Source organism: Plecotus auritus (assembly GCF_963455305.1).
Source record: "Plecotus auritus genome assembly, chromosome: 8".
Classification (NCBI taxonomy): domain Eukaryota; kingdom Metazoa; phylum Chordata; class Mammalia; order Chiroptera; family Vespertilionidae; genus Plecotus; species Plecotus auritus.
The window spans coordinates 59,658,855-59,916,381 of record NC_137782.1 but is presented as its reverse complement, the minus strand read 5'-3'; the positions used below and the strand labels follow the sequence as shown (position 1 = coordinate 59,916,381).

General features: G+C 41.5%; 5 protein-coding genes and 3 pseudogenes across 11 annotated transcripts in view; 3 read left to right on the top strand and 5 right to left on the bottom strand.

The window, feature by feature from the left end:
* Nucleotides 1-5,819: 5,819 nt before the first annotated feature.
* TLDC2 (TBC/LysM-associated domain containing 2) lies at nucleotides 5,820-19,900 on the top strand. Its single transcript, XM_080686495.1, has 7 exons — nucleotides 5,820-5,999; nucleotides 8,201-8,289; nucleotides 12,461-12,640; nucleotides 13,296-13,448; nucleotides 13,645-13,740; nucleotides 17,720-17,793; nucleotides 19,234-19,900. Exons 2-7 carry the CDS (start codon nucleotides 8,257-8,259, stop codon nucleotides 19,367-19,369), a joined length of 672 nt encoding a protein of 223 aa, XP_080542621.1. The 5' UTR covers nucleotides 5,820-5,999; nucleotides 8,201-8,256; the 3' UTR covers nucleotides 19,370-19,900.
* A 207-nt stretch (nucleotides 19,901-20,107) lies between these two features.
* Nucleotides 20,108-79,081, bottom strand: SAMHD1 (SAM and HD domain containing deoxynucleoside triphosphate triphosphohydrolase 1). 3 transcript variants are annotated; one of them, XM_080686492.1, is made up of 16 exons: nucleotides 78,750-79,081; nucleotides 74,600-74,666; nucleotides 68,191-68,260; nucleotides 61,452-61,612; nucleotides 58,196-58,311; nucleotides 55,510-55,580; nucleotides 53,760-53,915; nucleotides 52,293-52,393; nucleotides 51,376-51,484; nucleotides 49,213-49,304; nucleotides 47,747-47,862; nucleotides 35,118-35,254; nucleotides 34,147-34,242; nucleotides 27,793-27,897; nucleotides 26,617-26,754; nucleotides 20,108-22,333 (listed from the first exon to the last, which is right to left on the bottom strand). In XM_080686492.1, exons 1-16 carry the CDS (start codon nucleotides 78,955-78,957, stop codon nucleotides 22,214-22,216), a joined length of 1,863 nt encoding a protein of 620 aa, XP_080542618.1. In that variant the 5' UTR covers nucleotides 78,958-79,081; the 3' UTR covers nucleotides 20,108-22,213. The 3 variants fall into 3 exon arrangements, with proteins under 3 accessions (XP_080542618.1, XP_080542619.1, XP_080542620.1); XM_080686493.1 differs by lacking the exon at nucleotides 78,750-79,081 and adding an exon at nucleotides 78,307-78,634; XM_080686494.1 differs by lacking the exon at nucleotides 53,760-53,915 and having other exon boundaries at nucleotides 20,114-22,333; nucleotides 78,750-79,024.
* Nucleotides 31,756-34,015, bottom strand: LOC308257248 (heat shock cognate 71 kDa protein-like; annotated as a pseudogene). Its single transcript has 2 exons — nucleotides 32,628-34,015; nucleotides 31,756-32,262 (listed from the first exon to the last, which is right to left on the bottom strand). The product of its transcript is annotated as a heat shock cognate 71 kDa protein-like (transcript).
* Nucleotides 41,428-42,936, top strand: LOC308257251 (rRNA N(6)-adenosine-methyltransferase ZCCHC4-like; annotated as a pseudogene). Its single transcript has one exon. The product of its transcript is annotated as an rRNA N(6)-adenosine-methyltransferase ZCCHC4-like (transcript).
* A 31,911-nt stretch (nucleotides 79,082-110,992) lies between the features above and the next one.
* Nucleotides 110,993-114,490, bottom strand: LOC308256556 (F-box only protein 31-like; annotated as a pseudogene). Its single transcript has 2 exons — nucleotides 114,467-114,490; nucleotides 110,993-112,568 (listed from the first exon to the last, which is right to left on the bottom strand). The product of its transcript is annotated as an F-box only protein 31-like (transcript).
* A 3,352-nt stretch (nucleotides 114,491-117,842) lies between these two features.
* RBL1 (RB transcriptional corepressor like 1) lies at nucleotides 117,843-194,226 on the bottom strand (the record flags this gene model as incomplete). The annotated part of the gene is made up of 22 exons (XM_080684193.1): nucleotides 117,843-120,708; nucleotides 122,164-122,328; nucleotides 123,875-124,023; nucleotides 133,554-133,644; nucleotides 136,620-136,691; nucleotides 138,119-138,295; nucleotides 146,909-147,120; nucleotides 147,888-148,154; nucleotides 154,051-154,183; nucleotides 154,944-155,108; nucleotides 162,389-162,526; nucleotides 168,853-168,956; nucleotides 169,379-169,491; nucleotides 174,513-174,679; nucleotides 176,236-176,422; nucleotides 177,209-177,258; nucleotides 179,609-179,769; nucleotides 179,879-180,007; nucleotides 180,110-180,174; nucleotides 180,546-180,746; nucleotides 189,283-189,416; nucleotides 194,071-194,226. The coding sequence occupies 22 exons, from the start codon at nucleotides 194,224-194,226 to the stop codon at nucleotides 120,538-120,540; spliced, it is 3,207 nt and encodes a 1,068-aa protein (XP_080540319.1). The 3' UTR covers nucleotides 117,843-120,537.
* Nucleotides 194,227-201,870: 7,644 nt separating this feature from the next.
* Nucleotides 201,871-230,045, bottom strand: MROH8 (maestro heat like repeat family member 8). Its single transcript, XM_080685805.1, has 15 exons — nucleotides 229,900-230,045; nucleotides 228,766-228,918; nucleotides 226,521-226,681; nucleotides 223,087-223,222; nucleotides 219,934-220,124; nucleotides 218,940-219,077; nucleotides 218,560-218,674; nucleotides 218,088-218,228; nucleotides 216,582-216,746; nucleotides 214,081-214,236; nucleotides 211,335-211,457; nucleotides 208,641-208,740; nucleotides 208,325-208,390; nucleotides 204,145-204,316; nucleotides 201,871-202,010 (listed from the first exon to the last, which is right to left on the bottom strand). Exons 1-14 carry the CDS (start codon nucleotides 229,972-229,974, stop codon nucleotides 204,168-204,170), a joined length of 1,869 nt encoding a protein of 622 aa, XP_080541931.1. The 5' UTR covers nucleotides 229,975-230,045; the 3' UTR covers nucleotides 201,871-202,010; nucleotides 204,145-204,167.
* Nucleotides 230,046-254,183: 24,138 nt separating this feature from the next.
* The window catches only part of RPN2 (ribophorin II), a 61,431-nt gene continuing 58,087 nt past the window's right edge, over nucleotides 254,184-257,527 (top strand). Inside the window, exon 1 of one of the 2 annotated variants that reach the window (XM_080685803.1) lies at nucleotides 254,184-254,499. In XM_080685803.1, coding sequence (XP_080541929.1) covers nucleotides 254,487-254,499 — 13 coding nt within the window. In that variant the 5' untranslated portion in view covers nucleotides 254,184-254,486. The remainder of the gene's footprint in view (nucleotides 254,500-257,527) is intronic. The other variant, XM_080685804.1, reaches the window with a different exon arrangement.

Sequence of the window (257,527 nt, the reverse complement as noted above, 5' to 3'; positions counted from 1 at the left end):
AGGAGGTGATTTTTTTGAAAAATGAAAGTGTTGTGTGTGTTTTTCATTATATCCATCATGAAAGAAACTGGCTGAGGGAGAATTAGAGGAATTAGTAGGGGAACCTGAAGGAGGAACAAGCTTGACAGATGTTCAAGAAAATGAGGTCAATGTGACTGGAACTTGATGGGTGATGGAAGAAAGACAATATATAGAAAGCTGGAGTGGACAGCAGGAGCAAGGCATGCTCTGGGCAGGGGTTTATTTTTATTGATTTCAGAGAGGGAGAGAGAGATAGAAACATCAATGATGAGAGAGAATCATTGATTGGCTGCCTCCTGCACGCCCCCGACTGGGAAGCCAGCCCACAAACCATAACCCAGGCATGTGCCCTGACTGGGAATGGAACCGTTACCTCCTGATCCATAGGCTGAGGTTCAACCACTAAGTCATGCTGGCTGGGCGGCAGGGGTTTATTTTGATGCCATGATGAGCCATTGAAGATTGTAAGCAGGGGTATGATATAATCTAATTTGTGTTTTAAATAGATCACACCAGCAGTTGGCAAGAACAGAGGCTAGAAGATCGGTCAAGGGCTATTGAACCAGCCTCTGAGAGAGAATGGCGGTGTGGGTGAGGGTGGAGGCAGTGGAGAAGGAAAGGAGAGGGTAGTCTTGAGATGTTCAGGAGCTTCAAAGAGTCAGACACCCTTGGTTGGAAGTGAGAGATCAGAGAAAGGAAGTTAAGTTCAACTCCCAGTTTCTGACTTTAGTTTCAGGATGAATGATGGCGCCATTTAATAAGGCAGGACAGGCTTGGAGGTTGTCGGAGGTGAGAGAGACCAGGTTTGGAGGGGGAAATGAACAGTTCTTTTTGGACACATTCCGTTTGAGATGTTTATGGAGACATCCAAGTGGAGAACATAAAAGCAATTGACATATGAGTGTGGAGCCCAGGGTGGCTGCTGGTCTGAGGTCATGATGAGTCATCAACATTTAAACAATATTTAAATCCAGGAGACCACCTCAGGCTGTGTAGGGAGAAAAAAACTGACCTAGAACTAGGAATTAAGAATCCTGTTTCTACAAATAAACCTAAAATTTATATGAAACCACAAAAAACCCCGACTACCCAGAGCAATCTTGAGAAAGAAGAACAAAGTTGGAGGTATCACACTACCTGATACCAAACTATACTACATACAAGGTTATAGTAATCAAGGCAGCATGGTACTGGCATTAAAACAGACACATAGCTCAATGGAACAGAATAGAGAGCCCAGAATAAACCCATGGCTATATGGTCAATTATGACAAAGAAGGCAATAATGTACAATGCGGTAAAGGCACTCTTTTCAATAAATGTTGTTGGGAAAACTGTACAGAAACGTGCAAAAAAGTGAAACTAACCATTTTCTTACACCATATACAAGAATAAATTCTAAATGGATTAAATACTTTAAGAACAGAAATCATAAAACTCTTAGAAGAAAACATAGGCAGTAAACTCTTTGACATTGCTCTTAGTAATATATTTTTGACATATTTCCTCAGGCAAGGAAAGCAAAAGAAAAAATAAATATAACTACATCAAACTAAGACCTTTTTGCACAGCAAAGGAAACCATCAACAAAACGAAAAGACAACCTACTGAATGGGAAAAGATATTCGCCAATGATACATCAGATAAGAGGTCAATATCCAAAATTTATAAAGAACTCATACAACTCAACACCCAAAAAACAAGTAATACAATTAAAAATGGGCAGAGATGCCGAAACCTGTTTGGCTCAGTGGATAGAGCGTCGGCCTGTGGACTGAAGGGTCCCGGGTTCGATTCCGGTCAAGGGCATGTACCTTGGTTGCGGGCACATCCCCAGTGGGAGGTGTGCAGGAGGCAGCTGATCGATGTTTCTCTCTCATCGATGTTTCTAGCTCTCTATCCCTCTCCCTTCCTCCCTGTAAAATATCAATAAAGTATATTTTAAAAAAATGGGCAGAGGACCTGAATAGACATTTCTCCAAAGAGAACATACAGATGGCCAATAGACTTATGAAGAAATGCTCAGTGCCACTAATCATCAGAGAAATGCAAATTAAAACCACAATGAGATATCATCTCACACCTGTCAGAAAGGCTGTCATCAATAAGTCAGTAAACAAGTGTTGGCAAGGTTGTGGAAAAAAGGGAACCCTCATGCACTGTTGGTGGGAATACAGACTGGTGCAGCCATTATGAAAAACAGTATGGAGGTTCTTCAAAAAATTAAAAATAGAACTACCTTATAACCCAGCAATCCTACTTCTGGGTATTTATTCTAAGAAATCCAAAACACTAATTTAAAAAGATATATGTATCCCTATGTTCATTGCAACATTATTTACAATAGCCAAGATATAGAAATAACCTAAGTATCCATCAACAGACAATTGGATAAAGAAGAAGTGATATATATGTATACACAATGGAATATTACTTGTCCATAAAAAATGAAATCTTACCATTTGCAGAAACATGGATAGACCTAGAGGGTATTATGCTAAGTGAAATAAGTCAAACAGAAAAAGACAAATGCCAGGTGATTTCACTTACATGTGGAATATAAAGAACAAAATAAACAACAACAAAAAAAACAGAAACAGACTCATAGATAAAGAGAACAAACTGATGGTTGTAATATGAGAGGGGGTTTAGGGTTTGAGTGAAAAAGGTGCACTGACCACCAGGGGGCAGACGCTGAGTGCAGGACCTGCCCCCTGGTGGTCAGTGCACTCCCACAGCCAACCTCCCCTGGTCCCTCCCCTCATCCAGCAGGCCCCGTCCAGCAGCTGGTAGTCCCCAGCCAGCCAGCCCCAAGAAGTGCAAATTGACAGTTACAAAATAGTCATGGGGCTGTAAAGTACAGCATAGGGGATAGAGTCATATATCTATATATATAAAAAGCCAGCAACTGGAACGATGTAACGACCAGAACAACCGGTCACTATGATGCCCACTGGGGCCCATTTGGGGGTGGGACCGGCTGGCCAACCTCCCTTGGCCCCTCCCCCCTGCTGGTCCCACCCCTGATCACCCCCTCACCCCAATAGGGGGTGGGGTCAACCAACCAACCTCCTGCAGCCCCTCCCCCTGGCCAGCCCCACCCCCGATGGTCCCCCACCAATCAGGGGTGGGGCTGCCTGGCCAACCTCCCATGGCCCCTCCCCAGACCTATTTGGGGACAGGGCCAGGCGGCCCACAGTCCCTCCCCATGGCCAGCCCCATCCCCAACTGGCCCCCCCCAATTGGGGGCAGGGCCTGCCAGCCAATCTCCCGCGGCCCCTCCCCCCAGCCAGCCTGGCTCTAATCAGGCCCCAATTGGGGTGGGCCGGCTGGCCAACCTCCTGCCATCTCCTCCTTCCAACAGGCCCAGCCCCGATCCGCCAATTGGGTCTGGGCCAGCCGGACCCCACCCATGCACGAATTCATGCACTGGGCCTCTAGTATTGTAATAACTATGTAGGGTGCCAGGTGGGTAGTAAACTTATTCAAGTGATCACTTCATCTATAAATATAAAAAGCCTAAGCGACCGTTACAACCAAATGACCGAAACAACTGGAATAACCAGTTGACCAGTTGCTATGATGTGCACTGACCACCAGGGGGCAGACGCTGAGTGCAGGACCTGCCCCCTGGTGGTCAGTGCACTCCCACAGCCAACCTCCCCTGGTCCCTCCCCTCATCCAGCAGGCCCCGTCCAGCAGCTGGTAGTCCCCAGCCAGCCAGCCCCAATCAGAACTGGGCGAGATGGCCCCAATAGGCCTTGATCACTGGCCAGTCCTAGGGACCCCGCCCATACATGTATTTCATGCACCAGGCCTCTAGTAAGTTATATGATTGTCTACCACTATACTGTACACCTGAAACTAATGTAATATTGAATGTCAACTGTAATTGAAAATGTTTTAATTAAAAATAAAAAAAGAATCCTAGTTCTAGAATGGGTCAAAGAGGAGTGTGGGGAGAATCAAAACAGGCAGTTGTGGAGGGGACTGTTGTGATGAGAGGGAGGGGCAAACGAGGGATGGCTGAGGAAGAGAGAGAAGTGAGGGCAGAAGGGGAGACAGATCCGGTGATGGGGTCTAGCTTTTGAAAGGAACAGGGACCCTCATCCATTGTCCTGGAAGGAAGACAGTGAGATGGGTGAGATGTAGGTCAAGCTGTCTGGAAGGTGAGGGAGTGACTGATGATGGCTTCTATTTTCTCAGGAAAGAATCAAGTGAGGAGACAAGAGTGAGAGTCTGTGAGGGGAATAATAAACCAGACTTCCCAGGATGAGAGAGGGTGTATGACAGGCCATATAGGCACCCATTTGAGGTTCAAAGAGAAGCCAGTCAGCCCAGCAAACACCAGGTATATTCTAAAGGGATTCTAGTCATTTTCTCAAACGTTGCAGGTTTGTTTGGCAGAGCTGAAACCATACTGCACATACAACTTTATATCTGCTGTTTTACACTTTACGGGGTAGGAGGAGCACATCCCTGTGCCTTTATAAACTCTGCAAACATCGATTTTAGAACTTAGAAATAATCCACGGAGTGGATGTTCCATGGGTAATTTAACCTTTCCCCCTTTTATTGGACATTTCAAGTGTTTCCTGGCCATGACTGTTGCCATGCTGAAAGAGGCGGCGTGTGTCTGGTTAAGAAGGAAGCAAATAAGTTACAAGGCAGAGCTGGGACCCCATCAGGGAAGCATGGGAATTGGTGTGGCTGACAGCTCACATGCTGGGCTTTCCTGGACATGAGGACAAAGAATGGAACAGCAAAGCAAGTATCTCTGGCTTCTCAAAGTGCCCCATGGTTCAGGTGTGGGGCATGGGAGAATTAAGGTGGGGAGAGGGCCCCGGAGAAAAGGGAGGGCCAGGTGTATGACCCCTGAACCGTTTACAGTTTAAACACGTATTGCAACAGCCATGTTTGAGGTGACAACAGGGCCCTTCACGTGCCTGTTTCCCCCACAATAGAAGTCCTTTTGCCACCCCACCCTTCCTGGAAGGGGCACTGCCCCAGCACACCTGGCCATGGGCAGAGTATCTAGGGACCCAGGTGCCCTCCACAAAGCCCAGCAGGAGGGGGCCTCTCAGCTGTGTGAGGATGGAATGGGTGAAATAGTGGGCTCACCTGCCCAACAGAGGCTGGGGGGCCACTTGGAGGGATGTTTTCCAGGGGAGCCAGCCCTGGGTGGAGGCCGCTTGCTCTGGGACTGGCCCAGACCCCTTCCAACTTTGAGGTTCTGTGATTTAACAGTGCATTCACTGAAGCCCCACTGTGAGCCGAGGCCAGAGGAGTAATCCCCCACTGATGGAGTGCCTACTGTGTGCCAAACACTGGGCTTCCTGTGCATGCTGTCACCTCATGTCAGGACAGGCCAGTGAGGAAAGAATCATCACCCATCTAAGAGAGGGGAACCAGGAGGGGCAGCCCCAGGCTTCCCCTGCAGCCCAGGGTGCCTGAGGGAGAACCCCACAGCATAACCCTTTCCTGTAGCATTTACGCCCCATGAGAAAAGGGCCTGGGTAGCAGGTGTTAGGCACCAGGTGGCACCTGGTAGCTGAGGTGAGAGGTTCTGTCTTAGAGCCAAGGAGTTCAGTGTCCCCATCCCTTGGGCTGGCGGGGGCAGAGCTGGAGGCCAGGGGGTGCCAGGTCTTGTTTGTGTGTGTTTGTGGGATTTGAGTTTCTGATAGATGGTAATCATTGCCAGGCCTCCCCAGCTGGAACTGGAGCAGGCACAGCGCCAGGGCCTGCCGACCTCAGGACAAGTATAAGAGCCAAAGAGGACCTGGAGCCAGGCCAGGACAGAGATGCCAGCCACCTGCGGGGACACCAGGATGCAGAGCTAAAGCTGAGGCATTCGGACCGCCAGGTGGGCAGGGTCAGTTCTGGAAGTGGCCCCCTCTCTGGAAGATCTGGGAGATGCCCTAAGGAAAACACTGGGCAGCACTGGTTGGAGGAAGTCACCAGAAGTTTAGTTCAGCAGGGTGAGTACGTTTCCATGGTTCCTGCCTTTCCCTACAAGCTCCTCGCCCCTACGAGTAACAGAGTGACTATCTGTCCCAGAGGTGCCAAGTGGAGACTGAGTGGCCACTTGTCAGGAATTTGAGCCCTGGATCTCTCAAAGAAGCAGTGTGTGTGTGTTGTGGGGGAGGGGGAGCAGGGTAGCAGAAGCACTGTCATTTATCCTGTGCTCACCAAACACCAGGCACTGTGGGTTATCTCACTAAGTTGAAGCCAGAGGATGGAGGCCTGGCTTAGCATCCCAGTTCTTGAGGTATTACCTTCATTAACTCTTAAAACAGCCCTATGAGGTAGACATTGTACAGATGAGGAGACAGAAGCACAGAGATGTTAAGTTACTAGTACTTGCCCATGGACACACAGCAAGTAAGTGGCAAAACCAGGATGTGTACTGACTCCAAAGCCTGTGCTCTTAACCTCCGTATTATGCTATCATGTGGCTGTGGTAAGTCCCTTCCACTTTCCGAGGGGCAGTTTCCTTATCCTAGATTCAGGGTGTAAGATATTGCCCTGAGATTCCCTAAAGTTACCTGGACATGGATCAGCTTTAAACACCAGGAAACCTTTTTGGAAACATTTGTCAAAAGCTATGAGCCCTAGCTGGTTTGGCTCAGTGGATAGAGCGTCAGCCTGTGGACTGAAGGGTCCCAGGTTCGATTCCAGCCAAGGGCACATGCCTGGGTTGTGGGCTTTATTCCCAGTAGGGGATGTGCAGGAGGCAGCCAATCAATGATTCTCTCTCAGCATTGATGTTTTTATCTCTCTTTCCCTCTCCCTTCTTCTGTGAAATCAATGAAAATCTATTTTAAAAGACAACAACTATGTGTATAATACCTTTTGATCCAGCATTCAACTTTGGAAATTTATCATAAAGGATATAATTGGATTTATGAATAAGGAAGTTCATTATAGTTTTCCTTATAATCACAGAAAATTAGAAGCAAACAAATTTGGGGAAAAAATCATGTACATCCTATGATGAAATAATAAGCAGCCATTAAAAGCATATGTTCAAAGGGTACTGAATGTTCTTGGGAAATTCTCATTTGTTAAGTGGAAAAAGCACTTTATAAAACTATACATGGGTATGATCTACTTATAAATATGTGTATATATAGATTTATGAAACAAATATAAAAGACTAGAAAAAATACCCCTAGGGGTTGAGAGTTTATCTCTTGAGAGATGGAAGTATGCATATTTTTAAATTTTTCTTTCTTTTTTTAAAAAAATATGTGACTGGCTGCCTCTTGTACGACCCCTACTGGGGATCGAGCCCGAAACCCAGGCATGTGCCCTTGACTGGAATCAAACCTGGGACCCTTCAGTCCCCAGGCCGATGCTCTATCCACTGAGCCAAACCGGCTAGGGCTATATTTTTCTTTATTCATGTCTAGATTCCTCAAATTTTCTACAAACATACACGTGTACTACTTTTTTAATTAGAAAAATTACCGTAGGGGTTTTTTTTTTAAACTATGGTTTTATTGATCTTTTTTTTTTTTTTTTTTTTTAGAAAGAGTGGAAGGGAGAGGGATAGAGATATTGAAACATGAGAGAGAAACTGTGATTGGCTGCCTCCTGCACGCCCCCTACTTGGGATGGAGCCCACCGCCAGGGCATGTGCCCTGACTGGGAATCATACTGGTGACCAACCTCCTGGTTCATGGGTTGATGCTCAACCATTTAGCCACACCAGCCGGGCTGCTTCTGGTTTTTTTTTAATCTGATTTTTGGCTTGGGCAGCCCTCTCTGTTATAATGCACTCGTTGACTTGAAGAGGGAACTGAATCGCAGGCTGTCCGTATTGCGAGGGCTTCTGAGATGATCTGGTCCACCGGGTTACATGTGGGGAAGTGAGGCCCAGGGGTGCCAGGGACTTGTCCAAAGTTCCTAGGCCAGACTGCTAGAAGGGCAAGGAGGCAGAAGGGAATCACTCCTAGAATTTACTGTTTGTGGCTAACGTGTTCATAACTAACATGCAAGTGAGGCCATGAATGGCAAGTGTAGCTGACCTCACAGACACACCCAGTGACAACTCAGGCTGGCAGTGACAGGTGAGAGTGAGCAAAGGGCAGCTGGGTGGGCATGGAGCAAGCCAGGTGTGCCCCAGACTTCTACCTCTCATCTGTCAGCCTCACCCAGGGGCGCTTCCTCCCGGTAGGACTGAGGCCTCGCGCTCACTGCTGGCAGCTGGATTCAGTGTGCTTTCTCGGGAGAATGAAAGGACTTCGCTGGCGTTATACTCGGCTGGTAAGGGGTCCAGCTTGGGCTGGTGTTAGGTCAGGACAGGTGGGGGACGGGAAGCTCTCTGGCAGGGTGGGGCCTGAGCTAGGGATGAATGCAGGCAGGTGATTTGTTCCTCTTCCAAGTCCCTCCCCAGCTGGCCTGGGGTTCAGAGCACAAACTCAGGAACCCAGGGCCTTCTCTCCCAGACCCCCAAGGAGCACAGACTGCTGTTCCGTTTCTTCCTCCCTCGAGTGGGTGCCAGACGGAGCTCTGTCCGGAAGCCCCACACAGCTAGGAACCCCTCCATAGGCCTGAACCTGGGGAACAGGAAAGCAATGTCTGAAACAGAGTGGAAGCTCAAATGAATGAATGAATGAATGAATGAATATAATAACATACATGCCCCCTGACTCATATACCAGTACATATATGGGGTATCCCCCAAAAATGTATGCACACTTTAACAGCTGATAATACACTTCATTTTCACTCCTTTCCAGGTTTATCTGATTTGAAATAATGGGTGAAGCTAGACTAAGCTTTAAACAAAGAAAATTTATCCTAAAATGCCACTAGACTTTTTTTTAATGGGATCCATAAAAGATAAAATTTATGGTTCAAAATCAGCAACAGTCCATGAATTGAGGGCACACAAATACTGAACAAAATGATTCTTTTTTAAAAAAATGTTTTCAAGCATATTAGCCCTTTTCTTTTCTTTTCAATATGTTTTTGATTTCAGAGAGGAGGGGAGAGGCAGGGAGAGACAGAAACATGAATGATGAGAGAGAATCATTGATCGGCTGCCTCCTACACACCCCACACTGGGGATCGAGCCTGCAACCCAGGCATGTGCCCTGACTGGTAATTGAACCATGACTTCCTGGTTCATAGGTTGGTGCTCAACCACTGAGCCACGCCTGCCGGGCCAAAATGATTCTTGATGTTTGGAATTCCATTACTTCGAGTTACCAGCTGTGCCTGGACCAGAACAGTCATCAGTTTGAAAACAGGCATTAACAACAACAAAAAAAATTATTCATTTCTATAGATTCTTTTGAATTTTGAAAATGAACTGTATGTTAATAAACACCGACTTTAGACCTAAACTGCTGCCTCGCACAACAATTTCAAAACTACAACTAAAAGACAGAACGTCTATCACCCAGAACCACGGGAAAGCTGGCTGAGTGGAAGTTCTACAACTAGAAGGAAAGAGCAAACAGCATTGAGGGGTGCACAAGCGCTGAAAAGCTGAGGTACGGAGACGCACGAATTGGGCTGGCGACGGGTGACTGAAAGCGCTGCTGTTTTCAACCCGAAGGGAGATAAGCTCCCGATTACTCCGAACTCGTTTCTGGGGAGACGCAGGGGACCCAAACTCCTACAGGGAGAAGCTGGACTGTCTGCCGTGGGGTCGGAAAGTGAGGGAGGCTTGCTTGCAGGGCTGCGCGCAGGAACAATTGTTTATTGTGCTGGGGCGCGGGACGCGGGGACAGGGTCGGAGCCACAGAGCCGGCTTACTGGCAGCCATCGCTGTTTGCCACGCCCTAGCCTAGTCACGCCCTGAGACCCCGCCCTGCACAATCTACGAACCCACCCAAGCTCCAAGCAGCAGCTTTAGCATATGAATGGCCTGCCCTATCGCAGCTTAACCTAGCAAACTTGCAGCCCGGATCAGACAGCTCCAAAACCTCCAAACTCCAAGCAAAGAGGAGAAAACTGTAGTTCTTGCTGTAGCTCCTGCTGGGTGGCCTCAGACAGTAGCTGACCTGCACCCCATTGGAGATCCAGAAGCCAGTGTACCTAGTGGTCAGTGTGAGACACCAGATTTCAACTCCTCACATCCATAAGTGATACATTCAAGAGGCAGACTCAGTGAGCACCAAAGCCCCACTGAAACAAGCCCTGCACCATAAGCGTGTCTCCAGCGCAGCAGTTCTTCCATTATAGACACAGCGGGTCCTCACAGCCAATTGGCCTGGAGGTCAATTCCTCCCAGTGTACCAACAGCAATCAAGGCTTAACTACACCAAGACTTTGCACTCAGCCCACAAAGGGGTGTACCAAAGGCGTCCACCTCAGGTGATTGGGGAGGCTGAGCTACTGGCCCCTATAGGTCACCTACCACACAAAGCCACTCCATCAACATAAGGAAGCAGCAAAATGCGGAGACAAAGAAACATGTCACGAATAAAAGAAATGGAGGAAAGCAAACTAATGGACGACATAGTGTTCAGAACCACATTTATAAGGTTACTCAAGAATCTTCTAAAAACCGCCGAGAAACTTGATGAGACCTTCAAGGACCTTAATGAGAATGCCAAAAAAATGGAAAAGGACCAGTCAGAAATTAAGCATACACTGTCTGAAATAAAGAATATACCAAAACTCAACTGTAGATCAATGTACCCCAAGAATCAAACCAAAGATCTGAAATATGAGGAAACAAAAAACACCCAACCAGAAAAACAAAGAGAAAAAATCCAAAAATATGAAGATAATGTAAGGAGCCTCTGGGACAACTTCAAGCGTACCAACATCCGAATTTTTGGGGTGCCAGAAGAAGAGAAAGAGCAAAATATTGAAAACCTATTAGAAGAAATAATGACAGAAAACTTTCCCTACCTGGTGAAAGAAATAGACTTACAAGTTCAGGAAGCGCACAGAACCCCATACAAGAGGAATCCAAAGAGGACCACACCAAGACACATCATAATTAAAATGCCAAGAGCAAAAGACAAAGAGAGAATCTTGAAAGCAGCAAGAGAAAAACGGTTAGTTACCTACAAGGGAGCACCCATACGACTGTCAGCTGATTTCTCGGCAGAAACTATGCAGGCCAGAAGGGAGTGGCAACAAATATTCAAAGTGATGAACAGCAAGAACCTACAACCAAGATTACTCTACCCAGCAAAGCTATCATTCAGAGTTGAAGGTCAGATAAAGAGCTTCACAGACAAGAAAAAGCTAAAGGAGTTCATCACCACCAAACCAGGATTACATGAAATGCTGAAGGGTGTTCTTTAAGAAGAGGAAGAAGAAGAAAAAGGTAAAGATAAAAATTATGAACAACAAAATGACATCAAATACATACCTACCAACAAGTGAATCTAAAAATCAAGTGAATAAAAAATCTGAAGAACAGAATGGACTGGTGAATATAATAGAATCAGGGACATAGAAAGGGAGTGGACTGACAATTCTTAGGGGGGAGGGGGTGTGAGGGGTGCGGGAAGAGACTGAACAAAAAGCTTACACCTATGGATGAAGACAGTGGCAGGGGATAAGGGCATGGGGTGGGGTGGGGAATCAGGTGGAGGGGAGCTAGGGGGAAAAAAAGAGGAACACCTGTAATAATCTGAACAATAAAGATTTATTAAAATAAAAAAAAAATAAACACCGACTTTATAATCATTCGAAGTGTGTATACATTTTGGGGGGACACCCTGTATTTATACAATCCCAACTCACACTCACAAATACATTGACAGGTAAACACAAAGTTACACTCAACACCGCCTCACATTGATTTGCCTACACAACTCTATTTTAAGGGAACACACACATACACATGGACAATCGCACATTTTACACAAACTGCACATGCCTCACCTATGACAACATGATTGTTTCACTGGCTGACAGGGAAGCCTTGGGGTCTCGTTGTCTTCCTTTGGAAAATGGGAATAATAAGCAGCACATTATTAGGATTCTTGGGGAAATTCGGAGAGATCATGCACAGCTAGCACTTCACACGGGCCTGGTCAAGTGTGTGCTGATCAATGCCAGCCACTCTGGTTCTTACTATTATGATCATTATTTCATGTACCATCTTACATAGCACCCAGGCCATGTGCCCTGACTGGGAATCGTGCCCTTCTCTCCTGCCCCCGAGCTGAGAACTGGATCCCTGGCACCCACCTTGGGTCCAGAGCAGACAGGCAGACAAACCACAGGGCCCACGGCCACAACTGATGGGCGTGTGTGATTCCAACCTTAGCTAGCAGGTACCTGGGAGGAAGCCGGCTGGCAGGACTGGGTCTTGTCTGTGATGGACCCTTCCCAGCCTCCTCTGGCTGGGCTGGTAGTTAAAGGGGCCTGGGCAGGGGTAGCTGAGGCTCTCAGGCCTGGGAGATGTGGGAGCTGGTGTCTCCTGTCCCTTGACTCGCCAGGCCTCTTTGTGTCTTCACAGCCCAGCCAGGTGGAGAACACTCTGTCTGGAGAGGAGGGTGAGGAAGGGGAAGAGGAAGAGGAAGAGGAAGAAGAAGAGGAGAAGGAGGCAGCCCCGGCTCCAGCCCCAGCTCCTGAAGATCCCCTGGAGCCCCAGTTGGCAGAAGCCAGCCAGGTTCTGGGACCCTCGGAGATTAGGCAGGTTCGGCCTGGTTTATGGTGCGAGGATTTCAGCCCTGAGACTGAGAGTCCCACCCGCCTGTCCCACTCCCAGCCAGACACCTGGGATCACTCCTGCTCTGAACCCAGCTCACTGTGTCACCCTGGGCAAGCCATTTCTCATCTGGGCTTCCCTTTGCCACTTGTCAAACAATCCAGTAATAACGGCAACGCCATCTTCACTGGGCCAAGTGAAGGATGTATGAAATAAGCTAATGTTTAAGTAGAACCAGCCCTTGGGAGGGATGAGAGGATAAGGGGAGAGGGATTAGGAGAAGGGACTCAGCATCTCATCTATTCTCCAGCCACTAGAGGCCAGGGTGACCAAGGGGAGAGAGACCGGACCTGGGTTCAAATCCTGACTCTGCCACTTGCTCCCCAAGTGGGCTTTAGACAAGCTGATCCCCTCCCCTAGCCTCATCTGTAAAATAGTCCCTCTCTGGGGGCTACTCCTAACAGGTGTGAAAGTCCCCTGGAAACAGGAAACTACTCTGTAAAGTGTAAAGTACCTTGCTTGTGTGAGTGGTGGCTGTTTAACCTCCCTGGGACTACTTCCCCCACCCCCACACCCGCCCAGGGATAGTAGAAGGAGACTGGGAGGATGAGGATCCCCCACTCACCTCCAGACCTGTCCCCAGCTCAGCCTCCACCTCCCCCCGAGAGTCACTGGATATTCTTGGAGTCTGGCCTTCTGCACGGCAAGGGACGGCTTCAGTCTGCAGAGCCTGTACAGGCAGATGGAGGGCCACAGTGGGCCCGTGCTGCTGGTGCTGAAGGACCAGGATGGGCAGGTGAGCTGGGCTGGCGAGTGTTAAGGAAAGGATGTGTGTAGATGGGCCCTTGAGGGCCTCTCCACCCTCCAGCACTGCCCCAGGCTCCCCACTTGCCCCTCTAGGATGAGCCTATATTACCAAGCTTGGAAATTGGGTTTCCAGGGGATCACCTATTTCCTTCCAGCTGCAAAACACACACTCTTCCGCTTTCCAGGTATTTGGGGCCTTCTCCTCCTCAGCTTTTCGACTCAGCAAAGGGTTCTACGGTACTGGCGAGACATTCCTCTTCTCCTTCTCCCCACAACTGAAGGTGATGTTCCCACCCTTGCGGGAGCGGTTGGGAGGGGTCTATGGCAGGACAAAGGTCCCAGGGTCCCAGTGGCCCCCCAGCTCCATCCCCTGTGCTGGGGTGCCTGGTGTCCTCCAACCTTCCCACAGAGGGAAGGCAGGAGGGCTGTGGCAGGCAGAGCACCCGCCTTGGCCTGCCCATCTTTGTGTGTGTGTTTGTTTAAATAATCACTAGGTCCTTGGCAACCACTTACTGGCTCTGCGAGGAAGAAGTTTGTTGCTCACCAGATACAGGCTGGAAAGACAAGTTTAATCAAAGGGCAGGTAGATCTGGGGGTGCTGCGAGTGAGGATGGAGGAGAAGGTGTGAAGGTTGAGGGGAGAGCAAGTATCAACTAGTGATCATGAGAGTGGAAAGGGAAGCCCAGGAGAGAAAACTAGAGACGAGGAGGAACAGCCAGACAATGCTGATGGGAGGGCTGAGACTGAATTTTAAAACAAGCCAGGTACTTTGGCATGTGCTTTCCTCCAGCAACATTCAGCTCTTCCGGTTCAGGCAATGGAGAGCGTGCAGAGTGGAGGGAGGGTTCGTCCATGATGGGTTTGGCCAAGCTGTTTTAACCGAGGAGAGAGGGAAAAGGAAGTCGAAGGGAGTGGAAATACAAAACGGAGGGAGAAATAGTGCTGGATACTTTGGTTTGCGATTAGGTACCTCCTCTCCAGTGCACAGACCAAGACACCTACAGACACACCCAGCAACACAAACATCTGGATGCATCATGAGGAGGTGACGAGGAGCTATGGACTGCCTTGCTATAGGCAAATGCACCCTACCTATTGCATTGCCTGGTAATCTCATCAGGAAAGAGGAGAGGGGTCTGTTGTCCATAGTGAACCCACGCTGGAGACTAGTCATCGCTGCCTGCCTTCCGGGGTTCGCATACTAGAATTCTAGAATTTTCCTCTTACTGAACTGACAACTCCTTGGCAGAATTCTTTGTTCCTCTTCGTCTTCCCCAACCTTTTAATGGCACAAGGTCCTAGAGCTCAGTTTTGGGTTCCCCGCTCTTCTCTGACTGCCCTCTTTTTCTTCAAGGTCCTATCCATTCTTACAGTTTTCTGTGCCGTCCATGTGCTGATGGCCTCTTCCCCTGGACTCCAAACTCACATACATCCAAACACTACCCAGTGGCTCCACAAATCTCAAACATGGCATTTCAAATCTCACAGGTCCAAAGCTGAGCTCCTGACTCTCCCCCATAAAATAGCTCCTCCTGCCATCTTCCCCAACGAAGTTCATTGGCACCTCCATCTTTCCCGCTGCTGAGGCCAAAAATTTTGGAGTCCTTCTTAACATCTCTTCTACACCTTACATCTGAGCTGCCAACGAATTCTGACTGTCCTGCCTTCTCTTTCTGTCTATATCCAGAATCCACCACTTTTCACCATGCCCTTTGCAGTCATCATGGTTCAAGCCACCATCATTTGTTTGCCTGTGTTCTTGCTCTAGCCTCCTAATACTTCTACCTTCAATCATCACAGTAGATGAAATGATCCCTTTAAAAGCTAAGTCAGAGCATGTCACTGACTCCACGCTGCCAATGGCTTCCTTTCTCACTCGGAGAAAAGCCAAAGCCTTTACAATAACCTACAAGTCCCTGTATCTTCTGGCCTCTCGCTGTTGTTTCTTTTTTTAAAAATATGTTTTTATTGACTTTTTAGAGAGAGAGAAAGGAAGAGGATAGAGAGGTAGAAACATCAACGAGAGAGAAACATCACCAATTGGCTGCCTCCTGCACACCCCCTACTGGGGATCAAGCCCGCCCTTGGGTATGTGCCATGACTGGGAATTAAACCAGTGACCTTTGGTTCATGGATTGACACTCAACCACTGAGCCACACCAGCTAGGCTTTACCTCACTGTGCTCTAGCCACACTGACCTCTGAGCTGGTCATTAAACATGCTGGCCTGCTACTGCCTCGGGGCCTTTGCATATGATGTTCTGCCTATAGTGCCCTCCGTTGGATGTCCACACGGCTTAGTTCTCACCTCCTTCAGTTCTCTGCTCAAATGTCACCATCTCAGAAAGGCCTCCCCTGGTCACCTGATTTAAATTTATAATACTGCACCCCCTGGAACCCCCGTTTGCCCTTTTCTACCTTTTTCTCCTTAGCATCTGTCACTACCTAACATACTATTTATTTTACTTATGGATTTGCCCCCTCCAACTAGAATGGAAGTCCCATGAGGCAGGCATTTTTGTCTGTTATGGTCACCATTCTACCCATTCATTACCTAAAACAGCACCTGGTGCTAAATGCTAAAAAAAGAAATGAGTAATTTTCTCAGGGGCTTGCTATCTGTCTTCCTAGCCTATTGTTATGGAATCTCACCTTTTCGAAAACTGGTTAACTTGTGCCTGTCTTTGATCTTTTGGGACTTAGGTTCTTCATGAATTCCCAGTAGTTCCTTGATCACTACTGCAAGCAGCATCATGAAGATGGTCTTAATTCCTTTTGTAGCAATGTTTACCTTACTCCTTCAAGTTCGAAGGTCATGTTCCTTGATGAAAGTAGAAGAGGACTTGAATAGTTCTGTCTTCTTATGGTCACTTGTTAATATTATCTCATCTCTTCTGAGACCAGGCTTATCTTTTATTAGTACTTTTTTTTTTTTTTTGCTAAAAATCCTTTGGTTGTTCATAGCATTTTTTTTTTACAACTAATTATAAGTAATAATATACTATGCTTTTGCAGCCCTTTAAAAATCTTTGTATTAACTGAATTGACTCTTGAGTAATTTATTTGTTCAATAAACATCTATACCACCCTGGCTGGGTAGCTCAGTTGGTTAGAGCGTTGTCTGATACACCAAGGTTGCAGGTTCAATCTCTACTCAGGGCACATATTAGATGCAACCAATGAATGCATAAATAAGTAGAATAACGAATCGATGTTTTTCTCTCTAAAAAAAATCAATAAAAACAAACAAACAAGAGAACACAACTATACTATGTTTTAGGAATACTGCCAGGAATCAAGACAGCTCTCACAGAGCTTATATGTTAGGGGGCAAGCAATGACACATGAACAGGGGCACTTCAGTGAGAAAGGAAAAAAGGTCTGGGAGGAAGGGCTACTTTAAATAGGGTGGTCCAGGAAATTTTTCTGAGATATTTAAGATAAAAGATGAGAAGTGAGCCATTTGAGGATCTGCAGGAAGACCATCTGGGCATAGGGATCAGTAGGCGTGAAGGTCCTGAAGCAGGAAAAGCTTTGGGTGTCCCAGGGTCAGAAAGGCCGGTGTAGCTGAAGTGCAGTAAGGAAGGGAAGAGGTCAGAGAGAAAATCAGGGTTCTGAGCCGGCTTGGCTTCCAGCTATAGTGAGGAGTTGGATTTTGTTCCCATTGCACTGGGAAGCCATTGGAGGGCTTTAGGCAGAGGAAAGATAATATCTGATTCGATTCTGAATCGATCACTTGGAGTGCAGTGTAGAGACAGGCTGTGGGCAGGAGACAGTGGAAGCTGTGATCCAGCAAGGAATGACTTGGCATGGATGTGTGGGCAAGAATGAGTAGAGATGGATAGGACAGAAATGGTGGTAGTCAGGGGGTGTCTGGGGTGGGCCTGCAAGACTTGCTGGGTGTGAGGCAGCACTGGGGGATGGGCGGGCTTGGTGCTACCTCCAGTGAGAGATGAGGAGACAGTTAGTTAATGGTAGAATTAGGGCCCGACTCCTGACCCGGGCTTTTCTCCTCCTCTCTCCAGCTTTGGAAGCAGTAAGTGTCAGAGGTTCTGTTCTATTACTAGAACAGAGGGGCTAGTGGATTCAGGCTGGAGAGCAAAAGGAGGTGAATTCCAGAGACTGGCAAAAAATCTCAAGAGCCAGGAGCCCAGAATACTTGGGGGGGCCTGGATGTTCAATTCCCTTTACAATACTGCCACCCAGTGATGTGGAGTTGAGCTGCAGGGCAGTAACTGGAGCCTTTTTCTGTTATGCCAGGTCTTTAAGTGGACAGGAAGCAACTCCTTCTTTGTGAAAGGAGACTTGGATTCACTGATGATGGGCAGTGGCAGGTGCGTGTCTCAGTCCTCCCTGAGTCTCAGGGTGGTCTGTGTTCTGGTCCCTTCTCTTGTCCAGAAAGGCTGAACGAGGTTGTCTCATAAAATGGGGAGGCTGGTGGTTAACTTTCAGGCCTCTCCCTTCAGCAGCCCCTCAACTTCCCTCTAAGACAACATTGAGGAAAAAAGGATGGCATGACGCTCCCTCTGAGTGTTTGCAGTTGGTGACAGCTTAGTCCGAATTTATGTCACTTTGGGAAGAGCATTCCATGTGGTTGGATGAGGGTAGCCTCAAATTTAGCTGTCAGTACCGTAATCCTAGGGAATGTAACTCACTGGAGTCTGTCCAGGAACCCTGCCTAAGGGTGTGTATATGTGTGTGTTGGGGGTGGGAAGTGGAGTGGGTTAGGAGGAAAAGGTTAGTCTTGCCCCTGGTATGACCTGCAAATTGAGGCAGAATCAATCCTATCCTGAGGGCAAAGATGACAACACTGATCAGGACCAGGCAGCTGCCTGAACAGCCTCCAGAGGCAGCTGGACACAGGACACACCAGCTTTCTCTGCCTTGCAGTAACTCACTTCCCAGCTCCAGCCTAGGTATGCTGCCAGGTAAAGGAATATGCTCTCTGAAGTGTTTTGGGCTCAGAGTCCACATCTGTGAGATTCACTCCTTTGGTTAAACCTTGCCATCTTGCCGAAACCGGTTTGGCTCAGTGGATAGAGCGTCGGCCTGCGGACTGGAAGGTCCCGGGTTCGATTCCGGTCAAGGGCATGTACCTTGGTTGCAGGCACATCCCCAGTGGGAGGTGTGCAGGAGGCAGCTGATCGATGTTTCTCTCTCATCGATGTTTCTAACTCTCTATCCCTCTCCCTTCCTCTCTGTAAAATATCAATAAAATATATTTAAAAAAAAAAAAAAACCTTGCCATCTTGCCCTAGCCAGTTTGGCTCAGTGGTTGGAGTGTCGACCCATGAGGGTCCTGGGTTTGATTCTGGTCAAGAGCAGGCTAGATTCTCCACACTCCAGGGCATGTGCAGGAGGCAAACAATGAATGCCTTTCTCATGTCGATGTTTCTCTCTCTATATCTCTCCCTCTCCTTTCTACTCTTTATAAAAATCAATGGAAAAATATCCTTGGGTGAGGATTACCAACAACAACAAAAAGCAAAAAAAGAAAACAAACCTTGCCATCTTAAATACATTCCAAATGTTCTAAAACTGTGGTGAGTGTTGCACCACTGTATATATTTATTAAAACCACTGAACTGTAAAAAAACAACAACAACAACAAAAAACCCACAACTCTAAAACCTGTGGGGAATAATGTGTGGAGTCTCTAACAAGTTAGGATAAATCGGTTTAAAGGACTTTGAAATGTAAGCCGTCATGGTGTGGATCTGAAAGGTCTCAACACCCAGGAGAGAGCCATGCCAAGACTTTCCTCTTCTCTTTAGTGGCCACTTTGGGCTGTGGTTGGATGGAGACTTGTATCACGGAGGAAGCCACCCCTGTGCGACCTTCAACAATGAGGTACTGGCCCGGCAGGAGCAGTTCTGCATCAAGGAGCTGGAGGCCTGGGTTCTGAGCTGATGGCCCCACAGTGGGCAGCTTCCTGAGGTAGCAGGTGCTCCGACCTGCTCATGGATGCCGTCCAGGTCCTTACATGGGGCAGGCCATTCTGTCCAAAAACACGGATGGTGAAGTGTCCTAGTGCTGACTGTGGCTGTGAGCCACCCTCCCCGGTGGCCTGGGGACCAAGACAGGCATGGGGCCGGAACGGAAGGAGTGAAAGCCAGTTACACCTCACCTGAGCAGGGCAAAGTCCCTCATGAAAATTATATTTCAAAAAATTATGCAACTAATACATGTTTATTGTAGGAAAAAAAAACCAGAAGGCATTAAAAATGTAAATTGCCAAATTTAACCACCCCCCAAAACACTACCATTTTCATGTATAACCTTCCAGACAGTTTTTCATGGAGATATATATGTATATCTTACAAAAATGGGATTCTACTTTATATGTTTTGGAAATTATTTTAACTTAAAGACTATTGTCAAACCACAGACACCTGGGCTCAGCAAAACTAATAAAGACGCTAGTAGTATCATTCTTTCTCTAGAACAATGAGGGCTGTGTGCTGGGTACTTGCAAATCTCTAATTTCATGAGGAAGATATGAAAGCGGCAAATGAACAATATGCATATTTAATAAAGAAGCTAAAACTCTGTAGATGGGAACCTCGAGAAGTTTAAAACAGAGGGAGGATATGTTTTCGGACACAACAGGAACTCAGAAAACTAAGAAAAATCCATATCCCTTCCCATGCTTGTACCAGAGGAAAACATTCTTTATTATGCTATTGCTTGCCATGACTGAATAAGAAAAGTTAAATAACATACACCCTGTTAAATACCATCCCCTCTCTCACAGACCCAACATAGCATTGAGGTACTAAAAACTACTTGGGTAAATTCCTAGACCCGTTTCCTTTGCACTAAAAGGTCAAAACTCGGCACACAGTGTGAGTGTCATTAAGGAAGACACCTTTGGTTTTAAGATGGAGATACATGATGAAGTTTTATTGCAGGTTTTAATTCCTCACGCAAATTAAGTAACCAGTCATTTAAACTTGCAGTTCTGTTTACAGTCTCAAGGTGATAACATTCAGTAACTTCAAAGACTAAGCTGTTAAAGTCTCCATTTTTATACAAACAGTGAAGATGTTTCTTAAAATAAATCTAACCTTGTAAATGACACATGGTTCTCATCATTAAAATAATTGTAAAAAGCATAAAGTGCAGCTGCCTTATATGCAATAAAGTTATTTATCAGCACAATGATACACAATTGGGATTACAAAATTCCAAAGTAAACCACAATGATTTAAAGGTAGAAGTTGCAAAAATAAAACAATCTTAGCAGAAAAACTACATTCTTAACTATGGGTCTGGGTACACGGAGTCTGAAGCCTAGAGTTCTCCTCACTGGATGTTTTAGAAGCACCATGGCCAAACAGGTATGGCCCAGTACCATGGCTGACTTCACCTGTGCTTCTCGAGCCCCCATGTGAACACATCCCCACCTACATGGCATCACAGTGGAGTGAGAAAAGGGTTTTAATTATTCTCCTATTAATTAGGGTCAACTCTTGATTATCTACCTCGGGGTGGAGGAGGGGGAGTGAGACTATACAGAATGGCAGACATTCCGAATATTTTTCACTCTAGTGTCAACAGAACCTGGTTATTGGCTTCACTCCTAAGAGTCGGGATAATCTGCTGGCCTGTGTTCTGAATTCTTCCCTTCCTCCACTCACTCCTGCCAGAGCCAGGGCTGGCTCCCATAAGAGGTGAAGGGCTCACAAAAAAATGACTGCCATTCCTCACTACCTTGCATCTTCAGGATCCTCTGGCCACCACTGGCTTTGGCTCTAATTCCAGACTTTGCTCTTGGTGAATTTCTGTAGAACTGGAAATGTGCGTGGGGGTGGGATGGGGCACTGCTCACCGCAGTGGTGTCCACTCCACTGCTGAAGGTAACGAAATCAATTTACAAAGGGGAACCTGGAATGCCCTGGGTAATCACTCAGCTCAGCACAGGCAGTTCAGTCTTTGCTCTGAAACCATAAGATGCACTGAACCAGCACCAACCAAGTCCAGCTCTGAGCAGCCCTGAGGAAGGTCTCTGTGACGGCCTCCGCTCAGCTCCCGAGATGCAGGAGCAAGTCGGGGTGAGGTGGAGCTCCTTCTCCAGGCTGGGCAGTGGTATAGCCAAGACTTGGGCAGTCAGAGTTTAGGAGAGAAGGAAACTGCCTGGGTCTGGAGCCACAACTGACCCAGAGGACAACCTGGCTTGGGGAATCCCTCTGCCACTGAGGGTAGGGTCTCCTGAAAGGTATTTTATGTCCTACTTCAGAGGCCAGAGGCCTCCGAATTTTTCCAATAAAATTGAATCAGGCTTCTCACCGAAGAGTTGGAGCCCACTCCTGGTTCTCATCTCTTACTGTTTACCACAATTTGGCTAAAAGGGTGAGGGAAGGTGTCTTTCTCTAATGTTTAGATCACGTAAGGGGAGATGTCCTCAAGGTGACATTTCCTCAGAGGCTAGGATTTTGGTTGGTTTTAATCTTGGCTGTTCACGACAATCCCAACTTCAAATTCCAATGTGTGCCCTTGTATCTTTTCTTTTTTTAAAAAACAATCATATGTCACAAAAGTTTTCTAAGAAAATAGACTACTAAAAAAGAAAGGCTTGAATTAATACTAAAAATAGGTAATTTTTTTTTATAGCATACATAGCAAGATTTGCCAGTTACCTTTTAGTTTCTTTGAATAAAAATTGTTTAGCTTCAGCATAGGTATACATTCAAAATATAAAATAAAAAGTACTTGCTCAGCATGGGAGCACTCTCATCAAATTCCCTCAATTACTTAAGAAAATGATTTCTCCAGGTTTCTCTTTACGTGGGTAGAAGCTGGACTTCCAGCTGAATTTGGGCAATTCCATTCCGGTTTCAGAGGTGTTATAAGTGGGGCTATAACATCGCCATCCTGTCAAAGAGAAAAATACCAGGAACAGAGAAAAGCCAGTTTTCATAATTTCAGTGAAAGTCTCGAGTACACGTACTTGTCTTGCAGACTGATCACGTCCAGACCTACTGATTCTTGAGAAACCCCAAATTACATATACACCCTGCATTTGGGTCAAATTAGAAACACCACAGTCCTAAGCAGATAAGAGCTTTGCATAGCAAAAGCCACCAGACCTATTCTTTTCAAAGATGGTCAGAAGCAGCACACTGCCCAGTTCTATAATCCCTCCCTTCATACACCTTCACAGAATACAAACTGTCCTGTTTTCCCAGGAGAAAGAGAGACTTCACTGGACCCCTGTTCCTCCCTTCCCTAGTCCCCCTTTTTAAAATTTTATGTATTGATTTTAGAGAGCAGAAAGAAGAAAGAACGAGAGAGAAACATCGATTTGTTCTTCCATTTATTTATGCATTCATTGGTTGCTTCTTGTATGTGCCCTGACCAGGGATAGAACCCGCAACCTTGCATATTAGGATGATGAGCTACCCGGTCAGGACCTTTGCCCAGTTCCCCTGCAATACATGGTTCTGGTCTATAAGATGGCAAAAATAACAACAAAAAACCCAGGAAGAACAGGTATGTACCTATGGAACTTGAACTTTTCTCTGCGGAGTAGACTATTCAGCATAGACTCTGCCCAAAATGAGGAAGAGTGTAAGAAGCAAGATGTTTTAATACCTGACTCTATCCTAAACCATTCTTGAATTTGTGAACAGATTCTTTTAGGTCATATAAGAGCACAGGATCTTTGACAGCCTTTCGTGCACCAGGAAAGTGATGTTTGTGGTAGAGTGGTGTGCTCATTTGCCTGTTCACTCTCAGATCCACTCATCACCTTCCCTCTGCTCCACTCTGTATTATGGGGCTGCTCTTGTAAACTCCATTTCCCAGCTCCCAACCTATTGGCTTCCAGTTAGGTTTGGCCCATGGGAGGCACTGGTAGAAGACTGCAAAAGAGGAGGGCAGAGCCCGGTTGGCATGGCTCAGTGGTTGAGCATCAACCCATAAACCAGGAGGTCACGGTTCTATTCCCGGTCCAGGCCCATGACCGGGTTGTGGGCTCGGTACCCAATGAGGGGCGTGGAGGAGGCAGCCAATCAATGATTTTCTTTTTTTTTTTTTAAATATATTTTTATTGATTTTTTACAGAGAGGAAGAGAGAGGGATAGAAAGTTAGAAACATCGATGAGAGAGAGACATCCATCAGCTGCCTCCTGCACGTCCACTGCTGGGGATGTGCCCGCAACCCAGGTACATGCCCTTGACCGGAATCGAACCTGGGACCCTTCAGTCCGCAGGCCGACGCTCTATCCACTGAGCCAAACCGGTTAGGGCTAATCAATGATTTTCTCTCATCATTGGTGTTTCTATCTCTCTCTCCCTTCCTCTCTGAAATCAATGTTCATTTAAAAAAACCCACACACCATATTTGAAAAGAGGGCAGAGAAGCCTGGGTATTTCTCTCCCTAACCCCTCTGGCACAGGCAGCAGTAACTGTGACTCTTCTGTGGTTCTAGCTTCTGCAGATGACCCCAGCACCTGAACTCCCACCTCCTACCCTAGAGCTTCCTACTGTTGTCTCAACCATCCTGTTTGCTGGTTTAGCTCTGCCAAAAATTTGTATCATAGGCCCCATTTTAAATTTCTTCTTTTGAATTACACTGGATCTGACTTGATACAGCTATGAAAAGCAGCCATTCAATTGCCATGATACTCATATTTGGAAGATCTATCTCAAAGTCAACATTATTTGTCTTCAAATCCATCTCTATTTCTATCAAATGTCCTTATTTCTACGCATTCTAATTTCAATTCCAATGAATTTTATAAATGCAAACTTGAATATGAATATGTCATTCTCCTGCTTAAAACACTTCATTGGCTCCCATTGTCCATGGCTTAAAGGACTATGCACAATGCCCTAGACCCCTCCCTAAATGAACCATATTCTTTCTCATCTTCTGATCTTCCCTCCCCCCTTTAATTCAGCTGACTCCTTCTCATCCATCCTTCAGGTCTCAGCTTCTAAATCCTTCTTTATTTTATTTTATTTTATTTTATTTTATTTTAATTTTATTTTATTTAGAAAGTGACGGGGGTGGGAGGGAGACAGAGACATCGATGTGAGAAACATCAATCAGTTTCCTCCCATATGCGCCCAGACTGGGGATTGAACCCGAAACCTGGGTATGTTCCCTTCTGGTGTATGGGATGATATTCCAACCAACTGAGCCATACTGGCCAGAGCCTAAATCATCCTATATAATAAAACCCTGATATGCATATCGACCGAACAGTGGATCAATCGGTCGCTATGATGTGCACTGACGACCAGGGGGCAGATGCTTAAAGCAGGAGCTGCCCCTGTTTGTCAGTGCATTCCCACAGGGGGAGCGCCACTCAGCCAGAAGCCAGGCTCACAGCTGGTGAGTGCAGTGGCGATGGCAGGAGCCTCCGCTGCAGGTGGGCGGTAAGGAGCGAGGGGTCCTGGAATGCGAGATGGCACAGGCCAGGCTGAGGGAACCCCTCCAGTGCATGAAATTTCATGCACCGGGCCTCTAGTTCTTTAAATAAGCCTTTCCCAACCAACCAAGTCTGGCTTAAATGATACTCCTGTAATTGTGATTTGTGTGACTGTCATCCCCAACTAGAGTGGGAACTATGTCTGCCTTAGGTATTGTTCCATCCCTGGTACCTATCACAGGATCTGGCAAAAGTACTCATTCAATGAGTGAATGTATCTAGACTTAAGATAGTTATTTCCCCAATGGCTTAACTTTAATAGCCTTTTGCCTCTTTGCTTCCTGTCTCTTCAAATTCCTATCCACCTGCCACTAGAGTTTTCTTCCTTATTCAGTGACTAGAGGCCCAGTGCATGAAATTTGAGCATTGGTAAGGTCCCTAGCAGCTGCCAGCTGCCAGCCAGGTACTCTCTCCCTTCCCCCAGCCACCTGCCGCTGCCACCGCAGGCCGGAGCCTCCCTCTCTTCCCCCGGCTGGCCACGCCCCCTGGTTGAACTCCTGGACAACTCCCGGTGGAGGGGACAATTTGCATACTATGCTTTTATTATAAAGGATTATATAGGATTTAGTTCTTTAGGTGTTACAGTACCGAAGACAGAGATATCCTTCCTTATTTCATGGGTCTCACTCTAGTTGGAGATGACCAATACAGAAGTAAATAATAATTACAGCAGCACGGTAAGACTTGAATACTCTCCATGATTCCCTCCTGGCTGTACATAAGAAAAAAATCTTCTTTCTTAGCTGATTATCCAAGGTGCTCCATAATCTAGTCCACTCTTCCAACTTAATTTCTCACAACTCTTCTACCCCAGTCAACAGTCTCCTCATGGTCCTCCCAGACATACTCAGCTTTTTCCACTTTCATGCCCTTTTGTGATGCTCTCATTGCCAAATATGTGCACCCTTCTCTGCTAACTCACCCAAACACAATTGGCCTTCTGGATTGAGTAGAATCCTCCCTCTTTCAGAAGGCTTTTCTGTCTGCTCTCTCAACTCTGAATCCTGACAGAACTCACCTGGACCACTCCATCTGGCACTTGATAAAGATCTGATGTACTCAGCTACTCTTCCATGTCTGACCTTTGATTTTTGTTTCCTTTAGGATCCAATGCATGAAGGGAAAAGGCAGCTATGGTGTTGTGAGAGGAAGTCCTAGACTGGGAAGTAGAATGCTATTTTCCACCTGCCTGCTAATTATATTCATTCAGTCAACAAATATAGATTGGTCACTTTCTCTGTGTCAGGCACCTACTATGTGTATGTCAATGAAAGATAATTTTAACAACATTCTCTACAGGATTGGCAACCACAGCTTGGTTCTACTTCCTCTCCACACTCTTATTCTAGAGAACTGGGTTTCAAATAAGAAGTCATTCAGACATTTTAAAAGAAAAGCTTAAAGTGGAAAACCTTTTCTTTTCAAAACCATAACCAAAATGACTATAATTTAAATGAGAACTTTTCAGAGAGACATAAGGATCCCTTTGGTCTTTACTTAAATATAAAAAATTGTGCCCAGCCGGTGTGGCACAGTGGTTGGCCTATGAACCAGGAGGTCAGGTTTCGATTCCCAGTGGAGGGCGTGTAGGAGGCAGCTGATCAATGATTCTCATCATTGATGTTTCTAACATCTCTCCCTCTCCCTTCCGCTCTAAAATCAATAAAAATAATATTTTAAAAAAAACTGTGCAAAGTAATGAATAATAAGCCACCTACCTGCGGTTTGGTGAAATTCCTGATTTTGCACCAATTAACAAAATACTGTTGTGCAGCATACACACTCTTTTCATCCGTCTTCTTACAATACACTCGAATTAGCTGCTCCTCGAATTTCTTTGGCAAAAGCTGTGAAGCCTTTTTAAAGAAAAGATTTCATTGTCACCTTGAATTCACACGCTGAAGAGAGATCAGCTGTTCCTAAGTTCCATTCTTGATGTTGTATTAAAAGCACCATATTGCTTTGCTATATTATCCTAATTATAATTCAAAGAAAAGAACTAATGGTAGTTGTCATTAAAAAATGCCCTACAGCCCTATCTGGTTTGGCTCAGTGGATAGAGCATCGGCCTGCGGATTTGATTCCGGTCAAGGGCATGTACCTTGGTTGCGGGCACATCCCCAGTGGGAGGTGTGCAGGAGGCAGCTGATCGATGTTTCTCTCTCATTGATGTTTCTAACTCTCTATCCCTCTCCCTTACTCTCTGTAAAAAAATCAATAAAATATATTAAAAAAAAAAAAAAGCTCTACAGTCCAGCTGGTGTGGCTCAGCAGTTGAGTGTTAATCCAGGAACTGAGAGGTCATGGGTTCAATTCCCAGTCAGGGCACATGCCCGGATTGTGGGCTTCAAGCAGGAGGCAGGTGATCGATGATGATGTTCCTCTCTCATTGATGTTTCTATCTCTCTATCTCTCTCCCTTCCTCTCCTTCTAAGAATAAATAAAAACACATTTTTTAAATGCCCTACAACTGTATGTCAATTAATAAGAGACTAAAGGTTTGTATTATAGAATTGTATGTAGATTACAAACTCTCATACAGAAGACAGGCAAATAAGCACATTTAACCTACATGATTTCAATCTTATAACACTCCCTTACCAGCAGATTTATAACCTAGCCTTTAAACTAAAAACAGTACTTTTTATCTAGGTTCAGGAAACAGAAAAAACTAGCTGTTAAGATGATCTAGTTTACATAAAATCAGGCACACCTTTAAATTTAAAGATAAGCTTATTCTAAAAAAAAAAAAAGATAAGCTTATTTGATTTTTTTTTTTTTTTTACTGTATACATTGACTTTACGACTTAACCTACATGTAAAATGCAAATTTACTATAAAGATTTGCCAAATGCCACAACAGTGTTTTGTTTTGTTTTAACCTAAGTAGTTACCTGTTCTTTACTAATCTTGACAGCTTTGTTGAGGTCAGCCTTACAATAGAAGTGAACATTATCAATAGGATTTTTGTCTTCCATTCCATAATCCATGTTGATAACCTCAATAAAAGCAAGAAATAAATGGTCACACATATTTAAAAAATGGTACATGACTCATAGGGATTTGGTCTTGAAATCTGGGTGGGTGTGGGGTATTTGTGTGTTCAATGTAAGTAGGGTATAAAGTCCATACCTACTATGTGATAGACACTGTGGCAGGCACTAGAGATAATAATAAAGAAACTTGATATGATCCCAGTCCCCCGGACTATGTGGCTTAGACTGAGGTTCAACAAATGATTATCAAAGTAATTATATAACTTCATTTGTTATAAGAGCTACCAAGGAGAAACAAATGATGCCATGAAAGTTTGTAACCAGAGAATGACTAGTGAATAACTAAGAGAACAGGAATTAACCAGGCTTGGGTAGGAAAGACAAGAATGCCAGGCAGAAAAGACACAGCTCCAGGGAAGAGACTGAAACTATCTGCTGGGTTTAGTAACACTGAAGCCATTGGTGATCTTGGTGAGAGTAATTTTAGTACAGTGATGGAGATAGAAAAAGGTTTGCAAGTAAATAAGAAATGAAAAAAACAACAACTCTTTAGAAGTTAAGGCTGTTAGGAGACAGAAGAGGCTTCCAGTCAAGATGGCAGAGCAGGTAAACACTGTCCTCACCTCCTCTCCTGACAACTTCAAAATTACAACTATAGAACCACCACCATTGGGAACTGCCTGAAGTCTAGCTGAACAGAAGTCCTGTAAGTAAGAATATGTAGAAGAAGCCACATCAAGACTATCTTTTTTAAAAATTAAAAAAATAATAAAGAAGACACAAAGGAGAGAGAAATAAGGTATCTAGGAAAGGTAAGGGGAGACAACTAGAGTGTGATGCTTATTTTCTTAAGGTAAAAGTCCGTTTAACTGCTAATGGGAAAGTCAGAAAGAGAAGAGAGAATCAATTCCATAAGGTTCCACAGAAGTGCTGAGACAAATGGCCCTATGGCTACACTGCCCAATGTGGTAGCCACTAGCCACATATGACTTTTTAGATTTTAAATCATTAATATCAAATATAAAACATTTAGTTCTTCAGTTTCAAATGTTCGGTAGCCATGTGTGGCTAGTGACTACCAAAATGAACAGTAGAGATACAGAACATTTCTATCATCAAAAATTCTATTGGCCCTAGCAGGTTTGGCTCAGTGGATAGAGCATTGGCCTGTGGACTGAAGGGTCCAGGGTTTGATTCCGGTCAAGGGCACAGGCCCAGGTTGCAGGCTCAATACCCAGCAGGGGGCATGCAGGAGACAGCCGATCAATGATTCTCTCCTATCATCTCTCTCTCTCTCCCCCCACCTTCTGAAAAACATATATATATATATTCTAATGGACAGCCCTGGTCTATGTCACAATTAGAAGGATTACTTTTTATAAGAAGAGAAAACAATTCCCATGGGACCAGAGGGAAGGCTGAACACCGCTGCAGATGGAGGCAGCCTTGCTTATATGATACTGTAGGTTGAGGGAGTTCCTACCTAATGGCCTATATTTTATATCTAAAATAAGAGCCACGGTGGGGCTAGTCACTGAGGGTAATACAGTTGAGAAGCAGGGTTGGAGGTCTTAGAAGAGTGAAGATGATTTGAAAGTCAATATGGAAACTGGAGAATTGCACTAAGCCTGACAGAAAGTTCAGGGGGCCTATCTAAGGTTGGTGACCATGAACTGTCAATTAGCCTTATGCCAGGTAGATGCAAAGACGGGCAAGGAAGTTGAGGGTAATAGCAGAAAATGACTGAATTAATGGATCACAGAATATGAGTTAGATTGGAAGATAAATAACAATAGGTCACTGACAAGCTAGAAGTAAGGAGATAATAAACTGGAGGTCCTGATAAGGTAGGAACAAGCATACAAGAAAGGGGTTTGAAGGAATGCTGAAATGAGTGATTTTTAGAGGGAGGGTGTTTTCGAATGTTGATAAGGTTCAGAATGTAATATGCTGAGAGAGCTGGCTGAGGTGGAGTGGATGAGGTCACTGAAGATGAGGATGAAGAGATCAGAGTTGGTTGGCCATAGGGACTATGAGGCCATTAAGGATAATGGCAGGAATTAGAATAGACACAAAGACTTTAAATCATGCCAAAAATCTTCAACAAGAGGACAGTAAGTGGTTTGAGGATGTTAGTCTCAGAGGAACAGGGATTGTGCATAGGAGATTATATATATATATATATATATATATATATATATATATATATATCCTCACTCGAGGATATTTTTTCCCATGCCCTGACCAGAATCGAACCTGTAACTCTTCAGTCCATGGGCCAACGCTCCAACCACTGAGAAAAACTGGCCAGGGATGCTAGGGTCTTGAATGGTAGGTATTAGAGAACATGAGGACTGATGAACAGGAAGATCTCCTAACCCTGAGGAATGTGTTTTCCTGAACTACAGGAAAACCAGGTTCTCAGGGGACAGCTAGGCTACAACTAAGGCAAAGAGCTATTCAGTCAAGAGGCTGATGTTAACCCTGATGTTAGGTGTGGCTCAGATGATTGAAAGGTCGCCAGTTCGACTCCTGGTCAGGGCACATACCCAGGTTGCAGATTCGATCCCTGGTGTCGGGGTGTGTGTGTGAGGCAACTGATTGATGGTTCTCTCTCCCTCCCGCTCTTACTCTCTCTAGAAATCAATGGGAAAATTATCCTCAGTCAAGGATTAACAACAAAACAAACACTGGCCATGTGTATGTCATTTCCTATGCATGGCCTCTTTAGGAACCAGTAATCATGCATTCATTAGGAGATTGCACTTTGAGAGAAAAAAACAGATGGGAGGTCAGGGAGTGACTAGGAGTAGTGCACTGTGTTGAGGGTGACAGTCTCCCCAGTAATGCACTGAGGGCAAGGGCAGGCACGTGAGAGTCAGGAAAACATCCTGGAGAGTGAAGTCTGTCAGTCTCAGAAGTCAGGATGTGAGATCCCTTTATCCTGGTGGAACCTCATCTAATGAAACAGGAAACTGCAGCCTGATCTGCAAATCTGAGGCACTTCAACATGCAGCCAAGTGAACAGAGAGTGGGTCCAAGGGCAATTCACTCATATCCCTTGGCAAAGAATGGTTCTGGAGAGAGCGCCCTTCACTCAAAGATGCGTCAACAAGAAAATAACAAATGAGAGCCTTATGAAAAAAATACATAAGGAAGAGAGTCCCGAGATTTCAAAGGAGCAAAACTCTGAAAAGGATTTCCTATGAGAAATAGAAGAAAATACAAGTAAGCCATTTGGCATTCTCATTAGGATACAAGAAGACACTACAGCTTCTATGAGATTAGGAGTAAAAAAGTCTTACCCTTTTCCTTTGTGTGTGTAGACAATTTTTAAAATTAATTAGCATATACTACTTTCGTGATGAAGAAAACATTAAAAAATCAATATATCACAATGTTCTACTAATCACCTGAAAATTATTACATTAACAATACTGACAACAGCCCTAGCCGGTTTGGCTCAGGGGATAGAGTGTTGGCCTGCAAACCGAAGGGTCCTGGGTTTGATTCCGGTCAAGGGCATGTACCTCCGTTACAGGTTCAATCCCTGGCCCTGGTCAGGGTGCGTGCTGGAGACAACCAATTGATATGTCTCTCTCACATTGATGTTTCTCTCTCTTTCTCTGTCTCTCCCTCTCCCACTCTCTCTAAAAGTCAATGGAAAAGTATCCTCAGGTGAGGATTAACAAAATATATATAATTTTTTAAAAATGAAGTTGTATCTTATAAAAAAATAAAGAATGCCCAGTTACTTACTATACAGTATCTCAACTTTTAAAACTGCTATAGAATTTGCTACAAATTTGGGTCCTGCCATATTTTGTGTGGAACAATGCTAAATCTATGCTCAAGGTTGGCTTAATCAACTGCTTCAATGGTGGGCCCAGAGGAGGCACCATCACATGGAAAGACCCCACCACCAGGGAACCCCCAGGTATTCCTCCTGGCAGGTCTCCTGCACTCTGGTACAAGTTGGTAATGATGGAGTTGCAGACTTTTTCCAATTCTTTCTGCTGATGTTCAGATTCTTCCATTTCTGCAGTCTGGTTCTTATCAAGCCATTTGATTATTTCATTGCACTTGTCAAGAATCTTCTGTTTGTCCTCACCATTGATCTTGCCTTGAAATTTTTCATCTTCAACCGTTATTTTATTGTTGAATGAATATGTTTCAAGTGAATTCGTGGAAGACACCTTGTCATCTTCAGCTTTGTACTTCTCAGCTTCCTGGACCATTCACTCAATGTCTTCCTTGCGCAGACAACCCTTGTCATTAGTGGTGGTAATCTTGTTCTCTTTTCCTGCACTATTATCCACAGCAGAGACACTGAGGATGCCATTGGCATCGATATCAAAAGTAGCCCAACTGGTTTGACTCAGTGGTTGGACGTCAACCTATGAACCAGGAGGTCACAGTTTGATTCCTGATCAAGGCACATGCCAGGTTACGGGCTCCATCTCTACCTAAATGGGTGTCCCCAGTTGTAGATGTGATCTCAAAGATTCCATCTTCACTTGTGAGAATTGACACATTGAAGGTGCCACTTCTCATTTTAAAGATCAGCATGTTTCTTTCAGCTCCAACCTTTCTGTCTAAGCTAAGCCATAAGCAAGGAGGCAGCCAATCAATGATTTTTCTCTCATCATTGATGTTTCTATCTCTCTCTCCCTCTCCCTTCCTCTCTGAAATCAATTTAAAAAATGTACTTTTAAAAAAATATCAAAAGTCACTTCAATCTAAGGAACACGATGAGGTGCAGGAGGTATGTCTATGAGTTCAAACTCGCTAAGCAAGTTGCTATCCTTGATCATGGCACACTCACCTTCATAAACCTGAATGAGCACACCAGGCTGGTTGTCAGAGTAGATAGGGAAGGTCTGGGTCTGCTTGGTAGGAATGGTAGTATTGTGCTTGATGAGGTCATGACTCCACCAGCAGTCTCAATGCCAAGGGAAAGAGTAGTGACATCCAACAGCAGTAAATCTTGAACATGTTCAGATTGTCTTCAGAGAAGATGGCTGCCTGGATAGTTACACCATAGGCACCAGCCTCATCGGGTTGATGCTCTTATTCAACTCTTTTCTACTGAAGAAGTCCTGTAGGAGTTTCTGAATCTTGGGAATATGGGTAGAATCATCCACCAGGACAATATCATGAATCTGGGACTAGTCAAGCTTGGCATCCTAAAGGGCTTTCTCTATAGGGTCTAGGGTGCTGTGAAGAAGGTCAGCATTCAAGTGTTCAAATTGGACATGGGTGATAGAGATATACAAGTTGATTCCTTCATAAAGTGAATCAATCTCAATACTGGCCTGGGTGCTGGAAGAGAGTGTATGCTTAGCACATTCCCAAGCAGTACGAAGGCGACAGAAAGCCCCCTTGTTCTCACTGATATCCTTCTTATGCTTGCACTTGAACTCTGCAATAAAGTGTTTGACCATTCGGTTGTCAAGTCTTCTCCACCTAAGTGGGTGTCCCCAGCTGTAGATTTGACCTCAAAGATTCCATGTTTAATTGTGAGAATTGACACATTGAAAGTGCCACCTCCCAATTTAAAGATCAGCATGTTTCTTTCAGCTCCAACCTTTCTGTCTAAGCTACAAACAATAGCAGTGGCAGTTGTCTCATTGATGATTCTAAGTACACTGAGACCTGCAATAGTTCCAGCATCATTGGTAGCCTGACTCAGAGAGTCACTGAAGTAAGCAGGTACTGTAACAACAGAATTGGTAACAGTCTTCCCAAGGTAGGCTTCTGCGATTTCCTTCATCTTCTGGATAGAAATTTTTTGTCTCTCTCATGTATTCTACTTGGACCTTGGGCCTACCAGCATCATTCTCCACCATGAAGGGCCAATGTTTCATATCAGATTGGACAACAGCATCATCAAATCTACATCCAATCAAGGGCTTGACATCACAAACTGTGTTGGTAGGATTCATTGCAACTTAATTCTTTGCAGCATCACTGATCAATCGTTTGGTGTTAAAAGCGACATAACTTGGGGTGGTTAGTTTCCTTGATCATTGGTAATTATTTCCAGTTTTCCATGCTGGAAGACAGCCCTACAAGAGTAGGTGGTGCCAAGATCAATGCCAACTGCAGGTCCCTTAGACATGGTTGCTTGAGTGTATGCATGGCTTGCAAAGACCTGATCAGAACAGCTGCCCCTGCATTTAATGGGGAGAGGAGGATCTTTATTCTTTTTAAAAATTCTTTACTTAGCATATTATCAGGTGAACTACTTACATCCGCTATAAAATCTTCAGCCTTCAGTTCAACGTCTAGAATAATCACATCCGGTTTGGCATTGGCAATTTCTTGTGGAAACTTTTCACCAACTTCCTAGAAAAGACAAGACTCCCCATGTTAGAACTCCAGTTCTTCAACATTAAGTCCTGTGCCATGAAGAGTTTCTCTCTTTGAAAATGGCATTTTAGCACCATGTGACCAGTGCCTAGTGAATTGTACAGCACAGTTCTATACTTTCCTTCTTTTAGTCACAATTTCCCCATCTCTACCTAAACTAACAGAAAACAGTGTATTACAAAATAGTGCTATGTAAGGACCCTTTATGTCTAATTATCTACTAATTTGGATCATGCAGGAAACATTAGAAATATGCTTATACCATCCTTTAATCAAATCATGGTAATTTTTATAACAGGATTTTCGCATTAAAAAAAAATCTGGCATTAACTTATTAGAAAAACCAGAGACACCCAAGGAAGTATTAAAAGCAGGGTGTGGTTATCAGTATGGTTCGTGTTATTCATTTTTTGGTGAAAAGTAAAATCTTCAACATGCAGGAGAGGAAAATAGATATATAAACTAAAAAAGATGGGCACGTGCCATTAGGGAGAAACTGTGAAAGAAGTTAAGTAGTAGCAGGTCCTTAGAGTTTCAGTGAAGCTCATAGAGATTCCTTATTTTGAGGGTCCCTTTCACTTTCAGGATGACAAGAGTAAATTAGACTTGGCTTTGAATCCTGACTCACTACCTGTGCTTCCATAGGCAAGTTATTTAATCTCTTCCCACGCCTCAGTTTCTTCATCTACAGGACAGACCTAAGAACACTGTGTTGATGTAAGTAAGATTAAATGAGAATAAATGTAAAGGGCTTAAGAACAGCATCATAGTATTGTGACAGGTAAATGGTTTTCCTCATGGAGGACAGAGGACCTTTCACTAATGGGAAGCAGCTTAACAACTCAACTTACCTTTGTAATTCTCTCTTGTTGTGGCTGAGTCTGACCCACATACTTGTATAGATTACGGCGTACAATTTTTTCTAAAATCTCTCGTGCAGCAGCCAAATTGGGATCAGCAGAGTGTAAAATCTCCAGAAAAATGTTATCTGCCAATTTGATGAAATTTCAGTTACATTAAAATGAAAAAAACAAGATTTATAGTGGTACATCTACACAATGGAATACTATAATGCGGTAAAAAAGAAGGAAATCTTACCATTTGCAATAGCATGGAAGGAACTGGAGAGCATTATTCTAAGTCAAATAAGATTTACAAAGACTCACATCTTATTGTACCTCTGAAGTGATTTAGAGCAGTTACAAGTGTAGGCATACTACGATTGTAACAATGTGAAAACATCTTTTTAAATATTTTTATTGATTTCAGAGAGGAAAGGAGAGGAAGAGAAATATCATTGATGAGAATCATTGATCGCTGCCTCCTGCATGCCCTACTGGGGATCAAGCCCGCAATCTGGGCATGTGCCCCAATCAGGAATCAAACCCTGACCTCCTGGTTCATAGACCAATGCTCATCCACTGAGCCACATGGGCCAGGGGAAAAATATTTTTAAGACTTAAATGAAAAAAACCTTTGTAAAAACATTCTCATCAATGTCTTGAATTTGCTTCAAGGTAATCTAGTGAGTTGGAAAGGGTAGTTACAAAACAAGACTGCACCGGAGTTGATGATCTGAGGTTGGGTTATGGGTACATAGGGTTATATTAATTTGTTATGTTTTGTTTAAAAAGAATGATACTTAAGGAATTACAAAATTATGTCTGAAATCTGCTTCAAAATGGTCCAGTGTTTGATGGGAGTGAAGGGATGAAGGAAAATTGTTATGTTGATAATTGTTAAAGCTAAGTGATGTAAATTTCTTTAATAAAAATTTTTTTAAAAGTTCTATTCCATGATAATAGTAGAAAGTAGTTTCTTTTTATTCCAACTTTTTAAAAAAAATGTTTTTATTGATTTTTAGAGAGAGAGGAAGGGAGAGATTGAAACATCGATAAGAGAGAAACATCATTTGCCCTAGACAGTTTGGCTCAGTGGATAGAGCATCAGCCTGCGGACTGAAGGGTGCCAGGTTCAATTCTGGTCAAAGGCACATACCTGGGTTACAGGCTCAATCCCCCAGTGGGGGGCGTGCAGGAGGCAGCCAACCAATGATTCTCTCTCATCATTGATGTTTCTCTCACTCTCTCTCCCTTCCTCTCTGAAATCAATAAAAATAATATTTTTAAAAATCATTAAAAGAGAGAGAAACATCATCGGTCAGCTGCCTCCTACAAGCCCCCCACTAGGGATGGAGCCCAAAACCTGGGCATGTGCCTTGATAGAATGAAGTCAGCGACCTCTTGGACCCATCAAGACACTTTCTACATAAGGCCATCCCACAAAGACTGGGATGCATAACAGATCTACCTAATACAAAGAAGCAAATACAAAGAGACAGCTAAAATGGGGAGACAAAGAAACAACCCCTAAATGAGAAAAAAGAAGAAAGCTCTAGAAAAAGAACTAAATGAAATGGAGGCAAGCAAACTATCAGACATAGAATTCAAAGCAATGGTTATAAAGATGTTTAAGGAACTTAGTGCAAGTTACAACAGCATGAAAATGAAAACAGAGGCCATGAACAAGAACCAGAAAGAAATGAAGAATGATATATTGGACATCAAGAACACACTGGAGCCCTAACCGGTTTGGCTCAGTGGATAGAGCGTTGGCCTGCGGACTGAAGGGTCCCAGGTTCGATTCTGGTCAAGGGCATGTACCTTGGTTGTGGGCACAAACCCAGTAGGGAGTGTGCACGAGGCAACTGATCGATGTTTCTCTCTCATTGATGTTTCTAACGCTCTATCCCTCTCCCTTCCTCTCTGTAAAAAAATAATAAAATATATTTTAAAAAAAAAGAACACACTGGAGGTAATAAAAGTAGACTGGATGAAGCAGATGGTTGGTTGCATCAAGTGACTGGTAAGACAAGGTAGAAATAAATACCCAATTAGAGCAGCAAATAGAAAAAAGAATCAATAAAAATATTTTAAAACAAAAACAACTTTTCAGACAAAAAAAAATTAAGGGAGTACATTATCACCAAACAATGCAAGAAATGTTAAAGGGACTGCTTTAAGAAAAATAAAAGGCCTGGCCAGCGTTTCTGAGTGGTTGAGCATTGAGCTATAAACCAGGAGGTCATAGTTTGATTCCCAGTCAGGGCACATGTCTAGGTTGCAGGCTCCATCCCCAGCAGTGGGCATGCAAGAGGCAGCAAATCAATGATTGTTTCTCATCATTGATGTTTCTATCTCTCTCCTTCTCTCTTCCTCTCTAAAACCAATAAAAATATATTTTTGAAGAAAAGGAGAGACAGAAAATGACAGGCATAAAGAAAATAAAATGGATCTGAGAAACCAAGATGGCGGCATAAGTAAACACCTGAACTTGCTGCCTTGCACAACCACTTCAAAACTACAAGTAAAAGACAAAACGGGTATCATCCAGGACCACGGGAAGGCTGGCTGGGTGGAAATTATACAACTAAAAGGAAAGAGAAAAGCACACTGAAACTCAGAGGAGGTGCAGAGGTCCAGAAGTAAAGTGCAGAGATATGGAGGCGTGCACATGGAAAGGGCTGGCAACTGAGTACGCTGTTGTCTTTTTCAATCAGGAGGGAGATACAAGCTCCTGACTGCTCTGAACTCCAGTTCTGGGCGAGACTATGGGGACCCAGACTCATATAGGGAGAAACTGGACTGTCTGGCATAGGGCGGAACTTGAGGGCGGCTTTCTCTCAGAGTTGCTTGCAATGATCATTGTTCCTGCACGGTGCTGCGGGACACAGAGACACGGGACCTCTTCCAGGCAGGGCTGAAGGTCAGCCATTGCTGTTTGCTCCACCCTGGTGATTCCCTGAGACCCCGCCCCCCCAATTTACAACCCCACCCAAGTTGTACGCAGAGGCTTTTGTATATGAATGGCCTGGCCCTTTGCAATCTGAAACCTAAGATATTGCAGGTGCGTCAGAGCCCCAGAGCCTCCAAAAGAAGACCCAAGGCTCAACAGCAGCTTGCATTGCTTCACAGCTGGGCCTCATCTGGGCCTCCAAACCCCAAACAAAGAAGAGGAATCTGCAGATCTCTCTGTAGCTCCTGCTGGGTAGCCTCTCTCCTTGGAGATCCAAGAGCCAGTATACACAGTGGTCAGAGAGAGACCATCCAGACTACAACTCTTCAGATCCATAAGAGACACACTCAGGGGGCAGACTCAGTGAGCGCCAAAGCCCCACTGAAGCAAGTATTGCCCTATAAGGGTGTCTCCAGCATAGAAGTTCTCCCATCATAGACACAACTGATCCTCACAGCCAATTGGCCTGAAGGTCAATTCCTCCCAGTGATACCAACAACAATCAAGCCTTAACTACAAGAAGACTGTGCACACAGCCCACAAAGGGGTGCACCAAGAGTGTCCACCTCAGGTAATTAAGGAGGCTGAGCCACTGGGCCCTATAAGACACCTAGCACACAAAGCCACTCTATCAACACAGGGAAGCAGCCAAAATGTGGAGACAAAGAAACAGGTCACAAATGAAAGAAATGGAGGAAAGCAAACTATTGGATATAGAGTTCAAAACCATGGTTATAAGGTTACTCAAGAATCTTCTAGAAACCGCTGATAAATTTAGTGAGACCCTCAAGGATATGAAAAAGGACCAACTAGAAATTAAGCATATACTGACTGAAATAAAGAATAATATACAGAGATCCAACAGCAGACTAGAGGATCCCAAGAATGAAGTCAAAGATTTGAAATACGAAGAAGCAAAAAACACCCAACCGGAAAAGAAAAAAGAAAAAAGAATCCAAAAATATGAAGACAGTGTAAAGAGCCTCTGGGACAACTTCAAGCGTACCAACATCAGAATTATGGGGGTGCTAGAAGAAGAGAGAGAGCAAGATACTGAAAACCTATTGGAAGAAATAATGACCGAAAACTTCACCCACCTGGTGAAAGAAATAGAATTACAACTCCAGGAAGTACAGAGAACCCCAAACAAAAGGAATCCAAAGAGGACCACATCAAGACACATCATAATTAAAATGCCAAGAGCAAAAGACAAAGAGAGAATATTAAAAGCAGCGAGAGAAAAACAGTTAATTACCTACAAGGGAGTACCCATACAACTGTCAGCTGATTTCTCAACAGAAACTATGCAGGCCAAAAGGGAGTGGCAAGAAATATTCAAAGTGATGAATAGCAAGAACCTACAACCAAGAATACTCTACCCAGCAAAGCTATCATTTAGGATTGAAGGTCAGATAAAGAGCTTCTCAGATAAGAAAAAGCTAAAGGAATTCATCGCCGCCAAACCAGTATTATATGAAATGCTGAAGGGTATTCTTTAAGAAGAGGAAGAAGAAGAAAAAGGTAAAGAAAAAAATTATGAACAACAAAGTGACAACAAATACATATCTATCAACAAGTGAATCTAAAAATCAAGTGAATAAAAAGTCTGATGAACAGAATAAACTGGTGAATATAATAGGATCAGGGGCATAGAAAGGGAGTGGACTGACAATTCTCAGGGGGAAGCGGGTGTGGGGAGTGTGAGAAGAGACTGGACAAAAATCGTACACCTATGGATGAGGACAGTGGGGGTGGTAAGGGCAGAGGGTGGGGTGGGAACCAGGTGGAGGTGAGCTATGGGGGGGAAAAAAGAGGAACAACTGTAATAATCTGAACAATAAAGATTTATTAGAGAAAAAAAAAGAAAAGAAAATGGCAATAAATAAACACCTATCAATAATAACCTTAAATGTAAATGGATTAAATGCTCAAATCAAAAGACACAGGGTGACTGACTAGATAAGAAGTCATGACCCATATATATGCTATCTACAAGCAACCCACCTCAGAACAAAAGATACACATAGACTGAGTGAAGGGATGGAAAATATATATTCCATGCAAATGGAAAGGGAAAAAAAGCTAGGGTAGCAATACTCATATCTGACAAAATAGACTTCAAAACAAAGGCTATAATAGGAGACAAAGAAGACCACTTCATAATCTTAAAGGGATTGCTAACACATATGCACCCAATAATGGAGTACCCAAGTATATAAAAAAAATCTTGATGGCCCTAACTGGTTTGGCTCAGTGGATAGAGTGTCAGCCTGCGGACTAAAGGGTCGCAGTTCAAAGGGCATGTACCTTGGTTGCGGACACATCCCCAGTAGGGGGTGTGCAGGAGGCAGCTAATCAATGTTTCTCTCTCCTCGATGTTTCTAACTCTCTATCCCTCTCCTTCCTCTCTGTAAAAAATCAATAAAATATATTAAAAAAAAAATCTTGCCCTGACTGGTTTGGCTCAGTGGATGGAGCGTCTACCTGCGGACTGAAGGGTCCCGGGTTCGATTCCGGTCAAGGGCATGTACCTTGGTGTGGGCACATCCCCAGTGGGGGGTGTGCAGGAGGCAGCTGATCGATGTTTCTCTCTCCTCGATGTTTCTAGCTCTCTATCCCTCTCCCTACCTCTCTGTAAAAAATCAATAAAATATATTTTAAAATAAAAAAAATATGTATCTTGATGGACGTTAAAGGAGAGATTGACAGCAATACAATAACAACAGGGGACTTTAACACCCCACTGACATCACTGGTTAAATCTTCCAGACAAAAAAGTTAACAATGAAACAGGCCTTAAATGACGAAGTAGATTAGATGGGTCTAACCAATATTTATAGAACATTTCACACCAAAGCAACAGAATATACATTCTTCTCAAGTGCACATGGAACATTCTCAAAGACAGACCACATATTAGGGCACAAAACAAGTCTATACAAATTTAAGAAGATTGATATACTACCAAAGCATCTTCTCAGATCACAATGGCATGAAGTTAGAAATCAACTACAATAAAAAACAACAACACCACACTTAAATACACGGAGGCTAAAGAGCATATTATTAAACAATGAATGGGTTACCAATGAGATCAAGCAAGAAATTAAAATGAAAATGAACACCCAAAACCTATGGGACACAGTGAAAGCAGTCCCAAGAGCACTACAGGCCCACCTCAAGAAATAAGAAAAAGGATTAATAAACTAACCCTACAACTAAATGAAATAGAAAGAGAATAGCAAGAAAAGCCCAGAGGAAGTAGAAGGAAGGAAATAAAAAAGATCAGAGCAGAAATAAATGACATAGAGACTAAAAAAAACACCCAATAGTACAGTCTGAGGCTCTTGGGATGGCGGCAGGAAGATGGTGACCCTCAGGGGCAGGCTGGGAGTCGGGAGGCAGAGGGGAGCGCGAGCAGCACGCGCAGCTCAGGAGTGAAGGTGGTGCTTTCCTCCGACCCCGCCATCCCTGCCCCGTGGTGCCTTCACAGACCCACTCTTTTGTTTGTAAAGGTAAGCCAAGGGAAAGAGACACAGGGAGGTTTTATGCCTGCTCGGCCTGTCTAGACAGAAAAGATTGTAATTTTTTTCAATGGGAAGATGAAAAGTTGTCAGGTGCTAGACTTGCTGCCCGTGAAACTCATAACGGAAGATGTCAGCCTCCTCTCTCCCAAATGCAGTGTGTGCAAAGGTATTTGAAGTTCATTGGGTTGCCGTTGTCTCAGAGAAAGTTTTGTCAAAGATGTCAGCAGTTGCTCCTGCCAGATGACTGGGAGAAGCTTCGTGAGCACCAGGTCATGGGTGATATTTCTGTCACCCAATAAAAAAGGCTCAGCTCCTCTCTCCATTGCAAAACAAGAAGACAAATGCGCAGTATTTGTTTGCTGATAGGAGCTGTCAGTTCTTGATAGAACTACTTTCTACCCTTGTGTTTAGAGGAGTGCTATGTGTTGGAACACCAAGGTTGCATGAGCTGATCAGGTTGAAAGTATCAGGTGACAAGAAGCCTAACATTAAAAGCCTTTTATTCGATATTCATTTTAGGTATTCACAGTTGTATATAAAAGATAGCTTTTGCCATTATAACATGTTTAACCATCACTTCTTTGATGGAAAGGCTGCCCTTGAAGTATGCAGAACATTTTTACAGGAAGATAAAGGTGAAGGAGTCATTATGGTGACAGACCCTCCTTTTGGTGCCTTGGTTGAACCTCTGGCTGTTACATTCAAGAAGTTAATTGCTATGTGGAAAAAAGGTCAAAGTCAAAATAACAATCACAAAGAACTACCTATTTTCTGGATTTTCCCCCTGTTTTTTTGAATCCTGAATTTGTCAGTTTTTTCCAAGCTTCCACATGCTGGATTATCAGGTAGATTATGATAATCATGCACTTTATAAACATGGAAAGACAGGTAGGAAACAGTCTCCTGTGTGTATTTTCACCAATATTCCACCCAACAAAATAATCCTTCCTGTGGAAGAAGGGTATAGGTTTTGCCCTCTGTGTCAACGATATGTTTTTCTAGAAAATCAACACTGTGAGCACTGTAATTCTGCACATCCAAGGATGGCAGGAAATGGAACCATTGCTTTCTCTGCAAAAAGTGTGTAAAGCCTTCCTGGATCCACTGTAGCATTTGCAATCCCTGTGCTCGTCCCAGTCATTCTTGCAAGGGCCCTATAGATGGCTGCTTCATTTGCGATGAGTTAGATCACAACCATAGTACTTGTCCTAACATCTCTGCAGCTATGAAAGTTAGCAAAGCTGTCAGAAAGCAGAAGCAAAGAAAAAGTAATCAGATGAAAATGGAGACCACTAAAGGACAAGCCATGAATCATACATCTGTTACAAGGAAGAAGAAAAGGAGATGAGCCCTCAATATCTTTGCTCTTAAATGTCCAGTGACTTGAGAGTAAGAAAGATTTATAGTCCAACCTTTGATGGCATTTTCTGAAAGTGCCATGCTGGACTTAAATTCTGTCACTTTCAAAGGTGTGTACCTTTCTAAGCTAGATAATAGGCAGGTAGTATTTGCTGGTTTATAGACCCTGTAACAGTGTCTCTGGAGACCTGGTGAATTGTTCTGTTTTAGCTGGTTTACTAGCTCTGTCTCTGTGTCTTTTTTCTCTTTAACTCCCAATCATCTTATTTTAGCCTCTTTTTATCTGAAAAGTGTGTGTACAGCATTCTTTTGCAGAGTCAGAAGAAAATGAAAATCTGAGGTTTGTTTACATTACATAAGAATATGTTAATTAAGATAAATGTTTCAAATTAATGTTAAAATATTGTACAATGGCTTACACCCCGCTTGTAAAAAGAAGTACAATGTACAATTTTTTCAGACCGAATCTGAAAATGATGGAAAGAATTTTGACAAAGACAGTCTAAAGATATAAAGATTATAATTATGGTTACATTAGTATTAAATATTTATTTTTAAGTTAAAAAAAAGTACAAAAGATAAATGAATCCAAGAGCTTGTTCTTTGAAAAGATAAACAAGGTTGATAAACCCCTAGCCAGACTCATCAAGAAAGAGACAGAGGACCCAAATAAATAAAATCAGAAATGAAAGAGGCCATAAAACAACGGACACCACAGAAATACAAAGAATTATAAGAAAATACTATGAACAACTATATGCCAACAAACTGGGCAAAATGGACAAATTCCTAGAAACATACGATCTTCCAAAACTCAATCAAGAAGAATCAGAAAACCTGAGTAGGCCAATAACAATTGATGAAATAGAAGCAGTAATTAAAAAACTCCCAGCAAACAAAAGTCCTGGACTGGATGGATTTAGAGGTAAATTTTACCAAACATTCAAGGAAGAACTAACACCTATCCTCCTCAGTTTATTACAAAAAATTCAAGAGGAAGGAACATTTCTCTAAGCTCTTTTTACAAAGCCAGCATTATCCTAATTCCAAAACCAGATAAAGACACTACAAAGAAAGAAAATTATAAGCCAATATCCCTGATGAACACAGATGCTAAAATCCTCATCAAAATATTAGCAAATCAGATCCAGCGACATATTAAAAAGATCATACACCATTTATTCCAGAGATGCAAGGCTGGTTCAATAGTCACAAATCAATAAATGTGACACATCAAATTGAAAGATAAAAATCCCATGATCATATCAATAGATGCAAAAAAGCATTTGACAAAATCCAGCACCCTTTTTTGATAAAAACTCTCAGTAAAGTGAGAATAGAGGGATTATACTTCAACATAATAAAGGCCATATATGATAAACCTACAGCCAACATAATACTCAATGGGCAAAAACTAAAAGCATTTCCCTTAGGAACAGGAACAAGACAAGGATGTCCGCTTTCACTACTCTTATTCAACACAGTACTGGAAGTCCTAGCCACTGCAATCAGACAAGAAGAAAAGATAAAAAGCAACCAAATTGGAAAGGAGGAAATAAAACTGTCATTATTTGCAGATGACATAGATATTGTATATAGAAAACCCTAAAGACTCCACCAATAAACTACTAGACTTAATAAATGAATTTGGCAAGGTAGCAGGATACAAAATCAACATCCAGAAATAAATATCCTTTTTATACACCAATAATAAACTCTCAGAAAGAGAAAATTAAAAAAAAAAAATCACATTTACCATTGCAACAACAACAACAAATAAAGATACCTAAGAATAAACTTAACTAAGGAGGTAAAAGACCTGTACTTGGAAAACCATAGGACATTGAAAAAAGAAATAGAGGAAAATACAAACAAATGGAAGTGTATACCATGTTCATGGATTAGAAGAATTAACATCATTAAAATGTCTATACTACCCAAAGCAATCTATAGATTCAACGCAATCCCTATTAAAATACCAATGACATACTTCACAGAGCTAGAACAAATACTCCAAAAATGTATATGGAACCATAAAAGACCCTGAATAGCTGCAGCAATCTTGAGAAAGAAGAACGAAGTAGGAGGGATCACAATACCGGCTATCAAACTATTCTACAAAGCAATTATAACCAAACAGCCTGGTACTGGCACAAGAATAGGCAGATAGACCAACGGATCAGAACCCCAGAAATTGACCAACACCTTTATTGTCAATTAACATTTGACAAAGAAGGCAAGAATATACAATGGTGTAAAAGACAGTCTCTTCAACAAATGGTGCTGGGAAAACTGGACAGACACATGCAAAAAGATAAAACTAGACCACCAACTTACACCATACACAAGAATAAACTCAAGATGGATAAAAGACTTAAATGTAAGATATGAAACCATAAAATCTTAGAGGAGAACATAGGCAGTAAAATCTCAGACATCTCACGTAGCAATCTGTTTACGGATACATTTCCTAGGGCAAAGGAAACTAAGAAGAAACTAAACAAATAGGACTACATCAAAATAAGAAGCTTCTGCACAGCAAAAGAAACCACCATCAAAATGAAAAGGGTGGCAGGACTGTTCTCTCACTGTATGGGAGAACATATTTGCCAAAGATACATCTGATAAGGGGTTAATACCCAAAATATATAAAGTTCTCATTCAACTCAACAAAAGGAAGACAAAAAATCCAATAAAAAAAAGTGGGCAGAAGACCTGAATAGACATTTCTCCAAAGAGAACATAAAAATGGTCAAGAGACATGAAAAAATGCTTAGCATCAGAGAAATGCAAATTAAAACCACAATGAGGTATCACCTCACACTCATCAGAATGGCTATTGTCAAAAAGTCAACAAACAAGAGCTGGCAAGAATGTGGAGAAAAGGGAAGACTAGTCCACTGCTGGTGGGAATGCAGACTGGTGCAGCCACTATGGAAAACAATATGGAGTTTCCTCAAAAAATAAAAAATGGAACTTCCATTTGATCCAGCAATCCCACTTCTGAGAATATATCCTAAAAACCCCAAAACACCAATCAGAAAGAATATATGCACCCCTATGTTCATAGCAGCGTTATTTACAATAGCTAAGATTTGGAAACAGTCCCAAGTGTCCATCAATAGATGAATGGATAAAAAGGCTGTAAGACATTTACACTATGGAATACTATGCAGTTGTAAAAAAGAGGGATCTCTTTCCCTTTGAGACAGCATGGATGGACCTGGAAAATATTATGCTAAGTGACATAAGCCAATATGAGAACGACAAATATCACATGATCTCACTTATTTATGGAATCAAATGAACAAAATGAATTGACCAACAAAATAAGACCTGAAGCATGGAGGCATGGAACAGACTGACATACCTCGATGTGGGGTTCAGGGGAAGAGAAGACATAAACCAAAGAACTTATATATGCATAGCCCATGGACATGGGTAATAGGGTAGTGAAGACCTGGGGGGTGGGTAGAAGCTGGGAGGAAGGATGTAAAGGGGACGGGGAAATTGGAGATATTCGTAATACTACCAACAATAAAAAATACATTAGAAAATAAAGTTATTATTGATTAAAAAATTAAAATGAAACAAAGCATCACCTGCTTCATTATGAACAAAAGTTAAAAATAAATATCCCCAGGTTGCTCAACTGTTTTATAATCTCTTCTTTTATTCCTATCAATATAACAAAGGAAGACTAATTTATCTACTATAATATATTAAAACAAAACATAGAAACAACTTAGATATATATTATTCTCTGTTACTGTGTCTTCAATCCAGTCTAGATTAATTAACAATCAAGAAGCAAACTTGTCACATTATAAACCTTAAATATTGATATACACAGTGTTCTCAGTATAAAAATACATTTAATATGGGAATCACTATTTTACTTCTAAATTTTTATTGTTATGACTGGAAAATGACTAAAAAGTTTTAAGTGTCAGAGGAACTCTATGAATTGAACTATGTGTATATTTTTAAAGAACAACATATACATTTTTTATTTAATTTTTTTTCTATATTCTGTTTCTTTTAATTATATTTATTGAAGTGTATGGTAAATCTGTCAAATTCAATAATAAAAATTTGGACTTATATTTTATATATCTCTCCCTCCACCTGTCCCCAACCCCCTGGCCATTACATTTTCCTAGTAATTCGTTTTTATTGTATTTTTACAAAAGTATCAAGCTGCGAGAGGTTGGAAATGAAGAATGTTTGAGAGAAACTGGTTTAGGTTTCACTCTGGCAGTGTGCTGTAGAAAGAATCTAGCAGTCTACACTTTAGCACATTAAAGAATCAATTGTGACACCTTCACCTCTCTCCTCCCACCCTAAGCTACAGATTTTGTTTTTGCTAAGTATGCAGAAATGTTCTTGGCATACTGTGTTTTGCAACAAAAATAATGTTAAAAGGGTGAATCAATTTTTTGGCATTTGTCTGATATTATTAGTCCAGCTACATTATAGATTAATCATAAATATTGAGTTCTTATATGCCATGTACCATACTAAGTGCTATGCGTTATTTAAGCATCACAACAAAAGTATATGTTAGGTATCATTACTCCTATTTTATAGATGAGGAAAGTATGGTTCAGAGAAGTTAAATAACTTTTATCAAGGTTATCTTGTTAGTACAAAGCAGAGATAAAACTCATATCCAAAAGTATAAAATCACTTAAGAAGCTAAATCCATTGGAATGTTTGAAAAAGAACCCATTTGCAATCCAGGGACAGTGTATATTTTATCTGAGATGGACCAATCTAAGTTACCTTCTAGTTCTTACCTGTCAGCTTAGTGAAGGCTTCCATGTCATCAATTGCTGTGGAAATACGACATTTTTTTCCTCCAGTACCTGTAATCTCTATGTAGGGGTCTGCTTTGAGGAAAGCATCTGTAATCCTAAAGATCATTTAATAAAAATTTATGCTTATGAGAAAATTTAAATATGTACTTTAGGCCTTGCTTAAAGATAAAAAAAATCTTTCTATTTTAGGAAAATAAAATCTTGAGACATGATGTTTTAAAGACACCTGTACTAAATCATACTAAATAAGTGCATTGTGACTTGTGGGATATTGTGTTTACTGTGTTTTAGGCATATGGCAGAGCATTAGATCCACTGTCTGAGTTAATCTTTCTAACAATAATATAGATATGAGTAATTAGCCTTAATTTTACAGATACAGAAATTAAGTAAATGTTTATTTTACTAAGTTAGAAAGAAGCAGTACCAGGCTTTGAACCTTGATCTCTTTGACACTCCAAATTAAAAACAAACTAACCCCTGGCCTGTGTGGCTCAGTTGGTTCGAGCGTTGTCCCATGCACCAAAGGGTCACAGGTTCAATTCCAGGGTCAGGGCACATACCCAGATTGCAGGTTCAATCCCCAAAGGGTGAGTATGAGAGCCAACGGATCAATGTATCTCACGTCAATGTTATTTTTTCCTCTCTCTCTCTCTTACCCTTCCACTCTCTCTAAAATCAATAATAAAATAAAATAATTTTAAAATGTATTAAAAAAAAACTAACAAAAACAACAACAAAAATTTCCACCAAACTAACAACCATACAAATAGGATAATGTATTCTAACTAGTCTGCTCATGACAAAAGATGGGAAACAAATAGAAAAAGAAAATCTATTTCCTCAACACAAACATGAAGGCTTATAACACACATCAATTTAAAGGCATTTTAGAGGCATAGTGTTAAATGGACTCACACCCAACTTTTGATAACTCCTCATGAGGTCTTCTAGTCCCTAGAGCCTAGGCTGCACTTTTCTGCAATGGATCAGGTGAAATTGCTGTTGGTTTTACTATTTGCTACTAATTTTGATAAATAATTGACATGGTAAGGAAAGACATGAATCTTAATTCTTAAAATTAATGTTTGTCATTAATTTCAGAAAGTCAATTATCCACGTCCCATCTCTCACCTTGATGACTAATATCTGGTACATAAGCGACAGCCTGTGCAGAGGTCCTATGCCATTCCAACATTAATTCTTCATGTCTAGCCTAAGCCAGCTTTTCTGCCCTTCATCTATCCCCTTTAGCCATTCTACAACTCTTCCTCCAACTAAGTTAAGCTTACTTTATGCCAGTTTTGTTTTAAGGGAACAGTTTAAGATTTAGTCACTTAAAATTCCCTTGAATTTGTCTAGAAATCTCAATTTGATCTATGTATGATACTCTAGAACAAGCATCACAGAGATTTTTATAGGAAAATAACAATCAAATTTCTTACATTGTATCAATGATGTTGCCAACTTTGTGCTGATAAGCTCTACGGTGTAAAGAGGTGCGGGTATGGAACATGTCATACAGATTCCCAATCTCCTGCAGGAAAATATGAAATAAATATTAATGAAGAATCTGATTATGTTACCCCTGTTAGTAGAGAAGTATATGAAACAAGAAAAAGGGATGGTGGCAGACACGAAGGCTATGCCCAAGGACTACTTCATTAAAATCTCTGAGCCCACTTAAAACTAGCAAGACAGATGAGTCAAACTATCATTAGTTTGTAACTTTCATTCTTAGTAACCAAAATCTATTACTAGGTGTACCAGTTAATGTGGATTTTTTTCAATATGTTGATATATATGTGATTTGATATGTATGCTATTTTGTTGTATTGACAACAAGCTTCAAAACTTCATATGTCAAATTTGCTGAAGGTGTTAACATCATAGATATTTTTACGCTTAAAAATGTCGAATTTCGTGCAGAAAAAAGAGCATTTGTGGGAAGTTTTAATTCATTAATTTTGTAGAAGAAAAAGTTATCATATACTTCGGGAAGCTTATGGTGAACATGCTCCATCTCAAGATACTTGTGAATGCTGGTTTAAACACTTTAAACGTGATGATTTTGATATGAAAGACAAAGAACATCCCGGTCAACCGAAAAAGTTTGAAGGCCAAAAATTACAAGCATTATTGGATGAAGATGTATGTCAAACTCAAAAACAACTTGCAGAAAGATTAAACGTTGTTCAGCAAACAACTTCCAATCATTTACAAGCAATGGGAAAGATTTTAAAGGAAGGAAAATGGGTGCCACATCAACTGAACGAAAGACAAATGGAAAACTGAAAAATCATCAGTAAAATGTTGCTTCAGTGGCACAAAAGAAAGTCTTTTTGCATTGAATTGTGACTGGCGATGAAAAGTGGATTTATTTTGAGAATGCACAAAATCATGGGTTGATCCAGGTCAACCATCAACATCAACTGCAAGGCCAAATTGCTTTGGAAAGAAGACAGTGCTCTGTGTTTGGTGGGATCAGGAAGGTGTGGTGTATTATCAGCTTCTAAAACCAGGTGAAACTGTTAATACCGATCACTACCGACAACAAAAAATCAATTTGAACCACGCTTTGATCGTGGTTCAGAATGTACCAGAAGACACAGCAAAGTAATTTTGCTTCATGATGACGCACCATCACATACTTCAAAACCAGTTAAAGACATGTTAAAAGATCTTGCCTGGGAAGTATTAACCCACCTGCTGTATTCACCAGACCTTGCTCCTTCAGATTACCACTTATTGTGATCAATGGCACACGCACTTTTGAAGTGAGCAGCACTTCAAAACATATGAGGAAGTGGAAAATTGGATCTCTATATGGTTTACCTCAAAACAAGAAAGGTTCTATTGGGACAGCATCCACAAATTACCTAAAGATGGGGGAAATGTATAGCTAGCGATGGACATTACTTTGAATAAAGCACTTCTGATGTTTCTCTTGAAATGATCGTGTTTTCTTTGATTACAAAATCCGCATCATTAACCGGTACACCTAGTATGTGTATTAACTTTGTGGCAGGTTCTGTTTTAGGTATCTTACATATAATATATTTTTAAATCTTCCCAATGACTCTGAAAATTAGGTATTATTATTCTTATATTCTTCATTCTCAAAAAAAGACTTTTATAATACAATATTAGTCATATGACTCCAACCTAGCAGAGACCTAATGATTTTAGTATTTTAACTAAATGAAATACTAACAGTGATTAAGGATGAGAACTGAGCCAAATTTTCTGTGTTAAAATTCTAGTTCTGCCATTTATTAATTGTATGTCTTTTCTGTGCTTCAGTTTGCTCACCTATTAAGTGGGATAATAATAGTACCTATCTCATAGGGTTGTCAGGATTGAGTTAATTCGTCTAAAGCACTTAAAACAGTGCCTAGCACAACACTCAATAAGTGTCTATTGTAATTTTATTATTATTTAACAACACAGTACAAATGAAAGAACCTTAAGATATTTATAAATGCTCAGCATGAAGTAAAGAGATTGACAATTTACCAGGTACTGATTTTTCCAAATTATTGAATGGTTATTTCTAGATTTCAAACTAGGAACTATATCTTCTTTATTGTTCCTCTGACATAGCTTACCTGATCTCTAGTACAAATATGCTTCGAATTATCTACTTCACAGACACGGGCAAACTTAAGAAAGCGCTTATAATCAAAACTATTTTGAATTCCAAGATGATGGCAGTCCCTAGAAAGATTCCAAAGCAGAGAGATAAAATTCTTCAACAAGATTACTTACTGTACCTTAAATGTTAATAATATATTTATACAAGCATTTTATTTGTTTACATAAATAAAAATCCTATCTAATAAAAGAGTAATATGCAAATTGGCCATCACTCCAACACACAAGATGGCCACCCCCATGTGGTCAAAGATGGCTGCCCCCATGTGGACACAAGATGGCCGGCAGGGGAGGGCAGTTGTGGGCAATCAGGCCTACAGGGGAGGACAGTTAGGGGTGACCAGGCCTGCAGGGGAGGGCAGTTGGGGGCGACCAGGCTGGCAAGGGAGGGCAGTTAGGGGTGACCAGGCCAGCAGGGGTGGGCACTTGGGGGTGACCAGGCTGGCAAGGGAGGGCAGTTAGGGGTGACCAGGTTGGCAGGGGAGGGCAGTTAGGGGCAATCGGGCCGGCAGGGGAGCAGTTAGGCATCAATCAGGCTGGCAGGGGAGTGGTTAGGGGTTGATCAGGTTGGCAGGCAGAAGCAGTTAGGAGCAATCATGCAGGCAGGCAGGTAAGTGGTTGGGAGCCAGCAGTCCTGGATTGTGAAAGGGATATCCGACTGCCCGTTTAGGCCCAATCCTGCCAGAATCGGGCCTAAATGGGCAGTCGAACATCCCTCGAGGGGTCCCAGATTGGAGAGGATGCAGGCTGGGCTGAAGGACACCCCCCCACACACCCGTGCATGAATTTCGTGCAGTGGGCCTCTAGTATATATATATATAAAGCATACAAAGATTTTAACAAACTTCTCTCTGGAGTGTTCAGTGCATACCTGGCAAAATAATCCCATTTGTCCACATCAATGCCACTTCTTTTATTGGCCACTATCTCATAAAGGAAGCTTTTCTCTTTAGGACGGCCTTTATATGGCCACTAGAAGACAAGAAAAATCATTAAAAGTTTTAGGATAAAAAACAGATCCAGTCCTAGCCAGTTTGGCTCAGTGGATAGAGCATTGGCCCTAAGACTGAAGGGTTCTGGGTTTGATTCTGGTCAAGGGCACATACCTTGGTTGCAGGTTTCTCAGCCCTGGTCAGGGTGCATGCAGGAGGCAACCAATCGATGTATCTCTCTCGCATCGATGTTTCTCTCTGTCTCTCCCTTTCCTTTCCACTCTCTCTAAAAATCAATGGAAAAATATCCTTGAGTGAGGATTAACAACAACAAAAAAACAGATCCAGAGACAAAGAAGCATTGATCATACCGTGGAACCTCAGAGGTAAGGCAGAGGAAGGTGGGGGTAAGGGGGAGAGATCAACCAAAGGACTTGTATGCATGCATATAAGCATAACCAATGGACACAGACACCAGGGGGGTGAGGGCATGAGGGGGGGGGGGGAGGGCGGGGTAATGGGGGGGATAAGGACACATACATAATACCTTCATCAATAAAAAAAATAAAAATGTTTTAGGATAAGAACCAAATTTATGTACAAGCAAAGCAAAGCAACTATATTAATCTGAAAATTATAAACAGATACTTTAATGAGAATGTGAAATAATTTACAAGGTTCTTCCCATTTAATTCCTAAATTAGTAGAAAAGAGAAAAGAAATGCTAAGGTGTATAATATCTTGTTAATACTAAACCTCTTTAGTATGTAGTGCCATTGAAAGGATCCTAACTCTACTACATTTCCCATAACCAACAAGAAAGCTCTGTTTTTTTGCTTTCAAAATTTTTAAAAATATAAGATCCAATTATGAACTAGTAAAAATGTTTCTAACATGCTAATGCTTGCATTCAGACATGAAAATAATACTATCTTTTAAAGTAGTTACACATCTACCCCAAGTGATATACATCATTCAAAGACTTTTTGGAGCTCCAGTTTTTTGCAAATAGGATATTTGCTACAAATTTCACCTCTTTATTTTACAAGTAGATGTGTGTATGTGTGTGTGTGTGTGTGTGTGTGCATGAAAAAAAACCTTAAAAACAGAGCAAAAATTATTTTTCAACTTATTTAAAATAAGTTAGTTTTGGCAGATAAACAAAATATACACTGCTACATTTTCCAAACAAAGTTACTTTAGGCTTCTATATAAAATACTGCATACAATATTCATTATAAAATATCTGTATATTTTAATTTATGTATGTATTTATATTTTTCCCACCTCTTAACTCAGTCCCTCTAAAATAACCAAATATTCCTCTTCAAACAGCTCTGAAGGAATCAAGAAAAGATTAGATGAAAAGCATGAGTCACTTCAAATTAAGTTGTATACAAACTTACCGATAGCTCTTTAACTGGTGTTTTAGGTGGTCCTGTAATTTGTTCCTTGATAAAGATAATATCTTCTTCAGGAATGAGACCATAGCGTTCCATGACGGGTTTGAGATCATTAGAATTAATGAGGTGCTCAAACATATCAACTGAGCCCTGTTCATGCTAGGAAAAGTCAGCATATGGTCTGTTATAGACTCTAGATCAATAGAGACCCCAGATTATCCAAAGTACTCTTGATTTCAGGTAATTCAGAGATAAGATTCTACTGAATGTTACAGTCTTACAGATTTTTTTTGTTGTTAATCCTCACCCAATTTTTAAATATATATTTTTTTTATTGGTTTCTGAGAGGAAGGGAGAGGGACAGAGAGATAGAAACATCAATAATGAGAGAGAATCATCAATTGGCTGCCTCCTGCATGCCATGAGTCCACAACCAGGAAACGACTGTGTCCTCCTGGTTCATAAGTCAATGCACAACCACTGAGACACACCGGGCAACCCTCACCCAATTTTTCCACTGATTTTTAGAGAGAGTGGAAGGAAGGGATGGAGGGGGAAAGAGAGAAACACAGATTGGATGCCTCCCGCATGCACCACAACCAGGGCCAGGATTGAACCTGCAAATCCCTAATTATAAAATAGACTAGAGGCCCGGTGCACAAAATTCATGCACAGGGGTGTGTGTCCCTCAGCCCAGCCTGCACCCTCTCCAATCTGGGACGCCTCAAGGGATGTCCGACTGCCTGGTAGGACTGGGCCTAAACGGGCAGTTGGACATCCCTCTTACAATCCAGGACTGCTGGCTCCCAACTGCTCAGCTGCCTGCCTTCCTGTTTGCCCCTAACTGCCCTCCCCTGCAGGCCTGGTCCCCCCACAACTGCTCTCCCCTGCAGGCCTGGGTCCCTCCCAACTGCCCTTCCCTGCAGGCCCGGTCACCTCCAACTTCCCTCCTCTGCTGGCCTGGTCACCCCTAACTGCCCTCCCCTGCTGGCCTGATCGCCCACAACTGCCCTCCCTTGCAGGCCTGGTCCCTCCCAACTGCCCTCCCCTGCTGGCCATCTTGTGGTGGCCATCTTGTGTCCACATGGGGGCAGCCATCTTTGACCACATGGGGGCAGCCATCTTGTGTGTTGGAGTGACAGTCAATTTGCATATTGCTCTTTTATTAGATAGGATGATTTAATATATATGATGAGTTCTGGCTGGGTAGCACAGTTGGTTAGAGCATCTCCTGGTATACCAAGGTTGTGGGTTCGATCCCTGGTCAGGGCATATACAAGAATCAACCAATGAATGCATAAATAAGTGGAACAGCAAATTGGTTACTCTTTTCTCTCTCTCTCTCTCTCAAAAAATATATATATATCTTTGACTAAACTTGGCTACCATCAGTTACTTCATGGCCATACAAAATGAATGAAAACCAGAGTTGGCCTTTTTTTTATTTTACAGTAGTATGACGGAATAGAGAAAGCATTAAATTAGCATCTAGGAAACATGGTTTTCTACTGCTGGCTCTACCACTTAACAGTTTTTGAATTTTGGTATATCAATACACCTCTGCATTTCAAGTTCCTTTACACTTGCAAAAATGGAGATAATCATTCCTTCTTTACAGACTGTGAGAATCAAATAAAAACAAAGATATAAAAGCACTCTTAAAACTGTAATGGGGAAGGAAGTATACTATAACACAGCAATGGCTGCTTAGATAGTCTTTATTTTATTGACTATTGAATACGTGAATACATACCTTCCATTTCATATCTTGGCGAGCAAGTGGAATAAATCTTCCATCAAACATATGAGAAAATGGCCCATGACCTTAAAAACAAAAGCAGCCTTAGGAACAAGAAAAATGTAAAAACTGAGTCGATTTTTTAAAATCGTTTTAGTTTTACCTTGAATATCAACAGAAATCAATAATCTACAAATACATCACAAAAAGGAACAAATCCTTCCTTCCTATTTTCTAAAAACAAGAGAACAGGAAACAGAACCATATGAGAAAGTAAGCTCTTTTTTCTTTTAATATATATTTATTGATTTCAGAGAGGAAAGGAGAGGTAGAGAGATAGAAACATCAATGATGAGAGGGAATCATTGATCAGCTGCCTCCTGCATGCCCCCTACTGGGGATCGAGCCCGCAACCCAGGCATGTGCCCTTGATTGGAATTGAACTCGGGACCCTTCAGTCTTCAAGCCAACACTCTATCCACTGAGCCAAACCAGCTAGGGCAGAAAGTAAGCTCTTTATAGAGGGGTCTCTGAGTCACCAGAACTCACATAACTGATGAAAACACAATTTTGTATAACTTAAAGGAATGTTAATGGCAAAAAACTTTTGGCAACTGCAGGGTGAATATCTGCATTAAAATAGCAGTTTGCCCTAACCAGTTTGGCTCAGTGGATAGAGCATCGGCCTGCGGACTCAAGGGTCCGTACCTTGGTTGCAGGCACATCCCCAGTAGGGGGTGTGCAGGAGGCAGCTGATAGATGTTTCTCTCTCATCGATGTTTCTAACTCTCTCCCTCTCCCTTCCTCTCTGTAAAAAATCAATAAAATATATTTTTTTAAAAATAGCAGTTTTAAGACAACCCACTGGGATGCAGGAATAAAATATCAGAACTTTATTTTATTAAGCTCATCCTTTAAAAGATCTATTTTTATGTAAATTCTATAATGCAGATAATATATTTAGAATAAATATACACATGTTGAGGTTGTTTCCTGGGTTTTTACCAATGATATGAACCATCAAAATGGAAATCACAAGTTTATCTTAATCATAACTGGTTTTAACATTTCACAACATTTAGTAATATGAAATTTGGTTGAAGTAAAACCAAATTCTGGAATTATCAGAATTTCTGTAGAAGTGAATTACTTTGCTGGAGAGGGAGCCCACCTGGACCAGTCCTGGGCCCTTTTGCATGTCACCCATGAAGGCCTATTACTGTAGTACTCAGACTCCTGGGGACTGGCAAAGGTTTCCCAATGATTCCCTCTTAAAATACCAGTAATCTATCAAATTTAATCCTACTAAAATCTCCAAAGGGACATGCTGAAGAGTGTGTTCTATTCCTTTAAGTATCTGGCTATTGCCTGGCCCGTGTGGCTCTGTGGTTGATTTATGAACCAGGAGGTCACGGTTTGATTCCCGATCAGGGCACATGCCTAGATTGTGGGCTCGATCCCTGATGCGGGGGGGCATGCAGAAGGCAGCCAATCAATGATTCTCTCTCATCACTGATGTTTCTACCTCTCCGCCTCTCTGAAATCAATAAAAAAATATTTTTTAAACATTAAAAAAGAAAAGTATCTGACTATTGAAACACATACACCTCCCCTTTCCTGCCCTAAGGGCACATACAATTTCTCAGGGTCCTCCAATAGGTAGGACTAAACTACAAGGATGGGGCAAAACTCCTGTGATAAAAGAATACAGTCTTTCCCTAGTCAGTTTGGCTCAATGGATAGAGTGTCAGCCTGCGGACTGAAGGGTCCCGGGTTCAACTCTAGTCAAGGACACATACCTGGGTTGCAGGCTCCATCCCCAGTGGGTGGTATACAGGAGGCAGCCAATCAATGATTCTCCCTCATCATTGATGTTTCTAGCTCTCTCTCCCTTGCCCTTTCTCTCTGAAATCAATAAAAATATATTTAAAAAATATATATTTTTTAAAAAAGAATACAGTCTCTTTTCTCTTTCTGTGCTAAAGGAAAAGGATAATAATCTTTTACTTGGATTTAAGTAGTTCAAGACATCAGATGGGTCGGGGAAGAGAAGGAGTTCTCTTAATCTTCTAGGGCAGATTATGTAGTCTAGGAATGAGAAAAATGGATCGACAAAGTAACTGAAGGTAAAATGGCAATTTTATTCAACAAGAAGGATAAGCCCTAACCGGTTTGGCTCAGTGGATAGAGCATCGGCCTGCAGACTTGAGGGTCCCAGGTTTGATTCCGGTCAAGGGCATGTACCTTGGTTGCGGGCACATCCCCAGTGGGGGGTGTGCAGGAGGCAGCTGATTGATGTTTCTCTCTCATTGATGTTTCTAACTCTCTCTTCCTCTCTGTAAAAAATCAATAAAATATATATTTTAAAAAAAAACACACAAGGATAAAAGAAAAATCAAATTCACATCATCTTAAACAGAGTAGCTAGAAAAACCTCACTATCAGAAAGTCCTTTCTTATAACCTGTAGCAACGATGTTTAACACAGGAAATTGACTGAAAAGCTATAAAAAAAATGAAATAGCAACCCCTTGGCCTTATGGATCATTCTAGGAAGATGCAGTGGCACATTTATATTAATGTTAACCAAAGAATTAAAACACAACTTTCATATTTCTCTTGGTTAGTTGGATTTTTCAATTTCAAAGAGAGGTAACATGTTATAGTTTTTCATAACAACCTTGGCTTTTTGTATAGCTTACCGAGATCATGACAAAGCCCAGCAATCTGAACACATAGCATATCTCGTTCACTTATCTGCAGCTCTGGTTGTTTTTCACTCAGTTCTCGAACTAGACATCCTGCTAGATATCCTACACTGCAGAGCAAATAAATGAAACAAAACAAAAAAGTCACTCTTTTGTTTGGAAGTTACAAGTGTTATTTTGGTCCTGAAGAACTTTAATGTTTCTCAAATGTTGTCATATATCTCTAAGGCAACTTAACTGAATAGTGTGTTTTGGAACTGGATAGGAACACACAAACAGAATCCCCAAAGCAGGACCTCTTGGCTCAGCATCACTAATCATTAGGGAAATGAAAAATCAAAACCACAATGAAACAATGCCTCACACCCATTAGGATGGCTATTATTCAAAAACAAAACAAAAAAAAAACCCCACAAAATAATTAATAACAAATATTAGCCTGGATGTGGAGAAATTGGAACCCTTGTACACTGTTAATGGAAATGTATAATAATGCAGGCACTAGGTAACACAGTATGGTGGTTCCTCAAAAAATTAAAACTAGCCCAAGCAAATTGCCTCAGTGGTTGAGTGTCAACCTATGAACCAGGAGGTCATGGTTCAATTCCCAATCAGGGCACATGCTTGGGTGTGGGCTCAATCCCCAGGGTGGGACATGCAGGAAGCAGTTGATCAGTGATTCTCTCTCATCATTGATGTTTCTATCTCTCTCTCCCTCTCCCTTACTCTCTGAAATCAACAAAAACATATTTTTTAAAAAATTTACAACTAGAATTACCATATGATTCAACAACTCCAATTCTGTGTATATATCCAAAACAATTGAAAGCAGGATCTTTAAGATATATATGTACACTCATGTTCCTAGCAGCACTATTCTCAATTGCCAAAGAGGCAGAAACAACTCAGAGTCCACCACTGAATGAAGGAATAAACAAAATGTAATAGATACATACAATGGAATATTAGTCACTCTTAAAAAGTGTGAAAATTCTGACATATGCTCCAACATGGAGGAACCTTGAGGAAATTATACAAAGTTAAACAGCCAGTCACAAAAAAGACAAATATTGTATTAAAGCATTCATCTTATATAAAAACTGCTGTTTGAAATTTTAACCCTGCTATTTGGCTTCTGTAAATGCTTGCTTGCTTAAATAATAAGGAAAATAAGACTACTCCCATTTCAGAGAGGCCGTTAAACTTTCCCCAGACCAAGTTATCAGTGCTGGCAAGCCTTTGGTCGAGGTCTCAAAGCCCCAGCACATAGGGGCTCTTTAAGAACTTGCAAAGGAGACCGAAACAGAACCCCATATTTGGGAGACAAGGAGGGTAAACAGGTATAAATACAGGAAACTTCCTGTGTGATTTCGCCCAGAATTTGAGAGACATTTTCCTCTGGGCTGGCGCGTAATAATAATAATAATAATAATAAATGTAACTCCATCTCTCTAAGCATTGCTTGGTTCTTCTCTGGTTTTCTGTAACAGTATGATATCACTTATATGAGGTACCTAGAATAGTCCAATTCATAGAAACAGAAAGTAGAAAGGTGGTTGCCAGGGGCTGGGGAGAGGGAGAACTTCTATTTTGTAATGTGTACAAACAGATTGAAGAGATAAAATGCCTAACAAATATTAAAATGCACTTTTAGCACTTCCCTCTGAAAGTAATTTCTGAATGAATACAGTAACCTTTCTTCTCTAAATGCTGAGCCCCATGAGGTTAGAGAGACTTGTTATCTTGTTGATTTGGTAGGGCCTAGCAAGTTTTCAATAAATATTTGTTGATGAATGAACATCTGAGTAGATACGTGTGTTCTGGATAATTAAAAATGCTTCCAATCAATGATTCTCATCACTGATATTTCTCTCTCTCCCCCTTCTCCCTTCCTCTCTGAAATCAATAAAAATATATATATATTTTAAAAAGAGTAATACTATGAGTACTTAAAGAAAATATGGAAAATTGTCTAGTTCTTCCCTGTTTATGTCCTCCTGGCTCGACTTTTTTAAAAAAATTATCTTTATTGTTTATAGAGATTAAAAATGGTGGCAGAGTAGGTGGATGCTGCATGGACACACTCCCAGGACCAAAGTGGAATTACAACTATCTTTATTGTTGAAAGTATTAGATATCCCCCCTTCTCATCCCCACCCCCCAGCACCCTGCCCCAGCCCTTCACCACTTTATTGTCTGTTTTCATCTATAATAATAAAAGCGTAATATGCTAATTAGACCAGACAGCCGAATGAACTTCCGAATGTCATTCCAGACGTCCTTCCAGATGAAGCTGTGGGGGCCGAGGCAGAGGCAGTTAGGGGCAATCAGGCAGGCAGGCAGAGGCAGTTAGGGGTGATCAGGCAGGCAGATATAGTGGTTAGGGGTGATCAGGCAGGCAGGGGAGGGGTTGGGGTGATCTGGCAGGCAGGTAGGGAGATCAGGCAGGTGAGCGGTTAGGGGCAATGAGGCAGGCAGGCAGAGTGGTTAGGGGTGATCAGGCAGGCAGGCAGGTGAGCGATTAGGAGCCAGTGGTCCCGGATTGCGAGAGGGATGTCCGATTGCCAGTTTAGGCCTGATCCCACAGGGATCCCTGCAGCATCAGGCCTAAACTGGCAGTTCGACATCCCCCAAGGGGTCCCAGATTGTGAGAGGGTGCAGGCTGAGCTGTGGAACCCCTCCCACCCCCCAGTGCATGAATTTCGTGCACCAGGTCTCTCGTATGCATATAAGTTCTTTGGTTAATCTCTTCTCACCCCTCATCCCCCCACCTCCCACCTCCCGCCCTACATTTGATAATAGAAAAACAGAACACAGTCTCTACTTAGTTGTATGCATAGGAAGCACCATCTTCTCTAAGTTTGTGAATGCTTATCTGATTTATACATTTCCTATTTTCAAAGGACAATCTGTATACAACTATATAGGGACTACAAGAGAATTAAATAATCAAATTTACAAAGTTAATTATACCAGTAACTTTTTTTAAACACAAATATTTCAACCAAATGACCACTCACTAGACACTTTCATTATTTTCCCAGGAAGGATTTGTAGCGGCTTATAAGAGTACATAAAATAAATAAAATACAGCAAAGTAAATCAAAGCCTTGATTTTTTCATCAACAAAATAAGGATATTATTACCATTTTTGTAAAACTCTTCTCTAAAAGACAAGACAATCATTTAATGAGATAGAGAAGGTACTTAATACGCAACTATAAGTTCCCCACCTCAATCCCCTTCTTACCCTAGACTATGTTCAAATCGATTGTGTGAAGCTCCTGGAAAAACATAGTAAGCGCCTCCCAACTGTTTAATATATCGAAGCCGCTGAAATTGAGGTGTGTCGATGATTCGGATAAGGAGAGGGTGAAGTTCAATATGGCCATGGATAGGATCATTAATAACCTAGAAAATTATGTTTAAACTAATATAAGTAACAATTCATAACTCTATCTAAAATTTTTATGTAGCCATGCCTACCTATAGTGCAAAGTCAAAGCCATTTAATTGATCTCAAGACTAATACTAAGGGAAATGTCAAGGTATTAATATCATTATCTTATTTAGATATCACTATCAGACAGATCAAGTATATTAGATCTGGGTATATTTTACTTCTTCTAATGAATCCTAAAAACAGAAATATAAGGATTTCAATATTTTTATTATATATTACTTAACTAGCCTTTAATAAGTTAGTCTTGTATTCAAGTTAAACATACTAATTAACACATTCATTCAGATCACATAAGCCATATTACTACTGGCATTATGTCTACATCTTATTCTGAATGTATCTCTATACACTCAGTGGCCAGATTATTTTATATATATATATATTAGAATAGTAGAGGCCCGGTGCATGAATTCATGCATGGGTGGGGTCTGGCCAGCCTGGCCAGGGGGAGAGGATATGGGTGGTTGGCCGGCTGGCCTGCCTGCTGGTTGAACTCCTGGTTGAGAGGACAATTTGCATATTAGCCTTTTATTACATAGGATATATACTTAATGGCCAGATTATTATGCGTTCAGAGATCATAATAATCTGGCCACTCAGTGTAGTGCCTATCACTAAAATCCTAAGTAAGAAAGAAAAATAAAGAAAAGAAAAAAACCCTCCTACCATATAGGTAAGAAATCATAGGCAGGAACATCCTATCTAATAAAAGAGTAATATGCAAATTGACCATCACTCCAACACACAAGATGGCTGCCCCCATGTGGACACAAGATGGCCGCCACAAGATGGCCAGCAGGGGAGGGCAGTTGGGAGGGACCAGGTCTGCAAGGGAGGGCAGTTGTGGGTAATCAGGCCAGCAGGGGAGGGCAGTTGGGAGGGACCAGGCCGGCAGAGGAGGGAAGTTGGGGGTGACAGGGCCTGCAGGGAAGGGCAGTTGGGGGGGACCCAGGCCTGCAAGGGAGAGCAGTTGGGGGCGACCAGGCCTGCAGGGGGGGGCAGTTAGGGGTGACCAGGCCTGCAGGGGAGGGCAGTTAGGGGTGACCAGGCCTGCAGGGGAGGGCAGTTAGGGGTGACCAGGCCTGCAGGGGCGGGCAGTTAGGGGCAATCAGGCTGGCAGGGGAGCAGTTAGGCATCAATCAGGCTGTCAGGGGAGTGGTTAGGGGGTGATCAGGCTGGCAGGCAGAAGCAGTCAGAAGCAGTCAGGAAGGCAGGCAGGTGAGCAGTTGGGAGCCAGCAGTCCTGGATTGTGAGAGGGATATCCGACTGCCCGTTTAGTAGGATCGGGCCTAAACGTGCAGTCGGACATCCCTCGAGGGGTCCCAGATTGGAGAGGGTGCAGGCTGGGCTGAGGGACACACACACCCGTGCACGAATTTCTTGCAATGGGCCTCTAGTATAATTATATATTACTTATAATGTCACTCAGAAATATATATACTTAGTAAAGATAAATTCACAATTACTCATTACTCTAAATAGCTTTAAAGATGGGTGAAGATTTAATGTCCCTCTATGTTTCTTTAAAAATACATCTTTCTTAACTATCTACTGTATAACTGACTTTTAAAGAGAAAGCTACAGAATAAAAAAGGAGCCTGATAAATTTTCAAACTGCTTCAAATTAAAGTTCCTTAAAAATATATGGAATTTTGGAAGGTGAAGAACATTGTCTGTCTTGTTTACTGCCATGTTCTCAGAACCCAACAAACTGTGTCTGGTACACAGGTTTTCAACGACTACTGTTGAAGCACTATTGCCAAGTAATGTATGTTAACATGCTTTACAATTTAAGTGTACCATGTCCATACACAGAAATATATAAAACATGAATTATAGAAGCTCAATGCTGTAAAGAATCTTAAAGGGGTCATCTAGTCCAACATTTAAACATGTTGGCGATGAGTTTAAAAAGAGCTCAATTCACCCTGGGTACCAAAAGCCTGAGTCAAGTAATGCCTAGAATTTACAACTTCGTTAAACAATATGTATGTACATTAATAAAAATTTGATTTATGATTGATATTTAGTGAGTATGAATTTTTTCACCCTGCTCTATAAAACCACTTTATAACGTAAAAGATATCCATTTTAGTCACCTCTAATAATACACCAAGAAGGATGTCAAAATATCTCAGAGAAGAAGGACCTATAAATGTCATAATTCAACCCTGTGAATATCCTTGCAGAAAAGAAGAAATTCCATCATCTTTAAATACATGAAAATCATAAAGAGCAGGTCATCTAATAACATCATTTCAATAAACATTGTTTCCTTATAATGTTGATAAGAAAGAAAAAAAAAAAAGATTCCTGGCCAGAGCCACTGTCTGTGTAGTTTGTACGGTCTCCCCACATCTGCACGGGTTTTCTCCAAGTGTTCTGGTTTCCTTTCACACTCCAAAAATGTGTACATGAAGTTCACTGGCATGTCTACATGTCTGAGTGAGTGTGGATGTGCATGTGGGATCACGCTGTGATGGAAGGGCATACTGTCCAGGGTTGGTTCCAACCTTTCATCCTGAGCTGCCAGGATAGAGTCCAGCCACTTGCAATCCTGAACTGGAATAAGCATATTGGAAAATCATTCTCTTAACTTGTTTTTATTAATCGTTCTTAAATGTATGTATAGTTCACATTAATTTCAATGTTTAATGTTACCAGTATTTGGGATCCCTATTTAGAGGTTTGGTGATGTTTTTGTGGCTAGAAATATGACATAGGAACTTAACTCTTGTTTGTATCAATTAGCCTTTAGTGAAACTGGTTTCATTATATGTCATTTTGTTCAAAGTTGCCATTTCAAAGAAAGTATTCACAACATTAAATGAGGACTTACTGTACCAGTCTATTTCTTCTCCTTTACACGAGATCAATGAAACAATCACAAACAAATAAGAATCTATATATTGTTAAAAATTATCAAAGAAGCCCTGGCCAGTGACTCAGTGGTTAGAGCGTCAGCCCACACACCGAAGGCTTGAGGGTTCAATTCCCAGTCAAGGGCATCTACCTGGGTTGCAGGTTGATTCCAGGCCCCAGTGTCAGGGTGCGTGTAGGAGGCAACCAATCGATGTGTCTCTCTCTGTCTGTCTTTCTCTTTCTCTCCCCTCCCTCCCACTCTCTTTAAAAATCAATGAGCCGAAACCGGTTTGGCTCAGTGGATAGAGCGTCAGCCTGCGGACTGAAGGGTCCCGGGTTCGATTCCGGTCAAGGGCATGTACCTTGGTTGCGGGCACATCCCCAGTGGGAGGTGTGCAGGAGGCAGCTGATCGATGTTTCTCTCTCATCGATGTTTCTAGCTCTCTATCCCTCTCCCTTCCTCTCTGTGAAATATCAATAAAATATATTAAAAAAAATAAATAAAAAATAAAAATCAATGAAAGATTATCCACCAGTGAGGATTAACAAAAATAAACAAACAAACTGCTCCTTTATATAGTTATATTAGAGGCCCGGTGCACGAAATTTGTGCACGGGGAGGGGGGGTGGTCCCTCAGCCCAGCCTGCACCCTCACCAATCTGGGACCTCTCGAGGGATGTCCGACTGCCTGTTTAGGCCTGATCCTGGTAAACGGGCAGTCGGGCATCCCTCTCACAATCCAAGACTGCTGGCTCCCAACCACTTGCCTGCCTGCCTGCCTGCCTGATTGCCCCTAACCGCTTCTGCCTGCCAGCCTGATCACCCCTTAACCACTCCCCTGCTAGCCTAATCGATGCCTAACTGCTCCCCTGCCGGCCTGATTGCCCCTAACTGCCCTCCCCTGCTGACCTGGTTGCCCCCAACTGCCCTCCCCTGCAGGCCTGGTCGCCCCCAACTGCCCTCCCCTGCAGGCCTGGTCACCCCTAACTGCCCTCCCCTGCAGGCCTGGTCACCCCTAACTTCCCTCCCCTGCAGGCCTGATTGCCCCCAACTGCCCTCCCTTTCAGGCCTGGTCCCTCCCAACTGCCCTCCCCTGCAGGCCTGATCGCCCACAAGTGCCCTTCCCTGCCGGCCATCTTTGACCACATGGGAGTGGTCATCTTGTGTGTTTGAGTGATGGTCAATTTGCATATTACCTCTTTATTAGATAGGATGGTCCACTTGTCACTTTTATTGATTTTTAATATATTTTTATTGATTTCAGGGAGAGGGAGAGAGAGATATAGAAACATCAATGATGAGAGAGAATCACTGACTGGCTTCCTCCTGCATGCCCCTTACTGGGGATCGAGCCCACAACCCAGGTGTGTGCCCTTGACCAGAATTGAACCCAGAACCCTTCAGTCCATTGGCCAACGCTCTATCCACTGGGCCAAACCGGCTAGGGCTACTTGTCACTTTTAAAGGCTATATACTCTACTGTGTTACTAGCCAAGCAAAATGAAACAAGTCTATTAAGTCCTCTATATATGCCAAGTACTGGGGATAACAGATGGGTAAGGCATAATTCCTGTCCTCATGGAAAGATAACAGAATCTATGTCCAGAATAGTAGGAAAAGAGAATGGGGAGAAACAAAAGAAGGAGTGGTCAGTTCTACCCAGAAGAAAGGAAAGAGGGACCCATTAGAAAAAGATTATTCAGAGTTGGTGATTCTATAAATAACACATAATAGGTAAGAGAAAATACATAAAGCAGGCATTTCACTTTAAGATTCGTTAATACATTTGACAAATTAGTGCCTATTGTGTTAAACACTATATTTCCTCTTCACCATTATATAATTCCTGGCTTCAGAGGCCAATTTAACTAAATTTAACATGAAGAAAACAGAGTCAAGAAAAAAGGTTGCGTGTAACTTTGGATTAGGCAATGGTTTCCTTAATATGACACCAAAAGCACAAGAGGCGAAAAAAAACATAGATAAACTAGACTACATCAAAATTAAAAACATTTCTGCTCCAAAGAATACCAATAAGAAAGTAAAAAAGACAATCCACAGAATGGGAGAAAAAATTGCATGCCTTATATCTGATACGGGACTTGTATCCAGAATATATAAAGAACTCTTATAATTTAGATTATAATAATGACTGATCAACCTTGTGAACCTTTTAAAAAATATTTAACCTGAAGGTGTGGCTCAGTGGTTGAGTGCCAACCTATGAACCAGTCAGGGTACATGCCGGGGTTGCAGGCTGGATCCCCAGTCCGGGGTGTGAAGGAGGCAGCAATCAATGATTCACTCTCATCATTGATGTTTCTATCTTTCTCTCCCTCTCCCTTCTTCTCTGAAATCACTAAAAATATATCTTAAAAAATGAAATGAGTGAATTGTAAGGTACTAAATTATATCACACTAAAGCTGTTTAGATAAAAAAAGAATGGCTCTGGCTAGTGTTGCTCAGTGGTTGGGGCATCGTCCCATGTACCGAAAGGTTGCCAGTTTGATTGCAGTCAGGGCACATACCCAGGTTGCCAGTTAACTCTTCAGTTGGGGTTCATGCAGGAGGCAACCCATTGGTGTTTCCCTCCCTCTCTTCCTCTCTCTAAAGTTAACAAAATAAAAGTTATTCTATGGCTGAGGGTGGTTGTTAACTTGGGCTATTTGTGTCGCTGTGGATGATTCTCAAAAACAGAATGTTAGCTCTGGCCAGTGGGCATGCAAAAGCCTTGGGTTCAATTCCAGGCAGAGCACATATTCAGTTTGCAGGTTTGATCCACAGTCAGGTCGAGTATTAGAGGCAACCATTCAATGTTTTATTTTCTCTGTCTTTCCCCACCCTAAATCAATAAAAAAAAATCCTTGGATGAGGATTAAAATATATATATACATATATATAAAAATTAATATATATGATGTTAAATAAAAGTTTAGAAGGCTACTTACAGTGAAATATGATTTATATAAATTTTTTTAAAACATGTAAAACAATACTGTACATTATTTATGGCTATACACAAATATGTAGTAAAAGTACAAAGCATTCATGAAAATTATTATTTTTTAATCCTTACCCAATAATCCTTATTGATTTTAGATCGAGGGGAAGGGAAAAAGAGAGAGAAACATCAATGTGAGAGGGAAAGAAACATCTATCAGTTGCCTCCCACATGCACTACAACCAGAAATGGAACACAAAACCTGGGTATGTGCCCTGACCAGAAAACTAACCTGTGGCCTTTTGGGGTATAGGACTTCACTCCAACCAACTGAGCCACATCAGCCAAGGCCATTCATGAAAATTATTAAACACCAATTCAGGATGGTGATTCCTTTTGAGGAAGAAAGGATAGAAATAGAATCCAATAGGGGTATAAAGGAACTCTTCCATTGTTTCTAATATTTTGTTCTAAAAACAATAGATTTGCAGCAAGTCGGGCAAAAAGATTTGACAGGTTGGGCAGTGATCTATTTATGCTTCTCTGTGTGCTTCAAATATTTTAGTTTTCCTTTGATGTAAATATTCTGTACTTACCTTAGAAAATGCAGAAAGCTTAAAAAAGTCAAGCCCATTATTCACAATCCTATTATTGAGAAGCAGATTTTCTTCTATTCTCACTTTATACTAAAAAAAACATAATAAGCTTAGATTCTTCTTACCTTCACTGTTTCAACGTGAATTTGACTCAGTCGGATAGAATTAAGCAGCTTCTTTCTCTCCCACGTGGACCTAAAATTTTAACAGGATAAGCAAATTTATCATAATTTGCTTAATAATAATCATTACAGAAGTAAAATTAAAAGGAATGATGAGCCTGGCCAGCGTGGCTCAGAGGTTGAGCATTGACCTTAGAACCAGGCGGTCACAGTTTAATTCCCAGTCAAGGCACATGCCCGGTTGCAGGCTCGATCCCCAGTAGGGGCATGCAAGAGGCAGCCAATCAACGATTCTCTCTCATCGTTGCTGTTTCTGTCTCTCCCTCTCCCTTCCTCTCTGAAATCAATAAAAATGTATTTAAAAAAAACAACCACCACAAAGGCATGGTTAGTCATGCCTGTCATAAATCGCTAACAGCCTTCTCTTGAGCATATTGTAGAAACCGGGTGTCCTGAGTCCTGCCTGGACCTAGGGCAGCTTGAACACCAGATTTGGCTGACAAGTTCCATATTGGGACCAACAAAAACACTGCCTGCACATCCACAGCCCCCTCCCAGATTTCTTTGTTCTGTTTTCCCTCTCCATCCTGATAAAAACCCCTGCCTCCACTGAGATGTTAAGATGGCTTTGGGATGAGAGTCCCCCATTTTCTCAAGTGGCCGGAACTTGAAAACCTCTTTTCTTCGCACAAGTACCTATCTCACAGGTTTGGCTTTTGTTGTGGGGTTCGGTTTAATTTTCACTTTTAACTGGTCCAGGCATGTTAGCCCAGCTGACTATTGGCAGGCAAGGGGTTCACCTTTCCTAATCTACTAGCTAATTGGATTGAAAAAATTAATATTTTGCTAAAAGCCCTACATAGACTTGGAGTCAGAAGCACTACAATTGGCCTCTATATTGTACCCTGAGACTTAAGGTGATAATCATCAAAGCACCATACCTGTGTTTTTACTAGTCCTCTATCCACCTCATCAGTTTTTTTTTAAATGTATTCACTGATTTTTTAGAGAGAAAGAGGGAGGATAGAGGGGGTACACATTTAATGTGACAATGTTTCTTATTTCCTAGAAAAACTTTTTAAATCAACAATTGATCATAAAATTAAGGAAATACAAGTACTTGCCTAAACTGGATTCTCCTTAGAAAGCAGAGTCTAGGACAGGGGTGGGGAACCTTTTTTCTGCCAAGGGCCGCCATTTGGATATTTATAACAACATTCTCAGGACACACAAAATTATCAACTTAAAAATTAGCCTGCTATATTTGGTCAAACATTTAATTAACTCACCCCTAAAGCCTTAGCAGGGCTAGACCAAATGATTTTATAGGCCTTATATGGCCCACAGGCTGGATGTTCTCCACCCCTGGTCTAGGATGAGAGCTTGCATAGAAGTAATGTATTTTAGGATGTGAATCCAGGGAATAAAAGTGGGAGACTAGGAAGAGTGAAACAGGAAACGAGGCGGGGAAAGTACAAGGGTATATTGGAAGTTTGCTGCACTGGTACCACTAGGAACAATTTGCTGACCCCACTAGGATCCTCAAGGGCAGCTTTGTCCAGTAGAACTTTGCCATGATGGAAAAGTGAAGTCTGTCCAGTCCAACATAGTAGCCACTAGCCATAAGTGGTATTAAGTACTTGAAATATGGCTAGTGTAATTAAGAAATTGATTCTTTAAAATACATTTTTTTTTATTGATTTCAGAGAGGAAGGGAAAGGGAAAGAGATAGAAACATCAATGATGAGAGAGAATCATTAATCATCTGCCTTCTGCATGCTACCTACTGGGAATCAAGCCCACAATCTGGGCATGTGCCCTGACCAGGAATCGAACCCTGACCTCCTGGTTCAACCACTGAGCCACGCTGGCCAGGCAGAAATTGACATTTTTATTTAATTTAAATTAATTTAAACAGGTAGCTAGTGGGTGCTGTATAGGAAAACACAGCTCAGGGTTATGAGGCAGGCACATAAGGTATGCCATCTAGTGTTCCTTTTGGAATTTTGTTTATTTTGTTCACTCATGTGTCCCTAATTCCTAGAAGAGTGCCTAACATGCAATGAGCCCTCTATAAATATTTAATAAAACAATAATATTTGGGTCCACAAAGTATATGGTTTCCTTTAAAAGAAAGACTCTATTAAAACAATTCTATTCAATTAAAATAGTAAGCAACTTGCCCTAGCTGGTTTGGCTTAGTGGATAGAGTATCAGCCAACGGACTGAAGGGTCCTGGGTTCGATTCTAGTCAAGGGCACATGCCTATGTTGCGGGTTTGATCCCCAGTAGGGGGCGTGCAGGAGGCAGTCAATCAATGATTCTCTTTCATCATTGATGTTTCTATCTCTCCCTCTCCCTTTCTCTCTGAAATCAATAAAAATATATTTTAAACTGCTGGATTATAGAGTTCAAAACCACAGTTATAAGGCTACTCAAGAATCTTCTAGAAACCTCTGAGGAACTTAGTGAGACTTTCAAGGATCTTAGTGAGAATGCCAAAAAATGGAAAAGGACCAGTCAGAAACTAAGCATACACTGACTGAAATAAAGAATAATATACAGGGATTCAACAGTAGATTAGAGGATCCCGAGAATAAAATCAATGATTTAAAATACAAGGAAGCAAAAAACACCCAACCAGAAGAGCAAAAAGAAAAAAGAATCCAAAAATATGAAGATAGTGTAAGGAGCTTCTGGGACAACTTCAAGTGTACCCACATCCAAAATATGGGGGTTCCAGGAGAAGAGAGAGAGCAAGATACTGAAAACCTATTTGAAGAAATAATGACAGAAAACTTCCCCAACCTAGTGAAAGAAATAGACTTACAAGTACAGGATGTACAGAGAACCCCAAATAAGATGAATCCAAAGAGGACCACACTAAGACACATCATAATTAAAATGCCAAGGGCAAAAGACAAAGAGAGAATCTTAAAAGCAGCAAGAGAGACTAGGGGCGGGGGGGAAAAAAAGCAGCAAGAGAAAAACAATTAGTTACCTACAAGGGAGTGCCCATACGGCTATCAACTGAGTTCTTAACAGAAACTATGCAGGCCAGAAGGGAGTGGCAAGAAATATTCAAAGTGATGAATAGCAAGAACCTACAACCAAGATTACTCTACCCAGCAAAGCTAACATTTAGAATTGAAGGTCAGATAAAGAGCTTCACAGACAAGAAAAAAACTAAAGGAGTTCATCACCACTAAACCAATATTATATGAAATGCTGAAGGGTGTTCTTTAAGAAGAGGAAGAATAAGAAAAAGGTAAAGATAAAAAATATGAACAACAAAGTGACAACAAATACGTATCTATCAACAAGTGAATCTAAAAATCAAATGAATAAAAAATCTGATGAACAGAATAAACTGGTGAATGGAATAGAATCAGGGGCATGGAAATGGAATAGACTGATGGTTCTCAGAGGGAATGGGGTGTGGGAGGGTGGGTGAAGAGATTAGACAAAGATCTTATATGCGCCAAAACCGGTTTGGCTCAGTGGATAGAGCGTCAGCCTGCGGACTGAAAGGTCCCAGGTTCCATTCCGGTCAAGGGCATGTAACTTGGTTGCGGGCACATCCCCAGTGGGAGGTGTGCAAGAGGCAGCTGATCGATGTTTCTCTCTCATCGATGTTTCTAACTCTCTATCCCTCTTCCTTCCTCTCTGTAAAAAATCAATAAAATATTAAAAAAAAAAAAAGATCTTATATGCATGTATGCATTACCAATGGACACAAACAATAGGATGCCGAGGGCCTGGGGTGGGGTGGGAACCGGGTAGAGAGGAGCTATGGGAGGAAAAAAGAGGGACATCTGTAATAATCTCAACAATAAAGATTAATTTAAAATATATATATATTTTTAAAAAATAGCAACTATTATACATAGAAAATAGGTAGTAAGGGAGACTTTGAGGAAGAAAAGGGGGTTGAAATGTGATTATGAAAGAAGCAAGATGAGGTCCCTAAAGATTCAGATCTAAAGGTCATTTACTAAAAGTCAGTTAAAAGTGATCTTTTTGAACCCTGGCCAGTGTTTCTCCGTGGTTAGAGTGTTGTCCCTCAGACCGAAGGGTCAAGGGTTTGATTCCCAGTCAAGGGCATGTACCTGGGTTGCAGGTTTGATCCCCAGCCCTGGTCCGGGTTCGTGTGGGAGGCAACCAATCCATGTGTCTCTCTCACATCAATGTTTCTGTCTTTCTCTTCCCCTCCCTGCCTTCCTCCCTTCCACTCTTTCTAAAATAAATGGGGGAAAAAACAGTGATCTTTTTTCACAATCTACTTCTGTTATCAATTATTAAACAACAAGTACATGAAGCAATAACCTCTTGTTTTGATTCTTTGATTACTGTTCCCACAAACAACATTTAGATAAGTGGAATTCCATAAGATAAGACTACATTTCACCACTGTTGTCAATTCTCTAAAAGAAGCAAAATCTCCATTTTTAAGGAATATTTAAATATTGCATCCTCAATTGAGTTTTGTGTGTTTTAAATTTTTATTTATTGATTTCTAGAGACAGAAACATCACTTTGTTGTTCTACTTATTTTATGCACTCATCAGTTGATGATTGGTTCTTGTATGTGCTCTGACCAGGAATGAACCCACAACCTTGGCATATGGGGATGATGCTCTAACCAACTGAGCTACCTGGTCAGGGCCTCAACTGAGGTATTTATTTTTATTTTTTAATATATTTTTATTGATTTCAAAGTGGAAGTGAGAGGGAGAGAGAGAGAGAAACATCCGTGATGAGAGAGAATATTGATCAGCTGCCTCCTGCATGCCCTCCACTGGGGATCGAGCCCACAACCTGGGCATGTGCCCTTGACCGGAATGGAACCTGGGACCCTTCAGTCTGCAAGCCTATGCTCTATCCACTGAGACAAAACAGCTAGGACTCAACTGAGGTCTTCTAAGTAGACCCACATTAATCTACACCTTAGAATCTCCAGCCATACATAAGGATCGATATATATATATATATGTGTGTGTGTGTATATATATATATATATATATGTTCATACATACATATATATATATATGTTAAACATATATGTCATTTATTAAGGGCTTATCATGTGCTAATCACTTGACATACTTGTTTTATTATTATTATTATCCATTTCACAGGTGCAGAACCTGAAGGTTAAATAACTTGTCCCAAATTAGTTAACTAAAAAGTGCCAAATTACTTTGTAACTCTAAATCTAATAACCGAGATATATTCCAGTCTTAAGATAGCTTTAAAAGTTCTAGAAATATGATCAAGATAGGATTCTAGACTTGATTTTTCTTGCCAACATTTTTGCCCCTATCATTTCTTAACTATATTCTGGTGTGTATAATTCAATTATCCTGAAATTGAGAGTAAAAATTTGGTTACTACCAACTTCATGAAGGCTCATCAGCAAAATGTTTAAAAATAGGAATAATTAATAATATTAAACAGAATTTACACAGCAAATACAAACAAAAACAACTGTATTTTTGTTTAAAACTGTGGAGTATTTTAAAACACTTCCTGGATTTGGCCTAGCTGGTTTGGCTCAGTGGATAGAGCATCAGCCTGTATTCTAAAGGGTCCCAAGTTCGATTCCAGTCAAGGGCATAAGCCCGGGTTGCCTCGATCCCTAGTGGGGGGTGTGCAGGAGGCAGCCGATCAATAATTCTATCTTGTCCTAGCTAATTTGGCTCAATGGATAGAGTATGGGCCTGTGGGCTGAAGGGTCCCGGGTTCGATTCCAGTCAAGGGCATATGCCCGGGTTGCCTCGATCCCTAGTGGGGGGCATGCAGGAGGCAGCCGATCAATAATTCTATCTCACCCTAGCTAATTTGGCTCAATGGACAGAGTATGTGCCTGTGGGCTGAAGGGTCCCAGGTTCGATTCCAGTCAGGGGCACATGTCTGGGTTGCGGACTCGATCCCCAGTATGGGGCATGCAGGAGGCACCCTATCAATGATTCTTATCATTGATGTTTCTATCTCTTTCTTTCTCTCCCCTCTCCTTTCTTCTCTGAAATCAATAAAAATATATTTTTGAAAAATAGAAAATAAAACATTTCCAAGATTTAAAATGTGGACAGTTAATATTAGCAATCTTGGGCTTTGTCCCTCAAAGTTGAATAAAAAGGCCGCAAGAACCCAGCTGACATGGCTCAGTGGTTGAGCGTTTGCCTATGAACAAGGAAGTCATGGTTGGATTCCCGGTCAGGGCACGTGCTGGGGTTGCAGGCTAGATCCCCGGAGTGGGGTGTGCAGGAGGTGGCTGATCAATGATTCTCTCTCATCATTGGTGTTTCTATTTCTCTCTCCCTTCCTCTCTGAAATCAATAAAAAATATATTTAAAAAATAAATAAAGGTAGCAAGCACGGTTGGCTACAATGTGAATTTTATCATTCTTACCTTATTCCAAGTTTATCAAGATGAGATTCATCAAGATTGGACAGTAATGAACCTGTGATTTTCTCTTCTGCGGAGGAAAAGGTAAAAAAGAGATGATTTCAGTATTTACAACATATGATTTTCAATTTCTTTCCATTTGGACCCACCAGAATTTACTCAGATCAACATTTATTGAGTGCACCCACCACAGGCAACGGACTGTAACACTTTTCTATTTGCCAATGAGAAGGTCTTACTTTTAATTAGAAAACTATATCAAGAGGCTTTTATGATAAATCAGGTAAAAATTTTTAAATTACTTGAGTAAGTTATTTGCAAGGAAGTCCAGCTGCAAAACTGGTAGCTTCCTCCTAAAGCAGTTAAGGTTTGGGATGGGGATAGGGAAACCCTATTGTTCTTAGAATAGTCAGGTCAAAAACCAGAGCCTGAGGGGTGGCAAAGTGTTGATTTAGTTATAAAACCTTCAAGTAAAGTACACAATACTCTGTGTTTTGAAAGACTTACATATATGGTTTATTTTTCTTCCTCTTTCTATAATTAATTCTAGTCCTTCCTGACCTCAGACTCTAGAACTCTGGACTATTTATTTTCTAACAAACAAAAATGTTTCTAAAGGTAATGATGATTACCAAAGGGGAGGTGGAGGTAGGTGGAAAATATTTTTTATAAAAGTGTCTATTTAAAAAAAAAAAAAAGAAAGAAAAGGTGTGCAGTCAGCGTGGCTCAATGGTTGAGCGTTGACCTATGAACCAGGTCATGGTTCAATTCCCATTCAGGGCATATGCCCAGGTTGGGAGCTCGATCCCCAGTGGGGGTGTGAGGAGGCAGCCTATCAATGATTCTCTCTCATCATTGATGTTTCTATCCCCCTCTCTCTCTCTCTTCCTGCCTCTCTGAAATAAATAAATAGGCATATTTTAAAAAATTAGGCAATCTCAGAAATCCAAACAATACAAAAATATAAACTATAAAATATCAAAACTTACTTATATTCTCCCGATAACCACTGATAACATTTTGGATATCCTTCAAGACATTTATCTATGTAATGATATAATTTTACACAAATAAAATTACATTGTTTATAATCTACTTTCCCCATTCTACTGACAATTTCATTAATATTGGATTACTCATTTCTTCTATTATCAATCTTTTAAAAATATTTTTATTACTTTTAGAGAGAGAGAAAGGTAGAGGGAGAGAAACATCTATGAGAGAGAACCATTGATCAACTGCCTCCAGCAATGTCCTGTACTGGGGATCAAGCCCACAACCCAGGCAAGTGCCCTGACTGGGAATAGAACCAGCAACCCTTCCATACAAGGGATGCCACCCAATCCACTGAGCCACACTGGCCAGGGCACCTATCACCTATTACCAATCTTTAAACATTTTCCAAAACTAAACTTAAAAATAAGTATTTTCACAATCACTGTTGAGACAATGTCTTTTTCTGTTTCCTGGCTGGTTGTCAATAGTCTGTTCCTGTGTTTTGCTCATTATTCCATTCTTTTCCCCCTCGCTCTTAGTTGATTTTATAATTTAGGAATGCTCTCCAATTTTTTTTTTATTTTTATTTTTTGGTTTGTTTGTTCCTTTACTGTTGAGGGGAATCCAATGGTTTTTGAAGAGAACACTTGTTAAGGTACAGTTGGCATGAATTCTGGAATCTAAAGACCTCTTTAAAAGCAAGCTCTGCCTTTTTCTAGCTGTGTAACCTGTGGAAAGTTAGTTAACATATTTGAACCTCAAACACATCACCTGTAAAAATATATATATTATAGCCTCTGAATTTCAGGGTTCCTGTGAGATTGTATTTCATCATGAGGAAAAGGACCCAGCACCTTATGCTTTGTTTTGTCATATAAAAACAAATCTGGACTTAGAAAGACTGCTGCAGTAGGGAGAACATTCCAATCTCAAAAGTAAATAATCAGCTCAAAATCAAACAGAAGCCCTGGCCAGTTTGGCTCAGTGGATAGAGTGCCCACCTGCAGACTGAAGGGTCCGGGGTTTCAATTCCTGTCAAGGGTACATGCCCGGGTTGTGGGGTCAACCCCAGTAGGAGGTGTGCAGGTGGCAGCCAATCAATGTTTCTCTCTCATCGTTGATGTTTCTATCTCTCTCACTCCCCCTTCCGCTCTAAAATCAATAAAAATACATTTTTAAAAAATCAAACAGAAAATGGTGATGTTGTTGTTGTTTTAGACTAAAGGAGGGGCAAGCGGAGATAAGTAGAATCTTTGAAGGGTATAGGACCCCAGTGGGGTCTGATAGGGCAGTGTCCCCAGGAAAAGCTGACCAGGGGGGCATATTTCACTTTTTTTAGTGTTTGCTCAGTTTTGGAGGCAAGCAAGAGTTCAGGGGCCTGAAGGAGAGAGAAGCCTGACTAAAGTTTGGTCAAGACAAAGCAGACAGTAAGAAATGAGCCAACTGCAAACACTTGATGTGTTTTTACCAATTAAAAGCATGCAGTGTCTCTCATTGGCATTAGACTGTGGACTCAAGAGAACAGGTCATTTTGAAAGTTGATGAATTAATCTACAGAACACCACTGAAACAGAGAGCCAACATAGCCAATCACATTGGTAAAACTACTTTATCACATTGGAGACACAAAAGGTAAAACTACTTTATCCCCACTCATTACTACTCAAAGAAAAATTCCAATCCCCGTAGTGGAGGAAATTAAAAAGGGGACAGGGGAAAAGAGAAGTACAATTTCTATACCCATCAAGTTATCTTTTAAGTTGGGCTACTGAAGTTCCTTGCACCCTAGTCCCCCAGCCTAGGCAAACAGGGCTGCATCCAACATTTGCAAAAGTTCACAGAATATGCAAATCACACCACCTCTCTCCTGAGGATAAAGCCAAATAAATTAAGCTTCACACGCATTAGGGGAAGTTGAGTAGATTTCAAGTGGATGGATGCTTGAACTTGAGCCAGTAAAGTTGCTTAAAACTTACAACCTGCACACCTCCCCATGTGATATGGCCAAGTGGTGGGCTGCTGGGAGTCCAGTGATCAATTGAACAACCCCAGTGTCCAGATTTAGCAAGAGAAACTGGTTTTGGAGAAGAAAACATGATCATTACCAAGCTCTGCAAGTAGTCAACAAACATATATTGACCCCTAATTGTAATGCTATTTCCCGGAATTCAGAGATTGACCCAACAAGTTCCCTCCCTTTTGGGAAATCCCCAAGTTTGGGGAAATGGGTGTGTGTTTAAAGGAAAGAGAAACTAAGAAGCATCAAAATATACTCCAATGGGGAAAGTGTTCAAGCAGCTGCCGTGGCAGCGGGATCTCCAAGCCTGGTGGGCCTGAATGACAGCAATCCTCTGAACAAGGTCTGGGGAAAAGGTTCTAACTAAAAAAGGGACCCCATTCCTGTCAGGGCACATGCAGGGTTGCGGGCTCAATGCCTAGTGGGGTCGTGCAGGAGGCAGCCAATCAGTGATTCTTTCTCATCACTGATGTTTCTATCTCTCCCTCTCCCTTCCTCTCTGAAATCAATTATATGTATGTATATCTATATATATAGATACATAGATGAGAAAGAAAGAAAGAAAGAAAGAAAGAAAGAAAGAAAGAAAGAAAGAAAGAAAGAAAGAAAGGAAGGAAGGAAGGAAGGAAGGAAGGAAGAAAGAAAGAAAGGAAGGAAGGAAGGAAGAAAGGGAGAGAGAGAGAATCTCGAGTCTCACCTGTCCGGCGCCGGGGTGGCAAGTTCCTGAAGAAACCCAACAGACTTACACCGATGGTCCCACCCAGGTTCATAACCCCCAAAGTTAGCTTCCTTCCTACGGGACCCCCATTTCTGACGCCCCACTTCTCCTTCCACCATCTCAGGGTATCACCAACTCAGGCGCCCCCCGCCTCAGGTCCGCCCCCTCTCTGACGCCTACCACGCCAGGTCTCCCCCGCCTCAGGCCCCCTTCTCAGAGGGCTCTCCGCCTCAGGTCACCCTTCCCTGAGCGCCCCCGCCTCAGGTCCGTCCTCCCTGCCGTCTCCCGCATCACGTCTCCCTTCTCCGCTTTGGGTCCTCTTTGAGGCCCCCTGCTCACTGCCCGAGGGCGCCCTTTCTCAGGCCTGCTGTCACCGCCTCGGGTCGCCGTCCCTCAGCCCCTCAGCCCTCTAGCCTTGCTACCTCGGAAGCGGTCCAGCAGAGCGGAATCCTTGAAACCACTGCGCTCCAGGAAGAGGCACACCTGCTCCGGGTCCCAGTTCTTGCGGTCTGAGGGTAGTTTAGGATTCGGGGACCTCTCCGCCCCTGTGAAATGGGTGTTTGGCGGCGTTCTTGGGCTGCTATCGCATCGGGGCCGTTTGGGGGTCTGCCCCGAGTCGGCTCTCTGCATGGCTACACACAGCGTCCGGCGCAGCACAGTCAAGAACCGCGGCGCTCAGCTCTCGCGCAGGCGTACTGACAGCCCGACACTGGCAGCAAGTCCTTTTAGCTTTGCCAGCCTACTGGCCTTCTGCGCAGGCGCCCTGACAGCTCAGACCTTGGGGGCAAGACAGCCCAGCCACTTCAGCCGCTGGTCTTTTGCGCAAGCGCAATGACCAGCCAGAGGTCCTCTACTGAGCCCTGGGCGTTTACGGGAAACTGAGCGGCGAGAAGCAAAACTAAGGGCGGTGCTAAGAAGGCAGGAGCGAGAAAAGATTGTGCCCGTTCCCCGTGTAAGTCAGGCCACCGTCCATAGCAGGAGCTCTTAAGGTGATTTGAGTATACCTTCAAATGAGTACCCCAGACTTACCGGTGTTTCAGATACACCAGACTGAAAAGAAACCTAAAAGGCCATCAAGGCTTCCAGCATCTTTCCAGTTAAGAGAAAAAAATGGGCAAGAAGCTGAACTGAAAGACCCTGGAATGCTTTCAAATTTGATGTGAAAGTGTCTTCTTGCATTTCACAAGTTCTACAGTATTGCTGGCCAGTGAGAGGGCCCTATCAATGGATAGGGGGTGCCTACCCATGAACTCTTAGCCTATCTTCAGGTTTCCATAAGAAGCTGACTTCAAACTTCTCTCTAAAAGAATCCTCAACCCCTCTCTCCATCCTAACCCCCTACCCAGAAGAAAGGAAGGGGCCAATCTGATTACTTAAAATTATCTTCAAGTACTTTTACTACCTGGTGGTAACAGCTTGAGAAAATGGCAGGCATCTCCCCCTCATTTTAGCCACTCTGGGACAGGACCCAAAGTTCCCTATAAATCCTGGTCCATGTGATTAACTGTTAAAAGGACAACTACTACCACCACTAAAGCCAGTACAATTTTTTATCAACCAAGTCATAGACCCAGCTAGGAAATAAAGGATGAATGAGGCAAATAATCAAACAGTATGAAATAGCAGGCTAAAGGTAAACAAAATACCTTAGCAAACAGAACTTTAATGTGTGCCAGGCACTGTTCTAAGGGCTTTACAAACATTTATTCATTTAAATAGCACAATGACCTTAGGATATAAGGTAAAGAGAAAAAAGTAAGTAATTTGCCAAAGATCACACAGCTAAAAAGTGATGAAACATAGAAGATTCAAACCGACGCAATCTAGCCTGTTCCAAAATCTTTGCTCTTAATCATTTGCCAACAATTGTTTGTTAATGAGTTTTTATATAAACTTATTTTACATTAGTTAAATCAAAATTTGAATGGCTTCCTTGTCCTATAGACCCGTAGGGGAAAGTATAGAGAGATTTACTGGCCCTCAATCTGCACAGAAGGGCCAGGCCAGGAAAACCACACCCTTAAGCCCTAGAATAATTTGAGAAAAGACTAGACAGTTGTCAAGACTTGTGAAACCGAAACAAGAGGGTAAAATAACAGATAACATACATCTGAAAGACTTACATTTCAACTTGGAAACGGCTGGTTTGAAAACTTGTATTTATAAGATTTGTGAGGAAATCTGCCCTGACAGCAAGGTTTCCTAGGCAGAAGGTGATATAAACATTTAACCCCTGGGTTTGCTTTAAACCAATTGCTTTTCAGAACTTTAATTTTCCATTTGTTTTTGTTTGTTAAAGAGTGTAATTTAATGCCGTATTTATTATTTCCCCTCTAATCCCCTACTTTCTAGGGGCCCTAGATCTTCTGATGGCTGGGTACTTGCTCAAGGCCCCATGGACAAGTGGCAGAATTGAATTTTAAAGCTGATTCCAAAACTTGGGCACTTTCTAGAATGCCAATTCATTTAACTCCACTTACAGTCCTGATGTTCTTATTCCATCCATACTCCACAATCTGGGAACAAATACTTACTAAAAACAGTCTCTGAGCTTGGGTCATATTGAGAAAAATAAGTGCTTAAGCTCTCCTCTGATCTCACCTTGTTAAGACTAGAAAAGACTATAAATTCAATTAATTTAAGGCCCATTGCTTGATGACCTTGAATACTCCAAGCAGTTCTTCCCTACCCTTCCCCAGCTACTTTCCACCCACCCAGATGAGCTAAGCAATTTTGTTTCTGGCAGCATTAACCTGTGGTTTTACATCTCTCCCCAACTTCATTTTCAATCAGTGCTGCTGGATCTCAATGCCACTCCTGGTCCCTTATCACTTCCTCTTCAACCTTTACTAAACCTAACTTCCTCAAGACATTCTCTTTTACCCATCTGTCCAAATCCCAAAGCCAAGCCAAAATTCATTTTAAAAGAAGGTGTTTGCACGGCCTGTGTGGCTCAGTGGTTGAGCGTAGACCCATGAACCAGGAGGTCATGATTCTAATCCCTGTCAGGGCCCATGCCCGTGTTGTGGGCTCAATCCCCAGGGGGCATGCAGGAGGCAGCTGATCTATGATTCTCTCTCATAATTGATATTTCTATCCCTCTCTTCTGCTCCCTTCCTCTCTCTGAAATCAATAAAAAAAAACACATATTAAAACAAAAGAAAGCCCAGTTAGTGTGGCTCAGTGGTTGAGCATTGACCTATGAGTCAGGAAATCATGGTGCAGTCCCTGATCAGGGCCCATACTGGGGTTGCAGGCTCGATCCCCAGCTGGGGCTTGCAGGAGGCAGCTTATCTATGATTCTCTCTTATCATTGATGTTTCTGTCTCTCTCTCCCTCTCCTTTCCTTTCTGAAATCAATAAAATATATATGTGTTTTAAAAGTATTTATTTTCTTGTCTGATAAAAATAATGCTCAAGTCCCTGGTTGGGTAGCTCAGTTGGTTAGAGCATCATCCTGATATGGTCAGGGTATATGCAAGAATCAGCAATGCAAAGTGGAGCAACAAATCTCTCTCTCTCAAATAAATAAATAAATAATTTAAAAAATATAAATAGCCCTAACTGGCATGGCTCAGTGGTTAGAGCGTAGGCATGGGAAATGGAGGGCCTCAGGTTCAATTCCAGGTCAAAATCACCTATCTGGGTTTCAGGTTTCATCTCCAGCCCCAGTCAGGGTATGAGCAAGAGGCAACCAATCGATGAGTCTCTCTCACATCGATGTTTCTCTCTCTATCTCTCCCCCTCCCTCCCTTCCACTCTCTCTAAAAATCAATGGAAAAATATCCTCGCTCCTTGGGTGAGGATTAAAAAAGTAATAATAAATAAATAAATAAAGCTCAAGAAAGAAAACTTGGAAAACAAAATGTTTTCCAAATATCACTTCCTGGTACCTGCATCATAAATATTTTTTCTATTCTGCCCTAGTAAAACAATATTCTAGTGGGGTGAGTCTGGCCGTGAATCCTATATAATAAAGTGCTAATATGCTTATTAGACCGGATGGCGGAATGACCTTCTGGAAAGACCTTCCGGAATGACTAGTGGGCAAGGCTGGGGCCATGGAGCCTTGAGGCAACCAGGGCCACGAGGCAGCCAGGGCCACGAGAGCCGAGGCAGCCAGGGCTGTGAAGGCCTACTCTTGCATGAATTTTGTGCATCAGTCCTCTAGTAATAATATAATTAGTGATAATAAATTTATATGTTAGAAGTTGTTGCTCTGGGAAAAATAATTTTTTAAGAGGAGAGGGGAAGACCTGGCTGGGTGGTTCAGTTGGTTGGAGCATTGTCCTATATACTGAAAGATCCTGGGTTTGATTCCTAGTCAAGGCATATACCTAGGTTGTGTGTTCCATCTTTGGTCAGAGCTTGAATGGGAGGCAACTGATCAATGTTTCTCTCCCTTCTCTCCCTAAAATTATTAAAGATGTCCTTGGGTGAGGATTGAATAAAATAAGAAAGAAAGAGGAGCGGAGGATAATAGGGTCACAGTTTTGGATTCAGTTGTCATATAGTCCTTTTGAAAAAGTGACATTTAAGCAGAGACTTGAAGGAGATGAAGGAGTCAGCTATGTGGTTACCTGGAAGAAAAGCATTCCAGACAAAAAGAACAGCTAAGGCTTTGAAAGTGTAAAAGTGCAAAGACATTGAAGAAGGAGTATGCCCAGAGTTGAGAAACAGTAAGTGATGATGGACAAAGTGAGTAAGGGGAAGTGCTAAGAAATGAGGTCAAGCCCTGACTGGTTTGGCTCAGTGGATAGAGCATTGGCCTGTGGACTGAAGGGTCCCAGGTTCGATTCCGGTCAAGGGTATGTACTTTGGTTGCAGGCACACCCCCAGTAGGGGGTTGTAGGAGGCAGCTGATTGATGTTTCTCTCTCATTGATGTTTCTAACTCTCTATCCCTCTCCCTTCCTCTCTGTAAAAAATCAATAAAATATATTTTTTAAAAAAAGAAATGAGGTCAAGTTGAATGCAAACCATGTAGGAACAAGAAGATTTACAAGCTACAAGCAGCTCTGAGGTCCCATCTTTATAGCTCCACATCTAGAGATGAAAGAAAGCCTCTGTTCCTCCAGTTACAACAGAAAATCGTAAAGAGATGACTTCAACAAGCTTGGATTGCATTAATTCCTGGGCCAATTGCTGTGTTATAAAATGATGACCTAATCATGTCACATCTTACCCTTTCGTTAAGAGGACAAAGTCTTTTATCAGGAAAAAGGAAATTAGTTCTTGTCAAAGATCCCAGTATTATACCCTTTCAACAGATAAGGAAAGGAAACTCAGAGAGGTCTAATGATTTGCCCAGAGTCACATATATGTATTAAGGTTTTGGGGATTTGAAACTAGATCTGCCTTGAAAACCACTGTTCTTTTCTACAACTTAAACTGGGTACAAATTCAATTGTTATTGGTCCAAAGTCCATGTGCCCAATGCTTTGAAAGCCCAGAATTCAAAATGTCAGCGTTTTCCCTAGCTGGGTTTGCTCAGTGGGTAGAGCATCCGCCTGTGGACCTAAGGGTCCCAGGTTCAATTCTGACCAAGGGCATGTACCTTGGTTGCAGGCTCCTCCCTGGCCTCGGCCCTGGTGAGGGCTCCTGCAGGAGGCAACCAGTTGATGTGTTTCTCTCACATGGATGTTTCTCTTTGTCTCTCCCTCACTCTTTCACTCTCCCTAAAGAAAAAAAAAGTCAATGGAAAAATATCCTTAGATGAGGATTAATAAAAAACAAAATGTCAGAGTTTGAAATAAGGAAAGGCTTACTGATCAAGAAGGTGCCAACTGACAAAATGGGAACCCTAGTGGTACCTCAAATACATCTTAAGAAAGTACAGAGTTCAGGTTTCATTTGAGTCAAGGGAAGGGGAAATGGAAGGGGCAAGAGGTGATTGACCCATTGATTTGGAAGAAGGAGGGAGCAGAAAAAACCCACTCAGAACAACAGCAAGAAAAAGGAAACTTAAAAAATGGGGATAATTTTATGGGGTCACTGGGGCAACATCAAGTGTACCAACATTTGCATTATAGGGGTACAAGAAGGAGAAGAGAGATAACAAGTAATTGAAAACATATTTGAAGAAATAATGACGAAAATTTCCCTAACTTGGCAAAGGAAATAGACATACAAGTCCAGGAAGCATAGAGAGTCCCAAACAAGATGAACCCAAAGAGGCCCACACCAAGACACATCATAAATAAAATGCAAAAAGGTAAAAGACAAAGAGAGACTCTTAAAAGCAGCAAGAAAAAAAGCAGTTAGTTAACTATAAGGGAGCTCCCATGAGACTGTCAGCTGATTTCTCAACAGAAATGTTGCAGGCCAGAAAGGATTGGCACAAAATATTCAAAGTGATGAAAAACAAGGAACTACAATCAAGGTTACTCTAATCAACAAAGCTATCATTTAGAATCAAAGAGAATATAAAGACCTTCCCAGACAAGAAAGAGCTAAAGGAGTTAATCACCATTAAACCATTATTACAAGAAAATGTTAAAAAAAAACTTCTTTAAGAAGAAAAAAATAATATAAAAATATGAATAATAAAATGGCAATAACTACATACCTAACAATTACTGTATTTTTTTTAATTTAATAAATCTTTGTTGTTCATATTATTACAATTGTTTCTCCTTTTTCCCCCCATAGCTCCCCTCCACCCGGTTCCCACCCCACCCTCTACCCTTACCTCCCCTGTACTGTCCTCATCCATAGGTGTACGATTTTTGTCCAGTCTCTTCCTGCACCCTCCATACCATTTCCCCCTGAGAATTATCAGTCCACTCCCTTTCTATGCCCCTGATTCTATTATATTCACCAGTTCATTTTGTTCCTCAGATTTTTAATTCACTTGATTTTTAGGTTCACTTGTTGATAGATATGTATTTGTTGTTCATAATTTTTATCTTTACTTTTTTCTTCTTCCTCTTCTTAAAGAATACCTTTCAGCATTTCATATAATACTGGTTTGGTGGTGATGAACTCCTTTAGCATTTTCTTATCTGTGAAGCTCTTTATCTGACCTTCCATTCTGAATGATAACTATGCTGGGTAGAGTAATCTTGGTTGTAGGTTCTTGCTTTTCATCACTTTGAATATTTCCTGCCACTCCCGTCTGGCATGCATAGTTTCTGTTGAGAAATCAGCTGACAGTCGTATGGGTGCTCCCTTGTAGGTAATTAACTGTTTTTCTCATGCTGCTTTTAATATTCTCTCTTTGTCTTTTGCCCTTGGCATTTTAATTATGATGTGTCTTGGTGTGGTCCTCTTTGGATTCCTTTTGTTTGGGGTTCTGTGCGCTTCCTGGACTTGTAAGTCTATTTCTTTCACCAGGTAGGGGAAGTTTTCTGTCATTATTTCTTCCAATAGGTTTTCAGTATCTTTCTCTCTGTCTTCTTCTGGCACCCCCATAATGCTGATGTTGGTACACTTGAAGTTGTCCCAGAGGCTTCTTACATTATCTTCAACTTTTTGGATTCTTTTTTCTTTTTGCTTTTCCGGTTGAGTGTTTTTTGCTTCTTTGTTTTTCAAATCTTTGACTTGATTCTTGCGTTCCTCTAGTCTGCTATTGGGTCTCTGTATAATATTTTTAATTTCAGTCAGTGTATGTTTAATTTCTCGTTGGTTCTTTTTCATATCCTCGAGGGTCTCGCTAAATTTATCGGCCTTTTCTAGGATATTCTTGAAAAGCCTTATAACCGTGGTTTTGAATTCTATATCCAGTCATTTGTTTTCCTCCATTTCTTTCGTTTGTGATCTGTTTCTTTGCCTCCACATTTTCACTGCTTCCCTGAGTTGGTAGGGTAGCTTTGTTTGCTAGGTTTCCTATATGGCCCAGTGGGTCAGCCTCCCCAGTTAACCTGAGGTGGACACTTTTGATGCACCCCTTTGTGGACTATGTGTACAGCCTTGTTGTAGTTAAGTCTTGATTGTTGTTGGTAACACTGGGAGGAACTGACCTCCAGGCCAACTGGCTGTGAGGATCAGCTCTGTCTACGCCGGGAGAACTTCTGTGCTGGAGACAGCCTTATAGGATTAGACTTGCAAAATTGCAAAAGCCTCTGTGCTCAGCTTGGATGGGGCGGAGTCTCAGGGCTGAGCAGACAGCCTTGGCTTCCCGTCAGCCCTGTCCTATGAAGCCCCTGGGTCTCAGTGTCCCTCGGTAATCGATGCAAGCACCTCTGAAAGAAAGCCACCCTCGAGTTTTGCCCGCTGCCAGACAGTCCAGTTTCTCCCCTAATGAATCTGGATTCCCAGATTCTCGCCCGGAACTGGAGTTCAGCACAGTCGGGAGCTTCCGTCTTCCTCCCGCTAGAGAAAGCCAGCGGCACACTCAGCAGTCAGTCCTTTCTGCGTGCACTTGTGCGCGCGCCTCCAGACCTCTGCCTTTCGCAGATCCCATGAGTTTCCGTGCTATTCTCTCTTTCCCGGCAGTCCAGACTCTCCCCCGTATGAGTTTGGGACCCCAGGGTCTCGCCCAGAACTGGGTTTCAGTGCAGTCGGAACTGAGGTTCAGTGCAGTCAGGAGCTTCCGTCTCTCTCCCCCTAGAGAAAGCTAGCCAGGCACTCAGCCGCCTGTCCTCTCTGCGCACGTGTCTCTGTACCTCAGCCTTTTGCAGCTCTTCTGAGTCACCGTGTGCCCCTCTCTTTCCTTCTAGTTGTAGAATTTCCACTCAGCCAGCTTTCCTGTGGTTCTGGATGATTTCCGTTCTGTCTTTTAGCTGTAGTTTTGAAATTGTTGTGCAAGGCAGCAGTTTAGGTGTTCACTTATGCCGCCATCTTGGCTTTTCTCCCCTCCACATGCTTTTTTTTTTTTTTTTTTTAAAGTATATTTTATTGATTTTTTACAGAGAGGAAGGGAGAGGGATAGAGAGCTAGAAACATCGATGAGAGAGAAACATCGATCAGCTGCCTCCTGCACACCCCCCACTGGGGATGTGCCTGCAACCAAGGTACATGCCCTTGACCGGAATCGAACCCGGGACCCTTCAGTCCGCAGGCCGACGCTCTATCCATTGAGCCAAACCGATTTCGGCTCCACATGCTTTTTAAAAAAATATATTTTATTGATTTTTTACAGAGAGGATTAGAGAAACATCGATGAGAGAAACATTGATCAGCTGCCTCCTGCACACCTCCTACTGGGGATGTGCCTGCAACCAATGTACATGCCCTTGACCAGAATCGTACCTGGGACCTTTCAGTCAGCAGGCTGACGCTCTATCCACTGAGCCAAACCGGTTAGGGCTTCACATGCTTTTTAAAAAATATATTTTTTTGCTCTAGCCGGTTTGGCTCAGTGAATAGAGTGTCACCCTGTGGACTGAAGGGTCCCAGGTTCGATTCCAGTCAAGGGCACATGCTCGGGTTGCAGGCTCGATCCCCAGTGGGGGGCATGCATGAGGCAGCTGATCAATGATTCTCTCTCACCATTGATGTTTCTGTCTCTTTCTCCCTCTCCCTTCCTCTCTGAAATCAATAAAAATATATTTTTTAAAAACTTGTAAAAAATGTATATTTTTGTTGATTTCAGAGAGGAAGAGAAAGGGAGAGAGAGAGATAGAAACATCAATGATGAGAGAGAATCATTCATCAGCTGCCACTTGCACACCCCACAATGGGGACTGAGCTTGCAATCAGGGCATGTGCTCCAACCAGGAATCAAACCGCGACCTCCTGGTTCATAGGTCGACACTCAACCACTGAGCCACACTGGTTGGGCCCTCCATATGTTTTTTTAAAAAGTATTTTTTATTCATTGGTTTTTCAGAGACAGAGAAAGAGGGAGAGAAATATTGATTATTTCACTTATTTATGCATTCATTAGATGATTCTTGCATGTGCCCTATCCAGGGATTAAACCCACAACCTTGATGTATTGGGATGACATGCTAACCAATTGAGCTACCTGGCCAATGCTAAAAAGAATGAAATTATGCCATTTGCAACTACGTGGGTGGACATAGAGGGTATTATCCTAAGTGAAATGAGTCAGACAGAGAAAGATAAATACCATATAATTTCACTTATATATGCAATGTTAGAAACAAGTGAACAAAACAGACACAAATTCAGTGATACAGAAAACATTTTGATAGTTGCCAAATGGATGGGGTTTTGGACAAGGTGGATAAAAAAGGGGAAAAGATAAAAATCTGTAAACACAAATTGCCAGTTATAAAATGTCATAGGGATTTACAGCATAGGGAATATAGTCAATAATATTGTAATGACTATGTATGGTGTCAGATAGACCTAGACTTATCAGGATGAGCACTTCAGAAGTTATATAAATGTCTAATCACTATTGTTGTATAATATTATAGGTAACTGTAATTGAAAAATAAAAACGGTTCTGGTCAGTGTGGCTCAGTTGGTTCAGCCTTGTCCTGTGCACTAAAAGGTCACTTGTTCGAATCTATCGATTTTTCTTTCTCTCCTTTTCCCTTCCTCTCTCTCTCTAAAAATCAATGAAAACATAATTTAAAAAAAAGAAATTCAGTGTGGCTCAGTGGTTGAGCATGTCTATGGACCAGGAGGTCATGGTTCAATTCCTGGTCAGGGCACATGTCTAGGTTGTGGGCTCGATCCCCAGTAGGGGGAAGTGCAGGAGGCAGCCAATCAATAATTCTCTCTCATCATTGATGTTTCTATCTCTCTCCCCCTCTTCCTTCCTTTCTAAAGTCAATAATATATATACATGCGTGTGTGTGTATACACATACATATATATTTTTAAGAAATAAATAAAAATAAAACCATTCCAATAGAGGGTATCCTTTAGTGTTCCTGACCAATATTCCTCAAAACTGTCAAAGTCATAAAAAACTAGAGTCCCAAAAACTGTCACAGTCAAGAGGAGCCTAAGAAAATATGATGACTAAATGTAATGTGGGATCCTGGAACAGAAAAAAAGACAGATAAAAACTGAGAAAATATGAATAAAGTATGCACTTAATTTTTTTGAACTTTAATAATATATCAATATTGGTTCATTAATTGTAACTAATGTACCATACTAATGTAAGATGTTAATAGGGGAAACTGAGTGCTGAGTTATTGGATCCCGAGTTTATGGGAATTCTGTACTATCTTCACAATTTTTCTGTAAATTTGAAACTGTTCTAAAAAGCCAAGTTTATTTAAAATATTTCTATGTAACCAATAAATATTAGCAGCTGAATCTAAAAAAAAAAAAAAAAAAAAAAAAAAAAGGTGATTGGCCACTGAAGACATCTGGGAGCCAGCAGGGGTTGGAGGAAGAGTGTGCTAGTTGTTGTAAGTCCTGCAAATCTATTTTAAAATACATTTTATTGATTTTTTTTTTTAAAGAGAGAAGGGGGAGCAAATCAGATCCAGCACTACATCAGAAAGATCATACACCATGACCAAGTAGGATTTATCCCAGGAATGCAAGGATGGTACAATATCTGTAAATCAATAAATGTGATACATCACATAAACAAATTGAGAGATAAAAATCACATAGTCATATCAATTGATGCAGAAAAAGCATTTGACAAAATCCAACACCCATTTTTGATAAAAACTCTCAGCAAGGTGGGAATAGAAGGACCATACCTCAACATAATAAAAGCCATATATGATAAACCCACAGCCAACATCATACTCAATGGGCAAAAACTAAAACCATATCCCCTAAGAACAGGAACAAGACAGGGATGCCCACTCTCACCACTCCTGTTCAACATAGTACTGGAAGTACTAGCCATTGCGATCAGACAAGAAGAAGAAATAAAAGGCATCCAAATTGGAAAAGAAGAAGTAAAGCTGTCCTTATTTGCAGATGTCATGATATTGTACATAAAAAACCCAAAAGACTCCATCAAAAAACTATTAGACTTAATAAATGAATTCGGCATGTAGCAGGATACAAAATTAATGCCAAGAAATCTATGGCAATACCTTAATAAAAAAAATTTTTTAAATAAATATATAAATAAGAAAGAAAGAAATCTATGGCATTTCTATACTCCAATAGTAAACATACAGAAAGAGAGACTAAAAAAGCAATCCCATTTACCATTGCACCAAAAAAATTAAGATACCTAGGAATAAACTTAACTAAGGAGGTAAAAGATCTATATGCGGAAAACTACAGGACACTGAAAAAAGAGATAGAGGAAGACATAAACAGATGGAAGAACATACCATGTTCATGGATTGGTAGAATCAAAATCATTAAAATGTCCATACTACCCAAAGCAATCTATAGATTCAATGCACTCCCCATTAAAATACCAGCGGCATATTTCACAGACCTAGAAAGAACTCTCCAAAAATTCATCTGGAATAAAAAAAAAAGACCCCGAATAGCCACAACAATCCTGAGAAAGAAGAACAAAATAGGTGGGATCTCAATACCAGATTTCAAGCTGTATTACAAGGTCATTATTCTCAAAACAGCCTGGTACTGGCACAAGAGCAGACATATAGACCAATGGAATAGAATAGAGAACCCAGATATCGACCCAAACCACTATGCTCAATTAATATTTGTCAAAGGAGGCATGAACATACAATGGAGTCAAGACAGTCTCTTCAATAAATGGTATTGGGAAAATTGGACAGATACATGCAAAAAAAATGAAACTAGCTCACCAACTTACACCATACACAAAAATAAACTCAAAATGGATAAAGGACTTAAACATAAGACGGGAAACCATAAAAATACTAGAGGAATCCACAGGCAGTGAAATCTCAGACACATGCCGAAGCAATTTCTTCACTGATACTGCTCCTAGGGTAATAGAAACTAAAGAGAAAATTAACAAATGGGACTACATCAAAATAAAAAGCTTTTGCACAGCAAAAGAAAACAACAAAACAACAAGAAAGCCCACTGTATGGGAGAACATATTTGCAAATGTTATCACTGATAAAGGTTTAATCTCCAGCATCTACAGGGAACTTATACAACTTAATAAAAGGAAGATAAATGATCCAATAGAAAATGGGCAACAGACCTAAATAGAATCTTTTCAAAAGAAGACAGAAGGAAGGCCAAGAGACATATGAAAACATGCTCAAGTCACTAATTATCCAAGAAATGCAAATCAAAACAACAATGCGGTGCCATCTCACACCTGTCAGAATGGCTATCATGAACAAATCAACAAACGACAAGTGCTGGCGAGGATGCAGAGAAAAAGGAACCCTCATGCACTGCTGGTGGGAATGCAGACTGGTGCAGCCACTGTGGAAAACAGTATGGAGTTTCCTCAGAAAACTAAAAATGGAACTCCAATTTGATCCAGTAATCCCACTTCTAGGAATATATCCCAAGAAAACACCAATCAGAAAGGATATATGCACCCCTATGTACATAGCAGCACAACTCACCATAGCTAAGATTTGGAAACAGCCGAAATGCCCATCAGCAGATGAATGGATTAGAAAACTATGGGACACCTACACAATGGAATACTACGCTGCTATAAAAAAGAAGGAATTCTTACTTTTTGCAGCAGCATGGATGGACCTGTAGAGTATTATGTTAAGTGAAATAAGCCAGGCAATGAAAGAAAAATACCACATGATCTCACTCATTTATGGAAAATAAAGAACACTATAAACTGATGAACAAAAAGATAGACACAGAAGCAGTAAAGCACCGAACAGACTGTCAAATTACAGCGGGAAGGCTGGGGAGTGTTGGGGAGGGGGTGAAGGATATCAACCAAAAGACTTGTATGCATGCATATAAGCACAACCAATGGACACAATACACTGGGCGGGGGGCTTTGAGGGCATGTGACAGGGGAAGGGGAGGCTGGGGGAAGGTCAATGGGGAAAAAAAGGAGATATATGTACTACTATATGTAATACTTTAAACAATAAAATAAAATTAATAATTAAAAAAAATAAAGAGGGGGGGTGTGGAGAGAGAGAGAGAGAAATAGAGAGAGAGAGAGAGAGATCCATAGGTTGCTTCCTATATATGCCCTGACAGGGGATCAAACCCACAACCTGGGTATCTGCCCTGAGGAGGAATTGAACCTACTTCCTCTCTTTCTAAAATCAATAAATTAAAATCTATATTAAAAATAAGCCCTAGCGCCAGTTTAGCTCAGTGTTTAGAGTGTCAGCCTGTGGACTCAAGGGTCCCGGGTTTGATTCCAGTCAAGGGCACATGCCCGGGTTGCGGGTTTGGTCCCCAGCAGGGGGGTGCGGGAGGCAGCCAATCAATGATTCCCTCTCATCATTGATGTTTCTATCTCTCTCTTCCTCTCCCTTCCTCTCTGAAATTAATAAAAATATATTTAAATAAATAAATAAATAAATAAATAAAAATACAAACTTCCCCCATCTCCTCAAGTCACAAGCAGAATTTTCTAATGATTAGCACATCTGTATGCAAGACTAAACAGAAACTATTAGCGTGAAAACCATGGGAACAAAGAGGCTTGAACAAGATGGAGTGAGAGAGACTGAGCATTTCATTCTCACACTATTTGTCTTTTAGGCAATCACAGGGAGAGGCCATCCCATCCTGATAGAGTTTAGAATATTGTGATTCCCTGTGAGTTTCTCATTGTTTGGGGTGGGGTGACCATGTATTTGGGTGTTGGGATGCTCCAACACATAAGGGAGTGGCTAGACTTCAGGGACTGGAGTAACCCGGGGTAAAAATAGCTCATGGATCCTTTTAAAAGTCCTTGCTGAGAGCTGGTCTATAGTCATAATTAAAGTGGTAGTTGCATCAGTCAGTCTTATTCCAACATAAGATTTGCTTGGAAGCCCCTAACCTACAAAAATAAAAGAAAAAAATGGCAATTTTACATTGCTATGATTACCTATCTTAAAATCATTAGGAGATGAACTTTAGGTAAAAGCCAATGCCATGGACAGACCTTAGGTCTTTGATGAGAATATTCAGCCATTTTATTAACCAAAAGTTCACCTTATCTTCACACTTTCAACTACATGAGCCAATAAACTTCCTTAGTTTTTAAACCAGTGTGAGTTGGACTATCTCTTGTATATTTTGAATTTTTAGTTTTTCTTTCATTTGCAGCTGAAAACATACCTGATACACTTTGCAACTTCAACACCAACAGGGTTCTCTTTCAGAAATCCAGTGTTATCTGGCTAATTTTTTCCTTGTAGTGACTCTCATATCCTTTAAATCTAGTCTGATTCCTTATCACTCAATGTCCTACTGTCTCTAGTGAATATGATTGTCTGTCAGCCAAGTTCACAAAGATTCTTTGAGAAATTTCTTGCCACTCACTGAGTGGACCTCACAGTGTTATGGACTGAACTGTAACACTCCCCTGCTCCCCATCACCTGTTGAAACCCTGTCCCTCAATTCCACTGTATTTGGAGACAGGGCCTTTAAAGAGGTAATTAAGGGAGAAACCAAGATGGTGGCATAGGTAAACACCTAAACTGCTGCCTCGCACAACAATTTCAAAACTACAACTAAAAGACAGAATGGACACCATCCAGAACCACAGGAAAGCTGGCTGAGTGAAAATTCTACAACTAGAAGGAAAGAGAAAAACTCACAGAGAATTGGAGGTACGGCAAAGGGGCTTTGTGCGCGCAGAGAGGAAGGGCGGCTGAGAGCCTGGCTGACTTTCTCTGGCGGAAGGGGGAAGGAAGCCTCCGACCGCACTGAACCCCAGTTCTGACTGCACTGAACCCCAGTTCCGGGCGAACCCCTGGGGACCCACGCTCTTACGGGGGGTAGTCTGGACTCTCGGGCGGAGACTCGAGCTGGGAAAGGCAGAAGTCTGAAGGCGCATGTGGGCCAGTGCGCACGGAGGCTGCGGAAGTTGCCACAGGCTTTCCCTAGTGGAAGGGAGTCAGAGGATTCTGACTGCACTGAGCCCCAGTTCTGACTGCAGTGAACCCCAGTTCCAGGCGAGCCCCTGGGGACCCACGCTCTTGTGGGGGGAGTCTGGACTCTCAGGCGGAGACTCGAGCTGGGGAAGGCGGAGGACTGAAAGCGCACATGCGCGCAAGGGCAAGGCTGACAGGAAGCCAAAACTGACACTCCACCCCATCCAAGCTGAGCACAGAGGCTATTGCAATTTGGCAAGTCTAATCCTATAAGGCTGTCTCCAGCACCGAACTTCTCCCAGCATAGACACAGCTGATCCTTACAGCCAACTGGCCTGGAGGTCAATTCTTCCCAGTGATACCAACAACAATCAAGACTTAATTACAACAAGGCTGTACACACAGTCCACAAAGGGGTGCACCAAGAGTGTCCACCTCAGGTTAACTGGGGAAGCAGACCCACTGGGCCATATTGGAAACCTAGCACACAAATCTACCTTACCAACTCAGGGAAGCAGTGAAAGTGCGGGGTCAACGAATCAGATCACAAACGAAAGAAATGGAGGAAAACAAACAACTGGATATAGAATTCAAAACCACGGTTATAAGACTTTTTAAGAATATCCTAGAAAAGGCCGATAAATATAACGAGACCCTCGAAGATATGAAAAAGGACCAACTAGAAATTAAACATACACTGACTGAAATAAAAAATATTATACAGAGACCCAGAAACAGAATAGAGGAACACAAGAATCAAGTCAAAGAATTGAAATACAAAGAAGCAAAAAACACTCAACCGAAAAAGCAAAAAGCAAAAAAAAAAAATCCAAAAAGTTGAAGATAATGTAAGAAGACTCTGGGACAACTTCAAGCGTACCAACATCAGAATTATGGGGGTGCCAGAAGAAGAGAGAGAGCAAGATACTGAAAACCTATTTGAAGAAATAATGACCGAAAACTTCCCCCACCTGGTGAAAGAAATAGACTTACAAGTCCAGGAAGCCCACAGAACCCCAAACAAAAGGAATCCAAAGAGGACCACACCAAGACACATCATAATTAAAATGCCAAGAGCAAAAGACAAAGAGAGAATATTAAAAGCAGCAAGAGAAAAACAGTTAATTACCTACAAGGGAGCACCCATACGACTGTCAGCTGACTTTTCAACAGAAACTATGCAGGCCAGACGGGAGTGGCAAGAAACTTTCAATGTGATGAATAGCAAGAACCTACAACCAAGATTACTCTACCCAGCAAAGCTATCATTCAGAATTGAAGGGCAGATAAAGAGCTTCACAGATAAGAAAAAGCTGAAGGAGTTCATCACCACCAAACCAGTATTATATGAAATGCTGAAAGGTATTCTTAAAGAAGAGGAAGAAGAAAAAAGTAAAGATAAAAATTATGAACAACAAATACATATCTATCAACAAGTGAACCTAAAAATCAAGTGAATTAAAAACCTGAGGAGCAGAATAATCTGGTGAATATAATAGAATCAGGGGCATAGAAAGGGAGTGGACTGATAATTCTCAGGGGGAAAGGGATATGGGGGGTTCATGAAGAGAATGGACAAAAATCATACACCTATGGATGAGGACAGTGGGGGGGAGGTAAGGGCAGAAGGTGGGGTGGGAAATGGGTGGAGGGGAGCTATGGGGGGTAAAAGGAGAAATAATTGTAATAATCTGAATAAAGATTTATTTAAAAAAATAAATAAATTAAAAAAAAAAGATAAAGAGGTAATTAAGGTTAAATGAGGTCACATGGGTGGGGTCCTAATAGGACCAGTATCCTCATAAGAAGAGTCGCCAGAGGTCTCTCCCTCTCCCTGTGAGCACACAGAGGAAAGGCCATCTGGAAGACAGGAAGAGAGGTCTTACCCGAAACCAGCTGTGCTGGCACCTTGTCCTTGAAGAACTTCCAGCCTCCAGACTGGGAAAAAATTAATTTCTTTGTTTTAGCCACCCATTCCATCATATTTTGTTATAGCAGCTCTAATCAACTAATATACAGGGACAACATATTTGCACTATGTGACATCTGATCCTGTGCTGATGACCTAAGATTGGACATTTTGACTTAGTGGTTCCCAATCTTTGGGTCCCAGGCTTCTTCTTCTTTTCTCTTTCATTAAAAAAAATTTTATTGATTGATTTGAGGCGGGGGTGTGGGGGGGAGAGAAACATTGATTTGTTGTTCTGTTGTAGGCACCAGGTGTTAGACCAGTGGAGTCAGACCAGACTTGGGTTCAGCAACCTCGGTACTTGAGTTCTGGCTAGGGAAGAATTCAGAGCCAAGACTCTAACTATAAAAGAACATTTATTTGGTAAAGCACAGAGATAGAAAAAGTAATTACTAGAAGGAATGGGCTTAGGAAACAAGTTATAGAGATAAAGGAAGGGCCCGTGAAACTTGAGAGTGAGGAAGCTAATGGTAAGTGTAAGGTTCGAGGTGCAGGAAATGGGAGTCGGAGACCAAGGCATGTTAAAGAGGAAGTTTATTCCGCACTAACGAGTGAGATTCATTACGGAGGAGGGTAGAAAGACCAGGATTAGAGGAGGGGGAGGAGAAGAAGGAGCCAGCCAGACTGCCTCGCAGACTGGGGAGACAGCAACACATGCAGCGGTGAACACGCCTTTTGAGGAGAGGAACAGGAAGGGGTTGGGCCCAGGGCGGAACGGGAAGGGGTGGGATCCAGGGCACTCGGCACACGCTGATTGGTGGTTCAATGTCTCGGGGATGTCCCAGAGCAGACACCGGTTATGTCATACTCCACCCACCAGTTGGGGGAAGGGAGGATTTATCATTCTAGGCTTTTGGTGATATTAAAAAAAAATTGAGAGTCCGGGCAAGGTCAGGGGGTGAAGGTCCATTTTCCATAGCAACTTCCTGCTGAAAGAGGGCGTCATCAGGGGCGTCTACCCGGGGTCTCAAGGATTCTGGTGACATAGGTGTCTCTAGGTTCTGAATTCAAGGCCAGATAGATCTCTCCCACCTTCTGGTTGGCGAACGCCTGCATTCTGTCCTGCAAAAAACTAGTGAAACAGCACATGAGACTGGGGCTAAAGAGCAAAATTAAAGGAATGGATACCAGTGGGCCTAATGATGGGAGGAGCCATGTGGTAAGTGAGCGAAAAACAGGGAGTGTTTTCCGGTTGGTGAAGTCTCGAGAGCGATCCCGTTGAGTCACTTGGGAGGTAAAAGCTGGTCTTGAGGCTGCCACAGCGTCACTTGTCTGGATTTGCTGCTTTTTCTGGGCCTGGAGCTGAAATACAACCTGGGGGTAAGGTTCTTGAGGAGGACTGAGTCCCCGGCTGGAGGGCTGGTCCTCGGGAGTCTTGGTTGGCTGGTTCTGGCCTGGGCAGAAACCTGTCAGCGTGTTCCCGGAGCAGTTGCCTGAGTAAGGGCAGGTATGGAAGATAAGTAGCCAGGAGAGGAGGGTCAGTAGGGAGATGATGGTTGAGCGGTAGGGTATGTGCAGTTTAGTTACATCAGGATTAGAGAGAGGAAAATCTGAGAGTCCCACTAGAGGTTGAGTGAGGGCCTCGACGACCTCGGGGCAGGAGTGCGTTGCCGCAGGTTGGGTGGAGGAAGCGGGAAGGAGAGTGGCTGGGTTCAGGGCTGCGGACTGAGTTAGAGAGATGTCAGAATTCTTGAGGAACAGGAGATGGAGTTCCTGCATGTGAGAGGGGGCAAGGAGAGATAAGGATCAGTGGGACAGAAGATGCTGTAGTCTATGGGTGGAGAAGACCTGTAAGGTTTGCTGGAGGCAGATCTTCTGGGCCTCCTTGGTGAGAGCAGTGGGTGGAGCCAGAGCCCAGAGGCAGGGCTGCCATCCCCGAACCATGGGATCAAGCTGTTTGGACAGGTAGGCTCCGGGGGTTAAGGCTGGCCCTAGAGGCTGGGTGAGGATCCCCATAGCTATTCCCTGTCTTTCATCAGTAAATAGTTGGAAAGGCCTAGAGATGTCTCGGGGGGAGAGAGAGAGAGAGATGCCAGAAGGGTATCCCGGAGCTTAGAAAAAGCCTGGCGAATGAGTGAGGGTGAGGAGAGGGGGCCTGCTGGTGTTTCTTTAGCGGCCTGGTATAGGGGCTTAGCTAGGAGAGCAAAATTTGGGACCCAATGGCGGAAGAATCCTACCAGCGGAGGCCAGCTGTATGCCTCTGAGACATGTCCAGGGAGGGGCTACAGAGAAGATCATCTACATACTGGAGAAGAGTGCTGGGTTCTAATGAGCATTGTCAGAGGTCTCTGGGTAAGGCCTGGCCAAACAGATGAGGGCTGTCTCTGAACCCCTGGGGCAGGACCATCCAGGTGAGTGGGTCCTTTTACAATTCTTGTCCACAGTTAACTTAGAACTTCTTCCTTCCTTCCTTCTTTCCTTCCTTCCTTCCTTCCTTCCTTCCTTCCTTCCTTCCTTCCTTCCTTCCTTCCAGCATACCTTCCATTAAGTATTTCTAAACATGTCTAGCAATTAATGTTTCAGTATTGTATGCTATTTAAAATATTTAGAAAAGGCAGGAGGAGGAGGGAACAGGCCTGTTTCCAGGCCTCTAACTGCTTGAATTTAAAACTGCCACTTTTTCCTAGAGATAAAGATCTAAGTTTCCTATAAGCCAGCAAGAAAGTTGTTCTCTAGGAAGGATGGAGTGGGGGAGAGGGTGGGGTGAGAAGGCACTGAGGCCAGAGCAGTTTTCAGAGCATTAAAGGGTGATTTGCCATCAATACCCATGACCGAGATCGTGGAAGGGAAGAGTGGCCCGGAAAAAGGAGGGCAGGACAGAGAAGGTAGCCCCCGTGTCGACCAGAAAGGAGACCTGCTTACCCGCTACCTTGAGTGTTACCCTGGGCTTGGCAATGGTGATGGAGGTCGCTGAGAGGGCCCACCACTTTTCCAGGGGCAGTCACTTTTACTGCACACCGGACAGAGCTTTGTTGGAGCCAGAGGCCGGGACACTGCTTTGCCCAGTGGCCTTCATTTCTGCACTTGAAGCATCCTCCAGGTGGCATTCATCCTCTCGTTGCACCCCCACTACGCACAGTCCCCTTTGGACCATGCATGGCTGCCGTCAGCCTCAGAATTGCTACCAAGGCTTGGGTTTGCAGATTCACCTTTTGTCGAAGGCAGGCTTACTCTGCCTGCTCCTCACAGGCATTAAAACCTTAAATGCCATATTCACTGGATCTCGGACCTGGGTCTGAGAAGGCGTTAGGGGAGGGGGTAGCAGAGCAGGCGGAGGGCTGTGGGCCGGAGGAGGAAAAGGAGCATGGCAGTGGGTGGCCACACCAGGCCATGTGTCCAGAGAGGGGCGGGACTTGCCATGTCAAGATGGCAGCCCCCATGGGAACGGCAAGCCATGCGGCCAACATGGCGGCTGCTCACAATACACAAGGGAAGAGCAACCCAAAACAGAAATCTCACTTAGCTGTTTGGATCAGCTGGTCAGATGGCGGGAGGGTGGCTCTCGCACTGCGCAGTGGCCTCTGGTCGGCTCATGGTCTGAGGTGGCGACAGTGGCTCCTGCAGTGGCGGCTGCCGGCCGGGAAAGGGGCAGCCGCGGCGGAGAAGGAGGAAGAGGAAGAGAGGGAGCAGAAGGCAGGTGGCAGGAGCGGGAGAGGTGAAGATGAAAGATCAGCTGGGTCGAAAGAGCCAGAAGACAGAGAGAGGGGCTGAGGACTGATTTGAGGGGGTTTCTCGTGAGCTAGGAGAACCTGGGTTGTGGAACAGAAGGAGCAGAGGGAGGGATGGGAGTGCAGATAAAAAAAAAAGCCTGGACATATGGGACCTCGGGCCACTTCCCAGCTCATCAGCAGAAATTACTGAGGTCAGTGAGGATGTTAAGTCCCGCTTTTGGGTCATCTGGAGCCATTCCAATTCTTACTGAGGCCATGCCACGTTACAGAAGTAGCCAGATTGGTGAGGAGACACCCTAGATGTGTGCTAGGATCCTAGGATCTGGTTTAGATTTTTGATTGCCCATACCAAAACCTGGGGTCGGGTAGCGGAGGCTAAGGACCAGCATCCCAGTCTTTGAACCAAGGCTACGGAGGCCAAAAGGCCGGAGAACTGAGGGGCGACAGGAATGTCTTTGCTGCCTCCCCAAGTTCGGAACCCCTCCTGGAGGGGCCCGGAGGGCTATTCATGGAAGGCAATCTCTGACGCTGGCCGCAGTTTACGGACAGACGCTGGAAAAACAATCGCCAGGAATTAACACAGGCTGGGACTTACCACTGACGCTGCCGAGTCAGGGGGGGGAGGAAGCTGAGAGTCCTGAGCCACGAGGAGAGAAGAGGGGGGCACCCCAGACCGTGAATGGTTAAATGGGATGCTCGCATCCTCCCGGGTTTCACGGCACCAGATGTAAGGTTCGAGACGCAGGAAACGGGAGTCGGAGACCAAGGCATGTTAAAGAGGAATTTTATTCCGCACTAACTAGTGAGATTCATTACGGAGGAGGGTAGAAAGGCCAGGATTAGAGGAGGGGAAGGAGGAGAAGAAGGAGCCAGCTGGACTGCCTCGCAGACTGGGGAGACAGCAACATGTGCAGCGGTGAACACGCCTTTTGAGGGGAGGAACAGGAAGGGGTGGGACCCAGGGCACTCAGCACGCGCTGATTGGTGGTTCAATGTCTCAGCACAGATGCTGGTTACGTCATACTCTGCCCACCAGTTGGGCGAAGGGAGGATCTATCAGTAAGGCACCTGGAGGGGTGGAGGGTGCAGAGGAAGGGAAAGGGAAAAGTAGGGGTGTTCTCCTGGAACAGTGGTCGGCAAACTGAGGCTCGCGAGCCACATGCAGCTCTTTGGCCCTTTGAGTGTGGCTCTTCCACAAAATACCACGGCCTGGGCGAGTCTATTTTGAAGAAGTGGCTTTAGAAGAAGTTTAAATTTAAAAAATTTGGCTCTCAAAAGAAATTTCAATTGTTGTACTGTTGATATTTTGCTCTTTTGACTAATGAGTTTGCAGACCATTGTCCTGGAAGGTAGAGTCCTCTGGGCCCTCTGTCATTAAGGGTTTTATGGGTGGAGATTTTAGGGGAGGTCCCAAGGAACGATCTTAATAGAATATTCAGCAGTTTTCCAGGTGTGTCCTTTCAGGGTTTTGGTCTCTTCTGATTGGCCAGCACCAGGGCAGGCGGGTATTATTCAATGCAGCTGGTCCTGATGTCAGCTGTAGCTGTTTTTGCTGCTTTTCTGGGCCTGGAGCTGAAATACAAGTGAGGCCTAGATGTTATCTCTAGGGAGGAAAGATCAGGGGGTCCAAACCGAATGACCATCCATATTCTAGGGGAGGAAAAGTCACCCTAGAGGTGAGGGCCCATCCTACAAATGTCCGTTGCTAGGCACCTGGGGCTTTCCACCCTGGTGACCTTCTGTACCTGGCCCATCGTCATTGTTCTACTTGTGTCTGCCTACCACAGTTCCACTTACTTATGCATTAATTGGTTGCTTCTTGTATGTGCCCTGACTGGAGATTGAACCCACAGCCTTGGCATATTGGAACCATGCTCTAACCAACGGGGCAACCCAGCCAGGCCTGGGTCCCAGGCTTCTGATGGCCATGGAGTTGGTTATTCCCCAAGAATCCCTGTACTATTGGATATCATGCAAAATAGTCTCACACATACTTGTCTGTGTCTAAGTGTGCTATTGATAGGGGCAGAGATAGAATGTTGGGGAACCAGCTAGAATTGTAAGAAATATTAATCATGCTCTGTTAGCCGTGATTGTTTTGTTCTAATTACAGAAGGCACATTCTAACCTGGCTGGCAGCTGCACCTAGGAGCTCACCTGGAAATGTAGCCCATTCTCCTCATCAGGGAGCTAGCTGCCTATTATCATGGAAAGATTAACAACTTTGCTGCAGAAACCAGAATTGCCAGCCATTTGAAGACCCCCAGGCCTTGCATATCATTAAGCTTTTGTAGACCCCTGCCCTTTTGCATCTCTTTGAAGATGCTAGCCCTTGCATATCACTAAGCCTTTTGAAGATCCCTAGCCCTCTGCTTACCTGTTAATTGCCCATTTGGCATACCCTTTGGCTACTTCCCCATGTAATCTTTTGTCATTTTACCCAATATAAGTAGCTGGCTTATGGTGGGGTGCAGAGCAGATTTTTGTGCATGACTTTTTGTTGATGCTGCTCTCCTGTACTTCAGGCAGTATTGGAATAAACACTCATAATAATTCAACCCTGTCTCTACTTAATTGACTCAAGTAGTGACAGGCAACATGGACCCATTGCTTGTCTGTTACACTATCATTATTGACAAAATACATATTGATTCAAATGTTATGGAAGCTTCCTATCATTTTTTTTACATTCCTTCCTCAAAGTCAAACCTCTTTAACTAGGAAAATAGTTGCAGAATTTCTATAAAGGTAGTGCTTCAAGTCAGTAACCTGGGTGGGACCAGAAGATTTATCTCTGGAGTTTCATTTGCATAACAAACATATTGTATATACCTATATTGTGAGTTAAAGCAGACCAATAAACATGATAGTGTTTAAGATGCTCTTATTCACATTTTTTACAAGACTGAAAACTTCAATTACCCCTATGAGAAATGTGTCATTTACAGTTGAGGTAGTTGCAGGGAAGTGAACTTCCCCATCTAGTGTGTTCTGAGAATCAGGGAGGAAACTGATATTAGATTTTGGGGAGGAAAGCAGTGTTCCTTGGGGAACTGGTTAAGGTGGCACTGCATCTTTAGGGAATTGGTGGAAGGCGTCTAAAGTGGTAAGTTTATGGAAGGTACAGTAAAGGTGAGGAATTTGGGCTTCCCAGGAGGCAACTGGAAGAGAGGCAAAAATTGTCTGGAGGCAAAAATCACATAAAGAAAAAGAACAGTGTTTAGTTGGTATTAAAAGAAACTACAGCCCAGCTGGAAGGGCACAGTGGTTGAGCACTGACCTATGAACCAGGAGGTCACAGTTTGATTACCCGTCAGGGCATATGTCCAGGTTGCAGGCTAGATCCCCAATGTGGGACATGCAGGAGACAGCTAATCAATGATTCTCTTTCATCATTGATGTTTCTATCTCTCTCTCCCTCTCTGAAATTAATAAAAACATATTAAAAAATAAAAAAGAAACTACAATCACAGCATACTGATTCAGGTAGTAATCCAAACAGTGTCCCACTGGGGAACAAAATCCAGAGGTTTTTAAAGGCAAAAAAAGGAGGTTTGCATTTGTCATTCACAAAGAATTTTAATTGGTGCTGGAAGAAAAAAGTTAAACTTGGCTAAACAAAACTGATTGCTAGGGTCATCACTAAGTAAAAGTCCGTCTCTGTGACAAGCTGCAGATGTTCTTGTTTTGGAATATTTATGGTATTGCCCAGTTCAAGAGTTTAAGACCCACTTCCTTCATGGCCTTCCAGTTCATTTTAAAGCTCCTTAAGTGACTCTGTTTTATTTGACTTTTCACAGAGGGGTTGGAAGAGAAGGACTGAATAAAGGGAGAAAGACTGTCATTGGAACATGGAAATCTTTCAACAAACTGAGTTTTTTCTGTGCGTGATGGGGGTAGAAAGATCTGCTCCAAAACAGAAACAACAAATGAGGGAACTTCCCAAGGGAAAGGAAGAGAGAAGCTTGAAGGAGAAAACAGCCTGAGACAGCCTAGAATAAGCTTGCGGTGGGAGGTGGAGGGAGGAGAGAAAAGGAAAAAAACAGAATTAGGTAAATCTGAGTCAACCCAAGACTATTCTCAAAAGACATGGTACAGTTTATAGATTAAAAATTGCAGCCTGGTTGGTGTGGCTAAGTGGTTGAACCAAGAGGTCACTGGTTTGAGTCCGGGTCAGAGCACATTCCAAGGCTTCAGGCTCTATCCCCAGTGGGGGTTTTACAGGAGGCAGCTGATCTCATCCATATTTCTATCTTTGTATCTCTCTCCCTTCCTCCCTTTAAAATTAATAAAAACAAACAAACAAACGTTAAAAAATATTGGGCTTCATCCATTGAGTTTGTTTTGCAAGACGAAAACTTCTGGAGATTAGTTGCACTACACTGTGAATGTGCTTAATGCTACTGAACTGTATAGTTAAAAATGGTTAAATGGTAAATTTTATGTTAAACATATTTTACCACACAAAAATCCCAACTTCACTGAATTTTTTTAAAAGTTGGGCAAGTTACTTAAAATCTCTAAGCTTTAATTTCCTCTTGTATAAAATAGGTTTATTGCAGGGTTTTATGAGAATTGAGACTGACACATGGAAAATGCTCAATACATGTGAGATATCTTACCTAATAATAGACAAACATGTAAATTGACCGTACCTCCGCTACACCCACAGCCAATCAGAGTGAGTATGCAAATTGGAAGCCCAAAGCTGGCAGTCGCCCAGCTGCTCCAGGCGTGGATTGGCCAGGCAGGCCAGGATGCTTGCTATGAGAGGGAGGGCGGGGGGCGAAGGGATCTACAGGAGTGGAGTGCTGCAGCGAAGACAAGACTGCAGACTCCGGAGTCTGCAGCAAAGACTAAGATGGCAGACTCCGGCCGGAGCGAAGGCCTAGGTCCCAGGTGCCAAAGGAAAACTGGTGCTGGAAGCCAAGGGAAGGAAGGCCTATTGCACGAATCTCTTTGTGCAACAGGCCTCTAGTAGTTATTATAAAAAGTATCTCTGAGTCTCCTTCTTCAACTAGTTAATTCAACAAATGTCAAGTATATAGTTGCTCTCCCTCTTTCTTTCTTTCTTTTTTTTTTTTTTTTAAGAGAAGAAGGGAGAGCGGACAGAGAGAAACATTGATCATTTGCCTCCAATACATGCCCCAACTAGGGATCGAACCCACAACCTGGGTATGTGCCCTGACTGGGAATCAAACCCACAACACTTCAGTGCACGGGACAAGCTCCAACCAACTTGGGTACGAGAGGTGGCTGCCAGCCCCGAATGAAACTACACCACAACTTACACCACAACATACTTACACCACATACAAAAAATCATAAAACATAGTATAAAACTATGTATAAGATTTGTACAGTTCCCTTCATGTGAAAAATAACCATCGGCCAGAGCAAGCCTATACTTTTTTTAATGCATCATTTTACACTCTGGGAAAATCACAAGGAAATAAAAAGTACCACATGAAGCTTATATACAGGGGTGGGCAAAAGTAGGTTTATCAGTTGTAAGTACTTGAAGCAGAGTTTATTCTTGTATTATTATTATTATTGTGTTATGTATTTGATTATTTGTTTTGTTATTATTACCATAATCAACTAGATGCAATTACTAAACTACTAGTGGTGGAATTCAGATAATACATGGGTAGCTTATAAGGGCCTGGAAGAAAAATAAAGCAAGCTAAGAGTATAGGAGAGGCTGGGTTGGTCTAAGAAGTGCTGTGACCTAACACTTGAGCAGATACCCAAATGAAGTAAGGGAGCCTGTTTGATTCTCCACTACGTGATGATTAACTTTAGTATTCTAGCAATTGTGCATCATGATGTTACAAATAATGCCCGATTCTTTTTTTTTTTAATGCCCAATTCTTAACTTTGCAAACATTAGACCCACTAAACAAAATTTAGTCCAAATGCCATTATCTGAAAGAACTTCAACCAAACCCCCCCAAAACCCCACCCAAAACCCTGTTAATTTTTATTTGTTTGATGATAAAATAACATAAATAATGGTACACTCATATGTGAGAACACAAGTATTAGCATTTGTTCGTAGAATAATTTAGAGATCGCAAAGATGACTCTGATATATTAAGTGATACATATGATCCATTTTTAGCTAAACAATATATGATATATGCATTGAAAAAAGTCTAGGAAGATTCACATTGAGAGGTGGCTGTAATGTGGAGCAAATGGAACTCTTACACACTGCTAGTGGCAATGTAAAATGGTCCACTTTGAAAAAGGACATGGCAATATCATATGAAATTAAACATATATTTACCATTTGGCCCAGCAATTCAATTACACTTAGGGAATAAAAAAGAACTTAAAATACATGTTCAGCTGCTCCCTGATCATAGCCTCCATGCCTCGCTCCACTCCTACATGGCAAAAATGTCCCAACCTACAGAGAACATGTGGTGCATTGTTTGGTGCATAATTATATGATTATATATAATTAATAAAATTTATCAAACTGTACACTTAAAATGAATGCATTTTATTCTATGTAAATTATCTATACTAATAAAAGGGTAATATGCTAATTAGACAGGACATCTTCCAGACGGCCTTCTGGACATCCTTCCAGACAAAGCCATGGTGGCAGGGCCAAGGCAGAGGCAGTTAAGGGCAATCAGGCCAGCAGGGGAGAGCAGTTAGGGGGATCAGGCCAGCAGGGGAGAGCAGTTAGGGGCAACCAGGCCAGCAGGCAGAAGTGGTTAGGGGTGATCAGCCAGGCAGGCAGAGGTGGTTAGGGGTGATCAGCCAGGCAGGCAGGTTAGCAGTTAGGAGCCAGCGATTCTGTATTGCAATAGAGATGTCTGATTGCCTGCGGGATCGGGCCTAAACCAGCAGTCGGACATCTCCCGAGGGGTCCCAGATTGGAGAGGGTGCAGGTCGGGCTGAGGGACGCCCTCCCCCGACCCCGTGCACAAATTTCGTGCACCGGGCCTCTAGTACCTCAATAAAGCTGGGGAAAAAAATCATAAAACATAGTATAAAACTATGTATAAGATTTGTACAATTCCCTTCATGTGAAAAATAACTACAATAAAACATTAAAAACATTTAAAAAGTGACCTCTGGCCCTAGCTGGTTTAGCTTAGTGCAGTGGTCGGCAAACTGCGGCTCGCGAGCCACATGTGGCTCTTTGGCCCCTTGAGTGTTCTAATGCCACTTCTTCAAAATAGACTCGCCCAGGCCAAAAACCAACTTCTGCACATGGGCCACAAAGTTTCAATTGCACTGTACATGCGCACCTGCACGTGGTATTTTGTGGAAGAGCCACACTCAAGGGGCCAAAGAGCCACATGGGGCTTGTGAGCCGCGGTTTGCTGACCACTGGCCTAGTGGATACAGCATCGGCCTATGGACTGAGGGGTCCTAGGTTCAATTCCAGTCAAGGGAACATGCCCAGGTTGCAGGCTTGATCCCCAGTAGGGGGCATGCAGGAGGTAGCCGATCATTGATTCTCTCTCATCACTAATGTTTCTTTTTCTTTTTTTTTTTTTTTTAATATATTTTATTGATTTTTTACAGAGAGGAATAGAGAGTTAGAAACATCAATGAGAGAGAAACACTGATCAGCTGCCTCCTGCACACCTCCCACTGGTGATGTGCCCTCAACCAAGGTACATGCCCTTGACCGGAATCGAACCTGGGACCTTCAGTCCGCAAGCCGACGCTCTATCCACCGAGCCAAACCGGTTTCGGCTCATCACTGATGTTTCTCTCTCTCTCCGTCTCCCTTTCTCTCTGAAATCAATAAAAAAATATATTTTTAAAAAAGGTAAAAGTTTAACAAATAAACAAACAAATAAATAAAAAGTGACCTCTGACTGGTGGGAATATAGTGTTTATTTTTTGCTTCTATATATTCTAATATTTTTACAATTATGTTATTTTCTATAATAAGTCAATTATTTTCTGAAGTGCTGATGACTTAACTGAATAGAGAGGTCTTAACTTGGTTTGGTGGTATAGTGTCAGGGAGGATATTTGAACCTGGATTTCCATACTCTTGGCTATTCTACTCCTTTTTTTTTTTTTTCAATGGGGAAAGACAGTCTATTCAATAAATGGTGTTCAGAATAATGGACAGATACATGTAAAAAAATGAAACTAGACCACCAACTTACACCACATACAAGAATAAACTCAAAATAGATAAAAGACTTAAATGTAAGTCATGAAACCATAAAAATCCTAGAAGAAAACATAGGTAGTAAAATCTCAGACATGTCTTTTAGTAATTTTTTTTTTTTTTCTGAAAGGGAAACAAAGGAAAAAATAAACAAACATAACTACATTAAACTAAAAAGTTTTTTTTCACAGCAAAGGAAACCATCAACAAAACGAAAAAACAACCAACTGAATGAGAGAACACATTCACCAATGATACATCTGATGAGTTAATATCCAAAATTTCCTCAACTTTAAATTAAAGTTATTGCATAAGGTTGGGTTCACAGCTGAACTTGAATCAGTTTTTTTAAATAACAGCTTTATTGAGATACGAGGGGCCCAGTGCACGAATTTGTGCACCTTGAAAGGAACTGTGGGCCATGAGGCTACAGTGGGCACAGGAGTGGGTCTTGGCCCATCCTCTGCACCCCCGCCTGGCCCCACCCACCACAACCCCATTCCCTTGTCTGAGAGCAGTCCCGCTCCCACAGCTGCCACTCCCACATGCTGATGGCACTGGCCCTGCTCACACCCGCTGGTGGCACAGAGTGATTGGGGCCAGCACCAACAGCAGGCGCAAGCAGGGCCGGCTCCACCAGCAGGTGTGAGCGGCGGCCACTGCTCTGATTGCCCCCCAGGAGCAGGGGGAGGTAGAGAAGCCCTCAGGGGCAATCAGGGCTGGCAGCCACCACTCACAACCACTGATGGCACATAGCGATCAGGACAAGTGCCGAGCACTGGCAGTGGGTGCGAGCGGTGGCTCTGGTGCCAGCAGTGGTGCAAGCTGGGCCATTGCCAGCAGTGGGTACGAGAGGTGGCTGCCAGCCCCGATGGCCCCTCAGGAGCAGGGGGAGGTGGAGAAGCCCTGAGGGGTGATTGGGGCCAGCAGCTGCTGCTTGCAGCCACTGACGGCGCCAAGCGATTGGGGCTGGTGCTGGGCATGGGCAGCGGTTGCAAGCGGTGGCTCCAGTGGTGGCAGCAGGTGCCAGTGCCGGGAAGGACGGTGGTGTACAGGAGCAAAGAATTTTCAGTAACCACCAGAGACTTGCCACAATGACAGCGACCGGTGCCCCCCCTTGGTCTGGTGCCCCAGTTCAACTGCTCCACCATCCCGCTGTGGCTGACGCCCACCATGGTGGTCCACGCACTCCCCTTGGTGGTCAGCGCTGGTCATAGCGACCAGTTGTTTGGCAGTTCGGTCTATTTGCATATTAGGGTTTTATGTATATAGACTAGAGGCCCGGTGCACAAAATTCGTGCACTGGGGGTGGGGAGGTCCCTCAGCTCAGTCTGCCCCCTCTCACATTCCAGGAGACCTCAGAGGATGTCCTACTGATGGTGGGGAGCAGGCCTAAACTGCAGTCTGGCCTCCCTCTACGGGCTGATCAGGGGAAGACGCCACCCCTATCACCCCGCTGCTGCTGCCGCTGCCGGTCGCCAAGGTGTTTTCATCAACATGGACTCCAGTCCCTTCACCACGAAAAAATGACAACTTTCTTTAGGCATTTTCAAGATGTCTGTTTCATAGCATATGACATTTCTTTCTTTCTTTTTTTTTTTTTTATCCTTACCTGAGGATATTTTTCCAATGATTTTTTAGAGAGCATGGATGAGAGAGGGAAAGACAGAGAAACATCAATGTGAGAGGGACACTTCGGTTGGTTGCCTCCTGCATGAGCCCTGACCTGGGCCCCGGCCAGGGAGGAGCCTGCAACCTAGGTACATGCCCTTGATCAGAATTGAACCCGGACCCTGCAGTCCACAGGCCGAGGCTCTATCCACTGAGCCAAACCGGCTAGGGCAGGATATGACATTTCTTAGCCCCTCCAGCAGCAGACCTTCGTTTTTTCCTCCAGGAGTGAGGTGGAAAAACCCTAGATCACTTTCTTGGATTCTTTTTTTTTTTTAAATATATTTTATTGATATTTTACAGAGAGGAAGGGAGAGGGATAGAGAGCTAGAAACATCGATGAGAGAGAAACATCGATCAGCTGCCTCCTGCACACTCCTACTGGGGATGTGCCCGCAACCAAGGTACATGCCCTTGACCGGAATCGAACCCGGGACCCTTCAGTCCGCAGGCCGATGCTCTATCCACTGAGCCAAACCGGTTTCGGCCTTTCTTGGATTCTTATTACCCAAGTTACCAAGAACACTGCGAATGGCATACGGGGAGCTTAGCCAATGAGCAGTCAGAAAAGGTGTTTCCTCTGCAGCTCACGCACAGAAATGGGCCTGCTGGGGCACTGTCTCCCAGTGGCAGTGGCCTAGGCACGGCCCCCTGCCTCTCCACTCCTGGGCCTGCTGGGGCCGGGCAGTGGCAGCAGCCTGGGAATGCCCCCCTGCCTCTCTGCTCCCGTTCCAGGGCCTGCTGGGGTGCTGTCTCCCTGCAGCGGCAGCCTGGGCACACCCCCTGCCTCTCCACTCCTGCTCCCAGGTTGGCAGGTGGCAGCGGCAGCCTGGGCATGCCCCCTGCCTCTCCACTCCTGCTCCCAGGTTGGCAGGTGGCGGCGGCAGCCTGGGCACGCCCCCTGCCTCTCCGCTCCCGCTCGTCTCACAGTGCAAGCAGTCCTCTCCCGCCCATCTGCGCACGCAACCTCCTCCTGAGCCGGTTGTGACCCATTAAGGCATCCTGGCCTAATTTACATATTACCTCTTTATATATATATATATATATAGATAGATAGATAGTTCACATATTATAAAATCCACCCTTATTAAAGTATACAATTCAGTGGTTTTTATTATATTCAGAGTTGTACAATCTAATTTTAAGACCTTTTCTTTTCTTTTTTTAAAGACATGCTCAGCTCAACTTTCCCATCAGCTATTGACAAATATTCAGGCATATGTTACAAACTTTAAAGAAAGTGTCTCGGTGACTGGACCCAGACACCTATAAGAAGGTGGATATTCTGGTCAGAAGGTCAAATCTCCAAAGTGAATGCTGCTGCTCTTCCTAGGTGGTCCAGAGCCCCTGCTCTCTGCTGCCTGCCCCTGGGCAAAGGAGGGGGCCGTCAGGAGGTCAGGGACTGAATGTTCTTGAACATCTCCTCAAAGTCCTGTGGGGATGGTGTGTCTACATTATGGAAGGTGGCCTGGACTCTGCTGTACATGTTGAAGGATTTCTGCTCCAGTCAGATGAACCTGAAGTGGTCCTCATCGAACAGAATGAAGACCCCAGGAAAGTGCTCAGGGTTGATAAAGCTATGGTGGGCAAGGAGGCCCATCCTATAGAAACACATCCTGCAGGTTCGGGGGTAATCTTCGTTACATGAGCTCATGCCCACAGGCAGAACAAACTGTACAGGCTGTTCCTCCAAAGCTGCAGGCCCGGACTCCCTGACCTCAGTGGGTGGCCTGACATTGGGCTGGGCAGGGCTCTGCCGGCCATGGCCCTTGCTGTCCCCAGTTCTGTCTTCTTGCTGCTGCTGCTACTCCAGGCTCACCTGCTCATGAACCTCCAGGACGCTGTAGGAGAGCTTGTTGAAGTTGTGGAGGTTCTGGACAGCAGGCAGCTGGATGTGGTGCATGAGGTTGATCTCTATCGTCTGCTGCCCGGCAGGGATGTTGGGGTCACCCGTGATCTTCGTGGCCCTGCCCTGCTTCCCATGGAAGCTGAGCATGACAATCCCTAGGCCGTTGGCATCGTAGTTGCCTTTGAAGAGGCCTGGCCTGATGAGGTCGTCTGGGTGGCTGGGCGGGAGGTAGATGCAGTGGTAGTTCAGGCAGTTGTCATACTGACTATAGATGAACTTTATCAGGATGAACTCCTTCCAGGGCTCCTGGAAAATGTCCTCCAGCGTCTGCCTCCATTCTTCTTTCAGCCACGTTTGGAATTCCTCTTGCCTCCTGCCAGACATCCTGTGGTGTTCCATCTGGTTGTACTTCAGCATCTGGATGGGGCTGCTTTGAGGCCTTCTGTGGCCGTACATGCACTCCACCGTGGCCAATTTCCTCTCTGTCATGTGAATTCTAAATGAGGGCTTAATTTGCATTGGGTCATCCACATGGGGATAATGGGGAGGCAGGTACCTCCAACCAATAATGCACAAGCCATCCACCATTACATTCAGCAGTCCTCCATAGGGCCCGATTATCTGGCTGCCACAATCCCAAAATATGTCTGTATGGGTGGAGCAGCTTTGCATAGACTTCCTGACAAGACACACCCATGATCTCCAGATTCTGCAAGTTTTCACAAACGCCATACTCCTCCCGGCAGCGCCACCCCCAGATGCTGTAGGTGTGCATGATGCGACGGAACTTGGTTGCAGGCCTGGGCCAGGCTGGGCAGGTCGGTGCCAGGGAGCGAGGCGAAGATCTCCACCAGCATCTCTGGAGGTAGGTTCTGCAGCAAGCAGCGCCGGTTTGGTGCAGGACTCACGATCCCACCACTCTCAGCTCTGAAGAGCGCCTCCACGTCCACCTTGACGTGCTCCTTTTCTGGGTCTGGGTCCGGGTCTGGCTCGCTGTTGGCTGACGCCTTCTCGGCTAGGCTCCAAAAGCTGGGCCCCATTGCTGCTGGCGACACCGGCATCCCCGTAAAGGACCCATGCTGCAGAGGCAAGCACACTCCTCCTGGCCTCTATTCTACTCTTCTGCCAGACTCTAGACCAGTACTTCCTGAACTTCCCTGATAAGAACAGCCTGGGGCCCTGGCTGGTGTGGCTCAATTAGTTGGAGCATCATCCTATACATCAAAAAGTGGTGGGTTTGATGACCAGTCAGGGTACATACCCAGGTTAGGGAATTGACCCCTGGTCCAGGTGCGTGAGGAGGACAGCCAATCCATGTTTCTTTCTCACTCTTTCCCTTCCCTCTCTAAAAATCAATTAAAAAATAATTTAAGAGAAACCAAGATGGCGGCATAGGTAAACACCTGAAATTGTTGCCTCATACAACCACTTCAAAACTACAACTAAAAGACAAAACGGACATCATCCAGAACCACAGGAAGGCTGGCTGAGTGGAAATTATACAACTAGAAGGAAAGAGAAAAGCACACTGAGACTCAGAGGAGCTGTGGAAGTAAAGTGCAGAGGGAAGCAGCCAAAATGTGGAGACAAAGAAACAGATCACAAATTAAAGAAATGGAGGAAAGCGAACTACTGGATATAGAGTTCAAGACCATGGTTATAAGGTTTTTCAAGAATTTTCTAGAAACTGCTGATAAATTTAGTAAGACACTCGAAGATATGAAAAAGGACCAACTAGAAATTAAGCATACACTGACTGAAATATAGAATAATATACAGAGATCCAACAGCAGACTAGAGGATCCCAAGAATAAAGTCAAAGATTTGAAATACAAAGAAGCAAAAAACACCCAACAGGAAAAGCAAAAAGAAGAAAGAATCCAAAAATATGAAGACAGTGTAAGGAGCCTCTGGGACAACTTCAAGCGTACCAACATCAGACTTATGGGGGTGCCAGAACAGAGAGAGCAAGATATTGAAAACCTATTTGAAGAAATAATGACAGAAAACTTCCCCCACCTGGTGAAAGAAATAGACTTACAAGTCCAGGAAGCGCACAGAACCCCAAACAAAAGGAATCCAAAGAGGACCACGTCAAGACACATCATAATTAAAATGCCAAGAGCAAAAGACAAAGAGAGAATATTAAAAGCAGCAAGAGAAAAACAGTTAATTACCTACAAGAGAGCACCCATACGATTGTCAGCTGATTTCTCAACAGAAACTATGCAGGCCAGACAGGAGTGGCAAGAAATATTCGAAGTGATGAATAGCAAGAACCTACAACCAAGATTACTCTACCTAGCAATGCTATCATTTAGAATTGAAGGTCAGATAAAGAGCTTCACAGATAAGGAAAAGCTAAAGGAGTTCATCACCGCCAAACCAGTATATGAAATGCTGAAGGGTATTCTTTAAGTAGAGGAAGAAGAAAAAGGTAAAAATTATGAACAAGAAATACATATCTATCAACAAGTGAATCTAAAAATCAAGTGAATAAAAAATCTGATGAACAGAATAATCTGGTGAATATAATAGAATCAGGGGCATAGAAAGGGAGTGGACTGACAATCCTCGGGAGGAAAGGGGTGTGGGGGGTGCGGGAAAAGACTGGACACAAATCATATACCTATGGATGAGGACAGTGGCGGGGGGGTGGTAAGGGCATGGGGTGGGGGTGGGAACCGGGTGTAGGGGAGCTATGGGGGGGGGGAAATAAGAACAACTGTAATAATCTGAACAATAAAGATTTATTGAAGTATTAAAAAATAATTTAAAAAAAAGAATAGCCTAGGATGCTTAACAAAACTGTTTGTATGCCATACTACTAACTCTCTTTGGTTAATAAGTCCTCAAAGATTAGTCTTATCATTGGGAATTTTGATGGAACCACCACTTAGATATAGTACCTGAAACCTTAGGAGTATTTTATTCTCTTAACATATTAAGGATCTGTCATTGATGCCAAATAATCTCCCTTGTATATCAGTTACCCCACCTGGAATCTATTACCATTAATCCTGTCTGGAAAGTCATCTTCCTTATTAAGCCATCTCTGACTGGGACGTCCTCCCCCCACCCCCCCCCCACCCCCAATACAGGCCAAGTTAGGTGACCCTCTATAGTTTCTCTTCTGTCCCCACTATCAGTATCTAACTTAAAGTGTACAGCTCTTCTTGCCTGGGTGTTTCTTTAATTCAGGGATTGGCAGAATTGACATCTTTGGCTGGATAATTCTTTGTTGTGGGCTTTACTGTGCATTGTACCATGTTTAGCACCACTCCTGGCTTCTACAACCTGGATACCAGTAGCACCACTCCTCACCCTCCCCCATCCAGGGATGGCATTCAAAATTGCAAAAATGTCTCTCCTCATTGCCAAATGTCCTATAAGGAGGCAAAATTATCCCAAGTTAAAATTCACTAACCTAATTAGTCTTTCATATAAGTCTATCCTCTAATTCATTCTTTGCACAGCTTCCACATTTCTAAACCTTGCTATTCAAAGTGTACTTCTCCCCAACTGCCCTCCCTCCCCTGAGGGCCCAATTGCCCCCAACTGCCCTCCCCTGCTGGCCTGGTCACTCCTAACTGCCCTCCCCTGCTGGCCTGATCGCTCCTAACTGCCCTCCCCTACTGGCCATCTTGTGACCACATGGGGGTGGCCATCTTGTGACCACGTGGGGGTGGCCATCTTGTGACCACGTGGGGGTGGCCATCTTGTGACCACGTGGGGGTGGCCATCTTGTGACCACGTGGGGGTGGCCATCTTGTGACCACATGGGGGTGGCCATCTTGTGTGAGGGTGTGATGGTCAATTTGCATATTACCTCTTTATTATAAAGGATTGGTCAATGGTGGGGCCTAAGAATCTGTATTGTTAATAGGTGTCTAGGGTAATCCTTATCCTTAGGCAAGTTACAAAACTGTTGCTCTGAAATAAACATCATATTTTGTCATTATCCACTTAAAGTTCAAACCTCTTTAGTGTCTCCCCATGGCCTATTGCAGTGGTTCTCAGCCTTAGGTGTTCACCTAGGGAGTATTTAAAAATCCTGATGCTAGGCAGTTCCCAAATAAATTAAATCAGAAATCTCTGGGGAAGGGACCCATCTATTGGTGTGTTTTTCAAAGCCCCCAAAACTTGCAGCCAATGTTGAGAAACAGTGGAAATTATTAAACCTGAGCTCCTTAACCTGGCTTAGAAAGCCAGACTATGAAAAGCCTTACCTACCTTTCCAGCCCTACTTTGCACATGCATACTACACTCCAGCCTCACTAAACTACCTGCAACTCCCAAAACCTATAGTACATTCATGCTTCTGGGTCTTTGTACAGGTTGTGCTCTCTGAATACTTCTACTGCCCTGGCAAACAGTTATGCATTCCTAAGAACTAAATTACCACTTAGCTTTCCCTTTAGGGACCTGACACACTTACCCAGGCTGAGTGAATCATTCCCTTCTTTGTGCTAATGCCATCCCTCTTCATAGAGCTTTATTACTATACTTATTATATTAATGGGCTATAAATATTGTATCTTGAGGACAGGAACTCTATGTGTGGTTCATGTTTATATCCCTAATACCTAGCAAAGGGCCAGGAATAGAGTATGCAGCCATTAATGTTTGTTGACTTAAAGAAACAAAATCAAAAGCAGCAGCAATATTACCTTTTTCTTTTTTAAAAAAACCACATCAAAATATTTTTTCCTTTATTTTTTCTCCACTTACCATTTATTACCCTCATACCCTCTTCTACCTCTGCCTACTCCCCTCCCCCATTAAAATCTTAATTAGAAAATAATTTTTAAGCTGTGAATCTCTCTTGGAGAAATATACCCAAAAGCACTCCTAAGAGAGAAATAAGCCTTTTCCTTAATCCACTATCAATTAATTTAGTCCACATGTTCATTCTAAGGCCTTTTAAAAATCAAGGTGAAATTCACCTAACATAAAATTAATCATTTTAAAGTACAATTCAGTGTCATTTAGTAAATTCACAATGTTACCCAACCAACACCTATATTAGCTCCAAAATATTTTCATTACCCAAAAGAAAACTCTGCACCTCTCAAGCAGTCTCACTCCCATTCTCTTCATGGCTCTTGGATACCACCAAGAACATTAATTTTTAGGTTACATTAAAATATTCAAAAGATATAAAGCAGACATTTAAAGAGATGTAGATTCTAAAATGGCTGCACAATTGCTTCTAGACACATAGAAAAGAGCACAAGTATAGTTTTTCAATAATTTCAAAAACTCCAATGTTTTATTAACAATTTTATGGACATGGATAACAAGTCTTGAAAACTGACTGATAAACATGTCCAGAGTTTCTTATATAGTCAATGTACAAATACTTATATTCTGCACATTAATAATGAAGATGAAAATGACACAATAGTTATAGCTACATTAAAATATATACAAGGATTCAACACACACTTGATGTTATTTGGCTTATAACATGTGTAGATACTACACACAAAAAAGGATGATGTAATTTTAAGAAAAGTAAAATGTGATCAAAATCACTTCTTTTTACAATTTAAAAATAAAATTCCTGACAATAATTACTAATTTATAGGCAAATATTAGACTAATTCAAATTAGCCAGGGTTAGACATAGGTTAAATTAAACACTTTGCATTTTTTAAAAATATATTTTTATTGATCTCAGGAAGAAGGGGAGGGAGAGAGATAGAAACATCAATGATGAGAGAGAATCATTGATTGGCTGCCTCCTGCAGGCTCCCTACTAGGAATCGAGCCTGCACCCTGGGCATGTGCCCTTGACCGAAATCGAACCTAGGACCCTTCAGTCTGCAGGCCGACGCTCTATCCACTGAGCCAAATCGGCTAGGGCACACTTTACATTTTTAAAAATAAAATGTTCAGTCCAAAAAAATACAATTGATAACATTTTCTTAAAAAGTAATTAAGAATGGCTTAACCATATTCTTCCAGATTTTGAAAACACACTAGAAAAAGTGAATATTGAACAGTTGATTCTTTGGAAAGCTGCACTACTCCTACTAGTACTAGAAAACATCCTTATGGGGCCCCAGTGATCAGATCCTAATAGGAAACTCACAATGAAAAAATAATACTGAAAACAAAGAGGAGAAAGTAATAAACAGTTGTTTTACTGATGTAACTTACTAGGTGTACCGGTTAATAATGGCGGATATTGTAATCAAAGAAAACATGATAACTTCAAGAGAAACATCAAAAGTGCTTTATTCAAAGTAATGTCCATCGCTAGCTACACATTTCCCCCATCTTTCAGGTAATTTGTGGATACTGTCCCAATAGAACTTTTCTTGTTTTGAGGCAAACCATTCAAAGACCCAATTTTCCACTTCTTCGTACGTTTTTTTTTTTTAATATATTTTATTGATATTTTACAGAGAGGAAGGGAGAGGGATAGAGAGCTAGAAACATCGATGAGAGAGAAACATCGATCAGCTGCCTCCTGCACACCTCCCACTGGGGATGTGCCCGCAACCAATGTACGTGCCCTTGACCGGAATTGAACCCGGGACCCTTCAGTCCGCAGGCCGACGCTCTATCCACTGAGCCAAACCGGTTTTGGCCTTCGTACGTTTTGAAGTGCTGCTCAGAAAGTGCGTGTGCCATTGATCAAAACAACTGGTAATCTGAAGGAGCAAGGTCTGGTGAATATAGCGAGGGGGTTAATACTTTCCAAGCCAAGATCTTTTAATGTGTTTTTAACTGGTTTTGAAGTGTGTGATGGTGCGTTATCATGAAGCAAAATTACTTTGCCATGTCTTCTGGCACATTCTGGTTGTTTCATGATCAAAACATGGTTCAAACTGATTATTTGTTGTTGGTAGCGATCAGTACTAACGGTTTCACCTGGTTTTAGAAGCTCATAAAACGCTATACCTTCCTGATCCCACCAAACGCAGAGCACTGTCTTCTTTCTGAAGCGATTTGGCCTTGCAGTCAATCTTGATGGTTGACCTGGATCAACCCATAATTTTGTGCATTTGGGATTCTCAAAATAAATCAATTTTTCATCTCCAGTCACAATTCGATGCAAAAAAGACTTTCTTTCGTGCCATTGAAGCAACATTTTACTGATGACATTTTACTGATGACTTTTTGGTTTTCCATTTGTCTTTCATTCAGTTGATGTGGCATGCATTTTCCTTCCTTTAAAATCTTTCCCATTGCTTGTAAACGATCGGAAATTGTTTGCTGAGCAACATTTAATCTTTCTGCAAGTTGTTTTTGAGTTTGACATGCACCTTCATCCAATAATGCTTGTAACTGTTGGTCTTCAAACTTTTTTAGTTGACCTGGACATTCTTTGTCCTTCACATCAAAATCATCACTTTTAAAGAGTTTAAACCAGCGTTCACAAGTATCCTGGATGGAGCATGTTCACCATAAGCTTCTCGAAGTATACGATAATGTTTTCTTCATAATAATGTATTAAAACTTCCCGCAAATGCTCTTTTTTTCTGCACGAAATTCAACATTTTTAAGCGTAAAAATATCTATGATGTTAACACCTTCAGCAAATTTGACATATGAAGTTTTGAAGCTTGCTGTCAATACAACAAAATAGCATACATACCAAATCGCATATATATATCAACATATGTGTAACTCCATCTATTGAAAAAAATCCGCATTATTAACTGGTACACCTAGTATAAGGTATGAAAGGATATTAAAATGGTTTAGAAAAAGGTTCAACTAGCCAGGCTGGTGTGGCTCAGTTGGTTGGTAGCTTCGATTTCCAATTAGGGCACATGCCTGGGTTGAGGGCTTAATCCCAGGTAGGAGACATGCAGGAGGCAGTCCATGAATGTTTCACTCACATCATTGTTTCTCTCTTGCTCTCTGTCTCTCTTCCTCCCCCGCCCCCCTCTAAAATAAAAATAAAAAAAAATTAAAAAAAAAGATTTAACTATTGGGGAATCAATTAGACATTGAGAATGACTCATCTTATGATGACCTCAAAAATAGTATTTCACACATTATCAGGGTGCTAACACTCTAAACAGGAAATTTAGTTTCTAAAAACTCTTGTCTGCATTTTATTTTACTGGTTTGAGAAGCAGCTTTCTGTTTTGAGAATTACATGATATAATATAATCCTATATAGTTAAGTTATTGATTCAGAAGCAAAATAATAGTAGTTTAAAAAAAGGAGCAAGACCCTTTTCATTAGGTTGTGACACCAGGCTAAGAGGGCTTAGGGTTGGAAAGCAAGAAGTGTGGGTAATGCATGGGCTCAGGTTAAATCTGTTTATGCTCAAGGAGAGGAAGGGATCTAGAGAACCAAGAATAGTAGTGGCACTTGGATGTGGAGTTACCACAGTGCGTCAGAAACAGGCTGGTGCAACATCCTCTGGCCCAACTGCAATGGGAACCAACCCCTACTCAATATGAAACTGAGAACACAAATATTTCAAAGCATTTTTACCAAAAATAGACTATTGACCCTCATATTACAAAGCACAGGAGGAGACATTTGATTATTTTAAAAAGCTAAAAAATTTGATTTCTCCTTACTTCATCTTAAAAACGAACCCAAAGAACAAACATTAAAAAAATTCTAGGACTATTAATATGTGTAAAGGCACTTAAAACATTCCTTTCTTTCCTTTTTGTTGTTGATCCTCACCCGAGGATATTTTTCCATTGATTTTTAGAAGGAGTGGGAGGGAGGGGGAGAGTCAGAGAGAGAAATATGGATATGAAAGAGACACATCAGTTGGGGATCGAGCTTGTAAACGAGGCATGTGCCCTTGACTGGAATCGAACCCATGACCCTTCAGTCCCTAGGCCAACGCTCTATCCACTGAGCCAAATCAGCTAGGGCAAAAACATTCCTTTCTAATCTAACTCAAAATACATCTCTGTCAACTACATTTTGCATGAATGTAAAAAAAAAAAAAAAAAAAAAGCATATAATTTTCGTGTAATATTTCTTATAATTCAGTGATATTTACCATATACAAGGTTGAAAGTTCTGAAGGATAGAGCCCCAACTTTATGTAAAACAACCTGAAAGTGCTTTTATCACAAAAACAGGAAAGGCACTAATGGTTTGCTCTTTCACTGACAACATCCTGTAGTCTTTTAAGTAAAATATCATCATTTTCTTGACAGAGGCGTTTGGCAGGTGATTCTGCATCACCATCAATGGCTATTGCTCGCTTCTTGGTTCTCTGTTCACCTTCCCTTATCATGTTGTTGATATCTTTCAAACTCTGCAAAAATAGAGGACATACATGAGCAAAGGGGAAAGAAGGGAAATAGCACCAAAGAACTAAGCTAACTGCTTTTTCCTGCACTCAATCCTGCTGGGGTACAGATTATTTTTTTTAAAATCAAGGCTAACTGAATAAGGGTAATTAGAACTAATCTTTTCAGGAGTTTTTTAAAAAAAACACACGAATTTACCTTATAGCAGTAGTTCCCAGTGTGAACATAGAACACATGCAGCAGAAGCATCTAGCAATGTATTAGAAATGCAAATTCTCATGCTTCATCCTACACCTACTGACTCAAATGTTGGGGGTGGGGCCTAGCAATCTGTTTCACCTCTCCAGTTGATTCTGATGCTCCCTATAGTTTGAGGTCTCCTCTTAGAAATTTTAATGTACCTACTAATCATCTGGGGATCTTGTTAAAAATACAGACTCAGATTCAGTAGGGCTAGTGTGAGGCCTGAGTCTGCATTTCTAAAATGCTCCCAAAGTGATGCTGATGTTGTTGGTCTGTAATTCATACTCTCAGTAGCAAGGCCTTACAGAAGTGTTTCCTAAAAACTGCGCATCACAATTGTGTAAGCTAACTGCCAGAGTTTTGTGACTCAGTAGGTCTATGGGACAGGTATCTTGTCTTCAACAAGCTCCCCAGGTGATCCTGACCCATGTTTTGAAATCATTGCCTTAGAAATAAATTGGTGCCATCTTTGATTTCATGCATCTTCTAAACATCCTTATAGGAAATTGACTTCTATGAAGAAGAAATGCAAATCTGTGAGGTGCTCTATCTCAGTGTTTTGTTTGCTAAGTATAGTAAAAACTCAACAGATGTTTGTGGAACTGAATGAGAAAGTCATGAGTTAAGGAGCTGCCCTTGTATTTGGATTGAGTTACAATCTGTCCAAGTACAATTTTTTCCAGTGGGCAGTGATTCTGGCTTCTGGAGACATACTGAACATATCTCCTTGATAGCCCTTCAAATATAAAAAAACAGCAATCATGTCCCAGTCACATCTTCATCCTGGTACAGGATAAAGATAGATAACAGAGCTGTTGGTGTAAATAAGAGGAGGCCTCTTTTTAGACTCTTTACTACCCTTGTTATCATCCACCAAATGAGCTTTCACTTTCAAGGCCTTTCTTTAAACTTAATGTTCCCTATATCTGACTACTAACAGGTGTTGCATTACTTCTCAAGATTAAGCTTGAGCAGGAAGACACACTAGACTCTTGCACTGAACTCCTCCAATACCATGTCAATAGCAATGGATTAAACTACCTCAACTGAATACAATGCTCTTGATCACAGGAAATTTGCCATAGTAACAGTTCATATTTATTAGTAATAACTATTCAAAACAGAGAGAGATTAAAAATTACTAACTGGTAATGTGAAATCCAATTTTTAACAAATGTACATAAGTTGTTTTAGAGTAAAGTTTGTGTGTACCTTACCTTAGAAGGGCTGCCGTTGAACTTATACAGCAGAGCAGTCCTTGGCGTAAGGCCTGACCCATTCTTGTGTGGGGAAACATAAACAGAGTGCTGTTGTGAAATTCGGCGTGGTGAGCCAGGCTGTTGCTTAATATGTGGAAAAGGAGAGAGTGGTGGAGCTTCCATCTGAAATAACCCAAAAGTAAGTTGTTTTAAGATAAAAGTTTTCTTTCTTTTTGGAATTCCACCAAATTTTTATTCTTATTGGCATCTCCTAGGTGGGAGTCAGCTATATTGTAAGAACTTATTTATGGCTGAAAAAAAAGCAAAGAAATGAATGGTCCATTACCCCTTATTTTTCAACAATTACTAAGAGAGAAACTAAAATTTATTTTCCCGGATCTTTCAGGAAACTCTGAAGAATTCTGGATAAGACACCCACATCCATTCTCAGAAAGTAGGGGCAAAAAAATAATCAATGTCCTAATAGTCCTAATACTTATAACAAAAAATCTCTCTCAACACACATATACCCACAGCCAAAGCAATAGCAGAGAGCATAAAAGAGAGGCGGAGAATTCTATGAGCCAGTAGGCTCAGTTCAACATAGAACAAATCTGTTAATGAAATGTTAAAACTTTATAATAAAACACAAAAGATTTAGAAATAGAAAAAAAAAGAAATAGTTTGGTGAGCAGAGTCTGTACTTTTCTTTAATATTTGTTACAATGTTTCCTTCTCAAGAATAAAGATGGCTCCTTAGTTATTACTCATTTTCATCTTGAAGCTAATAAAATTAGTTGCAATTGGCTGACGATAGAGATATTCAAAAGCATAGCATATGACAGGAGCTAGAACTGATGGAGTAGGATGAGTAGTCATAGCCTCTGAGGACAGATAGTCAGAGAGCATATTCCTTGGAAGGAACAAGAACAAAAATGGAAAGAGACACACAGATAAACGTACGTGGCTACTGGCTGGGTATAGCTTCTACCATGTCCCTCTTTCTTAAAACTAAAGTCTGATCTATTGGGAATCAACTTGGTTTTTATACTGGTAATACTACTTTCACAAACTGATTGGACTGTTAAAGCTAGGATTTGCATAAAAATTTCTTAGCACTGCCTCTATTTATAATTCAGGCCTATCTATATCCTTTTCTCTTTATTTTGCAAAACACATTTATTTCATAAATATAATAACAGAAATAAAAAACAAGAGAACAATTACAAGATTAAAATTTTTTTTCAATTTTGCCCTAGCCAGTTTGGCTCAGTTGATAGAGTGTTGGCCTGAGGACTGCAGAGTCCTGTGTTCGATTCTGGTCAAGGGCACATGCCCGGGTTGGGGGTTCGATCCCCAGTAGGGGGCGTGCAGGAGGCAGCTGATCAATGATTCTCATCACTGATATTTCTCTTTCTCTCTCTCCCACTCCCTTCCTCTCTGAAATCAATAAAAACATATTAAAAAATTTTTTTTCTGTTCCCATCTAGTCCTTGCCCATATGTATACATAATTTCTAGCAACATAATGATAGTATGGATTAAATTTCCATGATTTCCTCTGGTCTCTGCTGTATCATAGCCTTAATCACTTTGTGATTACTAGTATATTTTGTCCTATATAATACATCAGTGAGGCTTTAACACTGAAACACTTATCTAGCAAAATAAACTCATAAAAATCTAACTACGACTATGATATTAATAAAGCAATAAAATATAAAACGTACCATATGGTCCTGATTTGACAAGTCGTATTTCAATGCAAATGACTTCACTCTTCCTACATATACTGTATTGTAAAATTTGATAAGATCGCCCCTTTCCTCTCTCACTGATGCACTGGAACAATCAGGTGTTTTTGTAACATCTTCCAACTCTGTTAAAAGAATTCAGTGTTGTAATAGATATACTACTTTAATATATAAGTCAATTATTTAAATTATAACTCTCTCTACAATATAAAAAAATCAGATAAACAAATCTTTATGTAAAGCAATCAATGTTTTCAGAAAAGGTTCAGAAATCTACAAATATTATGCATAAATTAAATTGAAATCTTGAGAAATACAAACATGTAAACTTAAGGCAGTATACTCTTTTTTCCGATACACTTTTTTTTCTATACCTTAAAATTAAAAAAATAAAAATTATTGATTTGAGCCCAGCTGGTGTGACTTAGTGGTTGAGTGTGACCCATGAACCAGGGGGTCACGGTTCAATTCCTGGTCAGGGCACATGCCTGGGTTGCAGGATTGATTCCTAGTGTGGAGCGTACAGGAGGCAACCGATCAATGATTCTCTCTCACCATTGATGTTTCCATTCCTCTCTCCCTCTCCCTTCTTCTCTCTGAAATCAATAAAACACATTAAAAAATTTATTGATTTAAGAGAGAGAAACACCAGTTTGTTGTTCCACTTATTTATGCATTCACTGGTTTATTCTTGTATGTGCCCTGACCAGGGATAGAACCTATACCTTGATGCATTACGATGATGCTCTAACCAACTGTCTGAGCTCACTGTCACTGGTGGCCCTTAGAGGAGCACTAGCCATGGGTTGGGGTTTAGCTAAAGGGCCTGCATATATTCATATTGCAGAAAGGTGGAAAGATTCTAAAAGGTAAGGCATATCCTCATAAATTAAGAAGCATGATAAATTGCTTGTGTTTATTTTTGTGCAAATACATGGCAGGTGACAGGTGTTCAAAGAGCCAACTTTCCCATGTACAACAGCAACTTTAGTGCTCAGTTTATAGCTAGTATCCTTAGTTGTAAAATGACAGCTTGCCCCAAGGTACTTTTCTATTTATTGGTGTAACTCTGAGATAGCTTGTGACAACAGGCAAAACTTTGCTCTATTTTTGGGGAAGAGTATTACAAACCATTGTTTACTTGTACATACACAAGTCATTTGCTTATAGGATTTAAGAAAACCACTGGCAATTAAAAATAATGCAGCATATAGAAAAACGTTCTCATTCTTAGTATACCGGCCTGCAAACACTGAGAACATGGATAGACGCATGCTTCCACCTTAGGAAAACCAGTAAACTCAAATATGGTCCATAGGCCAAGCAGCCCAGGGATATAGGCATCTGAGTCCCTATTTGGATGTCTTTTTCACTCTTGCTATTTTTTTTTCTTTTTTGCACTCTTGCTAATTTTGAAATATCTTAATAGGGGGTAAAAAACTATGTGGTCAAATAAGTTGAGGAAATGCTGCATATTATATCCTCCTCTTGGAAATTCAGAATACATGTTAGTATATTAAAGGCTTTGAGAAGTTTTTCAGTTGGGAAAAAACACACATGTTCACTTTAATTCCATACTTATCAATTTTTTTTTATGCACAGTCCCTCTTCCCCATAATACTTATTACCATCCTGGGGAACAGTGTTCCAAGGTATATTGGGTAATAGCTATTGCAGGTTACGGTATTCTCATGGATCAATTAAAACTATTTAATGTTCTTAAATTAGAAATTTCTGGAGGCAGAGACTATATAGTCATCATATTTCTGTCATCCCAATTCCAGTTGTTAATATTTACATAAGATAAGGGGCTATACTAAGTTTGAAGGGACCAAACATTTAAAAGTCTGGCACCTTTATCAGCAGATGAGTGGATTAAAAAACTGTGGTACATCTACACAATGGAATACTATGCTGCTGTAAAAAGGAACTCACTCCTACCATTTGCAATAGCATGGATGGACCTGGAGAGCATTATGCTAAGTGAAATAAGTCAGTCAGAGAAAGATAAATATCACATGATCTCACTCATTTGTGGAATATAATGAACAACATAAACTGATGCACAAAAACATATCCAGAGACAGAGAAGCATTGATCAGACCATCAAACCTCAGAGGGAAGGTAGGGGAGGGTGGGAGTAAGGGGGAGAGATCAACCAAAGGATTTGTATGCATGCATAAAAGCATAACCAATGGACACAGACACCAGAGGGGTGAGGGCATGAGCAGGGGTGTGGGGGCAAGGGGGGGATAAGGACATATATGTAATACCTTGATCAATAAAGAAAATAAAAAAAAAGTCTGGCACCTTGAATTCTAACTAAACATGATTTTACTTAGCTTTTTTTTTCATTAAAAAAAAAAAAGAAAACAAAATGTCAGTTATCCTTTATGCAGAACAAAGACTCTGCCTTATAGCCTCTTTAAGGACACTAGCACTCTGAAATTAAAGCCTTAGTGGGCCTGGTGACTATCTTACCACATATACATTAGGATTGGGAGAGAGAATGAGATCAAAGGTTTGCCTGACTGGTGCTATTACTGTTACAAATCTGTTTCCCCTCAGAGGGTAGGAGGGAACTTCTGCCTAATATAATTAGAGACATATGGTAATATGTTTGTGAAATGAACCAATGAACATTTAAATAAAGAACAAAAATTTTCAATTACAGTTGAAAATTTAGTTTCAAGTGTATAGCATAGTGATTAGACATTTATATAACTTATGAAATTACTCCCCCCAATAATTTTAGTACCCACCTTACACCATACATAGTTATTACAATACTAGAAGCCCAGTGCACGAAATTCGTGCATGGGTAGGGTCCCTAGGCCTGGCCAGCAATCAGGGCTGATCAGGTTCTCCAACTCCCTGCCTCCTCCTTCCCTCACCGCCTGCACACCACCACCGTGCAGTTCCCTGCCTCCTCGTCTCCCCTTTCCCTCACTCCCTCAGCACCCCACCGCCACCGTTGGTTGCCCGCCATGTTCCGCGCTGCCCCCTCGCACGTTATAGTGAGCAATCAAACTCCCGGTCGAACTCCTGAGGGGACAATTTGCATATTAGCCTTTTATTATATAGGATTATTTATTGTATTCCCTAGGCTGTATTTTACATCCCCATGTGGTGGTCTTTTAAAAATTGGAAGATACTTCTTTTTCTGTATAAAACCTACCTTTCCTATAAGATTGCCTTAAATCAGGTGACCTTGTGGGTCACACAGAGGTTGGAGAAATAGAATGAAGGCAGGCAGTTCCTCCACTCTGGGAAAGAACTGTGTCTCAGGAATGAATTTCTATGCAATAAAATTAGTAAGTGAGATTCTAGAATCATGGCATTTTCTCTCATTTCATTCTTTGGGGTTGTCATCTTCAGATACATTTCTCTAGTAGAGGCTGATGAAATGAGCAGCAGATACTCTAGAAATGGGTAGTACTATGCTATTGCTAAATCTGTTTCCTGTATTCCTATATTTGATGAATAGACAGTTGTGCAAATTTGTCCCATTGTCTCCATCACCAAGGAAAAGATCATCACAATGTAGAATCAACTACTGCAGAACATACAAGGACTGCAGATCACATCAGCATCTTTTCAAGTATCAAGAAAGGGAGTCATGCCGAAACCGGTTTGGCTCAGTGGATAGAGCGTCGGCCTGCGGACTGAAGGGTCCCGGGTTCGATTCCGGTCAAGGGCATGTACCTTGGTTGCGGGCACATCCCCAGTGGGAGGTGTGCAGGAGGCAGCTGATCGATGTTTCTCTCTCATCGATGTTTCTAGCTCTCTATCCCTCTCCCTTCCTCTCTGTAAAATATCAATAAAATATATTAAAAAAAAAAAGAAAAAAAAGAAAGGGAGTCATTCTACTACATGAAAAGTTTTCTACAAATAATGTCGTGGTCACTTTCTGTGGTCATGTGGTCCCAGTGGTTAGTGGATGAGAAGCATCAGAGTGTCTGAGAGGGTAATCTTCAATTGAGTAAACATATGACTTTAATTAAATCTTGGATTTAATCTCTCGTTTCTAAGCCCTGTGCCAACTCAGTATCAATAGATTATCTGTCAATATTTAGTAACCTTAGAAATTCAGACACACCACTGACTCTTGATTTCTGTCAAGTCATATCTTAGTTTGTGTTTGATAACGCCTTCAGATAGAAAGCGATTCTCTGGACCCAGGCCAGGTAGCTTAGTTGGTAAGAGCATTGTCCCAAAATGCCAAGGTTGCAGTTCCGGGCACATACAAAAAGAACAGAATAGAAACCATAGAATAAATAAATAAGTGGGCAAATCGATGTTTTTCTCTCTCTAAAATTAATTAAAAAAAAAAAAAGCAATTCTTTAAACATCTGTTTCAGAAGGAAATGCTTTTCGGCTCTTCTGTGAAGGAGGTAAAACTGAGAATTATAGCTAAAGCTAAAGTACTATTGGTACTAACTAAATAATCCCTAATAAAGCAAAGGTTTATCCCAGGAGGCTCTGAACATATCAGAACTTATGGAATTACTGATGCAAACCAGATACTGGAAGAGTGGTCTCAGTTTTTCCTTTTTCACAGTGCTCAGTCTGTGATATTTTGCTCTTACTATTCTTTATGCCTTGTCTCTGACTTCTCAGATTTCCAAGGGCTCCAAGTCTTGCCTCATTCCTTTCCGTCAGGAACTCCTCCCTAGTACCACTAATTGTGTGAAATGTGAGACTGCAAATATTTAGGCTCCAGACCTTTTCCTGTCACATGAGAGCAGTGACTTCCTAAGGATTTCTTCACTGTTCCAACTGCCAAAGGACTCTAAATTAGAATATTGCCAGACTATGCTGGTTAGGATTTTAGTCACATTGAATTTTTTTCTTCTTGGATTTATAGTATCTCTGGGCAGGAAGAGACCTGATTAGGCTAAATTCACTATCTACAGCCAACAGTTGAGAAATGAGAAGGATATGTTTCTTAAGTTAATTTCCCTATCCCATCATAGAAAATATAGTCTTAAAGAAAGCCAACTTCAAGATACATGATTTTCCTTGCCCAATAAACTATGATTTCATAATTTACCCTACTGCTCCCATGAATAAGAGGAATGTCTTTTTTGGATTATCATATAACATTGTCAAACAATTAAAATGTGAAATGAGACAAGCACTTAGGAGACTGAAGATAATAGCTGCAGAGTTCCAGAAAGACATGCTGAATTTTTTAGCGTGGATCTTTGCCTTTAGAAATTTTCGAAGACCTAAACTGAAATGGGAAGGGGGGCCCTGGCCAGTTTGTGTTATTTAGATTAAACTTAGTTGGTTAGCATGTCATTCTGATATACCAAGGTTGAGGGTTTGATCCCCGGTCAGGGCACATACAAGAATCAACCAAAGAATGTATAAATAAGTGGAACAACAAATAGATGTTTCTCTCTCCCTTTCTTTCTCTAAAACTAAATAAATTAATCAATTTTTAAAGAAAGAAAGGCTCGGGAGAAACCAAGATGGAGGCATAGGTAAGCACCTAAACTACTGCCTCGCACAACAATTTCAAAACTACAACTAAAAGACAGAACGGACACCATCCAGAACCACAGGAAAGGTGGCTGAGTGAATATTCTACAACTAGAAGGAAAGAGAAAAGCTCACAGAGAATTGGAGGTACAGCAAAGGGTCTTTGTGCGCGCAGAGAGGAAGGGTGGCTGAGAGCCTGGCTGACTTTCTCTGGCAGAAGGGGGAAGGAAGCCCCCGACCGCACTGAACCCCAGTTCTGACTGCACTGAACCCCAGTTCCCGGCGAGCCCCTGGGGACCCACGCTCTTATGGGGGGAGTCTGGACTCTCGGGCGGAGACTCGGGAGCTAGGGAAGGCAGAAGTCTGAAGGCGCGCGCGTGCCAGTGCGCACAAAGGCTGTGGAGGTTGCCACAGGCTTTCCCTAGTGGAAGGGAGTCAGAGGCTCCTGACGGCACTGAGCCCCAGTTCTGACTGCACTGGACCCCAGTTCCAGGCGAGCCCCTGGGGACCCATGTTCTTGTGGGGGGAATCTGGACTCTCGGGCGGAGACTCGGGAGCTGGGGAAGGCAGAGGTCTGAAGGCGCGCACGTGCGCGCAAGGGCAAGGCTGACTGGAAGCCAAGACTGAGACTCCACCCCATCCAAGCTGAGCACAGAGGCTATTGCAATTTGGCAAGTCTAATCCTATAAGGCTGTCTCCAGCACCGAACTTCTCCCAGCATAGACACAGCTGATCCTTACAGCCAACTGGCCTGGAGGTCAATTCTTCCCAGTGATACCAACAACAATCAAGACTTAATTACAACAAGGCTGTACACACAGTCCACAAAGGGGTGCACCAAGAGTGTCCACCTCAGGTTAACTGGGGAGGCAGACCCACTGGGCCATATTGGAAACCTAGCACACAAATCTACCTTACCAACTCAGGGAAGCAGTGAAAATGCGGCGTCAAAGAATCAGATCACAAACGAAAGAAATGGAGGAAAACAAACAACTGGATATAGAATTCAAAACCACGGTTATAAGGCTTTTCAAGAATATCCTAGAAAAGGCCGATAAATATAACAAGACCCTCGAAGATATGAAAAAGGACCAACTAGAAATTAAACATACACTGACTGAAATAGAAAATATTATACAGAGACCCAAAAACAGACTAGAGGAACACAAAAATCAAGTCAAAGAATTGAAATACAAAGAAGCAAAAAACACTCAACCGAAAAAGCAAAAAGCAAAAAGCAAAAAAAAAAAAAATCCAAAAAGTTGAAGACAGTGTAAGAAGACTCTGGGTCAACTTCAAGCGTACCAACATCAGAATTATGGGGGTGCCAGAACAGAGAGAGCAAGATATTGAAAACCTATTTGAAGAAATAATGACAGAAAACTTCCCCCACCTGGTGAAAGAAATAGACTTACAAGTCCAGGAAGCGCACAGAACCCCAAACAAAAGGAATCCAAAGAGGACCACGTCAAGACACATCATAATTAAAATGCCAAGAGCAAAAGACAAAGAGAGAATATTAAAAGCAGCAAGAGAAAAACAGTTAGTTACCTGCAAGAGAGCACCCATACGATTGTCAGCTGATTTCTCAACAGAAACTATGCAGGCCAGATGGGAGTGGCAAGAAATTTTCAATGTGATGAATAGCAAGAACCTACAACCAAGATTACTCTACCCAGCAAAGCTATCATTCAGAATTGAAGGGCAGATAAAGAGCTTCACAGATAAGGAAAAGCTAAAGGAGTTCATCACCACCAAACCAGTATTATATAAAATGCTGAAAGGTATTCTTAAAGAAGAGGAAGAAGAAAAAAGTAAAGATAAAAATTATGAACAACAAATACATATCTATCAACAAGTGAACCTAAAAATCAAGTGAATTAAAAACCTGAGGAACAGAATAATCTGGTGAATATAATAGAATCAGGGGCATAGAAAGGGAGTGGACTGATAATTCTCAGGGGGAAAGGGGTATGGGGGGGTTCATGAAGAGACTGGACAAAAATCATACACCTATGGATGAGGACAGTGGGGGAGAGGTAAGGGCAGAAGGTGGGGTGGGAACTGGGTGGAGGGGAGCTATGGGGGGAAAAAGGAGAAACAATTGTAATAATCTGAATAAAGATTTATTAAAATAAACAAAACAAAACAAAACAAAAAAAAAAAGAAAGAAAGGCTCAGGAATAACATATTTATGTAAAAAGTAGGTATCCTGCCCAGCCAGTGTGGTTCACTGGTTAAGCACTGACCCATGAACCAAAAGGTAACTGGTCCAGTCCAAGGCACCTGCCCAGATTTGTGGGCTCGATCCCCAGTAGGGGGCATGCAGGAGACAGCCAATCCCATCAACGTTTCTTTCTTTCTATCCCTTTCCCTTCCTCTCTCTCTAAAATTAAAAAAAAGAAAAAGTACCCTTAAATAGGATTAGATTCTAGGTCATTATTATTAAAGGATTTTTAAATAAGATCTTAAAAGTTCATATCCTAGTAGATAACATACTGATTATAAATATTTATGTAATTTTTTAAAAAAAGTTTTTGACCCAGACAATTACTCTTAAGAATTTATCGTAGGCATGTGTACCAAGATCAAACTACAGTGATTTCCTCACAAAGCTGTATAAAATTGGAAACAGTCTAAATGCCCCACATTGTACAAGTAAATAAATCATAGTACATATAATACACATGCACTCATACAGGGTGGGGCAAAAATAGGTTTACAGATGTTTGTATAGAAAATAATATAATAATTAATAAATAATAAAAGAATAAACTATGTTTTTTATACTCAAAACTGTAAACCTACTTTTGTCCCACCTGGAATATACACATTAAAAAAATGGAAAAAGGAGACAAGGAAAAGGAGATGGGAAGAGGAGGCATTTTCATAATTTATCAACATATGAATACAGAATATCTGATTTTCCTTTCTTTGAAAAAAATTACTAGTGACTCAATTCTTAGCATGCTGGTAGCAACAAGGTAGCAGCCTTGCCAGTGGTGGCAAAATATCTGTATACTTTTTAATAAAGAGGATATTTCCTTAATTGTCTCCTCAGGCAGATCACTGACAGCTATCTTACTTTCTCTGTTATTCCGATTTACAGCAGTCCCTCCTTATCCACAGGGGAATGTTCCAAGACCCCTGTGGATGCCTGACACAGTGGAGGGTACCAAACCCTACATATACTCTTTTGATCTATACATACTACCTTATAAATAAGGGACAGTAAAATATGAACAATAACTAATAATAAAATAAAAAAATTATACCTATCTACTATAATAAAAATGTGAATGTAGTCTCTCTCTCACTTTTTAAATTTCACTGGATTTAAACATCATCAGAGATTTAAATCTCATATCTGAAATTTTCCATTGTCTGATGATAACTGAAATCAAGAAAAGTAAAACCATGGATAAGGGAGGACTGGTTTATTTTAAAAATTTAAGTGCCTTTGCCCTAGCTCCGTGGTCAGCAAACTGCAGCTTGTGAGCCACATGCGGCTCTTTGGCCCCTTGAGTGTGGCTCTTCCACAAAATACCACGGCCTTGGGCGAGTCTATTTTGAAGAAGTGGCATTAGAAGAAGTTTAAGTTTAAAAAATTTGGCTCTCAAAAGAAATTTCAATCGTTGTACTGTTGATATTTGGCTCTGTTGACTAATGAGTTTGTCGACCACTGCGCTGGTTTGGTTCAGTGGATAGAGTGTTGGCCTGCAGACTGAAGGGGCCTGGGTTTGATTCTGGTCAAGGGCACATGCCTGGGTTTCAGGCTTGATCCCCAGTAGGGGGCGTGCAGGAGGCAGTCAATTGATGATTCTCTCTCATCATTGATGTTTCCATCTCTCTCCCTCCCTTTCCGAAATCAATAAAAATATATTAAAAAAATAAATAAAAATTTAAATGCCTTTAATTAATATATATGGACTAGAAAACTTCTAAAACACAATGAATACAGGACAAATTAATGGTCTCAATACACAACCTCTTAGAAGAAGACACCTGACTCATACTTATCATAAACTTATTTATATATCTTCCCAAAATACATATGCATTATCTATCCCACCTATATCATTGAATCCATGCTGTCTGGCATTCGCTATATTATGTACAATGTAATCAAAGATATATTACATATAGAATGTTAAATTGGGCAACTTACCACAATCCGTCATTTCAAAATCACCATTTACTTTTTTATTATAAGCCACAATTTCTCTTGGAATACTTTTCAACAGTACACTTCTATAGACCTATAGGTCAGAGGGGAAGAAAAGGTCTGCTAAGTCACAAAAAGGCACAGGTTAAGACAAACCAAAATAAGAACAACAAAATACCAAGCCAATTAAAAAGTATTTGTCTGTATGGGTGATCATCAAGAGCAAGATGTTATTAGCCTGATAAATGCAGGTTATGACAAACATCTTAGAAGAGGGAATACTGAAGCAGATTCTAAGCCTACATCTAAAATATGCCCTTGTAGGAGTTTACAATGTAAATAGAAGAGTTAGGTACATAAATAGCAACTAAACACTGATGAGCACGTTTTGCCAAATAAAAGTAACTTCAAAGATCTGAACTTGTTCCTCCTCCTTTTTAACTCCTTACCTGAACCAATTTGCTCTCATTGTGGCTTGTTTTCCTGCTCCCATCCCATTCCCATCTCCTTTCAGATGGACACATGAAAATTTGTTCCGTTCCTGCCCCAAAACTCTTTCCTACCTCCAACATAGCTGATAGGCATGATCCATTTCCCCCTCGTCCCATGGGGACTAGTATTTAGAAGACATTTAGGGAACTCTGGCTTGGCTCATTTTGACACACAGTAAGTTTATCTTAGTGATCTTTAAAGACAATCTGGACCTCTTTTGGCTCTGTTCCTGAGGGATTTTTCTGAAGAGGCCCAGAAAAGCTTAGCCTGTCATAGTATATAACAAACACTTGTACTTGGCTCTTCTAATATCTGTAAATCACTCACCCTTTTGGGGACTTAAGAAGTGAAACTACTGGTGGGGCTCTCCTAGAAGGGGGTGTCACTACTAGTACTCCTGCCTGAGATATCTGAGCCACCACCTTTCTTTTTCAGATGGCAGATCATGGGGGCCAGAGAAGAGGCCATTAGGCTCCCTTAGAGCAGAGCAACTAAGCTCTTGAATGGCTTTAAGGTAAACCAACCCTGTGTTCTCAGCTACAATAACAACAATAATAAGTATCTAACAGTCATTAATGCTCACTATGTGCCAGGCCACTACACTAACATTTTATATTTCCACTAGAGGCCAGGTGCATGAAATTCGTGCACTGGGGAGAGAGGGAGTCCCCCGGCCTGGCCTGTGCCCTCTCACAGTGCAGGAGCCCCACGATTGATCGCCCCAAAGAGATAGGCCCCGCCCACCCACCTAGGGCTCCTCGATGGATTGCCCAAAGAGATAGGCTGGAGTCTTGGGACCTGCCTATGCGCCACGCACGCAGCATCAAGCCCCTGCCCACACTCACACGCCCGCTGCACACACAGCCTCTTGGTGATCGCTCGTTACGGTGTGAGGGCGTCATGGCTGGGGGTGTCACAACACATAGGCTTTTATTAATAGGATGACTGAAAAGTTGTACAGGATTCTCACCCATGGCTATTATAACATTATCAGAGATGCTTAACATCTATTCAAACATACAAACATTAAGATTCTTAGCAGATAGAAAAAGAAGCTGAATTTAAATAAATCCTCAACACTGAATTTAAACATCATCAGAGATTCAAATCTCATACAATTAAAGAATATATATATTTTTTTCACTAAATATTCTAGTGAAAAATGTCCCCACTTAACAGATTAACAAATGGAATGAGATCATGTGAGAAGTATCCTATCTAATAAAAGAGTAATATGCAAGATGAACATACATCCGCCACACCAATAAGCCACGCCCACCAGCCAATCAGAAGCAAATATGCAAATAAACCCAACCAAGATGGCTACGGCCACAGAGAGCAGGAGGGAGGCTTGGGATTCCCCAGCAATGGAGGAAGCCAAGCTTTCTGTCTGCCCTTGCCGGCCCAGGCCTCCACTCAATGCTACAAAGTTTCAATGATAGAAGATAAATAAATCCCAACAGAAATGGCTGCCGCCACGGAGCAAGCAGAAGGCTTGGCTCCGCTCCAGGCCACAAAGTTTCAATTGTAGAAGATAAATAAATCCCAGATACCAGGGCCTCTGCTTGGGTCGCTGGGGGGCGTGGCCGGCCTGCAAACCACCACAGGCTCCTCGCCCAGGCCACCCCACGCCCCAAGGGAACACCCACCCTGATCCGGGACATCCTTCAGGGCAAACCAGCTGGTCCCCACCCATGCACCAGGCCACTATCCTATCTAATCAAAGAATAATATGCAAATTGACCATCCCTCCAACACACAAGATGGCTGCCCCATGTGGTCAAAGATGACTGCCCCCATGTGGACACAAGATGGCCACCTCAAGATGGCCAGCAGGGGAGGGAAGTTGGGAGGGACCAAGCCTGCAAAGGAGGGCAGTTGGGGGCAATCAAGCCTACAGAAGAGGGCAGTTAGGAGTGACCAGGCCGGCAGAGGAGGGAAGTTAGGGGCGACCGGGCCTGAAGGGAAGGGCAGTTGGGGGAGACCCAGGCCTGCAGGGGAGAGCTGTTTGGGGGGACCAGGCCTGCAGGGGAGGGCAGTTAGGGGTGACCAGGCCTGTAGGGGAGGGCAGTTAGGGGCAAACAGGCTGGCAGTGGAGCAGTTAGGCATCAATCAGGCTGGCAGGGAAGTGGTTAGGGGGTGATCAGGCTGGCAGGCAGAAGCGGTTAGGGGCAATCAGGAAGGCAGGCAGGTGAGCAGTTGGGAGCCAGCAGTCCTGGATTTTGAAAGGGATGTCCGACTGCCCGTTTAGGCCCAATCCTGTGAGGATCGGGCCTAAACGGGCAGTCGGACATCCCTCGAGGGGTCCCAGATTGGAGAGGGTACAGGCTGGGCTGAGGGACACCCCCCGTCCCCCGTGCACAAATTTCGTGCACGGGGCCTCTAGTATACAAATATATGCATGAGTCAGGATTTCCCGGCTTCTACAAAACTGTCTCTTGAATTTAATGATATCCATTTAACCGAAAAACCTAAAATACAGTAAAACTGTAAAAGAAATTTACCTTTTATATGACTTCTCATCAGAAAAATAGTACAAGTCTATTTTTGGACAAGAAGAAAAATAATGTAACTCACGTGACTATTAGCTTGGGGCTGATTCCTATAACTTTTCATTATTTCTTGAAAAGTTCTTTCTTCTTTTGTTACCTAAGGAAAAGAAAAACTGCATTTATCAACTGTCTCTAAAAGAAAAATGGCCCTGAACAAACACTTCAATTATAGACTGGAATTGAGAGCAGTCTTGCAAAAAGCCATTAACCCCAGGCCAGTCAATGACTAAAAACCACTACCGTATATGATTTTTACTACCTTTAAAGTTCAGGCTTTGCGGCCTGTGGGGACTCAGCTTATAGTTTCATTAATCAAAAGCACCAAGATTGCTATGGTATAACTTTACTAAATATAGCCTTTCTTTGTAAAAAGAATGATATAAGAAAACTCAGATCTGTTGAATCCCTTACACTCTCCAGTTTTATTAGTTTTTAAGTATTTAAAAGTAAATTAACTACATACTAAATGATAGAAAATGTCTTGTGGTGATTCACATTAAAAATGAGTGGTTATCATAGGATTAGGCTTTTAATATGTCAGGACAGACTGTATAGTTTCTAATGCTTACACTGAAAAGACACAGTGGTGGCTAAAAGGAAGAAAAGGGATTAGTGATCCATAAAGGAATACCTTCTAGTCTATTTGTTATCAATAAAGTTCACTTAAATTGCTCTTTTCCTCTGTTTTATTGTGCATTAGCACTTAACCTGATCTCCATAATGTTGAGCTAGAAATGGCAAAGCCTGAACTCTGATAGTTCTCTGAAAAACACAAATGATTAGTTAATAACATTTATTAATACCTATTTTGTCAGGCATTGTGAAACAGGTGGCACTAAGGAATTTGAAAACATGTCCTCTGCCTCAAAAAGCTTAAAAATGAGGTCTTAACTACATATGTCTGTTAGGATGGCCAGCGTGGCCAATATGGTCAAGACCAAAGTTACAGATGATTGTTTCAGATACATCAGAAATTTAAAAAACAAGATATGTGATTTCATAACCTAAAACATGATGTAGCAACTAGAAAGTAAAATGTTCTTCAGAGGTGGCACAGTAAGTCACTGGAAAGGAATGTTATAGAAGCTATTTTACACTAAATTATGAATCAGGAGATCGTAGGTTGCTATTTATTACGTAACTTTGCTCAGCTCTGGGCCTCAGTTATTCACCTATAAGGTAAAGATCATGTTACCTTAATGTAGCAGATTACAGGTATCACAGGGGTGGGCATGAAAATGGTGTTGCCACATTAACAATGGGAAGAACTATTTTACTACAAATAGTCTCTAAGACCTTTCCCAACTTCTTTACAGCCAATGTATACTTATGAAGTGGGAAGGCTGATTATTATAAAACTAAATGGAGAATCCAGAGAATAGATATAGTAGCTGGAATTTACTACTTAATCAATGATGATGGAAACTGTTAGCTTATAGCACTTAAGGTAAACCAAGAATCAAGTTCAACAGAGTTTCACCTCATGCATCTAAGGCCAAGAACTCGCCCCAATGTATACATTACCTTTGCCATGATGTAAAAGGCACAAAGGAGGAGCTGATCCAAATGTCTGTCTTTCATTAGGTCAGGGCAGTGAACTAAAGTAAATTCAAAACACGTCCATATCTTCCTTCGTAATTCATTTGAAACATCCAGTTTTAAACATAAATCACGTAAGCGTACACTTGCCAAATGATAGACCTAAGAGGGAAGGTAGCACATTGATACAAAAAAACAAGTGAAAATAATGTCTTAAATTTATGTCTTACCATGAACATGGGCTTCCATGTCAAGATTAATAAGTACCTAGGCAATTGATACCTTAAATTATAGAAAATTTCTGTTCTATAGTACTAGTTCACTGCTATGGCAGAAGGATATAGATGAAAACAAAATCCTCTTTAAGAAACTACCTTTAAAATTATTATTATTATCATAAGATGGCAACCACCCTACTTTATTTTTTATTTAAATAATTTTTCAAATTTTTTATTGATTTTTAAAGAGAGGAAGGGAGAGGGAGGTAGGAAGGAGGGAGAGGGAGAGAGAGAGAGAGAGAGAGAAACATCGATGTGAGAATGAAATATCTACCAGCTGCCTCCTGCATGCCCCCACCAGGGATTAAGCCCATAACCCAGGCATGTGCCCTGAGCAGCAATTGAACTGGCAACCTTTTGGTGCACTGGGCAATGCCCAACCAATTGAGCCTCATCAACCAGGGCACCCTGACAATTATTTTTGAAAAGATGTCTTCTACTGCTTTATGCTGCCATCTATAAAGAAACACTACAATGCAGAATTTACCTGCATTACAAGCATTATCCTATCTAATAAAAGAGTAATATGCAAATTAACCATCACTCTGCTACACACAAGCCACGCCCACCAGCCAATCAGGAGCAAATATGCAAATAAACCCAACCAAGATGGTTATGGCCAGAGAGAGCAGGAGGGAGGCTTGGGTTTCCCCGGCAATGGAGGAAGCCAAGCTTTCCACCTGCCCTTGCTGGCCTAGGCCTCCACTCAAGGCTACAAAGTTTCAATGATAGAAGATAAATAAATCCCAACAGAAATGGCTGCCGCCACGGAGCAAGCAGAAGGCTTGGCTCCACTCCAAGCTACAAAGTTTCAATAGTAGAAGATAAATAAACCCCAGATACCAGGGCCTCTGCTTGGGTTGCCAGGGGGCATGGCCGGCCTGCACACCACCACAGGCCCCTCGCCCCACGCCCCAAGGGAACCCACACCCTGATCCGGGACACCCTTCAGGGCAAACCAGCTGGCCCCCACCTGTGCACCAGGCCTCTATCCTATCTAATAAAAGGGTAATATGCAGATTGACCATCACTCCAACACACAAGATGGCTGCTCCCATGTGATCAAAGATGACTGCCCCCATGTGGACACAAGATGGCCACCACAAGATGGCCAGCAGGGGAGGGCAGTTGGGAGGAACCAGGCCTTCAAGGGAGGGCAGTTGTGGGCGATCAGGCCAGCAGGGGAGGGCAGTTGGGGGGGACCAGGCCTGCAGGGGAGGGCAGTTAGGGGTGACCAGGACTGCACGGGAGGGCAGTTGGGGGGCCCCAGGCCTGCAGGGGAGAGCAGTTGGGGGGACCAGGCCTGCAGGGGAGGGCAGTTAGGGGTGACCAGGCCTGCAGGAGAGGGCAGTTAGGGGCAAACAGGCTGGCAGGGGAGCAGTTAGGCATCAATCAGGCTGGCAGGGGAGTGGTTAGGGGTGATCAGGCTGGCAGGCAGAAGCAGTTAGGGGCAATCAGGAAGGCAGGCAGGCTAGCAGTTGGGAGCCAGCAGTCCTGGATTGTGAGAGGGATGTCCGACTGCCTGTTTAGGCCCGATCCTACCGGGATTGGGCTTAAACGGGCAGTCGAACATCCCTCAAGTGGTCCCAGATTAAAGAGGGTGCAGGCTGGGCTGAGGGACACCCCCCCCCACCCCGTGCACGAATTTCGTGCACTGGGCCTCTAGTGAATACATAATTTTTCAAGTGTTCAGAAGTCTCTGTTTTTTTTTTGGTTCAGGTAGAAAACCTTAAATGTCAGAAAGTAAAGAACTAAAATCAATGTTTGACCTAAAAAATGAGTCAGAAAGCAAAACCATTTAAAGAATTTCCCATATAATCTACATTGTTTTTATGAACACATGAAAGAAATGTTAAATGAGAAAACTTTTTCCTTTTTGTTATTTTTTAAATATGTCAGAGTAAATTCAGTGCAATGCTCTGAACCTTTTAATTATATATATATACGTATACACACACACACACACACACATACAGTCATTATATGAATTGACACTAATGCAAATGACCAGAAGACCTTGCAAGATTCTAAAATGGTTTCTAATAACCTTAGAAGCATTATGTTTTATTATTTTAAGAATTGGTAACCCTGCTGTGTTATTCCTAAACCAGACTATTCTGTTTGAAGTAAATTTTTAAATTTAAATGTTCATGAAAAAGAGTAAGGCATCACTTACCCACAATAAACTCCAATCTAAAACAACGTAACACAATGGAATTTGAGTAAATTCCAGAGGATGATCAACTGCTTATCCTATATAATAAAGAGGTAATATGCAAATTGACCATCACTCCAACACACAAGATGGCCCCCCCATGTGGACACAAGATGGCCACCACAAGATGGCCAGCAGGGGAGGGCAGTTGGGGGCAATCAGGCCTGCAGGGGATGGCAGTTAGGGGTGACCCGGTCAGCAGAGAAGGGCAGTTGGGGGCGACCAGGCCTGCAGGGGAGGACAGTTGGGGGGGGCCCAGGCCTGCAGGGGAGGACAGTTGGGGGGGACTGGTCTGCAGGGCAGTTGGGGAGAACCAGGCCAGCAGGGGAGAGCAGTTAGGGGCGACCAGGCCAGCAGGGGAAGGCAGTTGGGGGAGGGGGACAAGGCCTATAGGGGAGGGCAGTTGGGGGTGACCAGCCTGGCAGGGGAGGGTAGTTAGGGGCAATCGGGCTGGCAGGGGAGGGCAGATAGGGGCAATCGGGTCGGAAGGGGAGGGCAGTTAGGGGCGACCAGGCTTGCAAGGGAGGGAAGTTAGAAGTGACTGGGCCAGCAGGGGAGGGCAGTTGGAGATGACCAGGCCTACAGGAGAGGACAGTTAGGGCCGACCAGGCTGGCAGGGGAGGGCAGTTAGGGGTGACCAGGCCAGCAGGGGAGGGCAGTTGGGGGCCACCAGGCCTACAGGGGAGGGCAATTAAGGGTGACCAGGCTGGCAGGGGAGGGCAGTTAGGGGCAATCGGGCCGGCAGGGGAGCAGTTAGGCGTCAATCAGGCTGGCAGCGGAGTGGTTAGGGGGTGATCAGGCTGGCAGGCAGAAGCGGTTAGGGGCAATCAGGAAGGCAGGCAGCCGAGCAGTTGGGAGCCAGCAGTCCTGGATTGTGAGAGGGATGTCTCTCGAGGGGTCCCAGATTGGAGAGGGTGCAGGCTGGGCTAAGGGACACACATACCCCTTGTGCACGAATTTTGTGCACCGGGCCTCTAGTGTAATATAAAAAGTTACATAAGAACACAAGCTGACAGAAAACATTAAGTTATATCAGGAAAGTAAATCAAACCATATGAATATGAGTCCAAACGCAACTCACCAGATCATAACGTTCTCTTAAGAGGTCAAATATGTTGCTGTTGTTTTTTTTAATCCTCACCCGAGGATATTTTTCCATTGATTTTTAGAGAGAGTGAAAGACAGAGGAAAAGGCAGAGAGAAATATCAATGAGAGAGAAACACATCGATTGGTTGCCTCCTGCATGTGCCCTGACCAGGGCCCAGGCTGAGGAGGAGACTGCAACCAAGTTATGTGCCCTTTTCTGGAATCACACCTGGGACCCTTTGGTCCGCAGGATGACACTCTATCCACTAAGCCAAACTGGCTAGGGCTCAAATATGTTTTTTAAAAAGAATAAAGGTACATTACCTGATACCAATGTTACACAAAGACACCATAAGAAAAGAAAACTACAGACCAATATCTCTTTGAATGGTAACATGAAAATCCTTAACAAAATACTGGCAAACTGAATATAACAGTATACACTAAAAGGATCTTACACTATGACCATGTAGGATTTATTCCTGGAATATAAGGATAGTTTAAAACATGAAAATCAGTGTAATATACTATATTACTAGAATGAAGAAAAACAGAAAAAGCCTTTGACAACATTTAACACCCGTGTGTTATAAAAACACTCAACGGCCAAAACTGGTTTGGCTCAGTGGATAGAGCATCGGCCTGCGGACTGAAGGGTCCCGGGTTCGATTCCAGTCAAGGGCATGTACCTTGGTTGCGGGCACATCCCCAGTGGGAGGTGTGCAGGAGGCAGCTGATAGATGTTTCTCTCTCATGGATGTTTCTAGCTCTCTATCCCTCTCCCTTCCTCTCTGTAAAATATCAATAAAATATATTTAAAACAAAACAAAACAACACTCAACAAACAAGGAATAGAAGAAAACATAATAAATACCATATAGGTATGAAATGCCATATATGAAAAATCTACTGCTAATATACTCAAAGTGAAACAATGAAAGCTTTTCCTCTACGAAACAAGACAAGGATACCCTATTTCAGCACTTCTATTCAACAAGTATGGAAGTTCTAGTCAGAGCAATTAAGCAAGAAAAAGAAATAAAAGGCATCCAAATTGGAAAAGAAGTGAAGTCACCTCCATTTACATGACTTTATGTGTAGAAAACTGGAAAACCTTTAAAAAGTCCATTAAAAAATTATTAGAAAAAAATAAAGTCAGCCCTAGCTGGTTTGGTTCAGTGAATAGAGCATTAGCCTGTGGACTAAAGGGTCCCGTGTTCAATTCCAGTCAAGGGCACATGCCTGGGCTATGGGCTTGAACTCCAGTAGGGGGCATGCAGGAGGCAGCCAATCAATGATTCTCTTTCATCATTGATATTTCTATCTCTCTCCCTCTCTGAAATCAATAAAAATATATTAAAAATAAATAAATAAATCAGCAAAATTGCATGATACAAAATCAATACACAAAAATCACTTTTATTCCTACATCACTAGCAATGAACAACCCAAAAAATGGAATTAAGAAAATGATTCCATTTATAATAGCATGAAAAAGAATAAAATAAACTTAACCAAGTAGGCAAAAGACTTATACACTGAAAACTACAAAACATTACTAAAAGATATAAAAGAAACATAAATAAATGGAAAAGCATCCCACATTCATGGATGGAAGACTTAACATTGTTAAGATGTTAATACTACTCAAAGCAATCTACAGATTCAATGCAACCCCTATGAAAACCCCAATGATGTTTTTTGCAATAATAGAAAAATCCACCCTAAAATTCATGGAATCTCAAGTTACTGAAACGCCAAATAATCTTGAAAAAAGAAAAAGAAAAAAGGAAGAACAAAGTTGGAGGGCTCACATTTCCTAATTTTAAAACTTTTCTAATGTCAAATAATCTTGAAAAAGAAGAACAAATTTGAAGGTCTCACATTTCCTGATTTCAAAACTTCCCTGATTTCAAATAATCTTGAAAAAGAAAAACAAAGTTGGAGGTCTCACATTTCCTGATTTCAAAACTTGCCTGATTTTTAATAAACTTGAAAAAGAAAAACAAAGGTGGAGGTCTCACATTTCCTGATTTCATAAATTACTATGAAGTTAAAATAATTAAATGTATGGTACTGACATAAAACAGACATAAAGAGGTCAATAAACAGAATAGCCCCGAAATATATTTGAATGAGCACTGACAAGGGTGCAAGATCATTCAATGGGGGAAAGAACAGTCTTTTCAACGAATGGTGTTGAGAAAACTGGATATCCACATGCAAAAGAATGAAAAGGAATCCTTACCATACACCATATACAAAATTAACTTAAAATGGATCAAATACCTAAATAAAATTGCTAAAACTATAAAACTGCTAGAAGAAAATAGGGGGGAAACTTCATGATTTAGAAATGGGCAATAATTTCTTGAATATGACACCAAAAACAGAAGACAACAAAACAGATAAATTGGACTTCATCAAAATAAAAAACTTTTGTGCACCAAAGTACCTGGCCAACATAGTGAAAAGGCAACCTACAGAATGGGAAAACATATTTGCAAACCATCAATGGGGGATTATTACTCAGAATATATAAAGAACTTCTATAAGTCAACAACAAAAATTTCAAATGAAAAATGGGCAAAGGGCCTTAGCCAGTTTGGTTCAGTGGATAGAGCGTTGGGACTGAAGGGTCGTGGGTTTGATTAGGGTCAAGGGCATGTACCTGTGTTGCAGGCTCGATCCTTGGCCCAGGTTGGGTGTGTATGCAGGATGCAACCAATTGTTGTGTCTCTCTCATATCAATATATTTTTCTCTCTCTCTCACCCTCCTTTCCACTCTCTAAAAATCAATGGAAAAATATCCTTTGGTGAGGATTAACAAAAAAATAAAAATAAAAAAATAAGAGGGGGGGGCAGGCAATGGACTTGAATAGACATTTCTCTAAAAAAAGATATACAGAGACAATAAGGACATGAAAAGATGCTCAACACCACTAATCACCAGGGAAACACAAATAAAAACTACTGTGATTTATACTCATTAAAATCGCTATTAAAAACCCTGAAAATAAGTGTTGGCAAGAATGTGGAGAACTTAGAATCCTTGTGTAATGTGGCAGGAATATAAAATGGCGCAGTAACTATGGAAAATAATATGGCATTTCCTCAAAAAATTAAATTTAGAATTATTATTCCACTCTTGGGTATATATCCAGAACTGAAAGCAGAGATTTAAATAGGTATTTGTACACCAATGTTCACAGTAGTGTTATTTACAATATTCAAAAGGTAGAAACAACCAAAATGTCAAGCATATATGAATGGATAAATAAAATATTATATTAGGTATGTATATATATAAAATGGAATATTATTTAGTCTTAAAAAGGCAGGGAATTCTGACACATGTACAACATGGATGAACCTTGAAGACATTATGCTAAGTGAAATGAGCCTGTCACAAAAGGACATATTGTATGATTCCACTTATATGAGGTACCCAGAGTAGTCAAATTCACAAAGACAGAAAGTAGAATGGTGGTTACCAGGGTCTGGTGGGGGCGCAGGGAGAGAAAGAGGAATGGGAATTACTGTTTAATGGATACAGAATTTCAGGTCAAGAAGATAAAAATGTTCTGGAGATGGATGGTGGTGAAAGTGGCACAACAATGTAAATGTACTCTTAACGACACTTAAAAATAGTTAAAATCATAAATTTTATGTTATATACTAGAGGCCCGGTGCACGAAAATCGTGCATGGGGGGAGGGGTGTCCCTCAGCCCAGACTGTACCCTCTCCAATCTGGAAACCCTCGAAGGATGTTCGACTGCCTGTTTAGGAAAATAATATTCCACCAGGATCGGGCCTAAACGGAAAGACGGACATCCCTCTCACAATCCAGGACTGCTGGCTCCCAACCGCTTGCCTGCCTGCCTTCCTGATTGCCCCTAACCGCTTCTGCCTGCCAGCCTGATCACCCCCTAACCACTCCCCTGCCGGCCCGATCGGCACCTAACTGCTCCCCTGCCGGCTGGGTGACCCCTAACTATCCTCCCTTGCCAGCCTGGTTGCCCCCAACTGCCCTCCCCTGCCGGCCCGGTTACCCCTAGCTGCCCTACCCTGCCAGCCTGGTCGCCCCAACTGTCCTCCCCTGCCGGCCTGGTCTGCCCCAACTGCCCTCCTCTGCAGGCCTGGTCCCGCCAAACTGCCCTCCCCTGAAGGCCTGGTCCCGCCAAACTGCCCTCCTCTGCAAACCTGGTCCCCCAACTTCCCTCCACTGCAGGCCTGGTCCCCCCCAACTGCCCTCCCCTGCAGGCCTGGTCCCCCCCAACTGCCCTCCCCTGCAGGCCTGGTCCCCCGCAAATGCTCTCTCCTGCAGGCCCGGTCGCCCCCAACTGCCCTCCCCTGCAGGCCTGATCACCCCCAACTGCCCTCCCTTGCATGCCTGGTCCCTCCCAACTGTCCTCCCGTGCTGGCCATCTTGTGTCCACATGGGGCAGCCATCTTTGACCACATGGGGGCGGCCATCTTGTGTGTTGGAGTGACGGTCAATTTGCATATTACTCTTTTATTAGATAGGAGATTATATCTCTTTTATATATATAATCTCCTATCTAATAAGAGTGTGTGTGTGTGTGTGTGTGTGTGTATATTTTACCACACACACAAAAAAGAAAGCTAAAGCTGCTGTGTTATTCAATCTTTCTTGCATTGATTAAACAAGATCTTTTTTATTTTTTAAATATAGTTTTATTGATTTCAGAAAGGAAGGGAAAGGGAGAGATAGAAATATCAATGATGAGAGAGAATCCTTGATCAGCTGCCTCCTTCACACCCACTACTGGAGATCAAGCCCACAACCAGGACATGTGTCCTTGACCGGAATCGAACCTGGGACCCTTTAGTCCGCAGGCTGACGCCCTATCCACTGAGCCAAACTGGCTAGGGCTATTTTTATTTAAAAAAAAAAAAAAAAAATATATATATATATATATATATATTTTTTTTTTTTTAAATTGATTTCAGAGAGAAAGGGAGAGGGAGAGAGAGAAACATCAATGATGAGAGAGAGTCATTGATCAGCTGCCTCCTGCACGCTCCATACCAGGGATCGAGCCTGCAACCCAGGCATATGCTCTGACTGGGAATGGAACCATGACCTCCTGGTTCATAGGTCAATGCTCAACCACAGAGCCATGCCGGTTGGGCTAAACAAGATCTTTTTAGATGCTATAAAAACACATACCTTTCTATAAAACAGTGCTAAGGACCCAGTTCTCTTTGGTCTGCTTATTCCAGTTGGATGTACCTCTTGTGCTTTAGTCAGATGGGTTTGTTTTGGAGAAGCACCAATTAATGATTGAGCAGTAAGTGATACAGGACTCTCAACTTTGGACTCCTGTGTTGTGTTCATGGAAATTGGTATCAGTGTGATCTCTCCAGCATCATTTGCAATACCTAAGTGTACAATACAAGCAAGAGTTCTTTTTTAGCAAAAGCTGCACATGTTCCAAAAAGTTGTCATTATGTCTACCCATTTATGTGTATAAGCATAGAAATATGTTAGGGGGAAAAAGAAGAAAGCTACAAAATAGTAATTCTAGTCTATAACATTACTTTCTATTTCTGCTCTGTTTTGAGTTGAGACTTTTTAATTAAAAAGAAAATTCTTGCTCAATATACTCATTTGTAAAGCTAAGAAAATGAGTCTTAACTGGAAGAGTAGTAAATTTATAAAATGTGAAAATTAAAAAAAAAATACAGGTTCAAAACAAAAGAAAAGGTGGAGCACAGGATTTTTAGGGCAGTGAAACTATTCTTTATAATACTATTATGGTTGATATGTGTCATTAGATATTTGTCAAAATCCATAGGATATATAATATCAAGTAAACCCTAATATGAACTTTGGACTTGGGATGATGATAACATATCAGTGTAGGTTCATCAACTGTAACAAATGTACTATTCTGGTACAGGAATGTTATGGAGAGAGAGTCTGTGTGAAGGGGAGGGGGCACAGGGTATATGGGAAATCTCTGTACCTTCCACTCAATTTTGCTATAAACCTAAAACTGCTCTAAAAAATCAAAATAAAAAAAGTAGTCTTTAGGTTCAAGAAAAAATACCAGGTTAGCAAGGCTATGTGATCTAATACAGTAAAGACATTTCTTAAATTTTATCCAACTCAGAAAAAATATAAAATAAATTCATTGAAATGTTACCATGCAATGGGATTGTAACTTTATGTCCTGTTGTCCCCGTTACTATGGCTGTGGCCATTGTTAAAAGACTTTGCCCAGGTGAAATTGATATATTTTCAGCAGTAATGCTTGAAGAAGGAGCAATTTTCAATTTTTTCCCTTCTGTTATGATCCTGTCCATAAGCATTTCCTTTGGGGGGTCCTCCCCAAAAAGTCTTCTCTTAGCACTCCCTGCGGCAGGAGAACTGTAGCGTTCATGGACAGAAATTGGAGACAATGGTTGCATATCTAATAAAGAGAAAAATAAATTTATAACAGTTTGATATGTATTTTAAAATAATGAACCAAGTTCATTATGCAGTCATAAAGATGAAGTGGTGGTACATGCTGTAACATAGATATATCTTGATATCTGTCCTTATATCAAGAGTGAGAAAGAGGCCTGAAATAAATCCTTACAATAAAATGTGAAAATGATAGCTCACCCTCTGGTTTCTTGAACCTTGCCTATATTAAAGGAGCAAAATGTTAAGAGTAAAGTAGAAGCTGAGAGGGAGAATGAGGTGACCCCTAAATTTAAGTATTAGTCCCATTAGCTTCTGTCTCCCAATCTTATATAATAAATAACACTTAAGAAGGAAAAATCAGTTATTTGGTTCACAGTTTTGCCTTCACCTCCCATACCCTCACACTTCTAGCAATGCTGTAACTTTAAGGCAATGCTGTAACTTTCTAGCTTAGTAGATACAGAATCATATTTTACTAGTAGCCCTGCACATGAATCCATGCGCCAGTAGCTCTCTGTGGGGCCTGGCCACTCTGCGCTTGCTGCCCAGAGGCCCATCCGCACCCCGGCTAGGCCAGAGGCCCATCCGCGGCTGGGCGATGAAGCAAGCATTCCGCCAAGCTGCTCATGCTGCCCGCTCTCAGCAGCCGCCCTCCACCTCCTGGGACTGGGGGACTCTGGTGGGGCTAAGAGGACTGGGTGCAGCCATCTTGTGGCTATGGGTGCCACCATCTTTGTGGCGGAGTGATGGTTAATTTGCATATTACCCTTTTATTAGACAGGATAAGATGAAGATGAGTTAAGGTGATAAGACTCTGCTTAACGTGACTTAATTTGAGGGTTGATAGTAGTATGTTGATTAAAAAGAAAGTTAGGGTATAAATTATGTCTCTCCACTAGGTGCATCTTTTTCCACATTCTTCCTCACTTCCTCCAATCCATTGTTTCTATACAGGTATATAATATGTTTTTAAAGTAAAAGCTTGTCATTATTTATTTTTACTTTCACTAGGTAATTAGACAGCCATGTAATCTATTTTCAAAATATGCTTAAAAAGTATAAAACTTACCTTTGGCAATAATGAAACTCTCTGTACTACTGAAGGGAATGGGGAAATAGTCATGGCTTAATAAATATCTCTCCATAATCCTGGGGGTTATGAAAGCAGCTCTGACTCCTGTCCTCAGTTAACAAGTGGACAGTTCTATTGTTACTCCTGTTACCCCTTAACAGGACTCTACCTGGATGTCTTACATCTAAGAAATCCCAGCCCTTGAATCTGACTAGGAATTTTCGAAGCTGACATTTCAAAGAAGGACTCATATTATAGACACGAAGTTAGTTGCAAACCCCTTGAAATAATCTTTTCCTTACACAGCACTGGAAAAGCTATAGTGGACACTCAATAAAAATTTAATAATATACTATTAGGTTTTTATTGAGTGTCTGTACAATATAGCTCATATCAAGTCTAGTGGGAGAGAGAGACCTGAAATAGGTCCTTACAACAAAATGTGAAAATGATAGCATACATTGTTGGTTTCTTGAACTTCTGCCTATATTAAAGAAGCCAAGTGTTAGAAGTAAAGTAAAAGTTTTATCTCTCCAGAGTCAAGGCTCAATATTATTGTTTTCTAAGGCTTTCATATTATTTGATTCTCATGCCTAAATCTTTACAAGAAAATAACTTTTTCCTCTAATCATAAAAATAGTGTATGACTTGAACATTCACAGCAGCATTATTCATAACAGCCAACAAGTGGAAAAAATCACAATGTCCATCAACTAATGAATACACAAACAATATCCACACAATAAAACAATATTCAGTCATAAAGATGAAGTGGTGGTACATGTTGTGACATAGATATATCTTGAAAAAATGCTAACTGAAGGAAGCCAATAACAAAGACCACATATTAAACAATTCCATTTATATGAAATGACCGGAATAGGCAAATCCATAGAGACAAAAAGTAGCTCCAAGGGCTTAGGGGAGGAAAAACTGGAGAGTGACTGATATTAGGTATGGGATTTCCTTTGGGGGCAATGAAAACATTCTGGAATTAGATAATGGTATAGTTGTATAGTCTGGTGAATATTCTAAAAACCACTAAATTGTATACTTTTAAAGGGTTAATTTTATGGTATGTGAATTATATTTGTTTGAAAAATTCACTGAAAAAAATTCAAACAATACTAAAAAATGTAATGAAGAAAGTAACACTCACTCAAAAATCCCTACACCTAAAAAGAATCACATTTTAGTGACCATTCTTCATGATTTTCTCAGATCTCTAGCTGGGTGGCAAACACACACACACACACACACACACACTTATATATAATATATATAATAAAAGCCTAAGCGACCGTTAAGGCGGAATGATTGGAACAACCACTTGCTATGATGCACACTGACCACCCGGGGCAGATGCTCAATGCAGGAGCTGCCCCCTGGTGGTCAGTGCGCTCCAACAGGGGAAGCGGCTGCTCAGCCAGAAGCCTCACGGCTGGCAAGCGCAGCGGTGATGGCGGGAGCCTCTCCTGCCCCTGTGGCAGTGTTAAGGAGCAACAAGCCAAGTGGTAAGGATCAAGCAGGTGGGCAGTAAGGAGCGAGGGACCCCGGATTGCGAGACAGACATCCCCTGAGGGGTCCCGGACTGCGAGAGGGCGCAGGCTGGGCTGAAGGACCATTCCTACCCCCCAAGTGCACAAATTTTGTGCACCGGGCCTCTAGTCATAATAAAAGGCCAAAAGTGTCATGACCAAATCAACCAAACGACCGGTCACCATGAAGTGCATGGAACACCTCTCGGTCCCTCCCCTGCAGCCCACAGGCTCCGATCGCAGCAAGGCAGGCGGTTGGGTGGGCGTGGTGAGGCAAGTGTGGGTGGGCGGGGCCTCTAGTATACATATAAATTATAGTCAAAGATACATTCATAGACAGACACACACATACTTCATGCTTTGTATAGTTTCAATATGCAGTTCAACAACAGCCCTAGCAAAACAGTTCAAATTTCAAATTTCAGTTGACAAGGTATATTAACTGTGGGTAACTGTATAAACTAAAAACTTCAGTCCATAAATCATTATATAAATAACTAGAGGCCCGGTGCACAAAATTCGTGCATGGGGGGGTGTGTCCCTCAGCCCAGCCTGCACCCTCTCCAATCTGGGACCCCTTGAGGGATGTCCGACTGCCTGTTTAGGCCTGATCCTACCGGGCAGTTGGACATCCCTCTCACAATCCAGGACTGCTGGCTCCCAACCACTCACCTGCCTGCCTTCCTGATTGTCCCTAACCGCTTCTGCCTGCAGGCCTGATCATCCCTAACCACTCCCCTGCCAGCCTGATTGATGCCTAACTGCACCCCTGCCAGCTCGATTGCCCTTAACTGCCCTCCCCTGTTGGCCTGGTCACCCCTAACTGCCCTCCCCTGCAGGCCTGATACCCCCCAACTGCCCTCCCCTGCAGGCCTGGTCTCCCCTAACTGCCCTCCCCTGCTGACCTGGTCACTCCTAACTGCCCTCCTCTGCCAGCCTCATCACCCCTAACTGCTTTCCCCTGCTGGTATGGTCCCCCCACAACTGCCCTCCCTTGCAGGCCTGGGTTCCCCCAAACTGCCCTCCCATACAGTCCTGGTCCCCCGCAACTGCCTTCCCCTGCAGGCCTGGTCCCCAACTGCCCTCCCCTGCAGGCCTGGTCCCTCCCAACTGCCTTCCCCTGCAGGCCTGGTCCCCAACTGCCCTCCCCTGCAGGCCTGGTCCCTCCCAACTGCCTTCCCCTGCAGGCCTGGTCGCCCCCAACTTCCCTCCTTTGCCGGCCTAGTCACCCCTAACTGCCCTCCCCTGCAGGCTTGATTGCCCCCAACTGCCCTCCCTTGCTGGCCATCTTGTGGTGGCCATCCTGTGTTCACATGGGGGCAGGATCTTTGACCACATGGGGCAGCCATCTTGTGTGTTGGACAGATGGTCAATTTGCATATTACTCTTTTATTAGATAGGGTTACTAGATAGAATAGCTGTGCATCATGATTAGTGATCAATCACTTCTTTGTCTGTCGGTGATTGGTCAGGAAACATCTGTTATCCAATTCATGCAGACAACAAAACATATACCAAGCTATGCTTCCCTTATTTCCCAGTGGTAAACCCACACAACATTTTATCAACAGACAAATGAAAGAGGGAATCATCAGAAAAAAAGATGTAAGTGCAACAAAGAAATAAAAAGTGATAGTGCTGAAAGTGAGATTAAAATAAGAGTGTCAATGAAGTTATAGAAGAAAAGCTGACTCTGGGAATATTATTGACACTCGCATTGTTCAAGAGATTTACATATGTAGCTAGAAGTACTTTGTAAAGATGAAACTTATGGATATAAAAGAAAAGTTTTTGTGACAAAAAGATGATATCCAACAGGAAGTAATGATGGCAAAAGAGAAACTCAGATATTTCACAGCACTGAAAGCACAAAGAATAAAATGTTGAAAGCTGGGAGCATTTTATATCTTGCTTCTTGGCACTGTCTTCATTTCAGCTCAAATAAACTCTTATAAAAATTCTCAAAAGTGCCCTGACTGGTTTGGCTCAGTGGATAGAGCGTCGGCCTGTGGACTGAAAGGTCCCAGGTTTGATTCCGGTCAAGGGCATATACCTTGGTTGCGGGCACATCCCCAGTAGGAGGTGTGCAGAAGGCAGCTGAATCGGTGTCTCTCTCATTGATGTTTCTAACTCTCTATCCCTCTCCCTTCCTCTCTGTAAAAAAGCAATAAAATATATATATAAAAAAATTCTCAAAAGTAAATAAGTAAATAAAATGTTGAAAACTGATCCAATATGAGTTTAAAAGACAGAAAATGGATGCTCCACTCAGTCTGAGAAGGGAGCAAACACTGTTTAAATTATTTTCTGTAAGTTTTTAAAAAAGACAAATAAAACACTTCTATTCTCAATGTTTTTAATGTTTTAAATTATATTGTACTAAGTAAATATTTTTACTTCTTGTTCATTTCTCTAATCAAATAATTGGTAGAGAATTTTTAAAGTTTTGACAAGATTTTTAAAGGTTATAAAACAATCCTAGTTATTCCTCTTGTTTATGATTATTATTTTATATGCACAGCTTGCACATTTTTACAATCTTGTACTACATGTATAGCAAAGCACATGCATGCATGCATGCACCCACATACACATAAAAACTATAGTTCAAAAATGGATCTTGAGCTGTTTTACTATGTACACTGAATACTTTGTTCATCTGAGGTTTGTTCAGAGATATTCTGTAGTCAAAAGATTTTCTTAACTGATTTAAGAAAAAATAAAGCAAGAGCTACATAATCCAGAAAATGTACACATCAGTATGCTGTATCACAAGAGAAAATAAGGAAAGATGCACTAAAATCTTCCTATTCGTAAGGTTCAAATGAACTATTTTAAGAACATAGTATAAATAAGGCAGTCATTAGATAAACTTTAGCATCCCAGTGAGTTCTCAGCTCCGCTTTAAATACTTATCTTTCTATAGAGACATGCATAGACAGAGAGAAAATATAACTTTTGTCACATTTAAAAATTAGGTATTTAGCCTATTAAGAAATAGTTTTCCAACATCATTTAGAAAAGGTGTGTTTATTAAAAGGCCAAGATATATTTTCACAATAATTGACACTGAAATTACAAAAAATAATTACATTCAAAATCAGATTGGAAATCTTATTACTTTAACTTAAAAAGTATAAAATGAGCCACACTACGAGGTTGACGTAAGCATTAATCCTTCTTTCAAATCCTGATCCGAAGAAATAAAAAATATGTTAATAAGACTTGACATTTTCTCTGAAAAAATTATTTGTTATTTTTCATTGTTTTACTAATGCTGAACCTACCCCTTCGAAGACTTCCACTGTCCGTCCGAACTTCTTTGACCCTTGGATGCATTAGAGGAGACATTGGCATCATGGGAAGATGACCCTGGATATTTCCCCCATTTCCTGTTTCAAAGTTATTTGGAAATATAACCTGTTGAAAACAAAAGCCCTTTGCTTTACATACAGATAAACCTACTGATGAAAACTTGTAACAGAAAAAATGAGAAAAATCTTAACTTCTTTAACTATGTAATTTCTGTTCCCTTTTTTCTTCACAAAATTGCTCAATAGTTAATATTGTTAAATTGTGTGTAGAATTAATCACACTTAATCTTATCATCTATCTATGTAAGTTTATCGACAATTAGAAGTAAACCTATGAGGTAGGCATTTTCACTCTTTACCTAGAGATGAGAAAAATGAAGCTCAAAATGTGATTGCCCAAGGACACACTGCTACAAAGTAACAGAGCAAGAGCATTAACTCAAATCCATTTCTTTCAAATTCATAACTTTTTTTTTACTTTCCCAATGGGTTCTATAATGGAAATATTGATGAATACTAAAGATTGCCCCATTAATCACAGTGCTGCAAAAGACAAAAGATATATGGAAGAGAGATTTCAAGAAACCATTTTCTTTAAGTTCTTCTGGTTTTGGACAGTTCCTTCAGTAGGTTGGGATTAGGGCAAAGACCATCAAACCTCAGAGGGAAGGCAGGGGAGGGGAGGGGGTAAAAGATCAACCAAAGGACTTGTATGTATGCATATAAGCATAACCAATGGACAAAGACAGCAGGGAGGTGAGGGTATGTACTGGGTGGGGGAGTGGGGGGGATGTGCACGAATTTCATGCATTGGGTCTCTAGTTATTTTATAAAATGACAGGATTATTGGCCTTTCTCTGACTCACTTCTTCACAAGTAGGAACTTTGTTTGCAGAAGCCTGGAGAGCCTCCCACAGTGCAGAATCATGATTCCATGCTAAGCTCTCCAAAATCTGTTCTTCGATGCTGTTCAGGTGTTTCACCATGTCCCTGGAAAGTCCCTCCTCTGAGCGGATCACCACCTCAATAACCTGGTGACAAGAAAATTGAGCAGATAATGCACTCTCAAGCAATCAGTTCTAGACTGGGTGGGCTTGCATGTATGAATAGCTCTGTGTTATTAATGACACAAAATCAAGGATATCGTTTAAGTAGTTTCTTTAAAATTTATCATTATTGTTGAAAGTTATACAGATGTACCCTTTATTGCCCATTGATCCCTTCTAGCCTGCCCCTTCTCCCACCCTAAGCCTTCACCACACTATTGTCTGTGTCCTTGGGTTATGCATATAATTTCTTTGGTTAATGTTTTTATTGATTTTATGATTTTAGAGAGGAAGAGAGAGGGAGAGAGAGAAAATCTATGAGAGAAACATTGAGTAGCTGACTCCTGCAAGCTCCCTATTGGGAATGGAGCCTGGGCATGTGCCCTGACCAGGATTGAACTGGGGACATGTCGGTGCATGGGACAATGCTCAACCAACTAAGCCACACCAGTCAGGGCTGAAGGAGTTTTTAAGATCTTCAAAATACTTTCACATATATTTGTTTTTCATGCTTTCTTTATACATGGAAAATTAAGACAATGACAGGTGAAAACTGGGTAATAGCCCAATAATGGCAGAAGTCAGGTTTTGGGTTCCCAGCCCATTGCTATTTTGAATTTACTGCTATTTTGAATTCATACTATTCTTCCTAATAGCTCAAAAGGAGAAAATGAATAATATTACATTTAGAAGGGACTTTGTTTTTATATACTATAATTACATTTTAATAAGAGTAAATATCTATGGAGGGAGTGAGCAAAGAAGAAAAAGAAGAGAACTCATGGACATGAACAGCAGTGTGGTGAATGCTGGGGAAAGGAGGGTGGGTGGAAGAGGAAGAGGGCATAAATGGTGATGGGGAAAACAAAATTAAATTGGCCTGTGTTGCATAATTGTTAGAGCATCGGCCTGTGCACCAAAGGGTGGAGGGTTCGATTGCCGGTCAAGGGCACATACCTGTGTTGCAGGTTCAATCCCTGGCCCTGGGTCGGGGCACATGCAACTAATTAATATGTTTCTCTTACATCAATGTTTCTCTCTCCCCTTCCCACCCTTCCATTCTTCCCGCTCTCTCGAAAAAATATCCTCAGGTGAGGATTAAGAAAACAAACAAACAAACAAAAAGAGTAAGTATCTAGGACAGGGGTGGGCAAACTTTTTGACTCGAGGGCCACAATGGGTTCTTAAACTGGACCAGAGGGCCGGAACAAAAGCATGGATGGAGTGTTTGTGTGAACTAATACAAATTCAAAGTAAAGGAGCGGAGGGGAGAGCAAGAGAACCCTCCACTCTCTTGGCTCCGCGGGCTGGTTAGAACAGCCGAACGGGCCGTAGTTTGCCCACGGCTGATCTAGGACAATGTAAGTATATACACAAAAGTATTAATACTGATTATTTATCATTAGAATTTTAATATTTACATTTTTAGATAGCATATGAAATGATCTTGTTTTATTATCCAGTCTCCATATTTTTTGATTAAAGGATTTAATCTATTTGCATTAAAGTAATTAAAGTAATTGTTGATATTGTTATGTATTTATTGCCATTTTATTATTCATATTTTCGAATTTTTTCTTCTTAAAGAAGACCCTTTAGCATTCTTGTAATACTGGTTTGGTGGTGGTGAACTCCTTTAGCATTTTCTTGTTGGAGAATCTCTTAATCTGCTCTTCCTTTCCAAATGATAACTTTGTTGGATAATCTTGGTTGTAGGTCCTTGCTTTTTCTTTTTTTTTTTTTTATGTTTTTATTGATTTTTTTTAAAGAGAAAGGAACAGAGAGGGATAGTTAGAAATATTGATGAGAGACACATTAATTGGCTGCTTCCTGCTAGCCCCCCACTGGGGATCGAACCCACAACCAGGACATGTGCCCTTACCAGGAATTGAACCCATGTGACCTCTTGGTTCATGGGTTGATACACAACCACTATGCAAGCATGTAGATCCTTGTGTTTCATGACTTTGAATATTTTGTGACAATCTCTCTAGGCCTGCAAAGTTTCTATTTAGAAATCAGCTGACAGTCTATGGGTTCTCCCTTGTGGATAACTGCTTTTAAGATTCTTTTTATCTTTTATCTTTGGTATTTTAATTGATGTCCTGCTGTGGGCCTCTTTGGGTTCATCTTGTTTGGGCCAATGTGCTTTCTGAACTAAATGTCTATTCCCAGAGAAACCAAGATGGCAGCATAGGTAAGCACCTAAACTGCTGCCTCGCACAACAATTTCAAAACTACAACTAAAAGACAGAACGGACACCATCCAGAACCACAGGAAAGCTGGCTGAGTGAAAATTCTACAACTAGAAGGAAAGAGGAAAGGTCACGGAGAATCAGAGGAACGGCAAAGGAGGGCTGAGGTACGGAGATGCGCGCAGACAGGAAGGGCGGCTGAGTGCCTGGCTGACTTTCTCTGGCGGGAGGGGGAAGGAAGCCCCCTACTGCACTGAACCCCAGTTCCGACTGCACTGAAACCCAGTTCTGGGTGAAACCCCGTGGACCCAGGCTCATACAGGGGGAGTCTGTACTGTCAGGTAGAGAGAAAGGCACAGAGACTCAGAGACCCGGGGGAGCCGCGGCGGGTCTGGAGGGGCGCGCGCACGCACACGCGAGTGCTCGCAGAGACAGCTGAATGCGGAGGTTGCCACAGGCATTCCCTAGTGGAAGGGGGTCGGAAGCTCCTGACTGCACTGAACCCTAGTTCCGACTGCACTGAACCCCAGTTCCGGGCGAGCCCCTGGGGACCCATGCTCTTACAGGGGGAATCTGGACTGTCAGGTGGAAACTCAGGGGAGTCACGGAAGGCAGAGGTCTGGAGGCGCGCACGCAAGGGCAGGGCTGACGGGAAGCCAAGACTGTCTGCTCCGCCCTGAGACTCCGCCCCATCCAAGCTGAGCACAGAAGCTTATGCAATTTTGCAAGTATAATCCTATAAGGCTGTCTCCAGCACCGAACTTCTCCCAGCATAGACACAGCTGATCCTCACAGCCAACTGGCCTGGAGGTCTATTCCTCCCAGTGATACCAACAACAATCAAGACTTAACTACAACAAGGCTGTACACACAGTCCACAAAGGGGTGCACCAAGAGTGTCCACCTCAGGTTAACTGGGGAGGCCAACCCACTGGGCCATATAAGAAACCTAGCACACAAAAGCTACCCTACCAACTCAGGGAAGCAGCGAAAATGCAGAGGCAAAGAAACAGATCACAAACGAAAGAAATGGAGGAAAACAAAGGACTGGATGTAGAATTCAAAACCACAGTTATAAGGCTTTTCAAGAATATCCTAGAAAAGGCCGATAAATTTAGCGAGACCCTCGAAGATATGAAAAAGGACCAACGAGAAATTAAACATACACTGACTGAAATAAAAAATATTATACAGAGACCCAACAATAGACTAGAGGAACACAAAAATCAAGTCAAAGAATTGAAATACAAAGAAGCAAAAAACACTCAACCGGAAAAGCAAAGAGAAAAAATAATCCAAAAAGTTGAAGATAGTGTGAGGAGCCTCTGGGACAACTTCAAGTGTACCAACATCAGAATTATGGGGGTGCCAGAAGAAGACAGAGAGCAAGATACTGAAAACCTATTTGAAGAAATAATGACTGAAAACTTCCCCCACATGGTGAAAGAAATAGACTTACAAGTCCAGGAAGCGCACAGAACCCCAAACAAGAGGAATCCAAAGAGGACCACACCAAGACACATCATAATTAAAATGCCAAGGGCAAAAGACAAAGAGAGAATATTAAAAGCAGCAAGAGAAAAACAGTTAATTACCTACAAGGGAGCACCCATACGATTGTCAGCTGATTTCTCAACAGAAACTATGCAGGCCAGATGGGAGTGGCAAGAAATATTCAAAGTGATGAATAGCAAGAACCTACAACCAAGATTACTCTACCCAGCAAAGCTATCATTCAGAATGGAAGGTCAGATAAAGAGCTTCACAGATAAGAAAAAGCTAAAGGAGTTCATCACCACCAAACCAGTATTATATGAAATGCTGAAAGGTATTCTTTAAGAAGAGGAAGAAGAAAAAAGTAAAGATAAAAATTATGAACAACAAATACATATCTATCAACAAGTGAACCTAAAAATCAAGTGAATTAAAAATCTGAGGAACAAAATGAACTGGTGAATATAATAGAATTAGGGGCATAGAAAGGGAATGGACTGATAATTATCAGGGGGAAAGGGTATGGGGTTGCAGGAAGAGACCGGACAAAAATCGTACACCTATGGATGAGGACAGTGGCAGGGAGGTAAGGGCAGAGGGTGGGGTGGGAACCAGGTGGAGGGGAGCTATGTGGGGGGAAAGGAGAAACAATTGTAATAATCTGAACAATAAAGATTTATTAAATTAAAAAAAAATAAATGTCTATTCCCTTTACCAGGTTAGGGAATCATTTTTTCAAATAAGCTTTCAATTCCTTGATCTTTCTCTTCTCTTTTTGGCATGCCCATGAGGTGAATTGTTGGTACATCTGAAGCCTCAGAGGCTCCTTAAACTATCCTAATTTTTTGGGATTCTTTTTGCTATTCTGATCGGATATTTTGTGCTACCTTATCTTCCAAATCACTAATTTGATTCCCTGCTTCTTCTACCCTCCTGTTGATTCCTTATACTGTAGTCTTGATTTCAGCAATTATATTTTTTTCTGACTGGTTTTTATGTTTTCTTTCTCCATTTTTATGTTTCCTATCTATTTGTTGAAATTCCAAGTTCATCTACTTTTCCCCTACATTCATTGAGCATTCTTTTTTGAAAAATATTTTTTATTTTTATTGATTTCAGAGAGGGAGAGGGAGAGACAGAAGCATCAATGATGAGAGAGAATCATTGATTGGCTGCCTCCTACTGGGGATTGAGCCCGCAACCCGGACATGGGCCCTTGACCAGAATGGAACCTGAGACCCCTTGGTCTGCAGGCTGATGCTCTATCCACTGAGCCAAATTGGCTAGGGCTCATTGAGCATTCTTATAACCAGTGGTTTTAACTCTGGATCTGGTAGATTGCTTAACTCCATTTTGTTTAGTTCTTTTTCTGGAGTTTTGGGACATGTTTCTTTGTCTCCTCATTTTGGCTGCCTGTGTTTGTTTCTATGTTTGTTTCTGCTATGTCTCCCAGAGTGGACTTATGTAGTATGTGTCCTATAGGGTCCAATGGCACAGTCTCCCTGGTTACCCAAGCTGCGGGCTCTAGGTTCAACCCTCTCTATGTGCTGTATGCACCCTCCTGTTGTAATTGAGCCTGATTGCTATTGGCATGTTAAAGGGAGGGATTTACCTCAAGGCCGATTGGCTGCAAGAATGGCCATGACTACACTGCAGGAGTTGCTGTGTAGGGGTCAAACCTATGGAGCAAAATGCATTTCAGCAAGACTCTGGTGCCCATTGAGACCACTCCTTAAGTGTGTCACTCAAGGAGTGGTTGGGTGGTGCTTTGGCTTGGTCTGAAGCTATCTACTGGTTCCACTGTCCCTGAGGCCTCCTAGGAGGTGCAGGCCAAGATCAGCTGCCGCTGTGCCCTGCCTGGGGTCACCTGGCATGAGCTAACAGAGCAATCTGCAGATGGCTGCTACTTGTTGGGCTTCAAGGTGCCTGGGAGAGACCAAGTTATGAACCGAGGCCAGCTGGTGCTGCTAGTGCTTAGCCTAGGGCAGTGGTCGGCAAACTGCGGCTCGCGAGCCACATGCGGCTCTTTGGCCCCTGAGTGTGGCTCTTCCACAAAATACCACTGCCTGGGCAAGTCTATTTTGAAGAAGTGGCATTACAAGAAGTTTTAAGTTTAAGAAATTTGGCTCGCAAAAGAAATTTCAATCATTGTACTGTTGATATTTGGCTCTGTTGACTAATGAGTTGTGTTTTTTTTTAATATATATATTTTATGGATTTTAGAGAGGAAGTGAGAGGGAGAGAGAGATAGAAACATCAAATGATGAAAAAGAATCATTGATTGGCTGCCTCCTGCATGCCTCCTACTGGGAATTGAACCCGCAACCCCAAGCATGTGCCCTTGGCCAGAATCGAACCTGGAACCCTTCAGTCCGCAGGCTGACGCTCTATCCACTGAGCCAAACCGGCTAGGGCTTGACTAATGAGTTTGGCAACCACTGGCCTAGGGCCACTTAGCAAGAGGTTCAGAGCAGGCCAGGGACATACTACTAATTGTTTGAGGTTTGTGAACCTTTGAGAAATTTTAGGAGTCTGCAGCATGAGCCAAAACAGGCTATTTGTATGGAAAAGCCACTGGAAATGGCTTTAGTGTGTCTGAAAGTTATATGGGTGAAGTCTCAGGGAATCAACAGAGTGGGGTGAACAGTATTAGCCAGGCTGATGAAGACCCAGATATGGAGCCTATCTGCTGGCTCTATGGGGGAAGTGCTCAGCAAAGGAAAAATGGTCTCTGACAGCACTTCTGTTTGAAAGAAAGTCGTCCTTCCAACCATCATCCCAAAGCCAGACAATTTAGTTCTTCCCCATATGTCCCTGGGGCTTTTTGAACTGCTGCCCCAGCATTGGAATCGAGATGTGAATCTAAATAAGTCCATACACAGGCCATTTAAGAGGCACTGCCTGGGACTGCATCTCACTCAGTCAGAATCCAGACTGGTTTTCACAGCCAAAGTTATGGAGACTTCTCTTCCCAGCATTAGAACCCTGGGCGGGGGTACCTGGTGTGGGGCTGGGGCCCCTTGTTCCTCATGGGGAACCTCTGCATCAGAGCTATCCCTCCTGATTTTTAATTGCCACTATGAGTGAGGGACCAGCCTATGCTGCATCTCTGCCTCTCCTACCAGTCTTGATGTAGTTTCTTTTTTTTATATATCCTTAGTTATAGGACTTCTGTTCAGACTTCAGGTGGTTCTGAATAATGGTTGTTCTGTACTTCAGTTGTCATTTTCATGTGGTTGTGGGAGGAAGGGAATACTGCATTCAACTACTCTACCATCTTGAGAGGAAGCCCAGGATTATGATTTTCATTCATAAATATGGAAAATTCAAAGTTAACTACTTAGTTTCTGTTGTATTTGCCAGTCAGTGACAGAAACAAAACCAAACCTATGAGATTGGCTTAATTTAAATATACCCTTCATTCTCTCCCCTTTGTCCTTGATTCCACCCAAAAGGAATATGTTTTCAGAATACCTCTGGGAATATTTTCCAAACATTAGTACAGCATGTTTCCTCAGCATTAAGATAAATAGAATTCTATGTGAGGTGCACCATATGTGAGGTTTTCATCTCACCTTATAAAAATAAAATGGCCGCAAATTGAGAACTTCAATAATCCAGGGGAAAGTACGAGGTGAGCTATAAGCAAAGAGCACAATTTCCAAACAACAGGCCATCAAGGAACGATGGAATATATCTTGCTCTAAAAGAACCTTGGAAAAGAGAAAGACCACAGTTTAATATTTCTAACAATTTCAGCCTTTGTCACTCTATAAAGAAGACTATAGAAATAAGATAAAATCACTTGTACACATTATATTATACTAGATTATCAAAGATAAAAATTTGAATTCTCAAACTTGGTAAAGAGTTTTCTTATATAATCCTACTCAATGGTAGATATATTTAAATGAGGCATAGATCACAACCTGCTTTGAAAATTGAGCAAATAACAAAACAGTCAATATTCCCATTAAAAGAAAAGCACTAGAAATTTTTAATAGGTTTTATTACCAGTGTTTTGTCAACATAAGGGCTTATTAATAAAAATAGTAAAATTAAAGGTATTATAATTTCACAGCTAAGACGTTAAAAAGTTCAGAGAAAGAGTTATTTTACTAAGATAAATTCTTGTTTCATCATTGAGTTTAAGGTTCAACATCAGTTTTAGTATTAAACAGGCTATTTATTGCCATCCTTCTTTCAAATATCATTCCAAATCAACAAAGAGAATAAGAAACAGAAACTATTATGTAGAAAGATAGGAGTCATCTGTAACTGCAAACCATCTTATATAATAAAGAGCTAATATGCTAATTAGAACAAACAGCTGAACGACTGTTTCAGACGACATCTTGGACAACCATCCGGATGACCTTCCAGACAAAGCCAGGGCTGCTAGGGCCGGCCGAGGCTGTGAGGGGCTGCGAGTGCCAAACCCCTTGCACGAATTTCGTGCATCGGGCCTCTAGACTATATAATAAAAGCCCAGCGACTGTTACAGTGGAACAACCAGTTGCTGCCACCCGCGCTGCTGCAGAGCTCGAGGGCCCTGGGGCCAGTTGCGATGCCACCACCAAGGCGCTAGTAAAGAACGTGAAGGTGGCCAGCGTGAGCATGCAGCTTGAGATGAAGGCTTTTTGGGACGAATTCAATCAGCTGGGCACTGAGATGATATCACCAAGGCTGGCAGGTACCCCTCTCCCTGCTGCGACCCTCCTCACATGGCGCCAGTCTCAGGCAGCAGACTTTGGCCCAATCCACGTGAGTGAGACTGAGAAGTGGGGTAGGGGGCACGGCCTGGCCACCTGTGGGTCCTTCTTGGCGTGGGCCAGCTCCTCCGCTGAGTCCCGGCTCTAGCGACAGCCACCTGGCGCCCTGGGTTGAGGGTACTACTCGGGATGCCAGGAAGGCGGCGGAGAGAAACCCTGTGGACCTGCCGCTGGACCAGCAGCCCAGGACCCAGGACTGCCACAAACGGACCGGCTCAGAGCACACCGAGCTTGGGGGAAAGGCAGCCGCCTGTGAGAGGCCTTGCCACCAGCCAGCTCCCAGTGGATCCCACCTCAAAGGAAATTTGGTCTTTGGTTCCTTAGTTCAGTCTATCCTAGCTAAAGAGGAGCAGCTGGGTACATTTTGGGGGGAGAATTAAGACTCTAAAACAGTGTGTTCTGTTCCATGGAGATTGCTACCAGGTTGTCTTAGGCCTAAATTCAGGGTGATTGTGGGGCCTGGCTCTACCACTGGGGCCCGTCTTCCAATCTGTCTGTATTTGTTATAAGGCCCCAAAGAGAAGAAGGGGAACAAGTTTTTGGATGCAATGGATTTGACCAACAGACAAAGGCGAGTGCTGGGCTATGTCTAATGTACACACAGAGATACCAGCTCTGAGTCGGCCTGGCCAAAGGGAGCTCAGGGTCTGTTTGCAGAGCCTTCTCCTGGTTTCTGTTTCCTTGCTGAGACCGTCCTCCCTGGGAAGCCTGGGGCCCATGCTCAGCTCCAGCTCAGTGAGTCTTCTCCAGGCCTCTCCCTCTAGCTGGCCACGCCCCAGATTGGCTCCCCTACCCCGATCGGGGGCAGGGCTGGCTGGACCCCACCCGTGTACGAATTTGTGCACTGGGCCTCTAGTATATTTATAAAGACTAGAAGTGGATGAAAGAATGACAAATTACTAAGAATAAAGGAAAATGGTCAAACATAACAGCCTGAAGAGACACACTAAAAACAAATTTGCTCTATGCAACCTGAGAAGAAACAAAGCAAGCAAAGGCACAGGCAGAATAGAAAGCAGTGGTTGGGCAAGGGGCCAACACGGATGGATGTTATAGTTAGAACTATACCTATCCAACCCCCACTCTAAGGAGTTAAAAGATAGGCCTCTAGTCTATCCCAACAGAGAACCTTAGAATTATTCTCTGTAGAACTGAACTGGAGAGATTTGAAACTGGAGAACACAAGGCATAGAAGACTGAGGTTTTAGGTAGAAATTTACAGACTAAATTGGGACATCAAGTTTCTCTTCCTTGTTCTGCTCAACCACAGCAACTGTGAGGCAAAAGATTAGCAGATACTTCTCTAGAGAAACCAAAATATTAGCAAAACAGTTGAGGGTCTCTAATACTACATAATCACCTGAGGCTGGTGAGCTTTTATTTTATTTTTTTAAATATGATTTTTATTGATTTTAGAGAGAGAGGAAAGGAGAGGGAGAGAGAGAGAAACATCGATGTGAGAACATCTATCGGTTGCCTCCTGCACATGCCCCAACTGGGGATTGAACCCATAACCTGTGCATGTGCCCTGACTGGGAATCAAACCTTTCGGGACAATGCTCAACCAACTGAACTACACTGCGAGGGCAAGGCTGGTGCACTTTTATTCCCACTCTTGCATACAGAGCTTTTGAATCAAACTGTCAACATAAGGGTTTATTAGTGTCTCATTTTTAGTGCCTCATCCAAATAAAAGTAAAAGTAAATATCCAAGAATGATCCCACATTAGAGGAAAACTTCCAACTGAAAGACAAAGATCAAAATAAACAGAAAAGAAACAAAGGAAACAGACAATTCAAGCAATAGAACACAATGTCAAAAAATCTAAATTAATAACCCCAGAGAGAAAGAGATCTTAGAAATTAAAATATAGCTAAAATAAAAAACTTTATTAGGATTGAATGATGAAAAGTTGAATAAAATATCCTGACAATTATTTTTAAAAAGACAAAAAAAAAAAGAGAAGTGTCAGCTGGTATGGCTCAATTGGCTGAAAGTCATTCCAAGCACAAAGAGGTCACTGGTTAGATTTCCAGTCAGGCCACATACCTAGGTTTCTGGCTTGATCCCCAGTAGGGGGCATGCAGGAGGCAGCTAATCAATGTTTCTCTCTCTCCCTCTCTTCCTCTCTCTCTAAAAATCAATAAAAACGTAATTCTTTAAAGTAAAAGAAAAACAAGAGAAGAAAATTAATCCTGAACATCCCCATCTGAAAAGTAAAATCTACAGTGAGATAAATCAGCGGGCAATATATTACATAAGAAATAATGCAATAAAATGACCCCAAACTGCTGGACATATTTTTGGGATTAAAAGAACAATTTTGCTCAGTTGTTGAGTGTCTACCTATGAACCAGGAGGTCACGGTTTGATTCCTGGTCAGGGCACATGCCCAGGTTGCAAGCTCAATTCCCAATGGGGGGCATATACGAGTCAGTCAGTCAATGATTCTCTCTCATCATTGATGTTTCTATCTCTCTCTCCCACACCCTTACTCTCTAAAATCAGTAAAAATATATATTAAAAAAAATGAAAGAACAACTTTATAAGAATGCCCAACACATGAATGAAAAGACACAACAATAAGGCACTTTATTATAAATTTCAGTACATCAGTGATAAAAAGAAGGTATTGCCCTAACCCTGTGGTTGGCAAACTGTGGCTCGCGAGCCACATGCGGCTCTTTGGCCCCTGAGTGTGGCTCTTCCACAAAATACAATGGCCTGGGAGAGTCTATTTTGAAGAAGTGGTGTTAGAAGAAGTTTAAGTTTAAAAAATTTGGCTCTCAAAAGAAATTTCAATAGTTGTACTGTTGATATTTGGCTCTGTTGATTAATGAGTTTGCCGACCACTGCCCTAATCCATTGGTTGGCAAACTGCAGCTTGCGAGCCACATGTGGCTCTTTGGCCCCTGAGTGTGGCTCTTACACAAAATACCACGGCCTGGGCGAGTCTATTTTGAAGAAGTGGTGTTAGAAGAAGTTTAAAAAATTTGGCTCTCAAAAGAAATTTCAATCGTTGTACTGTTGATATTTGGCTCTGTTGGCTAATGAGTGCCGACCACTGCCCTAACCAGTTTGGGTCAGTTGATAAGAGTATCGGCCCAGGGACTGAAGGGTCCCAGGTTCAATTCTGGTCAAGGGCATGTACCTTGGTTGCAGGCTCCATCCCCAGCAGGGGGCATGCAGGAGGCAGCTGATTGATGTTTCTCTCTCATCAATGTTTCTAACTCTCTATCTCTCTCTCTTACTCTCTGTAAAATCAATTAAAGAAAAAGAGAGAGAGGATATTGCCCTGGCTGGGTCCTCAGTGGTTAGAGCGTCGGCCCACAGATGAAGGGTAGTGGGTTCAATTCCCGATTAAAGGTATGTATCTGGGTGGCAGGTTTTTGTTTTTTTCTTGAGTTGCAGGTTTGATCTTGTGCCCCACTAAGGGTGCATGGGAGGGGCAACCAATCAATGTGTCTCTATGGCATTGATGTTTCTCTCTCTCTCTTTCTCTCTCCCTCCCTCCCTGCAATCCTCCCTTCTACTCTAAAAATCAATGGAAAAAATATTCTTGGGTGAGGATTAACAAATACAAAAACAGGAAAGTAAACACAGGACACATACCAATAATAAGAATTAGAATGCCATTGGACTTGAATACAAAAGGAAAATGACTGTTCCTCTAGAATTCTAAATACAGGTAACTGCCAATCAAATGTGAGTCTAAAAAGCATTATGGGCATGTGCAGCGTAGCTGGCATGGCTCAGAGGTTGAACACTGACCTATGAACCAGGAGGTCATGGTTCAATTCCCAGTCAGGACACATGCCTGGGTTCTGGGCTCAAATCCCAGTGAGGTGTGTGCAGGAGGCAGCCGATCAATGATTCTCTCTCATCATTGATGTTTCTATCTCTCTCTCTCTCTTCCTTCTTTGAAATCAATACAAAAACACACACAGAAAAAAAAAACAAATAAAGAGAGAGAGAGAAAACTCTAAAATCCCTGGGAGGTATGGACAAATACCTTAATTATCAGTTGGCTTTAATATTCGAGGGAAGGGGGTTTATTAGCAGCTAACTGTGAATGAAGGATAAAAAAACAGTACCTTAATGGAAAGGATACTGATGGTGCACCAAAGACAAATTTTAGACATTTCACATTCCTGCCTAGATGTGACTAACTCTTGATGTGCCAAAGATAACTAAGGCCAACTAATATGTCATCTTGGCTAAGTTTGCCCTTAACCACTGATCCCCACAATGCTTTATACTGTAGAACCTCACAACACCCTGCTTCCAGGCTTAATATTTATATATATATATGTATACACACACACACACACACACACACATATATATATACACATACATACTAGAGGCCTGGTGCATGAAAATTCATGCACTGGAGGGGCTCCCTCAGCCCGGCCTAGCCCCTCTCACAGTCCGGGAGCCCTCAGGGGCGGGAGGCAACCTGGCGATCAGGGGAAGGTGACGCCCCCATCACACCTCTGCTGCTGCCACTGCCAGCAGTGCAAGCCTCAGCCAGCCCTGGTTACCTGAGCCTTGGGCGGCCCTGGGTGGCTAGGCAGATGCCATCCGAGGCTTGCCTGTGCCTTGGGCCGGCCCTGGGCGGTTGGGGGGCTGAGGGGACTGGGGGACTCCGGAGGCAGGCGTGCAGAGCAGCAGGGCCCACCTTGCCATGAGCCTGCCACCCTGGGGGGGCGGAGGGGACTGGGCGCACCATCTTGTGGCTGTGGGCGCCACCATCTTTGAGGGTGTGGTAGTCAATTAGCATATTCCCTCCTTATTGGCTGTGGGTGCCTCCATCTTTGAGGGCATGGCATTCAATTAGCATATTCTCTCCTTATTGGCCGTGGGCATCACCATCTTTGAGGGCGTGGCAGTCAATTAGCATATTCCCTCCTTATTGGCTACGAGCGCCGCCATCTTTGTGACGGCATGAGGGTCAATTAGCATATTCCCTCTTTGTTAGATAGTATATGTATATATATATATTTTAAAATATATATTTATTGATTTCAGAGAGGAAGGGAGAGAAAGATAGAAATATCAACGATGAGAGAGAATCACTGATGGGCTGCCTCCTGCACGTCCCCTACTGGGGATTGAGCCCGCAATTTGGGCATGTGCCCTGACCAGGACCCGAATGCAGGATCTCCTGAATCATAGGTCGATGGTCAACCACTGAGCCACGCCAGCCGGGCCAGGCTTAAGATTTATGAACCTTGCTAGTGGCTGAGAGAGGCAATTTACTTACTGACATGTCCATTCCATGAAGTCTTCGTGTTTCCTGAACCATTACAGTCTCTAGTATTTTATAATACAAAATTTCTGCAAGCTTTAGCCTGTTTACAGCAAAGTCTTAGGGGGAAAAAAGGGAAAATGTGTTAATGAAACATAGCTGTTAAGGACTAAAGAACAAAACATATAAACTTAAATCGAATAAATTAAGAAAGCAGGGAACCCTGGCTGGTTGCTCAGTGGTTAGAGCCACAGCCCAAAGAGTCAGGGATTCAATTCCAGGTCAAGGGCATGTACCTCAGTTGCAGGTTTGATCCCCGGCCCAGGTTGGGGTGCAAACGGGAGATAACCAATTAATGTGTCTCTTACATTGATGTTTTTCTCTCTTTCCCAATCCTCCTCCCTCCCGTCCACTCTCTCTCTCAAAAAAAAAAAAAAAAAAAAAGAATAGCAGGGAAGGAAAAAACTTGAATTTCTACTTTTTTTGGGGGGACAATCTGTCTATTTTTATTGCTCTATTAGCTTTAGTTTTGTCTTCTTACCTATGTGAGATCCTGGTTGTTCATCTGTTGATTGAGTATAGTGTTGACAGAAAGCCTCTCCTATTTCTTTCACTATTTTCATAATATTTTCCATAGGATTACGCATACAAGATCTATTAAATGTAACAGGAACTCAATTACCAGGAAAAAAACAACAACTCAGCCTACCAACATTTCTTCTTTTAAGAATTAGCTTGTTTTTTCATGATCAAAGTTCTAGTCTCAGTTGTATACCGAAAGAGTCCCAAATTAGATGAATCCAAAGAGGCCCACACCAAGACACATCATAATTAAAATGCCAAAGTTTAAAGACAAAGAGAGAATCTTAAAAGCAGCAAGAGAAAAGCAGTTAGTTACCTACAAGGGAGCAACCATACAATTGTCAGCTGATTTCTGAACAGAAACTTTGCAGGCCAGAAGGGAGTGGCAAGAAATATTCAAAGTAATAAAAAGCAAGGACCTACAACTTAGATATATAAGCTAGCATATTTCAAACAAGTCTACAGCCTCTAAATGAAATAATTTGACATTATGTTTAGGAATTTCAATCTTAGAAGCATCAACATCTGCCATATTATGCTTGTATTTATGACATTCTAGAAAAGACAAAACTATTTCTTTCACCAGGTAGGGGAAGTTTTCTGTCATTATTTCAAGTAGGTTTTCAATATCTTGCTCTTTCTCTTCTCCTTCTGGCACCCCCATAATGCGAATATTAGTACACTTGAAGTTGTCCCTCAGGCTCCTTACATTGTCTTCATATTTTTGGATACTTTTTTCTTTTTGCTCTTCTGATTGGGCAGTTTTTGCTTCCTCATATTCCAAATGCTTGATTTGATTCTTGGAATCCTCTATTCAACTGTTGAATCCCTGTAAATTATTCTTTATTTTAGTTAGTTAATTTCTGACTGGCCCTTTTTCATGTCTTTGACATTCTCACTAAGATCCTTGAGAAACTTACTAAGCTCCTTGAAGCTCTCATTAAGGTCCTGAGTAATCTTATAACCATTGTTTTGACTTTGTATCCAGTAGTTTGCTTGCTTCCACTTCTTTCATTTGTAACATATTTGTCTCTGAATTTTGGCTGCTTCCCTGTGCTTGTTTTTATGTATTAGGTAGAGCTGCCATGTCTCCTGGAATTGGTACAGTGACCTTGTGTAATAGGTGTCCTGTAGGGCCCAGTGGCTCAGCCTTCCTAGACACCTGAGCTGGGACTTCTATGTGAGCCCCTACGTGGCTGTCTGCACTGTCCTGTTGTAGTTGAGCCTTAATTGTTGTCACTGGGAGGGGTTGACTCCCAGGCCAATTGGCTGTGAGGAACAGCTATGCCAACAGCAGAAGAGCTGCTGTGCAGGAGACACTCCTATGGGGCAGGACTTACTTCAATGGGGCTTTGGTGCTTACCAAGTCCTGCCCTTGAGTGTGTCGCTCGTGGATGTGGTAGGGTGGAAAAACTGGCGTGGTCTGAAGCTGACTACCGGGTACACTGGCCCTGGGGCCTCCCGAGAGGTGCAAAGTCAACTGTTGCCTGTGCCCTGCATGGGGCCACCTGAAACGAGCTACAGAACGATCTGCAAATAGGTGCTACTTGTGTTGGGCTTGGAGGTGCCCAGGAGGCCAAGCTATAGAACCTTAGAAAGCTGCTGCTAGTGCTGGGCCTGTGGCTATTTATCAAGACATATGGGCACGATGAGGCCAGCTGCTGCTTGTTTAAGAGATTTTAGGAAAGTCTGAAGCCTGAGCCAGGACAGGCCATTCATATGGAAAAAACACTGCAAACAGCTTGGGTGGGGCTGCAAACTGGGTGGGGCGGGGTCTCAGGGTATCACCAGAACTGGTGAACAGATATGGTTGATGGAGACTCAGATATGCTCCTGCCTGTTGGCTCTGTGGTGGGGGAGGTCTCAGCCGAGGAAAAATGACATCTGCCAGCAATTTTGTCTGGGAGAAGGCTGGCCCTCGTTCTTGTCCTGATGCCAGACAATTTAGTTCCTCTCTATATGTCCTTGGATCCTTTCAATTTGCCCCAGTGCTGGAGCTCAGGGGGAGTGAGTCTGAGTAAGTCTGTGCATAGGTCCTTTAAGAGGAACTGCCTGGGACTTCAGCAGCCTCTGTGTCACTCAGCCACAATCCCACTGGTTTTTACAGCCTGAAGTTATGGGGACTACTCTTTCTGGCACTGGAATCCTGGGCTGAGGATCTGGTGTGGGGTGGGATCCTTTGCTCCTCACTGGGGGAAGTCCGCTGCCAAGATATCCCTCCTGATTTTTAACCGCCACACGTGGATGTCCGACCAGCCCATTCTGGCTTCCACCCCTCCTAGAGTCTCAATGTGTCTTCTTTAATTCTCTAGTTGTAGGGCTTCTGTTCAACCAGATTTCAGGCTGTTCTGAATGATGGTTGTTCTGTGGTTTAGTTGTAATTTTGATGTGGTTGTGGAAGACGGTGAACGCTGCATTTACCTATGCCATCATCTTTGTGCTAGCCCACTTATTCTTTTGTCTGCCTTTTCTTTTTTAAAAAAAATATTTTTATTAAGTTTTTACAGAGGGGAAGGGAGAGGGATAGAGAGTTACAAAAACATCGATAAGAGAGAAACATCGATCAGCTGCCTCCTGCACACTCCCTACTGGGGATGTGCCTGCAACCAAGGTACATGCCTTTGACTGGAATTGAACCTGGGACCCTTCAGTCTGCAGACCGACGCTCTATCTACTGAGCCAAACTGGTTAGGGCTGTCTGCCTTTTCTTAACTTTTCTCCTTTTTCATTGTTTTAGCCCTTTCTTTACCTACACAAAGTATCTCTAGTGCTACTGAAATATGTCTTTTTCCTCCAGGACCTACACTGGATAATTAAAGCATAAAATACTTTTTAGAATAAAAAAATTATCAGCTTTATTTTTTTCATGAAATTGTTTTTCATTTCTTTTCTTTCTCTCTCTACCCCCCTCCCCTCCTCTCTTTCTTTCTTTTTACAGCCACCCTGATAAAAAAAATTCTTACTTGAAATGAGCAGGAAATTAAAAAAAACAAGTTTTATTTTTTTTTTTGGTTCAAATGTATTGAATGAACTGTCCAAGCTCCACTTTACCTCACTATAAAACTTGAAAAAAAGGCTGTGATTTGGAGCCTAAGAAGACAAGAAGGTAAACTATGCAAATCAAAATCAATTATCTTTTTAATATTCTAAGGAATTTAAAAATATTGATCTCCTCTAAGCACCTATTGAGCCCTATTCTTCCTCCAATATAGCTCTGCTGTACTGTATAATTGTCATTTACATTTCTATGTCTTTCAGGACAATTAGCTCTATAAGGCCAGACACAATAGCTATCTTATTAGCTATCAAGTCCAGCTCCAGGAGGTTCACAATGAACATATGATGAATGAATTTTCTTTTTATGTAATTCCTCTTGTTGGTTAAGTGTTTTTTAATTAATGAACCCCCATAAGTCAGTACCTATAAAATTTCTAGAACTCAATGGATTAAACTGGATTAGCAAGATACTAGTTGAGGGGGTATCAGTGGACTTCTAGCCTGGCTCTGGTTGGAGCAGCCAATGGAAGCCATCCAGGTTAGGGGATGATAGTGATGCAGGGGTACAGACTGGGTAGAGGTCTGAGCATGAGAGCAGAGGCCCCAGCAGCAGCACCCAGGACTGGGAGAGAAAGCCATGAGGAAGCTTGGCTACCTGGTCGTTTGGAGGAACCACAAAGGGATCTTGGAACCAGTAGTGCTGATTTGTCCAGAGGTAAAGGGCCTTTTAATGAGATGGTAGCAGAAGGTGTCCTACCCAACCCACCTGATCCTAAAAGGGTTCTGCCTAATATGATCAGGGAGTTGTACTGGTCTTAGCATGCTTCTTCTCCCTCTTTCCCTCTTCTGGCCTTTTTGTCCAGGATTTCCTGGTCTCCCAGTCTTCTCCAATAGTCCTGAGAATCCTTGACTTCCAGGAAAGCCAAATGTTCTCCAATCACCTTTAGGACCTGGAGGACCTGTTATTAGATCTGGAATGCATCATGGACCATCCTTTCCAGTGGAGCTCTCTCTCTCCTTTTCACCTGGGTGTCCAGGAGGACCTTGAATATAAGCAGTATTTTTCAATGTCTGAGAATGTTCCCAATCTTTCAGCCTGGGATCATTAGTCATGTTATTCAATAGTTTCACTTCTTTATTATTAGGTGTGTTTTTTTTTCATTGCTTTCAGAGAGGGAGAGATTCACTTCTCCTTTTTTTTTTTCACTTCTCCTTTTATTTCCTAATGCGCTTGTTTTTCTTTCATAGACATAATTTCTGCTGATGCATTATACACACGCTCCTCTAGTTTACTCATTTCTTACCACTATTCAGATGATAGGTATGAGAATTACAAACACAAGGAGATAAAGGGCAATCAGTGCATCTTTGAAGGGCTTCAGTTGCTCTTTAAGAATAGCGTAATTTTTAGGATTCCAGAGGTAGCAAAGCTATCACTGAGCAAGCATCAAACTTCCCAATTATCAGTGTCTTCCTGCTGATCAGGAAAGCTATCTCATTGTTCCATACTTCTGGAGTAGAAGCAGAAGGAGCATAAATTTGTAAGGATACTTAAGTGGTCATTTTAATGAATTGCTAAAAGCTGAGTGAGGACTACTGTGTGAGAAGTGGGAGACTCCTGGTGCTACAGTCTTGGCGCGGGGCAAACTTTCCTGGGTTTTATCTTCAGGAATCCCACCAGGTTCTTACAATTGTCTCTTTTTAAACAATTGCAAAAAAAATATTTTATGGCTGCACCCCCAATATGTAATTCCTCCATTTGATAAACATTTAGCTTGAACCCATTTAAAGTCAAGTAAAAAGAAAAACAATAATTTATAACTTAGGGTTAGTTACCAGAATGGAATGTCATAGCTAAATAACCTTTCAGATATATCTAACCTTGAAAGTCTATAATAATATGAATATTGATATGAAATTTTTAATAGGTACCTCTGTCTGATATTAGGTCAACACACTTGGTGATTGAAATGGTATGGCAAAACTTTCCCAATGTATATCCACTATCTTAAGAATTCTGAATATACTGAATACAAAATGGAACACAAAACCTAATTTAAAAGAGACATTTAGAAAAATAATAGTATTGAACTTACTCAAAAATATTTATAAGTTGTTCACTTGGTGCATTTTTCAGCCCAGTCACAATACTCTGTAACCGGCTCACACTTTGAGTGGCTGAAGCAACAGGAGTAATGACTGCTTCTTTTTCTCGTAAATATCGCCGTCCTGTCAGGGGGGTTGAAGGTGCAAATGATGTTTTCTGTCAAAAAAAGAACTATCTGTGAGGTTAAAAAGTTACCTTCCTCCTCATTATGTATTTAATTCAGTATATATATATCATCTTCTCTATTCAAATTTAGTAAGCTACTTTTTCCCCTCCTCTTCTGGTTATCCACCAAATTTTTAGCAATATCATGCTAATAACATCCTTAAATTTGAGTAACATTTTTTCTAAGCATAATTTCATTTTCCCTTCCTAACATTCACTTAAAAATAACTTACACATTTTCATTTTACTTATGAGACAACAGGCACAGAGAAGTTAAAAACCCTGTTTAAGATGATGAAGTTAATGGCAGAGCTTGGACTAAAACTTAGGTTTTCTATCTTCCAGATAAGTGATTTTTAACTAGTGTGCTGCAAGAATTTTTAAAGCATGCAATACCTGACTATTTAGTCAGGGACACTCATCATTTTTCCTTTAGATTGTCAAATTAAAAATTATAACAGCCCCTCCCTAAAAAAACTAACAACAGCCAACACAACAAATACTGTCCATTGTGAATGCCCTGTCTTGAACCATAAATATATAGGTTATATAACAGAGTTCAACTTATTGGCCACATCGCAAAAGGTTGTATCTGACTGGTTAATTATACTAGAAATCCTTATATACAAGTATAGGCACCTGATTTTTTTTTTTTAAAGCCACTTTATAGCAAAAAGAGTAGGTAATGCCGAAACCGGTTTGGCTCAGTGGATAGAGCGTCGGCCTGCGGACTGAAGGGTCCCGGGTTCGATTCCGGTCAAGGGCGTGTACCTTGGTTGCGGGCACATCCCCAGTGGGAGGTGTGCAGGAGGCAGCTGATCGATGTTTCTCTCTCATCGATGTTTCTGGCTCTCTATCCCTCTCCCTTCCTCTCTGTAAAATATCAATAAAATATATTAAAAAAAAAAAAAAAAGAGTAGGTAATTATTATTATTATTTATTTATTTTTTTTGGTAAATCAAAAGTATAACTACTTTTTTGGTCAAATTGGCAAAAATGTATTTCTTTGGTGTGCTACAGAATTATACTGATTAGTTTATGTGTGCCATGAGACGAAAAAGGTTGAAAATCAGTGTTCTAGACTAGTGACTTTTCCATTAAACCTTATCCTCCAATCCATTTCACACTTATATACAGAATTAAGCCTTGGCTATTAATAATCAAGTCCAGAGTTTTATAGCTGAAGCACAGCAAGAGAACATAGTTTGTCATGGGTAGGAAAGCAAACTAAATTTTAAAGCAGTGGAATAGTGGCTAGTGATAAAAAGATTAGGAAGAAAGCATAAATCCTTTATGTCAAGACACATTCTCTACTGAAAAACCCAGACATTCTGGGAAAATATATCCAAAATATGAAAAATAGCAAGAAATATGATAAAAATACTAAATGCCATAGTTTTAAAAAATTACCTTTAAGGCTTTCATGGGAAATATGAATTAGTAGAAGAAACCCAAGATTTAGCTTGAAAGATGCTTCTGCTGTTAGTAGAATCATACACAGAGAGAAAAAGATCATTCAAGACTGAGGCCAGTCTAGGTTATATTACTTTTTCAAAGTGTTGTTGAAGGTTACATTCCACATTAGCCTGTGCTGTCAGTTTCCCTAATGGGGTGTCACCAGCGAACTTTCGAGGAGTTCCAATTTCCTCATCTGCATCTGCTCCCAAAAAGATCCTCTCATCAAAATCACCAACAGTTAAAACATATTCTTCATACTCCTTGTTCACTGCTTTGCTGGAAAAAAAAAATTACTTTAAGCTGCAAGAATACAACCAAGTAACAGAATAAAACACAATGGATTTATCTTGATTTGAAGATAGATTTAGACGCCACAGTCTGGAAAAGCTGATGACTTTCTAGTGTTGTTGCTTTTTAAAAAAATATTTTTTTACTGATTTTTAGAGAGAGAGAAAGGGAGAGAGAAACACTGATGCAAGAGCAAGACATCTATCAGCTGCCGCCTGCACACCCCCTACTGGGGATCAAGCCTGCAATCTGGGCTTGTGCCCTGACCAGGATTCAACTAGCAACCCCTTGGTGCATGACAATGCCCACCCAACTGAGCCACACTCATTTTTATTAAGTCTGCTCATCTAATGATATCAGAGGCTCCTACCTGATGACCATTCTTCACATTCACATACACAGCAATAAATTACTTTGAAAGGAGAGTAAAAGAGAATATATACTTAATCTGAAAACTAGTTGAACCTAATTAAGATCTGATTACTGAGGCAATAGTGGCTTTGAAATATAAACACATTCTGAATTTGCCAATATTTGATTAATAAAATCAAATACAGAAGACATTGGGCCTGTTTATGACTTTCTCTGGAAAGTAGCTGTCAAGTACCAATGGTTCCTCAAAATAAATGTAAAGACAACAAAGCTTGGTGACAACACCCACTCAATGTCACTAGAGCAGTAGGAACTTGAATATAATGTTTCACTTAATAAATTGCAACAAATTATTATTGACAGCCTATACTACATTAGATACCATTAGTGGTAGATACTTACCTATTATCAGTAAAATTGGAAAAGTCCAGGAGGCATTCTCCTTTTAAAATCTAGGAGGAAAGAGTCATTATGTGACATCATATAATTGAGCATATTAGCATATTTATCAAAATGTTTATCTAAATTTTCACATTGGTATTTGTTATAAATCATACAAACACAAAACAAAATTACTAAATATTTCTTTCAGACCAGTAAAACTAAATCAGCATGCAAATAAAATATTAAAAACCATTTAAAGTCAAGTTTTTTTTTCTTTTTAAAAAAGAAAATTGCCTTTTAAAATTTATTATTATTATTTTAATACGTTTTTATTGGTTTCAGAGAGAGGAAGGAAGAGGGAGATAGAAACATCGATCAGCTGCCTCCTGCACACCCCCTACTGGGGATTGAGCCCACAACCCAGGCATGTGCCCTGACCGGGAATCAAACCAGCGAGTGACCTCTTGGTGCATGAGATGACACTCAATCAACTGAGCCACACCAGCCAGGCTAAAGTCAGTTCTGAAAATACATTAAAATCAGTTTATAGCAGAGGTTTCCAAATTTTAGTGATATACGAATCACTTAAGAGAACTTGTTTAAAATGCAAACTGATGGACCTCAAGGCCTGGGCTGAGACAGTGTTTATAGCAAATTTCCGTAGTTATTCTGGATGAAAGCTATCCAATTTTAAACACTTGTCTATGGTAAAAGGAAACTAACATATATTGAATGTTAGGCAAGCAGAAGATTCAAAGGAAACATGTACTATCACTGGTGAGAGGAAAACTATATTGTTGTTAATACTTCTGTGTATTCACACTACTTAAGATTACTACACATCAGGAGTTGTAAACTCAAATGCCCTAAGGGTCAGGGGTCAATATATGTATATGATGAGAGCAGAAAGGGTATTTCCCATCTTCAAAGAAGTGATCATCATTTAGCTTGACAAGTTACCTATGTAAAGTCATGTAGAAATTCCAAACCAGTATTGCTATAGCTTCTGATTTTTAAAAGGTTTTTATATAAAAGGTCTGTATCTGGAAATTAAAAATTGAACAAAACCAAATGAAATAAATAACACTCTACAAAGACCAAGCAAAACAGCTGTGGCCCATGGGCAGGAGGACCATTGTCCAAACAAGGATACTTTTGGGGTGAAAGGAGAAGCTATAATAATGATGCTAAGACGGGGGTGGGAAATAATTTGATTTGGCCTTGCCAATGCATTAGGAGTGATTTAATTAAATGGTTGACCAAATATAGCAGGCTAATTTTTAAACTGATAATTTTGTATGGCCCTCAAATGATGTTATAAATATCCAAATGGCCCTTGGCAGAAATAAGGTTTCCCACCCCTGTGCTAAGACAACAGCCCAAAGCCAAATAATCCAAAGAAACCAAGATGTACAATCATCATACCCAGAGGCCGCAGAGTACAACAGACATAACTCTTGAGTTCCCTTAGAAGTTTACTGAAGATGTTTAACATACATATAAGGAGCCATGATAAACACATACACACACAAATATATTTTAGGAAATATATAACTAAATACAAAAGTGTGTGTAAGAGACAAAGAATCGAAACCAGTTAGGAAAGACTTTATGCTTGAAGAAAAATCTCATAATATTGGCAGAGAGGAGCCACATGATGACTTAATCCAGTGATCGGCAAACTCATTAGTCAACAGAACCAAATATCAACAGTACAACGATTGAAATTTCTTTTGAGAACCAAATTTTTTAAACTTAAACTTCTTCTAACGCCACTTCTTCAAAATAGACTCGCCCAGGCAGTGGTATTTTGTGGAAGAGCCACACTCAAGGGGCCAAAGAGCCGCATGTGGCTCGCGAGCCACAGTTTGCCGACCACTGAACCCCTATTTTACTAGAAAACTTAAGGTCTAGCTGGATTAAAAGGCTGAATATTCAGGAAATGAAAAATTGAGTCCCAAAGGAATAAGCCACTTCACAAATATAGAAATAGCTAAGTAAATTCTTGAGGAAAACAAATTAGAATGCATGCATATAGTCTGCAAGTATCTACAAAACTATACAGGATTTTCTGCTCTATTTATAAAGAATTAAAGCTATAGTTGTTATACACCATCCTACTTCTAGTAAATAGAAATTATTCAAATTGTGGCAGTAAATTAGCTTACTCTGACCTGTTTTTCATAATTTTTTTATCAGAACCTCCTATAGTTACCTCTGACAGTGTATTTTTACTTAATAGTACATATAATTGGTCATATTCTTCAACAGCTGTTCCTCACATTATAGGCCAATTCTACAACGTGGCAGAGACTGAAACCTGGAAATCTTGACTCTGAATCTTTAAAACATTATTTCTTCCTTTGAGGTTACTGCTGCTAACCCCTAAAAATCTCGGTCATTTATTAAGTACAGTACCTTCCTGTCAAAGAGTTTTGAAATATATGGCTTAAAGTAGTGCTCCTTTATTCCTTTTGCTTCTACTAGAAGTCCATCATGCAGTTCACACAGTACAGCAATGATGCAGGGAGGCTCTTCAGGAGCCCTGAAGTCAGCAGTATGAAAATCAGATGGCAATCCTAGTATGACAGGGTATGAAAAGCAACAGGGGGGAAAGAATATGGTCAATTTTTAAAACTCTTTTTCTAAAAACTGGTAATCAGTTTTGAAAAATAAATAAGGTCTTACCTTTAAATGACGGATTTAGCAAGTCTCCTCTATTTGGGCATATAATGGCATTGGCAAAAATCAGATCCAAGCAGCACAGAAGTAAATGATAAGAATTTACTAAATCATCTCCAATCATACGAAAATTACCTTTGTAAGAAAAAAAGAGACACAAAACTCAGAAACCTCTAACATCAAACAGCAACAAGTTCCCACAGTAGAAATGTAAAACCACTGAAATTATCTCCTTACCCTTAGTATAAACAAAGAGTGTCCAACAGAAATTAAAGAGATCCTTAACACTGCAAGGACTCCTCCTAAAAAAAAGGGAGGAAATGTACTTTTTATATTACTAACTTGCTAAATATCACTCCACAGCTGCCATTTAAATTGAAACAGCAAATATAAATAACAAATAGTAAAGTTAAATTACATATAAAATTCCACTCACAAAGGACAGACAACCTCTGGTTAATTTAAACAAACTTAAATAAGCCTCTCCAATATGCATAAAATAATCAGAACATAAAAAAGTGAAATTATTACCCTGAATTTCCAGATATGTGTACTTATAAATGGATTTTAATAGAAACTTAAGTTTTAAAAGTAGAGTTTTAAAAATGCAAATACCCCTAGTGACTTTATATCATACTTTTTATGTCAATGATGTAAGATTTAAGGGTCTCACCTCTGCTTCCTGCTTCGTGGTAACTTTGGTGGCTCTTCATATGGATTTTGAAATATATCTAAAAAAATTGGCTCAAATTTTTTGAAAATTACAGTAGACACTTCAAAATTTCTTTCTAATCTTTCTATACGTTCACGAAATTCTTGTGGCAGGTTTGACATGTCCATCCACTTCTTCATTTTACTAAAAAACTGTATTAAACTAAACAAATAGAAAAAAACAACTTTAAAACGAGTTCATATAATGGACGGAAAAGGAAACTTCTATTTATGCCTACGAATCTTTATTAAACAGCTTGAATTTATTAAAAAAAAAAAAAGACAAAAAGCCTCACTCCCCAAGTGCTATACTTTGGTTCCCAGAATCATCACGGGAATTTGTATTTTGAATTAGTGGTCATTATATAGCATATCTTCTAATATACAGGGAGTGACAACACCTACCTACCTACAGCACCTAGACAATAATCTAAATATAAATTAATGTTAGCCAACAGATTGATGAGTTAACAAAATTAGTTTGAAGAAGGACAGAATATCCCAAGTTGTGGGTTTTAGAAGTTGATCACAAAGTACTAGACAGTTACAGGTTTAGAGTAAAATTCAAGTGTTTTATGTTCCAATGTGTGGTTCTATCATTAAATATAAACTAAGAAGGTAGTATATACCCAGAAAATAACTTAATAGGTTATTACTTTTCCTTTCTGGCTTATTCAATTATGGGGACATTTTTTATGTCTATGTTAGCGTGGTCTTAGATTGAAAATCTGTAGTGTTAAAGCGCATTTAAGTGTGTGTGTGTGTGTGTGTATATGGAATGGCACTTGTAATTTTTAAAATGTTTTTATTAATTTTAGAGAGAGGCAGAGAGAGGGAGAGATAGAAACATCAATGATGAGAGTCATTGATCAGCTGCCTCCTGCATGCCCCCCACTGGGGATCAAGCCCACAACCCAGGCATGTACCTGGACTGGAATTGAACCCTGACCTCCTGGTTCATAGGTCAACGCTCAACCCTGAGCCACACCAGCTGGGCAATACTTGTAATTATTTTTAAAGGTGATGGAAGCCCCAGTAGGGGGCATGCAGGAGGCAGTTGATCAATGATTCTCTCTCATCATTGATGTTTCTCTCTCCCTCTCCCTCTCTGACATCAATAAATACATTATAAAATTTTTTTTTAAAAAAAGGTGATGAAAGACATCATCAGCCAATTGTCAACAGATATTCAAACTCCACTCCTGCTGACTGAAATCTGAGACTCTAAGTCTCTTTAAACGATTCTTAACAAGAGTAGTGAGATAAAATTGACAGATTACTAAATATTTTGACTGACAAATTACAGTCCTTTATGGAGGACTTTGTTTTTGGAGATGGGGTATGCTCAACATATGAAATCCTTTCCTTGACTGAGGAATTCCTCCACTTAAAAAAAAAATGTTTCTATTGATTTCAGAGAAGAAGGGAGAGGGAAAGAGACATAGAAACATCAATAATGAAAATCATTGATCGGCTGTCTCTTGCACGCCCCCTAATGGGGATCAAGGCTTCAACGTGGGCATGTGTCCTTGACCAGAATTAAACCCAGGACCCTTCAGTCTGCAGGCTGACACTCTATCCACTGAGCCAAACCAGCTAGGGTAATTCCCCATTTTTGAGTTTTGCCTTCTACAAGATACATCACCTTCATTGGAAGTTAGGGTGAAGGCACAAAACCTGAGGTCCTTGATTTGATATATGTTTGGGATTTTGAATCAGAAGCTGGTGGTACAGAGAAGTGAGGAAGTGGTAAATTCTTATAGTAGGAACAATAACAATATTCAGCTCTTAGGGGCAAATACTGTAGCAATGTCCAAGGATGGCACTGCTGGCCATGCAAGCTGTATCCCTCCCTATTAGATGTATCCTGTGATATGCTCTTTGGCTGTGGAGCCAGCCTCCTTTTGTTCTTTCCAAATTTAATGCTTTAAGTCATCCTTAAGACTCTGTCAGGTATTATCAAGACTTTGTCAACTATCCAATATCCTTTTAGTAAATTTCTTTTCTCCTTAAATTAGCCAGAATTGATAGTTGTTTTTTTATAAACAAGAGCCTTGACTAATACATCCCCTTATAAATCTATTGTATTTATTGCTATCCCCCAAATGGCTATTCTAACTTGGAACAAAGTGCATCAAAATGTTTAAAAAAAACACACCAAAAAACGTATAGCATTGTTATCATTTTACTGATCTTACCTTGTAGTATGTCTGTAATTTGGGTTTGTTTCATGCTCCCATTAGATTTAGGCCATGTATTTTTGACAGAATACTATACAAGTGATGTCATATCCTTCTCAGTGGATCATATCCATCTACCCTATTATTATAACTCTGTACTTGATTTAGGTAGGATCTGCCCAGTTTTCCACTTCCAAGATACTATCTTTCCCTTTGTAATTAGTAACTGAGGAGAATCTTTAGAATTATGTAAATATTCTGCTTCTCATCAAATTTCTATTCCCTAGTTTTAGCACCCATTGAGGATTTTTCCCTCAATCATTACTATGAGGTTGCAAAATGGTGATTTCCACCCTCCTCCCAACTCTATCATTTCTTCTACATTTATTAATTGGCATTCTAATATACGAAAGAGCTTTCCCTTCCCCCCTACTTATCATTAGTATACAATTCTTTCAGTGAATTATAATGCATAACTGTCCCTATTCATTTTGATGCTCAAATTATCCCAGGTTAGGCTACTACTGGAAACATTTTCAAGTTAGCTCCTATGTCCCTTGGATATGTCCCCAACATTTTTCTGAGCACTTCCTTACTTTCTGGCATAATAAGCTATTCCAGGTTCATTAGAAAAAATAAGTTTGAGCCCTAACCAGTTTGGCTTAGTGGATAGTGTCGGCCTGCGGTCTCAAGGGTCCCAGGTTCGATTCTGGTCAAGGGCATGTACCTTGGTTGCGGGCACATCCCCCATCCCCAGTAGGGGGTGTGCAGGAGGCGGCTGATCGATGTTTCTCTCTCATCGATGTTTCTAACTCTCTATCCCTCTCCCTTCCTCTCTGTAAAAAAAATCAATAAAATATATTAAAAAAAAGAAAAAAGTAAGTTTGAGTGTATTATGCTAAGTGAAATAAGGCAGAAAAGGACAAGAACTGTATATGGTTTCAACTCATATGTGGGATATAAAACAAAAAGCAACAAACAAAAAACCAAAGTTATAGATACAGACAACAGATGGTGGTTACCAGAGGGGAAAGGAGGTGGGGGAGGAGGAAGAGAGTAAAGGGGGTCAGATATTATGGTGACAAAAAGAGACTATGCTTGAGGTGGTGAGCACACAATAGAGTATACAGATATCATATTACAAGGTTGTACACCTAAAATTTATGTTATTAACCAGTGTTATTGCAATAAGTTTAATTTTTTAAAAAGAGAAAATATATATATAGGTCTGCTCTAGCTTTTAAATCAGTCATTTTCGTAAAGATATTATGCTAAGTATTCATATGCTGTATCCTTCCTTAAAGGCGTTATGCCAAGTGAAATAAGCCAGAGACAAATGGGCAAATATTGTTTGATTTCATTTATATGAAATATATAAAATAGTGAAATTCACAGAGACAGGAAGTAGAATGAAGGTTACCCAGGGTTAGCAGGAGAGGAAAGAAGAAAGATATTGTTCAATTGTTATGAAGTTTCAGTTTGGGAAGATGAAAAAGTTCTGGAGATGTTTGCACAACGATAAAAATGCATTTATTGTCACTGAACTCTACACTTAAAGTGGTTAAAATGGGCCCTGCCCAGCTTGGTTGCTTGGCTGGAGTGTGAGCCAATAAACCAGACTGCAGGTTTGATTCCTGGTCAGGGCACATACCTAGCTAGATTGCAGGTTTGATCCCCAGTTGGGGTACATATGGGAGGTGGCTGATCGACATTTCTCTCTCACATCAATGTTTCTCCCTCTCTCCCTTCCTCTCTGTAAAAATCAATAAACATATCCTCGGATAAGGATTTAAAAAAACGAAACTGAAGCTTGGCACTGACTACCTGTTGCAAGGCCATACAGTGTTTTTTTAAGGAAAAGTAAAAGTGGTTAAAATGATGAATTATGTCCTGGCCACCATGGCTAAGTTGGTTGAAGTGCTGTCCTGTACACCAAAAGATGGCATGTTCGCCCTAACTGGTTTGGCTCAGTGCATAGAGCATCGGCCTGCGGACTGAAGGTTCCCGGATTTGATTCTAGTCAAGCGCACATGCCCGGGTTGTGGGCTCAGTCCCCAGTGGGAAGCGTGCAGAAGGCAGTCAATCAATGATACTCTCATCATTGATGTTTCTATCTTTCCTTCTTTCTTCCTCTCTGAAATCAATAAAAATATATTAAAAAGGTGACATGTTCTATTCCCCATCAGAGCACATACCCAGGTTGCAGGTTCAATCCCTGGTTGGGGCACCTATGGGAAGCAACTGATCAATTTCTCTCTCACACTGATGTTTCTCTCTCTCTCTAAAAAAACAAAAAATTTTTAAAAAGTTAAATTACGTTATGTGTATTTCATCACCCACAAACAAGAAAAACAAATTTATAGAGCAGAGATAAAAAATATGGCTCATATGTCCCAATAGCAGCACACTACTGAATTTTAATAGCACTCAAAAGATAAAAAAGAAAATTACATTGTAAAAAATGAACATCATCTATGTTCCAATTAAAATGTATAAAATGTAATTTTTCATGAACTAAATTTTCATTCTGGTTCTACTATAATATGAAAATAATAAATGAAAGTAATCTTGGTTTAAATCACAAGTTAAAAAAGTAAATCACAAGTTAGTAAAAAACTTGTGAAAGAATGCGAAGAATTACTTTTCAATACTTAAAAAAGAAGATACAATGTCTTTATATTTTAAAATGAATTAAAAATTTAAATTGCAGCCCTAGTCGGTTTGGCTCAGTAGATAGAGTGACGGCCTGTGAACTAAAGGGTCCTGGGTTTGATTACCAGTCAGGGCACATGCCCAGGTTGTGGGCTCGATCCCCAGTAGGGGGCATGCAGGAGGCAGCTGATCAATGATTTTCTCTCACCACTGATGTTTCTATCTCTGTCTCCCTCTCCCTACCTCTCTGAAATCAATAAAAATATATTAAAAAAATTTTAATTGCACAACAGATACTACTTTTTAATACTACACTTAATAGCAAAAGAAACTTTTACATGAAACTTTTTTAAAGTTGGAAGTTGCTTTAAGTTTTTTTTTACAAACTGAAGCTGAATATAAATAAAATTCAAAACAGAAACATACTAATATAATATTTGTGTGTAGATACATGTGTAATATAGCATGGACTTGTAAGTAATTTAACCTCTTGGTGACTCAGTTTCTTTAAGATTTATTTCATGGGATTAACTGTGAGAATTAAATGGTTAAAGACATGCAAACCCTTAGAACATAAGTGGTTAAAAAAAAAAAAAAAGAACGTAAGTGGTTCCTGGCACACAGATAAATACTCAATAATAATTTTCTAGTTTCACATGTGCATCTATATTTATAGTCAAAGCTCAGTTCTCGAACATCTCTGACTCAAACAATTCGGTTCTCAACCAAGTTCATGGAAAAAATGTCCGTTTTCTAACAAAACTCATTCTTGACCTGACAGCCCTTTCATGTTGATACATCAGCATGGCAAAAAGCCTCTCTCAGGCCACAAACAAATAAGAGAATGCTAAACCTCATGTTATTAACCTCTCAGGAAATTGTGCTGTGATTTTTGCTTTTTTTTTTCTTTTGTTGCTGGTGAAATGGACCATTAGCACAATTTTAAAGCATAAAGACATCATCAGGTGTGTTGATGCTGCTAAGGGTGTGAAAATGCTCACAAAACAATGATCACAAGCAACTGAAGAGGTAGAAAAACTGTTGTTGATTTGGATAAATGAAAAACACTTAGCCTGTGACAGCATTTTGGAGGAAATGATATGTGAAAAAGCGAAGATGCTGCACCCCTGGAACCAGTGCTGAAGGTGATTAGTTTAAGTCTTTGTAGGAGGTGGTTTGATAACTTTAAGAAAAGATGTGGGGTGTTTTTGTTTTTTTTTTTTAATATATACTTTTATTTCTTTCAGAGAGGAAGGGAAAGGGAGAGAGAGAAACATCAATGATGAGAATCACTGACTAGCTGCCTCCAGCACGGGGGATGGAGCTGACAACCCTGCCATGTGCCCTGACCAGGAATCTAACAGTGACCTCCTGGTTCATAGGTTGAGGCTCAACTACTAACCCACGCCAGGCTGAGGAATGTGGGTTTTTTTGTTTTGTTAATCCTAACCGAAGGATATCTTTTCCATTGATTTTTCTTAGAGTAGAAAGGAGGAAGGAAGGAAGGGGGAGAGAGAGAGAGAGAGAGAAATCAATGTGAGAGAGACACATGGATTGGTCAAATTCCTACGGGGTGGGAATTAAACCTGCAAACCAGGTACCCTCAGTGTGCAGGCTGATGCTCTAGCTAATGGGAAAAAAACGATTCCATTTTCAAACAAATGGCTTCTTAAATAGCCTTCCAGAACAAATTAAGTTCAAGAACTGAAGTTCCACTGTATAATGTTTTGCAGTATGATTTATTAACAATACTAGAGGCCTGGTGCATGAAATTCGTGCATGGGGGGGTGCCCTCAGCCCAGCCTGCACCCTCTCCAATCCGGGACCCCTCGGGGGACCACTGGCTCCTAACTGCTCACCTGCCAGCCTGCCTGATCACCCCTAACTGATCCCCCTGCTGGCCTGGTCATTCCCAACTGCCCCCTGTGCCATCCTAGTCGCCCCCAACTGCCCTCCCCCGCCATCCTGGTCGCCCCTTACTGCCCCCCCTGCCGGCCTGGTCGCCCCTAACTGCCCCCCACCCCCGCCAGCCTGGTCACTCCCAACTGCCCCCCCCACGGGCCTGATTGCCCCACGCAGCCTGCTATTCAGTCCTTTGGTCGCCCCTCACTAACCCCCCTGCCCGCCTAGTCACCCCATGCAGCCTGTTCGGTCGTCCATTCAGTTGTGATGGTCGCTTAGGCTTTCATTGTTATAGATTTGATGGGTATTTTCCCATAACTATAAAGATCTACATAATCGTTTAAAGTTGGAAATTTGGACAATAGCCCAAAGTATTATAAATCAATGCAAATAACACTTGCAATTCTTTTTCATTTTTCTAAATGAACATGATTATGTTGATCTACTGTCCTTTTAGCAATTAAGAATGTGATGCTTGTTCAGCTGGAGTGACTCAGTCATTGAGCATCGACCTATGAACCAGACAGAGGTCATGGTTCAATTTCCAGTCAGAGCATATGCCTCGGTTGTGGGCTTGGTCCCAGGTGGCTGGTGTGCAGGAGGCAGCCAAGCAATGATTCTCATCATTGATGTTTCTTTTTCTCCCTCTCCCTTCCTCTCTGAAATCAATAAAAATAAAATAAAAATAAAATAATGTGACACTTGTCTCGGCTGGGTGGCTCAGCTGGTTGGAGCATCATCCCATATCCAGAAAGGTTGTGGATTTAATTTCAGGTTAGGGCACATACCTAGGTTGCGGGTTTGATCCCCAGTCGGAGCACATACAGGAAGCAACTGATCCATGTTTCTCTCTTACATTGATGTTTTTCTCTCTCTCCCTTTCTCTCTCTCTAAAATCAATTAAAAAACACACACATATCCTCAGGTGAGAATTTTAAAAAAAAAAGAATGTGAGATTTAAAACTTTTTAAAATTATCAGTCTACATTTAAAAAACCACTCTTTTTCCCTCTATGGCTGCTTGAAGATGAACCTTCATCATGAATGACACAGTAGCTATCTGGACCAGGAAGTTCATGACCAACACACTACTTCAACAGAAGCAAATGGTCATCGAAGTCCTTCACCCTTGGGAAGGCAATAGTACCCAAGACAGAAATTTGGGAAAAACTAGCCAAAATGTTTAAGACCACACCAGATGTCATCTTTGTGTTTGGATTCAGAATCCACTTTGATGGTGGCAAGCCAACCGGCTTTGGCATGATTTATGATTCTTTGGATTATGCAAAGAGTAATGTCAAGTCATAAAAGACAAAGGCTGTGGAAATATTCCTGATTAAAGAAAATTAAAGAGACATAAGTGAATGTAATGCTTGATTCTAGACTAGAGATTGTACCTAAAGAAAAAAAATGGTATAAAGAAAAATTATTGATTTAACTAATAAAATTAGAATAGAGATGACAGATTATATAAAATTACTGTATCAATGTTAACTTTGCTGGAGTTGATAACTGTACTGTAGTTATTTCAGGAAACACATACTCAAGTATTTAGGTATAAAGGGCTATAATGTACACAACTTAACTTGAAATGGTTGAGGAAAAAATATTACTTAAGAGAAAAAGATCAAATAATAAAGCAAATATTAATAATAGGTGAATCTGGATCAAGGGTACATGGGTATTCTTTGTGCTTGAAATTATTTTTAAAATTTTTTTAAAATTAATGAAAAAATTATAGAAGAAAAAAGATTTAGTACATAAGCCTTAGTTGAAGTAAGAATTTGAGGAAGAAAGGCAGTGGAAGGAGAACTGGGAAAGAATATCTATATGACAACAAGCTTATAAAACAATGAAGTTTAAAAAAAAAAGAATGAAGTTAAATGTTTTAAAATAAAGAGAAATTAAATTCTAAAATCCAATTTAGGACTTATAAAACAGTGTTTGAAAAATCAAAGTGCTTTACCTTAATTTAGCTGAACGTAGTATTCTGGTAAGTGAAACACAATTTCCTTCCATGATACCCTTTCCAACTGTGGGAATAATGCTTTTGCGGCATGCAACATATAATGAACATGCCAACCAGTGTATAACTTCTCCCTGGCAGGCAAAACACAAATAGCAAAATGAATTTATTATGTTAAAATGCTTGAACTCTAGAACCAGAAGAGATCTTTGAATTATCTAGTCCAGTGGTCGGCAAACTCATTAGTCAACAGAGACAAATATCAACAGTACAACGATTAAAATTTCTTTTGAGAGCCAAATTTTTTAAACTTAAACTTCTTCTAACGCCACTTCTTCAAAATAGACTCGCCCAGGCCATGGTATTTTGTGGAAGAGCCACACTCAAGGGGCCAAAGAGCCGCATCTAATCTAATATTCATTCTGTATATAACAGCCAGAGAAAGGAAGTATTAGCCTAAGGCAGCCATGAGCAAACTACGGCCCATCCGGCTGTTCTATCCAGTTCTCTTGCTCTCCCCTCCGCTCCTTTACTTTGAATTTATATTAGTTCACACAAACACTCCATCCATGCTTTTGTTCCGGCCCTCCGGTCCAGTTTAAGAACCCATTGTGGCCCTCGAGTCAAAAAGTTTGCCCACCCCTGGCCTAAGGTCACAAAGCTTAGTTAGCTGCAATAATAGGTATAAAACGTCTTATTCTCAGTCCTGCATAACATGCTAAATCAGTATTAATCCAAAGCTAGATCTCTCACTTACACCTCAAATATAATATTTCTGAAAGAGTTCTCTTAAAATTTCTCAGCACTAGCTTTCTCGATTTTAAAACACCAGTCATGGCCTTGATGATGCCAAAATTCCTTTCCACCATTTTTAAACTAGTTTGGCAGAGAAAGGAAAGAACAGAGTAGAAAGATGACAAAGGAATCACACATAAAAATATCTATCTTGAACAACATAAAGGAGACTGTCATTTTTGTGAGGTAAAAATTGGGGGATTTATCCCAATCTTTAAAATAGTAAGTACAGCTCTCTATTTTAGCAGATATCTCAATTTACAATGCTACAAAAAAGGTGGCATTTGAGAATTCAACACAATTCTCTGAGGTAGATTGGACATATATCCAAGCTAGAATCACTTCATGACTTCATTGATGATCTATATGTGAAATAGTTGGACACAAATTTCAAAGTACAACATACTACTGTTGCTATTCACTGTTTTGCAGCTCTTCTTTAAGACCAGACTGGAGAACAGGGGTGGGGAACGTCTGGCCCTCAGGCTGCATAAGCCCCGCAAAATCATTTGGTCTGGCCCTGCCAAGGCATTAGGGGTGAGTTCATTAAATGTTTGGCTAAATATAGCAGGCTAATTTAAAAATATATATATATTTTTATTGATTTCAGAGAGGAAGGAAAAAGGAGAGAGAGAAACATCAATGATGAGAGAGAATCATTGATCGGCTGCTTCCTGCATGCCCCCCACTGAGGACCAAGGCCACAACCCAGGCATGTACCCTTGACCTGAATCGAACCCGGGACCCTTCAGTCCACAGGCCGACGCTCTATCCACTGAGCCAAACCAGCTAGGGCTAGCAGGCTAATTTTTAAGCTGATAATTTTGTATGGCCTGCGGGTGATGCTATAAATATCCAAATGGCCCCTTAGCAAAACAAACTAAGTTCTTCACTCCTGCTCTAGAAGGATAAAAAGACTGATAGATTTCTTGCAATAATCCAAAAGGGGTGGGAAGAAATGAGTGGCCACAAATAAAGCTAAAATTCAGTATACCTACCCTAAATTAAAGTCTTATTTGTTCAAGGCATTAAAAGAGGGAGGTAAAAAAAAAAAAAAAAAAAAAAAAAAAAAAGAGGGAAGTAAGCTTAAGGTTAAATATTTTTTTAAGACTTAATTAATGAATTATTTGGGAATAGAAAGTGTTATAGAGCCTTTGGATACAGACTACTGTATGAAAACACCATTAAGATTAAAAAAAATTTAAGTACCAGAATTATTGCTTTGAATTTTTTCCCCTTAAAAATAAAAAGTCACCTATATTATCTATTTTGAGTCCTTGATGCTAGGTTTTAGAAATACAAAGATGGTTTCTGACTTCATGGAACTCCAAGTCTTGAACTAAGAAAAACAGACATTATCTGTAATTGGTGAGATATCCTATGTAATAAAAGGCTAATATGCAAATCAACTGAATGGCAGAACAACTGGTTGCTATGACGCGCACTGGCCACCAGGGGGCAGACGCTCAACGCAGGAGCTGCCCCCTGGTGGTCAGTGTGCTCCCATGGGGGAGTGTCGCCCAGCCAGAAGTGGGGCTCACAGCTGGTAAGCCCAGCGGAGGTGGTGGGAGCCTCTCCTGCCTCCACGACAGTGCTAAGGACATCCTCCGCAGCAGCACTAAGGACATCCCCTGAGGGCTCCTGGACTTCGAAGGCGCAGGCCAAGCTCAGGGACCTATCCCCCCACCCCCTGCACCAATTTCATGCACAGGGCCTCTAGTATGCTGTTAAGAAGAAATGATAGAGGAAAATGTACGCAGGAGCTTGTTACTAGTAGGTAGATTAGAGAGAGGTATGGCTGGGTAGAGGGGTTCTTAGGAAGCAGCAGATATATGAAAATGCCTACTTCAAGAGCCTTTCACCAAAAATAAAGACAGAATAAAACACTTCGGGTAGAAAAAAAACACTCAGAAAATCTTAATTAAAAAAAAAGGAAATCTTAATTCACACATCTATGCTTTCTAAATCAAACATTTAAGATTGAATATATCAATTCTGCCTTACTGGAGATCTAGCTCTTCAATTTTCCCTGGGATGGGGGGTGAGGGGAAAGTGTTCAGGTAGAGGGAATGGCATGGAGAAAGCACATAAGTGGGAACACTTGGCATATTCAAGAATCTGAAAGAGGTGCCTAGTTTAATGCCTAGACTATAGCTGGCACTCAGTAAATGCTTATTCACTAAGACCAAATGAGGACCTGATATGTCAGAAATGCTTTCTCAGGCTTTTAAAAATCACTTTGTTGCCTGGCTGGTGTAGCTCCATCGTTGAGCATCAACCGATGAACCAGGAGGTCCAGATTCAATTCCTGGTTGCTGGGGTTGCAAGCTTGATCCCCAATCGGGGGCATGCAGGAAGCAGCTGATCAATGATTCTCTCTCCCTCCCCCTTCCTCTCTAAAATCAATAAAAAATAGTTTAAAAAATCAGTTTGTTTTCATTGAGAGGCCATAATTCATAATATCCCTTACTTTCTTATTCTTTCCTCACTTTCCAGTCATGCCTCCCACAGATGCATACTGGGTTATGTCCTTTACTCAGTCTATCCAGTCCTACCCTGGAGACATACAAGAGTCACTCTTGGGGTGTTTTTCCCTTATATACAGACACACACACTCAACTGCAAATGTCCAACTCTATGCCTTTAAATGCAGCACAATTATTTCACTGGGTAGTGAGTCAGCGGAGCACTCTATGGGTGAGTCCAGGCCCCATGGGTCATGAAAACCTTTGACTGTAAAGCCACTGGAGTAATTATTGAAATACATTCCAGCCGAAACCGGTTTGGCTCGGTGGATGGAGCGTCGGCCTGCGGACTGAGGGGTCCCAGGTTCGGTTCCGGTCAAGGGCACGTGCCTTGGTTGCGGGCACGTGCCTTGGTTGCGGGCACATCCCCAGTGGGGGGTGTGCAGGAGGCAGCTGGTCGATGTTTCTCTCTCATCGATGTTTCTGACTCTCTATCCCTTTCCCTTCCTCTCTGTAAAATATCAATAAAATACATTAAAAAAAAAATGAAATACATTCCATCACAATTCTACCTCCTCTGCAGAGCCTGTGCTTACCTGCGTTTCTATAATTAGGAGAATGACCCAGGGCAAGGCAATCCTCTGGGCCTTGATATTACCTGGAAAGCAGGTAGTATAATACTCACTGCTTTGCCATGCTCACAGGGCTGTTGTGAGGATTAAATGCAAGAATGGCTGGGGAAAATCTAATAATGACAGCCTACATTTATTTTATTTTCTATCATATATAATGATAGCCAGACACACTGTGCTAAAGCATGAGGACAATCTAAATACCCCCGTCTGAGAGAGAAGGGACCTGGAGCTGAGAGAGCATGTATGAACATTGCCTTTGATCTAATTGCTGAGCAGCGCTGCCTGTACTACACAGCGAGCAACCCATACCCCGCCCTAGGGAGGCGGAAGGGTGGCGAGGCTAAAAGGCCCCGACTCCTTAGACTTGCTTCACCGCCAACTGTGTGTGTGATCTTAGGCAAGTAAGTACCTTAACCTCTCGGGGGCTCAGCCTCTCACCTGCGGAAAGGAGATCACAGAAGGTGTTCAAGGGGTGGTAGCGAGAACTCAGTGAGATGACATACTTAAAGCACTGGGCAGTAATGTCTTGGCACACAATTCACTTTAGCTTTTATCATTATAGTATTAATTTTTAATACATATAAGGGCAGTGCCAGGAAGTTTGTAGAGTTTGGCGGGGTGGGGGGAAGTCTGGTCTGGAGTCTAAGGATCTCTGAGGAACTTGTGACCTTGGACAAACTGCTCCTTTTCCGAACTTCACTTTCCCGCCTCAAATAAAAAAATGGACGGAATGATCTATACTCGCCCTTCCAATTTCGCACTCGGCGGCGCCCGGTTGGGCGGCGACCCTTCTGGGTGGGGAAACTCCCACCGCCCCACAGGGAAGGGTAGGGGCGGAGCCGGGGTGGGGCCTGGCGCGGGTGGGATCCGGCAGCCCACCTGCCGCCGCTCACCTCTAGGCTGTAGTTGCCCCGGATGGCGGTGAAGTCGTCCAGGGCTTCGGCCGCGCTCCCCTCGTCCAGGTTCAGCTCCTGGCACAAGGCCTGCAGCGCCTCCCCGGCCGCGGCGACCACCGCCGCCCCCTCGGCGTGGGACTCGTCTTCCAACATTTTCGCAGGCCCTACGGGCGGCACGATCACAAACCCCCTCTCTTTTCTCCCTTCTGGGCGCGCTACCCACAACCACCTGCGCCAAAGCGCGCGAAAATCGCAGCTTCAGAGCGGCGTCTCTTCGATGGTCTGCATCCGCGTTTCTCCTCAAAGAAGTCCGTTTCTCCTCCAGGGCTCCAAGCGGCCCCTCTTTGGAAATATGATAAAAAGACGGACTTCGGGTCCTGAAAAAAACCTGGACTTGGCTCTTGGCGGGCAACGGTGGGCACAGCGGACTGGACAAATTGGAAGCGGAGGGATCAGCACTTTTGCGCGCAGAGTCTGCTGGGAGTTGTAGTCCATATACTGCCCAGAAGCCGGCGGCGACGCCCTTGTCTCAGCGGATCTTTGGCCTGGGTGTGGCTGCGCTGTCTATTGCGAGGTGGCCTCGTTCACCTTAGGGAGAAGGCTCCTCTGTCTCGCCTACGCATGGGACTGGTGTGTCACTGCTCCCCGGCGCCAAACATAATCTGAGACTTGTCCCTTGAGTTAGGAGATGGTGGAGGGAACAGAAAAAAGCGGTCCCTTGACAGCGGGCCGGGGGGATGGGGAGGGATGGGATGGAGTGGGGAGGAAGACCTTGTTGGACTCTCCTCAGTGTCTCCTGCGCCAAGTGAGTGAGTGTGCCTTTTTAATGACTGAATTGTTGGTGAAGCAAGGATATTAGGGAACACCGCCCCATATCTTCTTGATCACTAAACAAGGCTTGATCTGGATTCAGAGAAATGCAGTAAGGGGGCCTCTTCAGCTTCCTGGACCCTGGGAACTCATTCTAGGCTGAGGAATGCCTGAGCATAAACCTGAAAGCATGGAACTGGCATCAAAACTTACCTTCTGCTCGACTGAAACCCCTGCTTCAGGAAGAACCAGAGTGATCTTTTAAAAGGTAAATCAGAGCAGCTGTCGCCAGCCTTTCGGACCTCACGGACCCCCAGTGGTCCGCGGTCCACGGTTTGGCGACCACATGTCATTCCTTCACTACAAATCCTTCCTCTTGCCTTTAAAATAGTATCCAAACTCCTTTCCATGGCTTACAAGGCCCCTTGTGATCAGGCCCCACCCTATTTAGGGCATTGCTCTCTCACTCCTACCCCCCAGCCTCATTGCTTCGTTTTGGAAACTCCAAAATGCCAAGCTACCAAGCTAGTTCTTGCTTCAAGGCCTTTGCTACATGCTGATCAAATGACCTCAAACACTCTGCACCAGATCTTTGCTTGTTTGGCTCCTCACCATTCAAGTTCAATGAAATGTTGCCTTCTTGGGCCATCCCTGAGCACTGCATCTAAAATAACTGATTTCACCCTCCACCCCATTTGTCTTCACAGCACCTTATCACTATCTGAAATTGTCTTATTTGTTTATTCACTGGCTCTTTCTACTAAAATGTGAGTTGCATGAGAGCATGGGCCTTCCTTTCATGTTCACTATATTCCAAAGTTTAGATTAGTGTCTGGTTCATAGTTGGTACTCAGCACATACTTAGCCTGGTGTGTTTGAAAAATTACCAAGTGTCCATTGTTGCTTGGATGAGGGAAGGAGTCACCAGAGATGAAAATGGAAGACAGGTCAAAGCAGATTGTAAAGCACCTCAGATGCCTCACTGAAAGCCTGGATATTCTCAGTGGGGGTTTTAATGAAAGGAGGTGACAAATGATGAGGATGTGTTTTGGACAGGTTTCTCTGGCTGCATTGTGACATCCGGACTGGATGAAGCTGGTAGAGGACCGGTCCACCATAGGAAGGAGTCAGCCTGGAGAGAGGTCTCTGGCCTGGAACTGAAGGGGGCACTGCTAAAGAGGGATGAGTCATTCCCCAATAGCAAGTTTCCATGTGGGCCAAGCGGGTGAAAGGTGATGCTGCTAACTAGAATCCAAGTACAAGCAGAAGGACCAGATCAGTTCTCAAACTGTTGTGTTTGGGATGCTTGCAGAAGTTTAAGAGGAGGCTACTGAACCCTGGGAGATGGCCCTTTGGGACTTGGGAACCAGCTGCAAGCTAGGTCTCAAATGAGTAAAAACTCAAACTGCCCCCAAAAACTCAAACTCAAACTGAACTTTCCATGTGGTACTTCCTACTCTGCTTCCTTCTAGAAGCTACTGCTGCAGCTGTCTTCAGGATCATCTCATTATTCTCTTGGCACATTGTGTCTGCACAGAGACTCTTCCCATGAGTTTTTACTTACTTGGAGGATTGCTTATGATATGGCACTTATCTCTAGTGCCAATGGGTCTGTAACAGGGCTTATCATCCCTCCTCCTAACTTCCTTTCCTGTCAGCAAAGAAATGCCACGATTAGTGGAAGTGAGATGGATGAAAGTAATCTTGTAGTGGCTCATTTGTTTTCTAATAAGACTACTGTGCTTATTTAAGAGAGAGCTCCATTACCCACTGTAAGAGACTTAGTGCTTTCTGGCTCTAGAGAGGAGCCCCCACCTACCTCTCAGGGCAGAAGCCAGGACTCCTTGCAGACCCTGAAACAGAGCTCATAACTCTGACCTCCAATAGTTACTCTGAGAGAAAGTAGACTGTGCACTATTTATTATAGTCTTCAAAACCCAAAAGTTTAAATAAAGTTTGGTTTTAAAACAAAAAAGAGAGAGCTCCAGGAATGGGAACACAGCCAGGACATGAGGATTTGAGAATATTCATGCAGTACCTGAAGCTAAAGAAGGAGATTCATAGCAGGGAGTGTGTTGGTATGAGAAGAGACTTTAGAAAACCCAACACTTCAGAGATGGTCAGAATTTGGGGAGTGAATGAAACAACAACAACAACAACAAAAAACTGACCAGAAAGGTATAAAAAACAAAGATCAAATATCTCAGAGGCCAGGAAAGAAGTATTCCACAGAGTCCAGCAGAAAATTCAAATAAGATGAAGAATTCAATGGCCTTATATATTAGCATTCATATATTTGTTTTGTTTTTAAGTGAGCCAGCTGGGCTGCATAGGCTCAAGAAACAAGTTACAGAGGCAGAAGAAGGGCCCTTGGAGCTTGGGAGAGAGAAGGGCAAAGGTAACATGCCTGGGGGGAAGAAAGAGGGGAAAGGAAAGACACAGGAGTGCTCCCAAGAGGGAGGAGCACTCATGCTTTAGTGACCTCTGCCAGAGCAGTTCTCTAGCACAGTGGGTGTGGAAGCCATATTACTATGGCCAAGAGGCCAATGGAAGGTCAGAAAGTTGAAGTAGGAAGTAAAAAGTTCTCTTTAAGACGTTTTGTGGAGGAGAGGCAAAATAAAGAATATTTTCTAGGATAGGGGAAACCCAAGCATGTGAATAATCATGGACAGAAACAGGTAGAGAAAGTCTAAAGATAAAAACAGAAAGTGAGAGATCATTGATGTGGCCAGGCCCTGGAAAAGGTGGTCAAGCTGGGAATTCAGAGCCTGGCCTTCCTCTTCATAGCTCCTATCTAGATTCAGCAGACCTGCCAGGTGCTCTACTGAGTAGAAAATAGAGCCACTTGCAGTAGAATGGAAACGGTTGGAACAATTGAGAAATATCACTAGGTCTGTCAACTGTAACCTCGTGGTTGGAATGTTTGAGGAAAAATGGAGTAAAAGTAAGTCTTCCTCAAGGAATCCTGGCTTTCATAGCTGGTCATGGACAAGATAACAAGAGCCAAGAAGCCTTAAGTTTTTTGCCTTTGCCATAATTAACCAATCTCTTTCCCCCGCCCTGATTTGAACTGTAGAGGGTAATTCTGGCCTTAAAAAGAAAACAAGATAACAGTTAACTCTCAGAAATGATAAATCCAACAAAACCAGGGATTCATTGCCCCATTTTTCATCTTTTTAGTAGTTTGGTTTTCAGTGAATTGTAGCATATGTACCATAGCCCATTTCTTTTTTACTATTAGATTCGATTCTCCTGATTCTTTTCCTAATTTATGCATATTAACTCTTGAAAAACCTTAATTTCTTCATTCTATGTGCAAGATACTGATTCTTCCTTTACTGTGACTTTCAGATCATCCAGACTTGAACTGAGGGGCATTGCCAGCTTGAAAATGATCCAAGAACAAAAGAAACATCTCTCAAAGGTCATCCATCAAACAAAAACTGAGAAACACCATTCTTTTTTTTTTTCTTCAGGGTTAAATCTGGACTGTCAATAAGTCATATCCTGTCCGTGTAAAGCCTTTCATTTTCATCTATCTCTTGATTCACCTGATTTGTCACTTTACATCCAATCAAGCACTCACTTCTATGACTTTTCTTTTTGCTATGTTGTAATTCTCATACTGTCCTGAGTTGAATTATTAGGAAGTACGGACCCTGGAAATGAGGCCAAAATAAAAGGGAAATACTCTTCAGTATTATATGAAATAAAGCAGATTTAAGCAGTACTCTTTTCCTCCCCTATTTTGGATGGTAACTAAACTGTCATTGGTTTTCAATAAACAGTACTGCCATATTCAACAGAAAACCTAGCCCATGGCTGTCCTTTGTAGTCACTGAATCCCCTGCTCCTTTATTCTCTACCTAATCACAAAAGGATTCCTCCACCAGGTTTCTAGTTGTCTCAACATTTTATATTTTTCTCTTCCAATACATTTTATATTTAGTTACTAGTCTAGTGTTTATACCATGTCACTTTCTTTCTCAGTACTTCACAGCTTCACTGTTATCATTTGAATCAAATGTAGGCAGTATTGAGGACATATCCATCAGACCCAGCCTCATCTGAATGTTTTTTTTCTTTTTAAATCCCTTTACCCAATGCTCACCCTACTTTTTATCAGGGTTTTAAATTTTTTTCTTAATATCCAGTGGCATGTCCATTTAACTCTATATTGAGCTTTTTTGAATAGAAAATGAAGTATGAGTAGTAAAATACTTATTCTGCCTTCATTTCTGATCCAGATACATCATGAAGGTTGTTTCTATTCTGATCCCATTGTGTGATAGCTTCTATGATTCGCCTCCTAGTTATGGTTTAATATTTCAGAGTTCTCCAGAGTATGTGTCCAAAGCCTGATTAAGACTTTTAGAAGCTTCAAGACTAAAAGATTATATGGACATTCTCCCAAATATCATTCAAAATATAAACAATTCTAAACCACAAAGTAAGTGTAAGAAAGTATAACTAAGTTCTGATTATTTGTCTCAAAATGGTTATTTCATTTTGAAATACTTTCAAAAACATTTTTTGTTCTCCAGCTTTGCTATGCGCTTTAAGTAGATGTTTGATCAGCACACGCCCCTCTTGGGAAAAAACTGCTCCCTAATCATCTAACTGTCCAAAAAAAGCAGTTGAGAGTTGTGGGGGAGGGGCAAGTCCTGATCTCATCATTCTAGTAAGAAGTTGTTCCTCAAGGAAAAACTGAAGTGGTGATCCTTAAGCTGGGTCCCTATAGGAAAAGTAGTGCCAGCCCTACTCACAAGGACAATTAAGTGATTTTTTGTATCTCCTTTAGACTTTGGATTTAGACTTTGGATAAAGAACTGAAAGACTGAAAACACCAATTTTAACTTAAAACTGTTCATTTTAAGGCCTTTAGCTATCAAAATCTAGAGTGACCAGGGCATTCTTTGGTCACAAGAAGATATTTCAGAATAGCAATAGCATTTTTTAAAAAATTGATTTTAGAGAAGGAAGAGAAAGAGAAATAGCAATTTGTCATTCCACTTTTTGTAATTTATTTTTCTCTCTATATTTTTTTAATTTCTTTTTTAATATATTTGTTATCTTTTTTATCTTTTTATTCTGTTTTCTTACTTTTATACAAAAAATTGTATTGATTTTTAGAGAGAGAGGAAGGGAGAGAGAAAAACAGATTTGTTCCACTTATTTATGCATTCATTGGTTGCTTCTTCTATGTGACCTGAGCAAGGATGGAACCCACAACCTTGGCACATTGGGATGATGCTCCAACCAACTGAGCAACTGGCCAGGGCTTGTTCTGTTTTATTCTTGATGTTTCCTAATTACAGTTCCTGGCTAAGAGGTCAGGAATTTGTTTGTAAGGCTAGAAGGTCCTATTTTCTAGAGTAAGGTGAGCTAGCTAAAACTGAGTTGGAGGATTGTGATCGGTATATGTTAGGTTGCATTATTAATCACTCACACTAACAGTGAGTTCACCAGATCCTTTCCTAAGAGGAGAGATAGAAAAAGGACCATGGAGTTTAAAAACTGGAAGAAGGAAGGAGGTGTTGCTGGAAGGGACAGAAAGATTTTGAAACCAGACAAGGAATGGGTCTGGGCTGCCTGTCACTACTTCAGCCAATCAAGCAGAGACAGGGTTGAATTATGTATGAGCCTTTTATTTTTCAATATTGCCCGAAACATGGGAGAACAGCAGGTTATCCACAAATATCTGCTCTCTATCCCCTCCAGCCAGCCTCGCCCCCCATCGTAAGCTAGCTGCTTATTTTGGGTAGAAGGACAAAGATTATGTGGGAAGTAGGCAAAGGGAATTATAGGCATGGGTAAGTAGACAAAAGGAATAAGAAGGTATAATGCAGTGGTCAGCAAACTGCGGCTCGCGAGCCACATGCGGCTCTTTGGCCCCTTGAGTGTGGCTCTTCCACAAAATACCACTGCCTGGGCGAGTCTATTTTGAAGGAGTGGCGTTAGAAGAAGTTTAAGTTTAAAAAATTTGGCTCTCAAAAGAAATTTCAATCGTTGTACTGTTGATATTTGGCTCTGTTGACTAATGAGTTTGCCGACCACTGGATAATGATTACCTGTTACAGGAAATGTGAGCTGGGGTTGCAAATGGCGGGCTTCCCTCCAGGACTCCATTGTTTTGGCAATAAGGTTGTTAATCTTTCCATGATGACAGGCAGTTCTCTGATAAGGAGAATGGACCACGTTTGGAGGTTAACTCCCAGGTCCCAGCCAGGTCAGACTGTGCTTTCTTTAATCAGAACAAAACAATCATGGTTAACAGAGCATGATTAATATTTCTTGTTAACTATAGCTAGTCCTCACTATTTCTCTCTCTGCCCTAACAATTTGACTTATTTTACACTTGTACCTAGTACAGTTTTATTTGCCAGGGTTGATGCCTGAGAGATTCTTTCCTCACCCAATCCCATCTTTTACTTACATGATAGTTGAATCTTTCAATAAAAGAAAAAACAAATTTCTTATAAAAATAGGTATCGCCCTGACCAGTTTGGCTCAGTGGATAGAGCATCGGCCTGTGGACTGAGGGGTCCCAGGTTCGATTCCGGTTAAGGGCATGTACCTTGGTTGCAGGCACATCCCCAGTAGAAGGTGTGCAGGAGGCAGCTGATTGATGTTTCTCTCTCATCGATGTTTCTAACTATCACTCTCCCTCCCTGTAAAAAATCAATAATATATATATATATATATATATATATATATATATATATATATATATATATATATAAAGGTATCTCAGTATAAGGAGGAAAAGCAATACTTGAATTTTAAAAAGTGAAAATCTAAACTAATAAAGACAGCTGGGCCAGTAATAGATCATGAATAATACATTTTAATAGTATGTAATAAAAATAAAGCCAAAATAATATTCAAATATATTGAACTTTTATTTCAACATATTACAACAAAATTAAATGTCCAGAAATTTTTGTTTTGTATATTTAAAAAATTCCATAAAAACATAAGCCTATCTCTGAGGAAAATAATGGAGATATTTGGAATAAACAGACTTGGTAATAGAATCACTATTAAGTACTTCTTCAGCTCTTCCCAAACTGCTGAGGTAGTTCAGTACAGAGCAGTCCTCTCTGTCTCTTAATGGATGCTTCTCTCTGTGAATTTTAACACAATAAAACAAATAAGATATGCATTGTTGTGCTTGCTCCTCCCTGTTATTATTACTCAGAAAATAAAAATCTGCCTGGAGGGAAAGGGACTCCAGTGTAAATATGAGTAGAGTGAAAAGATTCATTCAACCTCTTATATGTCACTGGAGATTTACTAGTAAACTGCATCCTAAACCTAGAGGTCTGTTTTTTTGCTGTGAGACAAAGACCATGAAGTTAACCAAAGACTCAAAAAAAAATTCCTCAAGAATAACCACCACTTTTTGTTCTAACTCCATTTTCCTCAGTGTATGATGTGCATTCTATCCCATTAAAAAATAAAATGAGGTATGCTAACTCTTAGGAGATAGAAACATCAATGATGAGAGGGAATCATTGATTAACTGCCTTCTGCACGCCCCACACTGGGGACTGAGCCTGCAACCCAGACACGTGCCCTGACTGAGAATCGAGCTGTGACCTCCTGGTTCATAGGTCGATGCTCAACCACAGAGCCATGCCAGCCAGGCTCAATCATAATTTATAGCATTATTTGAGTATATGAATTTGGGGCACGAGTCCAGCAACTGAGATTAATTGTAGAATAAATCTACATTTATTCACATTAGAGGGAAAGACCAGATTGTAGAGGAGCAGAGCAGACCAATCAAGGATGTGGGCTTTGGAGCCAGACTACTTGAGTTTAGCATTTACTAGGTTGTGCAAGCTTGTGCAAGTACCTTTCATGTTCTGTTCCTCAGCTTCTCCATCTGCGAAATGGAGATAATACATGGAGTGGTTATGAGGATTAAAAGAGTTAATCATCTAGTATAGTTAGAGTCCGGTTCATTGTCAATATTCAATAAGCCTTAGTCATTTTTATTGGATAATCCATAAAATGGATAGTGGAGTTGCATGGAGTGGAGTGGAGTTGGGTAAGTGCTATGAGACCAAGGAGGAAGTAGCATGGGATACATGTAAGTCAAATGGGCTTGCTGCACTGAAGTTTAGCATCCAACCCTCAAGGTGGCTCTGCTTGAGGGTGAAGAGTTGTTAGTTCATCAAGCAGCCAGGGCCTGCATTTTAGCTCAAACTCCTGACTGCTAGTCTCAAACAAGACCTCTCTTAGGCAGGGATCCCCTTGAAACCACATTTGGCACGCTATCACATCCCTCAAAACATCTTACTCACCATGAATCATGAAAAAATTTGTTCCTAGCAATGTCTTGGCAGAGGGATGGGGGTGAAAGGTGATGGGGATAGGTTGGTAAAGATTCATATTGCTCACTTTAAAACAAAAACTTAATGCACTTCACCACTGGATCTGTCTATTCTTCATATGCTAGTTGCCTCATTTCCTTTTTCTTTTTCCATATTATGAGGCCTCTCCATTGCCATGAATAGTTAAGTCCTGGTTCTTTGCTTATGTTCCTCAACCAAACAAGAGCCTGGGAATTAGATCAATAGTGACCATTTCTACATGTAGCTTATCAAAGTATTGATAAATACAAATTAATCTCTTTCTCAGAAGATTTCTGTTTGTAAGAAAATTTTCTCCTAAGCAGACAGTGGGTAGCCAACAAATAGTAGAATCTGACAACAGTTGTAGAAGAGGGAATCAGAAAAATGAAAAAGGGGAAGGAGTGGAAACCATACATATTGGAATAGGTTTAGCATTACACCACTTCAGAAGTTTTTTCTTGCTTGAAGGTTTTTAAAGGAAAAGGAAAGGAAGAAAGGGTATAGGAATTTTATAAAATACATCATTGATATTAAACTATAAGAATTGGATGTTATTCTTAGATTGTTGACAAGTAGACTGAATTTTGACAAAAGAGCCAACAATAAAAACATTGCAACATTAACATTTATTTAGAATCTCTTTTGAAGCTCTCCTATATATGTTTATCAAACTGGGACTTTGTGGATGCTCTGAAATGCCTCAAAAATTCAGTACATTGTCACTCTACCTGCCAAACCAAGAACTGTGCTCTCTTACATATTCTAATTCCTTAAAAGTCTTGACAGCAAATAATATATTCTGAGGTAATTAAATGGGTGGAGGCAGCTTTTTTTAAGTCTGAGGGGGGAAAAAGGAGCACTAGTTGCTTCTGTGGTTTCTGAAAGGATTATTTTTTACCTGATGTTGCTTGCCTTGCATTTCTAGGAAGGAAGACAACACATGAGCTTCCTCAATCCGCATACTGTCTGCTCAGGTTCTGGTTCAGCTCCCACCTTCTGGATTTGGAATAAGGCTTGAGAGACGATGATGTGCAGAGAGGGCTCAGGGTCATGCAGCAGCTGTCTCAGATCTAAGTGCAAGAAAACCCAGGTGGGAGGTGAAGAGCATTGTAAGTGGTCCAGACACCAAACAGCCAACATGCCTACAGCAGCTGACATGAAGGGCTAACATTTTTCCATACCTCTAGCTGAAAGTTTGTAGATCAATTCCAGTTTTGACCTATAAAACTTACTCATTTTTGGGTTGCCAAATATTTTTCTCCTTTACACTAATCACACTGCCAACTAGTCTACATAAAGTCAGATTATCTGGACCCCTTAACTTTTGTCTCATACTATTTTTTTTAATTTTTTAAAATATATTTTATTGATTTTTTACAGAGAGGAAGGGAGAGGGAGAGAGAGTTAGAAACATCGATGAGAGAGAAACATCAATCAGCTTCCTCCTGCACACCCCCCACTGGTGTTGTGCCCACAACCAAGGTACATGCCCTTGACTGGAATTGAACCTGGGACCCTTGAGTCTGCAGGCCGACGCTCTATCCACTGAGCCAAACCGGTTAGGGCCGTCTATTACTATTAATTTCTAAGTTCCTGTTGGTCCTAGAGGTTTCTCTTAAATCATTATTCCCTTTTTTTTTTTTTTTAACAATATTTTTCACAGCTTCATATGATTGTACAATATGGATATTCTAGAATTAACTTGTTTCTAATCTTGATGTTTCCCATTTTTGCTTAAGTAACACTGAAATGAACATTCCTATAATGATTTCTGCTTATTTTCACAGGTTAAATTTATCAACGGGGATTTATAAGTGAAAGTATGTGCTTATTTAAAGGGTTTTGATACATATTACCAAACTTACCTATAAAAAAGTTGTATCAATTTATACTCATACCAGCACAGTGTATGATAATGTGTTTTCTCTTTACTCACCAATGTTGAGATTTAATTAATAATCTTTGCCATGTTGACAAAAAAATACATTCTGGTATCTCATCATTTTGTTTTATAAACTTTACTAGTAATATTGAATATTTTTATATATTTGTTGGCCATTTCTCTCCTATGAATTGCTTATTCATATTGTTTGCCACTTTTCTTTTGAGAAGGTACTGATTTGTTTTAAGGATATTAACCCTTTATTATATGGCAAATATATCTCCCATATCATTGTTCATTTTTCAGTTTTATCTGTTACTTTAAATTTTTTAAAAAGTTGTTTCCATCACTATTTATCCCCTTATACCCTTTCTGTTACTTTTTGTTTCAAAGGTGGTATTTAAAAAGTTTACATAGACAAATCTATCATTCTTTTACTTTATGGATCTATGTTTGTATATTAGAAAAGGTTATTCTCTTTTTAAAATTTTTTTATTTATTGATTTGAGAGAGAGAGAGAGAGAGAGAGAGAGAGAGAGAGACACTGATTTGCTGTTCCACTTATTTATGCATTCACTGGTTGATTCTTGTACATGTCTTGACCAGGGATCAAACCCACAACCTTGGCATATCAGGACCATGCCCTAACCAACTGAGCTACCCAGCCAATTTCTAACTCTCCAAGGTCTCAAAAATGCTCAAGACCTTTTCATAACTAGGAGCTTTTTGTTTTTAAGTACCATTTTAGCCTTTAAATTCGTCATGTTGATTTCTAAAATGGAATATTTGACTAGGTTTTAGTTTCTTTCAGTTGCTGCATTAAGATCTGTCTACATGTTCCACAGAACACATGAGGAAACAGGCATCTATTTTGGAATCCAAAGGAATTGAAACTTATTTTGTCATGAAATTAATTTTAATTGTTATTTTTAATTTTTGACATTTTTGTTTAAATTTGCTTAAAACTGCCTGTGGTAAATGATATAAGCTTATTCAAAAAGAGTGCTAGGGTGTTCTACCCTATTTCTAAAACAGATTAGCCACTGTTAGGGAGGGAATAGTGTGGGGTTATTCCATTAGGTTGAGATTGCTGATATTGGACTGTTTTTGCCCTACAAAATGGCAAATTTATATAGTTCATCCTCATGTATATCTATATATATACTTATATACAAATTTAGATTTTCTATATAAATAACTTTAGAATAGAAAAGCAACTTTGATTCTTCAGTGTTTTAGATTAGAACATAATTTGCTTTTAATTGAATATAATCAACCATGTAGAATCCTACCTCATAGAATAAAATAATCTACATGACCTTCCTATTTTTTTGCTTCTGTGATAACTGTGAAGAAGTAAGAGACCTTAGAGAAAAGTGGCATGACCTTTCCTAAATAAGCTTTAGCTTCTGGCTATTTTACCAGTTCTATATATTTTTATTTTTTGTTAATCCTCACCTGAGGACATTTTTCCCATTGATGTTTCAGAGAGAATGGGGGAGAGACAGAGAAAAACATTCATGTAAAAGAGACACATCCATTGGTTGCCTCCCACACGTGCCCCTACCAGATGGAGCCTGAAACCTAGGTATGTGCCCTTGACTGGAATCAAACCTGAGACCCTTCATTTCGTGGGCCAATGCTCTAACCATTGAGAAAACCAACTAATTAGGGCTCTACTAATATGTTTTTATTTTAAAAGCAGTGAATTATCCAGGATTTTAATTTGGTTATCAAAGTATATCCTTTGGGGTTGTGAGAGTTAGCAATGGCATTTTTAAATTATAGTCCCACTGGAGGCCCGGTGCACAAAATTCGTGCAAGGCGGGGAGGGGTGTCCCTCAGCCCAGCCTGCACCCTCTCCAATCTGGGACCCCTCGAGGGATGTCCAGCTGCCCATTTAGGCCCGATCCCAGTGGGCCAGACATCCCTCTCACAATCCAGGACTGTTGGCTCCCAACTGCTCGCCTGCTTGTCTTCCTGATTGCCCCTAACCGCTTCTGCCTGCCAGACTGATCACCCACTAACCACTCCCTTGCCAGCCTGATTGATGCCTAACTGCTCCCCTGCCAGCCTGTTTGCCCCTAACTGTGTTCCCCTGCAGACCTGGTCACCCCTAACTGCCCTCCCCTGCAGGCCTGGTACCCCTCAACTGCTCTCCCCTGCAGGCCTGGGTCCCCCTCAACTGCCTTTCCCTGCAGATCCAGTCACCCCCAACTTCCCTCCTCTGTCGGCCAGGTCACCCTTAACTGCCCTCCCCAGCAGGCTTGATCGCCCCCAACTGCCCTCCCTTGCAGGCCTGGTTCCTCCCAACTGCCCTCCCCTGCTGGCCATCTTGTGTCCACATGGGGGCAGGATCTTTGACCACATGGGGGCAGCCATCTTGTGTGTTCAAGTGATGGTCAATCTGCATATTACTCTTTTATTAGATAGGATGCCCTAACTGGTTTGGCTCAGTGGATAGAGTGTTGGCCTGTGGACTGAGGGGCCCTGGGTTCGATTCCGGTCTAGGGTATGTGCCTTGGTTGCAGGCACATTCCCAGTGGGGAGTGTGCAGGAGGCAGCTGATCGATGTTTCTCTCTCATCGATGTTTCTAGCTCTCTATCCCTCTCCCTTCCTCTCTGTAAGAAATTCAATAAAATGTATTTTAAAAAATAATAAAAAAATAAATTATAGGCCTACTTCTTAAGTGGGAATAAATAATACTTTGAGTGTTAAATCCTCAAAACTGTACAATTATAGACATTTATTCACTAACAATTCAGAAAAACATTTGCATGATGGTTGCCTAAAATGACTATAAACATCTTTATTATCAAGTCCTACCACCTTACAGGACAACTGCTTATAGAAAATAGTGCTGCAATCATCTTGTGAGGTACTTGTGAGGTGTCATCATAATTTACTAAGATAGTGTTTCTATTTAATGTCTTATTTCCTGACAAAGTTCAGGACCTGTCGCTGAGACAATTCATCAAAGCTGGTTCCCAGACAAATAAGGTCATGTTCTTTCCTAAAGAGGGGATTGGGCTGGGGTGAAACTGTCATTCATCTGAAATCTCCAAGGGCTTCCACTTACCACAAGTCAGGCTTTCTAGTTCTCAGTCTCAGCTCTACCACAGTGCCTGCCCAGTCACTGCTGCAGATACCTTCCAAAAGATGGGGCACCCCAAACCCCAGTGTGTTATTACTTACCATCCTCTATCCATTTAGTACCCTTCGTTTTGAGCTCATTGTGATCCAAGTACTTTGAAAAGATCCCTAAATGCAGAATAAAGTCAGTGAGTCTGTGATCTGGCTTTGGCTTTAAGCAGCTGGCAGAATTGTCTTTTGATAATTAGATTCTAAAAACTGGATTTACAACTACTTGATAATTACCGATCGATAACATAGCCCCTTTGTCCAAAGAAATATTTTCAAGGTCTTCATAAAGAATGGGGATATTCAACAACACAATTTGGGAAAGTTCAGGATAGACGTTACTGTAGTAATTAAATGATTTTCTTTGTACCGACAAACAAGACGGCTGCTCTTCTGATAGGAAGTTTTGCATTCTTGGAGAACGTCAAAGCTTGGGCTAGGATGTTAACTTTCTCCTGGCATTTTTTTCCCTAAGTGGGGGAAAAAGTAAGAATATAAAGGAGTAAAGTAGCAGCACTATTTTTATCAGCCTCACTGTAATTTCCATAGTCAGGAACTAGGTCAGATATACATATACTAGAGGCCCGGTACACAAAATTCGTGCACGGGGGCGGGGGGTGTCCCTCAGCCCAGCCTGTACCATCTCCAATCTGGGACCCCTTGAGGGATGCCCAACTGCCCTCTCACAATCCAGGACTTCTGGCTCCCAACTGCTTGCCTGCCTGCCTGCCTGCCTGATTGCCCCAACCACTTCTGCCTGCCAGCCTGATCATCCCCTAACCAATCCCCTGCCAGCCTGATCGACGCTTAACTGCACCCTTGCCGGCCTGATTGTCTGTAACTGCTCTCCCCTGCCAGTCTGGTCGCCCCCAACTTCCCTCCCCCAACTGCCCTCCCCTGCTGGCCTGGTCACCCCTAACTGCCCTCCCCTGCAGGCCTGATTGCGCCCAGCTGCCCTCCCTTGCAGGCCTGGTCCCTCCCTACAGATCCAGTCACCCTGCTAGCCTCATCGCTCACAACTGCCCTCCCCTGCTGGCCATCTTGTGGTGGCTATCTTGTGTCCACATGGGGATGACCATCTTTGACCACATGGGGGCAACCATCTTGTGTGTTGGAGTGATGGTCGATTTGCATATTATCCTTTTATTATATAGGATAGTACAGTACTTGAAATAACTACAGTTGCTCAATAAATAATATGCCACAACAATCCCCTAGACCAGGGGTGGGGAACATCTGGCTGTATATTTGGTCTGGCCCTGCCAAGGCAACCACGGGTGGGACTCAAAATTCAATAAATCTAGGAGCTTTTTTCATAGCAACATAATTTTTCAGTTGTATGGCTTGCGAATGACATTATATTCAAATGGCCCTTGGCAGAAAAAGAGGTTCCCCACCCCTGCCCTAGACAGAGTTAAATCCTCTGAGTACACCTTGCTCACACCCACTCATGTGCATGTTGTGCCTGTAATGCCTCTAAATCTATCATTTCTCTGTATCTAAGTCTTCTCTGTTCTCTACACTCCACCTTGAGTTCTCTCTCCCTATGAGCTCTTCCCTGACAGCTCCTGCCTTCCTGACCTAACTCTACTCAGCATTTGCAGGTACTCCTCTCTTGGGACATATTTTCCACCTTGAGTTTCTATTTAATATCACAAAGAGGTTTTATCTTTTACTAGCTTGCAAGTTCCCCTTAGGAAGTTTTAATCCTTGGCACATTTCTGGGTTCTCTAGGGTCTGTTGCACATTGGACGTGTTATGCTTATTGGATGAGTGAGTTCACTTCTCAGTGGATCTCTTACAAGAATAGGTATCTTGGGGATTGGAGAAGAACAGGAATTGGTTCTCATAGGACTTATGATTTAACATAGATAATCTGTAGTCTTATCCACTGAGAGCACTGAATTTCCTGCTGTAAATACTATCTTCAGTGCTTGCTAGCCCTGTAAGTCCAATCAGGGAAGCCCTTGCTGGGACCTAAACAGATTACTCATATGGAAGATCTCTGGGAATAGTCAGTCCTAGGGTCTTTTTTTTTAAAATCCTCACCCGAGGATATGTTTTTTATTAATTTTTTTTTATAAAGAGAGAGAGAGAAAAATCAATGTGAGAGAGAAACATTGATTGGTTGCCTCCTGTATGCACCCGGCTAGGTAACGAACCTGCAACCTAGGTATGTGCCCTGACAGGGAATTGAGCCCACAACATTTTGGTGCAAGGGACAACGCTCCAACCAAATGAGCCACCTGGCCAGGACAAGTCCTAAGGTCTTCATTAGGACCCCAGTGGTTCTACAGTCAGTTGTCTAGAAAAAAAAAAAAGAAAAAAAAAGACAGCCTCCTTAGGCTGTTCTGGCTTAAGCCTACCCCTAAAATTGTCAAGTTTGTGGGGAGAAAGGATGCTAGCAGGGTTCTGGCAGAGCCAGTGGCATGCTGTCATCATGCTGCATGGCCTACAACAATATGGCAGCCTTGCTTGGGGCTCCCTGAACATGCTCTAATGGAGGGTAAAACAATCTACCAAATCCAAGGGCAGGGTTAGAGATCATTGTAAAGGCAATACATAACTCAATTTCAGTTTACTCCACAAGTAGTTATTTGAGTATGTGCTATTAGCTTTACCCCATAGCCTAACCTGTAATAGTGGGGGTCCCAAGAATTCACCAGTCTTTTCCATTAGGAAAGGTGGTAATAGAAAGTGTATTTGTGACTCAATTGGGAGGAAACTATAGATTCACAGTACAGAACAGTTCATAGATAGAAACTTATGATTACAAAAGACATATGAGCCCAGCCGGTGTGGCTCAGTGGTTGAGCGTCGACCTATGAACCAGGAGATCACAGTTTGATTCCTGGTCAGGGCATGTGCCTGGGTTGTAGGCTCGATCCCCAGTCGGGGGCATGTAGGGGGCGGCTGATCAGTGATTCTCTCTCATCATTGATGTCTCTATCTTTCTTTCCTTTTCCCTTCCTCTCTGAAATCAATAAAAATATCTATTAAAAAAACAATATCTGGAAAAAAAGTCAGTGTTTTAAAGTTAACAAAACCATTATTTCTCACATACAAAGAATTTGCAGATTGTTTCAACTTCACTAGGGCGGATATACCAGGGATCTTTGAAGTACACTTGTTGGGGCAGCTTCCACTTAAGAAACTGGGCACATATAGTTAGGATTCGCCTGCTCTCCTGTGAAAAAGATTATCAGAGATCAGTATTTTTTAAAAAAATGCAATTTCATCTTTAATGAATTAAAATGTTTTTATTGATTTTAAAGAGGAAGGGAGAGAGAGAGACAGCGAGAGAGAGAGAGAGAGAGAGAGAGAGAGAGAGAGAGAGAGAGAGAGAACATCAATGTGAGAGAGAAACATTGATCGTCTCAGCTGCTCCCACATGCACCCCAACCAGGGATTGAGCCTGCAACCTGAGCATTTGCCATGACTGGGAACCAAACCTGTGACCCTTCAGTGCACTGGACGACATTCAACCAACTGAGCCACACCAGCCAGGGCTCAAACATTTTTTGACCTTTCCTCAAAACTGACACTAAAGTCCAATATGAAAAGCTGATAAGCTCACAATTATCCCTGTTGAAGTGAGAGGAGGGGTGGAAAGGAACCAGAGTACTGCCCTCAAACTTCCCCATAGTCCCTAAAGGAATCCATAAAACCTGTGGGGTTCTTGGGAGGATGTAGAAACCACTGATTTAAGGCAAAAGTGAGAACTATCAGGTGTAATACCCAGACCAGAGATTCAGGTAGGAGTTCCCACTACCCCATGCCCTAGAGATAGGGCTCCTACACCCACTTATTGCTCCTGTTATCACTTTTCTGTCACTGTGCACAGGAAAGTGTAGTTCCTCAGAGTCCTTGTGGGATCTCTGGCTTGGAAGGAACTCTGGAGAGTATTGATCCTTTCTTGATGCAGCTCCTTGAGCAAAATTTCAAAAGTAGGCCTCTTCTCTAGGCATTACTCTTAGAATGCCTCCCATGCACCATGGAACACCTCTGATGACTTCAAGCAAGTATTTTGTCCCAGGTCCACTAGATATTTGGGCCATTGAAATTCCTTTTGGGGACTGATGGGAATACAAATTAGTTCAGTTACTTTGTTTAGCAATTGGTAAATATCTGGTAAAGTTAAAGATATCCAGATATTCTACTTCTGGGTTTATGTCCTCAAGAAACTCTCAGACTGTAAACAAGAAAATACTGCAGCAATGTAATAATGAAAAATTGACAATCTGAATGTCTAGGAATAGGAAAATGGGACATAGGATATTCACATGGTAAAATTCTATATAGCAGTAAAAATAAATGAAGTAGAGCTATACAACAGATAAATCTTGTAAGTATAATATTAAACAAAACGGTGCTGATATATAAATGATACAACACAAAGTATTTTTACATATAAGGTTTTAAAACATGAGAAATCTTACCACAGAAATGATACAAATGAAATTCAGCACAAGACACTGGGGGTGGTGGGATGAGGGCATGCGACAGGGGGTAGGGGAGGCGGGGGGGAAGGTCAATGGGAAAAAAAATGAAATTCAGGATGATAGTTCTTATGGAAATTCAATTGGAAATAGGTGCTTAATTTCTTAGCATGAGTGGTAGATATATGGGTGTTTATTATGTTTTCTGTATTAGTGATTCCTAACCTGTATAATGTTATATCCCTCCTCTCTGCTTAGGCTAACCCACTAAGAAGCCTTAAAGAGGGGACTAGAGGTTACTCAAGGTTTGAAGGAAAATAAGCCCAGAGTGTTCACTGCCCTAGGCCTTGCCTGGGCAAGGTTAGGGGTGGGTGAGTATCAGTACCTTCATATATGTGTAATCCCTACATGGCATACTTTCTCATCACATGGTTGGGAAGCTTTGCTTTATACTTTATTGAGGTCTAAAATATTTCATATTAATGGCCACAAGGCCATAAAACTTCCCCCATAATAAGATGCTAAGGTCTACCATAATATTAAATCCTGTTTCTGAACTTGCTTTCACTTCTGTAAGGAACATAAGTAGGTGAGAGCACCAGCATTTGTCCAGAATCCTTGAAGTCTAAACCTACTTCCCTGTTTTGCTGTAACTGGTGGTTATAGTTAGTACCTTGGAATGGACTTTGGAGATGTGGGACAGTAAGTACTAAAGATGATGACATCCTACTCAGAACTTTTATGGCAGAAGCTCTGAGAAGATTAAGGAGAGGCAAATGCTTCTCCAGATTGTCAGAGAAGCTACTGTTTTTCACTTAGCCTCAATACAAGTCTTTTTGTCTCAAGGCTAAGAGGCAGTTCTTGAATGAAAGAAGAAAAGGAATATTATTAATGTTGTCAATAAAAAAAAAGTTTCTTGCCTTAGTTCAGTTGGTTACAGCATTGTCCCATACAGGGAGTGATCCCTGGTCAGGGAATGTGCAGAGGGTAGCCAATTGATGTTTCTCTCTCACATTAATGTGTTCTCTCTCTCTCTCTCTCTCTCTCTCTCTCTCTGTTTCTCAAATCAATTTTAAAAATATAAATAAAAAAAGAGTTTGTTGAATGGGGCACTATATCTTGGACTCTGTGCTAGGCTGAATTTTGGGTTGGGCTACCCACAAAGGGCCATAATTTGCTACAGAGAAATTGTAGTACTTTTTAAACAATTCACTTAGTCAAGATAATTAAAAGGTAGCCTGTACCAGAAAAAACGGGAAAAAAAAAGATGGTACCACAAAAATCCCTGCTTTCAAATATATGAACATTTATTTGCAGATCTGGCTCTGGATTTGAAGTAAAGTCCAGAAAGAAGTTGATACTACACATTACCTCAGCTACTGCATCATTTTCATCCTGAGAATACAGAAGTAGTGGGAGCAAGCTGTCCAGGACTATGTTCTCTACACCTTTCTTATCTGCATATTTCACAGACTTTACAGAGGCTCCAAAGAGGGTCATGGAGAAACAATGAACATTGCGTCTCACCTATGAAGGGAATATTCAAAGGGGAACAACTCACTGAAAGTGTTCATGCTTTACTTATAAGAGCTCTAGGTTAGTTGAAATGCCAGTCCTAACGTGAAGCTATTTAGTTGTAGGTAGCTGAAGGCAAGAAACCAAATATTTGTGGAAACAGTAAGACCTGCTGCTTTGTACTACTTGTTGTTCTCTCATTTTACAAGTGAGAAATGGTCACAGTTCCACCTGTAGTCTCACATTTGTGCCTGATACTGGTACTACCAGGTGTACCGGTTAATAATGCAGATTTTGTGATCAAAGAAAACACGATAATTTCAAGAGAAACATCAAAAGTGTTTTATTCAAAGTAATGTCCATCGCTAGCTACACATTGCCCCATCTTTCAGGTAATTTGTGGAGACCATTCCAATAGAACTTTTTTGTTTTGAGGCAAACCATTCAGTGACCCAATTTTCCACTTCTTCATATGTTTTTTGTTTTCTTTGTGTGTTTTTTTTTTTTTTTTTAGAATAAACACCTTTATTACATGAGCTAAGACAGGAGGGAAGAGGATTTATTTGCCTTTCCGGGCCTTGATTTTCCTCAAATAGAACTCCAGCTCCTTGCCCTCGAGCACATAGCCACCTGCTTGGCCACACTGGCCTGGTCTTGAAGCCATGCATGCAAGAAGCTTGCCCTGCTGGAACTGCTCCTGGAGAAGACTGCTGATTTTGGCATTCTTTTTCCTTTCATCATATTTCTTCTGAATTTTCTTTAATCGTTTTTTGTTCAAAATCTCTTCCTCTTCAGGAGTCAGCTTGGCCCCTTTCTTGCGGCCGAAGTGCTGCTCAGAAAGTGTGTATGCCAATGATTAGAACAAGTGGTAATCTGAAGGAGAAAGGTCTGGTGAATACAGCGGGTGGGTTAATACTTCCCAGGCAAGATCTTTTAACTGGTTTTGAAGTGTGTGATGGTGCGTCACCATAAAGCAAAATTACTTTGCCATGTCTTCTGGCCCATTCTGGTCGTTTCATGATCAAAGCATGGTTCAAATTGGTTATTTGTTGTTGGCAGCGATCAGTACTAATGGTTTCACCTGGTTTTAGAAGCTCATAATACACCACACCTTCTTGATCCCACCAAATGCAGAGCCTTGTCTTCTTTCAGAAGCGATTTGGCCTTGCAGTCAATGTTGATGGTTGACCTGGATCAACCCATGATTTTGTGCATTTGGGATTCTCAAAATAAATCAAATTTTCATCTCTAGTCACAATTCGATGCAAAAAAGACTTTCTTTCGTGCCGTTGAAGCAACATTTTACTGATGACTTTTCAGTTTTCCATTTGTCTTTTGTTCAGTTGATGTGGCACCCATTTTCCTTCCTTTAAAATCTTTCCCATTGCTTGTAAACAATCAGAAATTGTTTGCTGAGCAACGTTTAACCTTTCTGCAAGTTGTTTTTGAGTTTGACACGCATCTTCATCCAATAATGCTTGTAATTGTTCGTCTCCAAACTTTTTCGGTTGACCTGGACGTTCTTTGTCTTTCACATCGAAATCATCACTTTTAAAGCATTTAAACCAGTGTTCACAAGTATCTTGAGATGGAGCGTGTTCACAAGTATCTTGAGATGGAGCATGTTCACCGTAAGCTTCCCGAAGTATTCAGCAGCACTTTTCTTCAAAATAAAGTAATGAATGAAAACTTCCTGCAAATGCTCTTTTTTTGGCATGAAATTCGACATTTTTAAGCATGAAAAAAATATCTATGATGTTAACACCTTCAGAAAATTTGACATGTGAAGTTTTGAAGCTTGCTGTCAATACAACAAAAGAGCATACGTACCAAATTACATATATATCAACATATGTGTAACTCCATCTATTGAAAAAATCCGCATTATTAACCGGTACACCTGGTAAATATCCATAGCTATTTTACTGAAATTCAAAATCCCAGCCTTTGCATATTTGACTCTTCCAAGGATGTGGTTCATTGTGCTTCATGTATTTCTTTTTGAAAAATATTTATAATTTGGGATGGGGATATATATCTACCACCTTGATCCAGTCCTGATTGTTACTTGAAAGGAAAGATAATGTTTTTCCTTTTAGAAACTTCTTCCCCATCCCATGAAGCAGGGGAGTACCTTGGCAAGTCTTTATGTTTCAAGGTTTTTTAAATGTGAAAAACAGTAACACCAACCCTAGCAACATTACAGGTTACCTGGAAGGGCCTACGAGAGGAGATGTGAAAGTGCTCTGAACATAAAAAGCACTATACAAAATAGAGTGTATTTATTATTATCCCAACTTCTATTTGCTGTTATACCAATTACCTTCCCCCCAGGAAAATATCCTTCATTGTCTTACATCACCAAATAAGGAGAACACTGTCCTCATCATAGCAGCCAGGGTAGAGAAATCCATTGTTCTAACGAGCAGCAAGAGTATCTGGATGGCCAACAAAACAATCTTCTCATCAGTTTCCCACAACAGGTCTAAGATGCACGGCAACAGGCTCTGGATGTCTTCCCTCTGTGTGCCCAAAGGGAGTGAGTGCATCAGCACCTCTCCAGATAGCACTCCATCTGGTACCAAAGTAGGGCTCCCCTCCTTTACTCAGTACCTGGTGCTTATTGAATTTTTGGTAGCACAGGATACTCAAGAATACAGACTAAAGAAGGCATGACTGCCCTCTGTCAGCATTGGTAGGGCTGACATGTAGAGAAGGAAGCAGAGCTGTTGTGAGCTGCCCCACAGGGCAGAAATGGGACCACTTGAAGGTCAAGCGAAATGGACTGGGTTTAATGTAAGGAACAGTTCACCTAACAATGAGAGAAAGTGGAATGGCTAGTTTATGTCACAGCAAGTTTCCCATCATGAAAGGTATTCAAACAGAGGCTAAAAGATTCTTTGGAGGAATTCAAGCAGAAATTGACAAGGGTTCTTCTCAGGGTTTTAAAATTTAAAACATACATGTAAAAATTATGCCCTAGCTGGTTTGGCTCAGTGGATAGAGTGTCGGCTTGTGGACTGAAGGGTCCTGGGTTCGATTCTGGTCAGGGGCACATGCCCAGGTTGCAGGCTCCATCCCCAGTAGGGGCATGCAGGAGGCAGCCAATCAATGATTCTCTCTTATCATTGATGTTTCTATCTCTCTCTCCCTCTCGCTTCCTCTAGGAAATCAATAAAAATATTTAAAAAAACACATATACATGTAAAAATTAAATAGAATAAGCCACAAATATTCATATATCCAATCAACCAGAATTTCAGATATACACAGGGGTGGGCAAAAGTAGGTTTACAGTTGTTTGTATGGAGAAAGACATGCAGGTTACAATGATTACAAGAGCTTTATTAACTGTGTTTTGTGTACTCATAACTATAAACCTATTTTTCCTATCCCTGTATTTGAAATAAAAGAAAATAGAATTAAAGTGATAAAATTGAAGCCTCTCTTCTGACCTGGCTTAGCGTTTAGTTAGGCCTGTGGAAAATGAGCTTTCAACATGAACGTCAGTGACTCTTGTCCTAGATGATAAGGTAATATAGTACATGGCATAAAAAGACACACGAATGTTGCCCATGTTGTGATGATAATGATTTGAAATGTACACAAACTGCAGGTTTCAAGTATTATGAATATGTGTGGCTTAGCTGTTTTATTTTTTTAAATTTCATTAAATGCTTAATAGTCTGTACTTATGTATTTTCTAGGTATACATTTCAAATGGTACAAAGGTATGTACTCCGACTTACCATGTGCCCAGACTACCCAATTTTCATCCTCAGCTATTATCAGTTTCTTGTGTGCCTTTCTGGGGTATGTTTTATTTGTGACTTATGAATTGGTGGTCTAGGGGCCCCTCTTACCATCTCCTGATGTCTGATAATGTAGTACAGTCCCGTCAGGGCGAGAATTTTAAAGATATTATTTCCATGATATAGCCAGTCTTTCAAGCGGGCAATAGAGTATATGCTGGGCAGTCTCCTAGCCACTGGACTCTGGAGAAGCTGAAAGAACCCAGAAATCAACCAAAGAAGTTAACTTGGAGTCCTTTTCATGAGAGGAGCCACCTTCACACCAACTCTAAAATGCTATACTTATAAAACCTCTACTATACAGCACCTACATTACAAGGTGATGCTTACACTGTGGGTAAATAAGGAATGTTGAATGATGAATATGGGGAAAGAAAAATTTCAATAGGCTTGAATCTGAAACTCTCTCTATCCCCAGTTTGAAAGGAATCATAACCTGCCACTAAGTTGGACAGGGCCTAGGAAGGGAGGTCCTGCTGCTTTATAGGCTTCCTGAATCCAGCTTCTAAGTAAGGAGTCTTACCTCCACAAAAAAGCCTGCAGATGTGAGTTTATGTTTAGCATTTCCTCGGTTAAGAAGAGGGACTAACAAGTATAAGATCTTATGTGCAAGGACGTGATTTCTTTTCAGCAATGCACTGCAAAACAGAACACCAACAGAACAGCTCTTAGAAATGTTCCTAAACAGAGAGCATTTTCCCCACTGAAGTGTTTACCCAGCTGCAGGTGAAAGGAGGGTATGGCAGGGCTAGGACATCTAAAAAATTTGCCTGGCATTATGGATATTTGCCTGCCCTATGACAAGAAGGTTATCTAAGCTTGGTTGTTGTGGTAACTAAAGGGGGAAAAATAACTTAAAACAATGCTGATTTAGAGCATGTATGCATGTCAAGGAAGCCTTACTTGGCAAGGAGAGATACTCCCTGAAGATGGCAATCTTTTCCTGCCAGGAGGGTCCATCCTTCATTCTTTTCCATGATGTTGAATTCCTGCAAGCACAATGTTCTGAGGAGGAGAGTCTTTGTAGCCTGTATGGCAAAGCTAAATCAAACAAAAACAGTACAAGTGAATAGAACAGGCCCTTCCAACTTACAGCACACAATTATCCTGCTCTCACTGAGGAGGGCAGGCATTGATAGCTGCTAGACTGCAATTCTCTTCTTTCTAGATTCCCCAAAAAACTTGGAATGCTCTAAGAACTCGAAAGGTCCCCTCTCACACAAATTATAGGCATAAAGAAATCGAACTAGATTTTATTTCCCTGGGATTTGGAAAGAAATCTATGATAAAACAAATTATATGGGATGCTAAACTGATGCCCACTGCTTTTTTAAAAAGCTTTATTTAGATAACACTTATTTATACCCCATAAATTTACCCCATTACTTTTTTTTACGCCATTACTTTTAAAAATTACTTATTGAACTAGTATCCTGGACATACTAGTAACATCACCAAAAGAAATCCTTGTGCCACAGAAACACTTAAAAAATATCTACTGATACCCTAATTGGAAACTAAAAATACCTCTCTATGCAATAAAGCAGAAATAGAGAATTATTCAATTATGGATCAGTATGGTTTTGGAGGTGAGTTTAAGGTTGTTTTGCTGGACTCTGTTTCTACTTGATTTATCAAAAAAGGCTTGCATGATATCACACATTATTTTGCAGGGCTTCTGGACCCAGATAGCCTAATTTATCTTGGCATCAATTAAACCAAGGACAACCAATGACAGCCAGAATAATTCCTGGGCATTTCATCTTGATGTCTCATGAAGCTAGTAGACTATAAGCGCTCCTACAGTTGGGACCACATCTTGGCCATCCTTGTGTCTACTACAGTGCCCGGTGCTTAAAGTGTTAGCTAAGGTCAATAAAATCACAATGGGCAGTACCACAAAGGAGTAACCTTTGAAGACATTTCTTGTTCTGTGTACAGGCCAGGTGGGATGGCGACATCAGACATGGTGAGGCCGATGCTGTGGTGAATCTGGATGAGCAGTGTCATGAGAAGCTGAGGAAAGAGTTGGAACATAGCTTCTTGGAGCTTGTTTCCCATAAACACCTCATGAAGGGCATCTGTTGCCTGTGGTAGAAAAGGCACACAGCAGAGCTGAACATGCTAGCCCTAATCGTTATTCTTGCTTTACTTCTGCTTGTGGCAGAACATGTTTTCTGGTTCTACTATCTCATAGGCAGAACAGTAGTGGTACTCAGTGCAGGGACATGAAAGTGAGGGGGTAAAGGAATAGGAGTAAAGTGGTCATTAAAAGTTGTCAAAGAGTGAGGGGGAGTCCTGAAACCCAGAAGTAAACTATCAAGGAAACTATTAACTTATTTGCATGCAAATAAAAAGCCGAAGCAAAATTTATGATAAACAAAGTTAGAATACAATCACCTGGGAAAGTATTTGCATCAATGTGATATTCCTAATATATAAAATGCTCTCACATATCAGTAAGAAAAAAAAATGTTAAGGCTTGCTACTCAAAGTGTGGGCCACACACAGCAGTAGCACTGGCATCACATGGGAGCTGGTTAGAAATGGAGAATCGAAAGCCCTACCCCAGACCTTCTGCATCAGAATCTGTATTCCAATTAGATCTCTAGATGACTGTGGCTTGTGTGCATATTAAAACTGACATGCACTGGTATATAGGACATGAGCAGATGAGTTACAAAAGAATAATTATAAATAACCAATTAAAAAACATATACAGCACTGGTCAGGTGGCTCAGTCGGTTAGAGCATCATGCTGTACACCAAAAGGTTGTGGGTTTGATTCCGGGTCAGGGCACATACCTAGGTTGTGGGTTTGGTTTCAGTCAGGGCATGTACAGGAGGCAACCGATCAATGTTTCTTTCTCACATATATGTTTCTCTGTCTGTCTCTCTTCCTTTCTCTCTGAAAATTAATGAAAGGCATATGAGGATTTAAAAAAAGAATATATACAAATGTTCCACCTCATCAGTAACAAAATTATAATTAAAACATGTTCCTTTTGAAGAAGATTATTGGAGGAAATACGGGTCATCTGTAATACTTTATTTTTTTTATTTTTTTAAAATGTTTTATTGATATTTTACAGAGAGGAAGGGAGAGGGATAGAAAGCTAGAAACATCGATCAGCTGCCTCCTGCACACCTCCCACTGGGGATGTGCCCGCAACCAAGGTACATGCCCTTGACCGGAATCGAACCCGGGACCCTTGAGTCCGCAGGCTGATGCTCTATCCACTGAGCCAAACCGGTTTCGGCCATCTGTAATACTTTAAACAAAAAAGATAAATTTAAAAAGTAAAAACAAAATGTTTCTTTTTAACCTATCAGCTAGGCAACAATAAAAAGACTGGTAATACTCAATGTAGTGAGAGTGTGGGTAAATAGGCATTCTCATACATGACTGGTAGGAGGGCAACATTCTAGAGGACCATCTGGGAAAATTATCAGAAGTTTAGCCAAAACCGGTTTGGCTCAGTGGATAGAGCGTCAGCCTGTGGACTGAAAGGTCCCAGGTTCGATTCTGGTCAAGGGCATGTACCTTGGTTGCGGGCACATCCCCAGTAGGGGGTGTGCAGGAGGCAGCTGATCGATGTTTCTCTCTCATCGATGTTTCTAACTCTCTATCCCTCTCCCTTCCTCTCTGTAAAAAATCAAGAAAATATATTTAAAAAAAAAAAAAAGAAGAAGTTTAAATAATCCCACCCTTTGACCTAAAAATTACCCGCCAATGGACTTTATCCTAAATAATTGGTATGTACAGTGTAACAAAACTTATGTCTGCTACAGTACTGTTTTAATGGCAGAAGTTTAAAAATTGTTAAAATATTCACTAATCTGAAACTTGATAATAAAATAAATGGTTCAATACCATGTATTACCTATTTTTTTAAAAAGTACTTGAAAATAAATTACTATGCAACCATGAAAAAGATAACAGAGAGCCTCATATATTGATATGGAAAGTAGTAATACATTGTTAAATAAAAACAGCAGGTCATCAAAGAGCATGTATTATGATATATATATATATATATATATATATATACACACACACACACATATATACATATATATATATACTAGTATATGCACAAATAACTTTATAGACTAATATAATTAAATAGTTTTATCTGTCCTAACTCTTAAAATTGCACTAAAATGGCATTACAGGGATTTTTAAAAAGGCATAAATCTACAAGAACCAGAATAGGAGAGGAGACAATAGCAGACTAGAGATGTCAAAATATTTTTGGAAGCTAAAAAAAAAAGTGTGATGATACCATAGGTCAGGGAAAGCTGAACCATAAACTGGTAGGAAAGAAAATAAAGTAAAAAGTACATGTGGATAAGAGGGGGAGGCTGTGCATATACTGGACAGGGAGTACATAGGAACGCTGTACTTTCTGCTCAATTTTGCTGTGAACCTAAAACTGCTTTAAAATATAAAGTCTAGCTGACCAGTGTGGCTCAGTGGTTGAGCATTGACCTATGAACCAGGAGGTCATGGTTCGATTCCCAGTCAGGGCACATGCCCAAGCTGTGGGCTTGATCCTTTTAAAGTCTATTTAAAAGGAAAAATATATAGCAAATATGTATACAGAAAGTTCATATATGTATAAACACTTCTAAAAAGTTCATTTTTAGGGAGATGGTATGGCCATTATTTAAATATTACCATCTGGTCCTTTACAGAAAAGGTTTGCAAACCTCTGCTTAAGGAGGACCTTTGCTTTCTAATTTATATTCTTCTGTATTATTTGAAAAATTTTCACAAGTTTGTATTACTTTTAACTATGATGATATATATCTTTTAAGGTTGAGGGAAAGAATGTTTAAAACTTATAAACCATACTGATTGCTTCACTCTCCCCAGCCCCATCCATGTCCATCTGTTGGTAGAGACACTGTAGATTTATAAATGAATGACAAAAGCAAACTTTAAGAGGAACCAAAAGGAACACTCTCCAGATAGGGTGTTGGGCCAGTCATCCCAAGGGGGAAGCATGGCGGGCTGAAGTTGGAGGGGCACAGCTCAATGGCTTACAGCAACAGCCACATAGGCCATCTTCTCCTGGGTGGGCTCATTATGGCATGTCTGCAGCATCCTCAGGAGCCTCGACAGGATCCCAGTTGTGCTGGGCACCTCCACCTTCAGAGTTCTCCACATCTCAGTCAGATTTCTAGAAAATCAGAGTAAGAAGGTTCAGGAAAATGGCTTATTCCAGGCCTATAATGACCACAACGTGTTTAGAGTCTGTTTGGAATCCAATCTATAAGAGGTTTCCTGCTGTTTAGTTCTTCAGGGTAGCAAAACACTCTCTGATTTCATAACAGTAATTCCCAACGTTTTATAGACCAAAGTTCCTATTGTTTCAGCACGGACTTCAAGACCATTCACAAACTGGCCCTAACTTACCTTTTCAGTCTCATAACTTCCCTATCACATACTCTGTGCTCTAGCTACCCAAACTATTCACTTTCACCAAATAAACAATGAACTTTGAAAACCCTATATCTTTGCTTAAGTCATTTCCTTAAACTGAAAGGCCCTTTCCAAAACTCTCTTCTGTCCATCAAAATCCTTCTAGGTCCAGCTCCAAAGTCCTCCTTTCTATGAACCCTTTGCTGCTTCATCACCATGTAACTCATGAGAATGCCCATAACACTTTAAAAATTTGTTTGTCATAGAGGTTGCCTCAGTCTCAATGTGCTTTTGTCAGTTCTCTGTAGGTGTGTCTACCTGTTCCTTCTGAGGCAGGGAATACCTCTAGCTTCTATAAATCCCTCAGGGCCTAGCACAATGCCAAGCTTACAGAAGGCATTCAAAGACATACTTATTCAATCTAGTATATGGTCTTCAAATTTTGGCTAAGGTCAAGCCCTGAAATAAAGCTTTGATCTTCCTTAGAAGGTATCTCTTCTTAAAGGTAGCATATAATGAGTTCTCTTCTACCACTGACTCAAAGGTAGGGCCTGACTTATATAAACACTGTGGAGGAGCATTATGGGGAAAGATGAGAAGATTGGGAGTTACTCATGCTTTAACCCATTCTTTTCTTTTTAAAATCTACCTAGGTATCTTTGTGTGCTAGACTCAGTGTTTTTGTAAAGCATGGTTTTCCAACTACCTGCTCAGAATCACTCTAAAAACTGAGAGGCTTAAAGACTATTCCTACATTTCCACCCCTTACTTTGGTAATACTAATCTGTGAATAAAACAAAGTAAGTTTCTAAAGAACTCCTGAAGGGAGGATAGATGCAGTGTGGGATATTGAAAAGGCTCTTGACTGGGGAAACAGATTATAGAATATTAACATTCATTCTGGGGTAAAACTAAGAAATTCCTATACTTACTTACTTTTGATTTTTTCTCTCTGAATTCCTGAGGGAGTAGATGAAGTACTTAAGAAGCTATTTATTGTGCCCTGGCCCGTGTGGCTCAGTTGGTTGAGCATTGTCTCTGCACCAAAAAGTCAAAGGTTTGATTCCCAATCAGGGCACATACCCAGGTTTCAGGATCGATCCATGCAGGAGGCAGCTGATCAAAGTTTCTCTTTCTCATGGATGTTTCTCTCTCTGTGTCCCTTCCTATCTCCAAAATCAATAAAAACATATTTTAAAAAAGAAGAAGCTATTTATTGTGAAAGAAGTGTTTCAAAATGCGTTTGGTTCTGCACATCTGTAAGTGTGCTGGGAATGCATCTGAATTAGGAACACACACGCAAGGGCCTATGAGTCTTCTCAAAGTTTAGTGTGAAAAAAATCATCTGGGACTTTAAAATAAGAAACAGGACTCACTTCCCACGATACTGATTCTGTAGCTGTGACATAGTTTTTGTTTGCCCATCATTTGGGAATGAGCATTCATTAAACTGTTTCATACATTCCTGGTATTTATTTTCTCTCTACCTTTTGTCTAGAATGTCTCTTCCCATCCCCCATCCTACCATCTACATGGTAATTAACACTAAAAACTCAGCTAGGAACATCCCTTCTTTCAGAAATCCTTTACCAATCCTTTATCTAATTAAGTTCCCTCCTAGGGGTTTCCACAGAACTCTCTTATTTTGCTTTGGCATCCTCCGCTACTCATCTATGTCTACTACCAAATAGTGTGCTGCTAGAGGGCCGGGTCCATGTCCTGTCCATTATTTCCCCAGTGCCTAACAGCAAACAGACACCTAAGAACAATTACGCTGATCTATAAACAAACTAATGGACTTCAGGTAAGTGACCAAAAACATAATCAGAATGAAGTTTCCTAAGTCATTTCTAACAGAATCCACATTCTCATATGATCTAAAGCAGTAGTTTTTTCTCAAAGTCATCCAAGGGCTAGAACGCATACAAACAATAAAATAATGCTAAAATTGCACTTAAAATAGCTAGATATATTTAATATTTGTACTAAGTCATGTGCTTTATATAAGAATCTAGTGTGGCTAAACTGAAGCAAGTAGTAAAGATTTAAAAATAGTGCATTACAGAAATATATAAAAGTAAGAATATATTTTTTTAAAACGTGTATGAACTAATTTTTTCCTTTGGATGAGTTGAAGTCATCCTGTATTTGATTAAGTGGCAGAATGTGTAAGTTCAGCTTATAAAAACATCGGCACTATACCAAGACATTCTGTGGAACCATTCATTGAAAGTGTTTTTTGAACAGTTTAAAGCTGTGAAATCTTTTCTTCAAATTAAATAACTACCCAGAATCACAATATACTATAAAGCAGATAAAAGGGGTGCTACTCTGGGTAAAGTGGAGTGGGGATGGGGGCACCTGGAGCCCTCTCCTGATGCCTCACTGCCTTCCCCATAAGGCATCTCTTGGAACTTCCCAGGGGCCTCCACCTATCACTAATTTAAAAAAACAACCTCAAAACAAACATCTTGTTTGTTCCTCTCTATGATTCTATTCTTTTAAAAAAATGTATATCTGTTTTTTGCTAAATCTTTCTTAAGTGCATTGCAGACATCATGACATTCATCCCTAAATACTTCAACGTCTATCTCCTAAGAATAAGGACATTCTTCTGTATAACCATATTATCATTTCACACCTCAGAAAATTACATTTATTTAATAATCTAGCATAGAGTTTCTATTTAAATTTTCTCAAAAATTTTTATCATAGCATTTGCTTTTTATCCAGGATCCAAACAAAGCCACATATTGCATTTGGTTATGTCTCTTTCCTTTTTCAAAATTCTAGAACAGTGCTCCCAGTACCATTTTTTCTTTTGTGACATTAACTTCTTTGAAGAGTTCAGCCCAACCATCTTGTAAAATGTTCTTTATTCTGGATTTGTTGAATTGTTTATTTGTGTTTATGCATTATATTCTGACTTATATTGCAGGCATCTGTTTATAACTTATCTCCTCTATAAGGATATCGTTAAATTTTTTAGGGCAACTATGTTCTACAATACTACAACCATGTGTCACACACCCAGAGGTTCTATCAGGTTCTGTTACCTGTCATATGGTACTGGATGATACAGAAGGTGGCTGATCACTATATCTGTGTACTTGGGCCTGGAGATAAACAAACTCACAATAGTTATGACTTGTTGGCGGACACTAGGCTGGCTGATCGTGGATAGCTGGGCACAGATAACTCCCACAATCTCTGGTACCTGAAGAGGGAAAAGAAATGACTGAGACCTTAATCCTGTGGGACACTGATAGTTACTGAGAATATTGTGGTTATTTCTGAAAGGTCTTGGGATGACTTTTAAAACAATCTTTATTTTTTTAAAAGTTTTTTATTGGGGTGGGCAATGGGGCGATAAGGACACATATGTAATACCTTAATCAATAAAGAAAAAAAAGTTTATTATCAAATCTACTTAAAACCTATCTGTATGTATGTATATGCATATAAAAGTTTTTGGAAGAACATATATACAAAGATGTCAGTAATGTGTCTTTGAGTGATATTAATTTTTTCTTATATATATATTATTGATATCAGAGAGGAAGGGAGAGGGAGAGATAGAAACATCAATGATGAGAGAAAATCATTGATCGGCTGCCTCCTGCATGCTCCCCACTGGAGATCGAGCCCACAACCTGGGCATGTGCTCTGACTGGGAATCAAACCATGATGTCTTTTTTTTTTTTCAAACCATGATGTCTTGATTTATAAGTTAATGCTCAGCCACTGAGCCACACCAGCCAGGCTTTTGCTCATATATTTTTCTAATTTTTCCTTAATGATTATGTATTGATTTTATAATAAGATTAATTACTAAATTTAGTGTTGCAAGAAAGCTGGGATTTTTTCTCTTTGACTCTGAGATTGGCAGAGGAATCATACCTGCCATCGGGCTTTGGTCCATTCCTCTGCTTGAACTACTCTTCCTGCTCACAGACTCATGACTTCAGGGCTCTGTGGAAATGTCAGTGTCTCAGAGAGGCAGTCCTCAACAACCTCAGATAAAATGGCTGTCATTATCACCAGCTACTAGAAACTGGTTTAAGGATGGCAGGTGATGTCATCATTCCTGGCCAGTAAAACATGAGAGAAAATCTGGGGGCTATTGAGAAAGAGTCCCTTTGATTAAAAGGAAAACTTTTTTTTTTTTTGCTGGGTCATAAAGTCTGAAACTGTGGCAAGTACCTTTTGGCTATATGAACAGGCAAAGTGAAAAGATACAAAAGCCCCTGTCTCTCTGATAACACTGTTGAGTCACCAAACTAATCCTAGAACATATACTCTACTTCCAGACTTCTTATTATATGAAATGATAAACCCTTGGTATAATCTTCTTAGTTTATTTTTTTAACACCTGAAAGTACCCAACTGATATGTGTCCATCTCATTGTGCTCTCATTATATTGTTCTTTTTGCATCTTTGCTATTTTAATAGTTTTAAAAATGGGTTTTCACAATTTAAGAATTACTTTTTATTTTTATCAAAGTACACACAATTTTAAAGGTCCAGTGGTATTTAGAGGCTCTCTCTTGTCTATCCCCCAGGTCTGTTCCTCAGAGATAACTACTTTTATCTCTTCCCATATGTCCTTCCATATTTCTAAGTGATATAATTACATAGTTATTTTTTGATGTTTCAGTTTTCGATACATTTAAATAAACTTTCTTGATTTTATACTTACTAAGTTGGCCCCCTTCTAGGATTACTGATGGCTTAATTTTTAAAAATTTGTCACTACTGCCTGATTAGCGTGGTTCAATGGCCGAGAGTCAACCTATGAACCATGAGGTCATGGTTCAATTCCTGGTCAGGGCTTGATCCCCAGGAGGAGGCGTGCAGGAGGCAAGTGATCAATGATTCTCTCTCATCATTGATGTTTCTATCTCTCTTTCTTCCTTCCTCTCTCAATCAATAAAAATATATTTAAAAAAACAAAAATTTGACACCATTAATTAACCTGGATGAGGATCTAAATTGAAGTTACCATTCTCATATGTGTTAATTTATAATCTTCCCAGCAAAACAATACTCTTCTGGAAAATATGGATTACACCCTTAGATTTAAAGAAAATTCCCTCCCTACTTGCATACACAGTGATCATTTATGATATACTTGTTGAAAGGATGAATATTCAACTTTGATCAAATGGACTAAAGCTTGGTCTTGTTCTCCTTCAGTAGTTCTCAGCTGAAAAGAAGCAGTAGAAGAGATCTCAGCAGCTGCAGGAAGGAGAGCTCTAGCTGATATTTCAAGCCCAGGAAATGGTCATGGAGCTTTTTACCTTCTCAAACCGGAACTCCGCATTTTCTACCAATGACATCAGCAATTTTCCGGCTAATTGCTGGGTACAGGAATGTTTCAGATTTTTTAGGCCATCCAATATAGTCAATACAAACTGGCAGAGCTCATTTGAATCGAGAAAAACTTCGAAGATCTGAAATGATTTGGGAAAAATGAACTTCCAAGTTACATGGTATGACAAGAGTCCCAAACAAGGAATCAATTCTAAGTTAACAATCAGACAAGAGTTTAAATATGTACAACACTGCTTACTTCAATTTTGTTTATAAAAGTGAAAAACTGGAACCCAAATGTCCACTGCTGGGTCTGTGCATGGCCTTTTATAGCTCCGACTTTTAGTAAGAAGGTTTATTACTGAGATCCTCAGAAAGAGTCACACTTTTATAGGAACAGAATTAAAGGAAAGGCCCTAGTGCTATATAGCTGACAGAGTTTGAGGCATCGCTAAAATACCTTGTCTGGAGACAATGTATTAAAAGAATGTGTCATTCTGCTTCTCATTGCACTTGCCAGTGTATAAAGTCCTTCCCGTGATTTTAATAAGTATAATTGATTAGGCACTTACTATGTGACAGGCACTAAGCAAGGCATTTTCCATATAAGCATCTCATTTAACCCTTAAGCAGTTGAGTGATCCTAATTTTTACAGATCCCCCTTATACAGATGAGGAAACTGATGCACAGAGAATTAAAAATACCTGATATCTTTGACCCTACATGAACAAGATCTGAGGTTTTCTTTTCCCTTATATTCCCTAACATAGTGCCTGGTATCTAGCAGATGCTTAAATATTTGGTGAATAACGAATAAATACATCAACTAAAAAGTGTATGGCTTTTTGGATCAACTACATTCTCTTACAGCTTCTTTTTGTGACGAGGTTTTATACATGCAAGAGGCTGGCTAGGGTTAGGGGGACAATTAATGGGAGCAGAGCTTGTCTGAAGAGCTATCCAGTGACATTGGCCCCATATAATAAATTGCCAGAACTTTTCCCAAAGTATTTTTACCATTTTACATTCCCGTGAACAAATATACGAAACTTCTGATTGTTCCCCATCCTCTCCAACACTTCAAGTTGTTTGTCTTAATAATTTTTGCCATTCTGACTACCTGGGCAATTTTGAAGGGACTCGTGCAGAACTGTTTAATTCTGTAGAATTCTAGTAGTTCTCGACAGTTTTTCATTGCTCCTCTCAAGATTGGGTGATTTTTCTTGTCCTCAGTGATATCTGAGAAGAAAATATGAAATATTGATACTTTCTGGCTTATTTCTTTCTTCCGATTTTGCAAGTCTGGTTGATTTTCAGGTTGAAGTGAATCCCAAGATATCACTCTTCTTGTCTTTTTCACTTGAATAAAAATGCCTGGGGAAGGAGTGTGTGTAAATCTGAAGGTTGATTTGTTTCCCCTCTGTTATAGGACAATATACAAGAAGGGCTGAAAGAAAAAGAAAAGAGCTTTTTGTAAGAGCAGAGCTTTTGAGTGAGTTAGGAATACAACCAAGACAAGACTTTTGAGGGGTCTCCCGATGAAACTCAGGTCACCACAAAAAAAAGTTGCACAATTTTGTACTGTGTCTGATAATTCTGATATCAGAATTTTTTATGTGTATAGTTTTGCTGATTGTTGAGTCTGCCAGTACTCCCTTGCACTTCTTTGCATGCTTTTCCCATGTTCCCTAGAAATTTACCTAAGGGAAGTCTTTGAGCCTTGGTTGAGGATACTCTCTCCAACTAGAAAATAAGCTCTTTGGGGGAAGGGACCTTGTCTGTCTTGTTCACCAGTGCTCCCCTTAATAACAATAAATGCGCCATAAATATTTATTGAATGAATAATCAGTTGTGGTTCCTTTATTGTATGTCTTGGTAAACTGTCCTCATACTTGGAGCTTCCCAGAGATTAGATTATTACTCTGGGAAGCATGGAGATCATCATACCTGCTAAAAGCCCTTTCTCATGCTGTTCCCTATGCCTAATATGTTCTTCTTTGCACCTGGCTAATATTCTTTATTTTTCAGATTATCTTCAGAGAGGCCTTTTTTGAATCCCACACTAGATTTAATTCTTACTCATAGCCCCTGTAATTTCCCTTCACAGCAGTTATCTTTATTTATAATAAGTTATTTGTTGATTCTTCGATTGTCTGACTCACACTCTAGACTATGTCATATAAGGACTGGATGGCTTATATTCTGGTTACCATTGTATGCCAAGTAAGTACTCAGCAAACATTTATGAGATAAATAAATGAACGAAGGGCCAAATGATGGCAAGAACCTCTTCCACTTCTGGCCAAACTAATCACTCCAGTATGTCCAGAGTGCTACATGTTTAGATACTCTTAACTCCATGCCCTTGTACATGGCTGACACTGATGGGTCTGATCCAGTGTTATGATTCTAATTATTAAGTCAGTGTTCCTCCATCTCGGCCTATGGACTATGAACCTTTCTCATTGTAAACCACTGTAAAAAAGGCTTTCTAGGATGTGGGGAGTGAGGGCGCAGGAGGATTGGTGCTTGTGTTGTGCTAGAGAATTTATGTAGGGCTTGGCTGCTTTCAGCAGTGCCTTACACTTCAGCCGCAAGGTGATGTGCAGCAGATAGTGCGTGCCCTCTGCAGCCTCCTCAGCCACCTCTTTCAGTGGGTCTCCACACAGTAGAACCATTAGAGCCACTAGGTGTCCAAGTCTTTGGAATCGCAGTGGAAGCTAGTTAGGGAGAAAAAAAAATGCCATTAGAATACAGATGTATTTAGTGCCTTAGATTTAAGGTGTTGAGAAGTAATTCCACTTTCACCATCTATTCAAGAGAAGTGCAAAAGTTGCATTCAGCCCTTGGATCTCTTGAAGGTTAACATTTAACATGTGTGGATACAATATGTCCAGCAAATGATAGTAAATATGCTAACTTCTAAACTAAGTAAGCAATCTGAAATATAAAAAAGTTTATATATAAAGATGTTCAGCCCTAGCTGGTTTGGCTCAGTGGATAGAGCGTCAGACTGCGGACTGAAGGGTCCCAGGTTCGATTCTGGGTTGCGGGCTTGATTTCTAGTAGGGGGTGTGCAGGAGGCAGCCGATCAATGATTCTCATCATTGATGTTTCTATCTCTCTCTCCCTTCCTCTCTGAAATGAATTTAAAAAAAAAAACGATGTTCATTCTAGCACTGTTTTTAAAGACCCCACATTGAAAAAATTATCCAATAGTAAAGAGAACGATTGTTTAGCCACTCTGAATATAATAATTAGAAATCAAGTATCCTAGGAATTTATAATAAGGTGTTGCTAGTCAGATAAGTGAAAAAGTTGGATACAAAGTTGAGGTGTACCATTTAATACTACTTTAAAATTTATTTATTGATAGTTTGCTTTATTATGAAAAAAAAAGGTAAAGTAGCAGGCAAAAGCCATATCAGCAAAAGAAATGTAATTTAAAATAGTGAAGAAAGTGGGATAATTTTTTAAAATGAATGTAGAAAAGATAAATGAAGTTAAGAATTTGGTTAGTATGCAGAATGCTAGTCATCATTTGCTTGAGATAGGCCATGGAGCTATGCACTGGAGCTCAGCGCTGAATTTTCTCAGGGTTAATGCAATGTCCCATATGATATAATTCAAACTGCCCATAAGACAAAAAGCAAATACCCATGGAGAGAAAACACAACTGTTTCTAGGACTGAGTCAGAAAGAAATTTCTTCTGTGGCTCTTCAGAAAAAATACACTGAGATATTGTGAACAGTAGCCTCTACAACTTATTTACAGTCAACACAGCAACACATACATAAAACGGTATAATATCTATCATTCACTGTTATAGCCTTCATCCATTCACTCAATCAAAAAATACTATGTGTCATTTATAAGCCAGGAATTGGTTATGACTATGGCACTTATGGCTAAGGCACCATGATTGGCACTGGGGATATAAACAATGAACAAAAGATAATATCCCTGCTCATGTAGATGATATTCTAACTGGAGGAATATAAAGGAAAAAATGAAGTATATGTATCAAATAGTGATATATACCATGATGAAGAAAAATGTAGAGGATAAGGATAGGAATTGCTATTTTACAATAGTCAGGGAAGATCTCACTAATGTTAAAATGAGGGACTGCACCATGTAGAAATCTGGGAGAAAGACATTCCAGACAGAGAGAATAACAAGTGCAAAGAGAAGGGACAGTGTGTGGTGTTTCTGAGGAGCAAGTAGGCGAGGTTGGCTGGAGCAGAGTAAATGAGAAAGAAAAGAAATCGGAGGTAGATGAAGATGGGCTCAGATCACATAACAACTTAGAGAATATTGTAAAGATTTTATTCTGTATGAGCTGGGAAGCCACTGGAGGAATCTGAGCTGACCTACATTTATCCAATACATGTTTAATTGAGCATCTTGCCGAAACCGGTTTGGCTCGGTGGATAGAGCGTCGGCCTGCAGACTGAAGGGTCCCAGGTTCGATTCTGGTCAGGGGCACGTACCTTGGTTGCGGGCACATCCCCAGTGGGAGGTGTGCAGGAGGCAGCTGATCGATGTTTCTCTCTCATCGATGTTTCTAACTCTCTATCCCTCTCCCTTCCTCTCTGTAAAAAATCAATAAAAATATATTTTAAAAAATAATTGAGCATCTACACGTAGCATGTTCTGTGCTAAGCACTGGGGATGCTGTGGTAAAAAAGAAAACATAATCAGTGATGAAATTTACATTCTATTAGAGGTAAATGGACCATAAATCCATTTTTATTGGGCCAATAAAAATAATCAAACAAGATAACCTTTGATTCTAAGAAGTAGGAAGGAAAGAGAGCAAGGGTAGATCTATTTCTAAGCAAAGGCCTTTTTGAAGTGGAAACATTTAAACTGAGCACTGAAGATTGAGGAGAAGTTAGCTATGTGAAGAGTTAGGGAAGGTCATTCCAAGCAGAGGATGTAGTAAGTGCAAAGGCCATGAAACAGGAAGAGCTTTATATGATAAAGAATGTAAGGGAGGTCAATGTGGCTGGCGTAAGTCAAGGAGTATAGATGGGAAGGCAGGCACTATATCATACAAGACCTTGTATTCTAAAAGTTGGAAATTATTGGATCAAAGAAGTGACATGTGTTTTAAGAAGATTACTCTAGCTACACATAGAGAACAAAGTGGAAGGAACTGAAGTAGAAGCCCCCATCCCAACACACTCTTGCACAAAACATACTCAGAAGGAATTTAAAAAAAAATGTCAACAGTGGCTATTAACATGGGCCCTCAGATATATTTTTTTTAAATATATTTTATTGATATTTCACAGAGAGGAAGGGAGAGGGATAGAGAGCTAGAAACATCGATGAGAGAGAAACATCGATCAGCTACCTCCTGCACACCTCCCACTGAGGATGTGCCCGCAACCAAGGTACATGCCCTTGACCGGAATCGAACCCGGGACCTTTCAGTCCGCAGGCCGACGCTCTATCCACTGAGCCAAACCGGTTTCGGCAAGGGCCCTCAGATATTTTTAGATTACATTTATTTACTCATTCAAAAACATTTACTATATTGTGCCAAGCAACGAGGATGCAAGATTAATAAACACAGTACCTGGCCTCAAGATGCTTGAATTTTAGGAGAGGGGTAGATATGTGAATAATGCATGAGCACCAAGGAGTCATAAGTCTGGGAGTCATAAACAGTAGGGGAAATAGGCAGTAATAGGATAGCTTTGGATCCTTCCTCCTTTGCAACTGAAGGGCTGCTTACCTTCAAGTTGAGATGCATGCATAAGCACTTTAGAACTTGGGCAATGCTGGCTGCGGCTCTTTCCCGCTCATGGTCTTTAATTGATTGTAACCATGGGTCCATGTGCTATGAAAAATGAAGGGAGCCTAAATGATTTATCAGGAAAATCTGGGTAACACCTTTATTCTGTTTGGGGGAAAGATGTTGAGAGAGAAGTTCCACATGTCGCTACTATGTCTGAAAATATTTTCCTAAATTATAAACTAGTTTTGGAAATAAAAATGGCAGGATGACAAATGAAGCACAAAGACCTAGGGGATCAGGTGGTCAGCTTCCTTAGGGGCTTATTTCCTAGACTTATTTTCCCTTCATCCCACTTTCTTCAATTATTTATTCTATTCTTCTGTATGTTTTCAACTTCCTGAAACCTGTTTTGGAAAGACAGGAAATTAATGACATGCTAATAAAGAACTCTAAAGATGGGGAAATTGTATCTGCCTACAACAGTCAGGGACAGATTCATGGAAAATAAATATCCATGAGTAGGAGCTTCATAAAGAAGAAATGGCTTGAATTAAGTTGTCAAGGAAGGAAAGTTTAAGGCACAACTGGATAAAGGAAAGAAAGCCAATCTGGCTGCAGTGTTGATGTACAAAAATAAGACAAATGAGAAATAATGTTAAGGTTGATTGTGGCAATGATAAGTGACCACCTGCACTTAGGCACATGTGATTAATAATAGTTTTAAAGGGCTACCCCTTTCTGGGATATCTGCATCTTGAAAAGGGTCAAGAGAGCAAGATGTTTGAATGCAGTGAATGAACTCCAATGAATAAATTTCTAATGATGGAATGGCATCTGCTGGCACTGGTACAGGTGAGGGCAGGTAGGTATTAATAACATTTAATTCTCACCTGGCTCATTCATGAGGCTGACTCTATTCTCTGGTCACTGATTGAAACCCTTCTGTGGTAGTAAGTAATAATAATTTAAGGAATACAGCAACCACTTAAACTGAAAGCCATTTATTTAATATAGTAATTATTGTCTCATTTAAAGGTGAAGAAATGAGACATTGAAAAATCACATTCCTTGCTGAATTTATAACCAGTGAATGGCAGAGTTGGAATTTGAACTCAAGTCTGATTCAAAACGGGTAGCTAATACTCTTAACTATTATGCTATCTCTTAAAACTTAATCCTGCCACGTTTTCTTCCACTTTCACCATTTAATATAACCATTAGCTTTCCCATTCTCTCCTGATATCCTGTTTACCTTCAAAATGATGTCAAAATTTTCCAAATGTGGGTCTTTTACCACCAAACTCTGGAGCATCTCAGAGAATACCTGAAACGTCTGCCTGTAGAGACACTGAATAGGCACAGGGTAAGTGATGCCATCCATGTGAACTTTCCCAGCACTGCATACTTTTAAGGCTCTCCTCATTATCTTGAGACTTTACTGAACATTGCAGACGCAGTGTAAGAGTGTTGTGAGGCAGTTTGTGAAACAATATATATTCATATTACATGGACATCTCAACATTACTGGGAAAACAGTTAACTGATTCTAACTACATTTGGGGAATGACTTAGGGGCATCAAAATACTTTTAAAATTTGACTTGTGACTCTTTCTGACATCTTGAAACAAAGGGGAATAAAGTTCCCTTTAGCAATTGCTTTCCCAACCAGTTTACTAGTGGCAGGAAAATCAAGGCCTTTGTACTTCCTCCTGGCTCTGCCCGAAAGCTTCTCCTCCAGAGATATACACACTCTCTCTTCAACTGTCACCTCATCAGGAAAGCTTTCCCTGACCACCCTATGTAAAAAGCCCCCGTGCCTCCCACCCACAGTACTCCTTATCCTCTTCTTTTACTTTTCATAGCACTCACCACCTGATATTATATTTACTGGCAGTTTGTATCTCTGCACTAGGATATAAGCTCCCTGGATCGGAGAGTGTACCGCTCTATTTCTGCCGCCTATCATGATACTTAGCACATGGTAACCCTACATATCTACTATGTATATGAATGCTCCATCTTATTTTAAAGCCAAAAGCAAGGGAAAAAAGAAGACAAAATAAAAAAGAGAAAAAGCTATTTAACCACCTATTCTATTCACCAGACTTGGCTTAAATGGTTTTTGGCTAGTTCCAAAAAAATCAAATGCACTTTCCATTGGCCAATATCAGCTGACCCTGGGAATGGCAAATTATTAAAGCAAAGAGTGAGTTACCTCTGATTTGTAGGACCCACTGGGTATGATTTCCTGCAGCTGGTTAAGGGTATTTTCAGAGGGCAGAGTGATTATACTTTTGGTGATAAGACTAAACAAGTCAACTCGATCTTCAGAGCCAAACAGCAAATGGACATCTTGGTAACTAGAAAAAGACAGTTTGGGAATAGCAAACTGGGGAGGGTGTGACTTGACATTGATAAGCAGAGATCAAAGTAACCCCAAAGGAATGGATAGACTGTTTGGTATAACATTCTGATGAAAGAGATCCATGGCTTGCTTGTCAGTCTGTTTAGGTACATCTTACAAAAGGTTACAGAAAGAGTTTCAGGCTCAGAGCCTGCATCCTTCTCCCCTTACCCTCCCTGCCTGCCCAGGAGGTCGCTAGAGTGACATCCTTCAAGGTTTTTCCTTCAATTCAACCATGGAAGAGAAGCCTGCTACAGTCTAATACAGTAGAGTACGATTTTTCAAAGTGTGTTCTGCCAAGGAGAGTGTACTGCTCTATCAAGGGTTTGTTACTTTGGGGAATGGCAAGTTAAACCAAGTTAAAAACTTTTTAAACTATGGGACTTTTCGGCACCTTTAATCAGTTAGTGTGCAGTACGAACTTCCAAGAAAGGTAAACAGAAGACAGCCCTTCCAAATTTCTTGCACTGTGGAACTGTGTCATGAAACAGACATGGTAGTAACTTTCCACCGAATATACTTGGGACAAAACCAAACTCAAAGGAGATTCCAATAAGGTCTTTCAGATACAAATGGTAGCATACGTGAAATCAAAGTTCTTATACAAAACTTGGATTTGGTTTCCACTTCTCTAAATAGTTTTGAGAAATTAAAATATGGAACATGTCAGTTGGCTTTGCTATTGGCCCTGAATGAAGAACCAGGATGCATGTGTACAGGGCATGTGGGTGTCACCTTAGGTCAGTGATGGTGACAAAGACCTCCTGGCGCACAGGGCTGAAGAGAGAATGCAGGGGCTCCTCCTCCACCAGGACCTGTAATGAGAGGGAAAGAGCTTTAGGAGAGAGTCCAGAATGTGCCAAGTCATTAGGCCAAGAGATCAGAGATGTGGGTGAGAGATGTAAGAACAAGAGCAGGTCCTCCAGGGGGCTCTGCTCCTCGGCTCCACAGGACTGGCAGCAGGACAGTGGCCAGGCTAGGAGTTTATTCTCCAGAGTCAGACCCTGAGGCCTGGCTCTGCCTCTTACTAGCTCTTTGAGCTGACACAAGTTATTCAACCTCCCTGTACCTCAGTTTCCTCATCTGTAAAATGAGGTAACAGTGCTACTTATCTTCATAGGGTAGTTCTGAGCACTAAATGAGCTAATTCATAATACCTAGAAGCCCTCAATAACTACTAGACATCCTAACTCCTCTTTCTACTAAACCAGCCATCTCTAATATAGTGTCTAATAAAATTATAAGTTACTTGTCTTAGAAAAGGAATAACTTTACAAATTCCATATTGGCAAAGGAAAAGGTGCCTTGCTCTGCTGGAAAAATCAGCAGTGTGATAGAGAAGAAATAACAGAAGCTTTGGAGCTAGATAGCACCTGGGAGTGAGCACTGGCTCTGCCACTCAGTCATTGTGTGAACTTGATGTATTAACTTCCCTCTGAATTTTTGTTTTTTTAATAAATCTTTATTGTTCAGATTATTACAATTGTTTCTCCTTTTTCCCCCCCACAGCTCTCCTCCACCTGGTTCCCACCACACCCTCTGCCCTTACCTGCCCCCCACCCACTGTCCTCATCCATAGGTGTATGATTTTTGTCCAGTCTCTTCCCGTACCCCCCACACACCTTTCCCCCTGAGAATTATCAATCCACTCCCTTTCTATGCCCCTGATTCTATTATATTCACCAGTTTATTCTGTTCATCAGATTTTTTAATCACTTGAGTTTTAGATTCACTTGTTGATAGATATGTATTTGTCGTTCCTAATTTTTATCTTTACTTTTTTCTTCTTCTTCCTCTTCTTAAAGAATACCTTTCAGCATTTCATATAATACTGGTTTGGTGGTGAACTCCTTTAGCTTTTTCTTATCTGTGAAGCTCTTTATCTGCCCTTCAATTCTGAATGATAGCTTTGCTGGGTACAGTAATCTTGGTTGTAGGTTCTTGCTATTCATCACTTTGAAAATTTCTTGCCACTCCCGTCTGGCCTGCATAGTTTCTGTTGAGAAATCAGCTGACAATTGTATGGGTGCTCCCTTGTAGGTAATTAACTGTTTTTCTCTTGCTGCTTTTAATATTCTTTGTCTTTTGCCCTTGGCATTTTACTTATGATGTGTCTTGGTGTGGTCCTCTTTGGATTCCTTTTGTTTGGGGTTCTGTGCGCTTATGGACTTGTAAGTCTATTTCTTTCACCAGGTGGGGGAAGTTTTCAATCATTATTTCTTCAAATAGGTTTTCAGTATCTTGCTCTCTCCCTTTTTCTGGCACCCCCATAATTCTGATGTTGGTATACTTGAAGTTGTCCCAGAGGCTTCTTACCCTATCTTCAAATTTTTGGATTCTTTTTTCTTTTTGCTTTTCCGGTTGAGTGTTTTTTGCTTCTTTGTATTTCAACTCTTTGACTTGATTCTTGCGGTCCTCTAGTCTGCTGTTGGGTCTCTGTATAATATTTTTTATTTCAGTCAGTGTATGTTTAATTTCTAGTTGGTCCTTTTTTATATCCTCGAGGGTCTCATTAAATTTATCGGCCTTTTCTAGGAAATTCTTGAAAACCCTTATAACCGTGGTTTTGAACTCTATATTCAGTTGTTTGCTTTCCTCCACTTCTTTTGTTTGTGATCTGTTTCCTTGTCTCTGCATTTTTGCTGCTTCCCTGAGTTGGTAGAGTATTTTGTATGCTAGGTGTCCTATATGGCCCAGTGGCTCAGCCTCCCCGGTTACCTGAGGTGGACTACTCTTGGTGCACCCCTTTGTGGACTGTGTGTACAGCCTTGTTGTAGTTAAGTCTTGATTGTTGTTGGTATCACTGGGAGGAATTGACCTCCAGGCCAATTGGCTGTGAGGATCAGCTGTGTCTACACCGGGAGAACTTCTGTGCTGGAGACAGCCTTATGAGACATGACTTGCAAAATTGCAAAAGCCTCTGTGCTCAGCTTGGATAGGGCGGAGTCTCAGGGCTGAGCAGACAGCCTTGGCTTCCCGTCAGCCCTGCCCTATGAGGCCCCTGGGTCTCAGTGTCCCTCGGTAATCGCTGCAAGCACCTCTGAGAGAAAGCCACCCTCGAGTTTTGCCCGCTGCCAGACAGTCCAGTTTCTCCCCCAATGAATCTGGATTCCCAGATTCTCGCCTGGAACTGGAGTTCAGTGCAGTCGGGAGCTTCCGTCTTCCTCCCGCTAGAGAAAGGCAGTGGCACACTCAGCAGTCAGTCCTCCCTGCGCACACTCGTGTGTGCGCCTCCAGACCTCTGTCTTTTGTGGCTCCCGAGTTTCCGTGCGCTCCTCTCTTTTCCCGACAGTCCAGACTCCCCCCGTATGAGTCTGGGTCCCCAGGGTCTTGCCCAAAACTGGGGTTCAGTGCAGTCGGAACTGGAGTTCAGTGCAGTCAGGAGCTTCCGTCTTCCTCCCGCTAGAGAAAGCCAGAGGCACACTCAGCAGTCAGTTCTCTCTGTGTGCACTTGCGTGCGCGCCTCCAGACCTCTGCCTTTCGCGGCTTCCCTGAATTTCCATGCACTCCTCTCTTTTCCCGACAGTCCAGACTCCCCCCGCCCTGTATGAGTCTGGGACCCCAGGGTCTTGCCCGGAACTGGGGTTCAGTGCAGTCGGGAGCTTCCGTCTCTCTCCTGCTAGAGAAAGCTAGCCAAGCACTCAGCCGCCTGTCCTCTCCACGTGTGTGTCTCCGTACCTCAGCCTTTTGCAGCTTCTCTGAGTCTCCGTGTGCCCCTTTCTTTCCTTCTAGTTGTAGAATTTCCACTCAGCCAGCTTTCCTGTGGTTCTGGATGATGTCCATTTTGTCTTTTAGCTGTAGTTTTGAAACTGTTGTGCGAGGCAGCAGTTTAGGTGTTCACCTATGCCACCATCTTGGTTTCTCCTGAACTTTACTTGTTTTTAAAAAATCCAAATGCTGCCCTAACTGGTTTGGTTCAGTGGATAGAGCATCAGCCTGCAGACTGAAGGGTTTCAGGTTCGATTCCGGTCAAGGGCATGTACTTTGGTTGTGGGCACATCCCCAGTAGGGAGTGTGCAGGAGGCAGCTGAATCGATGTTTCTCTCTCATCGATGTTTCTAACTCTATCCCTCTCCCTTCCTCTCTGTAAAAAAATCAATAAAATATATTTAAACAAAATAAAAAATCCAAATGCTGGCATTGTCCAGGAAAAATTTAATGGGTTTATTTATATTGTTATGAAGCTGAACTGCAGAAACTTGTTTACTGAAACGTATTGACTTGTGTTAATGCTTTATGTTTCCACATTTATATTTAAAAAAAGAATTCACACACAAATGAAAATGGAAAAACTGCCAATACCTGATTCCTGGCCCCTATTTCCCACTTGCAATCATATACTTAGGTACCTTTTAACCCCATGGCGAAAAAATATCTAATGTTCAGAACTACTACTAATAGGAAGGAGAGAAAAAAAAAGATTTTTTAAAAAGAATGAACTGTTTCCCATCCTAGTGGATTCTTAAGCATGTTCTCTGTATCTGAGGCATGCTAGCTGCATGTCTTTTGGCATAACTGTTACATGTTTGGCATGGATAGCATACAGGTTGGCATCTTCAAAAAGGCCAACCCGATCGACCTCACTTGCCTCCTGCGAAGCACCAATCACTACACTCTGGAAGCACAGATCTGTTTTGAAATCCTGAGCAATTTCTCATACCAGACACTGGAAGGTAAGTTTGGAAATCAGTTCAGTGGACTTCTGATAACATCTAATTTCACAAAGTGCCACGGTACCAGGCCTTTAACAATGAGGTTTCTTCACTCCTCCAGTAGAGGCCCCACTCTTGTGAGGGGCTTTGGTAGCCAGTTGCTTCCTTGGTGCTTTACCACTGGTGGATTTGTGGGCAGCATGCTTTGTAGGAGCCATGGTATAGAGACCTCTTTACTTACCTCCCTTCTCCTTGGGCTGGGGTTAGAGAGCAAGGGCGGTTGTGAACACCTACAATCACGTTTCTTTTTTTTTTTTTTAATATATTTTTATTGATTTTAGAGAAGAAGGTAGGAGAGAGAGATGGAAACATCAATGATGAGAGAGAATCATTGATCAACTGTCTCCTACACGCCCCCTACTGGGAATTGAACCTGCAACTCAGGCATGTGCCCTTGACGGGAGTCGAACCTGGGACCCTTCCGTCCACAGGCCGACGCTCTATCCACTGAGCCAAACCGGCTAGGGCAGGGGTAGGCAAACTTTTTGACTCGAGGGCCACAATGGGTTCTTAAACTGGACCGGAGGGCCGTAACAAAAGCATGGATGGAGTGTTTGTGTGAACTAATATAAATTCAAAGTAAAGGAGCGGAGGGGAGAGCAAGAGAACCCTCCGCTCTTTTGGCTCCGCGGGCCGGATAGAACAGCCGAACGGGCCGGATCCGGCCCGCGGGCCGTAGTTTGCCCACGGCTGGGCTAGGGCTACAATCACATTTCTTAAATGCAAAATATGTGTTAGGTACCATGCTACCTGGCTTACATTTATTTCTTATTTAATGCTCTCAATGGCTTTGTGAAGTAGATATAGCTATCCTTATTTTATAGATGAAGAAACTGAGGCACTGAGAAGTTGGTAGTTTTCCAAAGTCACATAGCTAGAAAGAGGCAGAGCTGGTCCTTGAACCCAGGTACTGGATTATAGAGTCTGCCTCTGAACTACTGCTTGATTAATGAGAACACAGTATTGTTTTTACTGAGAAATTTAAATGTTATCCCTCTCCTTTCTACTTCTTTTTAAATTGATTTGTCAAGGGTGATAACATTTGTGGAGTACCCCTGAGTATTTCTCCTCCATGCAGAGATACTGACTGACATGAGAAAAGAATAAGGGGATCAATAATAAAAGTGAAGCCCTAGCCGGTTTGTCTCAGTGGATAGAGCGTCAGCCTGTGGATCAAAGGGTCCTGGGTTTGATTCTGGTCAAGGGCACATACCTAGGTTGCAGGCTCCTCTCCGGCCTGGGCAGGAGGCAACCAATAGATGTGTTTCTCTCATATCGATGTTTCTTTCTGTCTTTCCCTTTCTCTTCTACTCTCCCTAAAAATCAATGAAAAAATATCCTCAGGTGAGTATTAACAGGAGAAAAAAAAAAAAGTGAAGCCACTAAAAATTTGTTAGCCAGATCACTGAATTTGCATGGCCCCAATAATTTGTGATAAAGTCATGATACTTACGTATAGGTTATGCACAATGTCTGCGATGTGGCTGTGAATAAATGATTCTGTGGTTTCATCATAAGGTAAAGTTCGGCTGAGAGAAGACAAAGATCTTAGGTATGCCAGCTTCTCATGTTCACTCTGAAGTTGTGAAAAAATGATAAAAACACAATTACACATTGTCATCCCACTTGGTCATTATAGAGGGCTTTTGAAGTTTCTTGGAATGTTTTAAATAACGGACATCTCATTCAATCCAATGTCAGTCTTTTATTATGAGGAATGAACAAATTATGGAGGACTGAATATCTTGTCCATTGGTCCTGCCTCAGTTTGTGATCTCGGTTTTCCCACTCAGCTAGATTTCTAAGTGCTCCTTGATGGCTTTCCCCACCTTTAGTCTTTGTTTCCTCACCTACTCAACCTGCATACTGCTGTCTGATTAAGCTTCCTAAAGGAGACCTCTGATGCTGTTACTTCTAGCTCTCTTGATGCCATTAAATATTCATTATTTTGAGTCTTTGTTTCCTATTAAAATGCAAGTTCTGATTTGAAGAACAAAATCTCTTTTGTATTATTCTCTTTTTCTAAATATGAAAGCACTATCTATTTACCATAGAAACTTGGAAAAAATAAAGTATAAAGAAGAAAATAAAACACCAATAATTCCACAATCTGGAGAAAATTTCTTCTTGTCTCATCCCCTGTCCCCCTCCCCCACACATATAGATGGTATAAAACTGGTATAAGCTCTCTGGAAAGCAAGTAGCAATACATAGCAAGAAAGTGACTTCATGACCTGATTATCTCTCACCAGGATTAGTATAACAATGCAACACTAGGTTTGCCTGCTCTAGTTTTGCCTCTCTCCGATCTATTCCCCCTCTCCCCATCATCAGATTCCTTGTTTAAAAAATGCAAATTTGACCAGGTGACTCTCTATCAAAAATCTTTCAATAGCACCCGTGGCGGTCAAGGCCCTTCCCAAAGGGACCCTTGCTAATGTCATCAAATTCATTTAGTTTTTATTTTATTTATTTATTTTAAAAATATTTTTATTGATTTCAGAAAGGAAGGAAGAGGGAGAGAGAGATAGAAACATCAATGATGAGAGAGAATCATCGATTGGCTGACCCCTGCACATTCCCCACTGGGGATCGAGCCCGCAACCCTGGCATGTGCCCTTGACCGGAATCAAACCTGGGACCCTTCAGTCTGCAGGCCGACGCTCTATCCACTGAGCCAAACCGGCTACGGCCATTTAGTTTTTATATGTTGAGTTTGTGATGCCTTTGGGAAATAGTCTGAGTCAAAAGTGAAGACCAACATTCTGGTTTTAAAAACATTTTTACTGGTATTATACATAGAAAAAAATGTAAAGCTTGATCAATTTTCACAAACCAAAAACATCTGTGTATATGTACATATATCCAAAGGAAATGAAATCTGGATCTCAACGAGATGTCTGCACTTCCTTGTTCATTGCATCGTTATTCATAGGAGCAAAATATGGAAACCTAAGTGTCTGTTGACGAATGACACACCTTCCACACTATGCTTTAAACACCCCAGACTTTTTTCGATTCTCTGCTCCTTTCTGCCACAAAGTTGTCAAACACTCCATTTCCTTTTTCTGAACACTTCTTATAAACTCTAACTTCTATTTTCACCTATTCATTCCTCAGATCTAAGCTAAGGGTTACTTCCTCAGCAATGCCTTCTTTTACTCCCAGCTTATGATAAGTTCTTCTGTTATGTACTCTTATAGAATGAATAAGTGAATGGATGAATGTTTCACCTAAACAATGGAATACTGTATTAAGTAGGATAATATCGATTTTTGTTGCTGTTGTTAATCGGGGTTTTTAGAGAGGGTGGAAGGGAGGGAGAGAGGAGGGAGAGGGAGAGGAAAAGCAGCGGGGGGGGGGGGGAGGGCGGGAGAGAAAGGAAGAGAGAGAGAGAGAGAGAGAGAGAGAGAGAGAGAGAGAGAGAAACATCGATGTGAGAGAGACACATTGACTGGTTGTCTTCCACACTTGCCCTGACCAGGGCCAGGGATCAAACCCACAATCCAGGTACTTGCCCTCCACCAGGAATCAAACCCAAGTCTCTTCAGTGCATGGCACAAGCTTTAACCAAAGAGCCACAACCAGCCAGGGCAGGATAATATAGATTCTAGCTATTGACTCAGAAATGTTTTTCTCCCGCCATTTCTGATGTTTATTTTTCTATAATTACATTCATCGGTATGCACAGAAAAAAGTCTGAAAATATATATACCAAAATGTTAACAGCAATCTCAGGACAGTAGAATTAATGAAGATTAACTTTAATTTTTATTATGACTTTCTTTGTTTTTATAGGAATGTAATAATTTTTATAAATTTAACTTATGTGTTATAAATATAAATAGAAAAATAAAAACGTATAAATATAAAGTTTATAGCTTATAAATTATTTGTATAAAAAGAAATAACAAATAGAGTTTAAAGTATTTGTTAAAATGGAGGAATAAGATGGATAACTTGAAAAGATTGTTTGTGCCTACCTTTAGCTCACCATGAAAAAACTCCTGGATGGACTCGATCAGGTTCTCAACATTGGCCTCACTGAAGGCGTCGTCATGGGTCAGGTATCTGAAACTATCTGTGAGGGATTCCAGAGGAAGTCAAGAGATGACAGAGATGTCTGAGTCTAATATCAAAAGAAAGACATCAGATGATGCCCCCATACTATGTAAAGTTATACGGTTTAGTGGGGAGAACCACCGGACATCAGGTAGACAGTTTCTGTTCTCACCTTCACCGTTTGCTCTGCCCAAGCCCTTCTACTTTATGAGTCTCAGTTTTCTCAATTATAAATTCAATGTTCTCTAAGAGTCTCCTAAGCTACAAAACCATAGGAGTGACCTGTAGCAGAGTGGTTAAGAACATAAACCTTATCTCAGTTTCAGACTAGCTGGAATCCTGGCTCTCCCATTTATTAGTTCTATGACCTTTTTTCTTTTAATCTTTATTGTTTAGATTACAGATGTCCCTATTTTTCCCCCCATAGCTCCCCTCCACCCAGTTCGCACCCCACCCCAGGCCCTTGCCACCCTATTGTCTGTGTCCATAGGTAATGCATACATAAAATACCTTTGTCTAATCTCTTCCCGCAGTCCCCACATCCCCTTCCCTCTGAGAATCGTCAGTCTGTTCCATTTCCATGCCCCTGATTCTATCCCATTTACCAGTTTATTCTGTTCATCAGATTTTTTATTCATTTGATTTTTAAAATATTTGTTGTCACTTTGTTGTGCATAATTTTTTATCTTTACCTTTTTCTTCTTCTTCCTCTTTTTAAAGAATACCCTTCAGCATTTCATATACTGGTTTGGTGGTGATGAACTCCTTTAGCTTTTTCTTGTCTGTGAAGCTCTTTATCTGACCTTCAATTCTAAATGATAGCTTTGCTGTGTAATCTTGGTTGTAGGTTCTTGCTATTCATCACTTGTAGGTAACTGTTTTTCTCTTGCTGCTTTTAATATTCTCTCTTTGTCTTTTGCCCTTGGCATTTTAACTATGGTGTGTCTTGGTGTGGTCCTCTTTGAATTCCTCTTGTTTGGGGTTCTCTGTGCTTCCTGGACTTGTAAGTCTATTTCTTTCACCAGGTAGGGGAACTTTTCTGTCATTATTTCTTCAAATAGGTTTTCAGTATCTTGCTCTCTCTCTTCTTCTGGCACCCCCATAATTCAGATGTTGGTACGCTTCAAATTGTCCCAGAGGCTCCTTATACTATCTTCATATTTTTGGATTCTTTTTGCTCTTCTGGCTGTTTTTTGCTTCCTTGTATTTCAAATCATTAACTTGATTCTGGGGATCCTTTAGTCTACTGTTGAATCCCTGTATATTATTCTTTATTTCAGTCAGTGTATGCTTAATTTCTGACTGGTCCTTTTCCATTTTTTGGGCATTCTCACTAAGATCCTTGAAGGTCTCACTAAGTTCCTTGGAGGTTTCTATAAGATTCTTGAGTAACCTTATAACTGTGGTTTCGAACCTTATCTCCAATATTTTGCTTTCTTCCATTTCTTTCATTTGTGACATGTTTCTTTGTCTCCGCATTTTGGCTGCTCCCCTGTGTTTGTTTCTATGTATTGGGTAGCTGCTAAGTTTCCTTGAATTGATAGAGTGGCCTTGTGTAGTAGGTGTCCTATAGGGCCCAGTGGCTCAACCTCCCCAATCACTTGAGGTGGCCACTCTTGGTGCACCACTTTGTGGGCTGTGTGCACAGTCTTGTAGTTGAGCCTTGATTGATGTTGGTATCACTGGGAGGAATTGACCTCCAGGCCAATTGGCTGTGGGAACCAGTTGCTACTACAGTGGGAGAGTTGCTGTGCAGGGGACACCCTTATGAGGCAGGACTTGCTTCAGTGGGGCTTTGGTGCTCACTGAGTCTGCCCCTTGAGTGTGTCACTTATGGATGTGAAGAGTTGTAATCTGGTATGGCCTGACACTGACCACTGGGTACACTGGCTCTTGGATCTCCAAGGAGGTGCAAAGTCAGCCACTGCCTGGGGCCACCCAGCAGGAGCTATAGAGAGATCTGCAGATTCCTCCTCTTTGTATCAAGTTTGGAAGTGGCCAGATGAGGCCCAGCTGTGAAGCAAGGCAGGCTGGTACTGGTGCCGGCCTTGGGCCTTTTATTGATAGCTTTGGGACTCCCTGATCCAGCTGCAGCTTATTTGACAGGGCTTAGGCTGAGAAAGTACAAGCCATTCATATGCAAAAGCTGCTGCGCACAGCTTGGGTGGGGCAGGGTCTCAGGGAATCTCCAGGGTGGAGCAAACAGAAATGTCTGCCAGTCAGCCTGCACCAAGGAGGCCCCAGCAAGGGAACAATGACTGCTGGGAGCACCTCCGTCTGGAAGAAAGCCGCCCCTGCATTTCTGCCCTGATGCCAGACAGTCCAGTTTCTCCCCGTATGTGTCTGGGTCCCCCAGAGCCTCTCCCGGCACTGGAACTCAGAGCAAGCGGGAGTTTGTAAATTCAGTTCATGGTGCTGGCCTTTTAAGAGGAGTAGCTGGGTCTCCAGCAGCCTGTGTCATTCAGCCCCAATCCGCACTTGTTTTTACAGTCCGTAGTTCTTACTGCCTGTAGAAACCTATTTCCCCAGCTCTGGGACCCTGGGCTGGGGGTCTGGTGTGGGGCTGGGACTCCTTGCTTTTCCGGGCAGACTCCAAACAGGTGATCTTCCTCCTGATTAAAAGAGCGGCACACCTGGGTGCTGGACCAGCCCATTTCACGCCTCCGCACCTCCTACCAGTCTCTAAATGCTTTCTTCTTTATCTCTCCAGTTGTAGTACTTCCACTCAGCCAGCTTTCCCGCGGTTCTGGATGATAGTTGTTCTGTATTTTAGTTGTAATTTTGATTTGGTTGTGGGAGGCAGCAAGTACAGGCGTTTACCTATGCTGCCATCTTGGTTCCTCCTCTAGTTCTATGACTTTTATCAAGTTAGTCTGTCTGTTGAAACCTTAGTTTCCTCACTTGTAAAACAGGACCATTATGAGGATTAAGTGAGGAAATACATACAAGACTTATCCCAGTATGTGGCCCACAGTAAGCACTTAAAAAGTAGATATTATTCAAATTCAGAGCTTAAAGTATAGTAGCAGCCCCTTGCTGTTTTCTTCCTGCTTGAACAGGTTGTAGTAAGTGCTTGAGGTATTTCCTTCCTGACCTGAGATATACGTTAAAAGCACAGGCTCCAGAGTAGGGAATCCTTACTCTGCTTTTTTCTAGCATTCTGACCCTGTGAGGCCTTACTTTCTCTGGGCCTATTTCTTCATTTCCAAAATGGGGATCAAAATAAAACCTACCTCATTTGGATGATACAGAACTAGCACCTAAGTTGGCAAATCTTATTCCTTTGCTCACTGAGTGACAATAATTATGGTGGCATCATGTAGGTTTACATCTTTTACCTTCTCTATTTTTCAATACCAAATCCCTGTTCCTATTGGACAAACAGGCTACTTCCCCCTTAACACACCTATCATCTGAGGGTTCTACCACTCAATTTTTATACTCCTTTTGGTCTCCTGAATTATAGCCTCTTCTGCAAATTCCTCCCACTCCCTGCCACGTCTTTGTTATCCAGTAGAAGCCATGTTCTTGTTCACCTGCTATTTTCGCAAAGGCTTTTCTTCTGCTTGTATGTTTCCCCTTCTTCTCTCCCACTTTCCCTTATCTCCCGTTGCATATCTGACTCCTAGTCATCCTTCAGGGCTCAGTGCCGGGATACCTTTCCTGAACCCCCTCTGCTCATTCTGGCTAAGTATCCTACTAGCTGCTAATAAACCTCTCTATATTTGCTCCTTACCCCCACCTCCATCCCTCATCACACATTATACTGAGTTCCAATTCTTTGTTTCTCTATGAGTATACTGTATTTGTTCTGTTCACTGCTATATCTCCAGCAGCTAGATCAGTGTTTAGAGCAGGGGTGGGCAAACTTTTTGACTCGAGGGCCACAATGGGTTCTTAAACTGGACCGGAGGGCCGGAACAAAAGCATGGATGGAGTGTTTGTGTGAACTAATATAAATTCAAAGTAAAGGAGCGGAGGGGAGAGCAAGAGAACCGGATAGAACAGCCGGATCTGGCCCGCGGGCCATAGTTTGCCCACGGCTGGTTTAGAGTATAGCAGGGCTTCAATAAATATTTACTAAATGAATGTAAAATAAATGAATGTAGTTCCTCAAACATACCATAGTCTTTCCTGTCTCATGCAAATACTGCTCCACCTATTTGGAATGCTCTTCCCTCTACTTCTCACCTGGGTAGCTCTTTCATGTCTTTGAGACCCTCTTTAGGTTTAAACAGCAGTGTCTCAGACAGGTTCTCTCTGACAAACACGATTTAAAGTAGGTTCCCATCCCCTTATTTTTTTTTTGTCTCAGTTCTTGTTTCTTTCATAGTGTTTACTACAACTGTAATTACTTTATTTACTGTCTCTTGACTAATTTTGGTTCTTCTCAGCACTATGACGTAAATTCTGTGAGGGCAGGGACCATGTTAGTTTTGTTCACTGAAGCATGTTCAGCAACTGATACTTAATAAATATTTATAGAATAAATGATAGTTATTTTGTAGCCCAATCCAAATTCCACCCATACCTACCTTTCTCTTCTCAGAATCCTTCTAGCATGTAGACTCTGTGCAAATAGGCAGAATTATTTGTCTCAGGACGAAGTTAGTGTCCTGTATGTCTAAAATAATGTATCTTACCTCATTTTTCCAATCATATTCCAAGGTCTTAAAGTCAGGGACCAAATTCATTGTCGAAGTCTAGTCAAGGGCTGGTTACTCAGCCACTTGACTTGAAAAGTGATGCCCCTCCACCTCATTCTTTCCCCCATTTACCTGTAAATTCAAGTCTACTTGGGCCCTTTATAATATCCTCTAAGTTGCTCAGCTGCAAATCCACACTTCCTGAATCACTATCGGAAGCATAAGGGATCACTACTTCCCAACTACAGATCCTAGGAATAAAGAGGGGATTAAAAAAATTAGTTTTTCAAGACTGCATCTGTCTCATCACTCAAGCTTAAATGTCACTTTTCAGAGGCGTTTATTGATCACCAATCTAGGTTAACCAGCCTCTCCCCACCCCAGTCCGACAGTTATTTTCTTATATTTTCATAGTATTTAATCATTGCCTACCATTATCAAGTTAATTTGTGTTGTTTATTGACTATCTCCCATTAAACTATAAACTCCATGAGAGGAGAAACCCTGTTTACATGGTCATAGTTGTATCCTCAGCACTTAGCATATTGTCAGCCTATGGGGAGTAAATGGAAAGATAAGAAACCGAGACAATGAAATGCTACTCGCCATAAAAAAGGAAATCTTACCCTTTGCTACAGCATGGATGGGCCTGAAGAGCATTATGCTAAGGGAAATTAGTCAGAGAAAGTCAAGTACCATATGATTTCACTCATATGTGGGTAGTAATGAACAAAATTAACTAACAAACAAAACAGAAACAGACTCATAGAGAACAGACTAACAGCTGTCAGAGGGGAGAGGGTTTGCCAGGCTGGGTGAAAACGGTAGAGGGATTTAGCAAACAAAACAGAACAAAAAACAGACGGACAACAGTACGGTGTTCACCATAAGGAAAGAGGGTTAGGGGGAGGTAGAAGAGGGTAAAGAGGGGATAAATGGTGATGGAAAGAAACTTGACTTGGGGTGGTGAACACACAATATACAGATGATGTATTATAGAATTGTACACCTGAAACCTATATACTTTTATTAAACAGTGTCACCCCAATATATTCAATGAAAAAAAAAGAGAGACTGAGGTAGAATATCCCCCACCTACCTCAATCCCCCTTACCCTTTCTTTTTTTCTATAGACAAAATACCTAATATGTGATTCACTTATTTATGATATTGTTTATTGGATAATAGTTTTCAATACTAGAAAAATATTTCTTCAAATTTTTGTACTATTCACAATGTAGAGTCTATAAAGACATGACACATTTTAAAGTTTAATCTCTATTAACATTTTATCCACCATTAGGTTTAGACAGTAACAAAGCAATAAATTGATAACCTAAAAATAAAAAGGCCTTTCAAAGTGAGAGGCAAACAAGCATTTATTTGCGATGAATAAGAATAACTATTTGGCAATCAATTCAGGTGAAGCCCAAATAATGTTCTGATTAGGAGACAAAGGCAATAGGTATTTATGAGAAAGAAAAGAGGAACAATTACATTAATAGAAGGAAAGCATTTCTATTTGTGAAGATACCAATATAGTGATGTTAATTCTAGGCTATGTTTTAAATTTTTAGTCAGGTAGTCATCAGAACTGCTTTTTTCCTATTTTTGCAAACAGTTCTTTGGGAAACAAAGTTGCTTAGGTCCAGTCAAAGGTTATTTTGCCCTGTTTTCCTCTGGCATGGTAGCTTCAGCTCCATTTAAAAAAACATACATATTTATGGGGTTTTTTTGGTGCCGACTGGGTATTGATACCAAAATCTGGGTATGTGCCCTGACCGGGAATTGAATCTGACACCTTTTGGTATATAGGATGATGCTCCAACTGAGCCTCCAGCTCTATTTTAATGTGGCTCCATGTTTTGTGTTTGTTTTTATTGTTTATAAAATCAAGCTCTGGTTTGTAGCATTTGCTGAATCTATGGTGCAAATATTCTTATTGTGGCCAAAATCAAGCTACCAATGTCACTTTGGGAAGAAATGTGCAGTAGCACACACCATCATATATTTCCATTATTCAGATACAATAGAAATAAGCAACCATGAAAACATAGACCATGGGAAAATGTAGTGAAACACTTAGGAAGTGATGAGTTTGGTTTTCAATATACTTTATTTCATTATCAGTTTGTATAATTTAATTTTTCTGAGTAGCTGTATTTAACAACTAATTTGCAAACTCCTGATAAATTCAACAATTGACTTTGCAAACCAGTATGAGATGGCTCCAGCATACTATTGGTTATTTTATTATTGAGTTGAAGGAGTTCTTTATATATTCTGGATTAGCACTGTCCAATAGTACTTTCTGTGATAGTAGAAATCCTATATAATAAAAGGCTAATATGCAAATTGACCGTGAACTACCAGTCGCTATGATGTGCCCTGACCACCAGGGGCAGACACTCAACTCAGGAGCTGCCCCCTGGTGGTCAGTGTGCTCCCACAGGGGTAGCTCCACTCAGCCACAAGCCAGGCTGATGGCTGCCAGAGCAGCAGCAGTGGTGGGAGCCTCTCCCGCCTCCTCGGCAGCACTAAGTATGTCTGACTGCGGCTTAGGCTCGCTCCCTCCGGGGAGAAGGCCTAAGCTGGCAAGTGGACATCCCCAAGGGCTCCTGGGCTGCCAGAGGGATGTCTGACTGCCAGCTTGGGCCATCCCAGGGAGCGGGCCTAAGCCAACAGGTGGACATCCCCCAAGAGGTCCCGGACTGCGAGAGGGTGCAGTCCCGGACCCCTTGGGGGATGTTCACCTGAGTGGATGAATTTTCATGCACTGGGACTCTAGTGTTCTATAATTCTGCTCTGTCCATATGATACCTACTAGCCACCCGTGGCTATTAAGCACTTAAAATGTGGCTAGTACAAACTAATTTTTACTTTTGGTTAATTTAAATTCAAATTTAAATATTTACATATAGCTAGTATCTACCACACTAAACAGCACAGCACCAGACATAGCAAGAACTGACTCTCACTATTTGGGGTAATAATATCTGGGGCACTAATAATGATAGTAAGAATTACCATATCGTGCCCTGGCCGGTGTTGCTAAGTGGTTATAGATCAAAGGGTTTCTGGTGGGTTTCTTGTCAAGGGCACATACCTGGGTTGTGGGTTCTCTTCCCATCCCTGCATGTGCAGGAGGCAACTGGTAGATGTCTCTCTCTCTCCCCGCTCCCTCCTTTTCATCCTCTTTGGAAAGCAATGGAAAAAATATCCTCTGGTGAGGATTAACAAAACAAAACAAAAAAGAGTTACCGTTTTGTGCATACTTCGTATGCTCATAATAGTTAAAAAACACAGATTACGGAGTCAAACTACCTGGGTTCAAATCTTTGTTTCCTTCTCTATAAAATGGAATAACTATACACCTCACAGAGTGGTGATAGGGAGTAAACGAAATAGTGTACGTAGAGACACTGTCAGGCTATCCTGTTAACTGTCAATAAGTGGAATTAATTATTATTAGTTCTTAGATCACTCCCATTTTTGAGCTTGTTACTTCGTAGTGTTGGCTAATATGCTCCTCGTAATTATGAGGAGTCACTGAATTATCGGGAGTCAAGACAAATGCTTTGCAAATCAGATAAAATGTCACGCATAGGTTAGTCATTAACAACCGAAACAATCTTTGGAGGAAATTGCCATAATTTACCAAAGGGTAATAAAAAAAATAAACAACACTCGAATACCGCCCTTCCCCACCTGACCCTTCCCATTTCTTTAAAATTGGCCGGGCTGCAGAGACGACTGAGTGACAGGCGATCAACCAATCAGAGGAGGCCCCGTCTCGGGCCCGCCCTGAAGCCTTGCCCAATAGCTTCGTGGTAGCGCCCGGAATAAGACCGTTGCAAGGTGGCCGGTACCAAGTGGACCTGAGTGCCGGGGGGAGCGGGCCTGTACGCGAGGACCGCGAGGTCCTTTGGGCACGAGGACCAGAATTCTGGCTGTGGCTACAGAGAGCAGCCCGGCCCAGCGGGACGGCGGGGACTGACCTGTCCCTAGAGTCCATCTCAGCACGCGGAGCCTGCCGCGAGTTCCCGGCGTCCCCTCCGGCGCGCTCCCGGAGCCACTTTCCTGAGCGGAAGTCAGCCTGCGGTGCGGACCCTTCTGGGACCTGCTCGGAGGAATGGCGCCGCCGGGTAAAGTGCTGCTCATGGCTCGATGGCGGGGCCCCGCGGACCGCACGCCTTGGCGACTGGGCCGGCGCCCGCGGGAGGCTAGTGTTCGCCACTCGGGAGCCGGCCAGGCGGGGTCCCTTTCCTCGGCGGGACTGGGGCATGGGCTCCGGCTCTCTTGGGTCGAGAGTCTGACGGAGGACAGGCGGGCGGGTGGGACTGCACGGGACCTGAGGAGGGGTTGGGGGGTGGGAAGGGAGTGCGGGGCCGAGCTACGGGTACCCCCGAGGACCAGCCGGGCACGGAGGGGCGTGATTAACCGCAGGTCTGGGCTTCGCTCATTCATTTGACTCGCGTGGGTTCCCGGGTCAGGCGGCCTAAGAGCTAGCCTTTGGCCAAATCATCCATTGGGCCATAGTTTCCTTTTTAGTGAAAGAGGCAAAACAAATCACCTCTCTGGGAGTTTAGAGTTCTGAAGTTAGGTTTTCCGGGTGCAAACTTGCAGGCCGCTACGCATTTATTAAGTGACCCCACCGCAATTTACTTAACCCCCCACTGCACCTCAGTTTCTCATCTGTAAAACATATTACACATTGTCTGCCTCTTAAATTGCTGTATTAAATGAGATAATCTCCGTGCATAGTTTAGAACAGTATGTGTCACTAAGTAAGCACTCAGTGTTAACGAGTGGTCACTGCAGGATAGACTCTGATGTCCCACCACAGCTTGGGAAATGTGTACTATTGTTATTTCCACGTGACAGGCGAGAGGGAAGAGAGAATGCCAATGGCTTACTGCTCCATTATTTAAGAAGGTAAAAGAGGTGTTAAAAACAAACTTTGGATTCAAACTGCCTGCAGTTTGATCCTCAGCTAGTTGTGTGTGGTAGGGCAGGTAACTACTTCTGAGTCTCAGTTTCTTGTTTTTTAAAGGGCACTCTTTTGGATGTTGAGTATTTAGTGACTCAATGCATACAAAGTACCTAGCTTAGTATGGGCATACCCGACCCATGTTAAGTGTGCAAATTTTAGCCAAGAAAGTTATTGTTATCATTAATGGGAGGTGGGAAGATTAGGATTCTGACACGGATGCTGTGTTAGGGGGATTTACAGTCTAGCTGGGAAAATACTGGATAGATCATAGTCATTTACTAGATTTTAATATATTGAGTATATGCATGTACACAAGGCACTGGGGATTCATTCAGCATTAGTATCCTGACTCCTCATTCTCTCATATCTTTCTATCCATTAGCAATTCTGGCATTAACTATGAATTTTAGCCAGATCACTTCTCACTATCTCTACTTCTGTCCCTGGGTTGGGTCACTCATCTTTTTACTTGTATTATGGCAATAGTCTCTTAACTGGTGTCCCTCTTTAGGTCCCTGGACCTGTATAGTCTCAGTATAGTATTTTTTTATTCTCAACGCAGTTATTCTGTTAAAATGTAAGTCAAATCACTCCTTTGCTCAAAACTTTCTAGTGGCTCCCATCTTGCTCAGTAAAAGCCAAAGTTCCTGCAGTGGCTTGTAAGACCCTCTGGATTTAGCCTCTGCTATCTCTGTCACCTTGTCCCTACTTACCACCGTTTGCTTACTCCTCTTTTGTCATACTGTTCTCCTTACTAATGTAAAAAAATACTGTATACACTCCTGATTCAGGGTCTTTGAACTTGCTTTTCTTCTTGGGCTTGTTTCGCTCCAAATACCTTTATGATTTGCTCCTTCTTTTCCTTCAAGTCTACCACATTTTTTTTATTTCTTACTTGGCCTATCATATTTAAAATTGAAGTTCTTCTCAGGTGTCCCTTCTGTGTTGTATTTTTCTCCATAGCACGTTTCACCTTTTTAAATGCTAAATAATCTTATTTAGTGAGATATTTTTCTTTTCCCATTAGAATGTAAGCTCTATGACGTTGGAGGCTTTTGTTTGCTCTGTTTCCTGCTGTATCTTTAACACCAAAACAATGCTTGGTGCATAGTAGGCATTCAGTAAATATTTGATTAATGAATACTCTACATTATAGATATCTCTAGCTTTTTAAATTTTTATTTAAAAAATATTTTTATTGATTTCAGGGAGTAAGGGAGAGGGAGAGGGGGAAGCATCCATGATGAGAGAGAATCATTTATCGGCTACCTCTTGCATGCCCCACACTGGGGATTGAGCCCGAAACCCAGGCATGTGACCTGACCAGGAAATGAACAGTGACCTCCTGATTCATACCACTGAGCCACACCAGCTGGGCTCTAGTTTTTTGTGTGTTTAAGCGTTTTTACACTCTAGATTATTTAATACACACAAGGAATTAAGTAGAACTAACCTTCATGCCCCAAGGTAAGCATCTTTTCTATAACATTTTCCAAAACATAGTGCAGTATGGACACTACAGTTAGACTTGGGTTTGAGTCCAAGATTGACTATGTGTAAACTACTCTGGTCCTCAATTTTTTACTTGTAAAATGGATATAATAATTCCTTTCTTAAAGGGTTCTAGTTCAAACTAAGTTTGACATTGTAGACAAAGAATTTAGGACCATTAATGCTACCCTTGTGATCACTGTTACTTGGATAGCAGACAGTTCATGACACAGCCCATTTGTGTGTGTGTGTGTGTGTGTGTGTGTTAATGACAAGTAGACTGTACCACTCCTATAACTTCTGTTTCCTGGGCATAATAGATGAGGATTAATTTTATTTCCATTTATTTAGCAAGTGTTAATTCAGTGTTCCTTTGTCCAACACAGTGTGCAAGACTTGGAAATATTGAGATGAACAAGACAGTCTGTCCTCATGGAGCTTACAGTTTAGCAGAGGCATCAGACATTACACTGTTATAGTTGTGAAAAATATAGAAGTACAGGTTGCTATGAGTGGATATGGCAACAATAACAATTTAGCTAACATTTAGATAGTCCTTGTTAAATGTCACTTACTATTCTAGGATTTTTGAATATTAACTCATGTAAAGCTCTTAACATTGACTAGTAGGTACTATTATTAATTCCTTTTGACAATGAGGCACATGCTGGCCTCATTGTAATTGCCAT

Coding starts and splice junctions, on each gene's coding strand:
- TLDC2 (XM_080686495.1), top strand. CDS start 8,257: ATGAAAGGACTTCGCTGGCGTTATACTCGGCTG. Junction 8,290..12,460: donor GCTGGCGTTATACTCGGCTG/GTAAGGGGTCCA, acceptor GTGTCTTCACAG/CCCAGCCAGGTGGAGAACAC. Junction 17,794..19,233: donor CTGATGATGGGCAGTGGCAG/GTGCGTGTCTCA, acceptor TCTTCTCTTTAG/TGGCCACTTTGGGCTGTGGT.
- SAMHD1 (XM_080686492.1), bottom strand. CDS start 78,957: ATGCAGAGAGCCGACTCGGGGCAGACCCCCAAACGGCCCCGATGCGAT. Junction 55,581..58,195: donor TGGGCTTTGTCATGATCTCG/GTAAGCTATACA, acceptor TTTGTTTTTAAG/GTCATGGGCCATTTTCTCAT. Junction 22,334..26,616: donor GGAATTTCACCAAACCGCAG/GTAGGTGGCTTA, acceptor TCTCTTTGACAG/GATGGCGATGTTATAGCCCC.
- MROH8 (XM_080685805.1), bottom strand. CDS start 229,974: ATGAAAAACTGTCGAGAACTACTAGAATTCTACAGAATTAAACAGTTC. Junction 214,237..216,581: donor TGTTCTCCTTATTTGGTGAT/GTAAGACAATGA, acceptor TTCCCTTCATAG/GTGAGACGCAATGTTCATTG. Junction 208,391..208,640: donor AGCAGCCGTCTTGTTTGTCG/GTACAAAGAAAA, acceptor TTCTGCATTTAG/GGATCTTTTCAAAGTACTTG.